The following is a 281,185-nucleotide window of genomic DNA, read 5'->3' as shown; positions in this document are numbered from 1 at the left end:
AACTGGCCAACACGAGCTTACACACAACAGACAGACAGACAGACGGGCGGACAGACAATTCTCAAATGAGTCAACAGCAATAAAATTGTTTATTTTATTATCCAAGTAATACTTTGAACGCAGCAAGTGGTTCGCTTACATTTCTAGCCATCAATGGCTACAACACAACGTTAACTGCGGACAGGCTTTAAATGTTTCTAAATAAATTCATTTTACACATTCGATTTAGACACATGTTTTATTTATTAGTTATTGGGCAATTGAATATTCTTCACTTGTAATTATCTAATTTAAAGCCTAATTAAATACATAAGTTTAATTGATTTGATTCTTACACCTAATTTGATGTTAATTTTGTTGTATTACATAATCGTAATCTTTTTAATTTCAACAAAGGATTGTTGCAAATGTTGCAACGTCTTATTCTTTCCTTTATTGTATTACATTGGACCACAAGTCAAATTTAAGCCAATTTATATTTTAAGTTTTATTTGATTAAACTTAGTGAGGTTAAGGATTAATTGATGTGAATGCTAGTTTTAAGGGACATTTAGTAAATCATTCATCTAATTTGATATTAATATTTTTTTTACATCATTTTAATTATTCAGCTTTTTTAAAGATTGCTGGATTCGTATGTTAAATAAGTATCACAAAAACTCATAATTTTAAAGAATTTCATATTTTAGGGTTTAATGTGAGTGTTGATTTAGTTGTTAAAGTTAAATTGATTTTTATTGGTTTTTATGACTTACTATATTCATACATCTAAATTTATATATATCTATATACATTTTTACATTTTTTTCAAGCATATTCTTGCAATACATTTGATTTACAGAAACTAAATTATTATTTTTTTTTTGTATTTCAATATAATAACATACAACATAAAAAGACTTTTTATAAGGTTTCCTAAATTTATGCATTTCATTTTATATATAATTCCTAATTTACAATTTCTTACTTCAATCAGTTCCTACAAATGAAATACTATATAATGACTTCTTCTATTTATATTTTAGGATATAATTTGAATGTAGATTTAGTTACCAGAATCATTAAATATATGACTTTCCAATTTTATACTTTACAAAATTGAAATTGTAAAATCTTCATGTTTTTGTCGATCTGGCCACTTTATGCTCAGTGTAAAAAGAGATAAAGAGCAAAGAGCTTGTTAAGAGCCAAGAGTTAACATGAGTTATGCGAATTGTTGTGAATCGAGGGGCCGAGAGTAAAGCATTCGACCATCCGATCGAACGTTGCGACGGCGCGAGACAACAGTCACGTCACGTTCCTGGTATAAAACCAAATGCGACTCTTGTAATGCAATCAGTCAGTCGCCAGTCGTTGATGAAGAGCTCACGGTAGAGACCAAAACAAAACAAAATACAATAAAAAAACAAAGTAAACGCAGCAAAAGAAAGAAAGCCGACGCAGATCATAGATCACATAAATAAACTCAACTAAACAAATTCGCGTATTCTCGTGCCAAAAATCCGTATTTGAATCGAACCGGAATGTGTGCCCAGCTGAAAGTCTTTGGAGTCGTGGTGATGGTGTTGATGATGCTATTGGTGGCGTGTCAGGCGCGTCCCATGGATCTGTACGATGATGTCAGCGACTTCTTCGATGCCATCTCACTGGACGATGTGGCGAACACTGGACGCAACACGCATCCCGAGCAATTCTGCATGATGCCCGCTCGCAAAGGTGTTTGTCGTGCCTTGATCCCCAGATGGCGATACGATCCGGAGCAGAAAAAGTGTGTGGAATTCAAATTCGGTGGCTGCGATGGCAACGAAAACAATTTCCCCAGCTACAAGACATGCATGGCCACCTGCGAAGGCATGTAGAGGGAAATTTCGAAGGGAAATTTAAGGGGAGTTCTGCTGGTCGGTGTTTCCGTTTCCGATTAGCCGGCGTTGCCAAAGGCGCATGCTTTTCTTTCACCCGAATCGAAGGCAGCATTTACTTATAAAACACATTCACATTCACACACACACACAAACACGCACAACAACAACACACATTATTCATTAAGCAACTGTCTTTCAATATTTCTCTTAATATTTATGCAGTTTCTTATTTTGTAAGTAATTTCATGCATCATTTTCTATTGCTTTACATAAGGTGTTCAACACTTGCGTAGCTCTTAAGTTATTGTGATAATTATTCATGATGAAATAAAATACATAAAACATTTTTTATAAAACCAAAAAACCTATTTTATTATTTACTTGAAGCCGATGGAGGATAGTTGGTTTAGGTTTTTGTTGTTTTCTGCTTGACATGAATTACACTGTTAAATGTCAATTTTAACTTAATATACAATATAAAAACTGATTTCCTCTAAGCATATTTAGTATTCAAGAGATTTCAAACAAATGAATAGATATATTTTTATTTATCTATTTGGTTATGAATTGTAAGTAATTGGACAATGATTTTAAATATAAATAAATAATCAATTCTAGAAAATTCAAATTTTTTTATTTTTGTAAAGCGATCAAATTGAAAAAGAAGTTATTTAAGGAATACTTTTGTATAGAAAAAAATGTCTAGTATCTAGTATGTTAAGTATTCTAACATACTGTATATTCTAAAAGGAGTACTATATAAGTATACCAAATTTAACCTTCAATATATCTGACAATCTGGTATGTTAAGTATGGTATTTTTGGTATGAAGTACTAGATAAATAATCCAAATATAGCATTCGGTATATCTGACACTCTGGTATGTTAGGTATGGTATTTTTTTCATTGATTCGGCATATTTTAAGAATAATACCGCACTGTTTTACTCTTATTTGAAAACGATAGTAGCTTTCCTATTTATTATTCTAAACATTTGAAATCAAAATTCCTCCATGTTTCCTCAGAGAGTCTAAATCTTTTTAAATTAATTAGATTAGTTAGTTAGATTAGATTAATTAGTTTAATGATAAATTCTATTACATTTTACTACAGTTTAATATTTGAATAGTATTTTAATTTTTTCCGCCATCGCAGAGCATTTAAAAGTCGAATAGTCACTCAATGGAAACCGCTGGAATTCTCTAGTAGTTTCTTGTAGTATTTTGCAATTACTACTGCTGACTATAAACACTTAGCACAACATTTAGCTAGCGATCTAATTACTTGTGTACAGTGTAAAAGGCTCAGCAAAAAACTCGCTTGTAATTGTGTGAAGCAATTGTTATGGCTTCTCAGCTGTCTGCTGCTGTCTGAGATCATTAACAACAGCCTACTATATGTAGATTAATAAATGAAACGATTATGCAAATCGAATTGATTGATTTCCAGCTATGCTGGAGGCTAGTCACAATGGACAATGGAGGAGAGCGATCGAGTCGCAGTGCAACTTTCATAGATTTCACTTGGAAATGGCCCAAGTCGAATGGCAAAAAAAAAAACAAAAATCATTTCTTAGGGGCCAAAACAAACGGGCAAACAAACAGAAATAGAAAAAATTGTTGGCGAATAGCAAACAAAATGAGATCGGTAAGCAAACCAGATCAATAGCAACAAAGGTCACACGCCAAAGATGACTGGCTCGATGACTGGATGGATAGATTGTCAATGGATGTCTAGTTGGGTCTAGGTAAACCACTACAAGACGTCAGCGGTAAAAATACAACCAGCAACAAGACAAACAGACGGACGGACGGACGGAGATGGACGTCAAACCGGACCGTGACAAGAGTAAACATAAACAATTGAAAGGTGCGAATTTATGTTAAATCGATTGGCAATAAACATAAAACATAATTTGTCTCTCTTTCTGCGCGAATCTCGTGGTCTTTGAAGCGAAACCGAAAGCGAGGGCAAACCTCAGGGCAAATGGGCAAAACAAATGTAACTCATTCATTCACTCGACCTGAGCTAGGGCTGCGGGCCAAACACGGTTCAATTTGAACCCAATAACTAATCTGCGGGTTTGTTTTTCTTTTTTTTTTGCGAACACACATACTATATGTGTTGGATCAATGACCGTTAGATGACATGAATATATAACTATGTAACAAAGATCACGTCCAGTTGTAGGCCCATTCAAAATGCGGGCTTATGTTTGCCATTATGCTCTTATTTCGTTTTCATTTTCATTTTCTGCCATTTATTTTTTGTAGTTTTTGGTTTTTGCCAATATTTATGTCATAATATTGTTGTTGGCTTTATTAATTCACAATGAGGCGGACTTTGCACAATAATTTGTAATTTACTAGCACCAAAAGGGGGGCGCCCAGGGGCGTTGCGAGGGGCCCGCATTTATTGCACTCCACACACGCACACACACGCACACACACTCATACACCCATACATACATCAAGTATTTGGTCTGCTCACGTTTTCAGTCCAGTCGGGTCCGAAACCGAGTCCAACTCCAAATCCAATCAAGCTCAAGCTTAACTCACATTGATTTCGATCTCCACAATAATTGTTGTTATTGTTGCTTTTGTTGTTGTTGTCTCTGTTTCTCTCACGATTTTCGTTTGGCGCATGCGCAACGATTTATTTTTAACGGAGAATTTTCGCAATTGGACTTTTGGTTGCGAACTTCGCTAAGCGAATTCTTATAAATTCTGGCAAATTCTTCACGTGGAATTGGTCAAGAATTGAACACAATCGTGTCTATTTAGTTGTTAGTGGCCAATTGCCAAATTGAAATTGGCAAAAACAAATGGCTTGAACAAAATGCGGGCGAGTGAAGTCAATAAACTGTTTTAACCTGCATAGCGGCCAACAACATTAGTAGGCAACAAAAACAACAACAATTCGGGGCACGCTAGGAAATTTGAAAACATTTGTTGTGTGTAGAAAAATTAATTAAAATGCGCTAAGCGCACCATCAACAACAACAACAACTCTCAACTTGTATGAAAATGCACAATAACAAATTTTCCGCGTTGAGCAGCAGCAGCAACAAAAAACACAAACAACAAACAACTAATGAACAGCAAGTAAATTTTGTTTAATGTTTTATGATTTTTTCTTGTTTGTAATTTTTTATGTTTTTGCTTTTGCCGTTGCAATTTATTTATTGAAAGCACGTAGCGAACACAAAAACTGCACAAAAAAATGCAACAAAAATATATATAAACAACAACCATAACAACAACTAAAGTCAGCCGACCACAAAGCGCCCCGCCCCCCTGCGGGTTTGTGTCTATGTTAAAATGTGACGACGACGACGACGACATCAGCGAGAAAAGTCAACGAACTTTTTACGTTGGCAGTAAAAGTCCCTTACGATACCCTAACACACTTTTACGATAACAGGTTGCAAAGACGTAACTAACTAAAAAAAAAAGATATATTTTAAAAACAAAGATGGTCTTTTAGTTAAAAAAGAAATGGTAGTAAGAAATTTGAAAATCAAAGGATTTGGGATATTAAAAAGTATTTTGAAATAAAACATTATATATATTATATTTGTATGATTAAATACAGAAAGCTCCACAAAAATACAGCACAATATTAATATACACATTTCGAAAAACTATTCGGAAATAAATTACAATAAATTTACAACACAACAACTAAGTGCGACCCTCGAATTCGTGACAGCTTTGCTGATTTCAATTTAGATAGCAAAGAGTATATAATGTTCGGTCTACAACAAGGGTTGCCAACCAGCGTCTTCTTCTTGCTAGGTTATTTATATTGCCGTTGATATTGGGGAAAACACTTACAGACATGACGAATGCATTGTTATTGTCAATGATATTGTTGACGTTGATGTTGTTGCTGTTGTTGTTATTTTTACAGCTGATAATGTAAATATGCATAATGAGGCGTAAATAGGCATAGGCATTATTGGAGGTAATTTCCTGTCTGCTCAAGTGGCTGCCCATCAATGCATCGAAGCAGCTGTCCTCATATCTAGCTCTAGATAAAGAGAAGCAACACAAAGCCCCCCAACGCATGGGAATAACTTTTAAGTACCGTGGAGAGTAGATAAGAGGGGCTTATCTAAAGACAGATATAAAATAGAGAATGGAAACATACTGTGAAACTTCATCAACTCGTGTTAATATTTAATTTATCGATCTTTTCCAATTGCTAAATACAATAATATATAATCATTATAACTAACATACACAATGTAAATATATATGTATATATTCAATTTTTGTTTTCTCTTTAAATTTGTAATTTAATTTATCAATAATATTTATATCGTTTTGCTTTTGTCTTTATTTGATTAGTACAATCGTTATCGGAGCTTAACTTTTTTTTTCATCCTCAACTATCTGAACTGTTTTTAGCGGTAGCAAAATATGTATTTTATTATTAATTATTATTATATTTATATTTGTTGATTTCGTTTATGCTCTGCAGCCTAGTTCTATGTATTATCATTAGTTCATCGAGAGGATACTTTTAACGTCAACGTTAATTTGTTTTTCTCTATTAGGTATCGCTTATGTTTCGACCATTTGGCTTGACGGTAATCAGAGCGGAGCGAGCCAGGCTCCCTCTCGTTTTTAGCTGGGATTACACATAATTTGTTAAGACATAGACTAAAAAAGCAAATGAAAGCGGAACAGCGTATGTGGATAAGTAATTGTAGGGAAGTGGGCGAACGTAGAAGAACGTAGAGCGTGGAGTGAAGAGTGGTCTTATATTAGCAGGCAATGTCTGTGGTGACACTCTTAATGCTCTCGGAGCTGAAGTGCACGCAACCGTATTTGCAGACCAGCGTCCACACATATGGAATGAAGAACTCCTCGGGCGCATCCTCCTCGACGTACTTAAACTTCAGATCCGGAAATTTCTACGAAATAAAACCTTTTAATATAACCAATAATTCAATTTAGTTAGTTACTCACCCGCAGTCGATCGCTAGACCATTGGCTGGCGCCTTTCGATATCACCTCGAGCACCTCATTTACTCCCAATTCGCCACGTTGCTCTTGTACACGTTGCAAACGCGACGAGAAGAAGCCAACCACCTGCAGATAAAAGCAATTAATGTGTCATAAAGCAGATATCACGCTAACACTCACCATATCGATATTTTGTATAACATCTTGAAACGCATGATGGCTGCGGAAGCCTTCGAAGACGCTGCGCTTGTAGAGCAGCGTATAGACAAGATTGGGACAATAGACCAACTGATTTGTAAGGCAGGAGTTTAAGATTTCCAACACCATGCGCAGCACTTCCTCCAGCACACTCAAATCCTGCATCATGTCCTCGGGCGTTGTCGATACATTCACAAAGACGGCACTATCCGCCGGCTCCTTCAACTGGGCATCCAGTCGTGTGTGTTTACGCGCCAGCGTCTCAAACAGCGACACCAGACGCTGAGCCACATACGGATGCAATGATCGGAAGTGTCCGGACATGTTGGCCAATGCGGCCAGGCAATTGGTGTGCAAATACTTGTCCCGCATCTTTAGCATATTGTACTGAATCGTGCGTATGACAATCAGTATCAAAATGCCGCCCAGTGATATCTCCGATATGGTGCGCTCCGTGTACCAACTAATGTTCTTCAGCAGCTGCAAATGGAAGACGTTAGTAAAGGCATATTCTGGACCATATTCGAGAGCAACTTACAATCGTGTGCACGTTCTTGTTGAAGCCCTCGTCCTCGCTGAGAATGAGCAGCACAATGAGCGACATGTAAATGTGATGTGAATTGCTATCGGGTGCATTGTAGAGCGTTTGCAGTATGGGTATCACCAGCTGCTCCAGATCCGGTTGCTGCATGACAAACCGATAGAAGCGTTCGTTGCGATGCAACAGCAAGTACAGCAGCAACGTAGCCTGATCGATGGTCACAATGCGGCACAGCGTCTCATACACTGCGGAGAAGTCAATTTGAAAGGAAACAGCACCGCTGCTCTGTTTGGGCGAGTCCTTGGAGTCGGCGCAGCCAAACAAACTGTTACGATACGCATTGTCCTGGGCGGTGCAATGATTCGTCAGTACCAAGATCAACAGGAGACTCTGATTAGCCAGCGGATAGTGCGTGCGAAACTGTTGCGACAACTCGCCACCCGTGGCATTGGTCGTCTTGAGGACATCCTGTTGCTTGCGAAACGTGAAAATGGAGAGCAACGATTCGGCAATGCCAAAGACAAAGGAGCCCGCCGAACTGGAGCCGAACATAGTGTGCGGCACCTCAACCATGCGTGCCACGAAATGCAACAGCGCCGACATCAGCACATTGGCATGCTGGCACTTGTAAATGGTGCGAAAGACGATCGATTTATCCGGGCTGCTCGGCTGCTGTTGCTGGGCAAACAGATGCACGGCCAACAGCGTGATTAGCGTATTCACCGACTCCAGATGCAGATGGTAGGTGAACTCCTTGACGGGTATGACAACAATCAGATTCACGAGCGCATCAATGAATGTCTCAAACTTGGCGCCGTCCACAATGAGAGCGGCCAATGGTGGATTTTCGATAGCCTCTATGGCAATGGTTGCCGTATCCTGTTGCTGTTGTTGCTCCTCGGCGGCCTTTAGCAGCTCAGCGCTGGGCATGGCCTCAAAGTGCTGTAGCAGCTGAAACTCCGATGCCGTCTCGTTGATATATTTGATCAATGTGCGTATGATAAAGAGCGCATTGAACGTCTGCCACACATGCATGTTACTCTCCTGATCCGAAAGTGACAACAGCTCGGTGGCTTTCTCCAGAAAGACGGTGATAAGCGAGCCAAAGTTGCCTGTCTTCAGATTGTTGCCAATAAACGATTGGCATAGTGTCTCTAGCCGCGAGTCCAGACTCAGCTGATCCTGACTACAAAGATTAACACTTGAGTTGTTTTCACTGTTGTTACTGTTTGTTGATGTTACCTGTTCTCGGGCATCACAATATTGTAGTTGAGAAGACCGTTCCAGAAGGCCTCATCATCGTGGGCAATATGCTGGCGTCCCACAAACCGCAAAAGAAACTCATTTGACGCCAAGTCGGCATTTCTGCTGACGTTAATGCCCATATTTGTTTTTGTCTCCGTAAACACAATTCTCCGCTCTGTCGCTGCTGCTGCTGGTCTAGTGTCTGGCTTGGAGTTGCCTAGCGCATTTGTTGCCACTTGCCAGGGCACTCGGCCTATTTTCAATTCACAAATAATAACAATTCAACGAGTTGGCACTAGGCACGTCACCCATTTATTTGTATGTGTTTTTTTTTCTTTCTCTCATATGTTTTTTGTGTGCGTTTCACAACACTGCATATATCGCCGCAAGTGCTAACTTTGGTGCGATAGTTTAGTAGTTCATTTAACTGTAGCTGTAGTTAAAACCGTACAAACCTTTAAAAATCTTAAACAGAACAATTTACATAATTATTATAAAATTTTCATAATTAATGAGTATATAAATGATCAATTGAAATTAATCTCAAAGGCAGCTCATTACAAAATAGTTTATTTGCTAGTTCGCAGCTCAGATCTGAACTTGCGCTGTTTTAATATTGTCCAGCACTGTTAAATAAAAGTGACGTCAATTGTGCTCCCTACAAGTTTATTTCGCCTACAGAAATCCGTTTTACACATGTTTTGCGCGGTTGAAGGCTGCTCAAATCGCAAATCAAAAAGCCGTTACTTTTTGTTTCCAAAGGATGCAAAGTTGCGGCAGAGATGGGTGGAATTTTGCCGGCGAACGGATAAAATAAACACCAAACTGGAGAAAATATGTGTGCAACACTTTGTGGAAGGCGACTTTGAAAGGGATTTGCCTTATGAACTAGGAGTCTATAATAAACCCAGACCATTGAAACTGAAGCCGGAATCGGTGCCAAGTGTAAACAACAATGAAGAAGACTTTGACTTCGAATACGAAGATGAACTGGAAGGAGGGGATGATAAGCAAGCAAAATCATTGGCACACAGAAAACGAATTGTGGATGCTCTACTAACGGAATATGAGGAAAAACACACCAATGAATCTTTGGAACAGGATGAAGAAATCACGGATGACCAGCCAACTGAGGAGGTTGTCCAGGTGGTGGTCGATGCAGACGCCTATCTCACAACCTTGGAAAGGGAAAAGTTCGTAAAGCTCACTTAATACGTAATTCAAATTATAATTAAATATATTTTAGCATTTTGCTGCGCCGTGAAAACTTTAAAATGAGCTTGGCGAATAAAAAGGACGCCGCGGAGAAGGAGAAACTGAGGCAGCAATTGGAGGCGGCAAATGTTCGTTACAATAACCTATACACCCAACTGGAAAAGGTATTTTCCCGATCACAAATTCATAAATTACAAAGCGGCAAACGCATAATGTGGCCAAAGCAGGATCTGAGAGATGCATTTACTGTATATGCGGCAAGTCCAACTGTCTATAGTATGCTGCTCCAGAAGAATTATCCATTGCCATCCACGAGAGCACTGTCACAAATGAATAACAGCGAGAATATCTCCAAAGTCACACAAGATTCTTTTGAATTTGAAGAAGGTAGCGAACTAATAGAAATTATTGATATATCTCAACTAGATCACAATTATATCAATTAAAACAGTTTCAGTTTTTTTCTCATATTCTGTTTATTTAATAGAGTAATCTAGTCTATAGTCCGCTTGTGTTTCATATGATAAAAGTGATTTGTAAAAATAAAAAGAAATCAAATTTCGATAATAATGCGGTTTATTTGAATATTGAACTAAAACTAATACAAAACTTGGATACTTTCGCCCATAATTGCAGACCATTCTTAGGCAATTATTTATCCTGTTGCTATTGTTATATGTTGTATTATAATTCTTCACTTAGTCGTTTCTTTTAGGGGGTTGTTTGTTTTGTTTAAAATTTAGAATTTAACTAAAAGATCTTATATGTATATAATAGGACTTGTTGACAGAGACGTTGAAAACATACATATATAGAATATACATTGGGATTCCATAGGATGAGCTCATCAACAACAATTCATTGCAACATCATCTCCATCCTGTCGATCATCATCATCATCCTTATCATCATCATGTTCATTAGTAACTATCACAATTTTTATTCCTTTTCTGTTGGCGACGCGTTCACGTATATGTTTGTGTTTCTTGAGTATGTGTGTGTTTGTTTGTTTGTTGTATGTATGAAGAACAAGTAATTATATACACATTCAATCCCATCCGTCTCAAAATATATAATAACCATAATAATAATATGAGCTCCTCGTCATTGTTGTTGCCATGTCGCTACGCTATCGGTTTTTGGCTGATGATGACTTAAACATAAAGAAATATACACTACGATGTGAAATGAGAACTGAGAATGTATGGCGAGCGAACAGAGGACGACATGGCCAACAACAATACTATCCAACAGAAGATGAGCCTCATCTATCGACGTTTAAAGCTTGCGCAGCGCATTGTGTTTGTTGTGCTTCTTGGACAACAGCTGCTTCAGGCTGAACGAGGAGAGCGCAATCCCAAACAGGGCCAACATCGTTGCAGATCGGGTCACCACACGGTTGGGCGCCGACGAGCTGGTGGTGAACGCATGGCTGCTGTGTGTCGAGGCCTGCGCGGACAGCGGCGGTGCCTGCAATTAGAATGATAACGAGATAAGCCAATTAAAATCAGATTAAGATATCGTAAAACATAGTTAAGGCTAGATTAAATAGATTTCTAAACCAAAAGGAAACATCTTAACAATAAACTCGGAACTAAAGAGAACGAAAAGAAAGATTGTTCCAGATCATTAAACTATACTAATTAACATACTAAAAAGTAGAAAGTAATAATAATGTAATATTATTATTATATTTGTATAAATACATATTTTAAATAAATTTGATTAAGACTGTAAATAAAAAAAATTAAAAAATTTGTATCCTAAAATATAGTTAAACCTAGATTAAATAGACTTCTTAACCAAGAAAACATCTTAACAATAAGCCTAACTGATAATATCTTAAAACTAAAGAGAACAACAAGAAAACTTGTACCAGTTTTTAATATTTATAAAATTATATAATAGTATTTAATATAATAGTATTATTATGTCAAATATTACAAATATAACATTGCAAATGGTGAACTCAATACATAATTATGGAATCAAATTGATTATCGTAATACTTTGGATTAAAATTTTAAAAAAAGATTAACGCCTAGTAAAACATAATTGTAAAATTGTCCGTTAACTTTCTATTCCTATAAATTTTATTGTAAATTCACTCGCTTATCGTCTTGAGACAGATAATACTTGAAATAATATGAAAGAGATTAAGACATCAGCACCAGGTTAATGCTAACGCCTTATCACAGCGTACATTCCTATTTTTATAAATGTCAAACAAACAAGTTGGCCTATTGCCAAAAAAAAAGTCTAAAAGCCTCTTTCTACTACGCAGCAGAAGTTTGCGAATTTACCCGTTGGCAACGGCAAGTTCAAGTGCCTCCTTCAGCCCCCCCTCCTCCCAATGGGATCGAGACTGATTACCCCACCACAAACGTTCCCACGTTCATTGAACTGATAAACAAACCGAACAATTGAAATCGCTGTAAAGCGTATTCGACATGCCAGTGAACTTGTAACACCTGTTGATAATATTGATAATGCAATAATATATAATATATTCTACTACGATTCATTACTATTAATGGCAATCCCCCCAGCAACAGCAAATTTAGTGTAGGCCTCGACTGTACTTTGTTGTTGTAGTTGTAGTTGTAGTTGATTTTATTGCAATTGGAACAGCTTTTGCATTCCTCAATGAAACTAAGCAAAGACGCAATAGCTGCGAGCGCGTGGCACGTGACGTCAGCTGCGCACACTGGAAAAAGGTTATTGAAACTACGCGAAATAAATTGCAGCGTTTATGTAGAGTTCAGAAGGTGACTCGATAAAATTGAAATATTCTAATCTAACTTGAAGATACAAAATTAACTATTAGATTGAGAACGAATATTAAAAATATTTATAAAAAACAATTAAAAATAAAACATATTATAACTTCATGAAAGACACTAAGTACTTTCCAAAAATGTACTCGGCCTTGAAGATAATTAATATTACAAGCGTAACAATTAGATCTTGATAAGCTTTAAGTTAATCAAGTTCAAATTAGGTGTTTGATATTACGAATATTTGCGATAAAAACAATCTTGATAAGCACACTAACAATCAAAATAAGTATTTCCAGGAAATCAATTTAATTGCGACTCGATAATAAAAATACGTTATATAACGATGCAATGAAAACAAGCTTAGTCAAGAGATCTTAATACACAAAATGAATTGATGACTTTAACAAAAACAATCTTCATAAGCATTTTTAGGTCAAATGAAATAAAAATAATTACTAAGTCGAAATATAATAATGCGATTCAGCAGTTTTCCCATAAAATACCTGATATGAGTATAATAAATCTTATATACGTAAGTAAAATACAAATGCAAAAAATATGCGTATTTAAATTTGTGGTTTGGCAACGCTCGCCAAATAAAACGGTGAATTATTTTTAGCACCGCCGGCGCCGCGTTGCCTTGCTTCAATTATTGTGAAGGGGGGCAAACAAGTTTTGTTTGTATTTGCGCCTTTCGCTTAACTCCCGCACCACTGTGCACCGTGTGACATTGTCCGTAATTACTTTATCAGCTGTAGTAAGCAAGCGGTAGCCTCGCATTTGTAACTCTCACCGCGTTGCAACTTGAGCTGCGAGATCTTGTTCATCTTGTGACGCACTTGGCTTGACCCGCTTTCCTCATTACTTTCAGCAGATTCATCTGGGCTATCTCTCTCAGTTCGCTGGTCATTGCTCATCATGCACTGGACGCGTGGCCCGCATCAACAATTTTGTAGAATAGCGCCCGACCGTCAACAAAAAAATCCAATGTTTATAAATAAATGCGACGTGTTTGGCAATTTTCGACACTCATTTTGATACGCAAATTTATTTGGCATAACAAAACAAAAAAGATCCAAAATCGTTCATTGCGATTGCGTTTGCTTTGCTTCCGTTTCCCGTTCCTGCTTGGGTTCCGTTTTTATTTCCTTCTGTCGCTTCTGCGCTTCAATGCTTTGGAGCAACTGCATCACCTGATGCGTATTTGGCCGGCTGGCAACTGGATTATTGCCAATGTTACGTCTATTGCTACGCTGTTGCTTTTGGGGACGTATTAGGCGTGACTCCGGCTGTCGCTTCAATGCATCCAGAAAATCCGATGGACTGGGTCCTAAAGAAGACGCGGGCTCTGCTTTTGGTTGCTGTTTCTGTTGGCATAGTGTGGATGCTTTTTTGGGTGCAGCCTGGAAGACAGATGCCTTTGGAATGTCAAGAACCCGCTTCACTTTCTCGGTATTCCCAGCGAGTGCCGTGGGATCAAAGGAGATGGAGAAATCTATGGTGTTGCTTGTGGTAGTTAATATAAATGGATCAGTCTTGATTGAGAGATTCGACGTTAAATCGGGCATTGAATTGGCGGCTGTTGTTGTAGCTGATAAGGGTTTATCAGTGCTGGATACTGTAGTGATCTTTGGACTGTTGTTATCTGCGTCGATGCACATATTTTCAATCGGCGCCAGCTCAAGAATTTCATTAATCTGGATTAAGCCATCTGTTTCTGGATTCGAGTTACTGTTATCTGTTGCATGCTGGGGCTCCGGCTCCACTTCCGGTGCCAGTTGTTTGAGAAGTTCTTTAATAAAATCATCATCATCATATGGATCCAGCGAATCCGTCACATCATCAACCGATTCCGGCCGGACAACCACTTCAGCAGGTGAATCTTCCTCGTCGGAAGACACTTCATCGTTGTGCGGCCACAAACAACTGCGTGCCTCGCATTTCAGTATTTGCTCCTCGAGGTTGATGTAAAACCATTGCAATTTATGGTTTAATCCCTGACTTTGGCAATCCTCGCAAGAATCCCCTGGCTGCAGTTTGTCCATTCTATAGGTAATGTGGGCGCGAGTGTGCGTGTTGCGAGGGAATTTCTCGAAACGTGTTTGGGAAATTTACGCTACGCACAATTTCCCCTCAATTTGCATATTTTTTGCATTTGCCAATACTTAAAATCCGGTGGAGTTTTTCTTTTTGCTATTTAGCGAATGCTCACCTGACCGAAAGTTAAACGAAATGCATATAATCCGATATTAGTTGTTTTCATTGTCCGATCAATCAATTATTATCTGAAAAGCAAACAAAATTTCAGTTTTGAGCGCAGCCCAGCTTACATAAGAGGAAATTGATTTTTCCTTTTTTTTTCATTCGTTCAGAATGTCAGTGTGAAAGTCGTCAGCACCTGCTTATCAAAACTTACATAGTGTGAGTGAGTAATTCGAATGCGATGCCCTCTGCCGACGTCTATTCAATAATGCAGTTCCGAGCGTTCTGCGTTGAGATTGTTTAATGCATTAATTTAATTTGAAAAAAAAGCAAAAATTCTCTCTAGCAGCATGCCAGGGCTGACAGGGCTACAGCAGGAAAGAGCAGATGGTTGGCAGAGTGACCGTGAATTAATTTCCTAATACACGCTGATAAAATATACTATTTTTGTATTACTAGATGGTTACACTCGAAACTGAATATTATTTGAATAGTTTTTATTGCAAATTGTTCTAAAAAAATAGAGTCCAATAATAGGATATTTTCGATTTCGATTTCGAATACAGCATTCAGTCAGTTTTTTTCTTAGAACATCCATCATTTGCAAAATTTAAGAAATTTATGCTACATTTGTTTGTGAAAAACAAAAACACATGAACCCATCTCTACCACAACCTGTCACCGTTTCGTTTTGCCCAGTCCGGCACCACCATCTGTTTGTTTACATTTTATCAGAAGTAAAGGCATGACAACTGCAATACCAGTATAGACAAAACGTGCTGCTATTATTGAAGTTTGGATACAGTACACTCTGTTTTAATTATCGTACGTAAGAAATTTACTTCAAATTCGATGTTAAAACCCTTATTAATTTTTTCAAACTTCCACGCAAACGATATTAATTTCATTCGATTATCGAAAAATAACACGGTTACCAACACTGTCTTTTCTAGTCGGTGATTTGCTGCTGATACAATTTCATAATACGAGAGTGTGCATTCATTGTTCGCATTTTTTGCAATAAAAAATTAAAATGGTTCTTTCTGAGGGAGTCAAGGAACGTCTGGGAGTGGTTGTGGATATCGTGCAGACCACATTTCACTGGGGATTTGTGCCCATGGTCCTTTATTTAGGTAAGTACTTCTTGCACGTGTTGGGGATAAGCACTACAAGTGTAATCTATTGATTTTGTATTGACAATTATGTTTTTTATTTGAATAGGATTCTCCAAGGGAGCTGAGCCTGGAATGCCTCCACTATCCCTTCTGAGTCTTCTGTGGCAATAGATACACACATATTTATTTCATACCGAGTATGATTGCGAGCGGAAACAAACTCAAAATAAAATTGACAAAATGTTGTTGTTGATTGCTTGGCATTTTCAAAGCACTAGTACCTTAAGGAGAGCTAGCGGAAATAAATTTCTGTTCAAATAATATTAAAATATTTGGTGGTTCACAATACAATTGTTTTAAAACTGTCTATTTCGTAGAACTAATATAAACGGATAAATTTAGCTTCTATAAAGCTTTAGCAGCTGAGCCGGAATTTATCATAAACTAAATTAGGTTTTAACGTCGAGATAAGGAAAACCCGTTGTCCATGTCCTCTGGTTACTCTTCATTTGACTTTTGGAATATTTCCAAATGCGTGATTAAAGCCGCGTCATTTAAATAGCTTGTTATTTCCATTGCCGGTTACGACTAATCTAATTTTAATTTAAATCCCTTTCAAAGCTATAAATGTTATGAAAACATTAGAATTACATGGATATAATATATTATTGTATTTTTGCTTGTGGAAACACTGGTTGTCATTCTAATTTGGAGAGGGGGCAACGCCTTAGACGTTATCGCATTGGTATTTTGCAATAAAAATGCGTTATTGCTATGCTTGCCGAAGACGGTCACATCGTTCGCTAAACTATTCGCACGCAGACGGGTTTTCCGCTGATTTCGTTAAACAAAATTGCATATATAGCAAATAAATAATAGAAATTAACGCAAGCACAACTGTGCACAATACAATTCAAGGTGCTGGCCACAATTGTAAATAATATTTGGTGGTAAAACAAGCCAGACAAGTGCCAAACTCACGTGATGAAAATACGGCTGAAAAATTATCCGTAAAGTGGGAGGGGGATCAAGTTTTTCTAATTGGATTGCAAAAGAAGTGAAACGAATTTTTTTGTGTGCAGTTTTGTAATTGTAAAACATGCGTGCCAGGTGCACCATATAATGCCGAATGGCCAAAATAAATGAAAAAATAAAAAGTGCTGCTTATGCTAATTAAATCGCTAATCGAATGTACAAACAAAATGTAAGCTCGTTGCGGCGCAAGCAGAGCGCGAGTTTCGAGTCCTACACAACACAATAAATGCGCAATATAAAGCAAATTAGTTGCCGTCTGCAGTCGACGTCGTCGTCATCGTCGTCCTTGTCGCCGTTATCGTTGTTGTTGTCTCCTTTGCATAGTTTTGTTTGTGTCGTCAAGAACAACAACAGCCAGAAGAAGGAGCACAAATAAATTTTGCTGCCCTCACAGACTTTGAGCTTACGCGCTTGTGTGCGTGCACGTGTGCGTGTGTGTGTGTATGTGTGCGTGCGTGTGTGTACGCGGAAAACAAAAGAAAAATCACAATAACGAAAACAATAACATGGCGAACGGTCAGCGATTATCAAAAAGGAAAAGAACAATCAAAATGTGGCTGTGGCTTAAGCTGCTCTGCCTGATGGCTCTGCTCCATGTAATCGGCGGTAAGTAAACAGAGACTATCCAACGCTGATCACCGAGGATATGTGGTGACAACAAGCACACTCCTCTCGCCCTCCCCTCGTGCCCACGTCACAGTTTGAGGTGTGAAACTAACCTAAATTTGTATTTGTTTTTTTCTTCTTTCTATATTTTGTGTGCAGCCTCTCCAATTGAACTTGTCATAAATACCACAAATGAAGCAACAAAAATTGGCAACAAAGCTTTGCCCGAGGCGGCGGCGGCAACAGCGACAGCAGCTACAACAACAAGAAAAGCGACAAGAACAACAGCAACAGCAACAACAACAGCAGCAAATGAAACAGCTGGTGCTTATCTAACTAAATCGTCGCTGTCGTCCGCTGATAACAGCGGCCATGGCAACAACAACAACAACAACAGCAGCAGCAACGGCAGCGACAACAGCGCAGTGTCAATTCAAATGGCAGCCGCAAATGAAACGGCTGCTGTTGCTGCCACTTCGCTGCAACAATCATCGATGCCCACTTACGCGCCACTGCACAACAAGAAGCACGAAAGTAAGTCCAAAGTAAAAGCCGCCAAATCAGAGAGCAGACAATCCAGACCCAAGACAATCAAACAGACAGACAGACGAATAAACTGAAACGCGGCTCGCGTGACTTTAACACCTCAAAGAGCAGCTCAAGCGTTATTCATGGAGTTTAAAAAAAAACCCCAACCCAACTCAAGCTGTCTGGCTTTTACCTCAACTCCACAACTTCCCCCTCCCTTTACCCTCAAGCCATGTCTCGTGACGTCAGCTCATTGCCGATGTCAATGTGCTGCAGACTGCAGTTCTCTCTCTCCCTCTCTCTCATTCCCACGCGCTGTCTGACTGACTGACTGACTGAAACAGCAACAACAACAAGAACAACAGCAGCAGACACTCGCACTTGAGCCACCCCCGCGTTTTGCATTGCACTTGTGCCTACAGCGACAGCAACAACAACTCAACTTGACTGCAATGCAACTGCAACCAAAGACTGCAAAAACAACAAAACTGGCGCGCAAAGCCAGCGCCAACGCCAACGGCAGCAGCGACTGCGGCAGCGGCAGCGACGTCAACGGCCGCGTCAACTTCGTCTGGGTTCTTTATGCTTTCCGCTTTACACTTGTCTTCGTCTGTCTCTGTTTCGTTGTTGTTATTATTATGCTAAATGCCTTTTGTTTTTGCTTTTGCTTTTGTGCGAGCAACTTGAGACCGACCCCTTCCCCCACGCAGTTAACCCCTCCTGCTCGTACAGCGTGTCGTCGCCTCTTGGCGCTTGTCGCTTGACGTTGAATGTCAGCGATCGCTCAAGAAGCAACAAAATAATCAATAATAAAGACCGAATTATGATTAATGATAAAACTTTAAATTGGGCTGAGAAGCGACTTGCTAATTGGCCCCAAGCGACTCGTGTCAGCAGCTTTAAAGATCGCAACTGATAACCGATAACTGTCGCCACTAATTGAGATCAGTAATAGCTTATTTTGATTTCCCTTAATGGTTCAATCGACGGTTTCGTGCGAAAAACCGTTTTCGGAAAAAGTTGCCTGCATAAAACTACAATTTTGTGTAAATTTCAATATGCTGATAGAAAAGTTCAGAGGAAATTGATATAGAAAAAGATATGATAAGCTCGCTGATCGCTTTCACGGAAATAATATGTTTATACACTTGCTTGGGGTATTATAATTTTAATTAGAACTGTGTGACACATTAAAGAAGGCGTAGCAGATATAATGTGAAAACGCTTAGTGTTGATTGATCTTGGAGGAACTATTTAGTTAGTGTTAGTTAGTTAGTGAAGCATGATAAATATTCAACATTTTGTGTTATTCTTGAACAATTAAGACTCTTAACTTCATTGTGCTTAATTTTTTTATTTATTTATTTGTTTATTTTTTTCATATATATGTTTATATATGAATTTTTAATCACATAACTTTTGCTTATGAGTCTGATCTTGAAGAAACTATTTTGCAGCATTGAAACATCTACTTTCTTAAATATTCCTCATGTTCAGTGTGTTCTTTTGCTTACGGTATTTTTCTTATACCTATTGTCGAAATTTTTATGATTCCTAATCTTCAAGATGACAATGACTGAACTTCGAGATACATTAATTTAATCTATAGATTCTAAATGATTATATTTTTTAAGTAATCATATTATTATTTTGTTTAACAGAAATTATCAAATGCCATTGTGATATCTGCAAGGAAACGAACCACATATGCGAAACGGATGGTTATTGCTTCACTTCAGTGGAGAAGGATAACGACAACAAGATAATCTTCAGTTTCCGGTAAGTTTGTTGATATGGTTTATTAGGAAAAAAATACAAATACAACGACATGACAATCAATTTGCTGATCAATCTGCGTGTGTGCGAATTCGAACTCGAATTCGGATTCGAATTCATTGTCGTAGCTGCCTCAACATGTCGCAGAGCTTTCCGCCGGGCCGTTTCATCTGGTGTAACGATGGTCGCCATGGCGGACCGACAGCACGTCCGGCCGCACCTCGTGGCGGACACGGGTGTTGTAATGATCGTGACTTTTGCAATAAAGATCTGCGTCCCGTTATCAAGTACTATGCGCCGTCCATGGATAAAACCAACTCGGTTGTCTACGAAGGTGCGCTATGCTGTGCACGTCTTTTGTTCGACAAAAAAACCAAAGAAAAAACCTATCCTCTATATTCCTGAACTGCTCCTCCTAGCTAACAACCATCCATTCAAGTGAAACAAACGCACGTCGTTCAAGTTGCTTTGTTCCAGTTTGTTCGTTCTTTGAACTTGTTCTTCTACCATTTATATCTACCATGCTCGTTCGTTGAGTTCAAACTCGAAAGCTAACCTCAAAATCCAAAAAGAAAATAAATAATTTAATTAAATGCAGCGCACATTACTAAAACCCAGCAGAAGTAACAACTACAACAGCAACAACAACAACAGCAACAACTACAGTAGCGGCAGCAACTGCAGCAACAGCAACAACAACTACGTTAAGAGCGAGCAAAGCTCCTGGCAACAAATTCATTTTATTCGTTTCTGTTTTGATTGCTACTAACCAGACTGAGTTTCAATTAGCAGCTGGCCGAAAGACACTGGCCTCAGCTACAACAACAACAACAACAGTGACACTTTACTAATTTGATTTCTTTCTCTATTTATCTCTCCTCTCTCTCTGTCTTTCACCTAAAACGCTCGTGTACACCCGACAAAACGATCAATAATGAAATGCCACACGCGATCTCTTGTTCTCTGATCTGCACATTCTCTGTCACTCTCTGTGTGATCGTTCGTTTCGCTCGCTCGCTCGCTCGTCGTTGCTCTCTTTCAAATAACACACGTACACAAACATACGCACACACACACACTCAAACTTACTTGTATTGGTCTATTATGCTGTACAGTTGCCTCGAAAAGCGTTACGAACTGCATCGCGAACCTCTGGAATGCCTCTCCAGTCGCAGTAAAATCGATTCGTATAGAATTAGATGTTGTAGTAAGGATTTCTGCAATAAGGAAGAGCTTATGAAAACCATATTTGAACCAGGTACAGCAACAAACATGAATCAAACACAAATAACAAAAAAAAAAAAAAAAAACAACTAGAAAACTATAGCAAAAAAAGATAAACAAAAATAAAAACTTTTTTTCTTTCTCTGTCTCTATTAAAAAGCTTTTTGGTTTTGCACTCTTCATTTGTACTCTCAGCTAATTATGCACTACAACAACAACAAACAAACAAAAAAAAACAACAACACAATTTTATTGTATACCAACAATTTCCACACTTACCGCACAACAGTATTAATAATAATATTAATAGTAATAATAATAAATAATCATTTTAATTCGGTTTGCACAACAATTTAGTACTCGAACTATAATTGATCCTAAATGTTTCTTTATTTTGTTTTCTTCTGAAAATATATATCTTGAGTATTTCATTTATTTAGTTTTCTATTTGCACCTTAGTCGTCCTCCGATTTGTAGGTCTCTTTATTTTTGGTTTCTTTTGATCTTTCTGCACGATATCCGCCTGTTTGCCGCCTGTCTTTCTCTGCTCTTCGCTCTCTGCCTCTTGCACTATCTAAGTAACTATTTTATCTAAATGCACAACAACAACAACAGCTACAAACAACAACACCTACACATAATATATAAGTATGACGGTATCTTATTCGATACTCAATCAATTTGTTTGCATGCCAATTATTTTTCTTAAACTCTTCGCTGATCTTATTGTAGTAAGTACAGTATTATATTTTGTGGAACCTCTAGTAGGCATTTATTCATGGTATGGTTTCGTGTACTTTTTTGCATTTTTTGTACATGCCTGGAACTGCAAAACTAACGTTGGTACTATCGATACTATCGATAACAATTCATTGTGCAATTGCATTTCGCCGCTCTTGTTTATATTTTTGTATATTTCTCCGATTTTCGACTTGTGCAAATAAAGGATTTCGTTCCATTTGTAAATTCTTTTTTTGATTTCGATAGTATGAAGTATTGATAGTAATTGTGTTAATACTGAGGTTCCTTTTTATCGATCAACAATTGTATAATTGGGTAAACTATCGACTGGTGCTTTGATTCCTCTTGTATTTTTTATTGTACATAATGATTTTGGGAATATATTCTGAACTGCTTTGACTCTTGTTCTTCCAACCTTGATCCTCCATTTTGTGAGCAAACCCGCTCTTCTCCCCCTCTTAGTCCACGCCTTTGCTGCACGCCCGCAAACAATTTTACAGCTGATTTAGTTCGTAAGTCGTAGCAAAACAGCAAAAACTGCAACTTTAACAACTTTACAATAATAATAACAATAACAACAAAAACAACAACAATGACAACAGCTGCTTATCAACAATTGCACAACTACAACAACAACAGCAACAACAAATACCGCAAAACCCCAACAGCAACAACAAAAGCAACCGCCAAATTAGTATTATTTAGCCCTTGACCCTTTTATCCCGCCTAACTAAGTAGTTTGTAACTAAAATTCAAGACTATATTAAACCTTACTAGTTAAAACCAAAAACCATAAAAAAAAAGAAAGAACAACAATTGTAAATGTATGTGTGTATGTATGTAGATGCCTGCCTCTTGCAAACCACTTACCACCCGAAGATCCCGCCTGGTGTCATGACAACACACCCAGATCCTCCACAAAATGTTGTCAAGAAGATTTTTGCAATACGCGTGAAAGTTACAATGGTGCTATACCAGGTGAGAGTTGCTTAAACCCATCCAACCATCCAACCATTCAACCATTTTCTCATCTTCCCATCTTCAACCAAAACCATTCATGCAGCCATCCATTCATTCACTCATTCACGCATCCATTCATTCATCCGTCCAGCCATAGACATTCATAGACACATAGATCATCGCATCAGCGACAACAAATTTAACCACATTCACACGTCGTCACTCTTCCCCCCCGAGCCACGCCCATGTCATTGCACCGCATTATTTGCGTTTTTTTAGACCAAAATTTGTGGCACACACACACTCAGACACACACGCACACCTGTCATGCTGCACGCTGTTGTCCTGCCCCCGTCTGCCCCACCCCCCACGTTGCCCTTGGACCTGCCCCACATTCTCTCATGCGTCGTTGTGCTGTCTTCAAATAATAATAATAAAAAAACACACACACGTATTTTGTTTGTTGGGATTTCTCGTTCTCGGTTCACACACACACACACACACACACACATGCGTTGCACTCACACACTTGTTTTTGTTCGGTGTGTGCGTGTGTCTCACCTTGTCTGCGCTGTTTTTGTGGCCTCGTCGCAACACCATCAACACCCACCACTCCCCTCCCCACCCCTCACCACACTTGTCGCTTCGCCGTGTTTCGAGTTGTCTGCTGACCTTTCGCATCATTCATATTGACTTGTTAAAAAGACGACACGACGCACATAAAAGCCAAACAACTGCATAAAAAAAGGAAGTAGGCAACAGCAACCACAACAACAACAACAACAACTGTCTCAAGGGGACAACAACAACAACTGCAGCAGAAGCAGCAGCAGAAGAGGAAGAAGAAACACCAACCAGACGGCGCATTTTGTTTACCTCGTTCGCTCACTCCCTCGCTCGCTCTCTCTTTCACTCCTCTCTCACTGCGTCTGTTTATGCAAGTCGTGCATTCATATATGTATGTATGTATATTCATTCATCTGCTGCTGCGTCGCTGTCGACGTCGCAGTCGCAGCAACTGCAGGCGGCGGCTTCATTTTCCATTCATTTTTATGGCCGCATTTTTGTGTTTTTGCTGTTTGCAGCATTCTTTTTGTTATACTTATTATTTTGTACACTCATATTTATATTATTAGTAGTTCTGTTTTGCGTCCATATTGTATGAATGTGCGCGAGTGTCTGTGTGCGTGAGGGTGTGTGTGTTTATGTACATAAGTTTTGCAGTTTATTGCTCTGTAGATTTTAAGTTTGCGCCGCAAAGTATGCAAAGGTTTGTAAATAACGTTTCAAAAGTCATAAGCAGGTTAGTGAAAAATGCACCTAGTTAATTACAACTATGCACGAAATAACACTCACACACACACACACACAACACACACTCAAACACTCACAAAACAACACATGCACTCGGCACTTGGCAATTAACTGTTTCGTTGGCATGCACCCGCAGTTTATTTGGTTTTATGTTTATATGTTATTAATGATTTAAACGTTTGGCTTGCAGCATGTTGTCTTCACCTTTAATATATTTTGTGTATAATGTATGTATATGGTATTTATTCACTAACTTTCTGGCATTTAATTTTCCATTAATTCTCACGCTCAACCTTAGCTGCTTTCAATCTGTTCTCTCCACCCGCTTAACTCTCTGAACTAATCAAGCTTGTGTTTCCATCAGATTTTCTACCTAATAAGACGCTAAGCAGCTGGGAATTGGTGGCCATCATTGTGAGCGCCACGTTAATCATCTGTCTGTCTGGCACAGCGACTTGGTATTATTGCCAGCGTCGCAAGCAATTGGCCAATGGACGACCGTTTGCCAAGGAGGATTCTGTCTATGATCCCATACTGAATGGCAACACGACACTGCACGATATCATTGAGATGACCACATCCGGATCTGGTTCAGGTGAGTAATATCTTTGCATTCATAAGCATTAGTTTAACTCTCTACTCTTTGTAGCTGGTCTGCCGCTCTTGGTGCAACGTTCGATTGCACGACAAGTGCAGCTGTGTCATGTTATTGGCAAGGGACGATTCGGTGAGGTGTGGCGTGGTCGCTGGCGTGGCGAGAATGTTGCCGTCAAGATCTTTTCCAGTCGCGAAGAGTGCTCCTGGTTCCGCGAGGCAGAAATATATCAAACTGTTATGTTGCGACATGAGAATATCTTGGGTTTCATTGCAGCAGACAACAAAGGTGAGTTGTGAATTCTTTTTAATGATTTTTATAAATTCATTTTTTTTTCTTTTCTTTTAGACAACGGCACTTGGACTCAGCTCTGGTTGGTCACGGATTACCACGAGAACGGCTCACTGTTTGATTATCTGACCACACACACTGTGGACACCAACACCATGCTGAACATGGCACTGAGCATAGCCACTGGATTGGCGCATCTGCACATGGATATTGTGGGCACACGTGGAAAGCCAGCGATTGCCCATCGCGATCTAAAGTCAAAGAACATACTGGTCAAGACGAATTTGAGCTGTGCCATTGGCGATTTGGGGCTGGCCGTGCGACATGTCGAGAAAGATGATTCGGTGGACATTCCATCCACACATCGTGTGGGCACCAAGCGTTATATGGCACCTGAGGTGCTCGACGAGAGCATGAATGCCCAGCATTTTGATTCGTATAAACGGGCTGATGTCTATGCCTTTGGCTTGATACTCTGGGAGATAGCGCGTCGCTGCAACATGGGCATGATCTTTGAGGAATACCAATTGCCCTACTGGGATGCCGTGCAGCCCGATCCCAGCATTGATGAGATGAAAAAGGTGACATTGAAGCAGTTTAACGAAGAGTTTGGTTACTATAGTTTGGTTTGTGTTGCAGGTGGTATGCATTGAGAAGAGTCGGCCGAATATACCAAATCGCTGGCATGCCTCCGATGTGCTGCACAACATGGCCAAGGTCATGAAGGAGTGCTGGTATCCCAATCCCGTGGCACGTCTGACTGCGCTGCGGATCAAGAAGACGCTTGCCAGTATACGTGTGGAGGATAAGGTCAAGAACTGATTGTGGCTCTAGTGCGTAGCCGAATGGAATGCGTTTTATTTAACTCTGACTCTGTACATCGCACCTGTGTAACCTGTAACCTGGTCCCGTGTTACCTTCAAGCGACAAGCAGCAAAAACAAAAACAAAATCTAAATCTAAATACATATAACCTAAGAGAAAACGAAGCAAGCAAGCAAGAAACCCACAACTAACAAATACTTTGTACATACTTAGGTCTTAACAAATAACAATCGCCGCCTACCACCCCCCAGCCCATCCCTGAACCCATTGCCGCTTTTGGATATGACTCGTAATCGCATTTAGTTAATTTTCCTCATAGTTCTTTCTTTTGCTTTTTTACTTTTGTACATATAATTTTTTCGTTGAAATTGTTGCTGAGAATTGCTTCATTTCACGGCCAGAGACAAGAAAAAAAAACGAGGAGCAGAATGCGGCGCGCCACAAAACCGTCGCACTGCCATTAGTGCTAAATGATTAGAGCATACGCATACATACAAAACATATACATATACGTATACGTATATTTTTTATAGCCACTGTTCACAAAACTAAAACAAAATACATACAGTTAAAAGACTTTGCCAAGACTGAGCAGCAGTGAGAGAAAAGCAAAATCCAAAAAGAAAACAAAAAAAGTAAAAAAAACGAAAACAAAAACAAAACAAAAAAGAGAAATACAAATAGAAAACATATTACAAAAAAGTGGAATATAAATTACAAACTTGCAGGCAACTTTTGTGCTGCATTATATCAATATACGAGTAATATACATACATATATAGAAGTAGCGATTATACACATTTAGAGAATACATTTATATAGACAATGAGAAAAGAGGATTCAACACATTTTTAGGCGTTTATCGTTGACAAAACTCAGGAACTCACGAATTACAATAAAAACGAAATTGATAAGCGAAAATACTGAAAATGAAAATACAGTTTATGAAATACAAAATAATAATTGGCGCGCCGCCTGCTCATCACATGCTGCATGCCCCATGCCCCATTGCCCCAGCTAACCTTCCCCAAATATACATACGTCCACAGTGCTGCTCAGCGTACAATGTGTGCGACTCCCAAGCTGTTTACACAGATACACACACACACACATACAGAAAATACATATACATTACTCTAAATATAGACATTGTTTTTGCGTTTAAGTTCTTATCAGCAATTTCTGTTGTTGTTTTCATATCCTGGAACTCACTCCCTTTTTGTATAACCAAAGCTTGTTCTTCCTATTTTAACTGTAATAATAATGCAAAAAAAAAAAAAAAAACAAAACTAAATGATATAAGAAACAATGTAACAATCCATGTAAGAAACTCGGGATGTTTCATGAACAAAAATATTGAAAGAAAGTGTAATCATAAGTCATTTTACGAGAGCTGTCGTGTATGTTGATCTGTTCAAGAACTAAATGTTTTATATGTATGTCTGCACCACGCTACGACCACTCAAATCACTGACCCATTCACCACCCACTCGATCATAACATAAACCTGCAATAGTAGTTTCTATATAACATCAAATGTTTCCTTAATTCCACAAAACATCAACGCTGAGAGATTAATGTGAACTTAAATAATGAAAGAAGAAGTAAAGCCATTAATTTGACCTACATCAAAGTAAATTGTAAGAAGCATCATTAATTATAATTATAATTCTATTTGATATGCGTATAACGAGATAAACTATATATATATATACATATTAACATATATATTATCAGAACTTTAACTATATTGTTATATCTTTCGGCCTGCGAAATTTGATTTCCTATTAATTTAGGCACACCAAAACAACTAAAAAGAAAGCGAAAAACAAAAAATTATACAAACAATTGATTACGATTACGATTAAACTTTAAGTTAAACTTAATTCATTTCCTGTAACTGTAATACTACATTATTGTAATTTGCTGAATGTTCTATTCATATTCCATTTGCAAATTAACGGATCGTACATATTATATAAGTTTTTACGATGAATATTCCTGTAATTGTAAAATGTGTAAATAATAACGAAAAGAGAGAACAATTTGTAACAATGTTAAATTCGATAAATGTTTAACTAGAATCGAAAGCTCCCAAATCCTACTCTCCCCCAGTGCCCCTAAGTTGCTGTAAAGACACATCCAATTGATTGCAAACCATAATTCCCTACCAAATGTTGTCCCTATCGACAAAAAATCGGGCTGTTCGCAATTCCACATTCGCATCAATTCTCAAAAAAATATACGTAAAGCATGCATAAATGTTATCCAAGCGAATTTGGAATTGGGAACAACCTTTTGCTAAAGAGGCAACTTAACTAGTACTGAGCTGAAGAAGTTGACAGAAAAACCGAAATATCACAACCGAAGTGAAGAAAAAGAAAACTCACACATAAAAGACTTGATAAACAAATGCGCAAAAAAAAAATAATACAATTAATTTCCTATTTTGCAGCTGATTGAAAACCAAAATATATTTGGTTTGTTTTTTAACGAAAATTTGAATTGAAGCCGAGAAAAATATTCAAACTAACTATGATTTAGTTGTTAGGCTCAAGCGTGGCATGAAAGTTAAATTGAAAATGATGTAAAAGTGTTTGTAATGTGTATTAAACGTAACTTAGCTGAAGACGAAGTGACGAAGAAAGTGAAAGATTGAGAGAGAAAGAAGAATGTGAATTGGTATTTGGTATGTGTAACGTATGTGGAGCATTTACGGTGTACTGTTGAAAACAAACAAACAAAAGCGTTGAAAGTGTAAACAGAGTCTAACTTTTAGCTTTAAGCTGCGTTTTTTACTGGCACTTTAAATAAAAACAAAAACCCAAAATATTTGTAAATGAACAAACTCACCATGTCTCTCTTTTTTTCGAACAGATTTTTTTGCTTTCAGCCTACGGCGCAACATTCTTAGATTATTCATGTGGTAAAAAATTGCTTTAATTAAAATTGTAACTACATTTCACGGAACAGAAGTTGCCGCTTCTCTCCTTTGCCATTTGCAAATTTCTTTAGGGACTTTCACCTTTTACTTGGCCTCCCTTTTTACCTATTTCCAAGTCCAGCTCGAGGTCATGTACATACATAAATTTAAATTGCATAATTGAATTTCTTCTGCACATGAAGTTGCTTCTTCTAAAGACGGCGATGAACTTAATTATTACCAACGTTATGACCAATTTTCTTCTACTAATATATTTATTAGAAATGATTGAAAAACGTTGCCAGATAATTTAGTTTGTTATCAACTTAATGCATTTTATTCCAAACTGTGGTATTTTCAAATTAATTTGAATAAATTATACATTCAAAAGAAATGTCCTATTTCATTCGTGCTTGGTTTGGTTGACAATCTGGTATAGTTTGTTTGTAGTCTATATCATGTTTTGAATGTGTTAGTTATGGATATACCAATATAACCTTATAGGCGTTTTTTTTTTATATACCCGCTACCCATAAGGTAGAAGGGTATTATAACTTTGTGCCGGCAGGAAATGTATTTAACAGGTAGAAGGAGGCATCTCCGACCCTATAAAGTATACATATATATTCTTGATCAGCGTCAACAGGCGAGATGATCTAGTCATGTCCGTCTGTCTGTCTGTTCGTATGAACACCTAGATCTCAGAGACTATAAGAGATAGATTTTTTCGACAGCATTTGATATGTTTGCACGCAGACCGACTTCTTCCGACCCCTTTTTTCTTTTATTCAAAATGGGTAGCGGGTATCTCACAGTCGAGCACACTCGACTGTAGCTTTCTTACTAGTTTGCATATTAATTTAATATATTTTAAGAATAACACCGCACTTTTTTACTTTTATTAAAAATGGGTATCTCACAGTCAAATGTACTTGAAGAATTCTTACTTGTTTTTGTTTGTGCCCTAAGAATAATAATATGTAATTACCCATCCAAAAATATTCCTACTTGTATGCCTATTATTTCACCAAAAATGCAATTTAGGTATGAAAAACGAATGAAGAAAATCGTTTACAGTTCACAGCTTCTGTTATCATTGAGTTTGAAACACTACAATTACATACAAGGTGCGTTCCAAAGTAAACAGGACTTTTAACAAAAAGACAGAACAAATAGGTTTTTCGGCAAAATCAATTTATATTATTCAAAATAGTTTCCTTCTGCTTTAATACAGCTTTTTGCACGGTCCAAAAGCATGTCGAACGAGTGTTTTAGCTCGTTGCCCGGTATGGCCTCCAGTATGCCGGTGCAAGCCGTTTGAATGGCCTCGACGTCTGCATAACGCCTTCCTTTCATCGGCAAATGCATTATTCCGAAAAGGTAGAAGTCGCACGGTGCCATATCAGGCGAATACGGGGAGTGGTTGATGGTTAAAATGTGATTTTTGGTCAAATAGTCGGTCCTTCGAATGTTGAATTCAGAACAATTTTTGGACGTCAGTCAATTTGTGCGGAACAAACCGTGCACACAAATTTTGAAAGCCCAAATGTTCGGTCAAAATGCGATAAATCGATGTTTCGGAGATGTTTCCATAAATTTCAATGATGATTTCGGCTGATTTTTTATGAATTCACGCACAGTTTCGATGGAATTTTCGGTTATCGCGGATTTTGGTTGGCCCACATGTTCATCGTCATTTATGTCCTCACGATCACTTTGAAAACGTTGAAACCACTCGTCCACTCTGCTACGGGATAGGCAACCATCGCCATTAACTTGTTTCGTCAATTGAAACGTTTCGGTAAAAGTTTTAAAACAAAATTTAATGTTGGCTCTTTGTTCGAAGCTCATTTTCGCACCGATGACAAAAACATACTGACACTTAAAACGCAATAACTTCACTTCCAATAGATGAAATGTCATGAAATTTTTACTGGAAGTCGATAAAGGATAGCAGATTCTAACGCACTAGTTGATATATAGATGGTGCCACTAGATGGCGCTAGATTCAAAAAGTCCTGTTTACTTTGGAACGCACCATGTATTATGTATATTAAAAATATTGCTGCAGGCTCAGCTAACTCAATATAATATTTAATACTTGTATGTTCTCTTGGCCTCGAGTTGCGCCAACGCAATTCACATTTGCTTAATGAAGAAATGCAAAAGTACTTAATGCAATGAAAAATAATTTGATCAAAATTAAAGCAACTACAAATTGAGTTATGAAAATAGACAAAATTCAAGTTGTGTCGACTTTGGCATATGTCTTGCAAGCACTGCAGATTCATTAGCATGCTTAAGGCAACGTAGACACTCGAGTTATGCATAATGTAATCCTCCTTTTATGTATTTTCATTACATGGCGTGAGTGAAACAGCTGAAATGCTACCCAAAGGCGACCCGACGTAAATTTAAATGAATTAATAATTGTTGTTTGTGTTTTTTGTTGTTGTTTTTTTTTTGGTTTTATATAGGACGTACGCCCTTTGCACTTTACGCGTGCCTTACATTTTGTTTATTTTTTTTTTGTTTTTTTTTTTATGTTTATTTGTTTACTCGTTTGTTTACATTGTTTCTTCATTAACATGTTTTTGCTTTGGTTGTTTTTTTGTTGGTTTATTAAAACAACATATTCGCATAGGATTAAATTTTAATGTATAATTTATGTTTTCCTTTTTGCTTTTGACTTGACTTGACTTGATCCGAATGGGAATACAATGTGCTTGTAAAGGAAAAGTACAGTTCACATATTGGTTATGGTCTTTTATTATTATAATTATATTATTACGTTGTGATTGTGTTATTACATTTAGACTTGGAACGAGCTAATTTGGAATAAAAGTTAATATTGTAATACTTGCTGTAATAACATTGAATGCCTCAGTCAGTATTTTATTTTAATAATTTTTTTTCTTTGGTTGGGTAAATAATTTTATATGTCTACAGAAAACTTGTATCGATTAGTATTATTTTGTGTATATATTAAAGCACTTAAATAGTTATATAAACATCAAGAGTGATATGTGTATTTGGTTTAAACATTTGATATGTAATTGAAATATTCTCTTTGTGGGTCTCTTTATCAATCGGTGCCGTTTGCCTCTTAAGTTGTCTGCTTCAGTTGCGGCGATGCTGGAAAATGCTAGCCACATGCTGCAGTAAAAATAACAAAGTAATGAAGAGGGAGAGTGAGTGAGTGCATAAAGAGACAAGAGCTTACCTCTTGAGCCACGTTTACGCAGTCGAAGGCATCACGGAAGTAGCCACAGCTTAACTTTGTGGCAGCACGATGATGCAAACGCTGTTGCTGGCAACACATGCCGCTGATTAAAGTGAAGGAAATGAATCTGTTGTCAGAGAGAGGGACAGAGATTATGTTATGTGGCACTTACTTGATCACCTGACAGTCACTGCTGCTGGTGCATTCGCCTCCTAGTGGCTGCTTGGCCCGCATATTGAACATCTCCTGCAAGAGCGGTGCATCCGTTTCGCAGCGCCAAATTCCCTCCTGGGGGGCAAGCATGCAAGCGCTGCCTGGTGCACAGTCCGCATGACGCTGGCACAAATCCCGTTGACGCCCAAAGACATAAACACATTTGCCCTCTATCACAAAATAATGGCAGTAGTACTCTCTCAGCTGTGTGTGTGGCTGGTGCTAGGTGCAATTAGGCCAACTTACCGCCATAGGTGTTGACACAGACTCCTGTGGGGCAGCAATCATCGTTGAGAACACAGGCGCGGTTGGCGCAGGGCGTGTCCTCAATCAGTGGCTCCACAATGCCATACACTTCGGTCTGTTGCTGACGCAGTGGCGACGATAGAGGTGCCATGGCCTGTGTCAGCAATTAAAGAAATTATCTTTAGGTGGGAAGTGTGGCACACGATGCGTATGCGTGACATTTATTAAATAGTGCGTATGAGTGATATTCGACTACGTTCTCAATGGGGTGTCATTACCGATTGCTTGCCTCTCTTGTCATTAATTAAGTTCTTGACAACTTTGCGGCCTGTCAATTTCAATTTCACTTTGAACTTTGCACTTTTGAGCCTGCTCTGTCCTCTTCAACCAAAAGCAATCAACGGAAACCTGGTCGTGGGCACAATTGAAATTAATTAACAAACAACTGCGCAGAACAGCGTGTTGTTTCAATTTATGTTCACAGCCTTGCACTTTGCCACCTCGGCTGTGCACACGTTGCGTATGAGTAATAAAATTGCCTGCATATTACGCTGCAGGCTGCAGTCTCTCTTTGCACTCGTTTATAATAGAGCACAGATTGCTGTTGGTTGTGCCAACAACATGCTTAATGCTATCATCGTTATACTAGATGTGCTATAACTTTCACTTAACGCTTAGTTCGCTTTAAGCAGCGCAACTCGTTGCTCGCATCGCATAGAGTCTTCCATTTCTATTTTAATTACCTGTCTCGCTGACTCTAGAGCAGACTTTTCACTGTTCCTGGCTCTAATTGCTTTTACTTTTCGCACACTCACCTGTTGTTGATGTGGTTGCTGTTGTTGCTGTTGTTGTGGCTGCTGCTGCGACTGCGACTCGATGGCATATGGCACAAATAGCTGACCATATTCATTGTTATACGCCGCGTTGTTCAAATTGCTGGCAATCATATCGAATGTCGGCACATCGACAGCCAGATCGCCAACAGCAGCTGCCGTATTTCGATGCCGCAAATTGCGAGAATTGCGGCCAAAGAGCGACGACGACGACGACGACGACGAGTGCGATGGCCAGCCCGTGTTCGAGGCGCTGGCATCCAATTGTGTGGCCAGGCCCAGCACCAGCAGCAGCAGCAGCAGGGCCGCCACTGCAAGTCGCAATGGAATGCTTCTCATATTTGCAATGTTAGTTAAACCGCATGACCGTTGGCTGTTGACTGTTGATCTGCGAAAAATTGTGTGTGTGTGAAAACCAAAACACGACCGTTAATTAAAACGCACAGCCCACGCAACGCAATGTTTAGCCAGCTTTAATCGCCGTTTGTATTAAATGTTCATGGCATAAAAAGGCGTTTCGGTTGCTCAGGCAGGCAACGCTCTCTCTCTCTCTCTTGCCGGTCATTAAAATTATGCGAGTTGTATATGGTTTGCTTTTAGTATTATTACCGGCAGTTACTTAATTTATGTGTGCACTCTCACATTCTCAGTGTATCGCCAACATCCGGGCAGTAAGGATGTCGGTTATAAATCAACGCTTTGAAAAGAAAACGAATTCCTGATTGTTCTAGCAGCCATTTTGGTTGCTTGAAAGGTTCGAGAAAAAAGTGTTGCATACTTTAATGGGCATCGTTTGATATTGCAGGCAAACTATACTCTGCGCTTTTATACTAGTTTTTCTAATAAATAATTCAAATGCATATTTGATATTTTAGTTTGACGCACTAGTAAATTTGCTGGTTAAACTATCCGTTGCCCAGCGAGGCATTGACAGCTGCCCATGATTCAAGGTGTTTACGACCCAAGCTGCGCAAAGGCGCCGCTTTTAAAAAATAGACACAAGTTAGTAGTCGCCCACGCAAGTCAAATACACTCGCGCTGCCGTAATTGAAACATTTCATTATCTTGACATCTTGGGCTAGGCATCGTCGTATTCTTGAATCAATTTCATTAATTGCCCCCGTCTAGTTTGGCTTTAACCAAGTTTTGCAGTCTCAAACTCAAACCTTTTGTTTTTTTTTGGCATTCTACTAATTACTTTTTAACAGGTATGCATTCTACGCAACATTTTCATTACTTGTTGGTAAACTTTTTAGGGAGACAAACTTTTCGCACAAAGTTCTTCGAGTTTGGGGCCCTCAACTGAGTTTTTGGTTCGGCAAAGAAAAGGTTTACGAGAGTGAAAGCAAAGAGTATCATTCTGTTGGATTATGAAATACTAGCTAATTATATTTTAACATCAAAGACAAGCACAACGGCAACAACAACATAAATGAAAAGCACAACAACTGTTGCTGTCTGAAGCTCCTTTTTCGGGGTGATTAAACTTGGCGCTTGGCTTAGCTTTTGGGTGTGCCTGTCTTGAGTTTGGCTAAAATTGTTAATTTATTATTAGGTATGACTTATTTATAACGCTGCGATTTGATTGATTGCTGTTAAAATATATTTTTCGGGTTTTGGCATATTTGGAAAGGGGTTAAGTTAAGGTTATAAAGTTTTTTTCGATAGTTGTTGTTTGCTGAATATTTTAATATTCTGATTTTATGAAGTGCATAAAGTATTCAATAATTTATTTATTTATTTCATTTATAATTTCTTAATTTATTTTTAAAATAGCTTACATCTGTGCTTGCCTCGTTACTTAACACTGAAGGTCAAGCGAATTGCCAGCAATATTTTTAGAAAATTATCCAATCATATAATTAACTTTTCATGCTCAAAGTAAAGCCTACCTTTTTTAATCAGCTAAGGTTGTCAGCTAATACAATTTTCTTATTGCAGGCAGACCCATTTTAATGTACCGGAAATTTGATGGTTTAAAAATAGCATCTGGTTCGCTATGAAGGAAATCATTTAACTGTGACAATCATGAAGAACAACAAACTATAGATGAGCCCTTTGATTGATAGCTAAGTAAATAAAAGTAGCTTGGGGGCTACTTAATGGCTATTAAAAACATTACAGCTCAAGTTACTTATAATTTCCACTTAAATATGTAGCGTACTTTCCAGCATACGCTTATCATATTACGTTTACTGCGAGTTCTCTGACATTTCTCGCTTACGGCTCTTGGCAGCTCATAAAAGTCAACTCGAATGACAGACGCGCTGACAATTTAATGACTTGTTTAGCCCCAGGATATTGTCTAAGCTATAAATGTGGCCTGGCCAAATGTCATTAAGCGGCCTCAGTCCTTCTGTCAGTTAAGAAATTTGATAAGTTGAATAGTTGGCGTGTATTAACGTTAGTTTTCCTGTATGTTGACGATGTGTGGCGCGCCTACTCACGGAAGTGTAATTATTATTGGACACAAATGAGTTTGGACGGTTTGCAAAAGTTAATTATGACAAAACGCTTTAATTATAACACAGCTCGCAAAATTTATAGTTCTCCACTTTCCACACAGTTCGCTCTTTCTCTTTCGTCTCTCGTTGCAATTTATGCACGTAATTATGCAAACGATGCTGCAACTGATGTTGCAGACAAGTGGTAGACCTAAGTGCCTAATGCCACAAGCCACAAGCCACATTCACTAGCACTTACATGACTTTACAGAACTGAACTGGCAAATGCCTTCAAGTGCAATCACAACGCACTCGAGTCTATAGTTGTTGTTCTTGTAGCTGTGGCACAAACGCAGGTGGCAGGAGCTGGCGTGTACCTGCTGCTGGTGTGTCCTTAAAACGACTGCGGCAACACCTGTCGGCTGCCGCATGACGCTCGATGCCAACCAAAGCAAAACTCTGAAGCTTTTTCCGCAAAGCTTTTTTCGCCAGTTCTGTGCATTTTTATGAATTAAATTTCGGTGGCGCAGCAAAAAAGCTTTCTATCAGCATTCATCTCTGTGTATGTGTATTTGTAGAAACGTGAGAATGTTGGTTTGTTTCAACTTAAAGGCCTACAACGAATCAATGAAAGGCTACATTTGTGTACCTACCATTTGCTTTGGCACCCTAATGACGTCACAAGCAAAAGCAAAGCAAAGCAAGCACTGACCTCCTGACAAAATACGCCATGTTGTCCTGTTCTCTCTGTGTTATCCGCACAGAGTATCCTACGACTGCCGGCGGCAGTTCTGCAAATTTGATATGCCTGTCAATATAGTTAGCTGACAACAAATCGCTGCGGGCTGTGCGCCAATTTGAATTAAAACACGATTTTAAGTACATTTTTGGCATGAAAAACAAGCCAAAATGCCTGCAGCTTCATTGCCATTGTCTCGTTGGCCTGACTAAAATTGTAACTTGTCCTTGTCGTCGTCCTTGTCGCTGGCTAAATCTGTGATATGCAAATTAATCCATTTAGCTTGTATAAATTGTTGAAAAGCAAATCAATTAGCCTGAATAATTCAATTGCTTGAGTCTATAAATGGATTGCAATAGAGATAAATTGAAGAGTTGCCAAGAAGAAATAAATTGCAGTAAATTTGTAAATATTGTATATTTATTATAGAATTCTTGAATTTCTTTTTAGCTATTTCCAGCTCAAATTTAGCTATAAATCCTCTTTGTAAGACACCCTGTGCTGAAACGTTTATTCATGTTTTGAAAAGCACTCAACCACAGAAATGATTTTCGTTTTATTATGATTTTTTTATTTTTGGAGCTTTTAAATTCACGTTAAGAGCCAAAATTCACCTGCGTTGTTTATGCGAATATTTTCCCCCATAAGTATAAAGTCAGAGCGATTATTTTCCCGGAAATTTAACCCCAATGAAATAGCTTTAAAATCGCTTGCAATGTCTCGTACTTTTTTGCGTACAAAGTTGTTCATAACATCTTATTTAAGATGCTGTTTGAAAACTGAAAATGATGGCTTCTTTGGCTGCAATGGTATCTGGGTACCCAGGAGATTTGACGCAAATGGGTTAATGCAACAACTTTGGCAATATGAAATTCAATATGCACATGGCAACTGGGGAAAGCAAAAGTCAAAAGTTGATGCGAGTCAAGTGCAGTGCCATCAATGAGTTTGCATTGAACTGGGAGTGAAGAAAGTTCCTTTATATCCAAACTGTAAATTGCTTACCTTTCAGAATTCTCTTCGTGCATTCTTTGGTCTAGAGTTGCACAACATGAAATCAAATTAACTTTTCATGATTTTCACTCGCCCTTTTGCTTTGTGAGTAAATGGAGCAAACGGATTTGCTGATTCAAATTCATTGCAAGTACAAGGAAATACAATTCTCAATGGAGTTCAAGAATTTGTGAATGCTATTTCACTAATTTACTCTCGTTTATTTCGTCATGTTTTTTGTTTGTTCGCTTTGTTCGTTGTTTGCACTTAAGTTGCTAACAAGTTTAGATATGTATATATATTTATAGAGAAATATAAATAATTTAAATAATTAGTAAATTCAATTGAACTAAAAACATTTGCTCTCGCTCGCATTCTTTCATTTTAACATAACAACAATTTGCCTATGAAAATTAACAATTGATGATTATTATCATTATTAAAATATGAAAATCAAAACGCGTGAAGTTTTTAGTTGAATCAAATGAAATTGGCGCACACATTTAAAAAAAAACAGCAATAATCGTCAATAAATAAATATATATCAAATAATTTAAATAAATAAATAAATAGACTTAGCGTACAAATAAATATGTTATGTCTTAAGCTATTATTGCGTATTAGGCTCAATAAATTAGTTTAATTTGTAATTATTAAACACATTCAGACTACTCTGTTAGGCACGCGCAGCTAAAATGAATAAAAGTACTCGCCGCAAAGTAGGCAACACAAATTGTGCGCTTGCAGTTTGACAGTCACTTGCGTGGTATGCAAAACTGTAGATGGCACTCAATTTGTGTCCTGCTCATGTTTCACGAGTATTTTTCTTTTTTTTTTTTTTTGTTTTGCTTTTCCTACTGCTGCTACACTTTTCCAATTAAGCTAATGACAGTGTATGTGGGGGGAATTGAGGGGGTGATTGTGCATGAAGGGGTCAGAGTCGAGAATGCGACGTTCGAATTACAAAATATATGAAAGTTGTTTTAACTTTGTTTTCTGCTAGTTTCTAACTCTACTACTTCTATTTACAGTTCGCCTGTTGCGCCTTGACCAAGTGGGCGTGGCCTATTTAACGCCCGTTATGCTGCGCAGCCAAGGCTTGTAGAATGTCGTACGCATATAGACGCCCGGGAGGTATGGCGCCGCACACTTGATGCCATGGGAAACGGTGCCAGCCAACTCGTAACGACCATCAGGACGTTGCAACACCAAAGGACCACCGCTGTCGCCCTGCAAAAAAAGGGACATTGATTGATTGATTAGGTGTTTTGCATGAGTGCAACTGTTCAATAAGTGTAACTTACCTCGCAAGAGTCCTTCTGCCCATTGGCATAGCCGGCGCACAGAAAGGAGTTAAGGATCTTTTTGTTGTGCCCAGCGGTGTGGAACATCTCCTGGCAAACGCTGTTCTCGATAATTGGCACCTGTAGCGTGTGAGAAAGCAATTAAAAAGTTTTTAATCGTACAAATGACTGTAGTCAAGTTGGGAATGCGGGCAATTCCCAGTTGGCAACAAGCACCTGAACCTCCTGAAGCACCGAGGGCACACCGCCACCATACTTGAGTCGACCCCAGCCCGTGACCGTGGCCATGCGTCCAGTGAAATCAGCCAAATCGCTGGGCATGCAAATTGGCACTGCAAGTGTAGATTGAAAGAGTTAAATTAAGCGTTTTTCATGGTGATTAAGGTACTTACCTATGTGCGTATCGAATTGCACGGGGCTGTCCATTTCAAGCAGCGCCAGATCATTCTCGAACGTTGCCGGATCGTATTGGCGATGCACAATGACGCGCTTGACATTCTTTGTGACGGGACGTTTGCTCTCCAGATCGCCGGAGATGTCAAACTCACCCATGACGGCGACCAAAGAGGCCAAGAAGCTGTAGGAGGCACAAATTATTAGCAAATGATTTAACTTCGATGGTTTAAAGAACTTACCCAGGCTGACAATGAGCGGCGGTGATGACGTAGCGACTAGTAATTAAAACGCCGCCACATTTGTTCTTGGTGAAGAGTCCCAACCAGGTGGACTCACGGACGAGAACCTGCCAGGGAAAGGCGCCGAATGTGGAGCCTTTGCCGCCGACAATACGTCCGGACTTGACGTGTGGACGAACGCCGCATTCTGTTGATGGGGAGTGAAATGTGAGGTTAGGAGTAGGGAGTGTTCACAGAGCGAGAGAGTGTGAGTGAAACAGAGAGTGTGATAGAGCGTGGGAGATTGAGAGCGAGACGGGCATAGAGAAATAAAGAGAGAGCACAAAATAAGCGAGTAAGCAAGCTAGCTGCCGAAACTGACAGCTAGTGAGATACAGTTAAAGCGAGTAAGAGAGTTACAAAGAGGAAACATAGAATTGCAATATTGGGGAATGCATAATGGATCAGGCAAGGTGCTTGGACTACTAGGAACTTGGGGAGGAACTAGGAGATGTGGGGTACTACAACTAGCTGTGTGACTTGGGGCTTAGGATGGCTTTTCAATGATGACGATGCCTGTGAGCAGGCCGTTTGCGTCGACGAGCTAAATATTTTGGAATGATTTTCGGATGATTGCAGGAGTTATGGATGCGGATAAGCAAACAGTGGATCGATTGGGGTTATAATGTAAATGCGATTATTAGGAACAAGAGAGAGAAAACAAGAAAGAGAGAGAGAGTGAGATAGAGAGTGATAGAGACAGTTGGCTTGGGGTCTATGCTTCATGTCCATTTGCTTCAATCACTCAATACTTACGTATCTTGCGTCCATAGGCACCACCGTACGAGCTGAGCGTAGATCCCTGATCGATTTCATTCTCATGCGGACTTGGGTTCACATCCTCTTCATCCTCCTCGTCTACGATTTCATCATTCGCTGGACGTGCAGTGGTTTTCACAGTGCTGCCAATGCGTTTGGTGGGTTTCTTCGAGCTGGGACGACGCGTTGTAGTGCTCGGTATAGTGGTTCGACGTGTCACCGGTTTGCGTGTCGTGCTGACTGCAGAAGTCTTCTTGTTGGGCGCCTTGGTGGACACACGTGTCACGGGTTTCTTAGTTGTAGCCTTGGGCTTTGCTGTGGTTGCCACACGCACTGGCTTCCGAGTGGTCTTGCGGTTAACATTCGTTGTGGCACCGCCAACGGGGCCGGCGGCATAGGTGGTTGCGGTATTGTTGGTCTCGTCGATCATGTCAGCCAAAGCCTCAAAGTTGCCCTGCAACGAGGCAACCAATTTGTGCACGAGCGTATGCATCTTATCCTTCAGCACCACATCCTCAACAAATGCAGGCGTAGACAGCTCCAGATCGCTGGTCACAGCGCTGGAGGCGGCAGACATATTCAGATTGGGATTGCGCACCGGTGGGAAGTTAACGAAGTCATTGGGTGACGTGTAGGTCTCTTCGTTCACTTGTTGGCCCACCTTTTCGCCGGGCACCGAGAATGCCGGATATGTGGGTGTGGGACCATAGTAGCCAGGGAAAGCGGGTTTATCATCAGAGGGAAGTCCGAACAATGTTTCGGTTGTCGATTGCGTAAAGGCCACGTGAACTGGACTGCTGCCCGCGCCGGCGATTGGCATGCCAAAGTAGCCCGGATCTTCAAAGTCATTGGAGCTCACCACAGCCGGTGTGCTAACCGGACGACGGGTCACACTTGGGCCATAGATGTAAGAGTTTGTGGTGGCAGCCACCTTGTTGTTGTTGTTTTCGTTGTTATTGATCCAAGAATTGGAGCTCACCAGATTGATGGCAGTGGGTTTAGGTGTGATCTGCACGAAACCTGGCTTCTTGTGGCCACCATAATTGCTCGTGGGCTGCTGGATGTGAATTGGTGTCGAGGCTGTGGCGTACAAAGGAGGCTGATAGTTGCCTGGCGTAGAGCCTAAGATGTTCTCAGCTGTGCTCTGTATGAAGGCATCCAGCTTGTCGTCGGCCATGAATAGTGGTGGTACCTTGTCGTAGTGATAATCGACGGTAGCAGGTGGACGTGGTGTAGTTGGACCCGTGACATAGCTGGTGGAAATTGGCTTGGATGAGACTGGTTTGCGTGTTGGCGAGCTGGCCACAGGTTGCTCATTGTAGCCGAGTTTCTCTGCTGCTGGCGCTGGAGCGGGGACTGGAGCTGGCGCAGGACCTGGTTGTTCATAGCTGATAGTTGGCTGGGCGTAGTCAAGAGCTGGAGACACCGACTGATCGTAGCTGGCGGCTGGCGAAGATGACTGATCATAGCTGACAGTAGGGGCTGCCGCTGGCTGATCATAACTGGCAGCTGGTGACTGGGATTGTGGGTAACCCGTGTCCGCTGGTTGTGTCACCTGTTCCGCGTTGTAGTTGCCCGATGGTTGTTTGATCTGTATGTGTGTCACAGGAGATTCCTCTGCGTCATAGGCGGGTCTTCTAGTGTTCTGCTCGCTAAACTGTGGCTGATTGTAGTTATTGCTGGGCTGTGCCGGAGGAGTCTTCTTTGTAGGCGGACGCTTGCTGCTGGGCTTGGGACGCGGCTTGGGGCTGGCGGTGATCAGAACAGGACGTGTGGAAGAGCTATCCATAGCATCGTATTGCGGACGCTGTGCCTGCGTTGTTGTGGTGCTGGCAATATAACTGGATGTGGGTGCTGGACTGGCAATGGACAACTTCTCCGTCTGTTGATAACCATCGGAGCTGGCATCGTATTGCTCTTGCACCTTGGTGGTGTGAGACGAAACGGACACTTCGGCGGGCAGCGGATCGTTGTAGTGCTGCATTGTCACCATGCCAATGTACGAGGCAACAGGACGATTAGCTGCAGTCGAGGGTCGCACATAGGCAGGCGAGGGTTGCGGTGGCTCCGTGTAGGTGTTTGTAATCTTCTGATAGCTGACTTCAGTGTTGGCCTCCTGGGAACCGCTGCTCAGCTGACCATAGCCCGAAAGCTCAGCCTGTCCCGACTCACTTTCTAGGTACGCCATGTCCACTGGGTAAGCGATGCCCATGACGGGCATTTTGTTGAACTCCGAGGTCTGTGGGCCCGAGGGGATCGCTGCATCATTGTAGCCAGTGGCTGGCATTGTGTGCTCATCCAACACTGAGGATTGATCCTCGCTGTATGTGGGACGCGGTGTTGGTAACTCTGCGGACTGGCTGCCGGTAGCGGAAACATCCTGCTCGTCGGACACCTTGTCGTAGCTGGTCTCATAGTTAGGGCTCGTGGTGTAGGCATAATCCTGCTCTGGCGACTTGACACCTTCATCCTGACTTTGTTGATAGTAGCCATCGGGTTGTGCTGTGACTGTAGCTGTTGTCTCGCTGTGATCCGTCTGCGGTGCATACCCATAAGAAGGTGTCTGCTGGCTAACCACATTGTAGCTGGGACCATGGCTGCTGTTGCTCAGCTGCAGGATGATCGATTCAATGGAGTCCACATGCGTGGTAATCGAGGAGACTGTGGTGGGATTGCTCTGACTGGCTACTGGATTGGGACGCTTCTCATTGTTGTAGGTGGGCACCAGAATATATTTATCTTCCGTGGCAGCTGTAGGCTGAGTGCTGCTGCTGCTGCTACTGGAGGAGGAAGTGTAGCTCTGCGATGATAGTTGTTGCTGAGGTGGCTGCACATAGACTGGTTGGGGTCCGTAGCCGGTGGAGAACTGCAAGTCCTCGACAAGATCAGCATCTGCACCAGGATGTGTAATATCGCTGTGCGTGAACTCGCCGCCATCCAGTATAAGATGATTGTGATGATGCATATTCGATGGCGCGGCAGGCTTTGGCTTCGCCTTGATCTGCTGCACGGGGCGCTTCATGGTCTCGGCCAATTGTGGCATTGGCTTTGCTGGAATCGTTGGCTTGGCCTGTGGCTTCGATTGAGGCTTCTGCTGTGGCTTGGGTTGAGGTTTGGGCTGTGGCTTTGGCTGAGGTTTTGGCTTGGCTGTCGTGGGCGCAGCTGTGGTAGCAGGTGCCTTTGTGGCTGGTGTCTCCTCAAACGAGTTGGACTCTGAACTGTGATCCAAGGTGCTGTCTGAGATCTTGGTGGGCACCTCGGTGGTAAAAGTCACAATATCATCATTGTGCTCAGGTGGCAATGTAGCCAGCACTTGCATCACAAAGTCATCGTTGCCAGGCGGCGATGAGAACGTGTTGATCTTCACAGAGTGCTTGTTGACATGAATTGCTGGTGGTTGTTCCGTTACCTTAACCTCATTAAAGTTGGCCGCATCATTGTTCACTTGCAGCTCGGCATCCTGTTCGAACTCGACGCTGGCTGATTGCGAATTTGTTGCTTCGGTAGAGCCGCTAGAGAAGCTCACCTCATCCTCGACAACTGGCTGCACACTGTGCTGGCCAATGCTGGTCGTGCTGCTCAATTGCTGATAGACCTTGTCTAAGTTCTGCTGATCGTAGATGTTCTGTGCTGGCTGCTCATCGCTAACTTGCTGTGCTTCCTCCTGATGCTGATCGTATTGCTGTTGTGACGATGGTTGATCGTATTGTTGTTGTGACGTGTGTTGATCATATTGCTGCTGTGGTTGCTGTTGAGGTTTCTGTTGCTGCTGTTGCTGAACATATTGCTGAGGCTCTTCATCGTACTGCTGTTGAGGCTGTTGTTGCTCTTGCTGCTGACCATATTGCTGCTGTAGCTGCTGTTGCTCTTCCTCCTGCTGTTGACCATATTGCTGTTGCGGCTGCTGTTGTGGCTTGTGTTGCTGCTGGTCATACTGTTGCTGTTGTGGCTTCTGTTGCTGCAGCTGCTGCTGCTGCTCGCCGTAGTTCTCGTAGGAGGATTGCGCTGCCTGTTGCAGTTTCTGTTGTTGCTGCTGCTGCTGATGTTGCTGGAAGTAAGCATTCTGCGCATCATTGATCAAGGTGCTAGCCAACTCATGCGTCTGCGGAATCTGACAGCAGGCACCGAACAGAAAGCCATCCATACAGGCGCCCACCACTTCACCGCCTCGCTGTGCGCACTCATGATTGAACATGCAGATGGTGGGTCCATTTGATCGAGGATCGGAGCTGGGCAGCGTTTTGGTGGCGCGACAATGCTTCGGGGTAATGCGATAGCCACCAAACAATTTGCGTCCACCTGCAAAACGGAGAGAAAGGCAACAACATCCAGTTAGTTGTGACTTGTGAAAAGCAAAAAGATATAATTGCAATAGACATTTTATAAATATTTGAAACCCGCTTTCGACGTTTCGCAATTAAAATTCTTCTGCTAATAAGATTCGTACTTGTTAATAAAATAAAAGTATGGCAAGTGTGCAAACCAGCTTTGTAAATAAGCCTATATTACTGGTGTGATTTGTTGGTGTGACTTTTCTCTGTTAACTACAAATCTTTCGATAATAATTTAACAAGTTGAAATAATTTCAAGCTCAATTTTGTGATGTGTTGCAATCTATTCTCTAATTATTAAGATCTGTGTGCTTTCATTTGCCAAAAGATGAAAGCTTTCCATAATTAGTTTAGTACTAACTTTAAGGCTTCCGTTTAGCCAAATGGTAGAGTTCAATTAAGTATATTGTTATGCCTGAGGCTTAGTCCGATTAATTAAGTTGTCTGTCAAAATCAAAGCCAGGCAACTGTACATAATTTGGATTAGCCAGTGAAAATCTTGTTGTGTGCGTCTGAAATTCTTGAAATGAAAGTGACAATTTGTTGGTTTGTTAAATATTTGTGCTTCCTCTTTATGCACTTGACGAAAAGTATTTTAATTACATTTTGCACTGCTAATTATGAAGCAAGAAAACAACAAAAACAATAAACTCAATTAACATGAGAAACGTTTGTCGTTCTGCAAGCGACTCGTCGTCGTCATCATAGTCGGCAACTACTAAAACGTGCCACTTCGAAAGGCAGCAGAAGCAACAACAGCAACAGCAGCAGCAAGTGGCAAGTGAAAGTGCTGCCAAGTTGCTGCTGCAATGTCAAAGTTCAACGCTGCCTTTTTACCTGGTTTTTTCTCCCCCAAACTTTTTCGTTTAGGTTAAATGCAGTTTGATTGCATTTTTGGGGACTTTTTTATTTCGCCTGATTTGGCAAATGAGCTAAGAAACTTTTCTCATTACAAAAACTACAATCGCATCTCACTTGACATTTGGCTTCAAGTGACGCTCATTGATTTCGTGCTGCAATTAGACAAGCCAGCAAGGGAAGCAATTGAGACTGGCATTTGACTCGAGTTTAGGCAAACAATTAACACCTCAACTTGTGGCTGCTCCCATTCCGAATTTACCTGAAGAGTGTGTCAATGTTTACCCCAAATTGGAGCATAGCCCGAAATTCTCAACACGGAAGACGAGTGCTAGATTCTAAGACCCCATAAATAAATGAAGAGTTGTAGTCGCAATCAATTAACAATTAACTTGCTAATTAAATATAAATCAAGCGATAACGAAAATGAAATTGCAAGAAAGCCAACATTAACTTACAGTTACAGCCTGACTCATAAAAAGCCCAAAAAAAAAAAAAACTGTAAAGTAAGGCGAGAAGAAAAAACGAAAAAAAATACTTCGAAAAAAAAAACCCTGCTCCTTCATGCTGGGCACGTCTCAGAGCTGGAGTCAAGTGAAAGTAAACAGAGCGAGAAAAGTGAATAAGTTATCAACGCGCAGCGCTAAAACTCCAATTAGAATGTCCAGTACGTAGCCCCAACTTCAACTCCGACTCCAACTCGGCCGTGGACTTCAACATCTCAACACCGCAAAAAACTCACATAATTGAGAAAAGTGATAGTGTTTTGTTTGCCTTTTTATTTCATTTAATTTCATTTTTTCTGTTTCTTTTTTTTCTGTGTTATTGTTATTCGTAATTTTTCAAACGATTTCGTTTTTCTGCTCAGTGGCGCTGGTTTTACTTCTTCTTTTTTTTTTGTCTATTATTAATATTACTTTTTGTGGCTTTATTATTTGCAGACATTTCGCATTTTATGATTAGACACTCAAGTGCGTTGAAGTATTCTTCCGACAATCGTTAAAAAGATAGTAAACCCACAAAACGATGCCAAAGAGAGGAGGCATGAGAAACGGCCGCAGGCAGACGTCAGACAAGACATCAAGTTGGTTGCTTAGCAAACATTCTGTTAACTTAACATTGCCATTTAACAGCGCCTCTTTTGTTTAGCTAACATAATTATGGTGTTGGGTGTTGTGAGGCTCTGGGAACGAACGAGAGTGCGATAATTATGCTATTTAACATCATTTTGTTTGATTTGAATCCAACAAAGGGTTGTCTTTAGCTTAGTTAATGTTACTGAGAACTAAATACTATAATCAATGGTTAACTTTAATGTTGTATTTATGTTGAATTGAATTCGTTTTTAAATGTTATAATTATGATAATATAGAATTCAAACTATTAAATACATTTATTTATTAGTTATTCAGATCGAATTTCAATTCCGTTAGAATCTACAAGTTCTCAGTTCTATTCTATTACGAAATTCGAGTATGATAAAAGATATCGTGGTTATTTCACAGCTTCTTTAACAGCATAACGTCTCCCATTCTCAAAGTGTTGACCTTCACAATGCTCTTCAAAATTGAAGAGAATGCCATAAAACACCCGAGAAAATCATAAAGCAAAAACTCTAACGTCGTTTCGGTACTCTCCATTAAATATGCAAAGAATGTTTATACGCGTCGCTGCATGAGCATTAGTTATTTTTTGGGGCACACCTGCCACAACAGCAGCAGCAGCAGCGGCGGCGTGGCCAAAGTCGTAACCGAGAATGCGTGACTCTTATATCTTATATCTGATTTGTGATTTCTGATTTATTTTGTGGTTGTCGCTGCGCGCGATTGGGGCAACTTATCTCAGGGGGTTATTATGCCTCTGACCCTAATTGGTTGCAACAAGAAATTCAAGTCAATGTATCGTAATAATCACCAAGTGGCATGCAAAATAGGTTACAGCATCGCAGCAACAACAACAACAACGACAACGTCAAGAGCAACAACTGAGCGCAAGCCAAAAGCCGGCTTCCACACACACTCACACATTAGCTCTCTTGTTTATTGTGTTGTGTACGCTCTCCAAACTCTCTAGACTTGACTCAGACCCAGACTTTGGGGGGAACGAAAGTGTGTCAAACGCCTGAATAATTTTTGCGCCGCATTTCCAAAATTTTTCGGTGCTTATCGTACAGAAATGGAAGAGCAACAAATTGAAAAAAAGTGGTTATTTCGCAACCATATTTATTATTAAAATCATAACATAGGCTGACTAAGACTTTGTGAAACAATACAATTTCTATTGACTATATTAACGTGTTTTTTATAGTCATGGTCTCTACTTTTTGTAATGTATTGAACTATCAACTATTATTTAATTTGATCAAAAATTTTAAATTCGTTCTTCAATTGCTTGCAAAATTGAAATACTTTCAACAAGAGTATAAAGAATTATAAGAAAACAAAGAAGCCACTACAAAATGAGATAACAGGTTGTTCTTTTGACCACTTCTTGACCATAAACATTAATTGTTGCCAAAAAGAAAGAACCGCAACAAACAAAAACAACAACAAGAGTATGTCACTGGAGCCCTTGTTGCAGCAACAACTTCGATTGGAAGCATGTATTGGAAATTCTTTTTGGCCCCGACATGAAACAGTTATCGACTGCGTTTCATTTACATCGCATGCAGTGAAATTTACACACACACACGCACACAGATGAAAATTAATTAAATCATGAAATATGCTGCACGCTACAGAGCAGATCGGATTCGTAGAACTTGTTTTCTTGCCAAGCATCTTCTCCGAGAGGAAGACAAAGAGTGCCAGATGCCGGTTGAAATGCCGAGATCAAGACAGTGCCAGAGACGGAGACGGAGACAGAGACGCAACGTGTCGAGCTCCAAAGAATGTAAACAAACGAGGCGCTTTAACGGTAAAATGGAAAATTATTATCGATCAATTAGCTCAAAGCTGCAAAAAAAAAAAAACAAGAAAAAACTAAAGAGAATTAAAGGTGTATAAGAATAGATACTCTGGAAGTAAATGCAAACATGCTAGTTTAATAGCTTCTGAGTTGGCTAGAGATCAGTTTTAATATTACAGGCCTATAATTTATTGCTACGCTTCTGGCCAATTTGGTGTTTAACGTTTTTTGCTCTGATTGCTTTGTGAAAGTGTTTAAATGTTCTTGGACTACATTTATGGACACCATAAGTAGCTTAATTGCCCGAGAACCAATAGATATAATTAGAGTTTATCTATAATTAGAAACGAATAAATACACACAAAACTTTTCTTGCGAAATTAATTTCCCCACACATCAACAAAAAAAAAGATGTCCGCTTAGAAGAAAAGAAAGAAGAAAGGAGAAAAATGGATTTGTCACTTTTCACAAAATTAACATTAAAAAACAACTTCAACATTCATCTTAATCTTGGGTTAATTTCACTTTTCATGGACAAAAGGAAAACTGTTTACAGCTATCGCTTGATTTGGGCTACAACTAATTATGACAACAACAGCAACAACAATACAAACAACGACAACCACAATCGTTGGAGTTAGCTAAAGCGAGAGTTGTTGTTTTCGTGCTAGTTAAATTGAATTTGTTTTGTGATTTGTTGCTGTTGTTTTACGAGACTCTTTTTATGTATTTATTAATTTTAATGGGCTTTACGTGCGACTGTGCGCCATGTTTGCCATCATCTTTAATCTGCAGTCTTCAGTCTTCAATCTTCCAACTCCCATCTTAAGATTACAAGCTCGCATCTCTTTCCACACCATTCTGCGGTGTCACGCAAGAAGTTTTCCGTTTTGCGTGATGGAAAATGAAAGTTGTTTTTTCTTCTTATTAAGTATTATTTTGTTCGTCGACATTTTGTGTAATAAATCGAGTAAGCTTGACCCTTGAGACACAACTATCGCCAAACGAAAGAGAAAGATTTCGATTATATCCAGCGAGATGATTATCAATTGTCTAATAAGGCCAGGGCCAGGGTCAAATGCAGATGCAGATGCAGCAAATAGACTGCAACAATTTGTGGCAGCTGAGCCGGAACAAAACATTTCTATTAATCACAATGTATGTAATTGAATTGTTTAACAGTAAGTCGGAGCAGCAATTGCAACTGCAGTAACATTAAACATAACTCTGGCTGCCATGCACTAGTAGTCAAGCTCTGGGTGAATTGGACTGTGGCATGCACCATATAACCGATTTGCACGCAAACACATGCTACACACGGGAAGACAGCGCCTTGAATTACATAAAATTGCATTTGAAAGTCACAAAATGAGCTAGCTCTGTGTGCCACATATGCACGCACATACTCACAACACACATGTGTACTTGCAACATATTTGCAGCTGCTGCTCGCATTTCAGACCGCCCCATTTGATTTGGCACCGGGTCGGGTGTCGCTCCTCGCTCTTCGAATTGGCACAGCATCCGAATCTGAATCGAAATCGGAACACCGATCGCCAGTCAAGCAGTCGCCTCTGCAGCCGCCTCCTCTTCAACCTGGGTTGCTCTCCTCGTCAACGTCGATGGCAGTGTAAAAATTGTAACAGTGACCCAAATAAAAAATGCGGCGACCGAAAAGACCGGTAATGTAACAGTGAATGTGCAAGTGCTCCAGCCAGTGTGTACACACACATATTCATATATGTTTGTATATTTATACGATTGTATATATTATACGCGTGCAATTCTAATGGGAAACTGTCTGTTGTTATTTTTCTTTTTCGTACTGCAAACCTGAAAATAACTGGCGGACAACGGGCGTATCAGAGATGCTACAAAGGCTTATCGTGTCACGACGCTGTCATCGATATGCTTAGCACTTTCCAGTGGCAACTGGTTGCTATCGCAATGATTAACACAAATTTAAACGCAATAAAGAATGTCAACATTCCTGAGCGTACGGTATATTAAATTGCATTAATGAACATTCTTCTATTACTTATTATTATATTATTAACGAGTGTGTGCTTAATTAAATGAAGTGCAAGCAATTTAATTGACATGAACAGTTAATCGAATTGTAGTTCGCCTCGCTTATCGATATTCTTAACGTCTGTAACGCTTTTTAATCGCTTTGCCACTTAGTGTTCGCTTCGATAATCGACATTCTTTGAGTTTGATTTTGCATTTCTGATTGATGTGTGTAAATTAATAAATATTGTGTTATTATATTCACGCAGTGAACTTCTAGAGTGTTAAAAATCCTATTTGAATATTCTGGGCGACTCTCACGTGCCCATCTCCGTGTGGCTTTTCAGCGTGTGGTGCGTGTGTGTTTGCTTTCAGCTGTCCGCAATAAGAAAGGTAATCACAGTGTCAACCGCGAGTCGAGTGCGTCCAGCGTGAACAGGTTGCACAGCGACACCAAAAGAGGCCCCACACACACACACACACACACACGCAGTCACACCATGCACAGAATGGGAATGTGTGTGTGGTTCAGCTTTTAGCTTTGCGCCAGTTTCGTTTCGTGTCGTTTCTTGTCTGCTCGCTGTGCTCTTCTTCTTTATTGTTCATAAATCGTATGTAAGTACATTATTCCGTTTTGTTTTCATTGCGACTCTTACTACTACTACTACTACTTCTTTTATTATTACTGCTATTCTTATTATGATACTTCTGTGGGGTTTTATTTTTTCTCTTTTTTGCCAGGTCACTCGATTTCAGTTTGACTCGAGCATGATAAGAACTTTGCATTGTTTTGTATGTAAATGATTGTTATTATTCTATTTCGTTTGTGATATTGTTTTTCCGCACAATGAACGCGTTTCAGCTAAGTGAAAAGTTTAGCTACTCGTTTGTTTAGTGACTAAGTATTATTGATACACATTTGTGGGAACATTGGTTTAAGAAACTTTGCAGTCAATACAAAAAATTTGGCAAAACAAATAGAGAAGAAAAACAAATCGTTCAACATCAAATCAAATATGCATGATGAACAAACGCAGTCGTTAAATTGAGTGTGTGAACGGAGCAGTGAAAGTTGTCGGCCCGAAATAAATGACATCATTTTGGCAATAGTCCGATCGATAACTAAAACCACATGAACATTATGGAAAGGAAGAAGAGTGCAGAATCTCAGAGGCAACAAAAGCGACTATAATCACTGCACATGAAAGGCAAGCATTTAAATGCGTATGCAGATTTTATTGCGAAAACAAAAGGCCTTTAGAATGTGTGGAGTCATTCAACGGAAGCGGCGACAAACACAGCTCCAACACTTCCCCTCGGCAACACATATAACATTCACAAAAGACGGCAGCGGCAGCAGCAGCAGCCAATCGGCTGCTGAGAGAGAGAATTTCACTTTCACCGCCAAACATGTCAAAACAAATTTGACGTTTGCTATGTATTTCCTGTTAGACGCATCCATAACAAAGACAACTCCACGACTCGCATCTCCAACTGTGACTTTGTCTGCGTCTTGGATTGGAGTTGGTTTTGGAAGTGTTGACAAGTCGATAATTTGTAACTGCTCTGTCGATAAAAGGAAACGTTGGCCAAGACGAGCAGCACTTGAGCAATGCTGATGAGCTTAAAAGATAAACTAAATAGCAAATAACAAACGGGTATGAGTGTAAGTACATACTCACACACACTCACACTACTCACGACTCTCATTCACAAGCGTTTTGAGCTATGCACTAATAGTTCCGAGTTACTCTCTGTGGCGTAGGAAGTGCAGCTCAATTGCCGTCATCTGATATACGAGTACAAGTTTATGGCTATGATCGTGTCTGTCTTTATCTATGTGAGTGTGTGTGTGTGTGTGTGTGTGCACTGGGTGAAATGCTCTTCTCGGTGGCACTTGATGTTGATGATGTGTCACAGTTTTAATGCGATTGAGTTAAGTTTTATGATGTGGTAAACGTCTGTGGGAAAATTTGAGGCAAACCAGCAGTCCGCTTTGCCCCCTTCCCTCTCTCTCTTGCCCTTGCCCCGCCACCCAAAATAAAATTGTGGAAGAAAGTCAGAAATGTCGCTTTCACATTAATTGCATGCAGCGAAATATGAAATGAAATGAAACACCGTTGCGTATACGTAATTTGCATAAATTGAAGCAAACCGATCAAGTGTCAGGGCAACAACAGTTAAGCAATTAGCCAAAGCGCCTAAAACGCAAACAAAACTGACTTATGAATTGCTTTTTAAGCACAATAATTTGCCAAGACCGAAACCGCGACCAAAGACGCCAGAGACAGAGACAGAGGCGAAGACGCAGACGCAGACGACTCGGCTTAATGTGGAGCATTTGACCGGACAGCGGTAAAAACGTGATCTCGAAATTATATCGATGCCAAAGACACTGAAAATTGACTGACTGGACTGACTAACCGAGCAGCTGAGCAACTGAACAACTGAACAACTGACTGACTGCTGCCAGCAGCAACACAACTGCAGCAACATGGCAACAACCACAGTCGCAGTTGCAGCCACACTCAGCGGCAACATCAGCTTCCTTCCCCAAGGCGAAGTTGAGTGGAGTCGAGTCGAGTCGAATGAAGTCGACTGGAGTGAGTCGCAAATTACCGCAAACTCAACGTCAACTGCGGACCGACAAGTGCATAGACGCTAACTGGCACACGCTCTTCGATCAGAACCTGTACAACAAAAGCTGGCTATTGTTGTTGTTGTTGTGGCTACTGGCCAAGACATTTTCATTTCGCACGCGCTGGCAGCTAGGACAGTGGCCGCCGCGGGATTTTTCTTTCTTTTTTTTAGTTTGTTCGTTTCGTTTGGTGTACAAATAAAAATTGAATAGAAATTGAAAATTGTTTTTCTGCTTAGACGTCGATCACACACACACACTCACATGCAGCTAGTATTATTAATGATACATTGGGTGCATGATTGGCATTTGCTGACTCTAACTCTGCTGCTGCAACTGCCACAGCCACAGCGATTGCTGCCTCTGACGCAGCAGCGTTGTCCGCAAAACGGAAGCACTGATTTTTCTCTCTTTTTTACCTGAGCCAACCTATAAAAGTGTTTGTTCAATGATTTGATGATTTGATTGTGTGAATGTGTCTACATCTATGTGTGTGTCTGTGTGTGTTTGGCAAGAGGTTTTCACTGTGTAAGCTGCATAAATAAAGTCAAATTGCAGACCAACCGAAAGGGCCGTGAACCTTCGACTCAGCTCAACTCTTATGAAAGAGTTTAACAACCTGCATTCAATTGAACTTATACGAAATAATACCTTAGCAACTTAATTGCACTGTTGATTGGACTTTTGTTAAAAAGTATTCAAACTAAACTTATAATTACTTTTAGTATAGTTTTTATAATAGATTTAAGAAAATGTTAATATCATTTAATTTATGTAAATATGCCTACGAATATGCTTAAGATTCAGTCTGACTTTGTATTTCATAAATTTTAATTTTATTTGAGATCTGGAAATATTCTTTCTAAACAACAGTTATTCAATTTGACATTGAAAGTATTTTTATTTATATATACCAAATCTTTACAATACAATTTTATAATATTTCTCGCTCTGTTTTTCTGAATTGCATGTGACAAATATTTATTTTCTTTGCCATTATCCACTTGAGCCTTTTTTCACATTAAAGTTTGTAGCTTAAGTCTTTTGGCTTGTTGCTGAACTCGATTGAAGTATTGGGCACACAGCACAATAAGTGTGCCAGTGCCTTCGATAGCAGCTAATAACCTGACACATTAGAAATTTGTTTCACTTTTTAAATCGGCAACAATTAACACGAAAGCGACAGAGGAAGCGACAACAGCCACAGCGGCGGCGTTTGCAGAAAGCCAAATACACAAGCTAAAAAACTGTCATAAGAAAGTATATAAAACTGTGAGAGTGTGTGTGAATAGGCAGACGGACAGATGAGTCTACTCATGTGCTCATCTGTAGCTCTTACTCGACTGCTTTGTTGTGGTTGTTGTTGTTGTTGTTGTTGCAAAAAGGTAAAAATGGCAAATACAAAATGTGTGTGCTCGTAATGTGGCATAAAATGAACCAAATAATTGCCAAGTGCGTTGCGCTTCTCGTTTATCTGTCTCACTGTTTGAGTGTCTGTGTGTGTGTGTGAATGTGTGAGTGTATTTGTGTGTGGAAAGTCATTTTCTGTGCCAAAGTTTTTCATGTGGAATTGTTGGCCTCTGTTCATTTATTGACACAAAGGCACAGTTTATGTGTTTTTTTTGCTTTTGGTTTTGACTTTGGCCATTGTCAATAGCATCATCAATGTTGAGACTGCTGCTGTTGCTGCTGCTTTAATGTTGTTGGTTGGCTGCCAGAGGGGCTTTCACTCGCAGTGGCATCAAAGTGTCAAGTGACACGATTCGATTTGTCAATGAGAACGAGCCGCAACATGAGCTTGCAATTTGCCAAATTGATTTTCATTCTGTTCATAATTCTTACAGCTTCTATTATTGTTCGTTTGAGCAGTCGCGACTACTTTCTTTGCCATTCAATACGAAATTGTCTTCGACACTTACCGCCATTCGATTCAATTGATGATCTAAATCCACTTGTTGTCTGCACAAATAATGCGCCTATTATTATTAAAGTTGTTAAAGCGTTGGAAAGTAGTTGACGCTTTGTTATTGTCGTTCCTCTTGTTGTGGTTGCTGCTGCTGTTGTTCTTGTTGCTGTTGCTGTTGCAGTTGCCAGTTGTGTTGTCGTCGTTATCGTCGCGATTCTACGCGACGCCGGCATAACCCACTTAAACATGTTTGCGGTCGTGTTTGGTCTGTCGGTTGGTCAGTCTGATCGCTTGCTCGCTTGCTGGACACTGGGACACTTGGCACTCCGGCTAGACTGACGGTCGACAAGTTTCAGTTAGGGTTTGAGCGAAGCCAGTGCGAAATGAGTGTGGTGTTTGGATGTTGTAATTGTAAGAAATTGTAACTTCCGCGCCGCACGCTCGACTTCTCGACTAAATGTACCGCTAGGCAAAAAACGAAAGACTTAGGCAACGAACGCGCGTCGCATGCACGATTTGATAAAATTTGAAACGAATTGAAACAACACCGAAATAAACACCACAACACTCGAACTCGAACTTGAACACACACAATTTAAATAACTCTAACTGTTAACCGCACACACTAAATTATACATTTAGTATTGGTTTGTTATGTTTATAAACGGCGTACATCGGCGAATTTACAGTTGCACAATGCGAATGCGATGCGAAATTTGAACAAGCGCCATGCGTCCGGTCAACTGAACGCTCCGCGTGTGTCTGATTGTCAGCGTTGCCCGTTTGCCAAGCGCTGGCCAAGAAGATAACGGACCTTTGCCACTTTTGTGTGGCAAAACTTTCACTTTAGCACGAGAGAGCGAGAGAATTCCAAAGAGTTGCCAGAAGAAGAGCGAGAGAGAGAGAGCGAGAGCGTGCCGTTGCAAGAGAGCACGACGTGCGAGTATTTTTATGAGTCGCGCGCGAGACGCTTAAATGGTAAACATTTCTATTTCGGCTTCTACTTCTGCTACTGATTCGGTTTTTTTGGGAGCACCGATATTCCTGTTTCATATGCTTTCTCTGTATACGTTGTGTGTGTTTGTGTGTGTGTAAGCACTCGCAACGTCCGCACGCGTGCGCGTTTGAATCTCAACTGAAACGGTTTACAGCGACGCGTTGCGGTTAAGAGCTGCTCAGCGGTGCCAACTAGTTAACAGCGGCTTGCAAAACTGTTAAGTCACTGTTAAAGCCGAAGAAGAAGTGCGAGCGCACATACATCAATTGGAATTTTGCCATGCTGATGTCGATGTCGATGTTCATGTTGATGTCACCAGCAAGAGTAACAGTGGCGTTAGGTTTTCCTAGCTTAGCTTTCGCCTCGGTGGCACATCTCGGTGGGCAGCAGGGGCCACCATGGCGTATGCACGATTTACGTGCATAGATATCGCGTATCGGAGTCGCATATTAAGCAAGGTTATCGGCCCATGCAGATCCGTTGCAAGCAATAACAAAAGATTCAAGACACAAACTTGGCAATTAGTGCATTCCAAATTGCTAACAAGCTGACCAATAACTGTTATCTGTGTGAGTGTGTGTGTGTGTGTGTGAGTGTGCGGGGCTCTAACCTGTCGTTTGGCATTTCCTTGACCCAAATTTCACTTAGTTTAGTTTGTCAACGTCTCAGTCTAAATGTGCAGCATTGCAGTTGCCGCCACTTGCCGCTTGTTTTTGGGGCTTGGCTTGGCCAAGCAAAAACATTAGCATAGCATAGCTCAGCTTAGCCAAGTCGAGCCGAGCCGGTGCCAGAGGCATGGCACTTGGCTGGTCAAGCGTGGACACGATCTTTGTGTAGAATTTCACTTTCGTTATTGTCGTCAACGTCGTCGTGGTCGTGGTTGTTTTTGTCGTTGCCGTTTTGTGATTGTTTTCTTTTTGTGTCTTTTGCCTTTTTGGTTTGCTCTTGTGGTCGGCCGCAGAGTCATTGAAATGGAAAACATTGCGGGATAGTTTTTCCATTTGGGCATGCCGGGCACGTGGGTGGCACACAGTCGCCCAATCTTTAATCGCCAGAACCTCAAGCTGAGCACTTTCACACCTCCAATTGTACGAGTCTGCCCGAGTCCGTCACTTCCCATGAGCATTATTAGTTGGCTTCAGTATTACGACACGCGACAGTGCTACTAGACAAATGTAAATGACTAATTATAATTTAAATGATTTTAGCATAATAAGCGCACAGCTCCAGGAAAATTAAAACAAAGACTACTTCAAAGCGAAACGCTTTCACCCAGCCCGCCCAGACAACATTCAAGAAGGTGCCAAATTACAACAATGAGAAAAAAATAACAAAAGTTTAAAAATACTATAACGAATGTTCAACATTTAGTCACAAGCACAAAATGATAAAGTTCGCTATGCATCTTATCTGTATTCGATTTAACTTTGTGGACGCCGCTGGCGAGCATTATATAATCGAAAGTAAAGTTGAGATCCAAGATCAGAGAGAAAGAAATGCCATTCGAATCAATGAATGGGTTGCTCTGTTGATTTAAGGCAGTTCGAATACATAAATTCGGATATTTTCAACATTCAATTAACATAACTCCTACTTGTTAATGAATGCAGTTTGAATATTAAATAAAGAAATGGCTAAACTATCCACTAAATGTTTGTCCTAAAACTAATAAAATAGTTTGACAAAGTCTAATTCGATTTAATAATATCTCTCAAATTATTAAATTAAATATGAAAACTTTTCCATTTACAGACCTCTTATTTTTTTGTTGTTGTTTCTGATTGATTCGTTATAGCTTATATGGTTGCTAAAATGCGATTAATAATAAATAACTATGAAATGTTCAAATGCTTTCAACAACTATGCAGCAGAAGATTACGAATTCGCAAATCTTTTGAGCTCTTTGATCAACCGTGACGGAGATGAAATTTTCTATTTTTTCTGCTTTGACAAACGATTTTTGCACTTCAGCACTTCAGCACTTCGGACGCAGCAGGAGGAGCAGCTGCGGGCGAAACGATAAAAAACATCAACATAATTAGCTAGCAGACGGTGAGCGACAAGTGTGTGAAATTGAATTTCTAAGATTGTGCCAATCATCGATCGCGTTGTGCGTCGCTCTGTGTGTGAAAGGAGATACACGAAGGGGGCGTGGCCTGGCCAAGATCTTCAGTTTTGTGGGCGTTCAAACCAATCAATTTTCGTGCTGAAAGTGAAGTTTGAATTTTGTATACCATCTACTCGTGACGTAGACGGGGGATTGTAATTTATACTATATAGATAAAAGTAAACATCTCCGACCCCATAAAGTATATATAGTCTTGATCAGTGTGAATTGCCGATCCGATGTAGTCATATTTTTCACTGCATCTTTCTGTCTAATATATATGTTTTGTAATTTGGGATATTGATATGATATATTTTGAGTGAAGTACCATCGATATACCAAATATAGTATGGTATGGTATATTTTAAATGTAGTAGTATATCGATATACCAAATGTAGTTGTTTGATAAATTGTAGTATTTTATAATACAATTAGCATTTTAAAAATGAAGTATTTTGGTATATCGTATTATATTTAGTATATTTTAACGATTATATCGATTTCGAACTGTTGTGCTTTGTGCCAAAAATGAAAAAAGGGTATTTTACAGTCGAGCACACGCTGCTGTTGCTTCCTTATTTATTTTTATTCGCTTAAATGTTCGCCGCTGAAAGTTTATCGCAATTAATCAACTATTTTCGTCGATATGCAAAAAATAGTCAGGTGTATAGACAGACGAGATGTAAGTTATGCCCTTGGGGGCAAATTCACCGCCGTTGTTAACAACCACATCAACGCCTTCCGAATAGGCCTTCGCTTCGAATAGTTTGCAGTTTATTAGCCCTATTAATTCACTATTTTTGTGTTGTGGTCTCCAAACGCGTTGGTTATTGAAAACGAAAGTTAAGCAGCTTCTCTTTGCCTTCGCCGCTTGACCATTAGATGAACTTTTCAAAGCTAATTTATCAAGTTGAGTTGCCGCCGCCCTTGTGATTAATTGCCATCTAAATTGAGTAAACATATTTCGCCATCCAATTTCGTTATCTCCGACAGGCAAATAATCATCAACAGACGGTGAACTGAACTTTCCATTTCACTTGACTTTTTCGAACTTAGTTAGGTTTTATAAAGTTGCAAAATGCTAACTCGTCGACTGCTAGAAGCTAATGCTAGGCATAAAGTCCCAAGGCAATTGACAAAATGACAATGTCACAACAGTAGTCCACGGTACGTAAAACAACAATAATTTCACTTTTAGCAAGTGGCAAGCAAGTGTTAACCTATGATGGTACAACACAATGGCAACAAACAAACAAAATATTAGAAGTTAAATCAATATGCCTCAAAACGACTGTTTGAATGCCCTGCAAAGCTGAAAAGTATTTAATATGTAGGGATTCTCATAGTAGTAAAAATATTTAGATGAAAATATATTACAAAATATGCTTATATATATTCGAATTCGAAAATTCAAATTCACTCAACTTAAGTATTTTATACGTAGAAAATAAGTACTTAAAAATCAAGCCTTTTCGTGCATTGAGGATTAAAGTTTCAATTAAACCTGTTTATTGATTGAACTAACAAAATATATATAATGGAAGTAGTATCAAACATTTCGGAATTTAAAAATCAAGTATTTTTTTTTATACTGTGGTTAAGAAAATCCTTGATTATACAGATATTGATATCGATTGATTTTAATCTCGAATTTGTTGTCTGCTTATTCGTAAGTTCTTCACTTAGCTAAAACAGTTTTTGACCTGTTACATAATTTTTCTCCTTCAAAACGGTAGCTGAAATATTATATTTTTAACCTCACATACTCAAACAGCTTGTCGATGAAATTCCGGAAATATTTGCGCAGATTCTGCACACCAGTTGGTGGCAAGTGTCATGTGAAAGCTGTTATAACTCAATGGCAAGGGCATAACATTAGGAAAAGAAACTTCAGTAGCGGCGCATTAGAAATGAAAGTGAGCAGCAACAAGTACAAATACCACGCACACACTCATGTACACACACACACATATGTTGAAAATGATTGTTAACTAACTAATGTATGACACGTTAACAAAATGCAAACATAACGAGTTAGAAAAGCGCAAACAAACGAATCGCGGCTCACGATTTCGGTTAGCAGCACGTGTCAATGGCCCCGGAAAGGGTATGGCTACGGTTTTTTGGCTCCGGGTACGTCGTTTGTTATTGTTGTTGTGGTTGCTGCTGTCGTTACCGTTGCCGTTGCCGTTGACGCCTCTGACCGGCCGGGGAAGCGGTATGATTTAATTTTCGGTAACCCTCGGCACTCGAATTTAATTACGCAAATGTTATTCAATAGATCCGTTGCCAGAAGTCGAAGCACAACAAAAAAAATGGGCGAAACTTTTGCACGCCACATGCCACATACGATTGGCGGTGTTGTTGTTGCGTTTGTCGTTGGTGTTGGTGTTTTGTTAACCGCTTTGTTGGTGGTCGTGGCTTTAACTAATTGCATTATTATTTCATTTGGATGGCATTCATTTTAATTTAATTTCGTTTGCGCAACAACTTTCGTCTTCATCGCGTTTTGTTTGCACTTTTTCCCCTCAATTGCGCGCTCAAACATACTTATATTTTTGCACCTTTCACAGAGAATTTTTTGTACTTCCGTCATTTTGTTGGTTGGGCGCTTACAATGTAATCAGCTTTTTTTGTTGTCTGGCCATTTAATTGGCGAAAATTAAAAAGGGAAAATACACTTTTTACAGACTCGCCAACATACACTTTGTGTGTAGGCGTCGCAACTCTGGCAATTAATTAGAAAGCGAGACTTTATTTTCATTTAATAAAAAAAAAGCTGCAGAAATGCCGCTTAAAAGTTCAAAAGAAAATGTACGAATACTATTACTATTTTTTCATCTTCTGTGATTATTTACTTTTTCTTATATTTATTTTGAAGTGTTAAATGTTGGGCGGGAAGTCGATGAGTTGCGTTCACTTTTCATTTGCTGGGTCATTCAATTTGTTTTCTTTTCTACTTTGCAACTACTGAATTTGTCCTACTAAAGTTGCAGACAACTAAAAACTAGGAAGATATCTGTTAAAATAATAACCGAAATTTATATAAATTTTGTGCACCTTTTTTAGTTTAGATCTACAAACTTTAATGTCATCATTACGCGCTGAACACTCAATCGAGATTTACTAATTGAGTCAACCTAAGTAAAAATAAGTAGTTCATGGTAGATGAAATCTTTGAAAATACTTTGATTGACTCGAGTTAGTTGAAGTTGAAGTTATGGACTTCTTGTTGGCTTTCTAAATGAGGTCTAAGCACTTCATCATCTCAACTAAATTACAATTATGACGCCCATATTGAAGTCATATTGTAAGCATTAGAAGCATTAGATACACCTGTAGATGGACGTCGTTGTAATCGACGTCAGCGAAACGAATTCATTGGAGCTGGCGGCGCTGAGAAACCGCTGGTTGCCCCATGGGACTGTATGGTAGATATCGACTTAAGTACATCTTACATATCGTCGAATATCTATCTATCAAGATTTAAAGGGCCAGGCAAACCAATAATTACCGGATGAGGCGTAATTTCCTATGGGCTGCATTTCAAAATGATGCGATCAAATTAATGATCAGTTGCCCCGAAAGCGTTAAAGAAGCGTTTTCAAGTCTTCTGCTGCCGTTTTGTTTTCTTGGTTGCTGGGGTGCGATTGCATTTTATGATATTGACAGCAGGCATTGTATTTTTTTGGAAGATTTCCTGAGCCGCCAGAACAACAGCGGCAGCAGCAGCAATGGCAATCGAGACAGACAGTGGCATCTCAGCATGCACTGGAACTGTTTACCTTTCCAAGTACCTTTCAATTGTATACGAAAAACAATAACAAAGTACACATTTTATTAAGCTAAGAGAAAGAAAATTCAACGGGAACTTTCGTTTTTTTCGTTTTGTTTTTTTTTTTTTTTATAATCATTTGCTGCTTCTCGAGTGGCTGGAGTATTGCTTCCTATAAATCTTTGGCTAGTAATAAAAAAATTACAAGAGCCAGAGCATTTCCATTGTATCCGATGCGACGTCGAGAAGGTTGGGAAAGTTCAAAACGTCGCTTGAAGTCATTGTCCATGCGGGACACAACGAACTCCAGCAATCGGAGTCGGGAGTTCGGAGTCGCCACAAACTTGGTCATCTGCTCGAGCTCGAGCTTCAGCTTGAGCTGCTCTTTCTAAAACTGGCACTCGCGCCCACTCGCTTGAAGCGCTTGGAATTGCTTGAGACCGAGCGACCGCCTTGAAGTGGTTGAAGCGTTTAATGATTCTTTGTACTGATGCTTCAAGCTGCTTAATTGTGCAACTTTTCTATGGAAATTAAATGCAAGCAACACTAGCGGCACTCTGTCGTGTCAGTTACTTCATCGCTTTCGTTTTTCATTGTGCGCGCGTATGCAGTACAGTTTCTGTGGGAAATGCTGTGATGCTCCTCTCGTTTTCTACGCTTCAACGTAAATGATCTTACAGAATTGCAACCTCCCATGAAGATATTATGCCCTTAATGCGTGATTGATAATGACTTCATTTAGTTATTGTAGTTTAGTTGTCAGAGTTCATGGAATTATTAATATTAGTTCTTTCTGGACATCTCGGTGTTAATAAAGATATTCATTTTAAAAGAAAACAATTTGTATTAATGGCGAGATTTTAAGAATATGTTGATATAATAAATCATTGGCTTAGGTATATAAATTGTGGTAAATATAATGACCCTTTTTTACCCTAGAAGGGTATTATAACATTGTACCTCCAGGAAATTTGTGTAATAGGCTGCAGAAGGCATCTCAGACCCTATAAAGTATACATCAGCAACAGCCATATCCGTCTGTTCATTTGTCCGTATGAACACCAATGTAGATCTCAGTGACAGAATTTTTTATCGCTGATCAACTTTGTTTCAATCTTTGGCCATGCCCACTTACGCCCCCGCAAATCGATAACAATAGAAAAACAAGTGTAATTTTTGGTACTTGCAATAGTAACTAAAGTATTTATGATTCCTGAAAATTTAGTTGGTTATTCAAAATGGTTAGTGGGTGTCTTACAGTCAAGCACACTCGACTGTAGCTTTCTTACTTGTTATTAATTACAATCATAGCATCCCACATTATAATCAGCCTTTAATCTCCATCCTTTACACCATTAGTAAATTTATCTTTGCTTACGGAGAATAAGATGTGATTTTATCTTTTCACAATGGCAGTTCGTTGTATTCTTATTTGGTTTTAAATAATCAAAATTTGGGTTTGAATAGCTAATGAATTTCTCTGAATGATATAATAATAGGTGATTGAGAGCAGGGAGGGTGTTAACATCGCAGTTAATGATAAAATGTTATCGCACTGCGAAACTTATGCAAGAGACGCTCCAAAATTTCACTCAGTTATGCTTTACATAAATCGTAGCTTGATCGAATTCGATAAAAAGTGTTAACAATATCATTAATAAATTGGCGATGGGTCGATTGGTGTTTGCTATTCGCTGTTTTCGCGTTGACAAAAGTTTATAGTAAAGCAACAAACAATCCAAACATGTGGAGCAGCCCTCTAGGTTATAAAAATATTGAATAAATCAGTATAATATCTAAACAAAACATTATACTAATAATAATATATTTGTTGCTTTTTTTTGTAAAAGTGAATGCGATAGCATGGCGAATTTTCACTTTCGCCCTATCGGAGTGGCTCTAATAAATGATTATTGAGTTAACGAGTTGGCTAGTTAGTTAATCAGAGTTCAGGATCATTGTCCGTAAATATCGCGGTACGTTTCAATTTGCCAAATCGCATAATCAGCAACGCCCACAATTTACTAAACGCCGCTTATTACTAGTGGGGAATTGCATGTGAAAGTTCATCCAAAACATAGTTGCACTCACTCAATCACAGATGGTCAAGGAGTACACACACAAACACTCCTCGATGGAGTCTTGAACAGGTCGTGATTGGAGCCGTTGATAATCTCGACACATGAATGAACCCTCTCGTGAGACGTGATGTCTGTACAAATTATGATACGGTCGCAGCATAAGATCTCAAGCTGTTGTTCCATGCACTTGCCCCAAAATGTAGCTCCCACACGACATTAACAGAAAACACAGCTAGCGGCCTGTTGGGCCTTCTCTCTCTCTCTGTGTGTTTTGGCTCTCTGTCATATGCAAATGACCGACATCGTCCGAAAGCGAAAGTTCCATGACGACCTCATCGCAATGACGTCGGCAACTGTAATTGCTGGGTGTTCACCATGGCTGATCACTGACCAAATACTTGAAGAGTCACAAAATAACTTTCTTATGTGACGAATGTAGCGTACAATCTAGAAAACTCTTGAGCCTCATATTTATTTCCAAACTTTGAAGGAAGTCTCAAAATATATTTTCCCTTAGATATTGTTGTATCTTTTTCATGGAGAATTGCACGACTTTACGGTATGAAACTGTGTTTTATTTATTGTGTTTGATTTTTCGTATCGTTTGCTTGGTGCATGCTTTGCATATTTAATAATTTTTGTTTTCTCACATTTGGAAATTTGGTTGTTACTTGCCCAAACTTTTAAAGAAAGTTTTGTACTTTGAAATATTGTACAATGTTTTTCGATTGTTTTGTTTTTATTTGTATATTTTGTTGTTTCGTGCGACCTCTTGCTGCAGATCTGTGGCACCTGCCAAAAAATGCTGTATAGCTGCCAAGCAATGCGCTCGGAATGCCAAATGCTCCACTTAATGAATAATGTGTGAGGCTTTGTCAACTGCTATGAATCCGTTGACTCATATTCACAGCGTGATATTGAAACATTTTTCACCATTTCTTCTTTCCTGCTCTGACAATAAAACGGTGAAGAAGAGATTACACTTTAATCGCACGTAAATCTTTTAAGCTGCTCTTTACTACGGTCGCTAGATGGCGCTTTCAATATAGTGTGGCCTAAAAGTATGCAATGCTTTTTTTTGCTGAAAGTACAATTGTGAGAAACCATGAATGAAATAGAAAGCCGAGTTAAAGTAATGCAAATGACATTAAAACTGCTCTTTAACCATTAATAATATAATTATAGTTCATAATTAATGTATTTATTTCCCTCAACTACAAAATATTTTTTTTAGAGGCAATCTTAAAAAATTATGAAAATTATTGCTTTACTGTCTGACGTCGACAGAAATTATAATACTCTCAGTAACCAGTTCACTATTTAATCTTTTTCACCTACTCTAACTTTTTTCATCAATGCTTTAAAATATATATAAATACCAATAAAAGATGATAAGGAGTTTCGTTTTAAACATTTTAATTGAATTAATTTATGTGCGATTTTAAATAAATAATTACAATACGTTATTAAATTAAATTACAATAGCTTCTTCGTATTCGCAATAACTTCGTTGGAAAGAAGCGCCTATTCAAATGCCCCACATTGAGTTGAGCAATTGTCTATTATATAAACTTATAGCTACATAAATGTTATATGCAATAATTTAGAAAATTATATACAGAGACAAATGGGGGAAATAAGTTAAGTGTCAAACTGATTAATACGTTACACCATCATCATCATTATTACCATCTGTATAATAATGCACGATGCGATCCTCGTTTAGTGTGCTAATCACATTCACTAGTTTAGGGAATATTTTCTTTATCATTCATTCTTATTTTTTTTGTGCTTTTGTTTTTCGTGTAATTATGAGTTAAGCTAAGCATTTTAAAATTAACATTATGATAATGGAATTAGTTGTGATTGTTTTTGTTGTTGTGTTGCATTTGGGTGGAGAAAAAGTTGAAGAGGGATTTATAGGAAATTGGTAAATGGTAACTGAAATCGTTGCTTGGGTTATGCGCAGAGTCTCAATGTAAGCTAAGAGGTCATAACCGAAGCACGAGATCAAGTTTGAATTCAGTTTCGAAAACAATTTCGATGTCGATTCGTTTGCTGGGCATTCACTAAGGATGAGGCATAATACACAGGCGAAGACTACGACGACGATGCGACTAAAACTGTAAAATCTGATTGATCCAGTCTCGGAATTCGGAAATGCGAGTATAGACGCCCGGCTGATTGGCCTCCGCACAGCCAATACCCCAGGAGATGACACCGCCAAGTTGAAAGCGTTTATCCGACTCACGTTGCAGCACCATGGGGCCACCAGAATCACCTGTAAATTTTTTGTGATTTGTACAATTAGTCATGGCGATAACACGGCGAAAAAGAGTTGTGAACACACCTTCGCAGGAATCGTAGCCGCCCTTCTTCCAGCCGGCACAGATGAAAATGTGGGGTATGTGCTCAATGTAGCCCGCCGAACGGTACATGGACTCGCAGATGGTGTTGTTGATGACAGGCACAGCGACCTCCTGCAGCACACTGGGTAGCGGACCGTCTTCATACAGACGTCCCCAGCCGGTGACAAATGCGGTCTGGCCAATGAAGTTCTCATCGTTGTCGGGCACACAAACGGGTATGATATTGGGTTGGAATACCACAGGCTCATAGAATCTGCAAAGAGTATTGTTTAAGATTGAACAATCGTACATTTCTTTATTTATGGTAAATTCACCTGAGCAGCGCCAGATCGTATTCAAAGGTGCGTGGATCGAACTGGGGATGGGAAGCAACAATTTGTACACGACGTTCCTGAAAACCATAGGGTTCCTCTTCCTCGGCCAGATCGTACTCCCCGAGGCGCAACAGCAAATCGGAGGGCGGCACACTGAAAGCGCAAGTTGTCAGTTAGTTGCGTTGTGTTGATACATTGATTGAGGCTTTCTTTGGTGGCCAGGCACTTACTTGTCAACACAGTGAGCCGCTGTGATTGCCCAGTTCTCGTTGAGAAGCGCCGCGCCGCACTTGTGCAGATAGGTTGAGGTGCGCCATTGACGCAGCGATATCTGCCAGGGCCAGCGTCCAAAGGCGGCATTTGCCCCGCCAACGATGCGCGGCTCGGGGAACATGCGACGTCCACAGACTGCAGAAAGAAACGAGAAGGATGAGGAGGAGAAGGAGGCAACTTAATAGGCGAACAGTTCACAATTAAAGTAATGGCCACAAAAGCCCTTTAAACATTTTAATCACTGCAACAGGCACTCAGTCATCCCAATGGAGTCTGCATCGTTGTCGTTGCAAGAAATGTAATATGCTTTGGCCATGTCTTGGCCAGGCCTTGACTTTGGCCAGCGCTTGCCACAAGCAGTCAACGGCCTACTTTATGACGATGTTGGCTTCAAGCTAGCCTGGTGCCTGCCTGCCTTCTTGCCTGTCGACTGACTTGTTTCGTGCATCAAGATATTTGCCAGTTGCCAGCTCGCAAATCGGTCAACGGGGCTGGGCTTGGCCTGACTCATTGCAAACGGCGCGGGAAATGAGTTGATGGAGGAAGAGGAGTCAGTCCGATGGATGCTGCAAACTGCAGCAACGGACAATCGAGTAACCATGCACGATAAGCGAGCGAGCAGACAACGCGTGACCCAGGCGGCACAATGACCGACCACATCGCCGTCATTATTGTAAATTATTGCTGTAAAAATTGCTATGAACATGAAGTCCCTCTTGGGTTTACTGTAGTTGTTGTTTTTCTTTTGTTTTTGCTCTTGTGTTGTGGCAGTTGCAATCGTTGTTGTTGTGGCAGTAAAAGCCGCGCTTAGCTTTCTAGACGAAGATGCTCCTGTGCAGCATCAACAGCCTGAAGAAGGAACTGACTACTTGCCACAACTACCACACAACACACTCGATTGTAGAATCATTCTGTGCAGCAGAGTCAAGGCCAATGTTCAGCCTTCAAATTGAATTTAATGGCCACGCATCTTTGTCTTATGGCCAAAGTCTGGTGTATTAATAGATTTCTCTGCAGCAAACAAGTTTCCTCTTTCGATACCCTGTAGCCATTAAACGTGGAGAGGGGTATATTCTTTGCTGTACTGTGATACAAAAATCTATAATAGTTTTCATTCTTTGTAAGTCTTTTCGTTTTTTTCAATTTGAAATATAGGTTAATGCTTATGACATGTGTTATTTATATGCAAATTAAGTTGACTTTGAATTTTTGATAATATCATCTTCCCTTCTAAACAAGATGAATAATAGAAGAAATATCTCTAAGAATTGGAGTTGTATATTGAATTAATATTCATTCTATTCTATATTTTTATTCTTTATAGAATTTTGTTCCCAATGCTTCTAGTTCCTATTTTAATGCCTTTGCTTTTGTTAAATCTCTTTACAGAGTGAATTTTAGTCGAGCACTTTTTTTGTGTGTGCCTGAATGAAGCATCAACTCACCTTCTCTGTAATCGACGCCCTCCAAGCCACTTGCAGGCGCTACAGTTGTATTGCCAACTGCATCGATCGTGGTTGTGTTCAGCTCCTCGCCGCTGTAATCCGTTGTGCTGCTGCCGCTGCTGGCCAACTCGTTGCTGGATTCGGTTGAAGATGTTGTCGAGGATGCTAATTCAATGCTGCTGCTGCTCTCGGTTGCAGTTGCCGCTGTGGTTTTGCTTGTTACAGTTGCTGTTGTTGTTGTCGTTGTAGTTCTTGGAGTGCTTGTTGTCGTTGTTGTTGCAGCTGTTGTTGTTGTCGTCGTGGCTGTTGATGCTGGCCTGCTAGTGGTTGGTGGTGGTTTTGTGGTTCTATGCGGCTTGCTAGCGGTTGTTGCTGTCGTTGCTGGCATTGGCGTTTGACTCTGACCCGGCTTTGATTCACTGCTTGTGCTAACGCTGGTGGCCACCGAGATAACCACCTTGTCTGTGCTGCTGCTGGGCGTAACTGCAATTAGAGAGCAATTCGCGAGCAAAGGAAGGGGAGAAAACATTCGTTTATTGATGCTGAACTTGCTGCTGCTTGTGTTGAACAATAAACTTACCTGCGCCTGCAGCCGTTTTGTTGTACATCTCTGGCAACAAAGTGGGCATTGGTATCCAATCGGCGGGTTGACCCGGCTGCCAATTGCTGGCAATGGTCGCATTTGTTATGGGCTCAGCCTCCACATCGGTCCAGGTGATCAGACCGGGTTTCTTGGTCGCATGGCTGCTGCTGCCACTTGATGTTGCCGTTGCCGCTGCTTCAGTTGTTGCTGATGCGGGTGATTGCAATTTGGTTGCTTCGGTGGTTAGCGGTGTTGCAGCAGTCGTTGTTGTTGTTGTCGTCGTTCTTCTGGTTGTCGTCGTTGTTGTTGTTGGCGCAGCAGTTGTGCTGGTTGTTGTTGTCTTTGTTGTATGCCGACGCGTTGGTTTTGGCGTTGTAGACGTTGCTGCGCTGCTAATTGGTTGCTTTTTGGGCGCAGTCGTGGTTGCTGTTGGTGCAGTTATTGTTGGTCTGCGCGTGGCCTTTGTGGTAGTTGTGGTTGTTGTTGTTATTGGCACATCTGCCAGCAATGCCGGAACTTTGACAATCTCTCCCGTTGGCTGTGGCTTTGGCCTGGGCGCATGTGTTGTTCTCTCCGGCTTAGCTGTGGTTCTGCTTGCTGTCGTTGTTGCTGTTGTTGTTGGCGTAGTCTTGTGACTGCTGCTGCCCGTTGTTGTTGTTTTTGTTGGACTTTGGCTGGTGGTGGTGCTGTTGTTGTTGCCTAGTTTACTGATGCTCTCAATAGGTTTTCGTGTTGCTGTTGTCGTGCTGTTGCTGCTGCTGGTTGTTGTTGTTGTGACTGGCTTCTTGGGCGGAGCTGGGCGTCTGCTTGACTGTGGCTTGTGTGGCTTTGCCGTTGTGGTAGTGCGAAGCGGTGGTGTTGGCCGTGGTGTTGTAGTTGTTGTCGTTGTAGTGCTTGTGGTTGTCGGTGCTGCCGTTGTGGTTGTTGTTGTCCTGCTTGTGGTCTTTGACGCTGCTGCTGCGCTGCTTGCTGTGGGTCTGCTGCTGTGCCGTCTGGTGGTTGTCTCTGGCCAGCGGTTGGTGGCCTCGGTGACTGCTGGTGTTGTTGTCTCCACAATCTGGAAAGTCACAAATTTGCTGGGCACCGTTGTGGTCTCAATGCGTTGCTCAAGCGCTGGCAATGTGGTTAACACTGGTCGCTGTGTGCTGGTGGTGCGACGACGATGCGGCTTCGGCGTAGTAATCAGCGTTGGAGCTGCACTTGGCTTCAGTGTGGTGCGTATCACGAAATGCGAATTCTTGTGGGTGGTGTGTGCATTCGGAGGACGACGTGTGGTGCTGGCAGTCGTTGAAGAACTGCTGCTGCTGCTACTGCTACTGCTGCTAATCATGGTAGTGCTTGTGGAGCTGCTGCTACTACTGCTGCTGCTGGTGGTGCGCACTGGCTTGGCGCTGCTCAAGTAACTTTGCGTCACATTCTTCAGCAACTCGCTGGCCATGTGCTGCTGCTGCTGATGGTTGCTGCTGTGATTGTGGCTGCCAAAGATGCTGTCCGTCGTACGCAACGTTGTGGACTCGTGGACGAAATGAGAAATGGTATTCTGATCGATGCTATTGTCGTTGATCTCAGGTGCAAATAGCGAGGCTTCCTCCTAGAAATGCAAATGGAGAGATTCACTAAGAGCTGCCGTATGGTTGTTGTTGAAGACTCACCTTCAATGCACAGCACGAGCCAAAGTAAAAGCGATCGATGCAGGTGCCCAAGTGCGTGCCATTCTGCTTGATGCAGTCGATGGCAAACATGCAGACGCCAGAGCGTCCCGACTTGCGCACTATGCAGGGCAGATGACGTATATTGCGACCGGATTGAACTGAGAATGAAGGGAGAGCAATTAGTTTTAAATTCATTTATTCTTGTTTTATAAAATTAACTAAAGAATAAGTAAATTTATTAAATCTAATATTCTACATTAAAAAACGATCTTAATAATTTTTATTATGAATGTTCGACAACATTTTAATTATCTTAATTTAATCATTTTTCCGTGATGTTATATAAGATGATTAGTTCTTACAACGTTAACTATAAAGCTGTTTACTATTACTGAAATTAATTTTATGATTATTTTTGCTAATACATCATTTTTACTAACCCTTCAGAAACTATCTATTATAAATATAACATTAATAAAAAGGTTATGCATTGGGTATTATTTAAAATAAAAAATTCTTAAATCAATCCCGTTTAGGTCCAAAATTTGTCAAATTTTCTTACTTTCTGTTTTTAAAAGCATAAATAGTGGTTATAAATTTCAAAATGAGAACAACATTTTAATACAACAAATTATGCTCTTAAAATTCCTTGAATGTTAAAAAAAACCATTTTAAGAACAATCATAATGTAGAATTTCCTACTTGAATTATGAATTTGCAACTTAGCTGAAGTTTTGACAACACAAATTCTTTATTTCGAAACTTTTATTATTGCTGTTATTATTATTAATATTTCCTTTGCTAATTTACTAAAAAAAAGTGTTCCAACTATCACTTGAAATAATTGCTAACTTTATTACTGTGGTAAAACAAAGTTATGTCTTGCTATTACCATGTACCTTAAAGCTTTTGTGATAATTACTACAATTTATTTAACTGCTGCTTATCTCTAAACATTTTCTCACAGTGCACAACAAGTAGACGACAAAGTCGAAGAGTGCTCCGCATTCTTATTGCCATTTCGCTGATTCTTCCGTTTGCCGGCGCGATTAACGCCTTCAATTTGTACGCCAGTTTGAGGCAGACGTTTACCGTTAGGCAAACAGTTAACGCAAGTGAAAATGAAGTGGCAACAACAGTGGCCAAAGTGGCAGAACAACAGGCCATAAAAGACGCACTACAACTGTGTTGCTTTGTTGCTGAAGGGCGTCAGCTTTTGAAGACGCACAGACCGACCGCCCGATGAGGCAACACCTCAGCAATGGCAACAACAACAAGAATATTAGCAAGCATAACACTATTATTATTATTATTGTTATTAATATTCTTATTGTTATTTATTTATTTCGCGTGCCGTTGCCACTTTATGAAGAATGTACAGCGAGTTTTGTAATAGAACTTGCACAGCAGCTGCTGCTGCTCAGTGTTTGAAGTTATGTAATTGCAGACGACAGTTGAGAAAGGCATTGGGAGAAAGGAAACAAGAGAGGAAATATAAACGAAAGACTTGAGCAACAAACTTGCAGCTGAGCAATATCGTTCTTTGTGGAACCTTTTGTTTGCACTTCGTGTGGTCATAAATAAAACTGCCAGCCAACGGACTGCGTCTGAACCTGCCAACTGACAGTAGCCAGGGCACTGACTGGAGCTGAAGTTGGAGTTGAAGTCAGTGGCAGTGGCAGTGGCCAGCTTCCGCCCCAAGTTGAATGTCGCGTTAAGCGCAAGTTACTTCAGAGTATAAATTTCGTGCGATTTGCTCGTATTTCAATTTTAAATCAGATACAATTGCAGCCGCAGCAGCAACAACAACATCAGCAGTCGTTGGTGTTTTGCGTTTATTGAACTTTAACTGTAAACTTTTGCTGTGTAGTCGTATATATTGATTATGCAATTAACACGAAATGCTGAGTTATAGCAAGGGCAGCGAGCGGGCGCTGAGGCCGAGGTAAAACAAATGACTTAAGACACGAACTCGACAAAGAACCAAACAAAAAACCAGCAGCTGGAAACTGAATGCCGGCCTCACATACAATACAAGAAAAAAACGCATACACTCTTATAGACACACAAATTATACGCTGATATTTTTGAAGCCGAAAACTTTTGTCACGTTTCATAGACGACGCCAGCAGCGCAGTCAGCGTAGGCGACGTCGCAGCCGCAGCTAAAGAACCGGCAGCTTTTTCTTTAGTTCGCTTCACGGTTCTGTTGCGTTAGTATGTGTGTGTGTTTGCATTTCGTTTTGTGGCTTTTTGGGTCAACAGCTTTAGCATATGTTTCGCTAGCACACAGACAGCCTACCAAACAGGCAGTGAAGCTCACGTTAGTCAGCGACTCGGACGTGGACGCGGACTCGATGTCGGACTCGAGACCCGCATTGCAATGTAGGAAATGTTCGCTTTTGGCATGCGAATGCGATGGGAGCCCAGTTGTTTGTGGGCGACCGACGGCGGCAGCCAATCGAAATTGGGTCATTCTGTGACCTCCGGGGAAGGCGGCAAGCTGGGATTAGACTCCGGTCAGACTGACCACAGAGCGTTGTCGTGAGCTGAGAATGAGTTCATGGCTGTTGTTGGCGGCGATGTCTTATTGTTTTTTTCTTATTTTTATTTTTATTTATTTCCCTTTCACTTGGCGTCAATTTACTTTCCGCTTTCTGCGCTGAGATTATATACATTCTTGTATATTATATATATATATATTGTTTTTATTATTATTGTTGGTTTTTTGCCTTTTTTTTTGGGTAGCGTCATTGGTCCAGTCGAGTCATAAAAATGAAATGCTTGCCACCTTAACCCAGCAACGGCCACAGCCACTGCCAATGACTGTGACTGTGAATGCGACTGTTGTTATGGTTATTGTTGGTGTCTGGCACACGCTTTCTTGGCTCCAATGGTGGCTCATTTTTATGGCAACATTCTTTGATGGTTGACCTCAATTGCTTTTGCTCGCTGACGTTTTGGCCGTTTGCCGGCATTGCCGCCATCGCCGTCAGTTTGTGCTTTGCTTTTGTATGAAAGTTGTGTGTAGTTTTAGTTTTTTTTTTTCAAACTCTCCATCTCAAGCTGAAGCTGAAGTTGAAGCTGTAACAGAACTGTGTGCTTGTGCTGTGTAGACAAATTGGCAGCTTACACACACACACCGATCTCTTATGGCATCGGCCAGAAGAGGAAGTGCTAATAGCGTTCAAATTTGATACTTAATGGTTGTGACCCAATTAAAGAATGCCAGAACGCAACGCCTCTCGGCGGCGTATCATTAATTTTGATTACTTTCATTTGGAAACGCCACACGAGGCCGAGCAACTGTTGAAGATGAGATGGAAGCAGAAGCAGCTGCTCAGCTCAGCTCAACTTTGCCTGTGGCAAGTGTTCGACATTGTCCATTGGCCATTTTCCTAACTAACTAAGAAAACAAGTTTGTCGCTTCAAGCTCTTTTGTTTTTTTTTTTTATATTTTGGCAATCAAATTTAATGTCTGCAGAAATTACACGTCTCCGGCAATAAATGCTACAGCTTTAACTTGGATTCTAGTTCTGGCTGTTGAGCGATAAATTTTAATGGATTTTCCTGCTTGCTTACTGGGCATAAAACTATATGGCTTGGAAGCTGCTTTCTAAAAACGGTTTTGATCTGCTTAATTGGCCTAGTATGTAATCTGATAACTGAGAGGAAATTGTTAAATTTATAACCACAACTCTGTTGATAATTATTAATTGCAATATGAAATAAGCAGCTGCTCAATTGTGAAACTTTGAAATGAAATTTTTGTTCATATACAAATTGCGTTCCCTTTTGTTTAATTTCATTTAATTTCTTTGTTATCATTGAACGCGCCCCAAAAAAAAGCAACAGCAACAGCAACAACAAAATAAAAAGAGTCGTTAATAGCCTACGTGAGAGAAAGTGTCGGAGTTCTGAGGAAAACCCGTCAACACACGCCAAGCATCGTCAGCAGCCGTGCTCAATCTCTTCTCTGATGTCTTTATACTCATATATTTCAGAGAAAGACGCGCGCGCGTTAAGCTGTCAAGTGGCCAGCGATGTGATTCAGTACTTACATTGTGCTAAGCTGGGATTATCCACAAACACGGGACTGGCATCTGTGCAAGTGGCCAGCAACAGTAGCGTCAGCAGACTGCCCAGCGCCAGGATGAGGATGCTGCTACGCATGGGCATGCTGTTGTGGCTTCTTCTCTGCGTTATCGTTGACGATGCGGGTGCTGAGCTGTTGTCTGCTCTACTTTTATATCTGCTCTCTGTATCTGTTTCAGTGTATCTTTTTCTCTGTTGCTGCAACGCGCCCATCTGTAAATGGAAAATAAATAAATACATTTTAAATGAGTCACACGCATCAAATGTGAAACGTTTTAGGGTCTTATCCATATACATAAGCATATTCAAATTAAAACTAAACAAAACTGAATTTCTACAACAAAGTCATGGGCACGCCAAAAAATGACAACAACAACAACAACAACAATAAGACCTACAGACAGCAAGTGCGTAGAAGTCTTGGGATGACTCAAGCTCAAGTAGGTGAAAGTCGTTCAATTCGAGTGACTTGCATATGCAAAAATAATAATAAACAGACAGCGAAGCCAGCTAAGAAAGAAGTCACAAGAAAGACAACTTTTGACACACCGCACAAAAGATACTCTTCAAGCGTTATCTAACAATCGCGTGTGGTAACATTTGATTCTTATTTAATAAAAGTCCATGCGAAGGTGAACAAAGAGTGAAACTTTTTTTTTCGCTGTTGAATTTGATTATTTGAATAGACTCAAATTCAATAGAGTTCTTTGGGTTTTCTTTAAAGCTAAATAAGCTGCTAATAAATGAATTTCAGGCTAACTAATGCCATTTTAACTAAGATTGATTGGATTCTAAGGCATATATTATTAAAAGATTCTTTGTTTTAATTGAATTTCTGAATTTTTCAAATTGATTTTTTTTGGGTTTTGAGGCCTGTAATATTGAATTTGAAATATTAACAAGTTGCTTTGTGTTAATTGAATTTTTAAATGTTTGAAACTAATTTTGTAAATTTATCAATTAAATAAATATTCATTTTGAGTATAAAAAGAAAGGTTCTTGTTAGTAATTATTCCTGATTGAATTTAATGTCGATTACTAAATACCAAATATATACAAAAATATTTTAAAAACTTCTTATCAAACTGTTTTACAAATGAAGAATACTTCACAAGCAGAGTATGTAGAAATTCAACAAGAAAAGTTGCCAAGTTGCTAAGGGAACAGGGCGTATGTGTAATTTAGCCACTTTGCGGACATTATGAGTGTTGTTTTTGACACCGCTCCTCTTGCTACTTATTGAGAGGGGGAAGTGTGTGTGTTTAGTCATGCCCAAAAAGCGACCAATAGAAAGCAAAAGTGTGTGAGTGTGTGTGTGAGGTATAGAAAGCGGACAACTTTGAGCTAACAGTAGCAGCTCACACTCACATTTGCTCTATTCCCGCCCAACGATTGTTGTATAATCAGCGATGCAACGTTTATATAACTGTTCAAAGTGCAAACTAGTGGAGTGCAACGTGCAACAGGTTCTCAGGGTTCAAGAGACGCCTAATTGATGATGGCTGCGATGTGATGATGCTGTGGGATCTTTGAAGAAAGTTTCGTGGCAATGACAAATGTACAGATATGATGACATAAACTGTAACAATCAAAGAAAGCGTGCACAAAAGAAATGGGGAAATGGAAACCTAACTGGAACTGGAACTGCTAGCAAGCATCTCTCTCTCCCTCTTTCTCTGTCTGTTTGTCTCTCCTTTTTGCTTTGGCGACATTTTCATTGATCGGTGAGCATTATAGAAGAAGCTAGCTGTATTCTTCTTCTCACTTCTCACAATTCCGTGACGACGATCTGCTGCGCTGAGCAATTTACTGTCGCGTTGCGTTTGGAGAGTTGAACAACAAAAAGAAGATAAACGACAACAACACACAACACAACACAGCCGCAGCAGTTTGCTCGCGTTCTGAAGCTGCGTTGCGTAATACGGTCATTGACTTGGCCAACACCGTTGATCGTTGCTCGAGGCTTAGAGGCATTTAACAGTGTGCAAAAAAAAAAAACAAAAAAGAAAAAAAAAACCCAACTGAATAAAAGCTATGTCTAGTGACTGTCATTAAACTAAACTAAATTGAATTAAATTCAAGTGCGGCCATAAACTTCAATAGAGGTCTATTCCTCATCTCTTCTAATGGGCGTTCGTCTCTCTCTGGGCACCTGCAATTAAATGTAATTTATGCGGCCGCAGAAAAAAGAAGATGAAAAAAAAACCAGAACGGAAGCTATAAAATATTTCCGCATCAACGCAACGCTGATTACTTTTAATTAAGTGTCAGAATCGGCAACTAATTGCAGCTTCTCCGATTCTCAGCGAGTTGTCGACGCGTCGCGAGATTTAAGATTTAAAGTTTTCGATAATCACAGCTCAAATATCTCTCCCAGCTTTGTTAGCATTTCATTTTGTTGAATGCTGGCTATTTGTGTATTTAGGTCACGTTCTTGGCAGGCAAACACACACACACACTCGCACACACATAGAGAGAAGCATGTAATTATATTGGTGTTCCATTTCAAGACGCCGTTTGGCTCAAATTGTGTGCAAATTAACATGAATTTTGTGCTACTGTCGATAAGACCAAAAAACCAGTCAGTCAGCCTCACACGTGAATCGCAGAATTTCTTTGGCTACAAACTGGGTCACACACAGATGATTTGCATGATTTGATGATATGGCGAAGTGCGGAGTGCGGGGGAGGAATACTGACTGGCTGTATCATCTCGAAGCAATTAAGTAATTTCCACCGCAAAAAAAAACACACAAAATTTTTATTTTCATTTCCACTCGACGTGTTAAAAGTGAAAATTACAAGTTTTTTTTTTTTTTTTTTTTGGGGGGAACTTTTTGTGTTATTAAAGAGACATTGTGTGTGCGACCGTATGTGTGTGTGTGTATAACACTTGCCTTAAATAAAAGCGAAAGCCACACAAATTGTATTTTTATTTAGGCACAACTTGCCGTCTCTTTCTCTCTATCGCTATCGCTTGTTCTCCATCTCTGTCAGTCTTTCTATTTATTTAAAAGAAAAGTGAAATGCAGAAAGCACATAATACTGTCATTTCAAATTAGCCAAAAAAAAAATACTAAAAAGGCAGAGACGAACAAAAGAATTATGCCATTTGATGATGTTTGGAACAACATAATAATCAAAACCAGAAGAAGAAGTGCGTCCACTTTTGCTGACTGCCACCGACATGGCTTTCATTTCTGTTGCTTGATACCAAAAACGGCTTTGGAGAAATTTCAACGTGACTGAATATTAGTGTGTGTGCGAGTGTGTGTATGTGTGTGCGGTTGTCGATGCTCACTGTTTTGTCTAGCTGCGGGATGCGGGAGTTCATTAGGTTCAGGTGGCACTAGAAAGCCACACCACACTGCTCACCAGCACCGCCGCCCATATGAAATTGCAAACGCATGAACAAAAGACTTAGGGCACGAACTTGCACAGCAGAACCAACTAACTGGCAATTTCTCAATTGGCAACATGCAAATTATAATAATTATCATGAAATTAAACGGAGCAACTGGGGGGCGGCTACCACAGCAGCATCAACAGCAGCAGCAGCAACAGGAGGAGAAGATGCTGCAGCTTAAGCTCGTCGAGCTTCTCGTCAGGTTGTGGTAAACCAGAATGAGCAGAAATGCAAATAATGCTAAAGGCGCACCTTGAGCTCAACTACTACGCTGAGTGGCAAGCGCAGCATTTTAGACCAAAGTCAAAGCCAAGCGCGACAACAACAACAATAACAACCAGAACAAAAGTAACAACAACAACAACAACTACCAGACCAGTTCTCTGTGCTGTGTTCTGTTGCAGGCCGAAAAGAAGTTTTTGCTCTTGTGTCTCCTCGTTGTGGATGCTGCTGATGCTGCTGCGGCAATTGAAACACTTGTACTGAGGCTGCCTCTTGTGGCTGCTGCTGCTGCTGCTGTTGTTGCGACTGTTCTTGTTGCAGTTGTAGCTGTTGCTGTTGTTGTTGTTGTTGCTTCTTTTTACAGGAATTTCAATAAAAATTTGCAGCAGAAGGCAACTTTTGCTTTGGACTCGTTTGACTTTGGCCGTTGATCAAAATCAAGGCGCTTGAACTTGTTGCTCTTGCTCTTGTTTTGTTGCCAGTTTCTGTTGCTGCTGCTGCTGCTGCTGGTTGCTCTGGTGCAGTTAGTTGCAGTTATGTGCAACTATTGTGAGAGTATGCGAGTGTGTTTGTCTCAGTCTGTGTGCTTGTGTGTTTGTGCCTCTAATTGACTTGTACGTGGTAGAAAGTGCGGCGCAGCTACTTAAGCAACAGAGCAAGCAGCACAGCAGCGAGCGAGCGTGAGAGGGAAAGAGAGAGAGAGAGGGAGACTTCAGTGGCGCGCGTATCTTACGGATGCGTATCTTTCAGATTTTTTTTTATCTTTTGCATTTACTTGCGTGTTCTGTAGTTGAATTCAGTTTACTTGACTTTTGTCGTATTACAATCGCTTTTTGTTTGTTTGTTTGTTTTACTTTTCTCGTAGTTGTTGTTGTTTTTTTGGTTTTTCGTTTTTCGTTTGCTGTTGGGAAAACTTCACTGCCAACTTATTTTTGGGGTCATTTCTTTTAATTTGCTGCCACACTGTTATTATGATTATTGCCGTCGTTGTTGTTGTTAGAATTATGTTTCTTCTTGCGGCTTCTCTTTTTTTTGTGTATATTTCTTATTTTTTCTTTTTATGAGTTTCTTCACATTTGGCTTTTGTTTGACACACGGTTTGTATTGTGTTTATCTCTCTCACTCGTTTGGCCTTTTGTTTTTCGTTTTTTCGTTTTAGATTATATGTTTTATGTTTAATGAAAGAACCGTAGTCACAATTTGGCAGCTATTGTATTGCACTCGCTGTTAACTTATTTAACTATGCACGCATTGGCCAAGCCAATTTGAGGCCAATAACTCAAGTTCTACACACAAACACACACACACAGAGAAGCACAAAACACGCACGCACATACGCTGTTGTCGAAGTTGAAGTCGAGAGTCGAGAGTCCGAGCGACGTAACCAGGCGATCAAAAGTAAAAGAATCCGAAGAGGAGCCAAAGACCGCGTTGAGTTGCGCACGTCTGGAGAGAAGCGCGCATACAAAAGATCCACACGCCAGTTGAAGTCAGCCAAAGCCAAAGCTAAAAGGCTGAAGACGACGCTTGACGTCGACGTCGACGCTGGCAGCGACTGCGACTGTGACAGCGACTGAGAGTGTGGCTGAGATTTTGCGACTGCGACGTTGCTCTGGCAACGTTTAAAGAACGACAAAGCAAAATTGGTAGTAGCTGGAGAGTCAACACACATACACATAAATACACTGAGATATACATTAAGAAGCAGACGCACATAGAGCGCTATAACATGTGCGCATGCGTAGCCGGTCAGCAGCGCAGTCGACGCCGGCAGCGACGCGTTAGTTTGGAGCTTCGCGCATAACGGTTTCCATTAAGGCCAGTTCACAAAATGGTGAGAACAACAAATGCTAGGCAGCTGTTGCTGTTGTCGTTGCTTATTCAAATGAACAGTCACACACACACACACACACACACTCACATACAAACACGCAAACACACTCACATATGCTGGCACACTCTCTCAGCTTGTGGCTGCGACTCTCTTGTTGTCATAGCCACAGCTGATTGGCGGCATTAGTGGTGAGCATTGGAGCAGCAGCGAGCAGTCTGGTGTGCGCAGGGGGGAGGTGAGGCGACAGTTGAAGTTTGGGGTTAACAGCGCTTTCACATTAAAATAGCAAGAAGCAGCCGCAACAACAACAACACGATGTTGGGAGCTTGGGAGTCTCTTCTTCTCAGTGGCTTTTTCTTTAATATTTTGTGTGTGGTGCAAATGAGTGGCTCAGCCTGTCGCCATTCTTTGTTCATCAACGCTCTGCCCAGGTGTGTGTGATAGTGAGTGTGAATGTGTTGTTGTGTGTGTAGTTGTTGCTGTTATAATTTATGCACGTCTTCAGGTTAAGAAAGTCAAACTATATTATCGCTGCGCTTAGCGCTTTTAGTTTGTTGACTGTGTCTTGTGGGTGTCTCTCTCTCTCCCTCTCTCTCTCTTTCTCTCTCTCTGCCTTTTTCTCTTACACTCTTTCTCTCTAGTACCTGTTTATGCTTATTCGAGTGCCTGATAAGACTGCACTGTCGACTGCAATTAGCTAGTTATGCAAAGGCAGTTCAAAGTCTTTTTTCTTGGGAACGCTGTCAGACTTTTACTTTGTTGCCTGCATTTGGGGAAGAAGCTGCTTAACAATTTGTTATTCTTTAGGCTTAGCTCACTTGCAATCAATGAGCAGGCACAATACACACACACACTTTGGAGTCAATCAATCAATCAATTAATCAATTGGACTTAATGACACACACAATATTTGAAGGCACATACAGAGCTTGTTATATGAAAACGCGACGCTTTTTTGCCGAGACTCCACATATCATCTTTGATTTTTTTTGTTTTGTTTTGTGTTTCTGTTTTGTTTCACTTTAGTTAAACAATCAACGCAGAAAATACACTGAAGAGCAGAGTAAAGCAACAACAAACGCGTTGAACTTGAGAGACCTTGACACTGGCGCTGCTCCACAGCAACTGAGTCCAAACAGGCAACAAGTTGTGGCCAGTTACCCGAGTTCTTTGCCGCAGTCGCTGGCGTCGCCACAGCAGCAGCAACACCAACAGCAGCCGCAACAAAAGAAGTGGATGTCATTTCAGTGTGCTGTGTGTGGATGCCAAGAGAGCGAAAAGCGAAGAGTTAAGAATGGACAAGAGTGAGAGCCAGAATCAATGATAAGCCAAGCTGAGTCGAACGTCTAATTAGCTAATGCTCTTTTGATTATGTTATTCGATTTGATGTCCACAAACAAACACGCGCACACACACACATACACATACGGAGAAAAAGGTTAAGTTTCGGTTTTAGTTGTCTGCAACGGAAGTTGCATCATTAGAAATTCAATGCATGCATCGTGTGGCTCACCTGTTGCCTGCCACAATTCCAGCACTCAGCTGGTGTTCTTACCAAATGATGTGATGCGTACTGTGTTGTGCACATTTCTCTCGCTTTTTAATGTATTTATTTATTTTCTCTTTTCGTTTTCCCTAGCGCACGTTTTTTATCTGCTTGTTTGTTTTTTTCTTCTGTACAAATATTTAATTTGAATCTGCCGCATTTTATCATGTAAAAGGTGCTCGAGTAGTGCTGCCAACTCGCTTCGAAAACTGAAATGTCTCGGCTAGCGTGGTTTTCGTTTGCGCTTAAAAGTATGCAACAATTAGTTTTACAGGCTCTGCAGTTTGTGTCTTAAGTCATTCGTTTGTATATTTGAAATGAGCTAAGCAAAAGAAAAATTAATAATACAAAAATAAAAGAAATTAAATTAATTATTAAAACTTTGTATAATTATTTTTTAATACATTTTTATTTTTTGTTAACTATTAATTACAATTAGCAATAAAATTAGGTGTAAATTCATGAAATTTTATAATCGATTCGTTTGTAATAAATATGTTTATGATTAGTGTTAACCGTTGCATGTTTACGCACAAGTTACACAAACGTGGTGAACGAAATATAATAATATTAATAATAATAGAAATAAATAGAAGATGCGCGCAACTAAGAGAGCGCAACTTTGGGAGCTTATACTTAAACACTAGCAACCCCGAGTCGTAGAGGAATCACATGGCCAGGCAACGGTGATGCAGATGCACGTACGCACAATAACAGCGCAATTACTCGAGTGTGTGTGACTGCAGTCTTCCAATTCGATTACTTAATGACAGCCAGCCAATGAGAGACTGTTATAATCGATTCAATTCGATTCTACGCATTGTTGTCATTGGCCATAACCTTGTTGATCCACGGCACAAAGTGCTGTATATTCGTATAGACGCCCGGCAAATGCTCCCGACCACAACCAATGCCCCACGACACGAGGCCAATGAGCGTCTTGCGGCCATCCATGGTTAACGTGAGCGGTCCACCGCTATCGCCTTGACAGGAATCGCGACCGCCCTCCTTATATCCAGCGCAAAGGAACACCTGGAAGGAAGTATACATAAGTTAGCTAATAAAAGGAGTTTTAAATACTTCGACACTTACATCGTGTATGGCTTCGCGTCGGCCAGCTGCGCGGAACCAGCGCTGGCAGCGATCGTTGGAGATGACTTCCACATCGACTTCTTGCAGCACAGAGGGCACAGTGCTTTGTCCATGCCGCGTGCGTCCCCAGCCCGCCACAGTGGCCATTTTGCCCGTCAATTTTGTGGTAGGCGGTGGCAAACAGACGGGAATGATGTGCTGTTTATAGACCACATTCCGATCCAGACGTATGAGCGCCACATCGTTCTTAAAGTCGGCGGGATTGTAGTGTGGGTGTACTTCCTTGCGCTCAATGCCGTATTCCTCGTGATTGAGACGCTCCTCTTGGCCTCGCACATCCCATTCGCCCAATCGTATCTTCATATTCGAGTTGGTTGTGCTGAAGATGGAAAAACAGTTGAAGTAACTATTGATAGAGCCCCAAATAATTGTCACTTACGTGGCCACACAGTGGGCAGCTGTTACCACCCAGCGATTGGAGATCAGCGCGCCACCGCAGCTGAGTTTGCGTGTGAGAAAACCACTTTTGATAAGTGCCACCTGCCAGGGATGCGAGCCAAAGCCCGTGGAGTGACCGCCAACAATGCGATTGGAGCGTGAATAAACTTCCCCACAACCTGTGAAAAGTTAAAGTAGATAGTTAGTATTTGTACAAACTTTATACCATATGAAACTAAAGTCAAGGTGAGAGCAAGAGCGGATAGTGCAGAATACTTTATAACTAGGTGAGTGAGAGTAGTGTTCTTGTTGTTGTTGATTTTTTGTGGTGCATACAAAGGAAAACTTGCATTAGTGCCAAGAAAGAGAAAGAAGTGTAACGAGAATATTGAGCAGTTGGTTTAGTACCCGGAACAGGTCGATAACCGGCATCGTTGTAGCCACCGCCACTTTCGTACTCATCCACCGCTTCGCCGGCATTCAAATCGAGCACATTGCCCACCGCAAAGGGCTGAGCTTGTGGTTCGTGTGGCAGCGGCTTCTGCGGTTGCTGTGGACGTGTTATGTCACCGCCACCGCTGCTACTGTCGGGTGGTGCATCCACATCAAAGAAATTGTCCAGATGGTTCGTGATGCCCAAATGATTCACGTCATGCTGTTCCCAACTGTTCAGACTCGTTGAACCGGGGCGATGTGCAGATGATGATGAACCAGAGGAGGAACCGGAACTAGAGCTGGGCTTATACGGATTGCTGCTGTAATGCGACGGACGCTTTGTGCTGTAGTAGGCGTGGTTGGGATAGGCGGGACGTGTTGATGATGATGACGAGGCCGCTGACAGGCCGTTATTGTTGTGCTGCGTCTGATGGTGTTGGAGTTGATGCTGATGATGCGCTGGCTTGTTGCCCGTTGGTGACAGATCGGGATATATGTCGTGCAAATGTATTATGTCACCTGTGTGTGTAAGAATCATGATGATGTTGCAGTTTTCCTCTATGCACAACCAGGTCTTGTTTTTTTTATGGTGTTGTTGGTGAAGTGTCTCTGAGATCTTTTCATTCATTTTTAACTAGGGTCAACTTTCGCCACAAAATCCGTCAGTTGCAAGTGAAAGACATCCGAGGCAAAAGTAATCATAATAAAAAGAAATAAACTGCGCCCCGGCAATTACTCGTACTGGGGGAACCCAGCACGACTTTATTATGTCACCGCGCGGAGCCAATGAAGTCGAAATTAAAGTCGCCACTAACCAAACCAAATGACTGACCAACTGTCCATGACAGAAACAAAGACACACTCACACGCACACATCAACATAAATGCGATAACAATTCGCACGTAATTCAAAAACAACAAAAACCAAATTCACAGAACGACACAACTTGATTAACACTTTCTTGTATTAAGGAGATGGAGGAGATTTATTTGGAGCTTTTGGAATGTCGTAACTTTGGCGCTTGTGATTTTTCCCACATTTTGTATGTGTGTGTGTGTGTGACGCCCCAAAACAAATAAATGAATAAAAATAATAAAATGAAGAAGTTGAAGTAGTCGAAATAAAACTCGTTGCAGGCAAAATTCAGAAAACAAAGCCACGAAAATTTCACTTTTCAAATGCAAAAACGTTCACCTTCGTTTATTTCCGCAACCGACAATAGCAGACTTTTTGGCCTTTTCATTGTCGCGTCTCTGTCTCTCGCTCGTTTTTACTTTAAGAAAATTTTACACTCGACTGGCACGCAAACCCAAAAAATTAAAAAAACCAAAACAAACACACACACAACAAATCAGAGTTCCCAGAAAGCGGCACACACTCACAGCATTTTCCCCCTTTTGAAGAAAGTGAAGAGACAGAACGCACGCTACTTCTTCTTGCTCTTTACGAGCTTTAAGAAAATTGCTCCAAAAAATACAATGAACAAAAAAAAAAAAAAGAAACGTATAAAAATTAAACTGAATTTCGGCTCATTTTTAATGAGCATCAACAAAAATTTCCATTAAGAATTATTTATAACATGTTGTAATGCGTTTGTCTATTTTTTTTTGGTTATTTGTTCGTAGTAGTCGCTGCGGCTGTGTAACATGCACATAAAAAAAAAGAGCCAAGCACAAGCCTAGAAAATTAAACAGAGCACAACAAAATGGCAGCAAGCTGCTTAGTAACTGTATTTTTTATTTTGTTGTTTTTTTATGTGTACTAGGCTCAGTGTGTGGCATAATATCTGTTGTTATTGCTTTTTAGCTTAGTGCAGATATTACGATATAACGAATGCACTTGATGGTAAAGCGTAAACAATTCAAAATCAAATTTTGATCAAGGAATGCGAAGTGCATAATCGAAAAAAAAACTGCAGCAAACAGTAAAATATGAATGGTCGAAGCAATTAATTGCTTCTGGGCAAGGCTAAGAGAAGAAGCCACTAAATTTAAAATTTGATACACAAATATTGTATGAATTATAAAACTAACATAAAAAACTTGATAGTAATGTTGTTAATGTTTCAACAAAGTGAACAATATATTTTTTTTATTATAATTTCTACTATATACAAATTTTTGGATTTCAAATAGTTCTTCAATAAAATGTTAAATATTTCGTTTTTATAGCCGCTACCCATAGGGTAGGAGGATATTATAACTTTGTGCCTCCAGCAAATGTATGTATTAGGAGGACGGAGGCAACTTCAACGCTTACATACTACGGGTCTTAGTTGCTTTAGCTGGCAATCTGGTATATTTTGCACTCTATATTTTCATGTAGTACTATACCAAATATATTTTAAAGATTTTTGCGGTATGCTAATCTTGATATATTTTAAAATTAATGCCGCACTGTTTTGCTTTTATTCACAATGGGTAGAGAGTATCTCACAGTCGAGTACTTTTGACTAAATCTTCTGTACTTGTTTATCTCTATGATTGCCTTTACTAATAGATATATATTTGAATATTAACTTTAACTCGTTGACCGATAGTTAAGAGTTAATGGTGAGCAAAGCATTTGAGAAACGCGATCTACTTTTACGCTTGATTTAACTGTTCGAAAAGTGTTACCAATAGTTAGGAAAAACGGAACTAAATATGTCTCTCACTAATAAATTAGTTGTTTAATATGGGTTACTAACTATAGTTACTTATGTAGTAAAATATGCTATTATCATTTAATTATGGAACCAAATTCTATATCAACAATAATGCACATTTTTATAACATATAATGTCGTTACTCTTTACTTTCAAATCATTTAGCTAAGTAAACTTTCTGTTTATTTACTCAATTTGTTTGCATTAAATTAGATAAACAACTTTATTCAATTTGCAAGCTCAACAAATTGATATTGTCATCGACTTGATGACATAATGCACATAATGTCCATAGTAGTGCTAAGTCTTTTTTTTTTTGCTGTATTTTACTTTGCTTTGCTTTGCACTCGAGTGCTCCCTGATCGACACGATTGATGGTCTACCATTGACACCTTTAAAGCGAGTGTCTGCATTGAATTTGGTAATGTCAGCGCAATGCATTTTGTGTGTTGTTGTTGTGCTTCTGCCTCGGCTGCCCTGCGGCTGCCAATTGAGTGTAGATGTGTATATGTGTGTGTGTAGGCAAAGTCGAGCAATTTGTTGTCATTTTCGAAATGCGAACTAATTTATTGCGCTATTATGCGGTGAATTGCATAACTCGAAGCGCAGTAATTTGCAATTTGTTGCTCTGTAGTAAGACAAAGAGCAGCAAATGCTTTAAAACGTATTTTTTGCAACTGGAGAAGGAGCATGAATTGGATGGTCGGATGGGAAAAGCAGCTGGCGAAATGGCAAACGGCGCAGAGCAAAAAGCGGCGTTTAGAATGCGATTTTCTACTCACTTGTATTGTTGACCGGCGCTGCATGTGGACTCTCCTCGGCGTCGAGATCTTTGTCTACGCAACATGACCAGATCATGCCGCCGGAGCAGAGATCCAGCGGCTTTCCACCGCCCAAGACGCACGAGATGGACAAGCCGCACTCGAATTTGTGGCCACGGAAGCGGCACGATTGTGGTATCACTGCAAATAGGAAAATAATGGGGCATTAGTTGCACGCACATACACACAAAATAAAAAAAGAATAGAACACTGTTAGGGAAAAGGGGTGTGGTGGGGCAGTTGTACTTCGGGATAGCATCTCCATGACGCTGTTCTCGCCATAGTAGCCGGTGCCGCTGCGACGCGACAGTGCGTCCAAGATGAGCATGTCATGCTCCTGTTGTGCGCTGGGATAGCCTAAGGCAGCGACGCTGTAGCCGGAGGGAGGCGTGAGGACGAAACTTGTGGTAAGTGTGAGCCAAAGCCACAGCCAATTATCCTTTCTGTGGCACGACATGTTCAGCTCCTGAAGGAGCGCGAAGCGGCAACAACGACAATTGCGCGATGACTTTCACTTTCTTTCAACACTTGTCAATGCAGTTGCTTTTATTGCGGTTGCTGTTGCCTCTGTTGTTGTGGTCACTTTCTTTTTGCTTCACAATCCTTTTTGCAAAATTTCGTGATAAGGATTTCACTTTTATTTTCATTCAGCAGTGACTTTCTGAGTTACGCATGCGCAACGGATGGCAATTTTCACGGCACGCGGCGCACGAAAAGAAAATTAAAGTTGTAAATAACGGGGCTTTGTTTTTGTCTGTGGCTTTAGCGCATCGAGCAGCTCAAAACCAAAAAGGCAACCGCACGTCAGGAAATTCAGCTCAGAACTAAGCCAAAGTTTTGTGTTTGCGCAGCGACGAAGCTGCCGAAGAGCATTGCTCGCATTTCGCCATTTCACTTGCTCAAGCCGAAGACGCGCGCGCTCGAGAGAAGACGCTAATGAAGAGAGTAAACGAGAGATAGAGAGTGCGAGAGAGAGACAGAGAGAGAGAAGGCAACAACGAGTTTTGTTGCAAACAACAAAGCTTGGCAACATGTTGCCAAGTCTATGATTGGGATTTGCCTTTTTTGTTTTGCTTTTATTGGTCAAGGTTTCTTTTAGCTGGCCAGCGCTCTATTACGAGTACGAATGCGAGTACTCGTTCAAGTGTTTGAGTGTGAGTGAATGCTGTGTATTCGATCACAAAATAATCTATAATCTATATATAACATGGCTGTTGTTTAACACTTTCGAATGTCGCCTGCAATTGTCGTTAATTGCAGTTGATTTTCCTGCTCCCGAGTAGTTTTTAAGTGTCGCTTTGCAGAGAGACTTTTGCTTTTTGTTTTTCTATACCCTGTTTTTCTATTGCGGATTTTCTATATTACATGGCAGCGTGGCGGCAATGCATGCCATTGAACTTGTGCTGCAATTTGCACAGTCATTTTTTTTCTTCTTTCAACTTTGCTGTGTAATATGCAGCTAGATTGGTAGATGATATTTCATATCTACTTTTTATTTTGATAATTATTTTAATGGACCATTCATAATGGACCATAACATGCGCTTTCATTCAGCGTCGCGGGGCGCAGAATGGGCAAGTCATATGTTAATGTCGCCTCTCTGTCGACAAAATAATTATTCAGCTTCAGCTTCAGTTTCCAACTTTAACTTTAACTTTAAGCGTTTCGCGGGCTAATTGGTATTCGTGTTTTACTTTTTCGTGGCTCTTTTTTTTTTGGAAAGTCCCAATTAAAGCTGTACGCATTCATCAGATGTCTGCTGTCTGCTGTCTGTTGGGTGACCCAAGAACCGAACACAACTTGTATCGTTTTCACACCCAGCCAATAACTTTCGCTATTAAATATTTATTTGATGGCGTAAATTTGTTATGTGTGAATCATGTGAACTTGACATCGAATCGAATGTTGCGCTCAAGGTTAACTAATATGTAAATTATGTAATTGTCGCATGTTGTCCATGTTTGCTGAGTCACGGCAGGCAAAACAAAAGACTTAGGCAACGAACTGCGAGGAAATAAAGGTAATCGAATTGCGCACATTTCAGGATGATTCAGAATGACGAAAGGAAGTGAAGTGAAGGCACTCAATTATTCAATTACCCGTAATTCAAGTAAAAGCAGATTACACAAGAAAGTTAAACTTAAGGACAAAAGACTCAGGCAACGAAATTCTTAAGTATTCTCTCGGCTGAATCGAAAGACTTAGGCAACGAACTTTTAAGTGTGTACCTAATCGTTACGCTGTTTTTTGGTGTGTACTTACAATCGAGCTCATCAAAGAATTTTGCCTGCTTGGGCAAATCCTTGTCAATGGCCTGCTTCAGCTCTGGAGTAACCACTTCATTGTAGACAGAGTTGTAGCTGCTGTGCGCGGCATCAACGAGACAGCGAGTCAGACACACGACAAGCAGCAGTAACAACATCAGTTGTGATGTTGGCAGCGTCAGCTGCCATGCAACTGAGCGCATTTTGCAATACTTTCGTTGTAGTTGTTGTTGTTGTTGTGTTTGATATAGTCGTTGTGCTTGTTGATATCGTAGCTGTTGCCGTTATGCTCTTTGTTGTTGCTGCTGTTGTTGTTGTTGTTGCCTTGTTTGTCTGCGATTTTGTGCAATTTGTGTGTGTTTCACTTAATTCACGTAGCGGCGCGAGTTTTTGATTGAATAATCGCTCGTTTGCATAGCAGGCGGCGGTCGCGACTTAAAATTGAATTAAATAAAAATATACAAAAGCAAAACAAACAAAAGACGCAAACAATAACAATTTGCGTTAATATTTGGCAATAATTCACAGTGCATATTTCGCGGCCACTTTAATAATTTAACATTTTGCGTACTTCTTTATCGTTTCAGCCCCGTCACGCACTTTTTCTTTCACACAGCGAGCGAGTAAGTGAGTGAGTTGCAATGTTTAATATCGAATACCGAAACTGTTTTTGTTTTTTTTTTCGGGGCTCTAGATGCGCGCGCGGACTTTGCGTTCGCGAACAGTTTGCGGTAACGTCAAAACACTTAATAAACAGTTGGCTGACAAATTCAAAATCAAAAAGCCATCAACACTGCTCACCAACAGACACAGCGATACACCAACACACACGCACAGACGCCGCAGAGACGTCGCAACGTTGACTATTGAGTAATACGCAAGCGCCCAAAGAGTGTGAAACAGAGTCGCCGACTGCGGTTGCTCCAGTGTATGTGTGTGTGTGTGTCGCTGTGTTTATGTATGTGTGTGTGTGGAGAGTCACACTCGCATCGAAATCGAAAGTGAAAAGAAAAGGCAAGACGTGGCCTCAGAGCAGAGACGACGGCAACTTTTGTCGCTCACTTGGCAATTGCATATCGCATGTTGCTTAGTTGTTGCTCTGCCAGTTGCTGTTGCTGTTTGTTGTTGTTGTTGTTATTGCTGCCGCTGGCATGACTAATGTTTAATTTGGAGCTGCGCTCAGAGTCACACTTACAGCAAGTAGAAAAAAGAGGAAGTTAAGTTTTGCCACCAATTTGTGGGCTGCCAAGTAATTTTAGCCAAACAGTCACAAAAATCAACAACAATTGTACAAATTGCAACAGGAAAAACCTGCAGACATCCAGCGATAGAGTTGGAGACAGAGAGACAGAGCAGCAGCAGGGCAGCAGGCAGCGAAGCGAAAGCCAAACGCATACAACATCTTATTTCGAGTTGATCTCAAGCGTGAAAAATGAATAGCAACAATAAAGCAACGAATGCAACTGCAACATTGGCTCAATAATTGAATTGAACAAAGACCAAATAATTGATTGCTATTTTGGGGGAGGAGTTAAAGTTGAGACTCGATTGGGTTCATGGAAAACTATTAGTTTGACACACTTGACGACAAAGCAATAATCAAGCAAAAAAAAAACAAAAATAAAAACAATGCTCAAATAAAACAAAACGTAACATAATTTAAGTACATTGGGCAATTGACAGATGACATTCGACGAGTGTTTGACTTGACTCGTCTTAATGTGTTTAATGTACAAATTATTATTGTTGTTACTGTAGCCAACTGCACGGCGCTCGATGTTGGCTGAGCTGAAAGCAGTTGATTGTGGCATTTATGGCAGGCACACTAAATGGGAAATGGGCCAGCGCAGCGAATGCCAAATGACATAACACAAAGGCAAATTTGTTGTACGTGTTGCAAAGTGCGTAATTCAATTCCAAATGCAACAGTTGAACACCAACCAGCTGGCGTTCAAGGTCGGTCACTCGCTCTCAAGACACCCACGCACACACCCCGAAACAAGGGACACAGTTACATTAACTACATAATAATATTTAATAAATCTAATAAATTGTTATTGCTTGTTATTGTTTGTGATTGCACATGGCCATTGCTTAATGCTACACGGCATAAACTAATGAGATTTGCTTGCCACACCCTGCGAACTGCTTCAATTTCTGTGCTACAGCTCATTGTGTTGCACGACATCCTCCACCCAGCGCAGACTCTTCTGCAGATTGTGATAGATGCCCGGCTGATGGTCCACGCCACAGCCAAACCCGGCACTGGTGATGCCCACTAGCACGTAGCGTCCACGCTCCTTGATAATCAAAGGACCACCAGAGTCGCCTGCGAGGGAATAAAAAAAAAAGATATCAGTCGAGTGAGTTTGACTAGTGCCGTATTATTCTTAAAATACATCAAATAATATACCCCAAAAATACTAAAATATACCATAGAGATAAACATATACCACCGGCACAAAGTTATAATGCCCTTCTATCCTATGGGTAGCGGGACGAAAAATAGTTACGGATTCAATGATTATCGTGAAATTTCAATTTAATTGTAACCCTAGGTTGTATTGTATCTGTTGTATGTATTTATCTAAAATTAGTTCTAAATAATATCAACATAATTTAATGACAGCTTAGTATAACATCTATTTTAAAAGTAATACGGTTATTTATATTCAAATTGGAAGTTTTTAATTAAATTATAATTAGATAGTCTCATACACAATACAAATAATGATCAACGCCAACCTCTAATATAAACAATAAACAAAACAAAGCGCAACTTCCTTAAACACATATAATATAAATAACTACTACTAACAAGTGAATCAAGATCTCACAATAAAAGAAAAACAAATAAATCTTAGAGATTTAATTTTGGATAATGCCAATTAGTAGTGGAAATTTGAAAATTGTTGGCGTCATTGTAAAATAAATAATATATCATGTGTAAAAGTTAATAGAAGGAAATACTATAATTATAGAATAAATTGAAGCAATTAGCAAATATGTGGACTTATAGTTCAGTTTAATGAAATTATTTTTTATATTGTTGTGGTAAAGTCATTATGGAGAATGTTTAATTCATAATTAGATTAGGACATATAATACTTAACACAATAATAATTTAATGAAAAACAACGGACAAACAAAATTTGATTTTAAATTTTTAATTGAGTTAACACTCGACAAAATTTTAGTAATATAACGCTCAAGTCAGCAAACTTTTAAATAGGCAGCTAATTTTATGTTATTTCTGTCACTGTTAAAGGTTTAACAGAGCGCGGTTAATAAGCCACCTAAAAGTATGCAACACCTTTTATTCTTAACTCACCTAAGCAAGCGTCCATGTGACCATCGGAGTGACCGGCACAAAACATTTCCGACTTGATCTCCACATTGATCTGCTTGCTCTCATGCCAGCGTATGCAGTCCAAGGTGGCTAAGGAAATAATTATTTAAAATTTTAATTATTTCCATCACTTGTTACTTACATATGATGGGCACACTGGCCACCTGCAGCATATTGGTGCCGGCATGCCCCATGTGCGCCTCCGTCTTGCCCCAGCCGGCAATTAGACCCTTGCGGCCAATCAAACGAATCGGATATTGAGGCAGGCAAATGGGCAAAATGTGCTCACTAAAAGCCGTGGGACGTGCGAGCTTTAGCAGCGCCAGATCATAACGATCGGGCTGTGTGATGCGAAAGTTGAAGCGCGGATGTATGATCTTCTGGAGCACGCTGTGCTTCTCCACGGGCAGCGGTTCATGAATGTGGCCCAGATTCTGTGTGTCCAGCTCACCCAAGTACACTGTGATATCATCCAGCTGCGCCTGTTGTATACAATGCGCCGCCGTCGCCACCATATTGGCCGAGATCAATACCCCGCCGCATTGATACTCCGCGATTCGTATGTGTGCCAGCCATGGATACTCGGCGAATTGGGCCGGTCGACCGCCAATGATGCGCTTCTGCAGCGTATTCTGTGCTGTGCGTGGCATGCCGCATTCGGGCTGCAATATCATCATCAAATTAAGATTAGTTCATACCATAATTCTGCCGCATAATTAATCACAGCATTGAGAGCACTCGCACACACACACACATGCATTGAAAAAGAACTGTGGAAAACTCGTTTTTCCATTACAAATGTTTTCAATTGTCTGGTTGCCATTGTTGTCGCGGCTCACACGCTGTGCGATCGGTTAAAGCCGGCACATTTGGAACTTAATGGGTTAGCACAGTTTTTAACCAAAAGTCTTCCCAAGCACCTAGGCTCATATCTATGCAATTGGGCTTATTATTTCTTACACAATATCGGAAAGGTTTTCATGAGTTCTGTCGTTACCTTTTTAGGTAGACATATTCAGAACATAATTGTTGCCTTATTTAACATATAAAGCATATAAAAGCATAAAAAAAAATGCTAAATTCGAGAAAAATTCTTGAAAAGAAATTATGTCAAAATTGAACCCAAAAGATATATTACTAAATCAAGATTCAAATGCCAAAAGATTTCTAGATTAACCATTGCTAAGTTTCAAGTATGTAAGTACTTTTGATAATAATACAAAATTTTAAATCAAAGTAAAGTTTGAGAAAGTAAATTTTGCTCTCTCCCTTTCTAGTTTTAGCCTAAGACTTTGCAGCTGTTTTATTGATATTCCCTTTAGAATATCTTTCAATTCCCATAATAAAACTAAATCTAAGCTCTCTCCACACTCCCAACATTCCCTTTAAAACATCTTTCACTTCCCGTAAGAATACTACATCTCAGCTTTCTCGGTGATTTTCCTTTGATTTCAGCTACCTCAATACTGTTGTCTACTGTAATTACACAATCTAAAGTCCCAGCTGTCTCTTACCTTGACATTGTGCAGCTCGTTATCATCGCGTCGTCGCAGCATAATACGCTTGGGCAGACTGTTGAGGCTCATCTTGAGTTTGCTGTAGTCGACGAGATTATCGAGTGGCGATTGATGCTGATGTGGATGCTGATGCTGATGGGGTTCGTTGACGCAGCAGCTGAAGAGCAATTTGTTGCTGCCGCAGCCTTTTGCATGCTTGCCGCCTTGCAGCCAGCAGGAGAAGCTCAGCTTGCACGGCCAAACGCCACTCTGATGCACACATTCCGCCGGCACGCCCAGCAATGTGTTGAGTATGCCTAACAAGAGAGGAGGAGGAATAGGAGATGTCGCTTAGCGTAAAGGCTGGCAGGGTAATAAGGATGCACAACTGGCTGCACTTACTGGCACTCATGGGCTCTAATTGGCAGAGCAACAGGCAGAGGCTGAGTAGCAGCAAATCACAATTTAATTTCCACCACATAGTCACTGTTCACTGGACGAGTAACGAGTCACGAGTCACTGTTTTGGAGTTTGCTTTTAACACAAATTGCTGACAGTTAAATTTGAGTTTTGTTTTGCGTTTGTTGTTAATGTTGTTGTTATTGTTGTTGTCGCTGTTGTTGCTGTTAATGAAAGCATGACAATTTCTTATTCACTTTTATGTCGTCGCTTTGTTGCGTTGTTATTACAATCGTTGTTGTTATTTGGTTTTGGTGTTGGTGTCTTCTGCTTTTCCATTTCAAGTGTTGTTTCTACTTAGATTTCTTATGACTGCTGCTCCACTTTTACTGCCCGTTTTGTTATTGTTATTTTTAATGGAGTTGGATGATTCACTCAGCGGGAGACGACAAAGCTAGCAGCAGCTTAGAATCAATTGTGTCGGCGATTGTGTCCTTGATACCTGACCACGCCAGGTTACCACAAAATGGGTCAGCAGCACGATCAAAACACAGCCGAAGAGCTGTGCCAATTTAGCTGCAGTTGGCACAGTTTCGCAGCAGTTGCAATCGACGCAGCTAACTGAGTTTCACACACATTTTAAGCCGACGCAGGTGACAATTGTGGCATGTCTTTAACAACACATAAGCTTTACTATGAATTTTTTTTCTATTTGTAGCGGCAACAACAGCAGCGACAACCGCACGCGTCGCTGGCCAGAATCAAACTGGGCGCTGTGGCAAGTCTCAGTCACAGACTCAGCCGCAAGCTCAAGTCTGCAGTCTGCAGTCTACACGCTGATCTTCTTCTCGCCATTAGCGAACGCTTCGCACCAACAGGTTGAATTGTTGTCGTTGTCGATGTTGAGGTTGTTGTTTTTGTTGTTGGTATTCGCATCTTGATGTTTGGGCGCGCGCTTGTTCTTTGTTCTTCGCTCTGTGTGTGAGATTGATCTGCTGCTGCTGGCATCTCTTGGGGGCTTCTTTGGCTAATTATTACGAAACGCAGGAAATGTTTGCCAAGTCAAGTTATAATTATTTGATGCGACATAATTGCAACAACCGCTGAGAGCTGAAAGCCGAGACGAACCGAGACGAGAGTTTTGAGCTGTCAGCCCGTCATTCATATTCACATTTGCTGTCGGAAATGGGAGCAGTTCTGTTCCCTGTTCTTCTTCCATACCCTGTGCCCATAAAAAAATGGAGCAAGCAGAGCATGGTGCTAGAGCTCTATTCATTGAACGTATTCGTAGCTTATGTCGCTAGAAACTTCAAATTTGAAATGATTTTTTTAAAATGTGACAATAAATATCAAATATTTGAATGAATTTAGTTCTTTTAACATAACTTTGTTTTATTTTCGATACTCTAATATCAATCTTAGGGTATCATCTAGTCGAGCAGCACATTTTCACTCGCTTTGGCTTAAGATGGAATGCTCCATTCTTTAATATAACTTTCTAAAAGCATTTCGTTGTGGTTATTAGCATATCAAATATGCTTTTATTTTTGGGCTTATGATATATTTGATAGCAGCAGGCGATTCACTTTGTTGTCAATCGATTGTGAAATCAGGCTAGAAATCAACACAACATTGGCTATATCAACAACCAACTCAATACACTCCATCATAATTGTCAGTGAAATATACACGTAAACACAAACAATAATCGTTTTCAATAGAACTTTATCGAAATTAAATTAGTTTGAGCTCTTCGCCATGTCGGCCAAAGCGAAAGCCACAACGGAAGCAGCCGCAGCAGCAAAAGCCGCTGCGACGGCGCAAAGTGCAGCTGAGGCATGTGGCAGCAGCATTGCGTATGTGCAATGCCAGAATCTCAAGTACAATGCCATCATAATCGGTTGGCTGGGCGTTATCATAGCAAGCGTGATTGTCTTTAGCTCCATGATGATCATTAATATGCAAACAGATGTCGAACTGTTGATTAAAAACTTGCTGCTCAACCATGCCACAGACAAGGAGCAGCAGTTCCTGATGAATCGTTTGTATTCCCTCCCGAGATAAACACATTTAATATCAAGTAATTTCGATTCCTTGCAGTGTTGGCTGCATTTAGTACGGTTGCCTATGGGCTTTCATTGATTAACTTAGGCGTCAGCCTCTTGCTGCTCATTGGTGTGGCGCGGGTAAGTTTGAAAAACGATTTCTCTCGAGTTTGTTGTTACTGCATTATCGACTTGTCAGGATTCGAGCAGCTTGCTTTATCCTTGGCTAATTTACCATGGCGTTATGTTCGGGTTTGGCCTTTATTTGGGAGTGTTTTATGCCATGGCGGGTCTCTTTATCGATCTGTCTAGTTTCTTGATGTGTTTGCTCGTCTTTGCACTTATATTAGGTAAGTAGTTTTTCAACCTATTTTTATTACACTCGCTACCCATGGGGTAGAATTCGGATGCCATATATGATGCAGCAGCCAAGGGAAAAGAGCCATGGCTGCTTATCAGTCCGTCCCTATGAACAACTAGATTTCAGACAGATTAATGATATGCTGATGATGATTTGCTTGCAATTAGTTAAAAAATGTGGAAGGTATTTAAAAAGCATTTTAGACGAAAAATTGCTACTGCTGTTGGATTTTAGTTGCTTTGGTATTTTAAATGTAATAGTATATCGATATACCAAACATAGTCTTTGGTCTTATTAATTTAGTATATTTATTTTTGTTGAACATGGGTAGCGGTATCTTACTGTCGAGCACACTCGACTGTAGCTTTCCCACTTGTTATTATAGTCTCTAGCCATAGAGTAGAAGCTGCAGTCGGGTATATCTATTTTGGTATATCTAGTATATTTTGTACTCAATGGTACATTGGGAATGTAAAGACATAGTATATCTACATATACACCTATCAAAGCTTTCGGTATATTTTTGTATTTTTTTGCGAAGGCCTTACTTGCTTTTGACTTGTACTTTGTCTTCTTCCAGTGATCTATTATAAGATATATCATGAGGTGTTCACCCTATTTCGGGTCATGCAGCAGCAGCTGCATTGCAGTCCGCTTTATTCCCAGGATGCAGAACAAGCTTGGGCAGCCAGTTTACCTTATCCGCGGATCTACATGCCGCATATGCCGCTCAAGCGATAGCAACAACAGTCGTCAGATATGTGATGCATGTAACATAACAGTACGTATACGTAATAAAAAGTTGGATAGTCGTATGCCTTTGATTTCAACATTTACATAATTTATTTACACAAAATTAGTTCATAAATAGTTTAAAATTACGTAACAGCGCATATGACTAAGTAAATTAATTAATAATTAATTTCTAGTTTAGGTAAATTTTAAAATTTTTATGCAAATCGCAAAGCTCTTTCGATGTGTTTTTCCCCACACTTTAGAGGATATCTTCTTAGCTAAGTAAATTCTACCGAACGCAGCTTCCACATTTTTTTTCTTACAACTAACTTTATAATTTGTTTCATGATTTATTAAAAATATGCATAAATAATAGAGAGATTACAAGTGTATGCAAAAGAAGTGTGTACGAGTATGTCAAAGAAGCCGAAAAGTGAATTATGTACAAGACGCGCTCCGGCTGGGAGCTGAAAAAATAAATTAGACGCGAGTTGCTCTATAGCGCTTAAATGTTGGCTGTGAGACCGACGACATAGGATATCCAGTCCACGGTATACGCGAGACGATGATAGATACCCTACAATTCAAAAATAAAGCAATTAAATTAAGAATTTAGGTATTTAAATTCAGCTCTTACGGGTTGGCCACGCGAGGCACAGGAATAGCCTGCCGAGACGACGCCTATCAAGTACCAGCGTCCATTCTTCTCGTGCATCAATGGGCCACCGGAGTCACCCTGGCACGAGTCCTTGCCACCATTGCGATAGCCAGCGCAGAGCATCTCCTGGTAGATGACCACATTGATGCCATTCTGTCGATGCCAGCGCTCGCAGATGCGATTCTCAATCACGGGCACATCGACGGCTTGCAACGTTTTGGGGCGCAGACGCGAACCGGGATTCAAGGCGCCCCAGCCAGCTGCCCAGCCGTATTTGCCTAGAAAGTCTTCGTTCTTCTCCGGCAAACAAATGGGAGCTGTGAAGAAATGGGTAAATTGCAAGTTACATTTGTGTCTTCAACTGAATATACATAGACTAGAAGGCTATGCCTGGGAGGATGACGAAAAAGAGAGTGACATCAATACCTCAGTCGTCTTCGTTTGGATACACTTTTATTCTTGTTAGCTTTTTCTTCTAATTCATTTTTTTCTTGTAACGTTAATTTTGCCTAATTTTGTTTTGATATCTAGGCATTTGTGTCTTTTGCTGTGGGTTTGCATGAAGATCGTCTCAAGTTTTATTTCAGTAGATTGGACTCTATAATAAAACGCTAGCATAACCATCATCAGTGACAGCAAATATCTCGCTAGAGCTAGAAATTAATGGATCCTGCTTCGCTGCTATATAATGATCCAGACTTACAAAATATCTAGAATTTACTTAAATCGCGATATACAAAATGAAGTAAGGAGGAATCAATAATAAATCACATCTGCAATCGTACCTATGTGTGGCATAAAGTGCACGGTGCGCTCCAACGTCAACACGGACACATCAAAGCGATCCGCTTGCGGCGTGAATTTGAAATACGGATGCACATCAATGCGACGAACGCCAAAAGTATAAGCGGGCAGCGGTTCCACAGCTGAGTTGATCACATAGTCGCCCAGTGTCACATGCACCTGACGGGGCGTGGCACGTGCCACACAATGTCCGGCAGTGACCACATGACGACGTGAGATCAGTGAGCCGCCGCATCTGCAAGATTGAATTAGAAGTTGAAACGATGTTGAGAGCGAAAGGAATTCCCAAAACTTACCTGGAGGAGCCAATGCGTATGTATGCCTGCCAGGGAAAGGAGCCAAAGCCGGCATCATCGCCGCCCACAATGCGACGCTGTGCTGTCTGCTTGGCCAACGAGATGCCGCAGCCTAAAGAAGACGAGAGGGAGAGAGAGAAGAGATGGGGTTGTCTTTGGGTTAGCGAGCAGTTGGGTCAGGCTGAGATAGATTGTAGTACAAGAGTTAGTAGCAAAACATAGCAACAGAAGCGTTAGGGTGAACAGAGTTAGGCAGAGTGGAAGAAAAGGCAGGCAGAGGTGAAGTGTGTGTATGTGTGTGTAGAGAAAGAAATAAAAAGAGAGAAAAAACGTAACCAAATGAAGCCGCTTGGAAACTGCCCGCAATTTGTTTGACCTGTGATCTATGAACTCTGTGGTGGATTGACCAGGAGAAGCAACAACTTTCTAGTCTGTGATTGTTGCTTGAGTTGAGGGTGAAGTGGGTATAGAGGGATGGTGGGAGGTGGATTGTGGGGGGATTAGGGTCAGGTGGTAATCTCGTTGATCGCTTGGACATGGAGCTCTCTTATTATTGCTTTTGCATGCCGTTAAATGATGTGTAAATGTGTCTTAATTATCATCAACTCTGCTAATTAACATGCGCATGCTGCAGGGCAGTGAAGATCTTTCTTTCTTTTATTTTTTATTTTTTGTTTTTTAGTATTCATATTTCAGTTTCAATTTTCCTCGCATTTTTTCGCATTTTCCCATTGCATTTGGCGGCATTATCATTTCACTTGGCGCCTCATTTTAGAGGCGTTTCTTTTCTTCTTCTTTTTTGTTGTTGTGTTTCATTTTTTTAGTAGCGTGTCTTAAAGTTACCAACAAATTGCAGCTTAATTAAAGCAGACTACGAATTTATGGTGCAACAACAACAACAATAACAATAGTAACAACGATAACGATAACAAATAAATCATAAAGCAAAGCAAACAAAACAACGTAATGCAGTTACTAATACGAGTACAAACAAAATTATTTGTTAGGCGTATATAAAACTAAAACAAAAACAAAAATCGTAAAGAAAAATCGCATGCAGAAAATACATTTTTTGTTTTTTTTTTATCGGATCCACAAAGCGGCAAGCTGAATCCTCTTGAGAGTAGTTGAATTGGTATTTTATTTTTATTTTTAGTGTGCACGTGCTTGGGCTATATAAAGTATATTTGTTGTTGCAAGTATTTGTTGTTTGTTGGTTTTTTTTGTGGAGGAGGAGTAGACGCTGCCACACTCACTGGGTTCATTGTTGACCGGTCCAAAGTTCTTTTGTGGCAAATCGGTCAGATCAACCGTATTGCCCACATAGTCCGAGCTGCGTAAATTTGCCGATTTGGCGGTGCGATGGCAACAGCCCCGCAGCAATCCGTTGCAAGTGCCCTGTATGAGGCCACCGGATAGCCAGCAGCCTAAAAAGAACTCACAGGTACCGCCGCGATGCTGGCACTCCATGTCCGTTGTGATGTCGACTGTCGAAATGGTTGTGGGGAATGTATTTTTTTTGTTGTATTTTTGTTTTGCGATGAGAGCAACATGTACATAGGTGGTGTATATGTGTTTATGTGTTTGGGGTAGATGATAGATAGACGTAAAGATAGAGAGAGTTTTTGGGTTGGTTTTTGTGTTTAGGTTTGTTTTTGTTTTTTTGTTGGGACAATTAGGCCTAGTGCAAGCAGTTCCCAGCAGCAGCCACAGCAGCAACACACAACTGAAGCTTAACTTAGATGACAAGCCGTAGCATTTGGCCTTTTTTTGGATTTAGAGTCTGGCTCTTACCTTTCTCCTTGAATGTGCTCGCCGACTGAGGACTGCTCGTTGCCTCCGCAGCGCTGTCCAGATCCTGTAGGCTATAGTCGTTGCGTACATCTTGAACGGCAGCCAGTTCATTGATGCCAAAGTTCTGATCTCTGTAGAAAGAAACGAAATGTGAAAATGAAACTTTATAATTTAAAGTACAAATTATCTGGGATGTTCAAATTGTGGCATATGCCTAAGACAACACACTTGAATAGGTATTATTATATTAAAAATCATATTTTAAATAACACTTAATCAACTTACATTGATTTTTCTTGGCGTAAAATTATTTTTGCCAACTGCTTGTATACTTAATAATTTTTAATATCTACTGCCAATAAAAACTATTTTTGTAATTGACATTTTCATTGAATTTAATTTTATATCAAAAAAAAATTTTTTGTAACTCAAACTTTAATGAATTTGTTGTAAATCAGCATTTTAATTTATGAAGATTATCGAAAAGAAATTTTCGATTTATTGTAAGCTGATGTCCCATTTCTCAATAGTAAAGTTTTGCTATGTTATCATAAATTGCAAAAAGTATCTCGTTTTTTTTTATTAAGTTGGCCCATGGAGAAGAGACAGTTCTTTTGAATAACTTCAACCGCAACTTAAACAACTTTTTGCATTACTTTTATTTTCCATTTAAATTATATATTGAAAATGCATTTCTTTGGTGCTTTTGACCTTAACTAAATAAGTTGTCACTAAAACTAAATGAGTTGTCAATAAAAAAGCTCAATAGGAAATAAGAGAGCTCGTAATATAAATTGACCATTTCCATTTAATGTAAACTGGTTTCACTGATGCCGTTTGTAAAGTTTAACTTCAATAGCAAATTTCAAATTTCATTTTATGCCGTTGCGTCATCAATTAGTTGTAATTCATAATTTGAATTTATGAAGATTCTTAGAAAAAATAAAAAGCTCGTAATCTAAATGGAAATTTCCCGTTTAATGCAAATAAATTTCACTCATAGCAATCGTAAAGTGTTTCCATCACTAATTGCAAAAAGCCTGATGAACTACTTCAACCTAATCAACTTTTTGCATTTCCTTTGCCAAGTAATAGACAACTTTTAATTGAACTCGTGCTCACCTGAAAGCAATGTTGTCGCTAAAGTAAACTCCATTGCCGGATGGAGCGCTGCTGGGTCCGCTGGGTCCGGTGGTGCCAACATTATCGTTGCTGGGAAAGACAACGCGTGGACTGCGTGACGACTTGTAGGGAAAGTAGCGACTCTTGCGGGAGCTCTGATAATCGCCAGGTCCCACGTACTCGGTGAAGGCCTTCTGTGGACCAAACTGTCGCAGCGGGGCGGGAGGTCCGGTGCGGAATTCCGTGTCGCCAAAGTAGAGGCCGCGTTGCAGGCGCTGTGGCAAGGCGGTGATGGGGCCATTGATATCGCCAAACTTGGTGACATCATCGCGATACAGTTTCCCAGCAGCCACAGCGGCATTCAGAGTGTGTGGCTTCGAGTTGGCCACGAGACCAGGAAACTCAAAGCTGGAGGGCGAGACATCCGAGTCAAAGTACAACTGACGCGTGTGGCGTGTCTCGTGTGTCTCGTATTGTGTGGGCGTGGGAGCGGGAGCGGCATCTTCGCTGTAAGGTTGCGGCTCAAAGACGCCGCTGGCCGCGCTGGCCTCATCGAAGATGGGACTGTCCTCGCGATAGGCTTGCGGATAGAAGGGATTCGCTGGCTTCAGGCTGTAGCTGGGGAACTGAAATCCCACGCGGCGACTCGTATTCTCTGGCTCGGCATACTCCAACTTATCTGTGGAGCTGGCTGCAGCCACCAGATCGCTGCGCTCCGTGCGGTCTGATTGGGGTTGTGGCTGCGTTTCTGCCTGGGCGGCCAAAGCAGCACCGAATTCATGGGCAACGGCAGCTACACCGTCGGCTGGCGGTCCCAGCGCCGACAGCGAGGCATTGCGGCTGGGACGCAGCTGCAGCAAGGTGGCCGCGGTGCCTGATTCCGCCTCCGACTGGAGTGGAATGTACATGTAGTTGCGCTTGCGTCCCTGACGCGTCACATTCTCGGGCAGCGTGGGCACCAGCTGCTTGGGTATTGTGATCAGCTCGTTCAGCGGCAGCTCCACGGAAGGAGCTGGTATAATCTCCACATCCGAGCGACGCTGTGCGACGGATACTGGGATAGCGGCAGATTGACGTGCTGTGCGATAGGAACCAAAGGATTGCACAATGCTGCCATCGGTGCGCTGTCGCACATCCTTAAAGCTGACATCGTCCTGCCGACTAAAGCGCTGATATGGCGCATAAAGATTGCGTGCTGTTGGCGCCGCTGTGGCAGCAGCGGTGGCCACAAACGAGGCTGTTGTCTGCCACGGCGCCAGCTGTTGGCCCGTCAGCAGTGCTGTCGATACCGTGGAGGTGGGCGAGGTGGCATCCGTGGTGGCTGTTAGAAGCCAGAGGCAGCCAAGAAGCAGGCAAAAGCTGAGTTGCCAAGTATTGCAGCTGTGACATCTGTTGCTGTGGCTGTGGCGAAGCTGTTGCTGCTGCTGATTGTCGTTGTTTTGGTTGGTCACTAACATCTTACATTGAGCGGGATGAGCGTGTGTGTTGGTTGTTGTACTGGCTGCTGCTGTTGCTGTGGTGATGGTGGTGGTAATGACACTGCGCCCAATTAAGGTGCAGCTGTGCAACTTCCTGCTTGTTGCAGTTGCAATTGCAATTGTTGCTGTTGCTGTTGCTGTTGTTATGGCGATTTTGAACTTGAACGTTGCCAAGCCAAATGCTGGCCCGTTTCGTTTTATCTTATGCTCCGCTGCGCCGTTGTTGCTGGCAGCTGCGTGCCGCGTTCATTGATCCCTCGCTCCACAGGTTTTTCTATCTGCTATTTTAGTTTTGTTTTTGTTTTTTTTGGCTTTGACTTTGGGATTTTCCGGCGCCCGATGCTTTGACGCGTTGTTACAATTCAGTTTGGAGGAGCCAAACGTTGCTGGCTGCCAATTGGATTTGTGCCTGCCGCGGATATCTCGTGTGGCGAGTTTCGATGCTCAACGCTGTTGTTGTTGTTGCTATTGTTGTTGTCGGATGGGTGGTGCGGTTATTGGACTCCTTGCCTCCAGCTCTCTGGTGTGTATCCGTATGTATAAGTGATGTGTGTGTGTATGTGTGTATGTTTGCTGCTCCAATGGCAATTATGGCAATTGCTGTTGACGCTTCAACAGCCGACGTTTCATGTGGTTGCATTCATGACGATGACGATGACGCTGACGCTGAAGCTGACTCGGGACGCTGCCTGGCTGATGATCTTGCAACAACAACAACTACAACTACAGCACATCGACAGCCACAAATTACTTCCTTAATTGCCTGCAACAACAACAACAAGAAGAAAAACATGAAGTTAACGGATTGGCATTTACTTTACGTGTATGAAAAGAAAACAACATTTCGGCCATTAAATGACTGCAAGCAAGACATTAGATGTGGGTGTGTTTTTCTCCTGTGTGTGCATATTGATATTATTATTGTATGAGGTTTCAGAGGGGGAAGGGGTAAAGACTGGCGTGGCCGCCCATTAGCTGTGGCTAAATGTTCAAATGAGCTTTCATCTGGCGGTTTTAATCAACGATTTGAGCATTAAATTCACATTAAACCGACAACAAATTAATTGCAAATTACCGATTCAAGCATCAGCTTGCAACATCAACTGGTGGCATGCCGCGCCAGCTAGTTGCAACATGCGTTTCCTTGGTCAGCAGCAGCAGCAGCTGACTTTTGGCAACAGCGCCAAAAAAACCAGTTTAGAAAAATAAACACAAAAAAACTAAACTAAAATAAAAGTCACTCCAAGTGGCTGGAAAGCGGCAAATTCGCGATGCTTTTTATTTTTAGTTTATTTTCATTTTTGCATTTTACGTTTTTCATTTTTCATTTTCCTTTTGCCATTTTTTTTTTTGCTTTTCAAGTTATTTTTACGCTTAACGATAGAAGGAAATGAATGACTGCAATAAAAGCAAAGTTAACTTTTTTGCAATTGCATTTCTCAGTGTGCGCTTCAATCAAAAGCGTGGAGCATTTGGCTTCGTTTAGTACGTCAAACACTTTTGAGTTATTCGTGAATAATTGCTGCCTATTCACTTATGAATATTTATGTAATTCACAATTCAAATTATTCATTTACGTTTGTTAGGCAACACATTTTGTTTACATGTCTTGAGGCATTTTTGAAGTATTGCAATTTATTTTTCTTACTGTTTTCAGATAATAAATTGATATTGCTTCAAGTTAATGCATGTTGCTATGTAAATGAATTTACTGCAAAACAACATTTATGACTGTATTTTCAATTTAATACCGTTCAAATTGGAAATTCGTTTTGGAAAACCATTTATCAAACTATTTTTTTTTTTAACTTACGCAATTATGCACAAATGAATTATGGAATTTTGTGTAATTGAACTTGTTTCTTCGGGTATTAAATTAAATATTTTATTTATATTTTCTTGTTTAATTCAAACGTTTAAAGTTGTTTGTAGTAGCAGTTAATTATTTATGAAAATTAACTAATTTCATGCTACGATTTTTGTAATTTATTTGAAACTAAAACTGTATTTTTTGTATTAAATTTAATGAATATATCAATTAAAATTTCCTTTTTTTAATAAACATATTCCAGTTAAAGTGAATAGATTTTCAAATATCATTTAAAACGTTGTTATATTTTATTTGAAATGGTTTCTTTTATGTTTCAAAATTAAATTAAATTTTATGTTTTTTTGTTTCTATTTTAAAATGCCATTTATTAAATTTTCTAAATCATTCATTGGTTGAAATATTAAAATTGTAGCTTTTGTTAATACTTAATCTTATGCAAAAATTGTAAATATTTTATTTCTACTCATATTCCATTTAAATTGTGCAGATTTCAATAAGAATTTAATGACTTATAAACAGTTTTAGAAATGTTTTTTTTTTTTTTTAAATGTTCTTCAATTATAATAACTTATTTACAAAAATGTAAGTGAAATTTTTGATATTAAGCATAATGCAATAATAAATATGACTTTAAATTTAATAATTAATTGATAAATAAATAAATAATTTATTTTCTGATAACTTTTCACATTGAACTGATGAGATCTTTAAATAACATAGTTTTCATTTTTTTTTTAAGTTTTTTTTTTTTTATTTATAATTAAAATGCTGTTACTTATATGATTTCGTAGTTTCATAATTTTTCTCTTTAAATTAGGGTATTTGCTTGTCGACCTGTTGCAATTGCCACGTTCTTTATTGCTGCTTATTTGTGTGGTCAACGAAGCAGCAACAGCAACTAGCAACTGGCAGCTACAACCACAGCAGCAGCAGCAACGACAGCAACAGCAACAGCTTTGAAAGTAAGAGTTGGCAACTTTTTTGCGCTCAGCTGCGTTGCAGTCGACGTCGCTGTCACCGTTGACGTCGCTGCCAGCGCATTTTCACTTTCATTTCGAGTTCAAGCACCACACGGGCAGCTGGAGATGTCTAAGCTGTTATTGTTAATGCTATCGTTGTTGTTGTTGTTGTTGTTGCTGCTGCTGTTGTTAAGCTTCCTCTGTGTGGCAGGCGTTGCGGTGACCGCCTCTTGCAACCGCGCAAACTTGACATTTTGAACTTGATTCACCGGCAAAGGAGATTTTTCAATATGCGAGGAAGAGCATTATAGACAGAGTCACAGTTGAAGTTGGTATCGGGATTCGTGGGTCGTGTCACCAGGAAGCAAACTGCTTGGAACGTGACAGAGAAGCTGTTGTCGTTGCTGTTGTTTACTTCCTTCGACAGCCATGAAGATCGTTTTGCATAATGGTTAACACATTTGCTCTGGAGGCTGTGCGAGGCTGATAGATTTTTGTTTATATTTTTCATTTTTTTTTCTCTCTGTTCGATTATGAAATCTGAAAAGTGCCTCAAATGGCGTCCCACAACTGGTTTGTCAACAAATTGCGGAATTTTGTTCATATATAATACCGATACAAACAAATATATATATATATATATATATAAGTTTGTGTATAGTTAAAATGCACGATTCGTGCGAATTATGCTGTGATGCAACCAGCAAGAGTCGTAAATCGTTCAAAACGTTGTGTGCAGTGTTGGAAAAGCATATGCAAAAAGGTGAACAAAAAAGCGAGGGGGGCGCCCCAATCGAAATTGTTGTTATATAAAAATGCGTTAAAAATGCGATACAATGGGCAGCAGCAGCTGCTTGATCAACAACAACTTCAAGCACATCAGTCATCAACGTGTCGTCATTATCATCTTGATTATTATTATCATCGAGCTGGCCGCAGCTTCGACTGTGGCTTTGGCTTTAGCTGTTGACTGCGGCTACGTCTGGCATCAATTATTTCAACGGCCTTGTGAAGGACGCCGGAAACTGGCTTTACCTCTTTCTGCTTTCTGCTTACTGCTTACTCTGTGTGCCTTTCGCCTCTCTCTTTCTCTGTCTTTCTCCTTCATCTCATTTCATTCCATTCCATTTCTTTTATTTGCCTCATTTTCACACTTCTTCGTTTTTATTTCTTTTTCTGCTGTTTTTTTTTTTTGCTGCACGCATAATTCACATTCATTTTTTTTTTTTGTTTTTGGGGTCTGCGAGTTTATTTGTTTTAATTAACAATTGTTTGTGCTCCTCTTTTTTTTGTTTTTTATTGCTGCCCTTCTTTTGTGTAGCTCTTTTATCTGTATGTGCACTTTGCTTTACTTTGGCGCCTAGTGAAAGTTTTCTTGTTGCTGTTGTTGCTGCTGTTGTTGTAAACAATGCGTCGTTCAATTCGTTCGCTTCGTTTCGTTTATTCGCAGTAAACGAGCAATTTTTGCTTGTTGCTGCTTCTCTCTGTGTATTTTCCTTAAACTTTTATTCGTAATTGAGATAAATGCATTTTAAATGCGATGTTCAAGATGCGGATACAATGCAACGACATTGCGTATACGCCGCGTTGTGCGTGTGTTTGGGGCGTGCTGCGTCGGTTTGTTCAACTCAAAATGTAAATACGCATTTCAAATAAGAAAAACCGAAAACCGAAAAGAAAATGACAATGGCTAATGCACAAAATAAAACACAGAAAAAACTATTCACAAACAATGGCCAAAAACGTTGCTCGTCGTCGTTGCATTTGTCACAAGTCGTTGTTACTGATGTTTATCGCGTCGCCTGTTGCATCTCGTTTGTGCCGCTGACGAGCTCTGTGCATAAATAAATAAATGTCAGCCACTGGAAAATTGTGTGTGTGTTTTGAGAGTGTGTCTGCATCAGGCATTTCCACATTTCCACAAATTGCTTAAATTACACACGATTGCACAAATGAATTATGAAAAGCTGCACACTAAACTCGCCAGCAAATTGAAGTTTTATCTTAACTACCGATTAAACAAAAGCTAAATGCGCAATTACCCAAAACTCTTTCACTTGCTTTATACAAGATATTCAACATTAAATTGCTGTCTAAAAATAAGTCTTTTTTCCGCCGAAAACATTTTATTAAATAAAATTAATTATAAAGTAAAATTTTTATGGTAGAAAATGGAAATGAGTAAAGAATGAATTTGTAATCTTTAAGAGTTAATAGTCATTTAACTGAACACAACATGGAAATGAATTAAGAATACATTAGTGATTATAATCATCAAGAGTTTTTAATAGTTGTGTCTTAAATTGAAAATGATAATAAATAAATCTTTAACAGTTTTCGATAGTTGTGTTTTAAATTGAAAATGAGTAAAGAATGAATTTGTAATTAAAAAATTCAAACATGTTTCAAATTTAAAGTAAATAAAGAGTGAATTTTTAATTACAATTTAAAGAGCTGTTAATAGTTGTGTCGTATATTGAAAATGAATAAAAAAAAATTTGTAATTTAAATATTGAAAAGTTTTCCATAGTTGTATCATAAATTAAAAATGAATAACTAAAAGATTCAAAAGTTTTAAAAAAGTTGTGACTTAAATGGAAAATAAATCTAAAATCTTTTTTAAGAGTTGTATCTTAAATTGAAAAAAATAAAAAATGCATTTGTAATTAAAATCTTCAAGAGTTTTTAAAAACTGTGCCTTCAATTAACTTGCAATTAGTTTGTCTTGAATTGAAAATATATAATGAATGCATCTTCAAGAGACTTTTAATAGTTGTGTTGAATGAATGAATTTAGTTGAAATTAAGAATGAATTTGTAACTAAAATCTTTAAGAGTTTTTAATAGTTGTGTCTTCAATTAACTTGCAATTAGTTTGTCTGCAGACAATTCAATATGAAAATCAAGTATTTACTTGAGCTTAGCCTCCACTGCTGAAGACATTTGCAATTGTTGACGGCAATTATTTGAATTGCTACCAATTGGCCAATTGCAAATGGCCAATGCAAAAAGGTCGAATCGTTTGACTTTCCCACACGAGACTAAGCCACAGACAAAGACAGACAGACAGAGAGAGAGAGAGAGAGAGAGAGAGAGAGAGAGAGAGAGAGAGAGAGAGACGCACTCAAGTGGGTCAGCAGCTCAGCTGGGTGAACTCTAAACAAAGGCGCACATCGATGGAAAATTGGTGTCATGCCATTGGCACATTTAGCCAGGCCAAAAGCAAACACACACACACATACTCAGAGACAACGCAATGGAAAGCTATTGGGTAAGGTAAGTGCAGAGGCAGCTGCGAGCAGCAGCAGCAGAGGCAATTTGGGCCCTCGCCAAAGTGTTGTTGCCACATCGCAAGCGGCGCACGCCGTGCTACATAATCAATCGAAGTGTATTGAGAGGGGAAAGAGAAAGAAATAGAGGGACAGAGAGAGAGAGACAGGCGTTAATTAATATTCAATACACGCGCCTGCTGCGCAATTGTTACGAATGTGTGAAGTCAACACAGGCAGCAAAAAGTGTTAAGAAGCATTGGCAACAGCAGCAAAAGCAAGATACACTGCATAGAATAAGTATTGCATGCAAATCGCAGCAGCAGCAGCAGCTTTTTTTATTGATAATGCTTATGTAATTAACGTTGGCAATATATTAATAAAAATCTGTTGCACAGTTAAAGCTTTGGGTGTGTGCGCTTTATGGTTTAATGGCTTTAGTGTTTTTTGTTTTTGTATTTTTGCAACTATGCATTAGATAAGCGCCATCAAATTTTGTATAGTTGTATTATTTTTGCTATTTTTAATTTTCATTGTTTGTCTCGCCTGTGTCTTGCGCTAATGACTCGTGCAAATTGCGGCGTGGAGATAGAGCGTGAGGCGAAAGAGAAGAATCCGGTCACTAACCGCAAATAGCTGCTAAAAACTAACCAAAAAATACGCATCATCACTGAAGACGCTTCTTCTCTGCAGACGCTAATCAGTTCAGATTAATCATAAGATCTACACCGAAAAATAAATAAAGAAAACAGTAGCCATCGTCCAATTAACAGGCGAAAAAAAATGAATGCATAATCGATTGCGATTGCGAGTCGGAAAGTGGAGGCGCGCATTGAGAAATCATTTACATTTTTTTCGATTGCTTTACATAAGTCAAGCGAACGCCGCGAGGAAACGACGCGAAATGAAATGAAATGAAAGAAAACAGACACAATCAAAAATCTATTTACATAAACAATCAACAAAAGAAATGAAAGAAATACGAGCAGCTGAGCTGAACTGAACTGAACTGAGCTGAGCCAAGCACAGCAAGAAATCCATTGCCATGGTCACAATTTGGCGGAACTTGTTTCTCGTATCGTACAATGAAAAATTTGGGTTTATTGCCAGATGCTTTTCAAAAGGGTCTCGGCCTGAAAAACCCAACCGGATTTCGGTTTTATGTTTTCTCGGACACCACATAACCATAATCATAAGTGAGGTGACGATGCAGTCGATGAGCTACTTTTTATTCAAAGTCGTGTATAGAATATGTTTCAGCCGCGATGTGAATTTCATATCTTAAATTAATGTCATTTAATAGAGTTTTGGATTATGTCAAGTTTAGCAGCAAAGTGCGTCTTAAATAAATTTACGGCAGTTGAAGAAAGTTCTCAAGTTTGTGCCTTAAGTCTTTCGTAATGCAGCAACAACAAAAGCAGCAGCAACAGCAACAACGAGGCACCAATTCAATATATAACATGCTCTAAAGAGCATGCAGAGCAATACGAGTTTCTCCGCTTATGCAATAAGCAAAGCCCTAAATAAAAAAATAAAACCACTTCAGGAAAACAAAAAAAGGCGAAATGAAAAAGCAAAAGAAGAAAGAAAAGAGATGTTACCAAAAAAAAAAAAAGAAGAAAAGAAACAACCAAAAAAAGAGACTTCGACGGCGTTGGCGGCGTTGCGCTGATAATGAAGTTCATGTCATACACAAATACATACAGCCATATATTGTACGCTCACGTCCACACACACACACACATACACATAAACGCATTGTATAGTCACAAGACAAAGCGACGGCCGGGCTATAAAAACGTTGCCAAATAATTTAAGTTTTTTGGGCCGTCTTGTGGTTTAAGCAAATTTGGGTTAAGTTTTCGTCGCTCGCTTTTGTGTTGCGTCTCCATCAATCTATCTGTCTCTTTCCCACTTACTAGTTTGCCCTTTTTCAACGCACTTTTATTTATGTTTTCCTGTTTATTTTCGTTGTTGTTTTTGCATTTTCGTTGATTTTTATAAGCGACTTGACATGGTTTGTTTTTTTGTTTCTGTTCAGTTTGTTTATTTATTATTCAATGCTAGTGTTTATTGCAAATGTTTATTATATAATAATTAACAAGCTTCGAGCTGTCGAAATATAATTAATACAATCAAACATGACAAATTTGGAGCAACATGTTGCTCAGCTATAAAATGCAACTTGATATTTGATAACAAGCAACAATCGAGTGGGATTATTCAATTAGCAATGAAAATTGCAAAACACAAATTTAATTTTCAAAATATTTTCGTTGCATTCAGAATTCTTTAAGCTTCGCTAAATGCTCTCAACTTGTTTTCGATAGACCACAAGATTGTCAATCAACGAAAACTAGATTATCGTGCAAATATTTTTGTGGCAATATCCACAATTATTTTGAATTCCTCGAGTTTCTTAAGCAAATCATACCCGTAAATACTCTGTGGCAATCGCGTTGGCCATTTTCTTAGCCAGTTTATGCATTTTTCTAGCGATTAATGCGAATACTTTCAACATGTTGCAAGATCGCGCCATGTTAAGGCGTTACATGTCGTGTTATATGCAGCTATGCTTAGGCACCCATATGCCTGTATATTGCAAGATTTATTAGATAACGACGCTTTAGTTTTCATTTCATTTCATTTTATTTTTTCTTCTTGCTTTTCTTTTAGTTGGTTTCTGCTTTTGTGGTTCGTGCGCTGTTGCAATTTGAATGATTTAATCGTCGCACTGCGCGGCGATTGCTAATAAATGTTGATTGAATGTGAAATGTCTGAGCATTCGATTAGTTTCTGCTCTCATTTGTGTCACTGCTTCAATGTGTGGCAATGTTTGAAAATCAAATTATTTTCTATATTCATATGACTTACCCAATGATATTTATTTGCAGAATTAATCCAAATGCAAATTTGTGTGACTCGGAGTTGATTTTGTTGTTTCGTATTTTTTTTAGCTGCGATAAATTAAAGCACACAGTGGAAAAACACGCTTTTAGATACGAGTATAATAAAAAAACAAATGCAATAAAATTCAATTGAAAATTGCTTGCGATTTTAGCTGCTATTTTGTGTATTTTCGTTTTGGGTTTTTGCGATTCGGCTTTGGTTTGGCTTCGCTGAGCGTTGCGTTGCTTTGCGTTTTGTTATGATTTGATCTGCTGGCCATAAAGTTGTATATATAAACAGAGTGGATATAATGATACCAAGCAGATCAAATCAACCAACAGCAGCTGAGAGTTAAGATATTGTTTACAACTACAACAACGGCAGCAGCTAGAGATTGCGATTGCAGCTCAGCTCGGGCTGCAATTGCAAAATCAAATCACTTTCACTGCCAGGCGCGTTGCAGCAGCCGCAATGAAAACGAAATTGCAGCTCGCAAACAAACAGCAGCAATACATAGCACAACAGCAACAGCAAGAGCAGCAGCAGCACCAGCAGCAATTCAATCCAATCCAATGCAATCCCAATACAATCCAATGCAATCCAATTGCTAACCGTAGCACTCCACTCACTCAACGATAAACACACTCAATTTAGCAATTGTTATTCCTCAATTTTGCACAGCATCAGCTTCTGCTATCAATTTCAAATGGTTTCTTTGCTTTTCTTTTTGCTTGTGTATGGAGTCCTTTGACTTATCCCTAAACATGCACACACACACACTCACACGCTCACAAACAAACACTTACAAATTGCGCGCTCAAGAAACACGACGAAAGACGACAAACGAAAACTCAACGAAACAAATCGACACCAAAAACGAAGCGAAACGGAACGAAACGATGCAAAGCTTTGAGCTTTTTTACTGCGAGCGCACACACGACCTTCTTGAGCGAAGTCTCAAAGAAGTCTGAACGCAAGCGCAGACGCCAAAGCTGACCGTAGCTGTCTCTGCCTCTGCTGTTGCTGCTGCTGCTGCTTGGCCGCAGCTTTTGCAAGCAAACTTTTTCATGCGATGACTGCGCAGTCGCTGCTGCTGCTGCGGCTGTTGCTGTCGTCTCTTCCTACTCTTGTGTGCGCTTTTTGAACACAGTATTAAAAAGTTTTCAAAGAGGTTATGTTGAACTACTTAATGTATCCATGTATCCATATATCCACTCCATCTGTCATTCTAGCTTTATTTACCACAAGTCAATTTACCAATATTTTTCAATAAACATCATAATGTGTCTCTTTGTTTTAATAATTCATATTCGCTAAGTAATTAAAGTACCCAAAATATATACATTAAGCTGTTACAACTACATTTTGTTTAGAAGTAGTGTTTTCAATCTTTATCGTGTGGGTCGTAAGCACTGCTATTTCAATGAACACAGCTTAACTCAGCTCAGCTCATTGCAATAAGGAATTATATTCGATATTTTAATAAACTAATAATAATTATTTAAAGAAATTTTAATTTAATACTCTTTAAAAAAAACCTTAATAATTTATATTCGTGTATTAAATTTCACAAAATTTACTTATTTTCATAAGATAGATAATAAAAACATAATTTAACCATAAACTTAAATAGCTTGTCATAATATTGGCATTTAACATTAATTACTATGTATTTAATTGTATTATATTTATTTATTATTGCAGTAAACTTTGCAAATAAAAGCATACATAAAAAACATAAAATATTTTTGAAAAAACATATTTATTTAAATGTATTTATTTATACAGGGTGTCTTTAAGTCGCTCGATGCTTTCTTTGCTCGTTTTTTGGCTGTTTCTGCGCTAAACCAAAGCAAAGCAGTGTAAAACAGCTGGCGCTGTTGCTGTTGCTGTTTGCTGCTGCTGCGTTGGCGATGAGGCAACAATAAACTGCACAGACAATGTTCAATATATAAAAGGGGACTGCGACGTCAACTGCGACGACGACGACGACGACGACGCTGATGATGATGATGAGTTGGTGTACAAGCTTATACGTGTGCGTGTGTGTGGATGTGTGTATGCATTAAAAGGCAGTAACAGTCAGCGCATTGTACAAATACTTACTACAAACAATTATTGCTTAATGCCGGCCAGACAGCAGACATCAGCCGGCGCCCTTACCGTCGCCCTCGTCTCCGCATTTGCTGCCGGTTAAAGTGGAAGTGGATGTGGATGTAGATATGGGAAGTGGAAGGGTGCCAGGGGAGATGCCCCCTCCCCACCCGCACCCCCTGCAGCTAACGACAGGCGAGACATTTCGTAAGCTGTAATTATGTTATGAAGCATCGCAAGGCATCATTGACCGCCACGGTCAATAGTAAGTACAAAACTGGCCATTGCTTTATTTCATTTTCATAGTTAAACAACTGTCGGGCCGTGACAAGCGCCAATTAAACATATTTGGCACGAATGGAAAATGACACAAAAATGATGAAAAATACAAAACGAGCCGACCACAAACAGAACAACAAAAGCATCGACATGTTTAATGCCTTTTGACAGGCTGTGACATGTCTGTGACTTGACTATGACAGCTAATTGCAGTTAGGCGCGTCAAGGCGATTGAAATGTAAACGGTCTTGTCCGATGCGCATAAAAGACTCTCCATTTCCACAGCGAAACGCTGTCCATTAGCTTGGCCCAAGGTCCAAGGCCAATGTGTCTAAATGCGATATCATTTCTAGACGAGGTTAGAAACTCTTTCTGGAATCTCATTTATGTTTATGATTAATATATTAACTTCAATGCTTAAATGGGGAGAAAATATTTGTAAGATGAACAACTCTTTCTCATTCAAACTAATTCAAAGCACACTTTCATCGCTTAGCCTTAAAGAATTGTAATCAATGCAGAACAGATTAATAATTCCATACAAAGGTGGGAAAGTTGTGTCAATGTTTCATATTGTTATGAACGTGACCCTCACCTAAACATAAGAATTACAAAACAGCTGCGAAACTCTTACCAGGTTAAACACCATCGCATCGATTGGAGTGTATTCCCCACAATAGTTCATCTCAGAGCTGAACCACTTGAGCGTTCAATGTTGACCAGCAAAAAACGAAAGACTTAGGCAACGAACTTGTGCTGAATGCTCAACGATTCAACGTCAAGGCTGTGCAGCAGAGCCTTGATCTCAACAGTCAACGGGCCGAGGGAAACTCCCAAAAAGCGGTTGACAAAAAAAAGCTCACATAAGCTAACACACGCACAGTGGAACGCACGTGAAATGGCCTTTGGGAAAAACAACAAAAAAAAAATAATGTCGAAGTCGAAGACGAAGTCGAAGTCGATGCGTTGCGATGGCGACAGCATCCGCTGCCTTCAACTTTAGGTGAATCATCAGCTCTATAAGTTTGGCTTGCGATTTCTTCTATTTTGATTGTTGAAGAGTTGCTGTTGTTGTCGCTCATGTTGTTGCTGTTGTTGTTGTTATCGTAGTGTGCCCCTTGTTATTGGCGAGCTAAAGTCCGTTTTGCTCTCATTTCGCACACTGGCGAATTGAAAGTGAAAGGAGCAGCACAGCTCGTTTCTACAACTGAAGTTGTAGCTGTTGCTGTTGCTGTAACTGCTATTTCTGTTGTTGTTTTATATCTGTATCTGTATCTGTAAGTACGTGTATCTGTGTACAACTACAGCTGGCGGGCATGGGCATTGGCATTGGTGCGGGTGCTGCTGTTGTTGCCGTTGCTGAAGTTGCGGCTGCTGGCGGATGCTTGCGACAGTTGGAAAGTGTTTTTTGTGTGCTGTGACCCGGGCTTGGGCCTTCGCAAATATTTGCATACACATCACATCCAAAAAAAAAGCGCTACGATAACCGCAAACTCGAGTAGCAATTGCTCTTAATTTCGCTTTTTTGCTGGCACCATTTCATATTTTCGTTTATTTGTTTCATTTTTTTCTTTTTGCGCGGTAAAGCTCTTTAAAAGCAGCTGCCGTTTATTTGCGCATAATCTATAAATATGCATATTGTACACAAACGGACTGAGATTCACAATTTAAGGTCTACCTCGTTTTCACTGACAGCACAAAGCCTGAGCATATTTGCATCCATTAGACGCTGACGTTGTCACACTTTGTATTGACTGCATAACAGCTTAAGTCGCAGCTCCCAGCTCCAGTCACATCTCCATGTGCAATGAGGAAGTCTTTCAGAGGTTTTTTTTTCGCTTTTTGTCTTTTTGCTGCGCTTCACAGTTCGACGTCAAAGGTAAATAAAAATCGATAATTGGAAAAATGGCAACACAAATATTTGCATGCGGCACAAAAATGCAGCGAGGAAGACAGAGAGGCAGATAGATTAGCATACATTTGTTGTGAGCTATACAGGGTGCTCACAGATGACGCTGCAGCAGCGATTTTGCTGCACTCAGTTTGTCTGTCTGCCCGTCTCCCCCCGTCTTGCATCTCTGCTAAGCACCCAAAATGATGAGGCAGGAAAATGTTCGCACATGCTTCATTTACCTGTATAAGTGTGTGTGTGTGTGTGTGCGGCGCTTGTGCGGCACTGCGAATGCCATCATCACTTTCACCCAGAGGTGATATAATGAACTACCGGCCTGTAAGCTAAAACCCGAGCCGCAAAATCGCAACTGCAGGGCAACTGCAAATAAACAGCTGCCCGCAAGATGCGCTTCATTAGTGTTATTGTTGTTGTTGTTGTTGTTGTTGCAGCTGCTGCTGCTTGTGTCATAGTTGCTGTTGTTGTCACGCTGTTTACTTCGATGAGCCTAAAAACCCAACGCGTGATGCCATTTAGCGCCCTTGTTTCAACAAAATTCTTACAAAAGAATTAACATCGTTTTGTTTCAAGTTCGTGCTCTAAGTCTTTTGTTTATTTGTGTATCTCACACAAGTGTTGCCATCGACTGTCGCTCGATCAATATAGGCTCTAATTCAATTAGCAGTGCTTAACAAATTCGCCATAATTATTTAATAATTTTATAATAATGTGCAAGCAAACAATATTTGCCGGATATACAAATCGGATATTCAAACATATATATAATATTCTACAGCTATTGCATATGTTAATGTAAATATGACGAGGACATTCAAAACTTTCCACGTCTATGAATGAAACGTAAATCGTTAATCTGGTACAAATCGGATATAGTTAAACTTTTCTGCCCTTGAGAACTGGAATTCTATTTTAATCTCAAAAGCATGCCCAATGCTGCTGATGGATGCGACTGGCGAGCTGATGTGATATAACTATATTATATAGCTGCTAAAAATATCAAGCTATTGTTAAAATAGAACTACATTTGTTTAATGTTTAGGGTAAATATCAAATTGGAAGTTAAAAGCAATTTCTTTAGCGTTAAATTTACCAATTGTGTTCAACAATAACATGAACAAAATCATCTTAGCATATAGTTGCAATATATTTTAATTTAACTTTGCAATTTTTCACAGTGCACACATCGATTGTCAGTGGGCACGTGCTCCGAAGAAATTTGCCTTCTCAAGGCAATTAGTGGCACAAAAAACTGAACTATAAATGTGCTTGGTCGCAAAGTTATTGTGATATATGGAAGCGTATATGACAGCTGGCTGTGAGGCTGTCATAAATCAATTTCGGCGCCGGCAGAGGAAAAGGTGTCAACCAGTTTGCCCGTTGCGGTTGCGGCCTGAAGTTGGATAAGAAGTCGGAGAAGGCGGGTGAAGGTGGCTACTGTTGTCTTTCTCTCTGTCTCTGGATTGCCGAATGCCGAGCTGGGCTGGGAGACAATCGAACGGCTTATGGAAATGTTTGTGAGTGCCAGAAATGAATCCGTGAAAAGCTAAAAGCCGTTTAGATTTTTTAATGCCCCTGTCATATTACTCTTTTTGTTTTGTTATTATTATTTTTTTTCTTGCTGGTTAATTACACAATTGTCTGTGTAACAACAACAACACGCGACATATTTATGTGTCATGTGGGGGACTGACTGAATGTCTTGTCTCAACTGTTGCTTATACAATTTGATATTGTGTATGGAGATTCAACGGGGCATGCGTAACCGAGGGTGTTTTTTGTGTGTGCAGCCAAATGAGTTTTATGAAACGCCTTGTAAAATGCTCGTTGAAGGAGAAAACTAAGTGTGTGTGCATGTGTGTGTCTCTTTCCCACCGCACTCTATTAAAGTCTGGAGCAAAGCTTAGTGCCTGCAGTTGATTACCTTCCCCGAAGTCTTTAAGCTGCAATTTGAGAAATGAAAGATGAAGACATACGAGTGACTTTTGCACACATTAGTGTGTGCACTAGGGTACACAGTTAATTGAGCAACACCTGGAAATTAGTTTTGGCAATCAAAAAATTTGTTTAAAATTTCATTTAAGCTGACCTAGAAAAGCGAGCTTACGAAAATCTAAACAGTTGTCAGCTCTCATCGCGTTTGTTTGCGGTGTTGCATTTCATAAGTTAAATCGCTGGCAAATTGGCCCGGCTTTTCGCAATGGCAGTAACTGTTTTTATTTATCGTATTTGTGTTGCTGTCGCTGTTGCTGTTGCTGCTGCTGTTGCTGTTTATTGTGGCATCGAGCCAGGAAATTTACCTCTGGCCTATTAAAAGGCAATTTCAAGTGGCAAAATCAAACGAGACGCTTTTGCTTTTGACTTTCATTGCGTTTCTGTGCAGTAGGCGAATCAAATCAAAACAAATTGCCGTTCAAGCTTTTTATTATGATTAAATTGCAAATTATAATGAAATGATTGTTAGATTTCCTCATTGCAGCAGCACCGTTCACCTCAACAGACAGTCAAGTCAGTCAGTCATTTTGTCAGATCTCTTGAAGCCGTTACAAATAGCGAGCAGCAGCAGCAATAGTCGAAAAGCAAACTAAAAACCTATAAGATTTTATGGCACTTTAAATGCCACAAAACTTCCTGTCAAAGTGAATGCTAAAACTATTGAGATTTCCCATAAATCTAGCAGGCGATGCTCTCTGGACTTTAATGTAACTTGCTTTTGCGGAATTTGCAACATAATCAAAATGCAATCAGATTGAATAACTAACACCCAAAATGAACAGAAGACGATTTGTTTATGGTTATTTTTTTTTTGCCCAACAAAATTCATTAAACCACAACCATCTCACACACACACACACACATACAGAAAACTAAATGAAATGAGCGCTGCCGAAAATGAAAGTAAAATTAATTTTATTTTGATATTTTTTCCAACTTTTTTTCGTTGTTGTTGTGACTGCCTTCAAGTGGTCGTCTCGTCTCAGCTTTGGCTTGCCGCTTAGCTTCTTGGCAATTTTTTGGCGATGATGTCAACATAATTTCTCCACCTACACAGCAGGCCATCCGCCAAGCCAAACAGCTGCCTCATCCCCCTCATCTCTCCAGCTCTGTTGTTGTTGTTGCCACCGCCACCGCCTCCCGCACACTGATTGTAACTCTCTGACCCCTTGCGTGCTTGTTTGGAGTTTTATTTAAGACGAGCACGCGCTTATGTAACTGGCCACAAGCTGAGCTTTAAATCTTTGGGCGCGTTCGTGTCTTCAGTCTTTTGTTTCAGCCATTCGCCATGGCCAGGAAGCGGACATTGGGTGAAATAAATACTATGATTTGCATTTCCAACGCGCAACAAATTGCGTTAAACAGAATAGAAGTGTGAAAGATTTACAGCCAAAGCAAAGACTGAAAAAAAAACAGCAACTGAAACCGAAACTGAAACTGAAAATCAAAAGAAATGATTTACACACCAAATGCCATAATGCCAGAAAAGAAAAGCACAAATCAAGACAATGCGACAGCCGAAAGCCGACGCTGCCCCTTGCTCCCTGCTCCCCGAGGAAATAAAGAAATGAAATGCAACAAATGATAATTATGGGCATGCTACGACTTTATCATTGTGTGTTGCTTGTTGCGGCTGCCGCTTTGGCTGCTGCTATTGCTAATAATAATAAAGAAAGGTTAACAACAACAAGATGATGATGAAGAAAAGCGCCTGCAGATATTACTTATGTGCGTATACACACTCACACACATACATCTACACAATATTTTTTGGGGCAGCAGCTGCGCCGTCAAGCGGTGCGTATACATAATGCTCATTTCGAGTGTAGAGCGTTCGTTTCGCACCCCTCCATATGGTCAGTTATATTGTTGGTTTGTGTTATTTTGTGCTTTTTCATTTCGTTTATTGTTTTGTTGCCATCATCACAGCCCGCGTCATAATACTTATACATAATTTCTTAATTGCTTGGGGTCAGCTTGGAGTTTCTCGTTTTTACTGCCTGCTCCAGCATGTATGTAGCTGCAGTCATGCAGCCATGGGGCGCCACAACAGCTTAAGATTCCTCCATCAACAATAAAAAAAAAAACAAAAACAACAAATTATGCGTATGCGTGATATTGATGCAGATCAGCACTTGGCTTTTTCCACTATCTTTTTTTAATGTGCGGAGCTACAGTTATGAACAATAATTGTAAATTTTGCTGCTTGATTTGCTGGCAAATCAAGATTGCCAAGCAATCTGACTTGTCGGTAGATAATCTTATAAATCTTATAAATACCTTATGTGCAGTATTGACCTAAATTTTGTGGTAGTTAATAAAACAACACGAATTGTAGCTTAGCGTCCGATTTATTATGCTGCTCGATCAAGACTGACTGCGTAGCTTAATTATGTTATACATAGAACACATAGAATGTGAAATAGAATGAGAGAAAAGATAAAGAGAGCCAATATCGAGAGAGAGAGTTCGGATAGCCGAGAGAGAGCATCGAGTTAAAGTATATGTATGTATGTGTGTGTAGGCACACGTCCTACTACAACTCGGCCATCCTGCGAACCAGATCTCCTGATCTTGACTTTACAAAGAATAAAAATAAATCTTAACTAATACTTTTACTATTATTTCGTACAGTAAAATATTTTTATACATTTTTACTTATTATTTAATTCTTGCCTGATTAAATCATCGAAAAGTTTCTTCCATGTAAACATGGAAGTAGCCATTTTTTCAAATCTAATTTTGTGAATGTTGCTGCGTTTACTAATTTGATAAATCTTTGTTGTTCTTAACTATTTTCTTCTAATAATTCCATAAAAGTTTTTTTTTTTTCATTTAATCTATCGCCCTTAGTAAATTGATCCTCTAATAGTTGTGATTTAGCATAACAATCTCGTAACAGTTGTGGTTTAGCATAACAATCTCGTAACAGTTGTGTTATTTCCTAACAGTTTGTTTTCATTATTCGCTCTGTTATCGTTAACAGTCTGTGCTCCTAACAGATGTTGAATAATAATCTATGTTCCTAACAGTTGTTGCATGACAGTCTATGTTCCTAAAGTTGTTGCCTGACAGTCTGTGTTCCTAACAGATGTTGCCTAACAGTTGATGTCCCTAACAGTTGATGTCCCTAACAGTTGATGTCCCTAACAGTTGTTGCATAACAATCAGTGTTCCTAACAGATGCTGCCTAATAATCTATGTTCCTAACAGTTGTTGCCTAACAGTCTGTGTTCCTAACAGATGTTGCCTTGTGATGAAGCGATCTTCTCCCAAATGCGTGCACATGATTTTCCGTCGAACTCTAGCGTAGCTTCCTTTCCGAGTGCGAGCGAGACCGCTGATCCACATTTTACTTCGTTTAGCTCAATTCTTCTCTTCTCCAGTACTGCCCGTTACATTTCCAGTGCTGCCCATAGCTTGAAATACAGAACTGCTGATGTTGTTGTTGTCGTTGCTGTCGCCCAAATTCGCGACTTCTGGCGCCGAATGCTGTGCAGCTGCGGGCAAAAAACTGTATGGCACCGTTGTTGTTGTCTCGATCCCGTTGCTGTCGTTGTTGTTGTCGCCCAAATTCGCGACTTCTGGCGCCGAACGCTGTGCAGCTGCGTGCAAAAACTGTGTGGCGCCGTTGTTGTTGTCTATTTCTGATGTAGACATCTGATGTGCAGCTGCGTTGTTCTGCGAATTTCGCAATTCCTCTTTGCTTAAACGTAATTCTTCTTGCAGCTTTTCAATGGTGTTTAACAAATCCTGGTCAACACCCTCTCCTCTGTCAGAATTTTCGCGAACATTTTGAGTCTGATCATGACGCTCGTTGTTGTTGTGCAATTCCTTTTCTTGGCCAGACAAAATATTGGCCAAATTTAATAAATCGTTGCTTCCTGCTGGTACTTTTTTAAACATCTCTGGTGAAACATCGAACAACCGTTTTATTAATTTCGCTCTGCTGCCTGTCGTGGGCAAACATAGCTCTGTTAGCCACTTTTTTAACTGGGCCGTAGCGTATTTGTCAAATGTAGACGTGTTCATGTTTTTTTTTTTCATGGCCGATCCCACTTCTGAAATTGTGGTAGTTAATAAAACAACACGAATTGTAGCTTAGCGTCCGATTTATTATGCTGCTCGATCAAGACTGACTGCGTAGCTTAATTATGTTATACATAGAACACATAGAATGTGAAATAGAATGAGAGAAAAGATAAAGAGAGCCAATATCGAGAGAGAGAGTTCGGATAGCCGAGAGAGCATCGAGTTAAAGTATATGTATGTATGTGTGTGTAGGCACACGTCCTACTACAATTTATATTTGTGAAAAATAAAAGAGTTTTATATAAACCGCAATTTCAAACATTGGTATTGACTAATGAAATTTAAAATGCTAAAATGAAATCATTAGTAATTAAAAAAAGAAAAATTTATTTTAGATATTCAATATAGAGCAATGATAATATCACTGTAATTATTTAATAAGATTCATACATCATTGTCAAGCAATCTGACTAGACAGTAAAAACTCTAACAACGGCCTTAAAGCTTAAAGACCTCTAGACTTTTTGACCATATTTAATATTTGTGGAAAATAAGAGAGTTTCCCATAAAGTTCGTTTTAAAACATTGCTATATGCAGCCATGCTCATTAAAAAAGCAGTGCGACAGAATCCAAACTCAATAACAGTTCTTTGTATATTTATTTAAAAATGGAACATAGAGATATGAAAATGTAAAATGGAACATAGAAATATGAAATAATACATATAATATATATTTCTGTTGTTTTCATATTTTTGAGCATTTGCACAACGTTTTGCCTGTTCACTGAAATATAAATTTTTCTTTCATGAAAAGTACCGAAAATTTGTTGTAATTTTTTGAAAAGTGAGATTAATTAGGTTTATTATAGTAAGTTATACGACAATACACTACAAAATTTAATTTTAGTGGATAGAAGTCTTTACGACTTCAATGGAGAAAACGGAAAAATCCTTCTCCATAGGAGAAGGGCAAAACGTATAAAAAATGAGGTGTACATGAATAGCACGAATAGAAATTAAAGAAGAATTCATTTAAATCAATTTATATAAATATATTAAGTTACTGCACATTATTTAATATAGTATGTACAAAAATAATTGTGATTAATCCTCCCAAAAGCTAGATTTATATAATTAAGAAGAACATTCGAAAGAAAATAGAGCTTTCATCTTGTTGTTTCAGATGCTGAATAAACATGAAAAGAGCGAAATGCCGACGCCGACCTCCATCCATCCAAGCAAGCAACACGCACCTTATACATATGTTAATCCTATTCAGTTCACCTATTTGTCAAATTTGCTTATTTCATTTGTTTTTGTGCTTTTGTGCCAAGTCAATGAGAAAATATTTGCCTGAAATGCGCCTCTTGAATATGTAAACAAAAAGTTCGCAGTCATTCGCAGCAGCAAAACAGCACAAAAAAAAAGAAGAGAAAGAGACACCGAAAGAGGCATGTGAGTGAGAGAGGGAGTATGAATGTAGTTAAGACGATTTTTGGGTTAATGTTAATGCATTTGTTGATGGGCATGGGGGCAATTTAAAAAAGTTCAGCCAAATTGGCTGACAGCCGCATGTTAATTTCATTTAAAGTTGTTTTCCCTTTGCGGTCTCTTTGGGATTTTGCATAAAAAGGCATTCAGCAAAAACTGACTGACGACGATTACGACGACGACGACGACGATGGCGATGACGATAGCAGTAGCTACGTCTATGGCGTGGGTGCCTTTCACTCAACTTCAAGTTGAAGTTTGCGTCCGGCTGCGGCTGCTGCTGCTGTTGCTGTTGCCGCTGCAGGCGTGCCCCAACTTCCATCACAGCCGTGGCATGTCAAAGTTGGATTCGCAACTCGGCAGGAGCAGCTGCAGTTGAAACGATTTAATTTCATGGCCATTCATTCCAGCGAGACACTCTGACAACAATTTGGCGCAATTAGCAGCGGGCCGTCGGTACGATACGGTACGGAACCTAACGGAATGCCTAACTCGGTATTCGGAGGCACCGCTGATAGATGGCACGCAATGCATTCATTTAACCAGAAGCCGCCTCCATGAGCTTAAAACAATTGCAACTGCAAATGCAACTGCAGTTGAGTGAAAGAGCATTTGTAACGCCCGACGATTAGCGCAGTTGGACTTCCATCATCTGCACTACGAAACGAACATTTTCAGCTGCAGTGAGGCATATAAATGGACGACCTTGCGCCATGGCAGCCAATTGGCTGCTGCCACAGTTCGGCTAATGACCATCGTCATGTCCAGTTGAAGCGCTGACCTTTCGCTCTGACCAGGCGTCGTTGTGGAGCAAGTGAAGCGTCAACTCAAGTCCGGCTTTGGGGGCACAATTGGCAACGAAGTGGACAAATTCGCGTACGCCAATCGTCCAATGCCTCAATGCTGCACGCTCGGAATGTGCATTGAGAGATACAAAAATGTTGCATGTCATGTTGCTTAGCAAAAGTCGTTGGCGTCTCAGGTAGAGATGGATTTCGTTAGGCATGTGGCGATGTGGATGTGGATGTGGATGTGGCTTTTGGCTGCTTTTAGATGCAATCAAGCGACGCAATGAGCCGCGCTTCGATGAGCTTCAGCTGCGACAGCTACGACGAAACATTGCGACACTTTAGCGGACGCATGTCGAGGGCTCTTTCAACTTCGAGGTTGTCCACCGCCTCCGTTGCCCTCCCCATCCATTGTTATTCGGCCAACATCTGCAGACGATGGTCATTTGTGGTTGAGCGTCGATAGCGTCGTTGTGTTACAATGCAACGGATACAAAAGTAAAGTGCATTGAAATCTGCGCAGCTCCGCAACCGGAACAGATTACTTGCCTGACTACACTCTATTGGGAAATACATATATATTTAATCTCAGACAAGTTAACAACTATTGTTGCTGTTGCAGTGAACAAAAGCCTTGCGCTAGACAAGATTCTTAGGAAATCCCAAAAAACTGATATTTGCCAAAGTTTAAAAATGCAGTGCAAAAATATGAAATATATATATACGGATAATAAACAAATTTAAACATTGAACAAAATATGGCAATTGACAATTTGCTTACATTTATTTTTTAATAATGTTAAATCAAATCAATGCATGCGCAAATTTAAATTTCTTCACTTGCCGCCAAACTTTACTATTCACATCTTGCTGTCTCGTTCGCTTACACACGTTTGCTCGCTATTGCGCCGTTACGCACATGCGTGTGAGAGCAAACGGGATAGCTGCTGCTCACTGAGCTGGTTCATTTGCGAAGTCGTTTTGTAGTGTTGTGAAATGTAAAAGGCAAATACGTTAATATTTCAAATTTGTGGGTTGAACGGCTTTGTAGTCAAGTTTATTGATAAGCAAAGTTAAATAGATACCATTAAATGATTTCCGCGCGATTAAACAATTTCTGAAATATAAATAATAATATTACATTTAAATATTTATTTTTATTGTGGCTTATACTTACTTTTGGTTGTTGCATTCCAGCCAATCTTAACCTTGGTCTGTGCATTATGCGTTTTGAGCCAATCCACAATGGGTTGATAGTATTCCAATAAAGCCAAGCTACTGAGGCCGGAATTCTTGGGCAGAACTTTGGCAAGAACTTGTTTCCAGGGTTTAGTAGAACCCAATGACATCATTGATCTGAACATATGAAAAATTTTAGATTGTAACTTAATGATAATATTATAAATTACAATTACTTACTTTAGGCTGTTGCCCACAACGAAGTTGCCATAAAAGTCACAATTGTGGAGTTGACCGTGATGATTGCTCTTTTGGCAGAGTGCGCGATACAATTGATAGCCCAGAATTTCTGAAATGAATTTTCTGTGAAGGAATTCAAATTAGTAATGTATTTTTTAGTCTAACTACTGTCTTATTGTCTTACTTGGTTTGGAAATTCTGCTCGATATTCACATAGAATTTGTAGGGGAAATCAATGGCGCCCTCTGTGCGATCTGTGGGAGGCTCAATGCCCGCATGTTGCTCCAGCAATTTCCAGTAATGTTTGTTTACGGTATCCATGTCAACGGTGCCATTTAGCAGATCGTGCATTACTTTAGTGTGCACATAGTAAAGTGGAATATTGAGCACATTGTGAATGGCCTACGTAAATAGAAAAGGATTAGTTAAGCCAATATACAATATTCGACAATCTTCACTCACCATGCGGAAGAGTCGATTCTGCAGAGAATTCTCCGTGAATTGCACTCCTTTGGCCAATCCTCGGTTAGTCAAGTGTGTAGGCGAGGAGGCTGAGAGAACAACAGCTTCGCCTACAGGATACTCCAGATTGTATGCCTTGAAAAAGTACGAGGGCAGACGCTTCTTCTGTTCGGCATAATAGACGCGAGCCATGTGGGCGTGGTACTGCATCAGTTTTCTGAAGCTGACCTTCTCACAGTACATCATGTAAACATGAGGCGTCAGATCGAAAAGAGCAGGGCGGCAGTCATCATCTGGTCTCTCCTCATTGGGGTCCTTTAGTTGATTCTTATGGAAGTCAGCGCTAAGCGCATCAAATCCCAACGAAGTGTAGAAGCTCTCGGACTCATTGATCAACGCCTTAGCGCTGAGCTGTTTTACAAAGTCATCGTACTGAGGCAGATCCTTGCGTGGAAAGTAAGATTCAATGATGCTGCCTGCCTCCCAGGCCTGCTCCACAACCTGCTGGAACAGATGATCGGGTATAGGGCCATTTGGATTGACCACATCGCCGCCATACTTCTTGTGCAGCTCGTCACGCACAAAGGCATGCAGTTGCTTATAGGCGGGCTTCAGCTCGACCATTGCGTGCTCCATTTGCTGGAGCATCTCCTGGCTGTCATAGCGATACCACAACTGATGCACCGGTATCTCGAGAATCTGTGCGGCCTTCTGATACGATTGCACAATCGTATAGAAGTTGACCGAGGCCCAGATTTGATTCTTATCGCGCCACGTTTCCCAGTAGTACTTGAGCTCATCGACATCATTGCTGCGCTGCACAATCTTCTGTATGTCCGGGTAATAGGCCAGTGGACTGTCATCCTCGTTGGGCATCTTAGCACCATTCAGATACGGATCAATGTCCTTGTCAGTGGACATCTTCTGCAGCGAGGCCAGATTCATTTGCACCGACGAGAAGTATTCCTCGCCGAGCACAAACAAATCACCCACAGTGCGTAGCTCCTGCAGTGCAGCCCTAAGCTCTGCGCTTCGTACTCGGGTTAAATTGAAACCACTTGCCTCACGGGAGATGCCGACGAGCTCTTCGGCAATGCGTTTTACATTTGTGAGCTTGGAGAAGAGCGCCTCAAAGTCCTCCTCATTGTTGGCCGAATACGTTTCGTTGGCAATCTGATCGTAGAGCTTGAAATAGCGTTCGCTGGACAAATCAATAAATGCCTTGGCCTGACGATCATAGCTGGAGACGGCAGCCGACGCACACTAAGGGTCAGAGTTCGCAAAGATCAAAACAGTTGACTATACATTTTTTGTGGTTTTTGCTTACGCCAATTGCTGCTATCAGCAGCAGAGTTTTGCACAAAGTGTGCATCATTCAGCAGTTTAAAAATACAAATTATTTTCCAAAAATATATTACACTACACGACACGACGTTTCACTTTAGACTGAGCAGCTTCAGCGGCTTCGGTTAGAATATAAACACTAGAGAGTACTATATAGCTTACGAGGAGAATATAGAATAGAGAGATGAGAGACATTGAGGAGGCTATCAATAGCACACGCCGCGCTGATAAGCGCAATCAATGATCAAGTGAAACTCGTCTAAGGCCACGACTCGCCTTCGCTCAAAATTTGTGCTATTTTACGCTTTTACGATTTACGAACAATATTGTTATTATTATTTTTTAAATGCCATGATGCGTTTATTATAAGCTTCAATAAAGATGCAATAATTCTGCTTGTAAAATGTATCTAAGTCTAGCGTATACATGTGTAAATGGTAAATTGTTTGTGCGGTGTCATCAACTCGGGGTCATCTCGAAAACTGTGTCTAGGCCTGGCGCGTGGTAGTTGTATTGTCGTGGCGAATGCTCACATCCACAATGCTCATGTTGGGGGTCAGGAAGTTGACCAGACGATCGGCACCAGTGCGTGGCAGACGATCGAATGGATAACCCATCGACTGGCGATCAGGATAACGACGATCGCGCACACCGCAATAGCTGGCAGCATCGCTGCAGCGTCCCACAAGCTCCTGATCGATCTATAAATAAACAACTGTTGAGTAAAAGAATTCTTAGTGTTTGTTGTGGCACTTACTCTATCGTTTTCGTAGTTGGAGACCATGACGAAGAGATCGCAGCGCAGACCCTCGGGCAGACCCTTGGGAATGAGCATGTGATTTGGCCAGCCGCAGCCGCAGAAGTTGAACTCGAGCTCCTCAGCAGTGCCGGCAGCTGGACGATTGGCATCCAGATTGCGGAAGGTTCTCTCGAATGGAATGGTCACACTGGACTCCGTGGAGCGACGGCGAATGGTGTTGGGTCCTGGGTTGAGCGCAACGACAAACTTGTCCAGCTCCACCATCATCAGGCGTTGCTCACGCATCAGCATCGGCTGACCACGCTCATCGTTCTTGGGCGCAATAAAGATGCGCATGTAGCCAAAGCGTTGGGCGCCTCCATCGTTGTTCACATTGATGGTGTAGGTGAAGGGTGTATGGGTCAGATGGGTGAAGCGGGCAAACACGTTGCCGCGTGGCGTAAAGTCGAAGCCGCGTGACAAATCCATATCGGATTGCTGCCAGAAAGTGTTCAGCACATTTGGCTGACCGCCATTGGTGGCCACCTGGAGACCAGTGATCGAGATGCCCGCATAGTTGAGCTGGGTGTCCGTGTAGGCGGGCAGACGTGACTTGTGCTCCTGGAAGATGCGGTCGATGTAGGCGTGCCATTTGTAGAAGGCCGGATCACGCATGGCTGTCGAGGAGTCGCCCATGACGCCAAACGATTCCAAGTGCTTGTTGTTTGTGTCGTGGGCATATGAGATGAACACATGGCCAAAGTTGTGCAGATCACCATACTAAAGGAAGGAATTTTGTTATATGCAGTTATGGAACTAAACTTTCGATGCTTACCAGCGTGCGATTGGGAGAGAGAATGGAGGATTCCAGTAGGTTGCCCAGTGTATCAATGCCTGTGGCTTCATCCAAAACCACTTGTTGACCGCGCTCCTACAAAGCCACAAACAGAAATTATTAACTGAAGATAAAAGTTACGGAATTCTTTTACTCACATCCATGACAAAACCCTGATGTATGGCCTCATAGATGCGATCCCGCCAGCGCTCCAGATCGCCGACTTCCACATTGATTTGATCCTGCTCGCGATTCAAATCGTTAATGCGTGTGTTGTCGAAACGTGGCGGCCAAGCGCGACTGGCGACCAGCGAGTCCATCTTGGGGAAATATCCCTCGGCAATGGGATCACGCAGATTGTTGAAGGGCAGCACACGAGCCAGATTGTTGCTGAAGCGTTCCATGTTGTAGCGAGCGATGATCTGTTCGTGCATGTAGTAGAAGAGTTCGCCACGACGATCCTTGTTCACAATTGAGCGATCGGCCGCCTCGAAGGGGTAAACCAAATGCCAATGCCAATGATGCAGATTGATGCCCAAGTCCTCACGGAAATACCACAAACGATGCTCTGGCTCCAAGTCCGAAGCCGTATAGTCACGGGGTATAACAATGGGCATGCGAGAGCCGGGCTGCACCACAAAAGCCTCTTCGCGAAGCTCGCGGAACACCTGCGAGTCGACAAAACGATCGGGGAAGGTCTGTGCAAACGAGGGCAGATCCAGGCCCTGGGTATCGGGACGATGCAATAGTGCCACGGACAACGCATAGTTGAACAAAACGGGATTGAGACGATCGCGAGCATAGACAGCCACACTCTGAAGATCATCCACCGAGCGCAAGTTCATGAAAATGTCGATGAGACGGGCTGCGATCCTGCGGTGCTTCGGAACGAACAGCGAGAACTGCTCGTCACGGCCCAAGGACATGGGAATGCGCAGATCGGGAATAGAGATCTCACGCACTGGGACACGCTGCTCGACCTTTTCGGCAATACGGCTCTGAACCTCAGAGCTGATGGGACGATAGCGATCGGTCAGATAATTGTCGGGCAAATCGAAGACGGTCACCTTCTTGCCCTTGTCCATGAAGATGGGCTCCGTGGGGTGCTCGAACAGCAGCAGGAGATTCTTAGGATCGGCCATCTTGAGAAGGAAGTTGCGAGTTGAGTTGCGAGTTGAGCGAAAGAACTTGACACTTGACACTGAGCACTTGTCACTTGTGTTGTGGCAGTCGCTGGAGAACTGTGTCCATACTCGGCACCAACACTGCTTTTATAGCTATTAGAGTACAGAATATTCACGCTATCACAAACCGCAAACCGAGTCCAAGAATGCGCTGGGAACTAAGCAGAAAAACTATGCGAGTGATAAGCTGATGATAAGCGAAAAACCACAGTTGTTATTTTTTTTTGGTTGTTTGTTGTTTTTTTGGTTTATTGCATTTTTCTAAAATACATTCTTTAGTTTGTTTATTAGAATTATGCTTACACATATGCTAATTCGAATGAAATTTGATTAATCTTTTATGCATATAACCTATATACTCTTTATATGTAAATATATGCAACAAATTCTACGCTCAGAGCATCGAGATTCTCTACAATAATTTCTCTGTGATAAATATGTCAATATTTCAATATCGTAGAACTGATCTGCATCTCGTAGCTCTCTGCACACTAAGACATTCAGATAGATGAAAATATCATTATACATACGAGTATATAGTATATATGTAAGTATGTGGTTTATATATTGGGGGATAGTTCCGCAGACCAGCTCTATAAAGTGTATGTACAATTTTCTCTTGTTGTGTGTTTCTTCTGTTTGTTCTTGTTTCTGTTCAAGTGTAAAAGCATTGATCGAGTTTTGTTGTTGTAAAAAGTATCATAGAAAAGCCCTTGGTTATGTCCAGTGTTCCATTTTCATATTTGGCATGATATGTTTTTGTGTTTTGTTGTTGCTGTTGTTGTCGTTAAGCTCTTAGGATAGAGTTATAGTTTTCAATAATTTCAAATAATAGAAAATCCGAATTAACTTTTGGTTCCCAGTAACCAGTAAGAAGAAGAGTGAGCATTGTTGTGTTCTTTTAGTATAGAAGTACGAGTATGTTCAATATTATGTGGTATAATCTCTTTAATCATATCAAAAATTACATAGAAATACAAATACAAATATGTATTTACATAATCGTCGTGCATTATATCGAAAACATAACACAAAATATACATACAAAAAATATACGTACATAACACGAAAGTATAGCTAGATTCGGTATACCGAATTTCAAATACCCTCGCAGATAGAACACTTTTCTCTTTAACAACTATTAATTATGTATTTTAAAGCTTTTTCATTTGAGTTGTTGAGTTTAAGTTAAACTAATAGATTCAATTATTTTAACTTTTTGATTATTGATTTCTGCTCAGAACATTTAAGAGAAAAAAATGTATTATAATCTGAATTAAAATATGAATAATCTGATATGATATTATGACAGATTTCTAATAAGAATGGTTTTAAATTAGTATTAAATTAAATTAATTACTTGATCAGATGCCTTCGATTTAAATTAACTCAAATATATAATTTTATTTCATACGTGCATTGGATTATTTTACCAAATTTTCTTAATACTTTAACTTTCTCAATCTGCGAGGATACATATCAATATAAATATAAATATAAATATATATTTTAAGTATGCAAAATATAATCAGTGCCATTTGTTAAACAACTTAAAACTGTTGTTGTTCCCTAAAATAAGTTTTAAGTATATAATATATATATTGTATATATATATATATGTAGTATAATATGTATAATTCGATGAAAGTGGAATCTAGTTTTGTATGTCTTTATGTTTCATGTACCTCTGGTTTCGTGTGTGTTTTGTTTTTTAAAGCTTAGTCACATTTTGGAGCTGAAGCAATTTCTCTACAGTTTGTATACATATATATAAAACGTTTAAATATGATTTGATTCGATACGATAACTGTACTTTATGCCACATATACTTCTTTTTCTTTATATCGTATATATATAATTCGTATATAGATAGTTACAAATTATTTTCTTTTGGTATAATACTTTTGATTATTTTTCATTCAATTTCAAATACTAGTACACATCTCTCGCTCATCTTGAAATTTCTGTTTTTTGTTTGTCTGTATTGTGTGTATATTGGTGCCCAAATATATTTTCAAACTACACTAATGCCTACATTTGTTTATTTGGTTTTGGTTTCTCGTTTTGGTAATTACAATAACAACTATTCGAAAATTTGCATGCATTAGAGACCGACTTTGCTAAAGATCAAGGAACTTGCACTACAATTCAATTCACTTTACTTCACATTAACAATCCCTTGTTGGAGGAATTCTCTTAAAATGATACAGAAATAGTTCGATTTGATTTGTGGTGCATATAAGTACATATGATATAACAATTTGCTGTTTTCTTTCGTTTCATTACGTTTCGCTTTGTACTGAGATTCAGGTTTCAAATAGCTCGCATTACATCTACTAAACACTTTTCAGATACATTTTCTAGCTAGCAGATACGTTGCACATTAAGAGACTCAGGTACAGATATTCATTCGTCGTGTTTCGCCCTCTATTTCCCAAAATCTAACATATTGCTACGATACGGTGCATTAACCCAAAATCCAAAAACCAAAAACAAAGATTAAGCAAACCCAATGAAAAAGATTCCCACAATTTGCCATCCTTAATGCAAATGTATTGCCAATGCTTATGACTAAACTAATGACTTTTGGCTTCTCCAATTCTCCTGCTCCACTCCTCTTTCTCCTCCGTTTGCTTACACGTGCATTGCTCAATTCCTCATGGTGGCATTCTGAAACTCCTGCCGGCAATATCCCATCACAATATCCGAACGGCAATCGCCGCCCATTAGTCCGGGCAACAGCACAGCAGCTCCCAGTATGGTGACCAGTGCTCCGAAAACAACCAGACCCAAGGCGGGAAGCTTCTCCCGGCTGAATAGCGCATGCGGTTCCATTTGTATGTAGGCGAGGCCGGGCAGTATATATGCCAAAGGTATGGCTGCCAGTAGACCCTAAAAGTTGTTTTTGAAATTTGCATGAAATTACTCACACTTCCCTCCTTTTTAGCTTAGTGTATGAAAAGTATATATGTATACGTATATATGTGTAAATAGCAATCGAAAATAAACCCACATTCAATTCCAGCACAGAACCGAGGCAGTCGGTCATGGGCGATATAATGAAGGCGCTGAACACAATTGCCAAGGTAATGGCTTTCGAATACTCATCGATTTCAGCGCCCTTCTCCAAGTTGGGATCCTTGTCCGCGGTGAACTCACTGATGGGCTCCTTCAGCACAAAACGATGCACCAAAGCGCGCACAATCTGTGAACGAAGGAAAACGAATAGAAAATCTATCAAGCTGTGGCCACACAAAGTTTTGGACAAAACAAACAGCTGGCCAAAAATAAAGTGGCAACCATTACCGAAAGTATCTCAAGGATGCATTCGCTGCATGCACTCGCAGATACTTTATCAAAAAAAGTACGAAATTCATTTCGCAAATGTTTCGTTTCTTTTTTTATGATAGCGTAAGTATCTTTATATACCTCACGTGAAACGAAACATTCGATGGGGAAGGTCAGCAATATGGATACAGAGAAGAGCACACGCGAGAAGTTCATCAAGTCGTCATCCCAGCAATAGTTCTCCAGCAAATCGCCTGCACAGAAAAGACAATAAAAGTGAAAAGTAAAAGGGAATTATGGTATTCAAAACTTGTCAATTACCTTGAGACAGTGCTCGAAACGTGGAATAGCCCGCAATGCCAAAGAGCGCGGCCACAGTCCAGGCAAAGCCAATTGAGATGTGGGTGACCTTCTCCCAGCGTTCCATGGTCGCCTCGCGCATCGATTGGTAAACGAGAAAAGTATTGTGATGACACATGAAAGCTGTTCGAGTTGCGAAGAGAGAAAGAGTGATGGAGAGTTGAGAATGCAATTTAATAGCTTGTGGCATAATCCCGAGCTTAGCCTCAATCATGTTGTGGTTTATCCCTTCAGTTACATAAGCAAATCGACTTACTTACGCTGCGGCATTTTCCCTTTTCTGTATTACTACTACTTAGCTACTCACCAAACACCATGATGCCTGTGGCGGGTATTAGATCTGTGTTCGCAAAGCGCCAAGACTCGGCAGTATCCGTACTAAAAGCAGGCAGGCAGGCAGCAGCAACAGGCAAGAGAGAGCAAAAATTACACAAAGTTAACACCAAATTAACATTTCGTTGGCTTGAGCAATGTACGGAAAATACAAAGAGAAACCAAAGCTGAGGTGTTGCCGCTTACAACAGAATAATGTGCAGCAGATAAAGCGGACCCCGGCAGCGTAAATTGGAAATTTATTTAAATTTTATGCCCAACAACAGCAACAGGGGCTGCTACAGAAACATTGCCACAGCTGGAGGAGAGAGCTTCGCAGCTTAAGCTCGAGTACCCGTTGACCATGAAATACGCAATGCGAGGAGAATGGGGATGAGGATGAAGAGCCTGGGCTTGGGCTTGGGTTTGGGCTTGAGTTTCTGAGTCTGTTCCCCCAGTCAAGTGGGCGAATGGCAAGTGGCAACTGGCAACTGCAGTTGCCCAGCTTTCGGTTGTCGTCGCCAGTCAGGCAACTGTAGCCAACAACTCACCCTTGCTTGCAGCGTATTCAAAGTTGCAAGTCTCTTGCCAGCGCACACAAAAAAAGTAAAAAAAACTAATGAAAAGCTATAAAAGCCAAACAAGTGGCACACTAGTACATTTTATGAGCTGCGCTTCGTTCAATGCCGCCGGCGGGTCATCGGGGCAAAGGCGAGCGCGTTGTGCCACAGATTTGAAGGCACTAAAGCGCCACTTAGCACTAAAGCGACCAGAATTCCACCTCAACTGCAGCATACACAAAAAACAAACACAAGGTGTGTGTATGTGTGTTTATGTGTGTGTGTCGGTGTGCAAGGATGTGGCAAGGGACTGCACATAAATTAGCCCGCCCCACCATCGCACACAATTTGTAATTAAAATGCAAATAAATCTGTCCGCCTTATTAGACCGCGTCGCCACTTAACAAAAATTATAATATTTTTTCGGTCGTTTTTATAAATTAGCAAACGCTGTCGCTGTTATGACAACAACGAAGGTTCGAGGGAGCTGGTTGCTAGCTTCAGCACTTCAGAAATCATTTACATTATTTTAATTCATTTTCCATAGCATACTCTTGGGCGCACAGCAAAAAAGGCAAACGTGCGAATGCGTAATCTGTTGATTGAGCATTGAGCAAAGTGCTTAAAGCTTTGACTTTACTTGGCTTTAATTAAACTTGAACCATTTTAAGTGCATACTTGATGTACGTTTCAAAAACTAATTTAATATGCTATAAATTAGATATGACATTTAATTTAAAATGTATACGAGAAGTAGTTTAACAATTCCTTGACGCTTATTGTGGACACCTGACATCTAAAGCCTTATAAAACATATTTTATTGATAGCCAAAAGCATTGCTCGCCTACAACTTAACATTGATTAAGTGTCGTCTGTCGCCATAATTCACGTTTATATTCACAAATAGAACGCAAATAACTTACATCATTGTGTATCTCGAAATGAATCTTAAAGTCACGTTTGCCTTCAACTTAAACACCTACGGAAAATTCATTCCGCTGGCATTTATAACGCCATAAATTAAAATTTGTGCCTTGCTGTATCAGATTAGCAGTTGGGGGATTATGACTTGGAAAAGCCGTCAAAAGTTGTTGCTTAAAACTAAAAGCGTAGAACGTAAAATACAGGCTAAGGCTAAGGCAGCACAGCTAAAGATAAAACTTATACGGGATACTCACACTTTATAATCGCCCGACATGAGTTTCAGGATGACGGCAAACAATATGAAGACCACGCACGCCAGACTCACGAAACTGGCGCGAGCCAAACGTGAGACGTTCTTATAGAGGCATAAGGGCACCACCACGCCCACCGTCACAAAAAAGACAACGCCCAGCCGCACAGCGCCCATGGAATCGCCCCACGAGGGAAAGAAGCGAACCAAAACTTTCGATAGAGTATCGCCCACGACAACATTGTACGATATCATGGCTGTAAAAGAAGAAGAGGGGGATAAAGTGTCAGAGAATTGGTCACTGTGATGGGATTTCGACGATTAACTTTTCGGTTTTGGGTTTAAAGTTGTGCACTTACCCAAAAAGGGATACATGAACTGCAGCAGCGAGAGCAAATAGTAACCGTATTTGCCGTAGGCGGCCTCCATGATGCCTGGATAGCTAAATCTGCCGCAGATGTGACCGCATCTGACCTGAAAATGAAATGAGCTACATCGAGTGCGTTTATCCCCCTTCAATGTGTGCGTGTGTGTGCGAACGGACCACACATTAATTATGCTAATGCATTAATTTTTCTGCTGCTGCAGATAAATTCAGCACTTTAAAGCATTCAATTTCCGTCAGCATTTTCAATTTCTCGCCAGCTTTAGCTGACCAGGCGAGCGACCTTTGACATCCGTGTGCGTGAGTGTGTGTGTGTGCCATGATTTGAGCGCAGGACATTCGTTTACTTACCATTAGAATGAGAGAGTAGTCGGTGATGTAGGCGACCAGGATGAGCAAAGCGAGGCCAAGACCGAAGCCAGCGCGGTGCAGAGCGTAGGGTATGCCAATGACGCCGCTGCCAACGATGGAGTTGATATAGTTGAACGATGCTTGTGGTAATGAGGACAACGTGTCGCCGGACATGACATCGCCCCCTCGTTGCTGCTGCTGTTGTTGCTGCTGCGATGATTGCTGCTGGTGATGTTGTTGTGGCTGCTGCTGCTGCTGTAGTTGTTGTTGGCCCTGTTGCTGATGTGTCTGATGGTCGTTCTAAAGGCAGAGTTAAGCAAAAACAAAAGACTACAGTAAATGTTGTGTGCGAGTGTGTGTGTGTGTGTTTGTGTGTGAGCAGCAAGTGTGCGAGAGTGTGTGCGTCCGGTTCAGTTAAGTCTATTATTGCACGTTGATTGGGATAAGAGCGCAAAATTGCCTCGAGTGCCTCTTTACATCAAAAGCAAACTGTCCTCCTGACACACGCACACAGAGACACACCGAGACACACACCTAGATAGCTAGAGAACGTTGCGTATACGCAATGTGCAGGTAGTTGACGCAACCTTATCGTAAATTGCCCGCTGCCAGAACCAGTTACACAGCGTTGGCAAGTGTTTGTCTGCGTTCCATTTTGCCATTTTTATGACGAACGCGAAAGCAAGCCCCCGCTCCCCGCTCCCCGCTCTCTCTCTCTCTCTCTCTCTATCTCGCTTCTCTCGGCATGAGACAGGGCTATAAAAGACAAGTTTATATGAAGGGCTTACACATAAAACCCCCCGAAATAAAATGCCACATCACGGAACAAGGCCAATGTTGTGACAGCCCTCAAAACATGTGAGAGTGTTTGTGCAGTAAGCCAAGTTAGCAGCTGGTTGTTGGTTGCTGGTTGCTGGTGTCTGTTAGATGTTGAAGCATTTACTGCATTGCGAGTGAAAAGTTTTTAGCAGCTGTTTGCAATTAAACAAGTTTTTCCCTTTTTTTAGTCGGCAAAAACAAACGACGAGCAACTTGGGCACAGTCGACAAAACTGTGGAAACGGCTAACAGCAAACAGCAAACAGTCAACACCGAACACCGAACAGCGCACCGAGCACTAACTGGATAAGGCAGGCACAACAACAAAGTTGTGCGTAGTGTTCTCGCTAGTTGACTGTTTCCGCAACTCACTCAAGTTGCCGGGGTAAACCCAAAAAAGCAAATGTTTACCCAGCGCGAGATGCTTTAAAAGCCTTCCATCCTCACATCCCAATACTCTGTGTGTGTGTGTGTGCAGGTGTTGGTGTAAGCTTGAGAGTGTGTCGGTGTTGCTGTTGCCGCTCTTTCGCCTCTGCTACGGTCTAGGTTGAGTAATGAAAATTTCCAAAAGCAAATTACGTGCGAGTTGTGAGTTTTTCAATTCAATTAAGTGGCGTACAGCAACAGACCTGTGCAACCTGCGATCTGCGACTTGCGACCTCCTGCGCCAGGTGGAAAAGTTTGTTGCATACTTTCAGGCGGCTCACGCGGCACGTGGCAAAGTACCATTAAAAATGGCATTTGGTATCAAAGCAAATGGCTAATTATGGGCAAGCCAGAGGAGAAGGAAGGGCGGGGGTGAAAACTATTAAGTGTGTTTTGCCCGGCACTCAATAATGAAACAATGACAGCATCAGTAGCAGGCATATCTCGGCAATGTCAAGGATGCGACCGACCATCAAGGCTACACAACACAGCCAGACAAATGAAATTACCAAGTGTCCTTCCTTCCTACCAGCCAGCAGAGCTACACGGCAAAATAAATTGCGGCATCAGATGAACGACAAGCCAGACGACACGGTGGACAGAGCAAAACCAAAACCAAAAGCGAAAGTGAAACTTAAGGCTCAAGCGAAACAGAGAGAGAAAGCTAGAGAAAGTTGTTGGTCGTTAATCTGTCAGAGCAAGATTCGAAGGCTGCTGCGGCTTGTCGGTGTAGCTCTTATATATCTTCTATCTGTCAAATCTAAAAGACAGCCTTGTACCTTTTTTTGTGCTTTCGCTCTCTCTTTCTCTGGGTTTTTCGTTTTGAGTTACGTGCCACATACGTGCGCACAGTTTGAATGTCACATTTAACTGCCTAATTTATAAGTACGAGCAGCAGCAGCAGCAGCACGTTGTTGCCTCCTTTGGGCCTGGCAATTAGCTTTGACTTAAACCAACAACAACGAGAACGACAGCAACTTGGCCATTAAATGGCAGTTTTAAAGCGTTTTCACTTATCGCTGCAATTGTGCAAAAAGGTATACGAGCATGTTTTACTCGTACACTTTTCCCATTCCTTCGGAAATAATATTTATTCAGCATAATATTTTTGTTATAGCTGCTTGAACTCTGTTAACTGGTCCCGGGATGCCTTAAATTTTGTCGGGCGTATCAAACAGGGGAAAAAAAGGGACAAAAAGGGTCTTGATAAGGCGATGACAACGGCAACAATAAATTCCACATAATTATTATGCCCGCCTGGCTGACTGCCTCAATTCATATTTAACATTCAACTCCCACCAGACCGAGCCGCAAGACTTTTCACATGGCCATAGATAGATGTTAGGATTTTTTGACATATGTTAAGCACAATGAAGACATTGTGTGCGATGGCAACAAAAAGAAGTTAAAGCTTTAAGTTAAGCCCATAAATATTGTCATGGAAAATGCCATAAATAATTTGGCAGCCAAATTCCCTGCCAGGCAATTAAAGCGCGCAATCCAATTAATTTGCCAAAAAGAGAGAAACTGAGAAAAAGGCAACATGCAAAAATAAAGGCCGTGAGAGAGAGCGTGAGGTGGGCAGTTAAGCAAAGAGAGCAAAAGACTGCGGGGGGTGGGGGCCACAGGTCGAAACTCAATTGAGCCAAAGCGTGTGAGGCGCAAAAAGTGGCAAAAAGCAACAAACAAGAGTCATGCTGACATGCCAAGGAATAGACGACAGCCAGATGTCCTGCACCACGCAATCCAACGAAATTACAATATAAATCCAATTAGCGCCTGATGCAATTAACCAAATATTATTTCAAATGATATAAGCAAATAATTTCAATCAATGCGCAAAATATTTTTATACACAATGAATTTAGGTTTTTTTCCCCGAATTTTTTCTTTGTGAACTCAGTCAATTGTGTGGCAACCTTTTTATGAGTAAACAGCAGTGATTTTTTTCTGTGTTCTGCTTTTTTTAGCACTGAACATTCGCACCCCCACACACAAAAATATATTTGCACAAATCGTAGGATATTAAAATGCGAGAAAAAATGGCTCAGGCAATGCACAGTCCAGAGCCTTTGTGGGCTAGGTACACGTTTCTAATAAAAGGCAAACATTGTCCAGAGGCAAACACAAATACAAATAGAAAAATACTCTCACACACACACACACAGGTAGGCAATCTGAGGAAATCCAATTCTGAGATAGGCAGCAAACAAACCTTTTCATGCATTGCACGATTTTAATTAATAATATTCATGTTCACAATCTGACAGCGAGAGAAAAAGTCTGCTCCTACTTTTCTATAGTCAACACTCGACTTTGCACATACGCGTGCTCACACACACGTACAGTAAACATACCCCCAGAGCAACGGTTGCAAAAAGTTTTGTTTGCCTAATGAAATTAGGCGCCACGAGTAAAAACAACAAAACACACACAGAGAAAATAAAAACAACAAGAACCGAACATTTTAATTTGTTGAAAACGTTTAGGCACAAAATGTCAACACTACGCCAAGAGATGGGTCCAAGGGTCAGTCGAAGGGGGCTGTGGTTGGGGGTGTGGGCACTGGAGTGGAGACAGCAACAGCGACAGAGAGAAAAGGTACAGAGACAGGTGCAGGGCCTGCAATTAACATGCGCTAACCGAAATGTCAGACCGTAATTATGCGCATGGCAAATGTCAACCGCAAAAACTGCGCTTTTCGGAACGTTATTGACACAAGCGTGTCGACCTGTTGTTCTTTTTATCGTTGTTGTTGTTACTGTTGCTGTTGTTGGTGCACATGCAGATAAACAAACAAATAAAAGCAACCCTCAGACAACGACCAACGAACAACGACAACACAAACATCAACAAGGCAAGTGAAAACTTTTTCTGGCCTTATTTCCTTTTCGCTACTTTGATGTCTTTTGTCTTGCTGCCCAAAAAAAAAATGTAGAATATAATTAGATTTCGTCGGCTTCTACTTCTGTTTTCTGTTCTTGCAATTAATAAGTTATTTTTGTCCTTCGACATTTTTATTCTTGGCCTGCGAATAAAGTGCATAAATTACTGAAACAAACTACAAAGACGAGTTGAGATTTTTTGGACAATATATATATATATGTATTTCGTATTCTTAACAAAGCATTTGGAGCATTGGCAATTTGCGTTCACGCTGGCCTTATTTTCTTTGCTCTGCTTTTGCCATTAGTTGGGCAAACAATCAGCTACTTGGGCACAAGTCATAGCTGACAAATGGATGCCATTCTTTTCACTACCCTAGAAGAACTTTAAATAGTTTTTGCATAGATGACAAGAAGCCAGCCAATTCGAGGGTATTTGTAAGTCGAGTGAACTTTTTAAACTGTCGACAAAAGGCATTTTGTTTCTTTTGGAGCTGCTCGGCTCTGAGTCCTTATTACAAGCTTTGTTTTGTTCGGGATTTCGGACAGCCTTGTTGGCCCTAATGGAAGTGCCAACACTTTCAGCGTTAGCCTAAAAAAAACAAAGCCTACACACACACACACACACACAGAGTAGATTTTGTATCCTTACATGGTCATGCATCAACATATCAAATTACACAAGTTTCTGCCATTGTCCTCAGCCCTGAGTGTAGAATCAAATTGCTGCTAACTTTTGCTCAATTTTTGCCCAAGTGCTACACACAAAATGTGCAACTTTTCCTATAAATGCTTTTTAAACATTTTCAATTTAATTATCGCAAAGACACAAACTGACTTGCATACAAATTTATCGACAAGTGAAACAATTTTACTTAAATTGAGAAAGTTCCACAAAACAAGGGAATGAAAATTGCCTTAACTTTAACATTGTCTGCTACTCACTTTGATAAAGCGCAGATAATTCAATTTATTTCAGCTATTTTTAATCTGTAATTCTCAAAGGGATTGCCAAATAATTTCTGCAGAACTTCACAACTTGCAACTTGCATTTGCAAATCAAATCAAATTTTGCGCTTTAATCAACTTGATGGTCACTGCTGACGGCTTTTTCGTGTGTGTGAGGTTGAAACATTTTTGGCGCATTTGTTTATAGTAAAAGAGCAGAGAAGAGAAATGTTTGAACCCACTACATTTCAGTTCATTTTTCATTTGGTTTTAATAAACTCAAATTGAAATGAAATTTAATAATAAAAAGCCAAAAAAAAAAGGAAAAGATGGCTGCCCAGAAGGCGTCAAGCTGAAAATATTTCGAAATAAGGAAATTCTTTGATGCCGGAGAAAAGCGAAAGCAATTTTCACCCAGCTAGAAAATGTACAATCTCCTCTCCTCCCTCTTTGTGTCTGTGTGTATGTGTGTGGGTTATATCAGCACTTGGAATTTAATGAATGTGAATGTGAATGAAAGAACGTGAATGTGTGAAGGCAGCAGACATGCCGATTTGCATGTTGATGGGGCACAAGTCCCATCCAGCTTTGCCCCAAAATGTGGGTCAAACATATTACCTTCATTAAATTGTTGAAGTCGTCGAATGCATAAGCCTCAGCAGCGGACACATCGCTTCCCTGTATAGCAACATCGATAACCCAAAATAAAAAAAGAGAAATTAAAATGGAGGCATCGAAAATCCAAATCAAAATTGTAGCAATTATTAATTGGTTTTACAGCACGGGAGTAGCTTAATTGATCTTTTGGACTCACGTTTTATTTGTAGGGTTATAAAATAACGTGCTCTATAGAAATATGCACTGCATACCAAGTAACAGCTATTGAAGGAAACAAAACCAGAACAGTAAAAAAACAAACACAAGCGGAAATGGAAATGGAAACAGAGAAACAGTAACGAAAAACAAAAGCAACAAAAACGAAACCAATTTATTTCGCATGCCAAATACACATATATATATTTATACTTATATATAAGTACACATTGAACACGTGTTTTTTTTAATACCCTGTACTCATCAAAATGCAAAAAAGAGTTTTCAATACAAAGCTGTCAATTGTAAGAGAAAGGTTGCTATGCATTTGATTTTTGCACTTAAAAAAAAATTAATTGCTATTAAGAGGAGAAAGTAAAAAAATAGAGCAACGAAATTTATAATTTTGTATTAAGACTGAAGGAAATAAAATATTTGCCTTAAAAAAAAAATTAGAAAAAATAATAATTCCATAAATAAATTTTATAAAATTGTATGCTGCTGAATCTGATGTTGATATTTTATGCATTTATTTAAATAGGTTAGATATAATTAAAACTAACACTAACGTACTTCTAATGCACTAGCTGAAAAGGACTTCGCCTAATATTGTATTTGAAATAAATTATCAATTGGGTTTAAAAGTATTTTTTTAAGAGAATTCCTACTATGTAATACTCTTACAATGTTTTCACCTTCTTCTATATAAGAAAACAACCACAACTTCTGGGGGTCTTATTAAAAAAAACAGTGTTAACAAGCTCTTATCGCATTTTAATTTTATAACAACTTGACAAACCCCCGCAACAGTTACAACATTTAAAATTCTATTTCTATTTAAAGGGTATACCAAGCGTCGCTTAGTAGTCACAATATGCATAAGTCAAGCCAAGTCAAGAGGAACAACAGGAAGCTGGCAAACAAATGTTGCCAGGATATCCTCATTACTCACACGCTATCAATAGGCTTATCACTTTTTGCTGAGAACAAAAATGCCTTTTGCAGCTTCGCTTCACAGAGTAATTTAAGAGCTTATCACGACGATGTGAAGCCCTTGTCATTTAAAGGATAACTGCATAGTCTAGCACAGTCTGCACTCGGGATTCGCACTTATTTTTATGTGAAAGCGAGACTCGGCCCAATGGACTTACTGCCACTGTGTGGTCCCCGCTCTGTTTTGGATTTTGGATTGGATTGTGGGTTGGGTTACTTTCAAAGCTGTTGTTTTTGTTGTTGGCTGTTGTTTCGCGTCGCCGTCAGTTACCGAGATATACACAAATACGGCACAGTTGAACGCAAAACACAGAGAGAATGGTGTAACAGACAGACAGATAGACTGACATGCAGGCAGGCAGGCAGGCAGAAAAGACTGAGGCGCCACAGAGAGCGCGTTGTTGCCCCAGAGCGCGTTTGTTTTTATTGTTTTGCAACACACACAGAAGCGACGCACACAATCGCAAACACACGTTGAATCCATCACAGAGGCATAAAATCGGCATGGACGTGAAATCGAAACCATTTAAAGCAACAGAAGCCATTCCTCCCACCCCCGGGGGTTGGAGGGGGAAGAGAGCCAGAGGATTGCCACACCTTTGTGCCATTTTTTTTATGTGCGGCTTCAGATTTTTATGTTGCTTCCCTTCATCCAGATAATGGACACAATCTTTGGCAGCAGCTGTTGCGCCATCAACATGTATAAATATGCATAACTGTAAGTTGTGTATACTATATAGCTACATTTATTTATGGTGTTCGTTTTCTATGTGTGTGTGTGCGCAACAGTTATGCACTTATTGCATAACTTGAACTTGGACTCGAACATTGCGAGCGAGAGTTTGCAATTTGATTTCACTCAGCACTCGACAGACCCTTGACACACATACACTTCAGTCATTGTCAGTGACAGGACGATGATGATGACGACGATGACTATGACGATGGCGACGATGACGAGGACAACAGCGTGAACCAACAGTTAGAGGCAGAAAGTAGAGCGATGATGTCGACGCTGGCGCCGCGTTGGCCTTCAACAATGTTTAAATAGTTTTCTAGCCAGGATTTGATTATAAAACAATTACGTGGTGGCATGCTTCAAAGACCATTGGTGGCAATTGAGTTAAGTCGAGTTTTTAGCACAGCGTCACTTGAATTACGCATACCACATGATGCACAACATGGCGTATACTTCACAACTTTGCTGACTCTGTCTGCTGTCTGTGCAGTCTGTAGTGAATTGTATGCAAAGCAGGTTTGTCAATATTTGCACCTGACTCTGTGTGTGGCACGTGTTGCCACAACCGTTGCACTTGCAGACGAACATTGATTTCTGTTATCGCAACGCGTTGCGAGAGTTGCAACGAGAGAACTTGAGCTCTCCCACAAAGCGCTGCAAGTGGCGCTGACATTTTTTTTATTTGATATTCAAACAAAGGGCTGAGATGACGGCAGGAGGGCAAAAAAAAAAACGTCTGAGAAGTCGCAGAGCGTAAGAAGTAAGACGCAAGGCCTGTCTTAAGGTCACACCCTAAGCCACATGCCATGCATATTAAGCGGCGATTAAGCAGGACGCAGACGACCAACCGAGCAATGCCAAGCCACATGCTGCCTCTGTCGCTGCCTCTGCCGCTGCATAGTCATCATAACAATGCTGCAAAACTCATCAGTATGTTCAGCAGGCGTCATAAATCCTTAAAATATGTGTGTATGAGTGTGTGTGTGTGTGCGTCGCTAGAAAGGATGTGTGTATGTGTATGATAAATGTGCCAGAGAGCATCGCAGAGATATGCGCGACGGCAACGTTGTGTAATTAAAGGTTAAGACGCGCGGCTTATCGATTTTATTATCATGTTGCAGCCACAACGAGCAGTGGCAGCAGCAGCAGCATCCTGAGATTCCCAAGGGCGCTGAGAAAGATTTGCCACGCCTAATTAAATTTGTAGGACATGCTGAGGCATATGCAATGTCTTTTCTTTTTCTTTGCTTTCGCTTTTTTTTTGTGGTCCCCTGACAAACAGAGGCGCAGAGAGATGACAAAGCAGACAAATTGCCAGAGTTGGGCAAAGGTCAGAGTACACACGATAAATAACTCAAATTTCATGTGGCAAAGTTTTGCGGTTGCCACAAAACAGCAAATACACAAAGAGAAAGAGAGAGAGAGACAAACAAACACCTCGCATTCATTAATCATAACAAATTCAACAATCCCAAATGGGTGAGTATTTGTGTTTGTGTGATTCTTGCATGTGATTTATTAATTTGCCTTTGGCAGCATTCTCTTCGTTCAGTTTGTGGCAACGTATTGAGTTATCACTCAATCAAAATAATATTAGCCTTGCTTGTTGCTGTTGCTGTGGTTGCTGTTGTTGCATCGTCGAATGTGTCATTGTCTTAATGCCCAAAGCGTGTGTAATTTGGCAATGGTGTTGCTTGCCGTTGCCGTTGCTGCTGCTGCTCCGTCATCGCCATTAGAGCACGAAACAAATTGATTTCATTCATGATTTAACCGTCTGCTCGATTGAGCCCACACGCAAGCCAATTTCGTGGCAGATTGTTTATTTGCCAGTTTATGTGCAACACAAAAATCTAATGAATTTCTGTCAGCTAACCGCAAAGCTAACCATTACAACACGGGTTTCCCATGGCACCCCCAACCCCAAATCCAAATCCCTCAACTGGTCTTTTCTGCCTTCAATGCCGTCAGTGGAGACCCTGCTCAGTTACGTATTTATCGTAGCAAGCTTAAGGGATTATCGGCACGTCAATAGCTTTTGCACACACCGTCGCACATTTATGCATATCCCATAAACATACACACACACACACATACACACACATACTTATACATATATTATAGATGTATGAATAAACCGAACGGCTTTCATCGGAATTTGTTTTCACAGCAATTCATATGCAAATTTCGAGATGTCCGCGTGACGCATCTCATCAAGTTGAGCAACTAAACCTGACAAAGGATTACGCAGAACGAAATGCAAATGACTTAAATACCTATTGCTGCAAACTTCTCACGAAAACTATTCGAATACGAATAGAATGCTCAATCATCTAGAGACTGTCCTAGAATTTCGATGATGTTCAACAATAACTTGGCTTGTCAAATCATTTGAATAGAAAAAACTGAATTTTATATTCACTTGACTTATAAGTTAGCTATCTATCATTCTGCACATCTTTTGAATATATTTAAGTCTAAGAGTAGCGGCAAGAATGACATAGAATCTCTTTTGACCATATAAAGTAAATAATTTAATTTTCCATTAAACTCAAATTTAAAATCAAATAATTTATAAATAAAAATGTATACCAATTGAAAGTGCTTTAAAATCTTTAAAATAATTATATAAAATGAAACAATTTAAAGCATAACAAGATTAACTACTTGCTCAACAACAACAACAACTAATAATGTATGTACATAATAGAAAATATTATTGATTGTTTTAACAACGTGAATCTCGTGCTGAGGGAAAATGTGCAAGCAACTCCGATCAATTGGAAAATGCAATCACAGCGGACAGATTATTGATTGACAATGTGCATTTCGTTATTATTTATTGCATCTGCATTCTGTGTGCACTACATAGCAAATAATATAATATATATTTGGACATGAAGATAATGTTTACATGTAACGTGATAAATGGAGGTAAATTGTGAAAATTGTAGCATATTTTTGCTGTCATGTGCGACCCCGGGGTGACAGAATAACCAACGTTCATGCACGAAGATTGATTAAAACCATTTTGAAAGATGGGGATAATGAGTTAAATTGAAAAAGGCAATCAATTCAATGGACAAAAGTCCATTAAGCATACGCCATGTGCAACCAGAAGGAAAGGCCAATCGATGCTTGATTAAACAAGTAAAGGAGCGAGGGAGACAGCGAGAGTGAGAGCGATAGCGAGAGGGGAAAAATCAGCGACAGTAAAAGTGGGTGGGTGGGGTGTAGGTGTGTGTGTGTGTGTGTGTGAATTGAGTTGGATTTGATTTTCAAGTCAAGTTAACAAAGACGTAGTTCTTGTCGAGCAGAAATTATGCACTCGGTTACGTGCGGAGGAGGAAGTGTGACAAGGCAAACGGGTAACGACAAATGGCGAGCGAGAGAAGGAGGGAAAAGGTGCAGGGAATGGATTGCTAGCTTTGTGTTTTGGGTTTGCAATTAGTTGCTCTACCTGTTGGGGCAAGTTAATGAGCGCAAATGCTTTGCAATTAAACTGAAACAATGGCAAGAGCACGCTGCCCAAGCTAAACCTAATAAAGGGCCAAAAAAAAAGAACAGCCCTAAAATGCATGCAATTAGTTATGTGGGTAGTTGGCAGGAATGTGTTTGAGTGGCTAAGTCGTTGAGTGGGTGGATGGCTGAACAAGAAAGTAATAAGTTTTTTCTTTTCATGTTTTCACTGGGTAACAAACTCACCTGCCGTTGCAGTATGTAACTGAATTCCGTTGCCGTGTTGCGTCGACTATCGTTCATTTTTGCTTAGGTATTTGACAACGTCTTTTGCTAGTTATAGTTAAAGTTTTAACGGCTTCTGTTTAAAGTTGAGTTTCAGTTTCAGATTGAGCTGCAGCTCCTACGACTACCTCAACTTTAGCTACAGCTACGGCTACAGCACAGCTTCAACTACAGCTTTGCTTTATTTTAGTTTTCAGATAAGTTTTAGTTTCAGTTGAGGTGAGCTGAGTTTTTAGGTGGGTGGTCTTGGTCTTGACTTTGTGCTTTCCCGTATGCTGAAAGTCGCTTAGCGCCACTTAGCTGCACACTCAGTGACCATGTGAAAATGCTATTTTCAAACTCATTTAAAAAAACAGCAGCCGCCGCCTGGAAAAAAAGGTAATCAAAATCATAATGAAAGAACGTCTCGTATTAAACGCTTGAGCGCTTTTTAAACTCGTCTTAAGCTAAGCCTCTTTCATGTATTATAATTAGACACAGTCAAAGCAGCAGGATGCCCTCATATCCTGTGCCACATAATAAACTCTTCCTTTTTATTTTTTTTTTCGCTTTTTCCTTTTTGCCGCACAGTTCAAAGCATTTCGCTTGCACAACAACAACGAGAAGAATAATAACATCGAGACAACAGCGTTTAACACAAATCAAATCACAGTGAAATGTTTTTCATTTATGCATTTCCCTTTACATCATATATTCAAAATTTATAAAACGAGTTTTATTAAACATTTGTAGCTTGTTGTTTGATTTGATATTTTTATGCATTTCTATTACTTTCGGTTTCTTTTTGGGCCCGATTCTGTTTGTTGGTTCTCGATGCGATTTAGTTGCTTCGACGCTTTCGATGAGACTGCTGCAATAAAAATATATTGCGAAACTCTCAACAAGGATAACGTTGCCGTTGCCGTCGTCGTCGCCGTCGCTGTCGTCGTTGTCCTGTCGACTGCCGATGTTGTCCTCGTCGTGTTCTGTTTGCTGTTGAAGTTTTTGTGCTCAATGCTTTCGCAGCTGTTTGCTGCGCATTATGTTGTTGTTGTTGCCGTTTGACTTTGAAATCGCCAACAATAATGCACACACACTCTAACACACACACACACGCACACAAACAAGCCGGAAACGAGAGCGAAAGTTGCCAGACTGTCAGATCAGCTGTTTACCGTTACAAGCTTAGCCAAAGGCAACTCATAAGCTTTAGTCTGGCGGCTTCAAAAGTTCTTGGACTTGCCCCAAGGCAAATGGCGCCTAGTTTGGGTTTAAGCACCAATGTTATTCCATGGATTGCATAACAAAACTATCTGGCAACCCTTAGCTTTCGCATTTCATTCATAGTTGCAAAACAACCGACACGAAGAAAGAGAGAGAGCGAGAGCGCGAGAATTCGCTGAGAGCTCGCTGAAAGCTTTGTGCACGTGCACAAGATTGAACTGCCAGAAAGCACTCAATAGATGGCGCTACCATGCAGGATAACAATTCAAATAGAATTAAAATATATTTAAACTAATTCACACGACAGATTTCTGTTAGAAATGAACACATTAAATGTCAGAATAATTTTCAACGCCATGGCACAATTCGATAATCCTCTAGGGCCTCATCGTAGGTATAGCTAATGTCGATTTCCTCCTGCATTATGACCTGGGCATCCAGCAAACGACGCAGAATCATTGCAGATCGAGAATTGAACTGATTGCCATATATTTGCAGTCGTCTGATGCGACAAGGCTTCTTGATGGTTAACAGGAGCAGATTAATGGCCTCAGCGCCGATTCGATTGTCGTTCAAATACAAATGCTGCAACATGTTGCATGAACTAAAGTACTGCGCAACCCATTCCCCGCCATGCGAGCCAATCGAATTAGTGCTAATATCCAGCAGCTCCAATGTCCCACCCTTGGCTATGGCACGCATAAGGAACAGGGCGCCATCGGCCGAGATTAAATTGTAGGCCAGTTTGAGTTTCCTCAACGAACAGTGCTTATTCTCAAGATACTCGGCAAAGATTTCCATGTCAAGGGCAAGAAACTCACACTGTTCCATGGTGAGTTCCACCAGTTTGTTCTGCATCAGCAATGATCCCACCGTCGAGGCAATCTTCTCTGAATCCAACGATAAATTAAGGGCCAACAAGCGACTCACATAAAAGTTACGCATTTTGCTGGATTTATGCACACCATCGGCCACAGTGGCAAAGTTATATAGGCTCAGGCTGCAGCTGCAAACGTTGAGCGTGTGCAACGTTTTACTGGCTAGCAAAAACTCTCTCAGTTGCTTTGCTTTCTCATCGGTCAAGGGAGTACCTGCAATAAATTTAGAAATTATCAGAAATAATAGCAATTACATTGCTCACTTACCCTCCAAGCTAAGCGTGCCAACTTTCATCTTGTTTGCATTTAAGCGCAGCATGACAAAAAACTCTTCAGGCAAGTGCATGAGCTTCAACTCAATCCTTGGTACGTGTAGCAGCGTGTGAACAAAGTCCCGCAGCAAATGTGGATCCGCTTTGCTTATGAAAATACTCCATATCGAAACGGAGGACAATTCGTACTTGAACAAAAACTTAACAATAACGCGAAAGTCGCCTAAGCAGTGATATCTGCGTTTCAAGCGCTCCTCGAAGTCTAGTCGACGAAACCGAAAGTTGGTATAGGGCCGTTTGTCGTATTCCCGCTGCCAACATTCGAGCAATAGTGTGGATAGCAAGCGTCCCTTAATAATAGATTCTTCAACATTGGAATTCGGAGCGTATTTGCAAGGCAGCATGCTTACGATTGTGACAAATAAAAACTGAACAAGTTGAGCATTTCGATGCTCAACTGAACTATAAATAAAAGCCAACTGCCGCAAAGTATGCAACAAAAATTGGCAAATGAATGACAGACAGCACGAAACACCCTGTGACATAGCTGAGCAGACACTTTGCGCTGGGCTGCCGCATTAGCATAGTTAGCAGAACTTTAAGGGCAAATTACCATTAACGATATTTCATTCATTTACCAGTTAAACGCGACTGCAGCACAATGAATTAATTCAATGCCACGTGCTTGGACACAGTGCCCTACGTATGCGGCTAAATGCGTGCCGGCATGCGCCGACTGCCCTATAAATAAGCATTCAGACCTATAGACGTACATATTTATTTATAACACTCAAGCATAACTAAAAAAAAAGAAGACGAGTTAAAAGGAAGAGAAAAGTGACTGCATCGTTATGCACGTAGCGAGTGGAGAATGTCTTGAGATATTTGAACCATTTATGGACTGGTTGCATCTTCATTTATTTGATTGCCTTTTACGCGACGACAAATGCTTAAAAATAACGTGCTTCGATTTCTCTCTCATTGCAACGCAAGAGAACGTGGCGAACAGCGGGAGTGGACGGGTGTCTAGTATAACAGGTGCCCATTCAATAGACAAACTGGACAATACTTTAGCCATTTGCCACATGCTGATGGTTCGTCAGAAATAAGAATTGTTTTTCACTTTTACTACCATGAGGTGCTGTAATTATGCATTAATTTATGGTCAAGACCAACGACGACAACAGACAGGAAGGAGCCGTACGTCACTGGCTTCATGAGGCTGTCCGCTGGCCGTTTGGTTAGTCACCAAACCAAACAAAATGGCTGGCAAGCAAACAGCAGCAGCAGCAACAGCAACAGCAACGGAAGGCAATTAACAGCGGCGACAATTTGGTGGTACGTTGCCTGTTGCCCGTTTGCCTGTCAACCAAATTGAAATTTTAAACTCTACACATGGCGATGTTTATCTGCATCCCATTCTCTTGAGCTCGCGCTATCTCACTCTGTCGCTTAGAAATCAGATAATTAAAAACCAAAACAATTTTAATAAAAAATATTGTAAAAGGCAGACAACCAGACGCTCATAATTGCAGACAGTCTCAGTTTACAGCTAGAGGAGCGCAGACAACGACAGCGACGACAGCGACAAGCAGCCAAAGAAGAAGAAGAGCGAATCGCATGTGCATATCATTTAAATAAATTTTTTTTACGAAATGCAAAGTGTGAAACTGCAGGCAGAGACAGCAGGCAGGCAGGCAGTCAGGCAGTCAGAAAGGCAGCCAAACTATGCCCATGTCCGGACAGTCAGCCAGCAGCCAAGGCGTCTGGGCCTTGCCTTATTCACCTGCCACCAGCCAGAGGCAGCAATGGTCCATATTTGGATGCATCACTTAAGGACAACAGCAGCAGCAGCAGTAGCAGCAGAAGCAGCAGTAGCATTGGCATCGACATGCACATCAACATCAGCATCAGCGAATGTCTGCGACGGCCTCCAGACAAACGCCAGACATCTGAGATATATGTATGCACTTGTCTCAACTATGTGTCTGCCATGTGACAGTATAAGTATGTGTGTATGTGTGTGTGTGTGTGAGTCTGTGTCGAGCGCATTCATTGTCAATTTTGACAATCAACAAGATGCGACTACACGCCTGCTTAAATGCCAACATCAACATTACTTTGCCTCTTCTGCATCGTCTGCGACGGTCTGTCTGGCTCACGGGGTCTGGTTATCAGACTCTCGGTCTCTCCTTCTCTGGTCTCGCTTGTCTCTGTTCTCTGGTTACTACTTACTGCTTACTGCTGACTGACTGCTTACTGGCCTCTCGGCACAAGTGCTACTCCGGCTGACTCTGGTTGCGGCTGATTGGTGCTGGTCAGAAGCCAAACGACGACGGCACACGAAACGCCTAAAAACCGAGAACCAAAATGCACGAAAATTAATAACAATCAGAAAAGACAAGTAAGTCATCACAATGGCAGCTTCAATACACTATTTAGAATTGAATACAAATACGGAAATAATAGTAATCCATCGTGCATCTTATCTTTGACTAATAAGTGAAAAACTCTCAAAGTAAACTCGAGAAGATGTCATAAATTATGAATTATTAATATTAATATTATTAATTATTAAACTAATAATATATTAAATTACATAATCCCAAAGAGCATTCCACTTATCTTGTCTAACTAAGGTCAATGAATTATGAATTACAAAATAAAATAAATTACTTTACATCACAAATAACATTTCAAAATCTGTTACTACTGATTTTATAATTCTTTCTAAAGTCGCAACTGCATTACAGAAAAAAAGGAAAATGTTTCATATTTCGAAGACCAAAATAAGAAAGAAATCAAATGCAAAACAATATAAACTATCTTATTACAAACCACTTTTTAAAACGATTTCTAATACTTAATTATTTTCTTTATTTATCATTCTAAAGACTAAAACCATATTTAAATACCCATGACCAAGGTGATGTGGGAAATCGTTATGCTCGAAGCAAGAGTATCGTGCAACGGCTGCAGCAGCTGAACGACAGCAGCACGCAGAGGCAACTGCAACGGTAGCAGCCAGCGGGCAATGGACAACAACAATAACAAATTGGCTCCTGGTCTTTGCATTCCACATGCAATCTGAGACAACAATCACGACAACTGCATTCGGCGACTGCAACCAGCAACCGACAACCGGCAACAACAGCAGCAACATCAGCTCCGACACCGGCAACAACACCATCAACACAGAGCAGAGACAGCATCGGCCCAAACAACGTTGCAGGCAACACCCAAGTGCTGGGCGCTGTTCGCTCGACCAGCAACAACAACCACACAACAACAACATCAAGTTAGCAACTTATTGACTTGGTCTGTGTCTGCCTCTGCTTTGGCTTCTGATTCAGGCCCAGGTCTGGTCTGGACTTGTGCTGTCTGCTTTATGTATGTATTTTTAATAGACCTCTGGCGTGCTGCTGCCGCTGATTCGGCTTCTGCTTCTGCCTCTGCTGCTGCTGCTGCTGATGATGATGCCTAAAGTGCTTCCTTGCGATTGCGCTGGCTTGTTATTTTGTGATCTCATGCAACGCGTCTCGACATAGTCACAATTATATTAATTATGTGTTTTATTGATGCTCAAATACATTGCTTCAGTACACTTGCACTTCGCTCAAGTGCGCTCACTTCACCTAAAATGCTCCATAACCGTTGGACAATTTAATTAGCACACAGCCTAAGAGAGGCCAAAATTAGGCATGACGATACTGATGCTATTGCGTAATTAATATATTGTACTATGCATACTATATAAATGGTTGAATCGATTATCAAAGCTGCTATTTTACGGTTCAATCACCCGCACACATAATCCTGATAACGTATGAAAAGTGCGTGCTAAAGATACGAACGATTATTTGATATTTTGATATTTATAGAAAAATTCACTCAACTTGTGATCTGGTTGTTGTTGTTGTTGTTGCTTCTGTTGTTGCTGTTCTCGTTGAGAATAGTCGACAGAGACCACTTGACAAAAAAGTGCCACAGATGTTTATTCCACACTTACTTACAACAAGTATAATCTGTCAGCCAAGTGGTTTATTGACCAAATGGTTTTTGCGGCTCCAGCTACTGGTTTTTATCAGTCACTCGGCGGCAGGTAACATTAATTGGTTGAAGAAATGCTACCGTAATTCACAGAAACAATTTAAGGCAATCGGGTGATCGGCCCCTCGTATTCCCCCTAAGTAAAACCACAAATTATAGAGAGAGAGAGAGAAAAAGGTGGAACTACGCACCTGGTCGTACACAGCTGAAAATTGTTGCGGCAACAGCGACAGCGCCATTTAAAATTAACACTCCAACTCACTCTGCGTGTGTGGCAGAGGCAAGCTCTCACTTAAAAATAGATGATTTAAATATACATTCAGTTAGTCAACTATTCAGGCACTCGTGTGTCTGCAGTCTGGCAGGCCTTTAAGATCAAAGGGATCTTCAATTACCACAACACTAGGCTAACTTACTGTTACGTATACTCCTCCCCAGCCTTGGAAAGATAATGAAATATCGAAAAGATTCGTCCACTCGTGTTTTGACTCATTTCACATTCCAATTGTCGTCGTCGTCGTCTCCCTGATTGACTGTTTATTTGTGTTTTCGTTTTCATTTTCATTTTCGTTTATTGTCCACGAAGTGGGACAAATTCTATGCAAATGTGTGAATAAGTCAAATAAATAAACATTATTATATAAACGTCTCGCACGCTTTTTTTGCCTCCTGTTTTTTTTTCTGTTTTTTTTTGTTGCAGATTGAAAGAACTCGTTCCACATTTTTTGTTGCTGTCCCCTTTTTTTTTTTGTTGGTTTTGTTTGCCATATTATTTGCATTATTTCTGTTCTGCTGCGATTATGATCTGTGTCTCCGAGCATTTGATGCGATTGCAACTTTGCATAACAGACGATGTCTGGCTGCCCCGCCACGCCCCCGAGTTGTCTCATATACAAATATAGTATGTAGGTGGATCATTTGAAGCCTCAACAATGTGTCGACTGACTGAGTCCGCAGTCAGAGTGTCAGACAGACAGACAGACAGACAGATAGGCAGACAGACAGTCGGTGAGAAATCCAGACTTTATAAAGTGCTCCAAATTATACAATCATTTAGAAATTCAATTTGTTCCAGACAGCCAGCCAGCCAGCCAAAAAAATAAAATAAAAAAACGAAAGGAACCAAAAAAGAACAATAACAAAACAGAAAATAAGAGTTTTAGAAAAACGAAAACGATGATAATCGTGGTTTCTTTTGGATTCTCGGATATAGCAACAACAGCAAAGTAAATAAATAAATAAATCAAGAACGTCCTTGAAGTCTCGCTTGTGATTTCCGTATGCAAATTGAAAAAAATAACTTATTATTGAATGAGTTTGTTTCATCCTCATTCTCTTTCCCTTTCCGCGCTCACACTCTCGCTCTTGAATGAAGCTGACGAAATTGGAACGTATGCAGATAAAGCTGAAACTGAAAACTGCTGAATGATTTGATCCATATGGGAAACTCATTTCAATAATTGACTCACGAGTAGTTCAAATTATTCGTCTAGCCGAAACTATTGTATGTATGTTGGCAATGGGTTTCCGTCAGCTCTATCTTAAAATAGACTGAATCTATTATTGCAACTAAAGGAAATTTATGCGAATTTACTTTATTTTGTCCAGGAATAGATAATAAAAGACGCAATTGTTGCTCAAGCGTTGAAAAAATAGACTATATTGAAGAAATATCAGGTATTTCAAATGTATTCTGAAAACTTTTGACTTAACCATGCTCGATAGTTTAAAGTTGCGTAGTTTGGGTTTTCTTTGGGTTAAGATCGTGCCAGGCACCGGCTTTTTAAATCGCACGCACAATAAATTGTTTCCGCCGAGTTGCTTAGATGCATACATACGACGGGTATATCACAGAATGTACTTGCAAAAGTACGCCTTCTCACGCACTTTTTGATTTGAATTAATCAGCACGCACATTCTAAAGCTTCCCAATTCTCGAGGTAGATCCTAACAATACAATGTACTTAAGATTAGATAAACAAACTTTAATATGAAGACGCCAGAGTCTCAAAGTCAAAGACGAACAAATAATAATAAAGAGAGACTACGACAAATATTATAGATTGCACTAAGAAAAGAAAATCGTCAAATGAATAGATTTTGATAACAACAATACTACTAAACGTCGTACTACTTGAGTATCAAAACAATTTGATTTAACACAAAAACACACGTGTTAAATAAGTTTATTACTTATATAATCAGCTGCGATCCAAACTCCTTATGTAATCAGCTACGTTCGAAAATCAAATATCAAACAAACTACGACCGCAAATTATCAAAACTACCAAGTCACTATCCAAAGGTCGTCCATAAATTTCCCAAAAATCAATTTAACGCATTCAACACCTATTTTCATTTACTAATCGATTGATGACAATACAAACTACTAAAATTTACGGTGTCTATAGTGCTGGGCTTTATCAATTAGCAGCGCACTATCGACCACTTAGCTGGGTACATTCGCCAATCCCGCCAATATTTTACAATCGTATTAAAAGTAAAAGCATCTCATCGATTACCATACAACATTCAACACCCCCCATCAAGCCGGCTACTTCGATGAATATTCGTTCCAATGCGAATATCACTTTCTTTGGCAGGCGATAAGAAACGAGCTTACACACACACACACACACACACGCGTATGCATAGGTGCGCACTCGCACACCTTCAGACAAATTCAATAAACAGACGCAAACACACACTCACACACACACACACAAAGCTAAATAAACGCAGTAGCTGCGCTGGCGGTGACAGCGACGGCGACGCGACGGCACCAGATCCTCTCAGCAGCAACAACAACAACGATGACGACGACTACTGCGGACGGTTTTGATTGGTCGACGACGTCGGCTACACAAAAACCGAACTATCAGCACGAAGCGCAGCAGCGCGTACACAGCAAAAAAAACAAATGCGAACATGCGTACATTGAATTTTAAATTGATATAAATTATTTTGATTGGGTAGAAAATTATGTAATATGAAATGATAACAGCAATTAAATAAAAAAAACAACTAATGTAATTACGAAAAGAAAAAAACAATAAAAATATAACTTGTTTGTTGGTTAATTACATACCAAAAAAGGTTTTTTTTTTGTAAAAAAAAAATTATTAGTCAAAGCATTTCGAAAATATATGAAATAAGCTGCATACAATACTGTCATGTAAAAAATATATAAAATATGAAAATTTGAAAATATTTTTAATGACAGCTAATAACGAACACCTCGTAATATTAAAAGACAATACAAATAAATACTTCAAAAAAATGTTAAATTATGAAACATTAAAAATCATTCAAAAATTGCAATTAAAAATTGAAAAATGTATATGTATATACATATATTTACGAAAATGAATTTATGTAACGAGAAAGTCAATGAAAATGTAACATATTGGTTGGTATACTAATAATAAAGAATTTCGTTTTAAATAAATAATTGCAAAAACATTTTTAAAAACTAAATTCGTATAGTGTATTTTAAAATATTTTACTATTATTTTACTATTTACTATTTTACTATTTATTTACTATAAAACTCCTAATTATTTTTAAAATAAATAATGTGTATTTATTGGTTTACCAAATAATAAATCATTTTGTTTATGTGAAATATAAATAAATTAACTCCATACAATATTTTCATAACATTTTAAAGTAAAGAAAAACTTGTATACAATTTTGTTTTTCAATAAGTATAAAACAATTTCACAAATTATTTATGAGTAATCACTACAAGCCTCCATACCTATGAGAAGAAACTACATAATTTCTTGCGGTGCATCGCGCAGCCCGTTTACGACCATAACAAAGTAGATATGCCCGGCACCAAATATTTTCTTATTTAAGACTAAAAAAATGAGTGGAGCAAATCACTTCATACTTGGTTCTTAGAGCGAACACATCGAGAAGCTAAACAAACAAATCCAACATTGCCAAAAAGCAAAATAAATCTAAAGCAAAGGAAAGACCATAAGGAAATCAAGTTCGCAAGTGAATTCAATTTCAAAGACAACTACAAGCAAAGAAGTGTTAAGGACTACATACACAAGTAGTATCGGCAAACAATTTCAAGAGCTATAACATAAAAGCAAAAAAATGCCAGAGATTCGCATTTAAGTTTGAAAGTGTGAAATTTGTGTGATAAACTTAAAGATTAGGCGCAGTGCCAAGTGCACGTAGTGGAAGTACCCATTCATATAAATAGTTTTTGATTGAAGTCCAAAACAATGTCAAGTGTTGTGTGCTGTGAGGGCAGCGGCCGGCGAGTGAGCGTTTTGTTATTGATGTTGCTGCTGGGGCTGCAGCTAATGTTGTCCTGCAACGCGGGTCGCATCCATCGCTCGGCCTTCATGGACGGCGATGTGCGGTCCGAGGTGGTCGATCCCAATAATCGCACCATCTGGGGCATGTTCAATCTGACCGAAGAGCAGGTCAATCGTATACGCAATGGCACCAATCCCAGTGGCAAAGACGAGACAACTCAAGCGACCAGAAATCGATTACTGGATCACATAGCTCTGCAGCGGTAAGTACCAGATCTCACTTAAATCAATGTCAAAGCGATAGAAACAAGTTGATTGTCGAAAACAAACAACAGAACAGCTGTCAATCAATCAATAGTTTTTGACATTCATCAACTATTTTTGTCGCCTCAACTCATATCTAGATGTGGCTAAAAATAAACTTCTATATAAAAGAAACCCAGCCCAAAACAAAATGATTTTGAGCAGTGACCTAGCACTTTTGTGGCTTAACATAGCAACACAATAGAAAAAAAGAAATAATTAAAAACGAATGAAGAAAGATATGCAAATTGGCACATTATAAAAATAAACAAAACTTTTTGAAAATTTCAAGTTGAAAATCTGAGCGAGTGCACGATGCAAATGAAAATACTTAGAAAAATCAATTCGAAAATGAAGTATAAACAATAACTAGCTAAATGAGAAATTGCCTTGTGTCCAAAAAGAATTCAAGGCTAAATCCATGTGCATTTCTTAAATGTGGCCAACACCCCCAGAGAGACCCACATACTCGTATAAGTAGTAAATAAATACGTACGTATATATATTTATTATATTTCACTAGCTGATCGCTTGCGCTTCGATTCGTAAATCATTTAACACGATTCGCCAACAAATATGCCAAATGGGCCATACAAAGCAATAAAAACCATAAACAAAACAACATGTGGTAATTGAGCAACCAGAAACAATAAAGATATCCACGTGTCGACCGTATATCGTACAATCGCCCCATCCCCCGCGCATTATCTGCTAATCTGAACTGATCAGATCAGAGCACGTGTATGGTGACGACAAAGACGCTGCCACAATGCTGCTGAGGGCGCTGTCGAGGAGTCGAGTATCTGCAACTGCAGCTCTATCTGTACATAGTACCTATCAGATACTACTTCCAACTGGCGAACACTGCTGCACAAAAGCAAACACACACACACATGCAGACACAAACTGACAGACAAACACTGCGAGACAGTGAGACTGACTGGCTGCAATTGCTGCAACGAATTCCGTCGCCGGCCTCTGCGTATTTGTGTACGTCGACGTCGTCCAATGTGGCCGCCAGTCTGGCAAATGTCTGGGAACAGTCTGGGCCATGTCTAGCTGGCTCCGTTAATGAACTTTTTGTAGGTCGTTGCTATGCGAGACATGCATATATGTAGTATGTATATACCATGCCTAGACAACACACCAACCAACCAACCAACCAAGCACTTACATATACATGCATAAATAATATTATGTATGTTCTTGTTGCCTCAACAACAACAAGAACAACAAGAAGACGTAGCAAAGTAATAATCAAAGGCATTTGATTAATGCTCAGCACTCAGCTGATAGTCGGCTTTTTGATATCTAAATGGTTTCATCTTTTTTGTTTGATTGCTTTCGCTGCTTTGGCTGCTTTGGCTGCGCAGAATTCATAATGATGACGTATGAGTAATATCGCGACATGGACGACACATGGTCATAAAGCGCTAAGCTCTACGCTCTGCGACTGCAAGCATGTTTGCCCAGACTCAATCTAGACTCCCCCGTCGTCGTCCCTCTTCGAGTCGAGTCGCGCCCCCTTTCGCAGCAGTCAATGCAAACAGTTGTAGGCGTATATATGCCTATGGCTGGCAGAGTTGGACTAACTGAGTGACTGACAAACTGACTGACGAAGTGGACCGGACAACTCGACTACCGACAACCGACAACCGGCTACTGTTCATCGACGCATGATAATGAAGTGCAGCCGGCGAGACACTGTCTAGCCGCGCATTGTGTATGCGCACACAGAGACAGCGACAGCCATAGGCTGTGAGCCAGACACTGGCACTGAGAGATGTTGTAGACAAGACGAGAGGCATGCTGTGGCCAAAGGCTGCAGACTGCTGTTGCACAAAACAAAACAAGAGGCAAGCAGACTGCAGACAGACAGCTTGTTGCTGGGAGGCGACATTTCGAATGAAAACAAAAAAACAAAATAGAAGAGATTCACCCGAAGGTGGCATGCAACAGCTTAAGTAATAGTTAAGTGGCAAGATTGCAACGTCTGCCAAATGGAGGCCAGAGATTCACCTGCTCAACTGCTGGCCAACTGGCCCAAGCACACTGCGCATGCTCAGCACTGTTCATTGTCGCAGTGGTTGCAATCGCAGTTGCAGTTGTAGTTGCAGTTGCAATTGCATTTGCGGGCTGCGTGAGTCACGCCATGCCTCAGCAGCAGTAGCAGTAGCAGAAGCAGTTCCTGGCCAGCGGCTGCTGCTCTTGCTCTTGCTGCTTGCTGCATGTTAGCCTAGCCAATAAAAAGCCACAACCTCGTACAGCAGGCGTCTAGACAGGCCCCAGACAGACAGCAACAGCTATAGCAGCCGCAAGTTAACAATAACAACCACAACAACAGCCACAACAACAACAACGAGTTTTCAAGTTCATGCCACAGCAGTTGGCAGACAGTCAACGAAACTCCTCAACGGGCCATTTTGTCTGGCTATTTGCACAAGAGGGGAACGATTGAGCGGCAAGAGAAAGAGAAGAGAGTGCAGGCATTCCTTGGTCGGTCGATCGTTCGTTGAATATAAACATAAATACATAACTAACTATTCATATAATAAGCCAAAGGCATTTCTCTCGTCTCTCATCTCATCTCCGTCTCCCATCGAATTGACTTGTCTTGGCCTAAGCCAACTTGACGCGACTCAACTCGATGCGACTTGGCTTGACTTCGACTGTGGCTAGGCTTTGGCCTGGCTTGGTTCACTTTCAGCGCTTGTGCCAATAATTATTTTTTTGGCTAGACAAACTGCGCCGCAGGTCAAATCGCAATCGATTCAGACAGCTCAGCAATAATGAACATTAAGCCAGGCTTAAATATTTTGTTGGCTAACAATTAATCAGCATTTTATTTTTACTCCAGTCTCCTTCATATTATTATTTATTATGATCAAGAGTAGTTGTTGTCTTTCTGCTGCTGTTGCTGCTGCTGCTTTTGCTGCTTGGCATTCGCAACATTTTATGAGCAACTTTTGCAAAAAAAAAGCGCGTCTCAATTACCGATCCAGACATCAGACTTCACACACCAGCACATACAATTGTCCAATTGTGCATATGTGTGCGTGTGCGTGTGTGTGTGCCAGATTAGATCATAGCTACGTAAGTAAGTAGAATATACATATGATATGTTGTATATCTGTCTACATACAACTATCACATTGTTGTCGTTCGCTCAGACGAAATATTTCTCTACCGTCTCGATGGCTTTTTAAGTGACACGGGACTGTGATCTTCTTATCCGCCTCTGTCACTTATTAGATGCGTCGTATCTCTATCTAAGCACACTCTACGACGACAGACTACGCACAACAAATGACATTTTCAGCAAGTCATAGTTGCCAGTTAATTGAATCTATATTTCTAGTTTGGGCAATGAGGCAATGAACTATATCTATCAAAACAAACTTTTTCTATTGCAGTATTTACTCTACCATAAATGAAAATGTCAATTTCATTTCAATTAAACTGAGTTTGGTTTGTTGCAAATTTACATAAAATATGGAAAATTGAATTAAAATTTTCTGGTAGGCTTTTGACATTGTGCGGAAGCACTAAACAGCCGCTCATCAGTTTCTATTGCCTGAGAGATGTCAGAACCCAATTTCCACACAAAAATAAACGAAAAACTAAGAATTAGCTTATAAAGAACTAGACATTTGTCTGTCTGTCCGTCTCGTAGTCTGCTTGTCTACTTGTCTTGTTGTCTGCCTGTCAGTTTGCCAGCTTGTCAGTTTAGTCTGTCTAAATTGAATCAATGCGCTATAAAGCCCAGCTAAATGGCACGTTATCATTTGTGGTCAGCTCTTGTTGGTGTTGTTATTGTTGTTGTGCACCAGTTACGACAAACGCTTAAATGTCAATTAAGTGAGGCTTTACATAAACACTTGAACCAAATTAGACAAACTAACTAGTCATAGATGCGAGCACTTTAACTAAACTAGATTCCTGTGCTCTTCTCTTCTATTCAATTGCAGGATGAATGAGATACGCTCACGCATACGCATTGCTGTGTCCAATGATAATCAGAATACCCAGCATGAACAGGACAAGCCACTGCACGAAATGGCCGGCTATCCCATTTGCAATGGGGAAACAACTACATCCGAGCAATGGAATCAAACAAACAATTTGTCGCTGGAGTTTGCCAGCAGTGTGTTCCAGCAGAATCGTGGTTCTCAAATGACTGTGGACAGTGCCATCTTGAGGCTGTACAAAACGAATCCCAAAGCCCAATCCGCGACACCAGCACATGAGGCAACCTCAACATCGACGTCAGCAACAGAGCCACTGTGTCCAGAGCCCATGCTTGAATCGCAGATACGTGTCACCGTCTCCATTGTGCATCAGCAGAAGAAGAAACGCAAGACAGGTGCGTACTTAGGACATAGTAATTTGTTATGCAATAACCAAAAACAATATCAACAACTCTTTCTCGTACAAAAACAGAACGCAAGAAGCGCACTTGCAACACCATGATGCTGAGCACCACCAAAACTGGCTGGGTGGACATCGATGTGAAGTGTGCCCTCAATTATTGGGCCCAACAGCAGCAGACACAATCGCCAATTGTTGTCGGAGTGCTGCTGATCGAAGTGCACGACGATGAGGAGAATCAATTGATGCCGGGGCTTTACTTTCAGCCACCGTCCTGCGAGAAGGCAGGTAAGCGTGTTGTTTGCCAAACTTAACTAACTGCCAGACATGAGTGAGAAAAAGAGTTCAAAGTGTTAAGGTTAAGCAAAATATTGAGGGCTGCACTTTCTATTCAAAATGAATTTGATTTCTATCCTTAGGCCAGGCCCCCGTCATATTGCACACAATCGTATTTATTTACATTCCCATAAAAGGTCAATAATTTGCCAGAGTTTGCCATATTTTTTTCTTTTGGGGGCCGGACACTTGCCAGACAACGCCATAACAATGTGTTATGGCTCACAGAATACTCACAAATATGTACGTGTGCATATTTGTATTTAAGTTTGTAAAATCGAAAGCGAAAACCCGTCTGAAAGTTCGTCGTACATTTTTTCGACGAGCTCAGCAAATGTTTGGCGCGTCTGGCGTGACTCCAAGTAAAAGAAAGAAAAAAAAATTGCGACTGCATAAAATCCTACTCGTAAAATGCTAAGTGAAGCATTGAATTCAATTAAAATGCAAGCACGTTTTCAAAAATTTGCTGGCGTCTGCTATTCAAGAATTTCGGTGTCGATTGGCACTTACGAAATGCGAACATTTCTTCCGTTCGATATTTACACAATGATTTACAAATTTCGCAAAGCGATCCCCAAATCCGCTTAGCGGAAGTAACAAATTCGACAATTAATTCAATAGTATTCAATAGTATTCATGTCACAACAGAATTGTTGGTAAGATATACATCACTCCACTCTAGCTAACGCCTTGTTTGCTACTAATAATGCTAATTGCTCATACGCACTGTTGTGCGTAAATTGTTTTTGTTGCTGCTATTGTTGTTGTTGCTGCTGCTGCTGACGATGCTATTCGCAGCATCCGCTTGAATGATTATTCCTGTTGTTATTTCCATTTTGTTGTTTTTGTTGAGCATACGCGAAATCCTCCTTTATTTTGCATGTTGTCACCTGACGGCTTTTGATATGTTTCGTTGTTCTGTTCGATATTGCATGCAACTTTTATTTAAACACAATTGTTTTAATGTACTCTGTTCAATATGCATTACAGATATTGCAGTCCCATGGCCCGTCTACAGATCAGCGTCGACTTTGCGTAGTGTGGAAAATAGCCCGGTGCCCAAGTAAGTTTCACTCAAATAAATATTGTGTGGCTATAACAAATTCCTGCTATTTAAATTAATTAAAATCAAAAACCATATCATTTATGCATTTCATTGACTTAAAAGAAAAGTTCTTATTTAGTACTTATTTAGTTAAAATATTTTTAACTGAATTAATAAAATGTAATGAACAATACGCATTTTACTCCAGCCACTCGAAAGTATGCAACACTTTTTTACAAAAGAAATTTCAATTACACAAAATGTGTTGCATAATTTTGTGCGCTCGTATTAATGGTTTGTGTCTCGCTAAGCAATGAAATTAAATACTGCACGTTCTCAATTTGGTTAATAACTGAATTGTAATTTAACAAATTTTTTTTAAATTTATTTACAGATTCCCAAGGCTAGACGTGATCTACATTGGCAACGGTGCGCTGTCGCCCAAGAACTTCGACAGTACCAACGACGTTGAAAACTTCAATCTCCAAAAGTATATTTATGGCCCGAACCGAAGCAGGGAGTCCTTGAATACCGAACCAACCACTTTAAATTCACCCACAATCGACAACATGCTTGAGAACAGCGAAAGTACCAGTCAAGCCAAGGAGCATATTCATCAGCATCGCCGTCGTCATCAGCACAGCCAACAGCAGCAGCCGCATCAAATGACCGACTGTTTTGACTCCTCCGATTCGAAGGACTCGTCGCAGCAATCGGAGACACAACACCAGCTGCGAACGCACCATAACCAATATCATCATAATCATCACCACCATCAGCACCACAATCATCACAAACATCGTCATAGCGCACAGAGCGAGGAGTAAAACACACACACACATACGAGCACACACACACAATCTTCCCATTTGCATTGCACATGTAATTCAGCGATTCATGTCCTAAACACAAAACACACAAATGCTGGTCTTAGTTTATTGTTTTTGTATCATTAGGGCCAGTTGACTTAAATAGCTTTTAGTTCATGTCATTCATTTTTTTTTTTAATTTTTGTAATAACCTAATCGTAATTTATAATTTTAGATTTTTGATTTCTAAGTTGAGCATTTTTGACAAATTACTCGAAATTTGTATTTTATTTGAGAGTATGTATTTTGTAAACATACATATGTATTACATATACATGTACACATATATTATTATTTTTAAATCTCTCTTATATTAGGAGTCTGTGATTTAGATGTGGTTGAATTTGCGAATTTTTTTGCTTAAATTATGATAGAATTGTTGGAACCTCAAAACTAATTTCAATACGAATATATATAACTACTTGCGAGTATATATTAAAATATAAATAAAAATAAATAATAATTTTAACAATATGTAATACTATACTATAAACATTAATCTAATTATGTATAACATTATTGAAAAGCAAATTGTCTTTGCTTGCAAATCAAAATAAAAACAAAAAGTATCTACCGCACAAATCCAGAATACATATGTATTTGGGGCAAGGCAAGGGCATATTTGCATATTGTGTAGTCTATAAACCCCACACACACACACACTTGCATGCACACTGAATTTATACACACTTGTATAGTTTTGTTATTAAGTCAATAGGCTAAAAAGTGCCTTCCTTTTATAAAACAGCAAAATCGACACAAGCCGATAATTATATGTTGTTATTACAAGCCGTTTTTCAATCTCATGCTACTCGGTTAATGAACTGAGTGAGAAATTTGTGTGCATACCTTTTTTGTAGTACATAAAACCTGCTAAAAACAAAACAACAAGAAAAACAAAAACTCATGTTCATTTTTTACTTAATTAAATTTAACTTCATTTGTAATCTAACTGTCTGTAAGCGAAAATGAGTATGCATTAGTTTTAAAAATGTCAATAACGATAACGATTACAAATATATATATTACCTGCCTGCAATAAAATCATCAAGTGACAAGAGCCAATATCAAGTATACGTCAAGTGGTTCTTATTCTAAAACACTATACACATACTGTTCTATCATTTTCCAATATTTATACAAGCAAATAATTGTCTTGGCAACACTTTAGTTAAGTGCTTTGATAAGAAGCTATGAAATCAAATCATTGCGATAATCTCTACTCTTCACAGGAAAGCAAGCGAGGCGCACGGGCCAATTGATAAAATAAAAATGTATATAAATATGTACGTAAATAAATTATCAAGCCGGTTATCAAACTGTCACCAGATTAGCACATTCAATCACTTACTCATATGACGCTTAATCGCTCGCTCCCTTCGTTATTCAACCTTGTACGAAGCTGCTCTAATTTACATTTCTCAAGAGAATTCATTCTGCTGTGGCGCAGAACTCGAGAGGTAGCATTATCATGCAATTTCGGTGGGTAATACAACTCGTTGGTGAAGTTATCTTTAGTAAATATCGACACAACACATTCTGAAGCTGATAAAACTGAAAAATTGTCAACATAATATACAAACGCTTCGGCAGAAGTAAGTAAACAACTAGTACATAAACGGGATTCTGCTATCAACCATTTCTATTACCAATCGCCAGTTCTATTCTGTTTTGTACTGTGTGTAGCGTTTTTATTACCAATAATGAAGTAAGCAATGCGTTCGACTTGCTGATACCCATTACAGTTTGTGTCCCTTGTGGAACAAATAATAAATAAATAAATATGCCTTACGATTATTATTATCTTGAGTATTTATAATAAAATTTAAAAACGAGTAAAATCGTCAAAGTTATCAACTTTTCGCCTTCGCAACAATGTAATCTCTCATTTCCTCTGCCAATAGCGTTCATAATTTCAAGTGCTGAGTGGTTATACCCACCTTTGAGCCTTCGCAGGGTATGTTGAATAACAAACAATAAACGAGGTATATTAAACGGCTTTACGCAGCGTTCGGCTTAGTCTTGCCGTGACTTTCAATCAGTTATAATGGCAACGGAGCCGCGCAGCTAGCAGAGTCAATGTTCCACTGACTGACTTAAAAACCTTAAACTCATTTGTACAACTTTTATGTATAATATATACAAATCATACTCACGCACACACATTTGAAGGTTTCAAGTTTGAAAACGTGTTTGTTTCGACTAAAATATCAGCTGAAGCGAGTGAAAATAAAAATAAATAAAAACAATACAAAAGGTGAATTAACTGTAATTTATTTACAGGCGTGAAACAACGCCAGTTAAACAAATAAAATACGTTACGTTATTTGCTAGCTACTGTTTTTTAAAGTAGAGTGTAATTGAATGAGTGAAATATTATTTACAAATAGTCATGTCAATTACAAAGTGTATATTGAATGAGTGAAATAATATTCAAAAAAGTCCCATAAAATTAATAATTTGTTATGCAAAGTTTATGAATGACTTAATACTTATAAATTTGCACATACATTTGTAATTTTTCAAGCGGAGTGTGTGAGTGATTTAATACTGATAAATATGCATTTCAATTACAACAGGAATGTACATAAGCAATTACGGTAATAGCTTTGAAATCCGCTTGCTAAGATGATTCATCGCGTAGCTTAAGTCGACATTCTAACGCGTTTGATAAGAGCTCTGATATTAGCTTATATTATCTGATTATATACAACTGGCCTAATCAAATCAATGGAATACACCGATGAATTATGTTACTTACGTCAGTATTCGGTCAATTTACGATGCTCGCAGTGGGTTTCCATTCTGATTTACGATAAGGGAAATATGTGCTCGCTTTTATGGGGGCCTTCACCTTGCTTTTATGATCAAAACACCTAACCTAAGTAGTCAATGTAACTGATGGCGTTATCTTGCCTGGGAATCGACGATTATTCCCAGAAGTGTGCACTTGACCAATCTCTCTGACTGTAGAATCCACGTGCTGTGGCCACAGCTTATCTGGGAACCAAAACCGCAAACTTATCTATAATAATGGGTGGGAAATTTCATTCCTCACGCTCGAAGAGCAAATGGCAATAGCAGTTAAAGCCTAGTTAAGATTAGAGAACTATTATATTCGCATGTTATCAATAGTAAACCAGAAAGTTTATATAATTTTAGATGGCCAATAAAACTGCACCGGGTACCATTAACAATTCCTATGAATTGGATCATGTATGTATTATCCCTGCAATTGTTTAGACGTTAAAACGTGACGCAAATTAACTTGCATTATTTATATTTACCTTTTTTTATAGTCGGATCCAGAGACTGCCAAAGAATATAATAAGGTAAGGCCACAATAAAGATGTCTTGCCACCGTATTTGTGCTTAACATTGAGTTCTCCTTCAGACTGACTTTCAACTTGAAACCCTGCATGAGCATGATCCTTTAGAAAATGGAGAGATTATTGCAAAGAAATCGAAGGAGCCGCTTCCCAAATGGATTAAAATTTGCATCCATTTGGTAACACAAGGCCTGATTATTGCTTACTTTGTTTATGCAACCTATCACTATCACGATTTGAGTACGTATCTGAGACAGTTGCTACCAAAGATTATTGCATATTAAAGCACCAATTTACATTCTTTAATAGACACATATGATTGCACATGGGATGGCACATTGCCGCTATGTGGCATACGTTTCTGCACCGGCTACGGCATGCTTCTATTGCTGCTAGGATTCATCTACTTCGGCCTGTTCTACTATCAGATATTCAAGCCAAAACTTGGACGTATGCTGCACAGAAACTATCTGCATCCGGCGTCAATTAAATGGCACAAATTCAGCAGAACGCGGTATGTTGAACATAAGTAACTAAGAGTTTTAAGAGTTTTTCATTGCTTGTTTTTCGCTTTTTACACAGCGTGGTGTCTGCGGTAATGATAGTCATACTGTTCGTCCTGCTGGCCATCTATCTGTACTTCGAGACCAGGAATGAGCCAAGGAAACTGGTGTCCTTGGTGGCGCCTTGCTTCTTCATACTCTGCGGCTGGATCTTCTCCACGAAACGCAGCGAAATCAAATGGCGCATTGTGATCACTGGCATCACGTGCCAATTTCTGCTCGGCGTCTTTTGCATACGCTGGGATGTGGGTCGAAGTATCTTCGAGTGTCTGGGCAACAAGGTGGCCACATTTTTGGATTATGGCGTCGACGGTGCACGCTTTGTGTTTGGCGATCTCCTGATCGATAACAATGTCTTTGCCTTTGCCATATTGCCGGTGATATTCTTCTTCAGCTTCTTCATCAATGTGCTCTACTATCTGGGCACCATGCAATGGGTGGTCATCAAGCTGGGCTGGATCCTGCAGGCGATACTGGGCACAACCGTCTGTGAAAGCGTCACGGCTGCGGCCAACATCTTTCTCGGCATGTCCGAGAGTCCAATGCTCATTCGGCCCTACATCAATAAGCTAACCAAGAGTGAAATACACAGCATCATGGTGTCGGGCTTTGCCACCGTATCTGGCACAGTGTTGGCTGCGTATTTGTCCTTTGGCGCATCGCCTGCGCATTTGATTACATCCTCTGTGATGGCGGCACCTGCCACACTGGCCATCTCCAAGTTGTACATGCCCGAGACGGAAGTGAGTCAGACCTCAAGTGATACGATACAGCTGGAAAAATCGTAAGTTAGATGAGCAATTCGATTTGTGATTTATACTTAGGTGATTGATTATATTTCATATTGTTCGCAGTGAGGATTCGTCGCTGCTGGATGCCGCTTCGAGTGGCGCCTCCAATGCTGTGCCCATTGTGCTGGGCATTATTGCCAACATTGTGGCATTTGTGGCATTCATTGCATTCCTCAATGGCGTTGTCAGCTGGTTTGGCTTCCTCGTCGGCCATGAGGAGATCGACTTTGAGTGGATATTCTCCAAGATCTTTATACCGCTTGCCTGGTCCATGGGTGTGCCATGGGAGGACTGCGATATCATAGCTAAAGTGATTGCCACCAAGACGATCATCAATGAGTTTGTGGCCTACGAACGTCTGGGCCAGTACATTGAAAACGGTGATATTACCGTAAGTATTTTTATAGTGCCTTCAAATCATCTGAATCTTTAAAAAACACAAATAATTTGATTTACAGGCTCGCAGTGCTGGCATTGCCACATTCGCCATCTGTGGCTTCGCCAATCCCAGTTCCCTGGGCATTCTCATCGGATCGCTAAGTGCCATGGCCCCAAAACGTCGGAGCACAATCACCTCGGTGGCAGTCAGAGCCTTCGTTGTGGGCAGTATCGTTTGCTTCATCTCGGCTAGTTTTGCAGGTGTGTACGATCAATTTGTAATATTTCCCTTTATTGGTTACTAATTCACTTCTTCCTTGTTTCAGGCATTTTGATACAGGAGGAGGAAGAAAGTTATAATTATAGGCAAATATTTGAGAAATTGGGGCGCAGAAATCAAACCATTTAAAGGGGCACAATGTTACAAAATATATATTTATTTCACCAGAATGAAAACCCACTTGCAGTTTTTTTTTCCCAAGTCTAGTAGTCATTCGAAATAAATTTCATGAATTTCATTGACTTTTCTGACAACATTCCATTTGGATTTTACACACCATAGTATACTAACATACAATACACAATACACATAAATATTCCATTTAGTTTTAACTATGGCTGAGTCTCCGAACCCAGAGGAAGAAGATCCCAAAGCCGCAAAAAGGAAGAAAATCATTAAACTCGTGCTGCATGTTCTTTTCCACATCTTTTTTCTTGCCTTCTTTATATGGGCAACAGTTATATACGTTCTCCATGGTAAGCTTCCTTAACTTTTCGAAAGCATCCAATTGCTAAAATCATTCCGTAGATCCAAACGCAAAAAAGTGCATTAGACCTGAGCCAGAGGAAGTAGAGAATACAACAACTCAAGTCGCAATCACTGAAGGGGAAGAGGGAGTCCCAGCAACTACTCTTCCAGCCGCTGAAGAAACTACAACAGAAGCGCCGAAACAAGACGATTGGCAGGCACACATTCTGTGCGAGTTTAATTGGTGCACTGGCTACGGGTTCCTTCTCCTCATGCTACTTGTGTTTTATGCCTTTTGGATATATTATTGGGTTTTCAAGCCGTACATTGGACAGAAGCTGTACGACGATAAAATTGAGCCCGGCATTGACAAATGGATTGAGTTCAGTCGGAAACGGTGAGTAAAGATTAGAAGCGCATCATCTATATCTATATCGGAAATATCCGCAGCCTTGTCTCAATCGTAATGCTCATAGTACTCCTTGCTCTTGTTGGCATATATCTGGGATTTGAGTGTCGAGACGATGGAAGGAAGGCTATCGGCTTACTTGGCCCAGTTGTCTTCATATTATTGGGCGTTTTAGTTTCGAAGAGTCGTCGCGACATTCCCTGGCGTGTTGTTGTCCATGGCATACTTGGACAATTAATTCTGGGCATCCTGTGCATCCGTCTCCAAGTGGGTCGCGACATCTTCATTTGTGCCGGGAAAAAGGTCACACGATTTCTGTCATTCACCGAACATGGCTCACGATTCGTTTACGGTGACCGCATCTGTGATGAATTTGTCTTCGCCTTTGCCATTCTGGCGGTCATATTCTTCTTCAGCGTAGTCACATCAGTTCTGTACTATCTCGGCGCTATGCAGTTTATACTGGGTGCGTTTGGGTTTTTCCTGCAAGCCACGGTTGGAACTACAGTCTGTGAGAGTGTCAATGCCGTGGGCAATGTGTTTCTTGGCATGTCGGAGAGTCCATTGATGATCCGGCCTTATATCAAGAAGTTGACAAAAAGCGAATTGCACTGCATTTGCACATCGGGATATGCTACGGTTGCTGGAACTGTCCTGGGTGCTTATATATCATTTGGCGCCTCGGCTGCGTTTCTAATCACAGCCAGTGTTATGGCTGCACCTGGTGCCTTGGCATTCGCCAAACTTTTCTATCCCGAAACCGAAGAGTCGCAGACAAAGTCCGACAATATAGAGCTGGAAAAATCGTAAGATTAACCCTTCTATTCGTGTGCATTCAATTTCATTCAGTATCATGCTATCCCACAGAGAAGATAGGTCGATTTTGGATGCAGCCGCCAGTGGGGCCGCAAATGGTGTCATAATTGTATTGGGTATTGTATCCAATATAATTGCTTTTCTGGCCATTGTGTACTTTTTCAATGCTGTCACCGAATGGATGTTTGAATTGGTTGGCCACGATGACATCACATTCTTATATCTGCTCACCAAATTATTCATACCACTTGTATTCATAATGGGTGTCCCGACGCATGATTGCGAGAATGTTGCCTTGGTGGTCGCTGAGAAAACCATAATCAATGAGTTTGTGGGTTACAAAACTCTAGGCGAAATGATCAGAGAGGAGAAAATTGATGTAAGTAACAATATATGGAATAAATTGTGACGACTTGGGCTAAAATTAAATCCTTTTGTAGCAACGCAGCGCAGGCATTGCTACCTTTGCCCTATGCGGTTTTGCCAATCCTGGATCTCTGGGCATTTTGATAGCTGCCTTGAGCGCTATGGCTCCAGATCGTCGCCACGACATCACAATGGTTGCTCTTCGTGCATTTTTAACTGGCAGCATTGTCAGCTTCACCTCTGCCTCTATTGCTGGTAATACAAAATATATATATACAAAACAATCTGACTATTTATTATTGTTAACAACCTTTTACAACCTTGCAGGTATCTTAATTCAAGATCACGAATTGGACAAATTGAGTAAATCGTTATTGGATTACATCGACGACGGGGATGGCAGTGTACGCACATATAATTTGTTCAATATTTAAAAAGAAATAAAATATATCTTAAACTATGTCAGCGAAAATTGGTTCATATTCTTAATAATTTGTCCCAGCTGCTGCAAATCTGATGCATCGAATTCATTTGCATAGTCTAACAATTCATTTGTATTTCGCTCAATTTGACGTATTAAGTCCTTACGCTGGTTTGAACGTTTGCGCTTTTGGCCTCCAAAGTTGCAACGATGTTTTTCAGTGCGCTTATAATCCCATTCGTAAAGATTGTTTTCGGGTACTGACGCGACCTGATCACTAAACTGGGCTAACTGCAATGCACTCAATATGGGCAACAGATCTGCGGAAATTGTACGCATGCTAGCCAAAGACTTGAACTCTTTGTCATCACTACACTGACCGGCGTAAAGCAATTTCTGCAAATGCCAGCTATTGTTGGCATTATCCTGCGAAGGCATTGCATCCTGCAGTAAACGTTTCCGAGTAAGTTGGTTGGATTGGAAGGCCAGCTTGAAGTAGACTTTACGAAGCAATTGACACTTGCCCCTATTGATTATATTCTTTACGCTGTCCGGTAGTAGGTGCAACCAGTTATTCGAATCTGTCGCCAATAGTTCCATAAGGGCCAACTGTCAGCGTAGAAGGTTAATGGAGATGTTTTGTTGACAATGCAAAATTTGTGGCCTACCATTTCATAATATTGTTCAATGTCGCTAAACGGCAACATCAGTAAACGCTGCAGACGCATCATCCACATGCGCTGATCCGGTTCAGCTCTTGGCGACACACAATGTAGATAATTATAGTTTCTCAGATTAAACAGTGGCGCTTCCTTCCGTTCTAGCATATGAAAATATTTGAGCATGCGTTGCACATGCCATTGGCTTGTATTCTGAGAGAACATGGCATATGAATTATTACATTCCCTGTAATATTCTGCAGCCTGAGCAATATCAGCAGATTTCCAATTTTTACTCGTCTCTTCCAGGCTGTAAAACAGAACTTTGGTTTATAACACTCTTATCTATAAGTATAAAACTTACTGAAAGAATAGCATGAGCACATCGGCACAAACTTGTTGCTTCATCAGATCCTCTTGAAAAATTCCAGCCGAGAAGAATTTAAATAGCGCCACAGAGTGCGAGATATGCAACAAACTACCAAATGTTTGCAACATTCGATCGTAATGTGCAGCATTCACAAAATTCCGCGAATCTATGCAAGAAGAAAAGCATTTATTAATATGAGCAGGGATCATTTTAGCTTTAACTTTACCTTTCAGCAAATACTCGAATAGGTTCTGCACTACTTTAATTGTAAGTGGCGTAATTTCCGCATCATCAAGGACGACCGTTGTTGTATAATTCAAGCACAACTTAGTGTAATTATTAGTCTTGTTTTCCTGATCTGCCAGGCATTGCAAAAGATACTACAATGTTAAAATATTAGTTATAGAATGAATTTCCGCTTCATACTATGTAAGAACTGACATTCTGAAAGTCCTCAAGCTTATATATTAGCCCATAAACTGTCATTATATATGGCAACAATAGTAATTGTTTTGGCATTTCCTTATGTAGATCACAAGATGATAGACTAAACGAATTAAAGGCTTTTAACAAGTGTACAACTTTGGATAACTATTATAGCTTACAATTCTCCTCCAATCAACAACAGAGTTATAGAATCCAAGACGGTCTTATCCAGATGCTTAACACCACAATCCAATAGGTTGTGCAGCATTATCATATAAACCTGTATAACTTTGAGATACTCTACCGATCCATCCTACGAATATAAAAGAATAAAGCAATAAAAATCTAATATTAAATTACTATAACATGTTAGAAACCTCTTTCGCCAATTCCTGAATATTCAAAGCTGTGTCACAAATATGCAAAAGTGTTTCCCGCAACCATTCCGGCGTCGATTGGCTGAAGTCAGCATAATTGGAATAGTGTTTGCAAATGTTTATCATTGTTTTGCTCGTATTAACAAATGCGTTCCAATGTGACATGTTAGCGTAAAGAAAGTCCGTGATCGCGATCAATTGTTGCAGCACTGCTCAAGCGGAAAAGTTTAAAGAGTTTATTAGCTAATCTATGATTCTGATCTAATAACTTACTCGGTGTAATGCGAGCATGTATTGTGTTTGCATTTTTGGTGATTTCTTTAAGTAGAGCTAAAACCGTCACATGCAGTTTGATCGCTAGTGTCTCATGCTCCTTTAGCGCCTGCATATCCTTTTCAATACTGTAAGTACAACCAAATAAATACAGAAATCCTCACCAGCTCACTATCGTTCTTCCTCACCTTTGTTGCAAGCAAGTGTTGACAATAGAAAGCAGAAAATAGGCTGTTGCATGTCCTAAACGCTCGCTAATCTTTGCCAGCTTGCCTTTGGCCCACCCAGCAAAGTCCAGTGCATCAGTCAGAAGTTTGTAAAAATTGTCACATCCTGTTTTATTCTCAGAAGTCACTTCATCTTTCTGTAAAATTATTGCGAGCATTTAAACTGCGTTGCGCATTTTACTATTCTTGTTACTTACCAACTTTGTGAACCATACATACAAGCATTTAAAAGCTGCAATGCAGCAAACTTTTTTACGAAAATAGGCTTTCAGTAGTTTAGTTAGCCAAAGACTTAATAGTTCAACATGCTTGGCGCTTAAATTATCCAAGCTGCGTTTGCAAATTTCTAACGCAGTTTGTTGTGAAACACGATCGACCACATCTTCGCAGGGTAAAGATTGTAGTTCGCTTAACGTTGTGATGGCTTGCATTTCTTTTGGAACGCATTCCATGCTAAATATATCTTCCATATTGTTAAATTTGCGCCTTGATGGTTTAATAATAATAATTAAAGCAATTCTAATTTTGTTTACAATACCGCGCCACTTTAATCACAACTAACGAATCGATTATAAATCGAAAACTTATCATTCACAAAACACGTAGTCACACAGTTACCACCTTACCGCCACTGTATTTACAATTTAGTGAGACCAAAATGTTTCGAAGAACATTTGAAAGAGAAGTTGTTGCGGATGGCCTTTCATTCACTACAAGAATTAACAAAATTTTTCATTTTTCACGTATATTTGATACAAAAAAAAGCCATTGCCATAAACAATTTAAAAAGCTAATAATTAGTATATTTCGGTTGGCGTAAATTAGTATATTTTGAAATTCAACATGCAGTCACTTTGTGCACTGCTTTAATCTCTTTTTCAACGCAAAGCCGCAGCGAGAGGTTGTCTTTGTGTTTGCGATGGATATACTTAATTATATTTCTAAAATGGTAAGTAAATTAATTAACTTCTATTACAAATATACAAGTGCAATGTGTCGTTTTTTCTATGATGTTCAATTATTACCGCCCCAGTCTGAAAAGACGTGTTGATTGGTTTTCTATTCTGATTTAGTAATTCAAAAAGAACCCACATACACGCTTTACATATTCAGTTAAGATACATATTTAGATTAATTATTTGGCTTTAATTACAGATTCTAATGGCTTGGAATAGTTAACAGATGCCTCATTAATCTCTGTCGGATTCAGTTAAACATAAATATGAAATGAATGAATAAGATATTCTACTGCCGGTTCTTTCATAAACCACGTGCACGTGTTGTCAGAATGTTAAGGTTAGTTCCGATACAACTCGAACAAGTTTGACGGCGATTATGTTCGATAGTGATGCTTTAACATACCGCCCCAGTCGGAAATGATAATGTCGATTGGTTATTATTACTGAATCTAAACTGAATATCAATTTATTCTTTTTTTCAATTTGACGACGTTATCTAAAATATACATTTTTATTTTCAGCTAGCTCCACGTGTTCAGAATATCTGTTTAAAATTAGGCACTTGGCTTTTTTCTAAGGTGAGTTGAAATAGAATGTTAATTTCCGGAGTTTTGTAACTAGAAAATTTTTGTGATGAACACCTTATTTAAGCCAATACAGTTATCCCTGTCATAAGAATAATTGATGATGCAAATATCTGAGAATTTAAATAAAGAATAACTTATCCATTATTCATTTAATACATAAAACTAATGAAGATTATTTAACATTTCAGTTGGCAGCTGTGGACTAGGAAAGTACTTCGAAGAGAATTCCACCTTGCTATGAATAAAGGTAAGGATACTCCCAACAATATACCTTTAAATTATCAATATGATGTTTTTACATACCGCCCCAGTCGGAAATACTTTGTCGATTGGTTTTTTATAAGCTGATATATCTTAACTCATCGTAATTTGATGAATTCGTTATGATTATTATTAATCAAATATATTTTCCCTTTCAGCATAACAGTATTCTATTACTAAATGGATTGCTCATTAATAGGCACTATAGGTAAGCTTAGTAATTTAACTTGAAAATCGTATACAATCTTATCTGATGATAAAAAACCGTAGACAAGCATATAACTGAATTTATGTGTGTTGATACTTTTATGTCTGACTTAAGAAAAGATATATAAATTCTTATCTATTTAAAATATGATTCTAATGAAAACTAATTTTTCTTGTTTACAGATGATTCCACATCGTCTTAACAACTTAATAAATAAATAAAATAATAATTGGACGTCAAAAGGTGAGTTGTCTACAACATTTTATTTGTTTTTTAAATTGACAATGATGAACACCTTATTTAAGCCATATACAGTTATCCCTGTCATAAGAATAATTGATGATAAAATAAGCTGACGTAAAATGTTCATTATTATGATTAATTGTTTAAATATATAAAAACTAATGATTAGTTTTTATTTCAGATAGTTTTCACATTCACAATAGTATCTGGTAGAGTCAACTTCGAATCTTCAAAGAAAAAAAGGTAATTGTCATAGAAAATTAGTGTATTGAAACAATCTGTTAATGATGTTTTCTAATACCGCCCCAGTCGGAGTTAATAATGTCGATTGGTTTTCATTTGCTGATAACAAACTTGTACTAAATTTATGTAAAATAATACACACATGGTACTAATTTGTTCTATATATGTCTTTCACTTGCAGATAAAACATTCAAATGGAAATTTATTGAATTGAGCTTAAAAATACATGAATACTCCAAAATAGGTAAGCCGTCAAATTCAAATTTAGTAGAAACCTTGCAAATTGATGACATAACCCTGACAAGCATATACCTGAATGTTTTTTTTGTTGATTATACACACGACTGATTACAAATAAATCTACAATTACTGATTAAGCCTGATGTAACATCACATTATTAACGCATATCAATGTCTATTTTCATTTCAGCTCCTCACAATTTACACTGAGATTATAAAAAAACATGGGACCCCGTCACTTTTATGACTGTTTGGGAAAAAAATGACCCCACTCACCCTGAAGATTTTTCTTGATCCCTGTAATCAATGTTAAAAGTACAATCTGATTTGAATAAAAATGCTATTTTGTTGTATTATAACGTGATATATTTTATTTGCTCTTCATATTATAGACATTCACTTTTTTTTTGGATATTATTTTTGTCGCTTTGGCGCCATGCATAATATATAAGAATATTTTGTTCTGGTTGTTTTGTAAACGTTGCAATAATTAGTCAACATTTTCATTACAATACTCAATATGTTTGTATACTCGTATGTTTTGGTTTGGTATTTGTAAATTTATACTCATATTCATATATATATTTATCTATATGTATATGTTAAATATACTTTGTTAATAAATAGCATGCATACTACCCTCAAAAGATCCAATTGCTTTATTTGCTTTGCTCAACAACCGAAAACGAATTCAAAACCGGTTAGCACTAATCGATATCGAGGCAATCGGCCTCGATCAACGAATTCATGCGAATATATCGATATCGACTGGGGTTGCCATCGTGCTCTGATAATAGAAGCTGCTTCCGTTTCCACTCGACACACACAAATATCAAATTGCCGGTAAAAAGTGAAACATTTGATTGAAAGCACGACGATAAATGTTAGCTCTTCAATTTCTATACAAATATACAGATAATCTATTTTATTCATACCATATATGATGGATGTATGGAGAGAGATAGATAGTCTATATTCAGATAGCATTAGAAAATTTGCGACTACTAATAATGGATAGACAACATTTATAAAGTTTTCTTTGAAATATTCGTATTTGATTTATGCTTTAACAAACATAGAGCTCTATAACTAATCAATAAGTGCAAAAATATGTGGAAATCATGAATCTTTTGTATTACTCGTTTATTTTTTTGTTTTTTTACGTAATGTCTGACAGCGGTTCAGTCATATAGAGCTTTCCATTCTCTGCTCAATGGGACATCATCAAGCGTTCTATAATAATATGTGTATAAATCAAAATCGAACTGTTCATTTTTTAACATCAATGACGATAGACAGATAGCGATTTGTTTTTACACCAATACAATATATATATGTCTGCTTGTATAGATATCAATTCCATGCTGGAAGTCTGCTTGATATATGTGTATATGCATTTGTGTGATTGTGTCCATGTGTGTGTGTGTGTATGTGGCGTGTGATCCAAGATTAAGTTATGTAAATCTGACGTTCAGAACCAAATTGCTTGCAGCTTCTTCAATATCATATCATAATTTCATTTCTTTTGTTTGTTTTTATTATGTATTTTTTTTTTAGTTTTTTGCTTTGTTTTATATTATCGTATAGACGTTTTCAAAAAACAATAAGGAATCAACAATATTCATAAAATGTATCATTATAGAATATATGATAAATGTAAATCTAAAACTACATATATGTATGTTCTTTTTTTGTGTATGTGTATTATATATTAATGTATGTATATATTTTTTGTGTATTTCGTTTCGTTTGTAGGTAATCAAAACGGATTTGTTTGGTTTCTATGATGAAATAAATAAGTTTAGAATGAATAATGAATAATAATTTGTGTATGGGAGGGGGAAGGGAATTCCGATGTATGGGCGCAATATCTAGTGTCCAATGTGCTTCTTGATTAGCGCCTGCAGCAGACGCACCTTGGCCTTCTTCTCCTTGTACTGCGCATAGGTTTCAGTTTCGAGGGATTTGCGATCGGGTTTTAGCATTTTGCGACCATTCTGCTCTTCGAATATGGACTCATACTCGCGTATGGTTGCCTTGAGCAACGTCTTCTCATCTCGGACACGCTCCAGCTGTTCCCACAGCTGATCCAGACTGAGCGCTGCAATGTTCTCCGCCTGAGTGTGCTCGGTGGCGGTGGTTGTGGTCGTTGTTGTGGTGGTCGACTCATCGGAGGAAGCATTCTGGGTGTTTAATGTACTATTTGGCGCCATTGAGTCGCTGGGTGAATTTGTTGTCTCAGTGCTGTTGTTCGATGAATACTGCAGCGGTGTTGATGTTGCCTCAAAGACCATAGCCTCGTGCTCCAATATGGTGGGCAGCTCCGGCACTCCGCTGCCGCCACCAAACATGATGCTGCGCGACACCAAACGCTTCAGCTGTCGATAGCGATCATACAGCGATCTCGCTGCATCGCGTTCCTCCTTGGTAATGGGATGGCCATAGAGACTCTCGAAATAGAGCAGTCCATGCTGTACGGCTGTCTTCTCCTGCACCAGTTGATCGGATGTCAGCTCCTCCAGCTGCTGTGGCCGACGACACTGCGTTCGCTTCTCGCTGAGATTCTGCAAATCAAAACGAAAGAAAAGAAAATCGAAAATTAATAATGAAACGATCTCAAGGTTAACGGGCGCAGTTGGCCATCAATCAATCAACTTTAAGTCCAAAGAGACACCACAGACAAATGGAAATTGTAATTAACGAAATGTCATTTGTGCCATCCCGCCAAATGAAAGCCCAAATAATGCCCAAAAACTGATAAAAACAATAATAATGATGTGCAAACAAAGTACCCGAATGGCAGGCATATTGGTAAACAAGACAATTAATCAGCGACATGCATTAGGCATTATTCGATTTGCTCGACTTAACGCTCGACAAAGTGCTCCGACAACAACAACAAATGAAAACACACTCGCAAGTATGACAATGAAAATCTTCATATTTCTTTTTTGGCATTCTTTCAACGTGCATTTGTTTTCGCATCTGCTTTGCCAGACAACTCACAGAGAGAGAGCGGGAGGCTTGTCCACACATAAAAACAAAAAAACCAAAAACAAGAAAACTTATATAAACACATGTTCTCCCGCCATTGGTCCCGAGTCAAAACAAGTTGTTAAAAATAACTGAATATCTTATATAAACTATATTATAATGAGCAGACGTGCGAATACATAAATAAAAAGTATTTGCGACGCCAAATGTCGCGAGAAAATTGAATTTCCGCATTATTTGGCAAGTTAACTCTAGAATTGAATATTTTAATGAAATTGCCTAATCTATAATGTCTAGAAATTATGCTTTATCATGGAATGTGTAATAAATTTTCCACATTTTGGTTATGACTACATTACAAGGTAATTAAGCAGTAATTAGCTCTCCTACACTCATCTTACACTATTAATTATAGCTTGCGATTTCGATTTGAGTTTGAGGTTTAGTACTAAGAAGTTATTAAAAAACAAGAAAGAAAGCTACGGTCAAGTGTGCTCGACTAAAGTATACGTAAAGGTATATTTGGTATATCGATATACTATTACATATTTACAAGGTAGTAATTAGTTCTATTACTAATTATAGCGTATGCTATCGATTTGAGTTTGAGGTTTAGTATTAAGAAGTTACTAAGAAACAAGTAAGCATGATATACCAAAGGTATACCAAAATACTTTTAAAGTAAAGTAGTAATTATTTCTCATACTCTCATTCTACTCTACTAATTATAGCATGTGTCTTATAAATAAAAAGGTCATCTCCCATTTCAATTGCTAATTTTGGCTTATGCAGCATGTGTTTTTTTTTTGCAGCTTGTTAAATATTTTTGTTTAGCAAACTAACAAAGATCTATACTAACTTTAGTGCAAGTATTTGCTTAATTCGTCAAAAAGACAACAACTTGTATCTATTATATAAGTAAGTGAATTCATTTTTGGCACACAATAACATTTTGCTGTCATGCCATAAATTCAAATGGCATTTCGCTTTCATCGAAAGAAAGAAAAGAAGATTTCTAAAGCCTGCCCGCTGACGTCATTTGGGATCATGTTAATTTCTGGCCATAAAAGTAGGCCACATTTTGCGTATTAACTCATCTTACCTGTTCGATTTCGCAAAGTGTGTTCTTCATGCGCTCCAACTTCTTGGCCGCATCCTGATGGGAGGCAGCAATCCCGCTGCCCTGGCCACCAACATTGGCGCCCACTTTGAGCCCGAGCGCAGCAATGGGATCAGTCTTAAGCTCGTGTCGCTCCTTGCGCAACTTGCTCAGCTCGGCGAGCGCGTTCTTCATGTACTTGTCATTGAGACGCTCCGCCTGCGATGGCCGATAGCCCAAACGTTGCTCCAGCGAATCCTCCAGCTGCACCAGCTTCTTTTTTCAACGCCGTCACGCGACGATTGATGGCCTTGACTCGCTCCTCGGGCGTCTGGAATGCCATCATAGCGGGCACCACCTGCTGCATCACATCGCGTGTGCGCATATTCTCCAACGAGCTGAACGCACGCACCGCATCCATGGGCTCCAAGCAATCCATGTCCTCGCTGAGCAGCTGCACGCTTGCCGCCTGCTTCGGCTGTTGTTGTGGATATGGCATGACTTTGGCCAACTTGGCAGCCGCATCGATGTTGCCGCCGGCATGATGACGCGAGTGCGCATAGCGACGACTCAACATCGGCGCTGGCTCATCGCCACGCACCCAAGGCAACGACTCCTGCGCAGAGGTCAAGTTCAATGTCTGCTGCTGGCGTTGCGGCGGCTTGGCTTTGATGGGGGGCCGAGGTGGCATTCGGAGTGCTGTCATCGCTGCCCGCTGAGCTGCACGAGCTGCTGGTGGTCGGAGTGGGCGAGATGCTGGCGCTGCGCTTTGTCTGTTGCTGCTGCTGTTGAAGCTGCTGCTGTTGCTGCTGCTGATGGAAGTCAATCAGATTGTTGTCGTTGTGATCGGCAAGAGTTGCTGCTGTCGTCTGTTGTTGCTGCTGTTGTTGCTGCTGCTGTTGTTGCTTCTTGCTGCTTATGAAGCCACGTCGCTCGTACTTAAGCGCTGACAAATCATATTTATAAGCGCTCTGCTCGTCACGCCGCGATGGCAAATACTTGCCACCTGTGCTGGGCTTCTTGCTCACACCAGATTTGCGCACCGGCGGCTGGCGGGATTTGCAGAAGCGTTCGCTGCTCCGACGACGCTCATGCTCACACTCGCTGTCATCGCTCGCCTCACGCTGCAGCTGCTGCTGGCGTCCATTGCGCACCGGCGAATGTTGCTGTGATCGGGCTGGACTTGTGTCGAGACGCGCACGATCTTTGGTGGCCTCGATATTGACACTTTGCGGCAGATTGGCGAGTGCAGCATTATTCTCCTGCTGCTCGCTGCTGTCGGGTGGCAAATCGACGCCAGAATCACGCTCAATCTCCTGACAGTAGCTGGCATAGCTCGCTGTGCGTTTAAAATCCTCGGAGGAGACGCGACGAATGACTTCGCAGTGGGTTTGACGGCAATGCGTCTGTGTGGGATTTGCCGGATTGAGGGGTGCTTCCGGTTCGGTGAGCAGCTCCTCGCTGTTGCTGCGCTGTAGCTTGCGATCCTGACTGGTGGCCGAGCAGCTGTCGAGTCGCTCTTTGCGCTTGCGCGACTTTTGCCATTCCAAGGGGTTTATGATTTCGGGTAGATATGTGGAATTGAAGCGGGGCGATGTCTGCTGATCCGTTTGATGCGACGACAGCTGGACGACATCACACGGGTCCTGCTGTTGTCGTTGCGTTGCCGCTGCCGTGGATGATGACGATGATGAGGCAGCGCTGCCGCAAGACGCGGTCGATGAGGAGGATGAACCTGTGAGACGACTTAGGTCGTCTTCGTTAAGGCCAGTTGTGGGATGGCGCATGCCGCACTGCACAGAGAGAGAGAGAGAGAGACACACACAATCAGATTGAGACGCAACTTTAATTTAAATAAATTGAACTGACGCATGATCAGCCACAAAGTCTCGAGACTGTTGCATCACGCGGGCAGCATTTGCCGGCGATTTAATTAAACAACTTTTGCCACCACATGACGCGACAAATGAATGAGTAAATAAATATATGTGTTAGCTAAGCACTAAAAGATGAATAATTAACCAGCAATAATTTAAGCGACAGAGCTGCATTCGCACGAGCCAAGCCATTAAGTAGGCTAATACACTTAGGTCTAAGCAACTTATATGACTAATATACCATTACAGCAAGTCATTAGCAAGAACAGACTTTTAAACAGCGTTACAAGTATTCACAATTGTTGCAAACTCATTGATATTTTCCTAGCAGTTATCGCTGCAGATGAACTTTAATCCATGCTGTCACATATGACTAAGAGCATAATTGCTGCAGTGTTTTAATGTAACTGAGTCAAAGCAATCAACAAAGAATTGGTCACAAACTATTTGCGATCATCCATATGTATGAAGCACGTGATAAATGTCAGTCTGTGAAGCTCGTTTCTATGGTTTGAAGAGATAATGAAATCATTGCTGTTATTAAAAATCGACTAAGTAATACCCTGTATTAAAAATCTTGAAAAATTCTTTTTAAAGAAATATTAAAACAAACGTAATCTCAATAAAGTAAGTTATAAACTGCCGAACAACTCTTAAAAGCTTTTGGGAATGTTTGTTCCATTTTACAAAAATAAAATTGATTTTTTTTCTTGACAAAAAATTTCTATTAAAAATTCTTTATGAAAAAATTCTGAAGTAATAAGAAAGATTTTAAGATACTAAACAACTCTTCGACCAACTTTTAGAATGTGTTACAAAAAAAAGTATTAATTTTTTATCACAAAAATGTATTCAAAATTCTTTAAGAAAAATTCTTGTAAAATTTAATGAAATTAAAATACATTTTAATCTTTATTTTAAGTTAAACAATTATTTTAAAATAATTATGTAATATAATTTAAAAAATGTATAAAATTTGGAAAATTTCTTCTGAAGAATTTCGCTAAAGGAAAAATCCATATAATTTATAAACACCCCGTCGAAAACGCTGCATTACATGACTTGCATTTAATTGATTTTTTGCACGCTCGCAAAAATATGTCAAAAGTGCTTTTATCCCACCCAAAAAAAAATCTTAAATCGATTCGAAAATGTAAAATGGAAAATTTACCAGAAAATATGTAATAATCTTGGGCGTCATTTCAATCAGCGAATACGCTAATTTGATCAGTCTATTTGGATTTAATATCACAATTGAATCTACGAATTTATCACAAAGTTTTTTCTTTTTTTGGCAAATCACTTTTCAAAGTCAGTTAAATGAGACACATAAATCTGACGTAATTAATTTCAATCGAAATCAATTGAAATTGTTTCACTTTTAGTCAATTTAGCAAATTTGAAGTTGAAGGCTACGATTTCCTTCAGTCAATTTATTATTTTTAACTTCTTTTTCACTTTGGTTTTGCTTTTGTAAAGAGTTTTCTGCAAATTAAATTTGTGTCTTAATCACAATTTAATTGCATTGCAAAAGTTTCACATTGTATGTTGGAAAAGTTTATATTGTTTTTTTTCAGCTATTTGTCGCTTTAGTTTTTTTTTATGATTATAGAACGAGGAGAATCTTGAAACGTTGCTTTCTCTTTGCGCGCCGAATTACTATTAAACTCATTTCAGCGCCGACCTCGCGAATTATATGCGAAAATCTTGGGAGACTCCCCGTCAACGAAAACACACACAGAGAGAGCGAAAGAGAGCGCGAGCTGTGTGAAGAAGTGAGAGCGAGAGAGAACGCGCATGCGCATTGATAATTGCTAAACCAATCGATCATGAACTGAGCGTTTAAGGCACCGAGAAAGAGAGACAGAGAGTGAGAAAGAGCGAGCGAGCGAGCGAGAGAGAGAGTGAGACAGAGAGTGAGTGCGAGCAAAGGTGTGAAATTTATTATGGCCACAAAACTTATGCAAAGACTTGCAAAGACTTCCACACACAGTGCAGACAAGAGATTTGCGCGCTTATCGGCAGACACACGAGGCGTATGATTGATATTTCGTTTCGTTTCGATTTTGGGACTTTACGAAAATAAATCGCGCTAATTGTGCGCTCTGTTTATGGCTACCTTAATTGAAGCTTATGAATTTATGCAGTTGTTTATGCCCAAATAGCGCAAACAAAATTTGAAATGCCAGCCAAAAAACAAAAGTATTGATATGCAAACGGCAACAGACAACAAATTGACAGCAGCGACACTTCCTCAACACACAAATATTTCAAGTGCAATGTCACAGTTAGAGGCCAACAATAATACGTATACGCAATGTCTAACCAATGCCTGAGTCAACAAGTTGTGTCTGGTGACGCTCACAACAAAACAAAATATGCCGATGTTAACTAATTAAGTAGAGCGCTCATCACGCGCTTCAAGATGAGGCGAAGGCGAACGCGATGCAGAACTGTGTCAGTCACCCTGCTTATGCTTTGTACTTTCAGTCATCGAGTGAGTGAGTACACATACACACATTCAATTACTTGAGACAAGAAGCAACAAGCGGCAGCCACGAAAAATCTCAACGAATCTCAATTAAAGCCCACGCGACGCTGACGTCAATCGGCATGGGAATAAATGGATATCCAATTGGCCAATGGACGACGTGATCGTTGACAGCTGAGACGCGCCTTGCCCTAAAGGATATCCAAAGACTAAAGTATCAAATGCGGCGCGTGCAAAGCATGCGAAATACTTTCGAAGCCTTTGCTATGTGCTCGGCATTAATGCTTATCAAATTAATTGAACTAACTTGCAGACGGAAAGTGGGATTTGCTTTGTGTGTGTGTGTGTGTGTTGACAGCAGAAAATGAACGATGACAGCAATTAAAATAATAATACAAATACAAACAATCGATTGTCTTGCAGTCAAAGAAAGTGCGATAAGTATTAAATATAAAATCATGAGTTTATGCCATGAAAATAGTTGCCTCAATCAATTATGTTATTATAAAAAGTATTTTTATGGATTTATTAATAATTGCATTAAAATAATAATATAAAAACAAACAATCGATTGTCTTGCAGTCAAAGAAAGTGTGATGGATATTAAATATAAAAATCGTCAGTTTATGCCATTATTAAAAGTATTTATCTGCATTTATTAATAGTCGCATTACGCGCCGTTTTGTGAGATAAACAATTGCTTATCCGTCTAGTATGACGCAATTGTTTAAGCGAAAAATCAAGTAATCTCCTATCAATTGCAGTGTCAACAACTGCATTTGACCCATTAGCTAATTAAGTGTCGATAGTCCGATCAAATGTTGCAAGTTCAGTAAACGTGGGCGTTCCAATTACCACGCAAAAAAAAACCCCTGAATCATGTTTGATGCTTTTGGGCGTGATAAATGAAATTCAGTTTCAGTTTTTCAACTGATAAGAACCCAGAAAAAAAGAAATAATAACAGATAAATAGGTAGCCAGCAAAACCCAATCGATATGCGAGAGACACACAGAGTTGAAAAAGCCATAGAAAACAATAACAACAAATATTGTTAAGCAGTCAAAACATAAGATAAGAAATGCGTCATGACCTATTCATAGAATCGTTCATATGGTGAAAAGGAGGCATATTCATTGTTTATACAGTGTAATACGAGTATTAGAAACGTTTTTCTACGTAAGAAAAGTGTATGTGTATATAACACATTTGGTAAAAGCAACAAAATAAGAGCACGAAGTGCATGTGTATTAAATAACAAACAATTAGGCAACAAACACAGAAAAAAAGTTCTTCAGAAAATCAACTATTTTCGGATTCGGTAATGCTGTTTTAGTATTAAAATGACGAAATATACATAAAATACTAGATTTAGGCTAAAACATTCTGTACTCAATCAAACAATTTTTGAATTTATTTTTAAAAATAAACACAGATAACATAAAAGTTATTGAAAAAACAAGCTTTTTCAGTTTGATTTAAACTCGGACAATTAATGTATATGTATAAAATTAATGTGTTTTCTGTACTAAATTGTTAAATTAATACCAATTCAGTATTAAAATAACGGAACATACGAAAATACTATATTTAAATCAGTATTTTTAGTTATGCTTTCAGTTTTAAATTGTTAAATTAATCCCAATTGAGTTTTAAAATGACGTATTATACCAAAATACTATATTAAAATCGGTATTTTAGGTATATTTTCAGTATTAAACTCTAAAACTAATACTAATTTAGTAATATAATGGCGAAATATATCAAAACACTAAGTTAAAACCCGTATTTTTATGTATGCTTTAAGTATTATATTTTAGTTGACTATTAAAATTACAGAATATACAAAAATACTAGCCTTAGGCTAAAAATTCTGTACAGAATCAAATATTTCTAAAAATAAACTCCGATATAACATTTTAATCCCGAATTTAAGCATTTCAGACTTCAAAATATCAAGCTATCAAGTGTTTTCACTTCCAGTTATTGACACTACTTCGACCTAAATTAGGTGCCATATTTTTTTTTTTTTGTGCCATATTTTTTCTGTGTAACAATTGTTGTAATGTGCGCTAAAGTGTTGTTGAACTTTGGCTATTGAATTTCGCATTTCGTAAGTTTGACGCCCACGAGTGCGTCAGAAATCTAGAGTAGAGAACAACAAGTTTTTTACACAATTTGATTACTCGACACGCGCCATAATCAAATTGTTTACCCCGTTGTTGCTGTTGCTGCGGGCACGAAAACAAAGTCATGAGCACACAAAGCAGCCAAAACGGCATCTCACCCTCAACACAAACAGAGCGCAGCGCAGAGAGCGCGACGTTTACTCGCACGATGCTGCTAAAAGTGTAACATGCGGCGTATGAGCGATTTTAACAAATCCGTGTAAATTCCGCTTCACAATCGCTTCACAGTGCAAATATTGAAAAGTAATTTTCCCATTAGCCGTAGCCGTTGTTGATAAGATTCCGCGATTCAGCCATAGGTTGGGCTAAACCGGCAACAGACTGGCCAACGCCAGCGTAGACTGGCTCAAACCGGTGACAGGTGGGTGGCAAAAGAGATAGAAGCATCATTTAGTGTTAACGACTCGACGATTAAGAGCATGAGACTGCGACTAAAGCTGCTGCCTGACTCTTTCTCTGTCTCTTGTTATGCGCACCTCACAAAGTAGACTAAAGTCATCCATTGTGCATAGTATCTTTTGTTAGCGTTGCTGTCAGTTGTTTAAGGAATGCGTGGAGGAGCAGTCTATAAAAATAGTTAATTGTTTGTGAATTTATCAAAGTGGATTAGATAAGATAGCAGAAATATTATTAGGGGCTTTCTTTCGTTTTGATTTGATTGAGCAGGATCACTGACAACTTTGAAGTGCTCTGAACTGAGATGGCAGAGAAAGATACAGAATCAGTTTAAGAATAGTCACTGACAGTTCGTCAACGTGCCGCAATCGTGCGATTAGAACGCGGTAGTACCTCATATGTCTATATTTATTATGCTTATTTATAGACCGTTTCCACTTGCTGTGCTTTAGCAAATTGAGCAATCAATCAATTTATATTTCGGTTGCTATCGACTAAACAAAGAAAGGCACGGCAATCTTACCCAATTCCAATTCCAATTCCCATCCTCAAACATATTCATATTTTCGGTTGTTTGCCATTGCGGTTAATGTCAGTCACGTGCGAGCGTTTGTCATCTAGTTTTTTTTTCTTTCTTGTCTGCAAGGCAAGGATTATACAATCCCCAAAAGCTACGCAGTCTAATGAGACGACGAGGGTCGGCAGACCAAACAACAACAACAGAAAAATCATTGCTGACGTCATTGTTGCCGTGAGTTTTGTCTGCAAATGTCAGCGGAATTTAACCGAGAAACATAAAATGCAAATGTGAAATAAATAAAGTTTTAATGGACGGTGTAGCTTGACTACAAAAGCATACGAAAAGGGAACGAACAGGTGAACACAACGATGTTTGGATACCCTAATAAAATAGAAGAATAATTAAACAGATTTATGTATAAAAAATCAGAATCACTGCCCAGAGTTATACATAAGAAATTCTATAGCACACATTGTGGGAAAACAATGCAAATATATAAATTCTGTATAAAAAGATTTACAATAAAATAAATTTAGACGTTTTAATGATTAATGGCAGCTAAAATTGACAAAACCACAAAGTTTTCTGTTCCCGATATAGGAAAAAACTAAAATAAATAAAATAAATGCCATCGCTTATCGCTTTGTTAGGACTCGAATACAAAGGGTTGTGGAGAAGTCGACTGACTGGCAAATAAATCACAGAGAGAAATGATAAATGGCAAACAAAAGGAAAGTGTCAGGGAAAAAACTGGGCAAATTGTTTATTTTCCTATGCCGCAAGTAAATGGCAAAAGTTCGCATATAGAATGGGATAGGTAATGGAATCAAATTGAAAGCGGCCAAAGTACGATTACACCTACTCGGGCAGAATCGATTCTCTTCTCTGATTGATTGTATCGTAGCACGTGACGCAATTAGCGGTTGCATTTCATTGATGATTTGTGCTTTCGTCTGTCGTTGTTGTTGTTATGCTCGACATATCGCTCAATTAATTTACAAATTCCGCTTTGACAATATGTATTTTTTACTCAGCGTTTCGTTAAAATCAATCAAGTTCAATTGAATGCGGCACGCAGTTGTATAAGGGACACAACAACACAACACAGCATCCCGCAAATTTCATTTGTTTTCCAGTTTCGTGAACTTTGCCAAGCCATTGAAAGCGAATGATAAAACAGAGCAAACCACATCACAACACAGCACACAACACGATACAAGTGAACAGAAAGAACGTCACACGCTCGTACTTAAGTATTGACTTGATTTATGGGCCACAGTTGACTTTGCCAACAGGTTTTTAATTTAAAAACATTTAAGAATTCTTTTTTGCTTTTTTTGCATTTTTCTTTTTGTCATTCATATATGATTAAAGTGCATAAATTGTTGATTCTTTCGAACCGCATCGCCGCCTGTTACCACGTGCCAATGGAAGACTGGTACTAGCTTTGAATCATGACTATAAGTTTGAATCTTGTGACTCTGTTACCGCCACAAAGTCTGAGAGTATGTCTACTATATATAGTATATAGTACAACTTTTGTGAATGGTTGCCGGTTTTAGTTGTTTCTTTTTTTTGTCGTTTGCTCACTTGAGGGGCAATCACATGACTGCAAGATGTTTGGCCTCGTGACCAACTCTACTATTGCAAATCGCAAATAAAAATCTTTAATTATTATGATGCTCAAAACTTTTGCATAATCATCAATCGAACAACTGAGGTCGCAGACTGACACTATTATAGTAGAGATCTTCAACTTGAATGACTCGAGACAATTAATGCTAATCAAAACAAATACATGCTATTGCAGATAGCAACCAGACAGACTTTGCTATGCTCTCGATCTGCTTAAGGATTGTTGGAGCGTAACAATCTATAATGTCATTAATGCAGAACTTAATTGCGCACTTTTCTTCTGGTTCTACTAAATTAGAGCATTTCATCATTAAAATTGTTGCTTACTTTTCTAATTTCTAATCGTGTTGTGTCTTTATTCAGATTCTCTGCTGGCTTTTTAGTTTATTAGCAATCTAAACAGTTTCTGCGGTTTCTACACATAAATCAAACACATCTAAAAATAAATCACATATAGAAAGCACAATCTGTTAATTGTTATGATTTAATTTTCATCACAAACACTGAAGCAAACTCTAATCTGTAATACCCTAAAATATATTGCACACTCAGCACTGTCTATTGATCGCCGACCTTACTCAACAGCAATCAGAACGATGATCATAATGATCATATAGGGTATTGTGTATTCCGTATCCAGCAGCTTTGCACATTTGCTGTTCTTTTTATAAATTTCTCGTGAACCGAAATAAACTACGTAAATTATTTTTACAACTCTTTGCGTTATATCTAAATATAGGAATTTCACGCATTAGCGAATTTTCACGCACACAAATTCGTGTTGTTGATCAATTTCATTTCTTTTTTTTTTCCTTTTTGGTGTCTTATTTATTTGCTTGATTTGCTAATTGAATTCAACAGCCGTGTGAATGAGAACAGTGCTGGCCAACAAGAAAGAACCCTGCACACGCACACATGCAAGATTTGCCAGACAACTGTGTTTGATATGCATATTATGATTATATGGCAAACAGTTTATTGACTTGTCTAATAAGCTCCCAAGTGAACAAAGGGCTCGAGTATTGGGTCAACAGCCATGTGAGCGATGCGCGACATGACAGTTGCAATTGGGTTTGAGGCGATGGCGTGCCTAAAAGCACGCAACAGTTTAATTTACTTTGCAACAAGAATAATAACAATAAATAAGTAAATGTAGTAGATACACTCATACATACATATGTTTGTATGCCAAACAAACACATAAGAACGCCTGTCGTTAGGGAAAATTGATGTTCAAATAAAATGTGATCGATAATTTCCGAAAATTTTCCACTGCTACAGAATAGAGAAGTAAGAAAACGAGTAAGCTCAACTGTGAGATACCCGCTTCCAATAAAAGAAACACACAAAATTATTATACCGAAAGAATACTAAAATATACCAAAGTATATATTTGTTATTGAGGGAGTGACCTTAATTGTGAAATATACGTTTTCAATAATAGAAATATACAAAATTAATATACCGAAAGAATACTAAAATATATCGGAATATACATTTGGTATATTGATATACTACTAAGGGAGTGAGCTCAATTGTGAAATATACGCTTTCAATAAAAGAAATATACAAAATTAATATACCGAAAGAATACTATAATATACCAAAAATGTATATTTGGTATATTGATATACTACTAAGGAAGTGAGCTCAATTGTGAGATATACGCTTTTAATAAATAAAATAACAGATAAAAATACAAAAATAAAAATAAAATATACCGAAATATATATTTGGTAGATAGTTATACTACTAAGTGAGTGAGCTCAACTGTGAGATATAAGCTTTCAATAAAAGAAACCAAGAAATACTTAAATGTATATTTGGTATATTGATTTGTAATATATCAATATAACAAATATACATTTAAGTATTCAAAATATTTTCTTAATAATTACGCTTTGCTATTCGATGAGGTCAAAGATGCCTCTTTCAGTCTGTGATATACATTTCCAGCCAGCACAAAGTTATAACACCCCTCTACCCTATGGGTAACGGGTATAAAAAGAGACAGCGCCATAGTCGAGCAAAGAGACTTCACTGCATGAGTCAAAGGCAAACAAAGCGAAAACATCGAACAGAAATTAATTGTGAAATGGAAATTTAATGGAAAAATCAGTCAGTGAATGTGGTTCGATATGAAAAGATACGAGTATGAATTCTTGCTTGTCATAAACAAACAAGAATCTAGTACCAAGTAGTACTTCATCATTGGGCTTTCGCTGCAGATTGATTGCAAATTGGATACCTAACCGGGTACCGTTATAACTTGCCAGCAAAGTCCAACTTTTGTTTATCAACAACTGCCAGGGGATTAATTCTTTCTTTCGAAATGATGTATAACGCACATGAAGTTCTTTCTACTGATTTTGAGCCTGGCAACGCTCAACTTGCAATAGCAAAAAATAGGTGTGAATTTCTTTATAACAATATCAATATGAAATCCAATTCGATTAGCAACAATCCGGGCAAAGGTGCGAACTGGATTAACGATAATTGAGACAGACATACGTCAAGTCCAATAAATTAAGTTAGCTAAGGCCGAGATAGAGATTGAGAGAGAAACGAAACGGAACGAAACGAAACGAGGGAGAGCAAATGAGTGTCGAAAGTTGATAAGTTAATAAATTGATAAATTGGCGACATAAACAGAAAGTATTTATAAGCCAAATAAATAATCAAATTAAAATGATATGCGCCTTATCTTTTCAGTTACTTTGCATAATTTTGTGAGGTACTTGAACAGCTGTTCACTTAAAATATGTTATTTAATGAATATTAAACCAGAGCTGACAGTGTTCATCATATAAATCTTAGCGCGTGATTAAATTTATCGTGAACCCCGCGAACTTTAATAATACAACAACTTTGGGTATAAGAAGTATAACAATGAAAATAATAGAAATAAATTGATAATAAAAAGTTCCAAGAATACTTAAAATGTATTTTTATATGTTAGAAGTCTTTATGTTTAAAAGATATAATATGTAGACTATAACTTTATACCTATATAATAAATTACTTTAGTTCTCAACGTTTTCTAGTATTTTGCAAATGTGTTTTTAAGTAAGAGAATAGATTGGGATTTCCAATTAGCACAGCTAATGCTGGATTAGATTAATGTTGTTTAAATATTTTCCACAATTTATAACTTATAAATTGCAATTTACAGTCTTTAATTTATAATTTATAGCCTGAACGTTTTTATTACTTTAATATCAATATAACTAAAGTACTTTTTTATAATCAACTTCCACTTATAAGTACGTACTTAAGTACAACCCCATTTTATATAGTGTTTAACAATATTATAATATATAAAAATGATATATAACGTAATAATATACTTACAATGCAAGCCTTAACGGACTTCCAAAGATTTCTCGCAAAGTCTTCAATTTTGCTGATTTTTCCACGTACGTTCGCCAGCTGCACGACGTTCTTGGTTAACACAAAGCACAAATGATAAAGATATTCGACGCCTCAACGTTTTGAACTTGTCAGCGTTGGTCGTAGACCCGAAAATCGAAACCGCTTGGTGACCCCCTCGATATACGTATTTATTCTTTGATGAGGGGGACAAATGACGCGAGTATTTTGTGTGTTGGTCTTGCTAACGAGTTATTGGAAATAGTCACATTTCACGCTTCTACACATGAACGGATATTCGGGAATCCTGGATCCTTGATGTTGTTGTTTATTTGTTGCTATATTTTGTTTGCTGTTTAATTAAAATTGGCTAAGTGATGGCTGATGGAGGCTTAATTTGTTAACTTTGGTATATTAGCTTGGATCGTAAGTAGACGTCCTATTTGTTGTTATTGTTGTGGCTGTTGTTGCTAATGTCGTTGTTGCAATTGCAGTTGTTGCTGTTGTTGCTTGGTCCAAGGCTCTGTCAATAAACGCCCACACAACGTTCCCTTGTGACTGGTGACGACTGTTGACGGTTGTTCGACATTCAGTACAGCATCAGTTTGATTTTTTTCTTAACCTTATACTGTCGATTGCGCTGATCTATGACAAACTCATATCGCGATCTCTGCACATTTTCGCTATTTAATTGAAAACAGCTCAAACCGAGTAGGCGTAGAACTCCTAGCGAATACGTTGTGACTGAATTATATTGCCCTTTTGATGTGAATTGTATGCCGCTCTGCTGCAAACTGATGCAACTGCTGCGGTTCAAGCGATCTGTGATCTCGATCTGCACTCTCTTACAATTATTTCACCTCCTTAACTGACCCACACAATGATGTTGTGCCAACGGTCGTAGCTCAGCGACTTTGTTGCAGCTCCACGCGCTGCAACGTTCGTTACGTTAATGAGCCGAGTCGACACACCTGACGCACTACTTATTGTTGTTGATGCTTTGATTCGTGAATTCGTGAATTTGTTGTGTATTCGTGTCTTCGTATATCCTGCGATCGGTGTTCGTTCGGTCTTCGTCGTTGACGTTACACGTCGCAGTCAATTTCTCTCTTGCTCACGCGCTGTCCCTTTCGCTCACACACGTACCGTCGTACTGCACTTGCTGCAATTGCGTTCGCTCTAACTTTTGTAGTAAATGGTGCGCTCTCGTTCGCTAGCTCACTCTCTCTCGGTCTCTCCTTGACGTTCTCCCACTGTAGCGCCCCAGTTGCGTTTTTGGCTGGCGTGGGCTGACTACGGTTGCTTTAGGAAGTGTGTGGATACGAGCCGATATCTAAGCATGTGTCTCTGTGATTTTCGACTGCAGCTACTTCTTTGGCCGCTCTCTGGCAGCGACGTGCTACTTATGTGCCTTCTTCTGCCTGCGGCGGCAGCAGCAGCAAAACCAACAAAAAGGTTTTCCACTTGCCCTCGGTTGACGGACGCCGTTATAATTTCTGTTTTTACTTCTTTTGACTTTGCTTTTGCGTTTGTCTTTGCTTCTGCGTTTGCTTTTGCTCTTACGTTTGCGTTTGTTGTTTCGGCGTTTGTGTTTGTTTTATGCGCTTGAGCAATTATGTAAAACGTGGCTCAATTCGATTTGGGCAAAAGCGTTTCTTAGCCTCTCCCTGTTGCTAGCTCAGCTTTTGCTTTTATACAGTTATACCGCTCTTGTTATAGTTGTAGTTGTAGTTGTCGTCGAGGTCATCGACGTGCGCTGCTACTGCTAACAAAAAATCGATATTTTGCACTCGCTTAAGTCGTTAGTATTTTTTTTTTTTTGCTATGCACGCACGTTGCGATTTCAACACATTTACTTGTTATACTTTATGTATGTTTATTTGCCTTGGCTACGCTTAGACGATTATTTGAAACACATTTGCATTGCAAATTTTTCGCTATATTTATTTGAACTTCTATTTTTATTCCTGCGTTGCCGTTATGGTGGCACTTCAATGACCGACTGCCGCTTTGATGGGGTCGATGTCGATAGTGGGGGCGGCACAAGAGCAGCTGCTACTCAAACGAATGAGTAACAAAAAGCAAAGAAAGAAAAACAGAGCCAACTTCTTCACACACATATACAACGCACACAGTCACACTGGACAAACAAAACTTTCCGCTCGTTTGGACGCACGTTGTGTCACGCGAGAGACTCAATTTCTATCTGGGAGGCAAACGCAACATCAACGCCAGCACGAGACTTTGGAGCACTCAACGAAATTTGCTGAGTTCGCTTGTGTGTTTGTTTCTTTTGTACTCGCACTCGTACTCGTACTTTCGAGTAGTGAGCGAGTTCGTCTTCTTTATGTGTATTTACTCTCTGATTCTCTCTCTCTCACTCAATGCATTCGCTCTCTTTGCTTTTGCGCAAAAACTCTTTGCTTTTGCGTGATTTGTTGTTTGCCTGACGTTGCAATGCCGCTACAATAATTATCAGTTTGTGCGGTTCTTCAAATTTGTTTAGTTAATTGCCAAATTGATTTACTGTTCAATGAATATAAACATTGATTCATTTGCTTGGCGTTCGTTGCAATCGTTGCCTTAGTTTTACACAAATGGGCGTGTAAACAAAAAGCAATGTGCGCTCGCGCGCTCTCTTCCACCACTCTCTTCTGTTCGATTTAGAGCAAAACGAAGAGTTATCGCGTTGCCAAAGAGTTAACTGTGCTTTTACTTTTTCTTTTCGGCTTTTTCGGATTTTGCTTAAAAAAAAAGCTGTGCGCGTAATTCTTATTTATTAATGCAATCCTAATTACGCTGCTAATGATTGTGCATTTTCATGCGTCGTTCATTTTTGTTGATATAATCCATTTTGATAATTCGCTTTTCCATTTCCATCACTGCAAAATAGTCAGAAGGGGTAAGACAAAGATAGCAATAGTAACGGTGAGTAAGCAAATAAGAGAGCGCTTTTTAATAATGAATAAGGCATTTTAAAATTTATGCTACTCAATACACCACAAACTCATGCGATTTTATAAATATAGTCTAAGCAATCTTATCGTCCGCACTTTGCCCCCATTTTGGTTGCGGATAAATTGCACAATAAAATTCAATGCAATTCAATGCTGGCGCAATTTCCGCGCCCTCATGCAATTAAATCGAATCGCATGCAATTTACAGCTAGCCAGGACAGCAGCCAAAGAAGAGGGCGCACTAAAGAGCACAATCAATTACGTCGTGTGTGTCAAGTTCCTATGCCATCCGTGATGAACCCACAACCAGAGTGTTCTAGAAATTTCTAGCATCCGTATAAGCAGACTACATAACGTAGGTATATAAATAGATAATTGGAAATGGGATTGGAAAACGCAAAAGGCAAATTGACCAAATGACGCCCTCTACCGACAACAAAAATCAAATAGAACAACTGTGATTGAAACAGACACACACACACACACACACTAATATTGTACGTGTCCACTTTCACATCGCAATACAGATTTCAATTATTGCAGCAAATTGAGTAAGCAGTTGTTTCCAGAATAAATACACGGCACATATGTATGTATGTATGTATGTATATACGTGTATAGTTCATTTGGTTAATAGATAAACAAGATTACATCATGCAAAACATTGAAAATATGTAAACAAACCATAAGTGTATTTTAAAGACTTGCCATTCCCACTAAATAATATATCATTTATCACGTGAATGATCTCATTTGGTTTTAACCTTGACAAAAAAATGCCAATTGGCGACATTTTGGCAACAAATATAGATAAAAAATAAACTACTATTAAACACCCTAGAGGAATTTCAAAATAAAAGAGATATGGACAAGGAAATATTTTTATAAGATAATAAAAAAGAATAATAAATCATTTTTATCAGAATACGTATTTAAACAGATTAAATTTTTATTGCGATCGTTTTACAACATTTTTATATATGTAACTTTAGGCTGAAATTTCATAAAAAATTGAAAAATTGCTTCCTTTTATAAGTAAAATAAAGAAAAAATGCGGAAATATATTTTTTTTTGGGTTATCTTGGAAACTTTTTAAATAATAGTTGAACAATTTGATATGTTATAAAAAAAGAATTCAATTAAGCTTATTTGGAACCACCTGAAATTAAAAATAAATTTCATTTCGTATTTTAAGGATTTTAGGGAATTCAGTGTACCAATAAATTGTGCGTTAAAACTTAAAATACAGGGTATTGTATACAGAAACTGATGTCTCAACACAAGATGTTCCACAATATTTGGCGAATGAATATTTCGCGTGTCAACAATGCGCCACTTTTATAATTATTTATTACCAAAACATCATACATATACATATATAACTGAACGTATTTATATATGCATTTATATATACATACATCTAGAAGATATACACACACACATAAAAGTGTCTTTGACTTTGACGTCGCAGACAGACCGAAAATATTTTGTTTGGGGGCACAATTTAATGGTCGTCTGTAAAGTTCCAAGTGAAAACAAAAGCGAAACAACAAAAAAACGCATGCAAAAAAATATGATGAAAAATATTCGTGAATACCATATAGAGATAAATATATATATATTAAGCGAATGTACGTGCAAGTGTGTGTGTGTGTGTGTGGCTGTAATTATGCGTAGAGAGCATGGGCCGGAAGTGGCGCCAAGAGAAGCCACACTTGAATAATGCACAGGCATTTCACACTGTGTCACCTGAGCGGAAAACTGACAAACTGAGCCCACCTCGAAAAAAGAAATGAAAAAACTAACTGAGCAACTACAACTATGCACTTTATGTAAGCAGCAATTGGATTTTTAATCTCCAGCCTAGACTGTTGTTTTTGTTGTTTTTGGAGGAGGCACTTTAGGGGCTGCTGGGTGGGAAAGGAAAGGTGGAGGGAGGCTTTAATGTCATTTAGTTGTCGATACATGGTCTTGAAGTCTCACGCATGACTTTACCTAAATTGAAAATTTGTTGTTGCTGTCGCTCTGTTGTCGTTGTTGTGAAGCGCGAAACCCGCGAACTTTACCAATAGAAAATGCGAACCACGCCGTACGAGAAACCAACATCAACTGAGCGTCGACTGATGAATCGAGAGCACGGCAACCGACAGCGACACCGACACCGACACCGAGCTCCACGTTGGCGCACGTGCCCCAAGTGGCGTCCGACAAGACACGATGGCAGACAGAGAAAGAGAGAGAGAGAGGGAATAGTGTGAGAGAGCGAGAGCGAATGGAGCGTACTCGAGCGTAGGCGAAGGCTCAATGAATGCACGCTGCAGGAACCGCAAACAAAAGCGGGAACAGACACGTTTACAAAATCCTAGAACCCAGAGCAGCAGCAGCCAGCAGCCAGCTTAACACTCTGTGCTGTGAGTGGGCTTAACTCTGACACTCGACTAAAATGCTGGCAAGGACGTGGCTGCATTTTAAAACGAGAAGGAAGAAATCTACTCATAACTTTGCCACTGACATTGACCAGCAGCAGGCAGGCAGTGTTTAGTGGCAATTAAATATAACACATACGCAGCGTTTGACGAGCAAATGCGCAGCCGACGCCCAACAGTCAAGTGACTATGATGGATGGGGGGGAGAGGGAAAGAGGGGGAGCATTTGATCTGCGTGCCACATTTAACGGCTTAATGCCTCGCAATTGCTTGTACATGTCCTTGAACACTTTGTTTTGCCGCCAGTCCCCAATCCTCACTCTCCTCTCTCTCTCATTCAATGTGCGTGGGCTGAGCTGTGAATCAACAGCCTTTGGGCATACATCTTGACAAATCCACTTAGAAGTCTTTCTTTTCTCTTGTGCGCTTTACTTTTGCTGTAATTTTTGTTTATTTATTTCTAATTTATTCTTCTATTCTTTTTTGGTTTGCACTTGACGCTGTTTTCTAGTTTTTCGCAATTTTCTCCTTATTTACGACGCTACTCGAAGAAATTCACATCTGGCCCGTGCATTTTGGAAGCTTTCCAATTTTTCCTCAACGAAAATAATTAATTTTTTTTTTGCATTTTTCAAGCTGCATTTTCGCTCGTATTTATTTTGATTTTGTTTACGGCTCGAAGCAATCGTTAAATTTGCCGTTGCACAAATGTAAACGCAAACCAAAATTGATTGCAATTGGAAAACACATCATGCATGAATACAAAATGGGGAAAATGTTTCAAATAAATGCAGCTAATAATGATTAATCATGATGACTTAATATCACGCTGATTTTAAGTGTATCTTTATTTAACTTTTTCAAAATTGTCGCATGTGCATTTTGTATACTGTATTCAGCTAATAATAGCACAATTTTTATGGATTTTAAAATTTTCTTGGCATCATATCAAGAGAAAGTTACGGTTACAAATCCATGTGTGCCTCGCTCAATGAATAGCTTTTTGAATAAATTCTGAATTTATACAAAATAGTACATTTTTGATTATTTATAAAATGACCGTAAAATGAGCTTTTGTTAATGTTTTGATTTGCAAATATTTCCCTTTATACTATAAAGTTTATAGAGAGAATCTTTATTAGCATTACCTTTTAAAATAAATTTCGAATTTATACAAAATAGAACATTTTTGATTATTTATAAAATTACCATAAAATGAGCTTTCATTTTGTTAATGTTTTCATTTGCAAATATTTCCCTTTATACTATAAAGTTTATAGAGAGAATCTTTATTAGCATTGCTGAAAATATTTAGCATCATAAAATACATTTTTAGAAAACATTCATCAATTTGAAATTCCAAATAGGTTTAAAATCTAATTTATATTTTAGGTAATATTTAAAACTTTTTCGTTTTTATATAAATTTGTATTATGCAAATACTATAAAAATGTTTATTGATAATACAATGAGCTATCATGCTGGCAATGTTTAGATATTCATATATTTTATAGCACTGACTATTGTTTAGTATACCGAGTCTTTATTGAAAATCTATAGAACCTAAATACTAAATTTTAAACGTTCATTAAAATTGTACTAAAAATAATTTGAGGTTAGGAAAAATTGATAAATTGGAATTGTTTACTGAATTATTGTTTATTAAATAAAATGTGTGGCAATTCTTTATACTATTACTCAATAGAGAGAGAGTTTTTATAAGTCATTATTAAAAATCTTTATGATTTACACACTTTTTAAAACATTGAAAACGTTCGTCAAATTTAAACTGACAAAGTTAGTATAAATAAATTGGGATTATTTACAAAATTTGTATGCAAATCTTTTAAATAAAATGTGTAGCAATTCTATATTGATAATTTTCAGATATTTTTAAATATTATAAATTATTATTGGAAAATCTATATCATCTAATAAGAATATTTAAAATTGAAATTAAAATTCACAAATAATTCAAATTTATAAAAAATTTATAAATTGTGTGTTACTTAAAAAATCTATTATTATACAAATCTTAAAAATAAAATGTGTAGCAATTCTATATTAATTATTTTCAGATATTTTGAAATATTAACTCTTGTCTTATATAACATTATTGGAAAATCTATATCATCTAAAATAAAAATTTTAAATTTCAATTAAAATTTAGCAAAAAGTTCAAAGTTGGAAAAAATTGATAAATTATGTTTACTTAAGAAATCGATTATTATTATGCATATCTCATAAAAAAATATGTTGGAATTCTTTATTGATCAAATATATGAAGAACCAGAATATTTTAAATATTAATTCTTGCTTAATAGAGAGAGTCTTTATGAATCATTACTGAAAATGTAGAGCACCTAAAAGTTAATTTATAGAGGTTACTCATTTTGAGAATGTTCGTCAAAATTGAGCTGTCAAATAGTTTTTTTTTTTCTTTGTCGGCCGTTGCATCGGGAAATTGAAATGCCATTCATGAAAATTGAAAGCACCGCAAATCGATTTACGACTATTGCTCACACTATATACTATACACAGTATGTAGATATGAGGTGAATTTCCGATGAAATGGATGTGAATGACGTGAATGTTCACGTCGTGTAGATGTTGTAACTTTAGAATTCATGGGAAACGGCAATGCCGCTGACAGTTTTATTACAGCACCTTGAGTGAAACCCAATCCCAGGATGACACGAGTCCATTATGAGTTATGCAAGAGACAACCAAACCAAACCAAACAACTGCAAGGGCTCGACTCTAGCTAAGAGCCATAAATAAATATGCGTGACTCCAAAAATAACTGACCCACTTAAGCAGTCGCGTTCTAGCTTGATGTTTCCCTGTCTCAAAATGGTTCAACTGTGTCTGCTCCTTGCTTGAATTGAGGCAGTGGCAGTGGCAACATCAGCAGCAGGAGCAACAGCAACAGCATCTGTGTGGTCCAACATCAACCCCATCTTCATTGTGTGATTTTTAGTGAATGGTTTCCACGTGTGAAGCAAGAGCGCAGACGCCTTTCTATCGATTCTCCTCTCGTCGCTTGGGGAAGAGAAGCGCTCTCAGTTTTTATGCTTGGGATAGGGCATGGGAATAAATGGTGGCTACTTTTATTTTGGGGTGGCGATGGGCTGATGAGCTGGAACAGCGGGATGTAAAATCAACTGCGTAGTAAGCAAAAGTCAACAGCGAGACGAGTGCGAGACAAAGTGCTCATTTAGGGGGTGGCATGAACATGGCGTGCCCAATACATATATACATATATATTATATATAATCGCCAGCTGCAACACTCAAATGGTAATGCGCAGTTTCTTTTTGGCAATGAAAACGAACTCGTTTAGAGGACTTTTGGGGAGGACTGGGATAAGGAATGGGCTGCTGTGTAGGTCAGTTTGTTAGTTGTGTGTACTTTATACTTTCGCTTTGTTTGCCCATCCCTTTGACATTCCTGGGAAGTGCAACAATAATCGAAAATGGCATGCAAACAGTATTATCCTTGGCACCAAAATAGTACATTGCCCGTTTTAAATGGGATGCTGTTGCAAGTACAAGTACAAATACAAATACAAGTAAGAGATGACGTGCTGCCTTTGCATACAAATGAACAACCTTGAAACTCTCTTTTGTCCTGCACAAGAGTCAACGAAGCGTCGGCTAATTTCCTGAAACTTCCTGACTTTCTTTGCTTGTTTTGTTTGTTGGCAATTTCTCGACGGAAGGTGTGCCTAAGTTATTCTGGATCCATATCAAGATTATTATTACAGTAGTTTAGTAATTACTTAAACTGTTGACTAACGGGCAATTGCAATGAACCTGCCTCAAGGTTGTGCGCTCTTGGAAGGTCTCTAATTACTATTTAATATGTACCTCTAATTATTATTAATATTAACATAAATATGATGCGCAATTCAAATAATACTTTCCAATACTTACACGCTTGATGGCACAGCGATACGTAGCAATAAATTAACAAACAAGCAGCAATGACAAAATACCGACAAATCAAAACACAGCGAATATCTGTTTTCAAGCGCTCTCGATAAACTGTGGCGGCCGGTCAATAACGATTACAGCTCGATAGTTGCGCAGTTAATCGAACTCACCTGCAAATGCATTTTCCAATGAGAATATAAACATAACGAAAAAAACTACAAATTGTTTATTAAAAAGTGCATTAAATTGTTAATTGTAAATAAGAGTTATTAAAAGTTACTAAAATGGCCTTTTTGTGTCCAGTGCGCATGCGTCGCGATAAAAAGAAAGGTGCGCATGTGCAACAACAAGTGTACAGAGAACAAAAGAGTTGAACAGCGAACTTGTTTTTTTTTCTTCCCCTCCTCAGCCACAAATGCCAACATCGAGAGAGATCTGGCGCCTGTGGGCATGGGACGCATTACAGGCTCCTCCAGCATAGAAACACTGGTGCGTGTGGGCATTGAGAAGGAGCATGGATTGAGGCAAGTAAAATAATGTTTTATAATTATTACAGTAATAATTATAATAACAAATTGTAAACAGCCCCGATTCCAAAATGGTTGTGCTGCATGATTTTACTCCCTGTGTGGATGACGAACTGGAAGTGAAGCGTGGCCAACTGGTTAACATATTATATCGCGAAAACGATTGGGTTTATGTCATTGGGCAGGATTCACGCCAAGAGGGTTTCATACCCTTCTCCTACTGTGCTCCGTACAACACACAGCTGGCGGAGTTGGCCATCAAAAAGAAACTGCCACGCGAACAGTGTCCCGAGCAGCCACACGATGAGAATCAACCATTGTTGGCTGGTGGTGTTGGTGTGGACAATAAACTGGATGTGCTCTGCGATGAACCCATCACAGTGGTTGCCACTGCACCAGGCACAAATCTAGAGAACAATCTGCTGGTGGCCGAGTGCACGGCATTTATTAAGGAGCCATCGGGTCGTTGCATTGTGCTCTACACGTTTATTGCACGCGACGAGAACGATTTGTCGGTGGAACGTGGCGAATTTGTCACTGTGTTGAATCGCGAGGATCCCGATTGGTTTTGGATCATGCGCAGCGATGGTCAGGAAGGGTTCGTGCCAGCCAATTTCATCTATCCCGCCGACAGTGTGCGTGTGCTGCAGCAGCAGAAGGCAACGCCCGCAGCGGCGCCTTTAAACGAAAGCAACATGCAACATCATGCCACACTAACAGGTGGCGGCCTCAATGCCATGGAGAGCATACTGCAGCAACAGGCTGGACAACAGGCACAGCAACAACAGCAGCAACAACAACAGCAGCAACAACAACAGCAGCAACAACTTGGCATTGGCACCGATGATTTGCGTTATCATGGCACAGAGTTGGTGATGCTCTATGATTACAAGGCGCAGGCTCCCGATGATCTTTCCGTTCGTCGTGGCGATTGGATCTATGCGGATCTGAACAATCAGACGGTTGATGGTTGGTTGTGGGCATATGCACCTAAGACCCGCAAATATGGTTTCATACCCAAGGCTTATGCACGTCCGCCAGCGATGACGAGTCTTTGAACGTGATTCATTTGCTTGCGATAAGATTTTTAGTGCGTAATCCTATTATTAATTGTAGACTTTATTATTTTGTAAATTGTATTGTGCTAATTGCTAAATATCTGACGAGTAAAATCTCGCTTTCATATATGTATATATAAAAAAATATTTGTATCTCTTTTGGGCTTATTATCGACTGAATACTAAAGCACTGTTGTAAATGAGCCTTTTTGCTAGCGCCTGATATGTTGTTGTTTGTTTGTTGTTAGTTCCATCTTTCATTGTTGGAGATATATGTATGTGATATGCGCTTTGTGTGCGAGTGCGTAGAGTTATGCTCAGCATAATATTGTACACACACGCACTTTTGTATAATTCTTGTGGTTTGTAGCTCCGTCCTGCTGTCAACTATTTTAGCGAAGTGCTGTCATTTGCCGAGGAGCAGTGTGAGCAATTCAGGTTGATATTTCTGCAAAACCACAGAGAAAAAACAAATATGTAATGAGATATCGTAAGTTTAGTACTATCGATGGTACTATCGGTAATAAACTATTGTGTGTAAACGACAGTAAAGAAGTAATCTATGGGAATTTAAAATGGTTGAGAAGAGTTTTAATTGATTATTGAACAAAATTTACAATTAATTGCGAACTCAGGAAACTTTCAAAGAAACGTTCGTTTACTATCGATAGTAACAATCACCTAAACTGCTTATACTCACTTCAAGTCCTCACGCAGTTGCTCCTTCTCGATCATTTCCTCGCGCAGCTTCTGCTGCAAACCAAGTATGAGATCGTTCTTGCTCTGTATCTGCAGCTTCAAATGGGCTATAGTCTCCTCCTGAGCCTCAAATATTGCCTGGGAAAAGATGACAACTATATAGAAAACCATTCTAACTTTCAATTACTTTGCAACTTACACGACACTCCTCCATAGATTCGGAGTACGATGGCGGCTCGTCGAGGCAAAAGAACTCGCGCACCAATTTCGATTTACGCAACTGCTCCTTCATCATGATGGAATTGACAAACATCTGCAGTCCCTGCACACGATTGTCCAGGAATACAGCATTGAAATTGTCACCAAAGAGTTTCTTGCGTGGCAGCATTAAGTTGAGATGGGGAAACGCCTGCTTCAGCTTGCCATTGAGACGTACAAAATCCGTGTAGCGTCTCATCACCAGCCAACAGTCATTGGTATCGGGATTCTCAACGCGCAACTTATACACGGTGAAGCGAGCACGCTCCTCCATCACCTCATAGCCAATGATGGGCACTCGCAGCGGCGCATTGGGATCAACAGGTGCTGCGCCGCCACCCAGCGACATCTGGCTAGCGAACATGGAGCTAGAGCGTCGCCTGGAGTAGGCCCCCGGTCCACTTGCCTGACTGTAGCCCATGCTGCATTCGCTCATGCGACGTGGCGTGCTGCCGTCCTCCGAATCCAGATGATGATCACCAGATAAGTCGCGATGCGAACGCGCTCCGCTCAGCATTTTGATGTTATTATTCCTGATTGTTGTCGACGTTGTTGTTGGTTCGTAGCTGTGCGAGCTGATGCTCTGCAGACACACCTCGGATTTGGCGTTGGCTGCCGTAAGCGTGCGTATTGTTTTGCCAGCCAGGGCTACAGTGTTAACATCACCCTGCGACTTGCTACGCAACAGGTTGTCAGCCCTGAAGTTGCCCCGTTGGAGTTGGAATTGCGTTAAATCCGGATTGGAATGTGTGACACGACCCAGTAGTTTGCGTTGACGTATTAGCTTCTGTGTGCTGCTGGTGCTGATGGTAGACAAAGACTTTACCAATGACTGGCGGGGTGACGGTGACGGAGCTGTTAACGTTATGCTTGGCGTCGTGTTGTTGGCCTTCTTGAAGAGTGTTGTTTTCGAGCTATTGTTTGATGTTGATGGTGTGTTGTCCCGTTTGCGGAGTGCACGCAGTGACATTGCTTTAATCTGTATTCCTTCTTATTGCCACATGACTGTTTATTGTTCAGCCCGCATTCTCTATTTATATATATATATATTGCGTTTATATATATGTCGACAAATTGTTTTCTTTTTGCAAACTAGAGGTGGAGATTTATCGATTATACTAGAGAATTATCGATGCTTTTTACAATTTCTTAAAACATCGATGTTTTTACAGTTAAAAATTATATTTAAACTTATTTTAAATTGAGAATTTGTATATAAAAGAGTTATGTTAAAACACTTCAATTTAATAATTGTATCTACGTAAAATTTTGAAGCCAACAAAATGTTCTCCCGATAATTTGCAACTATCTACACTTCCCTCGAAATTTCGATAAATTTTCAGGGGGCCTATAGAGGCGCGTTGATTTAAAATCGATTTCTTTGCAGTGCTGCCCATAAACAGAAAAAACAACTGCAAATTATGGTGCGTCGTATATACGTTATTTATTCAATAAAAAATGCGTTAAATAAAAAAAAATGCTTTTCAAAATTAAAAAATTTAACAAATAAATGAGTGAGTGCGTGTTTAAGCATCTGGTGCATTAACAAAAGCACCAGCGAACAGAATGTTCTTCTTGTTCCAGATCACGTAGAGGAAGGGACGATCCGCTTGGAACTGCAGTGGGAAAGTCATCATGCGCGTCATCATGATCATGCCAGTGGCAGCCGCTGCCTCGGTGCCCTCCTCATTGACCTCAATTGTGGCTTTGTGCAGCACCTTCGAGACGAACACACCCTCGGGTGATTCCAGCAGGTTGTTGAATTCCGCGCCCTCGTCAAACATTTTTGAGATGCCGAGCTAGCAGGTAAAAGAAAATAAAATGGTTAGGTTTGCTCGACTTCGGGATACTCTAAAAAATATATTCCTAATTTATGAACAGAGCTTTATTCAATTTTAGGGCATTGTGTGCTTTATAGCTAGTTTTATGGGTGCTAAACTTCAACAGTATAATTTAAATAATAAATAGTAATAATCAAAGAAAGTAACAATCAAAGGAACATTGATAGCTTTTGTATTCTTCAACATCTAACTGTTTAATTAAACAGACAGCAATGGCTATTTAAAGAAAATAATCATTTATAGAGATTGCAGAGGTGTTTTAACTCGTTTTGCTATAAATTTCCAATTGCCACCAAGTTGAAATACACACTTCAACATTAACAATAAACAATTGTTTGCATATACATATTTTAAAAATAAACAATGATTTAACAATGTTATTGATGAGGTCACTCGACTGAAAAGCTAAAGAGGATGTACTCGATAAGATATTAGCATTGTAAGCAAAGCAGTTATGTAGATAAGTCACCACAAGTGACTTTATATTTTGTTATATAACTGCGGCTACTGATACATGATCTGAAGCACGACGCCGAAACCGCACAATGATGAACTGCATCGAATATTTACGATACTCGACGCTTTATCAAACAGAACGTCGACAGCGATAAGCCACCGAAATAGTTGCTACACTAAAATGAAAGTACTTTCGTACCCTCGCGATAACAACCTAATAAATACTTCTTTGCAACGTAGTCCAAAGATAGCGACGTGTCAATAAATGGAAATGGAACTCACCTGTTTCAGCTTATCGGCCAGTTCGATGGAGTAATCCACCTTAAATTTGGGGAACTTCACATGCACTTCCTCCACGACCAGTTTATCAGCCAAATCCACCAAATTGACGCTCTTCAGCTTCTCGGCGAGATCCTTAAGACCCTCACGCTCCTGTGGCAACAGCACAAACATCGAGAGATCCGAATCCTTGTAGGGCATGTCAATTGCAGTGCAGCCCAGATCATCGAAGAAACCATAGCCAAATTTGGCCTTCTGATTCATGTATGGCACCTTGACGGTCTCCTCGGCACCAACCCAGAAGTCATCCTCCTCGGTGCGCTCCTCGAGGAACTTGTTCGCCCAGCTGCCCTTGAAGTGCAGCGCATTCAAGAGGACCAAACGTGTGTTGTCACTGAAGGCATCGGGCGTCACCAGCTCGGTAATCTTACCCTCAGTCTTGGCGTTAACCCAAGCATTGATGGACTGAGCTGCGGCATCGCTGAGCGCAAAGTTAATGGACTCTGCCTCAGAGTTATACTGCTCCTTGATGGACTGCTCATAGTCGGCCTTCAGTTGTTTGCCCTGCTGCACGTACAGTTTGTTGGCAATCTTAAGCAGGTTACTGTTGCGGTACTTTTCCAGCACAAACTGGAAGGTTTGTGCCACCTCTGGTGGGAAATTGGAAACGAAACGCAATCCTGTGGCGATTTCATCGGCAGTCTCGCCTTGGGCACCGGCAAAGGCCAAAGCGATGCACGTCTGGATGGAGAAGGGCGAGAAGACGATGTTCTTGCTGACGCCGCCAGCTGAGAGCAGCTGGAACAGCTCGGTGGTGAAGGTGGCGCCGCCACGCGCAAATTCCAAATTGAAATCGAACATAATAATAACAATTAATTACTGGGCGTTGAGAGAGCTGGCGCGTCCAATACTTTCGGCTGCCTACACTGGAATGCCTTAAATTCCGTTTTGGGGCCACAACAAAAGCGAAAGCAGCGTAATTCCATTTTGGCGTCGCTGTCGCCGCTGCTGCTCGATATGACTCATTATCTGTTAGCCGGCAATTGAAGGTGACAGCATTGTTGAGCGGCTCTCTGCTCGATAATAATAGTTTGGCTGATACATGTTAATCTTGTAGTTGTCACAGTTACTTAATATTGTTGGGTAAATTACCCAAAGCAAGCGCTTATCTATTTGGAATTCCTTTTAATTTTATTGCAAATCGGTTTCATTTCAATTCTTGCAACGTGACCACATTCTGCAAATATTAGTATTTATTTTTAAAAATATACCAAAATATAACAGCTCTACTATAACGTATTTACACAAGGTTTTAAAGACGTTACAATTTTTATTTTAACTTTAAATCAAAAAAACGTTTACTAAGCAAAATAAAATAATTAAAATTTGTAATGAATTAATGACCTTATAATAATATAAGCAAATATATACAGACATAGTGATCCAAATATTTAATGAAATTGCGTATTTTTAAAAATATATAAATAGATTGAATAGTTGAATTTAATTATTATGAGTAATTAAGAATTACAAATTTTAATATATCTTTTGAAAATCTCTAAGTATTTTTAATATTAGAACAGTCATGTAGCTATTAAATACCCGTCAGGCGAATTTTAAATTTGAATGTGCGCAAGTATTTTTAGTATCAAAGCAGTGGCTGTCACATATAAATAAATACTAAATACCATCTGGTATTTTGAGCTACAGCCAACGGTCACATAAAACTCATTTTAAAACGCACTTGTTGTCGGCATAGATTGATTGCAACATCATTTATTTATTTCGCCGGCTCAGAGTAGTTTTTGCTGCCGCAAGCAAAAGTTGATAAAGTGCAGCAATCGCATATATTGCAAAGAAAGGGTAAGTGTGAATCATATTGCCAGATAACAGATTATCATGCAAACAAATTAAATAACAAAAACGAAACGCCTTACAGCTGCAACTGAGACAATGAAAAGCGCAAATCATTGTGCGGTTTTAATTATAGCAGCCGCTGTCTGCATAGTTAACATCGCTGACGCTGCTGATAAACCCTATAGACGGAGCTTTGTCAACCCGTATCCACGCTTCAAGTTCTACGACGATGGCGTTGATCCCGGCAAGCCGCTCTTCCTCACGCCCCTCATCGCCAACAAATCGGTGCCCATGGAGCAGGTGCAATCGTTGGCTCGTGTCACGGGTTCGCAATTCCATGGCGTTGAAAGTTATGCGGGCTATTTGACCGTTGATAAGGCCTACAACTCGAACATGTTCTTCTGGTATTTCCCCTCGGAAACCGATCCCGACTATGCACCCGTTGTCCTGTGGCTGCAAGGTGGACCAGGCGCCTCTTCGCTCTTCGGCCTGCTCACCGAGAATGGTCCACTGGAGCTAGATGGCCAGGGCAAACTGCAGAAGCGCAACTACACATGGAGCAAGACCCACAATTTGATCTACATTGATAATCCTGTGGGGACTGGCTTCAGTTTCACCGAGAATGAGAAAGGATATGCGACCAATGAACGCGATGTCGGACGCAATCTGCACGAGGCCATGATGCAGCTTTACGAGCTGTTTGGCTGGAGCAATTCCTCGGGCTTTTGGGTCACCGGTGAATCCTATGCCGGCAAATATGTGCCAGCTTTGGCTCATCACATTCACAAGGTGCAGAATGCTATAGACACTCGCGTCTATATTCCGCTTAAGGGCGTGGCCATTGGCAATGGGCTGTCGGATCCACTGCATCAGCTGAAGTATGGAGACTATTTGTATCAGCTGGGATTGATTGACGACAACGGGCTGCTGCAGTTCCATGCGGCCGAACAGAAGGGCGCTGAATGCATTGAGAAGCGGGACATGGATTGCGCTTTTGATGTCTTCGATTCGCTCATCAATGGCGACATGACCAATGGTTCCCTTTTCAGCAATTTGACTGGTTACAATTGGTACTACAATTATCTGAACACACATCCAGACCCGGGTGATGCCAAGTTGGGAGAATTCCTTCAATCGGGCGCCACACGTCGTGCCATTCATGTGGGCAAGCAGCCCTTCCATGACTTGGATAAGGAGAACAAAGTTGAGGAGCATTTGAAGAAAGATGTAATGGACACGGTTGCTCCTTGGATTGCCGAACTGCTCAATTTCTATACGGTGTGCATCTATAGCGGACAACTCGATATCATTGTCGCCTATCCATTGACTCGCAACTATCTAAAGCAATTGAAATTCCCTGGCTCCGAACAATATAAGGTGGCTCCTCGAGAAATCTGGCGTGTCGATGGTGAAGTCGCTGGTTATGTGAAGCACGCCAGGCATTTGGTGGAGATTATGGTTCGCAATGCTGGCCACATGGCGCCACATGATCAGCCCAAGTGGCTGTACAACATGATCAATCATCTGACTCATTACAAGCATTAAATGAGCATCAGCTTTTTACTATTTCAGCTCAAATAAGCTTTAAATATTAGCAAGTACTTGATTTTAAATGACATTCTCAATTTCGATTATGTACTTTAAATAAATTGGATGTTTAAAGGGTTTTTAAATTTTTATAATAGAATTTACAAAAAAATATATAAACTTTCAAATCTGGCGCGCTCGTTGTTTAAAAAAAAAGTGAATAAGGTGGCCAGATTTGCAAATAAACGCTCAGCTGGTTGTGTTGACAGAGACATGTTGCACTTAACGCGACGCTGGTCACCCTGACACTTTGTTTATATTTCATTGCAATTGGCTGCGAACTACGAACATGACAGAAGCGGTAAGAAGCGTTGATATTATATCTCAGACTGAGGAGTTGGCTGACAAGATATTGGCCAACAAACAGGAGCTGACTGTAATGGACAAGAGGCGTCAGGAGAATCGAGAAGCTTTGCGTGTAATTGAAAAGTCTGATGAGCCAAAAGTTTGGATTACCGTGGGCAGCATGCTTGTGAAGATGAAAAGGCCACAAGCTATTGAACTAATTAAAAAAGGTAAGCACAGCTCACTGTGCAGACTTCTGCTAATAAGCAACTGTATTTTACAGATCAGCAGCAAATCGAACAACAAATCAATTTGATTTATTCCGAGCAAAAGATTTTGGTTAACAAGCACCGCGACGTGGAATTCAAATCACCATTTTCTGGGACAAATTTGAAGCCTTTGGATCGTAAGGAATTTAGTGCACTAAAGGCGAATTTACCCATGCTTTAAGTAACACTCAAATCAGTTGTAATTTAGCTAACAATAAAATAATGTAATCATTTGTTTATTTGGGCGCCTATTTCAATGTTTTCCAACACCTATTATGGAAACTTACTGGCAACTCTGGTGCTCAGAGTGATATTTCCTATTGAATAAAAGAGCAATCCGTTACTTTTTATTTTTTAAGGAATTTAAGTGTTTTGACTATAAGTCTTATAAATATATTGGATAATAGGTAATTATGTTTAAATTAAAAGTTAAAAATCTAAACGATTTTCAATTCAAGAGCCTAATAAAGAGTAAAGAAGAAAACAATAATTGCTGTAGTATATTTGGTATATTGTGCAAGTTAAAAAAAGTTTATTTTGAAATGGCAGTTGCGGTCACCCTGCTTAAGCTCACCATTTGTTTGTTGTTGCGCCTCGTAATCGCGGTGTCGTCGTTTTGCGTTGTCTCTCTGGCTGTTTCTAAATTCTTTGAAATTCCATCAACTTGCTAAACAAAAATATTTAAACAAACTGATCGCAATTACGGCGCACATCGCCAATGTGTTTTCATGAAAGTGATCAAAATTTGACAAGTTTGGCCAATATTTGTAACAGAAACGTGCGCTTACGTCGGAATTGCGTGTGTTCAACGAATTCCAGTGTGATTGTGTGAGTGGTGAATTCAGCGCCTTCCGCCTCGTGCCGCCCCCCAAAACCCCCCCGCTACTCTAGCGGCGTGCAAAAAGTAAATTTTAGTGCAAATAAATTGCTTTGCTTATCTCGGAGCGCGCGCGTTCGCTTGATATGGCTACGAGTGTGTGTATGCGAGCGTGTGTGTGTGTATTGGTTTGAGTGTTGTTAATTAATTTACAAAGCTGCTCCCCCCAAACAACCCCGCACAGCTTCAGCAGGCTCTTCTTGCAAATAACATATACAAATTTGTGAATTTTTGTTGGCGCAGCGCGTGTTATAAACAAGTGCGAGTTCGTTTTTGTTCACCACGCGCGACCCACTAACAAAAAAAAAACATACAAAACAAAACAACCAATAAGAACAACAGCCACAACAAGAACAAAACTGCAAGCTTCCCCCCTCCCGGAGAAACCTAGGAAGGCAAAGGAGGCGCTGGCGCTTCATGTACTTGAAAACGAAAGTTCTTTTGCTTTTGCATGCAAACGGTTGCGCATAAAAAAGCATTCCCACACACCACAGACACACACACGCTGAAAAGAGAGTCACATACAATTACAAACATAGAGAGAGTAAACGCTGCGAGAGCGGAGAACGTTAAGAGAGGAGGCGCCGTGGCCACTTGGCCTTGAACTTGTGCGGCGCGGGAGCGCAGCGGTAAGTTGAAAACTGCCTTGAGCCTTAGTGCTTTTTTTTTTTTTACTAGTTTCTTTGGTTCTTTTTCTCTTCTGCTTTGTTGCAAGTCCAGTCTATACATAGCAAAGTTGGTTGGATTCTTGGCTATTTTAAAATTGATTGCAGGCAACGTTGAGTTATTTTTATCGACTCTTTTATGGATATTTAGGCTGAGCCAAAGTCGATGTAGATGTCGTTGTGGTGGCACGTTGCACGTTGCAAGTGGCAATTTGCTTTCTTTGTGCAACTCTCCTCATCCTCGTTTACTATTTTACACTCTTTTATTTGTGTGCTTGACCAGCGCAAACTGCTTTATCAGCACGCCTGGCGCTGGTTCAAACTTGTCTATCCACTTTAATAGTTTTGTTTTGCGTACCGTGCACACATCTCGCCCCCTTCTTTTCCCTCTAACACAACAATGCTTTTACACTCTCTTGTAGTGTGTGTGTGTGTGTATTTGTGCTTTGATTGCAGCATAACCGCAGCACACATCAAATTAAGTGACAAGCTCACCACCACCACCCCACACACACACACACGCACACACACAAGCACAGCAAGCAGCAGCCGGATAGCGGCGACTGATAGCAGACACACAACAAGCAGAGCAAAGCGAGAATCACATTGCCCAAATGGTGGATCAACGACATTTCCCCACACACTCACGCTCACACACATGCGTATGTAAGGCAGGAGTGTGTGCACAAAGAGAGCAGCAAGTGCGCTTGTATTGGTGATCTACAAGTAACTTCGTTTGCTTTCGCTAATTGTAATTTGCTCTCAGGGCCATTTGCTGTTCTTGTTGCTCCTCCTGATTTATTCTAATCACATGCAAACACACACACACACAGATAGAAATATATGTGGGTGCTCTTACGCACGATCTTTCTCTTTGTCCAGTCGAGATAGTTGAAGCAAAGCTTTTGTTTGTGCACAGCGATGTGTTAATATCGGGGAAACTTTTATCTAAACCCAAACGGCAAATATTATTTAGACTATACTTAAAATGATATAATAATAATAAGTTAGTTGGGGATTTTTCAAGCAGTACAAAACACATCCAATTACATATTGTAATTTATTCATTTGCACACAAAAGTATACAAATTTTCCATTTGATTAGCGTACACTGCACAAAACTGGAACTAATCAATCACAAAAACAAACTGTGAAATTATGGTATAATAGATTCTTTTTATGCACGGCATTTGATATCTATTTTTTATGTATTCTATTGGTTTATTAGCAAGGCATTTAACGATTGTTGAAATTATCGATGCTGATTGCGGATTATGTAAATAGCGATCGATGATGTGATAAGATGATGAGCAATGAGATAAAAGCTTCCGTTATGTATACTAAGTTTTTTACAACTACATTGTAAAATGTTGTAAACTTACAGAAATTTAGTCATGATCGAAATATGAATCATTACTCAGATTTCCTTCACGGAGTTTCCATCGAAATGATAAGGATAAATGAGGTTTTATGTTGAAACAGTTCTGAAAACTTAAGTAACTATAAATAATTTCTTTAGAATCAATGGGTTTATGAGACTAATATTATTATCGTATAGATAAGATTTCCATAAAGAAATCAAATTGGTAATCAAAGAAAAACTTTACTATTCACTATTATGGCTAGGGTATTATCTATTCTAGAGTACATTAGACTCGTTGCCTTAGATCTAAGTACATTTGTGTTTGTATTTGGAATAATAATTGTTAAATAGTTTTACAAGCAAAACGAGTTTTCACAGTACATAGACGAAAAAAAATGGTTGTTCCTATTGTTGTTGTTATTATTTGTCGTTATTTGAACCTCGTTGTTGTTGTTATTGTTCTGGCTTTATGTATGAACTTTAATATAATTTGTAAAAATATGCGAATTGATGTTTGAAAACTTGTTTTCACATATAGATTTGGACAGTTCGATCGCAGTAGATTCGCACTGCGTAAAAGTTTCGGTGTGCATTGAATTGGGGAAACGTATTATTGCTTAAAACTTAATAAGACTAATCAATCAGACGAAACTATTGACTGGAAAATACCCTGTATTTTATATTTGCTCTGTCGAAACTTTTTAATATCAATGATAACTTGTTTTACTTGCTGATATCTTTAAAATAAACGTTTTTTTTTATCACAATCTTATAATACTCTCTTATAATTTGTTGTACAGGGTATGGTATGGGATATCGAAGTGCCCAAATAACATGGGGCGACAAACAAGTTATCGATTCTTGTTGTTATTGTTGCAAAGGATCTGCACGGAATTTGCAATTTGTTGGCTGTACACGTAAATTGTAAATTGTAAAATGCTGTTGCTGTTGCTGTGTTGCCTGTAGTCTGATTAATTATGGGTTGTCTCTTGTGTTCGCCTGTCGTTCAAAACTCAAACTAGACGTTGCTCCGTCCGTCTCTCCGCCTGTCCGTCTGTCCGCTTGTTGCTTGATCTGAGCCGGTTGTGTGTGGCAGGCAGCAGTTCGACGCAAGTGCAGCGCCGGTTTCTGTATGGCGGGTTCCGCGTTGATTTGTATTTTATAATTTCAAGCACGTTGCACGATCGTTTAAAGGTTGTTTTCGTAGTTTTTTTTTAATACACACACTACAACAGTCTCTTGAAAATGTTTTCCATTTACTTGCTTTTCTATGTGGTCCCCTCTCTGTATTTGTCATGTCAATATTGAATGCGAATTTATTAAATAATATAAATTGAATTTGAATTTCAAGCTGTTTGCCAGCTGATTGCGAGAGAGATAGGAGAGAGAGAGAGAGAGAGTGAGAGCGAACTGCCCATAACAGAGGCAGACAAGCGGTCGCATTTGTTTGGCGTTCTTTTAAATGCGTCAGCAGGCAGTAGCGACTTGAGAAATTCAATAATAAAACGCAGAGCATGATAATAAGTACAATCGTGCTCACATATATACATACTTACATACTTATAGGTATGTATTAGCATGTATATTAAGTACAATTACACCCAGAACGGGGGAAAACAAGAAAAACAATAAGCTCACCACGCGCTGCTTCTGCTGCTGCGGCTGTTAAAGAGCGTCACACAGACAAACAAAATCGAATTGAGTTAGGAGCAGCCACTTGTTGATGACAGAGAGAGAGCGAGCGCGAGAACACAAAACTCACCATGCGCTCGCTCTCAGGCTCGCTCTCTGTGGGCATCGATTGTGGTGTGAAACGGCGAGCGCCTTCTCCCTCCCCCTCGTTGTGCACCCCGTTTGTTGTAAACAGAAAAATGTGTTCGGGCCCCTTCGTGCACTCCTTGGGCAGCCCCTTCCTTGCTTTCCCAATTGTGTTTCGTGTCATGCCAAGACCGAGACTGCAAGAATTTTATGCAGATCGTTAGATGAATCGTCTTGTAGAATGCTTCTTGCATTGAGTCTGGTGTACGCGCCCTCTTAGCGCAACGCGTAATTTCCCTAACGCCTACTTTTCTCGAACATGTGCAATTTTGTGTATCATTTGTCATTTGTTTTGTGAGTGCTGTACGAGAAAGTTGATTTTTTCCTACGCGTCTTTTATAAAACAATCAGAGGTAAGTTGTTAATATTATTAAACTACTATTCTAATCTGATTTAAATTAAAAAATATATTTGTATTTGTATTTATATTTACAGTTTTGAGGACCACGAAAGAGCTACGTTGGATGATAAAAATAGAAACTACAAGGCATTGTTCAGGGCGAAGAATATTGAAAACGGCGAAATAAATTAATTTTTTCTTTTAGCTATTATATTATTTAGTTATAAGTAAAACTGTTTAGATAATATTATATATAAATTTAAGTACTCATTGTATTAGTTTTAATAAATTTAATTTCAAGTATAATAAACATTTTATTTACTGCATATATTTTTGAGCGTATTTTTATTTTGCATATTCCGAACTACGCACTAGAATCTAAGCACAGATTTTCGGCAAGAGCTGCACCGCATATTTTCTACAAGAAACGTCGAGTACAAATTCCGCCAGCGCAGCCGAGGGAAATTTAAATTTCCCTTTGGCAAGAATTTATACTCGACGAGTCTTGTAGATAATCAGTTCCGCATATACGGCAAAACGAAGTGAGTAAGTCTTTTCGCATCTTGTGTCTACACATGACGGGACTGGAAGAAAACTTGTATATTGTCTACGAATAAAACACAATCGGGTTATCGTGGGCAGTTTCGTTCACTGCTTGTCCGTGTGCGTGTGCGTGTGCCTGGCTGGTGTGTGTATGTGTGTGTGTGGAACTTATCAAGGTCGTCAGTTGGTGTGTTGCTGCCGCGTTTTATTATGTTTTTTTTTTTGCTGCTGTAAGCGGGTTTTTCTACTTACACACATCGCGTACACACTCACACACACACACACTCACTAATACTGATGCATAGCCCCCTCAGTTGTTTCGAGTCGCCTTCATCCTTTTTGCGCAAAAATTCTTTAGCTTTTATGTTATTGGGTTTCTCGCCTTTTGCCTCTTTTATTTTATTTTTTTTTTATTTGTATTCTTTCATTCTTTCGCTTGTTGTTTCCTTTACTCTTTTGCTTGCTACTATGTTTGTTGTCTGTTTGAAGTGGCGTTCTACAGTTGTTGCTGTTGCTGTTGCTTGTGCCCCTCCCCCTTCCACCTGTACTATTTGATTTACTTGGTTTACCTTAGCACCCGCTGTTGTCGCCGCCTCTGCTTTGGTATTGTCTGGACTAGTCCGGTCTCGTTGCCACTCGTCACCCTCGAGGTCTTATCTCTTACGTTGTTATTTTATTTGTGATATTTTTTTTCATTTATTATTTCTTGATTTTATGTTTTGCGCCCCCGAAATGTTTGCCGTGTCAACATTGCCAAAATACCAACAGGAATTTAACTTAATTGTTTGAAATTATGTTGACGCACCCGTCCGTGGGTGGAATCTGGTTCCTTGCAGTTATGAGCCGCACATTACTTGAAGAATGAATAAATTGTTTGCACATTTTCGCTGCAATGATAACCCATGAACATTTCCTGCTTATTTTTGTGACTTTGCCATGTCCAAATGCTCTAAGAGTGGCAAGTAATCAGTGGAACAACTGTGAAGAATTTGCTCAATATTTAACCTGTTCTTTGGCACTCGAAACTAGTTCAGCAGCTGAGCCTACTTGAGTGTTACAGGCTCAACTGCAAGTTATCCTGTAGTTAAAATGGATACAAGACTTAAGAATTTAATTTTGCTAGAGTTTAAATTCAAAAATAAGATAAACTTTTCATTCATAATATAAACATTATGAAAAACTAAGTTATGAGCAAAGAATTTATTTAAAAAAGTTCTACATTATTAATTTTCGATCCTCAATAAATGTATTATAGAAGTGCGCCGTTGTTACTAAGTTAAAATTAAATAAGTGCAAGTTATCCTGAAGATAAGATGGATTAAAGACTTAAGAATTCAATTTTACTAAAGTTTAAATTCAAGAATAAGAGGAAGCGTTTTTTTTATAATTTAAACTTTATATAAAACAAATTTACGAACAAAGTATTCATTAAAAAAAGTTCTGTAATATTAATGTTTGATCGTAACTTAAAGTTAAAGAACGTCATGTTAAATGAACGTCTCTTAACTTTAAACTTAAGTTTGCTTAATTTATAGAGATATATCGGCAATCTTTAAGGTTTTGATATTATATTATACAAAGAATCTTAGCTGAAGTTCAGGAAAAGTTTTAAGAATTACAGTTACTTTTACCTTTACTATCTTCAAATTAAAGAAGTGTGAATGTTAAATGAAATTGTATTAACTTAAAAGTTAATTTCCTTTAATTTATAGAGTCATGTCAATAATCTTTAAGGCTTCAAAGTATCTTTATACTTAGTTTAATTAAATGAATTTTCACATACATATATGTATTTATTTACTTATTGAATAGAATATAATCCTTCCACTTCCTTTGGATGTTTTAATGCTTTTTACTGCCGAATTGACCTTAAATAAAACTGGCATTAAGATCAATGCCTTCACATTAAACCTGAAGATATTTAAGTCACAGACAAAGAACTCTCAGCTTTCAAACAGAAAACTTTTAACACCCACATCTCAGCAGGAATCAGTTCACTGGACCCATTTGGTTCGTGTTGCTTTACCTAAACATTAATATTTATGTGAGTGCAAGCTATCACATTATACTACGCTACTCTTTTCCACCGTTTATTGCGATTATTTTACTCTTTCATTTTGTTATTATTTTACTTGTTTTTTTTTTGTTCATTATTTGTATTGTGTTTGCTCAGAGTGAACGCAACGCAGCGGCAACGACGCGCTTCAACTTTTGCGGCTATTTTTAGCCATTTCTAATGAGTGCTAGCTATTTTTAGAGTCCCGTGCAGCAGGCCAAGCTCTTCTTACGCTCTTAGTGTGCGTTGGTATCTCACTCTGTGTGTGTGTGTGTGTGTGTGTGTGTGTGTGTGCGTAAGCTCTTGAAAAATCGCGGCAGCATTTGGCATCAGTTAGTTATCTTAAAACTTGTCCGCGTTTGCTGTTATTTGCTGTCTGTTTGTTGCTGTTGCTTTTCCATCTTTTCATCTCTGTGGTGATGTTTTTTTTTGTTTTTTTGGTTTTTGCAAGATCATTATCATTGGTGTGTGCCTCCTCAACGCTATTGCAGTTTCGTTTTGGGTCGCTTTTTGGTGTCTCAAAGGTACTCGTAATTGTGTTTTGATGGCATTGGCCAGTTGCTTGAACGTTGCAAACGGGTTTTCAAGTTTTGCGATTGTCGTTTTTATCGTAGGGTGTACAGTATGTGTGTGTGTGTGTGTGTGCGAGGCAATTTCCTAGACCGATCAAGCCAAGTGGTAAAACGGCGATCTGGAAATTGACACAAATAACTTCGCTGGCTATTTTCAGCTACAGCAGCAGCGATTAAATATCTAAGAATAGACCAAACGAATAGCATAACTTGAGGCAGTATGTATATAATTATGTGTAATCAGCATGTAGGTCATTTACATTTCTCGCTAGCCGAACTTTGGTGTTTGCAAACAACAAAACATTGGTTCCACTTGTGGCATTGAGTGCCAAATATCGCAGACATCATAATGATGGCTGTGAAAGTTTCAAATGGTTCATTAAGCTGCTTAAAAATATAATTCCCCGCACACATATACATTGCTAGATTGCTACAAACAGAGTTTTGTTATACCCCTTACGCATATCCGATTAAAGCGGGCATATTAACTGCCGTCATTTGAGATAATGGTAGTAAGAGCATTATCTCTCAATACGCCAATTTTGCAGTCCGCGTTTTACAATGTCAACATTCGTTCATTTGTTATGGAAAGTTTTTCGGGTCTAGCACACGCGTTACAGCTAAGGCAACTTTGGCTAATTGTCCGCTTTAATTAGATTAACAGCTCAGGCTTAAGCTAAATTCATTTAACATTGTTACTTGAACATTTTGTCAATTAACAGATTCTTTACATAAGTCAGTTAACTGTTGCCAAAAGATATTTTTTACCCATAGTGCAAGGATAATTTTAAAGCTAGATTTTAAAGCGTGGTTTTTAGTGCGTACAATAATATCTTCGTTATTAATGAATCCAAAATGAATATATTTTCACAATATGGTTTTATTGAAAGTGGGGAACGGGTATCTCACAGTCGAGCACTTCCTTACTTGCTTTAAAGCTTGATCCGTGATTTTTTTGTACATATAATCATAAGTACAGTATTTAGGATTCCCAAAAAACGCCTACTTTAATCGGGTCTTAGTTGCCTTGGCTGACAATCCGGTTTATTTTTAACTCTATGGTATATTTTTAATGCAGGATAATATCGATATATCAAATACAGGTATATTTTTATATGAGCACCCTAAATACCGAATATAGGCATTGATATATTTTAGTACTTTTGCGGTATATTGGTATACATATATGGTTTTATTGAAAGTCGAGCATACTCGACTGTAGCTTCCTTACTTGTTTTAAAGCTAGAACCGTGTTTTTTAGTACATATAATAGTAAGTACAATATTTAGAATTCCAAAAAAAAACGAGTACTTTAATCGGGTCTTAGATGTCTTGGTTGACAATCTGGTATATTTTTAACTCTATGGTGTATTTTGAATGCAGTATAATATCGATATACCAAATACAGACATGTTTATGATTTAGTATTTGACATTAGTAGTATATTCGGTATTTTTAGTATTTTTATGGTATATTCTTAGCATTGCAAATGAGAAGCAGGTATCTTACAGTCGAACACACTATATGCCAAATATAGGCTTTGGTATATATGTTATTAGTACTTTTGCGGTATATTTTAAGAATAAGGTTTTATTGAAAGTGGGCGAGTTCAGCTCACTCGACTGTACCATTCTTACTTATTTTAGGGCTATCTCCTAGTTTAACAGTCGAACTAAACAAATTGTAAACTGTTTGCTTGCTTCTTTAATAGCCACATTAAATAGAAGCAGGATATACTTCGAATGTGTGGTCAACACATTCGGCAACGTCATTTGGACATTGATGGAATGCCACATTGATCAACTGGCTAGCGGGGCAGGTCAAGGGATGAACTCTTGAACTGTTGGTCAACCTTCAAATGTTTTTTTTTTCTTCCTCCCACACTTGCAACATTTGGATCGCTTTCATTATAATATTGGTCGCCAGCCCTGACAAAGGCCCCTAATAAATTATGTGCCTCGGTTGGTCTCTGTGAGAGTGTGGCACCTGCGTGATTGTGGTACGCCCACATAGTGTGCCACGCCTCCCACGCCTGACGCTTCCGCAACGCATTGCTCATACGCAGCGTTGGCCTGCGCATGACTTTTAAGTGTCCCATTAATGAGGAACTTGTACACTTCTTTTTTTTGTTTTGCTTTGTATCAGTATTTTTTTGCCACAGTTTTCTTTTCGGTCTGCAGTCCTTTAGAAAATCTGCTTCGAAGTTGGCGCGACAAAAGTTTTGTGCCTTTTAGCGCTGTCAACTAATTAAATTGAGAACAAGAACTGAAAGTTTTTTATAAGCTAACCAGCAAAGAACAAAAAACTTTTAATTAGTTAAAGCTGTGTACTGCGAAATTCAGCAATTGATTTAAGTGCAGTAATTGCGATTTAATTAAAGCGCAAATAATTTCATTATTTGTTTTATTTTTGGTGGTTTTTGTTGCTGTTTTTGTTGTTTTTGCTGTTCAATTGCTGAGCCTTTTATGGCACAAACACTTGACCAAAACAGAACAATCATCTGCCAAATATATTCAGTACTTGTACTTAATAATCATTTGTGTACAACGCCACAGCAAAATATGAGATATAGTTAAGTCTTTGCGTTGGGTATGACTACCAGATACCCTGTACTGCGCATTTAATGGAAAATCAATTATAGAAATACTTATTCTTAAATACTCTTTGATCACTTGAAACATTTGCGAGGTATATTTTGTAGTTGTGGCTGGGACACGATCTTTGCAAGAGAACAAAAATAAGAAAAGAAAAAACATTTTGTTTGTATAATTCATATAAATTGAATAAATAAATATTTGCTATGCCAAATTGTATGTTAAGATTCATGATTTTTAATTATTTGTGTGTATGCATAAATTATTAATCAACAAAAGCAACACAACTACGAACAGAAGAGACTCTACTACAGTTGTCAAAAGCATGCAAACAAGCAATGCTTTAATGCTGCCTTGAGATCATTAGCCCGAGTTAAAGACCCATTCTGAAAAATCTCTGCTATACCCAAGACAATTTCCAGACGTGGCCACTTTGCAGCCCTCTTCATTTAATTGCTTTCATTGAGCAAATCAACACATTAGACACGAAAAACGAAAAACGAGCAAACGCCACTCAAATGGAGTCTACGCCAGAACTAAGCTCGCAACAGAAAAAAAGGAAAAACTCAGGAAAAAAACGACATACGTCAAGCCAAAGGCCAAAGAAATTGTCTTAGAGTGGAATCTTCCGCTGCTTATTGGCAATTGATGAAGATGAAGACGAGATGATACTATCAATGTCGATAATAAACGAGTTGCAATTATTTATTAGTTAATCGCAAGAGGAATACCATTTAGTACACATGAAGAAATATGTGAAGATATAGATATAAGAACGAAGAAAGAAGAAAATTAGACAAGGACTAATTATATTTACAAAATATTTAAACATAGTTGTGCAATTCAATATTTTGTTCAGTTCACTTGCTTTATTTGTTTCACAACCGAAATATTTTGGGCTTTGCTGTTTACCTAGTTTCTGGGGTCTTAGAAATACAGTATATTTGTCTTTATTTTATTATATTGGGAAACTTTTATTTGGTAACATTAACATTCGATTTGCAGCTGTTTCATTATGTATTTATTATAGGTAAATAATCTTTTTAAGTATTTATTATAAGCAAATACACTTTTAATTCCCGATACTCCATAGGGTTGAAGGGTATTATAATTTAATGCATTATAATATTTAGTTGTAGTGATTGGTTGGATTATAACTAGAAAGAAAGCTACAGTTGAGTATGCTCGACTGTGAGATACTTGCTAGTCATTTTGAGTAAAATCAAAACAGTGCGGTATTAAGGCTAAAATATACCAAATTAATATACCACAAAAATACTAAAATTATACCAAAGGTTATATTTGGTATGTTGATCTAGGTGTTCATACGGGCATTGCTATATCGTCACGGCTGCTTAACCTGATTAAGAATATATATACTTTATAGGGAGAGACATGCTTCTCTCGGAGATGCCTCCTTAATAATACCCTTACACCCTATGGATACCAGATATAAAATTAAGTAAAAGAATGGTATTCTACACAAATTTCTATCTAAATTATAAAAATTCGTTTCTGCGAATTAAATGCCTAAAGTTAAGCATCCTTTGCTTATAAGTAAACTAAATTGAATGACGCATCTTGAGTTGAGATGAGTTGGGGAAACGCTCGGAGGCAGCTGTTCTATGTTCATTGGCAGAGATGATCATTAAAGAGCCACTAGACAACATTATTTAAGGTGAATTCTTATGCTTTGACAGCTCGAAGACAACACAGATTGTCAGCTTTAAACGCGGCCAGGTGATTAAGGTGTCAACTCAGCTGGCCAAAAGCCAACAACCAACAACCAATAGCAAAAGCTAAAGTTAAAGCTCTAAAAGCCAAAAAACAATTGATAGCGAATGAAATGAAAAATCTGTTTTGAAATTCCTTCGAAAGTTATGTGGCACAGAAATGAATAATCATCGAATAAAATGTTACGCACTATTCAAAAGAGCGACAAAGTGTGAAAAAAAGAACAAAAAATAAATAAATAGAAAAAAAATTCAAGAAAAAAAAAAACAATAATAATACGTATGTATGTAAAATGTTGCGAGTTGATAAAGCAGCTAAAGAAATAAATCAATAACGAAAAAAGTATTAGAGTCGACAGTTAAGCAAAGCGTTTGTGTGAGCAAGTGTATGTGCTTGCATGTGTGTGTGAGTGTGCGTGTGTGTGTGTGAGGGGTATGATTTGCGGTTTGGTTTATGTTTTTTTTCCGCTTCTCTTGTTGTTGCTGCTTAAGCTGCCTTTTTTGGCAAGTCAAACATCAAGCGGTCCAGCGAACCGAACCGGTTCTCAAGAGATTTCACGCGTTTCAGCGGACCAAATGAAGCGTCAATTAATGTTTAATGAGTGTCGTTGTTGCTGTCGTTGATGTTGTTGTTGTTGGCTTTATGGTCGTTGTCATGCAGGCACTAAAGGAGTTTGGTAATAGCTCGTTCTAGACTTGGGCACGTGTTCCCAAACAATGGGGCGAATACTAAACAAATAAATAATAAGTAAATATCGCATATAAAGTTTTTTTTTTTTTTTGGGGATTTTAATGTAAACACAGAAGCAAAGCCCAAAACAAAAAGCGATAATAAAAGCACGATCAAATCAAAGAAGTGGAGAGCAGCAGCAAAGCCAGAAGCAGAGTTTCAAGTATTTCCGAATCATACAAAGACACACAACACACACAAAAAAAGCACAAGAACAACAACAGGCAAACACTAGTTCTCTTCCCCCACCCCCCCTTCCACCTAACCACAGCTAACGATCGTGCGATTAACTGTTAACAAATCGTGCACACGCTGATGTCATACATGCCTTACTTCTCGCTCTTTCTCGTTCGCTCTCATGCGCTGTTATCGCACTGCGCAGCGCGTCTGGTCTGGTGAGTTGTTGTCGCTGTTGTTGTTGTTGTTGTGATGTCATTTTATGCAGCAGCCCGCGTTTTGCTGCAGAAAGCTGCTCTCTCACTCTCTTTCGCGATGCTCTCTCTCACAACCTGTGCGCGCTGAGAGAGCTTTATTCTAATTGGATTCCGGCTCCCACATGCAAACAACAATGTGTGCATGTCTGAGTGTGAGTGTGTGTAAATATGTTTGTGTTTGTATTTTCGTTGCTTCTTTTCAGTTGAACTCGCAATTTTGTTGACTTTTCGCCGTTTTCTGTTTATCACATTTTATTCACTTTGCTCTCGCGTGCGTCTTTGTGTGAATGTTCGAATGTGTGTGTGTGTGTGTGCTCAGTTTCGTTTCGTTTCGTTGTTGCTGAGGCTGCGTTGCTGCTTCTCCACTTGCAATAAATACCAATTTACAGCATTTTCGAATGTTTACACGTGACTTTAGTTAAGTTGTTGATTCTGTGTCGAGTGTGCCACAAAAGCATGTGTCTGCGACAAAAGCAACAACAATGGTAACATTATGGGTGACATTTATCTGGGCAATATTCCTATTTGTTGAGCTGATTAAACGACTTTGCGCTTTTCGCTGTTGTCTCTGTCTCTGTCTGTTTGTGTATCGTTTATGATTGTTGCAAGTATGTAAACATGTAATTGCTGCGCTTGCCACGAGCTTCCCATGTGACGCCAATAAATTTAGCATAGCATTTCAATATCAAGTATACGACGTCATGGCAATACTACATAATAAGAAATACTATCATAGGTCAACATGTGGCATATCTCAATACAATTTCATTATCTATTGCTTCAACTTTATTTATCAGTTAAGGTCGCATGACTACACAGCAAATTCTCTTTGCTTGCAATTATTTTATGGCCATTATTCTTTTTTTGTTTCATATTTTATAATGATATGTATTAATTTAATTGCTCTACACAGAAGGTATTTAAATATTTTATTTATTCGCTCGAGTCATTAAACCTTATTTGCTGCGACGTGCCAATTGATGAAACAAAAATTCGCTCTTGCTCACGGCTTGTCAGATAAAATGCAAAAAAGTTTAAAAAAAATAAGTGCAAATATTGTGTGGGTGGTAAATTTGATAGCTTGAATTTTATTTAAATGTCAATTAATTGACATTCAATTTCCCAAATATTGTATTTAGTTGAACACTGTAATTTCCCTGTGGTATATTTTGCAGCATAACATTCGACTTGGGCATTCAAACAAAATAATCGCATTGTCTTATGCAATTTCTTTGTCGTTATGCAGTCCAATTAGGACAACAAACAAACAAGAAAAGTGCAGATAGCTCAGTTCTTTAGTTTTTGATGGCAAGGGAAAGCAGACGCTTTTAACTATAAATACCCTGTAAATAAGGCTAGAAAATAAATGCAGCATAAGTACACAAAATAAAATCTTACAGTATTGAAATTCACGCTTTTGTGTTTTGTTATTATTTTAATGTACAGTTTAATATTGTTGTCCAATTTTTGCTTTAAATAAAATAAACAAATTTTCTTTATATTTAATTAATAAAAAATATTCATATTTTTGAAAACAAAGTAATCTTCATACATGACTCACGTGAATAACCCAGAAATTTCACCATTTTCGATAAATCGATGCGACATGACATTTCGATAGGCAGCAAAAAAAGTTATCGCAATTCACAGGGCATCTATTAGTTATTCAGTTTTGCTTTAGCTGCTCTAAGAATTGCATTGTTTACCTTTGGTATTCGTTCAAGCAAAAAGCCTGCTTTACACGCTCTAATATACATATGTATGTATGTATATATTCACACACGCACACTGCGACATAGAAACACTCACCTCTAACCTCGCTCTTGGACTCTGCAAAGCGCTGACCGTTACGCCCTTTCACGCCCACGCCCACATTACGCAAAAGCGGGCGCCGCATTTTTTTTGTGTTTTGTTTTTGCATTCCTCCACTTGCCGCATTTATCGCCGCTTGGCAACTTGTCACACGATTCTCATGGGCGACGCCGCCGCCGCCGCCGTCGTCGTCAAGGCCGACGTCGCTGCCCTCTTCGCATTGCATTGAACTTGAACGGGGGTTGGCTGCGCTGCTCTGCGTTGTGTTGCTGCCTGGCTTTGGCACTGGTGAATTGCAGTTAGCTGACGCTAGGGGGCGTGTTCACTTGCAGTCCTCACTCAATGCGTGCGCTCACTCAAAGCTCTCTCTCGCTCGCTCTCTCTTCTCGCACTCAACTTCTTTGTTGCGTTCGATTCAATTTGAGTTTCACTCGCCGCTGAGTATGCAACGGAATTTTCAATTAGCTGTCACAGCATTTGGGGAATTTTACCCACTGCTGTGCGACCATTGAATGAAATGCATAATTTAAGCGAAGTCAACATTTGAATATTGCACACAATATGGCTGCCGCTGACGTCAAGTGGCGCAAAGCGCGGAAGCTCGCTTTCAACTTTCAACTTTCAACTTTGCTGCTAAAATTAGATGCCTAAAAACGGGCAGCTGGCAAACCGAGCGAGCGTACAAATATAGTTTGTAGCCACTGTTGACTTTTGGGTTTTGGAGCAGTGTAAAGAAAGTGTTGCATACTTTGTGGCGTTTTATTTCTGTGTTTGTTTTGCTGTCAAATTTTAGCGCCTGCTGCTAATCAAAATACTCGAACAAACAACCCCCAACAACTGTGTGTGTGTGTGTGTTGTGTTGTCTTGAGTGTGTGTGTGTGTGTGTTTGGCTTTATGTTTGCGGCCATTTCCGGCGACATTTGCAAGTCGATTAGAAATGCAAATCGCATTCACTTGCATTTGCTTAGACTTGACTTTTCTAAAGGGCTAAACGCGCTTCGTTGTATGTCGCGGATTAGGCCGATTGCTTGCGGGGTGGCTTAAGGTGGCATGCGGCATGTGGCATGGTTTATCAATTACAGGCACAGTGCCAAAGTCGCAGACAGTTTACAGTCAACGTCACTTGCCGCAAGTCGAAGTGGCGTTCATTTCAAGGACATGTAAATGAAAATGCATATAGACTTGGCATTTCGTATGCAAGCTGCGAGGGTGGTTCTAAAAGTTTCTAAGTACGTTATAACAACATTGAATGCAACTTTAATTAAACTTTTTGCACAAAGATATTAAATATAATAAAAGTAGTCGTACAAACAACTTAAAAATCTCAGAGACTAAACGAACTAGACATATTAAAACATTTTACCTAATTTTCTTTCTTTTTTTTGCTTAAAAATTAAGTACAGTAGTAGTATTAGTAAATTATAAAACAGTAATATGTATAAACACACTTTAATTTATACATAAAAAAACTTCGGTTTTTGTATAAACTATTTAAAACTTAAAACCAAAAACATTTTCTTGTAATTCCTTTGGTTTATTAAGAGCTTCAAGAAATTGTTTATATATTATGATGCTATTAATGAATTGTTAGTCATTATCGGTCCTTTAATATGACAAATTAAATTGTGAATGTTTTCAATTTAAATTCTGATAATAAGTTATAATCATAATGTACCATCAGAAAGATAAAGTTATAAAGTTATTCCGAAAACAATTCTATTATAAACTTCAATTAAATGTTAATACTTATTTTTCATATTAAGTTATGTTGTTGACTTATTATAAAAATGTAATTCAAATTGCTTATAATAATAGAACAACTAAATGATAGCTTATCAAAACGCACTAAATAATTTAAAAGATGTATAAAACATATTCTTGCTAGGTAAAGAATTGATTTATAAAGAAAAGTTCTACATTTTAATTTTATTGGAACTGAGTTCCTCTTTTTGGATTCCAAGTTCTTGGGCAACTCTCGCGCATTGTCCAGCTAAAAGTAGAAACAAAAGCGAAAGCGAAACTGCAACTGAAGTTTGCCATTTGATTTCGTCGCACAGCTGACCAAAGTCACGAAGTGAATGGCTTGAACTGCGCCTTGGACAAAGGTTGGGTTGGGTCTCTGTTGGTCTTGGTCTCCGATGGAACCTTGTGCGAAGCCGGCATTTGCATACCAAGTTGCTGCTGAAGTCGTTGTTGTTGCTGCTGCTGTTTGGTTTGTTGTTATCTGCCGCAGCGGAAATGCAATGCGGCTGTGTTTGTTGACTATGTGGCAACGTGTGTTAACTTGCCACTTGCTACAAGCTACGAAGCAAGCACTCACTCTCGTATGATTGACACCGCATTGCACGCAGGTTGCATTCTGATGCCCCACTCTTCTTCTCCCTCTCCCCTTCTTTATTCCCCTTCTATTCCATTCGCGCATAGCAAATGGCAAACAAATTGGTATCTATCATAACATTTATTTGGCTTTATTTTAGTTGCGATTCGAACTCATAAAACTAAATTGCATTTTCTTTGATTTTCGCCTATTTTTCAGCATTTTTGCATAAATGTGCAGACGAATATGTGTGCGTGTGTATGTGTGTGTGTGTGTGTGTGTGTTGAGGGAAATCCTTTTGCGTGCCTGGCACCTGATGGTGCGACTTTAGGATTTAGTTTTGGTTTTCCCTCTTGGCGCTAATGGCTTGTTATAGCATAAAATCGTGTTATCCTCTATAACTTGGCTATCAAAGTGGATGCAAGTGTGTGTGTGTGTGTGTGTGTGTGTGTGTGTTTGTATGTGTGAGTATGTGTGTGTTCATTTGACAGGCTGTGTGAGCAGCTATTGGTTTTTAATAGCGCGTTTCGTGCGCATGAAAATGGATTTGATGGCATATCATCAATAACTGAAAAACGAACCAACAAACAAACAACGAGCCATCAAAAAGTGTTTGTTAAAATACGTATGCAAATGTGTGTGTAGGCTGATTTCATTTTTTCTATTTATTTAAAGTCTACATAGAAATAAATTACCTATATCATCTAAATGTAGAACAATAACAACTTTAAACTTCCAGCTAAAAACATTAAATTAAGAACAGTAAATTTTGAAAGAACTATAGGCAATTATGAAAGTTGCAGAAATAAAAGCAAACAGTACGGTATTATTCTTAAAATATACCTAATTTGTGTTTCGAATAAGTACAAAAATTAACCAAATGCCGTATTTGTATACTACATTCAAAATATACCACTTAGTATAATAAATACCAGATTGTGAATCAAAACAACTAAGAACCGACTACAGAATCCGTTTTTTTTTTGTCAAATCAAATGAATTATTAATTAAATTTGAAAATTTTTATCTGATTAAAATCATGGTTAGCAAAAATAACAAATAAGTTTTCAAAAAAATACTAAAATATACTAGTGACTGTATTTGGTACATTGATATATATCTACATTCCAAATGCACCGTGGAGTAGAAAATATACCAGATTGTTAACCAAAGCATCTAAGAACTGGCAAAGCATCTAAGAATGGTTTTTGTCATATAAAATTAGTTCTCCAATTACTTATACAATCATAAAGACTGTAGTTAGTACTTCGATATATTATTTAAAATATATCATGGAGTTCAAGATACTAAGAAGCATAATGAGGAATCTTAAATACTGTAGTTATTACTATAGTTACCAAAAATTGGTATTTTAGGTTGTAATGAATGCTATTCCAATTCTAGTATAATTTGCTGGGAAGGAAGTAGGCGTGGCAAGTATTTAAAACAGACCTGATCTACGGACCACCATAATAAGTGCTGTCAATAAAATTTAGAGCTCTTTCTCTTAAAGTCTCTAAGATCTAGGACATATTGTGTCGCTTCGGCTGTTGAGGATGATTAAGAACTTACTTATATACTTATATACTTTATTTGGTCGAAGTTGGCTCCTTCAGTCTGTTATAATACCCTTCTAGTTTATATATAACATTTAATTAAAATTGAAGAATTTTTCCTGTCATATTTAATAATCATAAATGTAACATCTGACTCTTAACTGCTTGTTAAAACTTTTCCACTAACTAACTATTTTATTATATTGTTGCAAAAACTTTCTTTTAGCCAATTAAAATATAATTTTGTTGTGTTCATCTCGTCTGTCAAGTTCTGTGATGAAATTCATTAGAGCGCATCATTCATTATTTGGGACAGTTAGAAAGCTGTGCAGAAAGTAAATAAAATTTGCATAGATCTTGCATTAATATTGAATAACAACTACAGCATTCAATGAGCTGATAAATGTATTTGGCCATGTTATATAATACTGAAAACAAGTTCTAAAATCTTTCTTTTTATTCACATTTGCAGATTGACAACTTTCTGTGGAGACGCAACCCATTGACGGCGGCGACTTGAAACCCGAAAGGTAACGAAACAAAAAAAATAAATGTTATGCAAATAATATTGAAACTTAATTGTATTTGCTTGAAATTAATTGCGGTAGATGCTGCTGTAAGTAATGCAGGAAACAACAAGCAAACAAATAGCGGGCAACATGATAAAATTACTGTTCCGGAAATGCGGCACGTGACGAAGATTGAAATGCTACGCAATTAATATTGTTGTTGGTTGAATTAAACTCGTTTAATGCTCAATTTTAATAATTATGTTAGTTCTCACACAGCGCAAGAAAAGGGAATGAAGGGAGAAAGAGGGAGAGGGGTGGAGGGGGGATGCTGCTTAGGGTTACTGAGTGTTTGGTGCGCGCGCCATTTTGTTGTGGCAACTTCCGGTTCAATAGGGCGGCAAGAGAATACACATTTATTCATTTAACGCCTCATTAATTCATCACTTTCAATAAAATTTTACGCTTACATACATTTTGAGCACACACCTGCTAAGCGAATGTGTGTGTGAAAGTGTGTGTGTATGTGTGTGTGTGCGTGTTAGATATTAACCGCAAGTAGTAACAGAGTAAACGTATCCATTGGAAGAGGGACAATAATGCCGCAAAAAGCTGCACAGAATCCTGCCTTCGCTTTAATTAAGCGTACAGGCTCAGTCTGTGTATGTGTGTGTGTGTGAAACTCATTGAATTTCGCATTAATGTATTAACTTTTATGCTGCGCAAAATGTGTAGCATACTTTGAGGCGCAAAAGTTGCACTGACTTTAAAATTCAAACAAAACTCATGCTGCCAGCACACGTGACCAATGGCTTACATAAGTGGGTAGTGAAAGGAAGGGAGAATGCGAAAGAGGAAGACAGAGAGAGCAGAAGAGGGAGACAGCCTGAGAGAAAGAGAAAGAGAGAGGAAAACAGACTGCATTCAGACGTCACATATTTGCCAATTACTTGAAGAAGGATTTTGACAATAAACAGACGCATTTTTTTGGCCCCCTCTCTTTCCCTCTCTGGACAGCAACAACAGCAATAATAAGAAGAATAAGAAGAAGAACAGCAAGAGCAACAACAACAGCAGAAGCAGCAGCAGCGGGCGGGCGTCGTTTTAAAAATAACTCCTTGTTGGAATTTCCATAGAAAAAATCGTGCATATTGAAAAATGTAAAAATATTGATGTTTTCACTTTTGTGTGCTAATTTTAAATACAGAAATTGGCAGCAGCAGAAAGAAAGTTCATAAACATTGAGAGGCAGACGTCGGACACAACAAACGAGAGCGGAGGCAGGGGGCAAGAGATAGAAGGGCACAAGTTGCAAGTGCACTCGGGCTGAAAAGAGATTGTTATACTTATTTGCATATTTTGCGGTGCGTCGGCGGCGTCTCTGATTATAAAAATAAGTGATATATTTATTTACAAAAACGAAACTCGCGCACACTCGCCACACACACACACACACACACACACAGACACATACGCTTTCCAATTCCAAATGCAACACTAGAAAAATTATTGAAACCACAGCGCAGAAAAAAAAGAAACCGAGAAATAAGAAGCGGAAAACAGAAAACAGAAACAGATGCTCAGGCACAACAAGCAGCAGATTTCCTTTCTTTAATTTAGTCGAAGGAGATCGGTAGTCAAAGCAACAGCAAGCAAACCACAGCACACAACACAGCACAGCAGACAACACAGCGTCGACACAACCGAAATACTTATACAATAACAAAAACAAAGAAAACCAAAAATAATACGAAAAATTGCTTTAATTTTAAAATATTTCACTGTAGTATGTTTATCTCTCTGCCTCTGTGTGTGTGTGTATTTGTGTGTGTGTGTGTGTGCCTCGGCCTTTCGATTTATTTCGAGCGATCGGCCAGAATTAAGAGCTTTATTAGCGCATCGGCCGAGCAATCAAACGCGTCGCAACGCGTTCGACAAAACGCAAACAAAAAAGGAATCGATTCCCGCTTTACGGTTTCCTTTTTGTGCCGGTAACGATAAACGATTAATTCACTATCGAACTGTGATTGTGATGTGCTATCGATAATCTAGTATATTTTATTCAGTATTCTTATATCGGGATTTGCCTAAAAATATACTTTGCTTGTCTTAGTTGAAACTCGTGATTCTATTAAAAGATAAACCTCTTTGGGTCTTCACTTTATGCCGGCAGCGATAAACAATATACAACCTATGCATTTACTATCGAATTGTAATTTAATGTGCTATCGACAATCTAGTATTTTTTACTCAGTATCAATATGTGATATATTCCCAAAATTCTTGTACTCTTGATTCCATTAAAAGATAAATCTTTTTTTGAAGTGTTGTCAACTTAGCAAGCCTTTGGGTTTCCTGTAACGATAATCGATAGTTAGCGGTTCCATTTACTATCGTATTGTAATTAAATGTGCTATCGATAATCTAGTATTTTTACTCAGTATCAATATGCGGTATATTCCTAAGAATACCCTTAGCTTTCGTTAGTTTAAACTCTTCAGAAAACCAATTATAAAACAATAAATTGATATACTATCGATAATTTATCTTACGTACTATCGAACTCTTAAAAATATACTTATCTTGGCTCAGCTTAAACTCTTAGAGAAAACCAATTAAAAGATAACAATCTTTATGCACTTTTGGCAGCTTAGCAAACCATTAAATTACCATCTTACTTTATTGTAATCCTCAAGAAAGTCCAAACTTATAAAAAGCGACAAGTTCGCAGCGTAATTGATTATTAAATGGCATTGATAATGTGCCGTCCGTTATAATCTCATTAGGTTTCTTTTGCCATATTTTATGCAGCTAATATTTTCTTACCTTTTTTTTTTGATTCTGCTTTGTTGGTGTGTTCTCAATTCATTGGCCGACGTCATTTGTGGCTTTAGGCCGAGCTCAGTGAAAGTGAAAGTGAAAGTGAAAGCCAAGCCGCAAATCCTTTGAGCAAACACTTGAAATAAGAAAAACGAGCAGCAATTCGCATGAAAACCCCATTAAAACGCTTTCGAAACGCTTAACTCGAGAAGCTTATCAAACACGCGGTGAAAGTAAGAGAAAGCCAACAAGGAACACAGAGAGAGAGAGAGAGAGCAAGAGAGTGTGAGAGAGAGAGAAGCTCAGCTGGCTTGTACAATTTTTGTTGTTTCAAGCATTTAACTCAATTGTTCAAGTAGGATTTTATTTTTATGTCAGTTGTTGTTGCTTTTGTATTTGTTGTTGCTGGTGTTGTTGTTGTTGTTGTTGAAAGGTGCTTCTTTCTGGCCGCGTTCTGCCTGCGGAATGGTTGGTTATTTATTTTGGGTTACCTCTAAAATTAAAATGGCTCAAAAACACACAAGACCAACACAAACTCACACACAACAGAAGCAGCAACAACTACAACAACAACAACAACAAACAAGAGCGAACAAAAAAGCGTTTTTTATAGAACATTTATTTATAATTATACATTCTCGTTGTATATGCGATTTTCTGCGCCAGTAAAGTGAAGTGTAGGAAATATCGTGCACAGACATATTTTCATTTCGATCCGATCCGATCCAATCCGTTCCGATACGATCGCATCCGATCCTCATTGCGTGCGTGAATCAAGTGAATAAATAAATTGTGCATAATTGCTTAAAATATGTGTTATAATAAGCAACAACATCCAAAAAAAAAAATAAAAATTCAATTCAAATTGCATTCTTTTCGTTATCGAAGGACGCGCCTCTTTGTCTCCGTCCGTCTCTTTCTCGCCCTCTCTCGCAGTTGCCGCGCGGTTCAATTAACTGTGCAATAATAGACAGTGTAAATTAACAACAATGTGCTAAATAATTCATCAACAACTAAAGTGATTCAGTTGCTGTGTGGGGTCAGCAAAAAATACAAAAAAAAGCGAAAAAAAAAATTGATCGATCTTTCGTTTTTGCTGTGTGTTGAAAAGTGAAAATCTGTCAAAGCAATAAAATTTCCCAAAATAAAGTCGAAAAGAAAACATCTGTTCTTTGTTGTTTTCCTACGAAAAATCGCGCAAAGTGAATTACAACAACAACAATAACGGCAGCGATAACAGCGACTACAACAACAATGTTATTTAACATAATGTTGCCAAGCAATTGGCAAATGTTGCCAGAAGCTCAAGTGTTGCCAACGCATGTGGCTGAACGCCAGATGGCGCTAGCTATTATCACCGCACACAGATGGCGGCATCAGCAACACGATCAGCTGCGCAAACATCTTGATAGATGGCGCCACGCACCAAATCAAAAGCAATTGTAAGCAAGCTAGCAAAACAATTATTAAATTAACATTAGAACTTTTTTGTTTTTCAACTTTAATGTTAATATTTGTGACTCTCTCTACTTGACTGCTGGCAATAAGAAGAGCTGTAAAGCTTCTTAGTTTCCAACTAATCCCTCAATCCACCTGCCGAGTGTTTCTATTGTATTTTATAAGTTGCTTTTTGTAGCTGCAGGCTTTAACTAAGCGGTTTTACACAGAGTGTGAATGACTGAGCATACGTCAACAATAACAACAAATAACTTTTGAGGGATTTTTCATTGGCATGAGACGAGACACAATGTGATAAGCTCTTTGAGGATTTTACATCTTAAAAACATTTTGCTAGCTTCTTGTATGCACTTTAACGGGTAGAGGGCAAGTTTGTGAGGCTTAAAAATAAGCTGGCTGATTAATTTAATGTTTAAATTAACTAGAACCCTCAAACAATAAAACCAACAGTTGAAGTTAAGTTTGTTTCTGATCTCCGAGCAATTGATAATCATTATATTTAGTGTTTTAAAAAGTTCTAGAACTAGTTTTCTGTAAATCCTCTAACTAACTAACATACTTAACTAATAAATTAAATACATATTGTCAAAATATCATTGAATAAAGATTTAAGCTTTTAACTGAGCCATATCATTAAAAAAAACCTTAAAAAGAAAATCAATACTTAACTAAATGATTTACAGATATTCCAAGTAAATAGTTAACTCATTGATATTCTATATCAGTTATTTTCAATAGCTAACACTGGTTAGAAAAATAATCGAATAACAAGCTAGAGTCACGATACATTAAAAACTACAGTATTTATGATTTCTGAAAATTTCGATGCGATCAGATGAAAGTTGTAAAAGTTGCTTAAGAAATACTTTTGTATTACAAAAACGCTTATTTCAATAGGATCTTAACTGCTTTAACTGACAATCTGGTATGTTAAGTACTCTATTGTGCAATTTTTTAATGTAGGACAATATACCAAATATAGCGTACGGTATATTTTTGTATTTTTACGGTATTAATGAATACCGAACTGTTATGCTCTTATTTAAAATAGGTACCGAGTATGTTTCTTATGTGTTTCAATTTCTCTTACATACTTTATTACAAATTATTACAAAGTAAGCTCAACATTTATTTCATATTTGGTTCTTCTATTCTATTAATAAATCTATGAATTCTTTATCTATAATATATCTGCTTTATTTTGTACCTCTACACACTCAATTATGCGCAAGGTGTTAAAAGTGCTTCTCTCGCCTCTCTGCGCTCTATAATTTAATAGCTTAGTCAAGGATTAGACACATCTAGAGGGCATCCTCGAACAGTTGTTTTTTGGGGTTAGAAGGCGACATGTCTGCCATGCCAATCACAAGCGTTAAGCGCTTCCGTTTCCGCTGTAATCCAATACGCACACACACACACACATACATCGAGACTCCACTTTGGAGCTGTGAGATGATGTTCCTCTCTATGTATGGGGAGACGACGTTGCAAACTTGTGTCGTATGTTGAGTATTATGTACTATTTCGAGTCGGTTGTGTGTCCCCTTTTTTTGCGTTGTTAGTTTTTTTTTTTTGTTTTTGGCACTCGCCTCGCCAAAAAAATGTGTTGTGCAAAAACTTCGTGCAATTCTTTGCGACCGAAAGAAACAACTAGAAGCATTAACGACTCTTTCTAAATTGCAACAAAATGTTGTTGTTTATTTACGCAAATTTGTGTAGACTTTGGCCGAATGCCAGAAATTACAAAAGCGCCTCACTGAGGCTGCTTACACTGCCTCTGCTCTGCTTCCCCCCTCTCTCTTCCTCTCTTGGCCGCTGCCCGCCAAAATGCGACGCCATTTTGCTCAAGCATTTCAAATGCCAGCCAAAAAAAAAGAAGAAAAGAAAAGAAAAAGAAAAGCCCAACAACAACAGTCGAAAGATTATAGTATGAGTATATTATGGAAATATTTACAAGAATATTTGGTAACTTATTCATTAATTGTTGTGTCTCGGCCTCACATGATTTACACAATGAAGGGTAGCTGAAAAGTAGGCGAGAGGGACAAAGAGAGAGAGAGAGAGAGAGAGGGGAAATGTGCCATAGGTGTGGGCGTGTGTGTGTGTTCTTTGTCCGTGTGTTTGTGGAGGGAATGTCATAAAAATCAAGTAGTGTGAACGAAGAGGAGGAAGAAGAGGAAAAAAGCGCCACGAGAAAGAAGAAAACATTGACAAAAATGTCGAAAATCATGACAAAGAGCCGAAAAGTCGGGAGCCCAACAATTTATTATAGACAACTGTGTTCAGTCTGCATTCCATTTTGCCATCTCTCACTCACACCACTTTCTGCTCTGTTATTGCCATCTCGCTCTTTATCGCACTGGGCAAAAAGGAAAAACTGTAGACAATTTGGACCCGCTGGAAAAGCTCTGTTTGTGTCTGCTGTTGTTGTGCTGTTGTTGTTGTTGCCTCCGCTTGCCATGACAACACACAACACACACATACTAACACATACGCTTGAGCAGATACAGATACAGATACATCGATGCGAAAGATACAAAGATACAAATGCGGCACGGGGCCAGAACTGATCAACGTAGGTGGATGTGTATGTGAATGCGTGTGTGTGTGTGTGTAGATGGATGCGGTTGATGTCGCTGCTGCTGTTGAAGCATTTCATTAGCCACCCACACGCTCGACTATGCGCACACTCACACACACACACATGCACACACACGCACACATACAGAAAGACACTACAGGAGAGCCGAGCGCCTGGCATGTGGGCGTTGAGAACAGCACGCGCATTTGCCTCTTGTCTATACCCTGTAAAACAAGCGCCCTAAAAAAAGGGTATATATGCTACTGATATTGAGGGAAATTAGCTGGCAAAAACTGCTGAAATTAAGCAATTATAAAACACAACAATTATAAAACACAACAGATTTTAGATTCATCTTAATAATTGTATTTAAATAATGAGATACTATTTTTATTATAAATGATGAAGTAATTTAAAAACACAAAAGATAAAGATCCAAGTGAACGTTTTGTATATTATAAAAGACAGTTAGGATAGGAAAAGAAAGGATAGAAAAGGTTAAAAAGATAAATTTAAATAGACAAAGAAAGATTGATTTGTAATCTATATTAAATAAAAAGATCATTTGGATTTAGTTTCATCTCAATATTTGGTAAATTTACTTACATTCTATTGAATACCATAAACACATATGATTTTGGGCAATTAAATGTTACTCGTTATTGTTGATTATGTCTACTTAAAGAAACAAATTTAAAGACTTGTTTCTTACTTTTCTATTTAGCACATCAAAATATGAAATTTATTCCTAGATTATTTACCTCAATGACTTTTCACAGCATTTGCTTGTTATTGTTAATTAAGTCATATATATTTAAAAAAAAATCAAACGTTTATTTATAATTATAAGTCATTTTGGTTCAGTAATATTTACTTTTATCTTAGACTTATTCATTATATTAAATAGTGAACTACTTTCGTCACTTTCGCCCGCATTTGCATTTAGAAAATTTTCTGCTCAGCATTTTACCAATATTTATTTAATTTCTAGACTTTTTCCACAAATAAACTGAGCAGTACATTCTTTACTTGTAAAAGTATTTGATATCATTGTTAATTATTATTCTTATAATTTAAATCAAAAGTCTATTTAATGACTAAGTAATTACCAGTTACCAACAAGATTTATTTGCTCAGTAATTTTCACTTTATTGTTTATACAAACTTTCACTCTAAACGTCACTTGCAAGGATATTCTTACAGTCGTTTAAGTCTAAACTTTTGCACCTTTTGCCATCTGCCGCAAATACCGCAACCTCAAAAAACCCTTAACTGTTTCACAATCAGACTTGTTGCATATGCAACCGGCAACAGATACGTGTAAGCTTAAGACCCACAGGAAGCTGTCTCTTGACTCTCGTGTCGCAAACTCCATTTCAACCTTAGCCACATGACGTAAATAAGAATTGGTTTACTCCCTCTCAATATTGATTAATATTCTCACTCATTGTTGGGTTCTTTTCCCATCTCTTTGCAGTTGCACAATTCGACTGCAGCGTAGGAGGAAAATCAGATGGAAATCGCAACAACAGCAACAAAGTCAGAGTCAATTGAAAGACGCCACAATAACAATAATTAAGTAAACTCTATTCAGGAATCAGGAAATAATACACCTAAAAAAAAGTACACACAGTTCAAAGTGGCTTTGAAATTTTGCCATATTTACACAACAGACAAATAAATATATATACGTAGATATATTTATTACAATTATAATATGATGTTAACTAGTTGTCACTAGAAACACGTTGGACTTTTTCATGTTGCTCAACAGCGGCATTTGGCAGGTAAGCAAAAAGTTATGAAAATTAACTGAAATAGAATTAATAATTCATTGAAATAAAAAAAGAAGATATTAAAATTATAGAAAATGATTTTAAATTACAATGAAATTTAAAATCGTCAACAGTTTTATAAAAATAAATAAAATAAAAAGGTAATAAAATTATAGAGGTTGATTTTAAACCACAATACAACTTAAAATCAACAAAAGTGTTTGAAAAATAAATTGAAATAATTTTAAAATTCATTGAAAAATATAAAAATGTATTCTAGTTATAGAAGCGGATTTTCAATCACAATAAAATTTAAAGTCGTCGAAAGTATTTAATGAATACATATTTTTGACAAAGTTAGTTGAACACAAAAGGGAAGAATTTTCTAAAACTTCAAATAAAAATCTTAAGCTTGAAAACGTTTTTATCTTTAGACAAACTTCTTGAATTCAGAAATTGCAGATTGAAAAATTTGTTGAATACAGATTTGATCTTGAACTTCAAGATTGAAATGGAAATTTAAGATGCAATTAGATAGATGAAAGATATTAGAATGAGCACATTACGTTCTAACAGTAAGAATTATATTAAAATATAATACAACTTTAAATAAAATTCTTCAAACAAGAATTTTTAAATTGTTGAATTTTCGATGTTAAATTTTTATTTTAAGATTGAAAAGAAAGTTTAGTAAAATTTACACAAAATTCTTGACATTAGAATTCCAGATTTCAGATTTGAAGAAAAAAATAAGATTGAAATAAGATTTCGATCTTTAATTTAAGGATTGAAAAAAGAGTGTTTTAAGTTTAACGATAAGAAGAAAGTTTTGCAGAGATTACACAAAACTCTTGAGACAATAATTCAAAATTTAGAAATTTTTGAAATAAGATTTCGATCAAAGAGTTTAGTTTTAGGATTAAAAAAAGTATTTTTAATTTAATGATAGGAATAAAGTTTTGCTAAGCTAATTTTTGCGAATTAATTATGGTGAGCATTAAATTTAGATCGCATTGCAAAATTATTCTAAAAGCGTTGCAAGTAGAGCACCAAATGTATTTTATACGCTTTTCTGTAGTTTTGTCAATTTGGGACAGTTTCCTAGGATATTTCAAAAGTCGTGCATTCATTTTGTTGCTTGTAGATCTCGTGATCTCTCTAGCTAAAATCAGTTTTAACGAGCAATCACTGTACAGGCGAGTCGACACATTCTCGCATCGTGCGTATATACTGTATATAAGTTTTGGTATTACCGGGGCGAGACCTACAACAACAGCTGAGCATGTATTTTGTGTGCACAATGGACGGACGGACGGAAGGACAGACAGATGAACGGATGGACGGACAGACAGGCGGACGGACAGCACACGCACAGCATTGATGTGGGGCGATGGTATTTCTTGGCGTTCAATTAACGTAAAACATTTGCCAAGAAATTTCTTGCGTCTTTTTGGCTCGTTGGCCCGTTTCATTGGGTGGCTTTAATGCCATGGCAACAGCAGCAGCAGGCAAAAAGGCAAATGCGAAAAAATTAAGCGTTAGATTACGGCTTTAATGAGAGCAGAGCATCGATGTGGATAGATAAAGAACCAATTCAATGCTGCACAAAAATAAAAGTAAAAATCTGACAACTTTTACTTTTCACATTGCGCATTTCCAGTTGATATTATTTATAAGGCGGATATTATTCCTTTCGCTTTTTTCCCCCAAATAAAATGATGAACAGACTCATGAAAAAAGGAGGCAAATGAAAGTGCGTCATACAAACATTTGAAAATACAAAAAAAAAAAGAAAAGAAAAGCAAAATATTGAACGTCATTGCAGGCAATTTGGTTGAAATGTTTCCGTCTCCCTTCCACTTCCACTCCCACACGCACACACACACACACACACACGCTTTCTTTTGCTCGCATGGAAATTATAAAATATTCATGCATGTGTGTGTGTGATGTCAGTACACTTTTTGGGGGGGAGGAGGGTGGCAAATGATGCGGGGCAACATCAAGAATTCAAGCACGCGTCTTGTGTAATACTCAAAACACACACACAATCACACATATGAATGCCATGTATGTGTGTGTGTGTGTGTACCTGAAGCAAAATCTCATAAAAATCTGGCCGAATCGCAAAGCAAATGAGCAGTCGAAATTTTCAGCTTGCTGTTGTTGTTTACGTGCAATTATTGCGCGCGACGACCGCAATAAAAGAAAATTAAAGTTTTTCCCCCCATTTCTCGAATGTTGTTGCTGTTGTTGTTGTTGTTGTTGTTGTTGCTGTTGCGTATCGTTCGTTCTTTCAATTTTCTTGCTGTCAGTCCGTGTCGCATCTTTTGGCTCGAGTTTTGATGCTGCTCCTTCCCTGCTTGCACTTTTCCTTTTTCCGCTTCCCTCCCCCCCCGTCCCTCAGACGTTTTTCATGCCTGACATTTTGTGTGTGCATTTTGCATTTTGCATTTTGTGCTCGACGTTCTGCCATTTCATTTGCAGCATCAAGTATTTTGGCCCTGTTCCAAAATGTTTGTGTCTTGTTGTCTTCTGTGTCGCCGCAGACAACGATGCCGACATCCAATGGGTCCTCTGCTCATGGGGACAGTTAGTGATTAAGCGTGAAAATATCAGACTCATCACAGAGTGCAACTCACAACAACACAACTCAGCCAAAGAGCTAAAGAACCAAAAGAATAACATGCAAAAAAAAAAAGAGGAACCAAAACGAAAAAAAGAAATCGCAGCGCCAAAAGACTTTGCAAAATGGCGACACTTTCATCTTGTTGTTTTTCTTTCTAGATTCATTTGTTTATTTGTTCTTGTCCGCTTTTCTCTCTACTACTTGCGAATTAAGAATTGTTTTTCTTCTGCCTCTGCCAGATTTCGCTTGCATATTCGAATAGTTGTTTCATGTCTTGCCTACTGTACCCAACAACGATCTCACAATTGACAACTTTGCGCCTCGGATTGACAACTCATAATTGGTTTTACTTGGCCCAACAGCTGTGGCCAGCTTTCTTTATGGTCAACAGGCAGAATTTACAGCTTTTGATTTTTGTATTTTCGCAAATTCTTAAAAACTGTTAGTTAATTATAAGTTGGACTGTTAAAAATAGTAAGAAGAAAGCTTGCTCTTGTATCTCTTGAATTAGCTAATTAATTTGATTATGAACTGTCTGAAGTCGTTTAACATTCGCCAAAAGGTCACTAGGAATAAACCTGACAATATAAGCACTTATCTCAGAGCTTAGCAGTTGTTACCAATGGCTTCCCTAAATTAATTGACAGGCGAGTAATTATACCTGCTACATATTGTGTCAAAGGAAATGTATATAACAGACTGAAGGAGCCATCTCCGACCCCATAAGGGTAAACATCTGGTATATTTGGTGCTCTGTGGTATATTTTTATTATAGTATGTTGTTATATTCTGGTACATATTGATATTTTTAAGTGCTAGTTATTTTGCTATATTTTAAAGAGAACACTGGCATATATTTGGTACATTTTAGTATTTTTAGTTATACTAATGTGGTATATTTTAAAAAATGTTGACTTTCAGTATTTTACTTTACCTAAAATGGGTAGCTAGAATCTCAGAACAGAGCAAACTCAACTGTAACTTTCTTTCTTGTTGAGAAATTCGATTTTTCTATGACAAACTTGTTATTATCAAAATACCATTTTAATTTAAATGAATTTCATTTTACGATAATAACTTAACAAAACTAATCAGCCCAGTGTAATATAAGAATCATTTATTTTCAACTGAATATGAAGCTTTACTCCAATTACTTCCGAAATTTCAATTCTAAAAGCTGAGAATTCCATTTTAAAGTTTCCAATGTAAAAGCAACATCGCTACAGAAATTTTCTGCGTTTCTTTACCTGAGCTGATGAACTAATTGAGAATTTGTACAAATTCGAAATCCCTTCGAGTTGCTCACAATCTTGCAAAGATCATGTATCATTGCTCTACGATGTTGCTGCTGTATATTTACTGTATTATTTTCCATGTGTTTTCAGCACAAACACACACACATAGGGAGAAACAAATTGTTGAATTTACTGTATACAGAAATGTTTATATGAAACGTCAGTAACAAGAGCAAAAACAAAATCTCTCTACTGTATATAGTAAGGCTCATAGGTATGTGTGTGCATGTGTGTGTGTGAGTGAGAGTGTGTGTGTGCCTGCAGCTGCGCAAATGGCGACGACTTACAGCAGATGCAGCCGATCCAAAAGGTTGTAAAGGGGGCACAATTGATGATTTTGCAACTGTACTCGGACTCTTGGCAGTGTTTTCGTAACGCCTTGCGGCACGGCAGCACCTGTCTTAGAGGCCAACAGGGGCAACATTTAGTGTGGGGCATTTGGAAAAATTTCGAAACGAAAGCAACAACAATAACAACAACAACGATAGGAGAAGCAGCATCATCAACAGCAAGAAGAACAAGCCGAAAAAATGTTGTTTTTCAAGCAAAAGCACTGTAATTTAATCAGCAAGCAGCGCGGTGAGTGCACAGAGGGAGGAGAAAAGAAAACAGCGCAGCCAGCAGCCACACACACACACACATACAAATGAGTGACGTACATGGATGGGGGACCAAAGCAGCGCCACGTAATGTGACTCACATACACTCACACACACACAGAGAGAGATGTGCGCTCTCTCTCACCTATGCGATGATCAGCCGCAGCAGCAGCCGCAGCCAAAGCGTTGTCTATATTTAGACAGCAAATGCAAATGGCGGCCAGCAAAGAGAGCGCGACAGAGCGAGAACAATAGCGAGAGCGTGAGCAGGATGGCCAGAGCGAAAATGAGAGAGCGCTAGTCGTCACATGCACATGCACACACACGCGCATACATTGACAGTGGCTGGCAACTTTTTGCGCATGCGCTTTGCATCGTGGAGGGGGGTAAGGTGTGTGCGAGGAAGGGCAGAGAATGTGAGCTGATCGCGTCCGCCATTTTGAATAGTCGCAGTCGACGCAATGCGCGTTAACTAACGCTTAAGACTTTTTCTTCTGCTTCTGGTTCTGTTTCTGCTGTTTCGTTTTCGATCAATTAGCACTGTGCTTTATAAATAAAAATCAACAGAAAAAGGATAATTTTTATAGATTTCCCCCCTTCTGGCCCGCTCTGTTGTCTGCTCTTGCTTCTTCGGCTGCTACGGTGGGTTGTGTGTATTTCTGAAAATATCCATAACTAAATTTAACATTTGTTTTTGTTTTATATTTAACTTGGCCCGTCTTATTTTGGCCAACTTGTTGTTGCTGCTGTTGTTGTTGTTATTCTGTTCTGTTTGCTGAATGAATGGCAGACAACAGGTCGCAGCTTATAAATACTTACAGCCCCACACACCACATACACATACACACTCGGACTCCCTCCCCGTTCATCTACTCGTTTACTCCCCTTTCGCAAAGTATAGTAAAAAAAAAAAGAAATAAAATTATCAATTGTGTTTGAATTGGTTTTTGGCTCTTGCACTTTTCACTCGCCTATTCTATTGAAATAAACAAATTGATTGCTAATTGTGTTTCCATTTTATTTTTACACAATTGTATTTAGCATTTTTTCCTTTTTTTTTGCTGGCAGTTATTTTTATTTTGCTTTTATAGATATGTGCGATACATATTTTTAACAAGTTGGCACGTGCCACAGCTAAATCGGAACTTTTATTTATGCAGCGCCACAGCCACAGGCTACAGATACAGATACACATCGAAAGATACATAAACAGACAGTTAGACATTCTTCTATATACACATACTCGTTGTCTGCATCATCGTTCAATGTTGTTTTCCTTTTTTTTTTCTCAATTTTATTGTTTGTTTTTATTGTCTTGTATTATCCATGTTGTCTTCCCATTTTTTTCTTCTTTTTTTTTTGCATTTTTGTTATTGCAACAGCTGCTGGCTGGGTGGTCCAACGATTTCCAGTCGAATGTTGTTGTGTGGATGGTGGGAGGTGGCGAAGAAAAGCGAAAGACTGAGCCAAAAAGGAGGCCTGTCGTTGCTTGTGTGCGCATTGAGTGCAAAATTATTGAGGACTGTTTGTGCTGCTTCCTAATCCGCTGCGCCAATCTGTCTACAGTTAATGTGCGGGGCATCAACTGCAGAGGAAATTCTTATTAGTAAAATAATATTCCGAAATTTCGATGACTTCGTGGAGATTTATTTTTGTAGTGATTAAGCTTTTAAAGTTCTGGATATGTCATGAGTATCGTTTAGTAGTCAAGGAAATTTGGCGTATTTCAAAATGGCAAAGCAATGATTTTTGTACCCGCTTCCCAAAGGGTAGAAGAAAAATATAACAGGTAGAAGGAGGCATCTCTGACCCTATAAAGTATATACATATATTCTTGATCAGCATCAACAGCCGAGACGATCTAGGCATGTCTGTCCGTCCGTCTGTCTGTCTGTCCGACTATCCATCTGTGTGTCTGTTCGTCTGTCCGTATGAACACCTAGATTTCAGAGACCATAAGAGATAGAGCTATAATTTTTTTTTCGACAGCATTTGTTATGTTTGCACGCAGATCAAGTTTGTTTCAAATTTTTGCCACGCCCACTTCCGCCCCCGCAAATCAATAAAATCGAATAACAATCTGGTATATTGTGCCGTCTATGGTATATTTTGAATGTGGTACTATATATATTTTTAGTATATTTGTATTTTTGGTATATTTAAAAAAAAAAAATACAGCAATATTTTGCTTTAATTCAAAATGGGTAGCGGGTATCTCACAGTCGAGCAAACTCGACTGTAACTTTCTTAATTGTTTAACTATAGAATAAGCAGAGTACTAAGCTGTAGACATTTTACTATATTTTATTCCAATAAAGTTTCAATAAAGTAAAGAAATCTAAAGAAATTCTATATTAAATACGTATAGTTTGTTAAATTCATGTTTAATGGAACAAAGACCTTAACTATAATAGAAAAATAGCATAGGAATGTATAAGAAACCTTTTAAAGCTTTTATTGTAATTACTCATTACTTTGAAAAGCTTTCATTGTAATTACTCATATCCATCTTGTATTGTAGAGAGCACGAATAATATTCATTAGCTTGCTGTTATCAACTCAAAAAGAGAGAGATTTGACTATGACTTCTAATTGTATGATTTTTCTAAATTGACTCACGGGATGTACATAGTACATATATAGAATAAATTCACTTCGCCTACATGTAATATTGAGTTCTATTTTGAGGAGTTCCGCCCCGAAGTCGTCATAAGCGTAGAAATCAAATTAGGAAACACAATATGACACATCAACAAATTATAAAAATTATAAATGTCTCAGCGAAGGGGAAGAAGGTGCTAGGGTTGGAATGAGAAAGACAGCGAGAGAAGGAGGATATGGAGAAGGGGAGCAGGGAGGAGGTGGAGAAAGGGGAGTAGGAAGAGACTGTCGAAAGGATTGCACACAAAATTAAACGTGTTCCGTTTTTCCTACGTTTGCGGGTGCAACTCAAAAGTTGGGGTGGGCAAGCAACAGCAAAGCAGATCCGACAGCCTCCTCCAAACACACATACAACATATACATATATACTATATAATGCACTTCCTTAAGTGCGTTTCCCCAAGGCAGAGGCATATGTAGTCTTACCTCACAGCAACAGCAGCAGAAGCAGAAGAAAAAGAAAAAGTGCAGCCATCACTGAAAATGCCACGTAGAGCACGCGTGAGGCGGACAGAGATTTGCTATGGGGATTACGATGCGTCTCTATATGTTATATGGGAAGACTGCTCAGTTTACTAATTGCTTCCGCTACTGCAACTGCAGCGGGCAACGCTTTGCGGCGGCTGCTGCTGCTTCTGTTGCTGTTGCTGCTTGAAGTTTTTAGGGGTCTAGAGATTCATTTTAATTGCATTTCTTTTAACGGTAACATCAGCCAGAGTCCCAACAACAAAACGAGAACTGAGCATCGAGCACCGAGCATCGAGAGCAGTCCCAGGCGAAGTCAACGTATGGCTGTTGCCAACGTGTGTGTATGTGTGTGTGTGTGTGTATGTGTCTCTTACCCCGCCCTGTGTCTGGGCAATGCGCTATCGACGGTGCCCGGACGGCGACGTCAATAACATTTGTATATACATATATATTGTATGCTTATGTATGTACATATGTGGCTGAGAAATCAAAGGAAATGTACATACATAGAGTAGCTTATATGTACATATATATTTTCCTGCCACAGCAGATCTCTGTCGAAATCTACGCTCGCCATGTTAGGTGAGAAAACTACACACACACAGATACAGATATAGAGACAGAGACAGAGAAATGCGTCCCAGGTCATAAAATGAATTGAACGTAGCACAGCACTTGAGTATTTAGTTGGCAATGCATTTGCGATCAAGAAAGGAAGCCAAAGGATGTGCACACTTGAGATGGAGACGGGAGTCGAGAGTCGGGAGCCGGGAAATGCGCTTGCTTGAAAACCAAATATTTGTATCAGCTAACCGATACGCCATCCTTCTCTCCTCTTCCCTCCCGTCTCTCTGTCTGTTTGTGTTTTGTCTATCATTGACTTTTTGGCACATATACGGTTCATTTCATGAGCCGAATCTTGCGCCATGTGCTGTGTGCCAACAACAACAACAACAACATGAGCAACAACAACTACAAATTGTGCACACATGTTGCGTATGTTTTTTGGTGTTTGGTTCGCTTTTACAGCCTCTGACGAGACAACAACACTCTCGGTAGTTCCTTCTGTTTCCCCTGTATATACATATATCTTTTTTTGTTTTTGGGGTCGACATGAGACCAACAGCTGATTGAGCATACGCACTTTAGTTATAAATATAGTAAATCGCGTGCAGGATTTCCGATTTGTTGCTCAGCTCTGTCCGCCTGTATAAAATTATCCATCAACAGCTGAGCAACTGACGTCACAACATTGCTCTCAGCTGGCCATTGATTTTATTTGATATTGTGTTCGTCGTTTTTTTTTTTAACAAGTAATAGTGGACTGAAAAGGGAAAGTGACGAATGATGTGCATTTTGATTTGACTGAGTGGCAGATGTGTCTATTGATTCGTTATATACTCTGCCTTAAAACTATGAGATACTTAAGGATTTGAACTCAAATGCTTTGCAGCCGGTGATTAAAGCTTGCCTAAAGTCATGAATGTTTCAACAATAACTTCTTTTTACATAAAACTGAACTGAGCAGCTTTCAAAATTCCAGCCTTAGCTTTGTTCATTTCTCTCGAGTATACAAACTTTATGAGATAAATAAATTTGCTTGAAGAAAGAAAGCTAAGACTTAAATAATTATTTTTGAATTGTGTCATTCGTATTTATTTGCAAAACTTGTTCAAAACTGTGTTTGATTGCTGGGCAAAGTTTTGGCTATTAGCCTTGATTTGAAGACTGCACAAGTCACTCATATTTCTATGCGTAATACTTATGAAAAGTTCATCCAGTAACTCCCTAATGCCACATCAGTCTTCATTCGCATTGGTTCTGATGTTATGCAGAACAGAGAACACAGAGTCGAGCAGATTTATGCATGTCTGGTGCGGTTTGATTCGGCTTTAGCCATGTGAGACACGCTAAACCCCGAGCTGTCAATGTTCTGCTGCCAAGCCGGAATCATCATGACAATCGCATATTCACAAAAAGAGAGCAAACGAGTAAGAGCGAGCAAGAGAAGAGAGTGCAAGTGTTGTGTGTGGAGGCTGTTGTGGCTGTCGCTTTGCATCAGGCTGCAAAGATTTATGGTATCCTTTCAACTTTAAACTCGCTTTTGCGCTGCACAAAGAGACAATGCCCCTCACTAAGTTGGACTCATGCAAAGTGCGAGAGTGTAGCTTGTGTGTGTGTGTGTGTGGCACATGGCGTATTTTAATACCCTGGAAGGGTGAACAAGGGGTATACCTGATATGTAAAAGGATTGAAGTAGAAGTTAAGTGAAAAATTAATTTTTTGAGGCAACTTTATGTTTTTGCATACTATTTTTGTTCCCAAACTTTCCTCTAGGGTTTGCCAACCAGACTGTTTAAAACAAACATACTGTACTTTCTCTAGATTATACTTATTCTGTTTTCACCATAAAACTTCCTTTGTTTCACGTCAAGTTGCATATGTATATGTATTACTCCAATAAAAATTATGAAGCTTATTTATTTTCATTTTAATATGGAGTTTCTAAAAACATCCGTAATTCTTAGATTTGTGCGAAAAGATATTAACATGTATTGAACACACATCCGTATAAAATAAAATATAGATTTATTTTAAAAGTTGTTATATTGAATTTTTCCAATTTATTGGAAAATAGAGCAAGAAATCTTCAGTCGAATGTGCTCAAATAAACATGCCCATTTTCAAAGCGGTATTGTCGTTAAAATATACCAACTTGATATACCGAAACACATTAATATATATATATATATATATATATATATATATATATATATATATATATATATATATATATATGTTATAATAACATACTACTGTATTGAAAATATACCTTTAAATGCAAAAAATACTAGATTGTCAACCAAAGCAATTAGGTTCGTTGTTGCTTCTTAAAATTAAGTTAAATTTTAAAGTGAATAATTATGTATCTCAACTATTGTAACTACATATATCTAAAGTATATGCTTACTACCATATTTAACAATGGGTAGCTAATTAAACCTTAAATTCATATCCATACCAAACAGTAGCTAGTTAAATGCCATCTGAGTGCAGGGTATTTCAGAGTAGAGCAACTCAAGACAGTTTCAATTGCTGCAGCGTGGTTAAGCCAGCTCAGGGGGGCCAACTCTTTGGCCCGTTTTTCGGCTCATCTGGCTGCTTGGCTGCCTGGCTTGGGTCCCCTTTGCAGGAGGTTATGGGAGACACGCGTGTGCATTGAACTGATCGTCATAAATTGCGTGTTTTGCTGGAAAGTCGAGCACGCCTTCGTCTTCGACTTTGCCTTCGACAGGCAAGATTAATTGGCTGGCAGTGTTGTCGTCATGCCAATAGAAAATTGAGTACTTTGAGCACTCATTGTATTCATTTGATTCACTTTTGAAACAAATTCTCTTTATATTGTTGTTGCTGTTGTTGTTGCTCATACTTTTTTCTCTCCCATTCTTTCTTTCTTTGCAGTGGAACTTTTTGTACCTGTTGTTTGCGCACGCAAAAGGAAACTTTAACAAGGTGAGTGTGAAAGGCACCCCCCAGGCTTTGAGTCTTTACCTCCCCCGCGGATACTGTCTCTCTCTCTCTCTCTCTCTCTCTCTCTCTCTCTCTCTCTCTCTCTCTGATGCTACTTGTGCTTGCTTCTTTATAAGTGAAGAGAAATGAAAAGTTTTGTATCTGCTTCATGGCTTAACTTGAAACGCACAGCACGTGCCGCGTATTATGGAGCATCTTCTGCTACTTCAGCTGCTATGAGCTGACAGTGTGTGTGTGAGTGAGAGAGTGTGCATGTGTGTGTGTTTGTGCACAAGGCAAATATTTACACTCAATGGAACATAATAAAGACATTAAAAATATATCATATTATGTGAGGCGTCGCTTCAGGATGCGTTTGCAAGTATGCCATTGTGTTTGTGTGTGCGTGGGACACTTTTCTTTATCGCCCACCCACTAAGCTGTCAATTTCCAATGGTCTCTTCACCACACCCCCAACTTGTCTATCTGTCTGCTGTTGTCCTACACCTGCCCAGCGAACCGTAGCATCCATCTACGACTCCAAACAGTTAAAGTTTCCCTGGGCCTTACTTACCGCAATATACTATGTGAATGTATGTGTGTCAGTGTGTGTGTGTGTGTGTCCCTGCACGCTTATGACAGACAGTCAAGCAAAATAGCATAGTCATAATGATTGATATGCCTGCTATAGAAATGTGATGCTGATTTCAAAATGATTACCTGATGTCTGCTCTCTGCGCTGTGACAGCACGCGTAGCTTCCAACGTAAATGTACAAAAATATTCAATATATTCAATTGTCTGAGTGCTGAATGTTTGTTTGAAATATGGCACACAGACACTGAATGCTCTACCAAGTGAATATTCTATTATTCTATATTTTTCATATTAGGATTTTTAGATCTTTCACTTTCGAACCGAGTAAGAAAGCTGCAATAGAGTGGGTGATAGCTATTTAGAATGTACCAATTTATTATAGACTCATAGACACTGAATGCTCTTTTTAGGTTTTTTTCAACATACAACTTTGAGGGTAAACATTCTTTAGGATATTTGATGGTTTGAAAGCCTTAACACTAAAAACAAGAAAGAAAGCTTTAGTCGAGGATGCAACAAACGCTAACCACTTAAAATATGCCTATTTAAAATATTTATTTGGTATATCAATATACTACTACATTTAAAATATATCCCAAACTTCAAAATATACCATATTGTCAACCAAATCAATAAGACTTGATTGATTCCGCTATAAGCAAATTAAACGTTTTGTCTTCATAAACAATAAAATTAAAAAAAATCACCATCGTAGCAGTATTTCAAACATAATTAAAATAATATAAAATTTTTGAAAGTTATTGAAGAAACTATTGCTTAAAAATATAAAACATATTTGACAACAGACAAAAATTGATTATTTAAATTTAGATCAAGAATTAGTTCGTGTTCCTTGGCGAGTTGCTCTTTCGAACCATATTATTATAATAGTTTAATCGTGTGAATTGTCTATCAGAGCAGACAGCAATTATTTGTGCCAGCTGACGTTGAATATAGTATAAATTGTTGTCCTAGTCGTCCTTGAAGTGGCCAATAAACATGAAAATACTTTTATTTACTTTCTCAGATTTGATTAGTTATGTTTGCATATTAACTTAGTTTTTGCCTCTAAGCAACATTTTGCGCTTGTTTTTGCTCTTGCTCTCGCTTTCATCAATGAATTTTGCATGAATGAAATTCGGCAGGAAAACCGTAAAGGAAATCACTTATCCGCTTGTCCACATCAATTAATGCCATGCTCTATTCCTCGTTTTTTTTTTGCCACCTGGCTCTTACCTTGAAGTAGATACAGGAATATACGTAGATAGATAGATAGAGAAGCGAGGCGGATGTAGTACTTTGAAAGCATCCATTTCAATTATAATTTTGTGTGGCATTGTGTGGGCAGCATGAAAACCTTTTACTGCACGTGTCCTTGCCAAGGCATTTGCATGAAATATTTGTCCTGGCAGGTTCGTACAACTTTTATTTGCCATTTGTGTGCGCTGTCACACTGTCGAATTGGGGCCACTCAGCCACTCAGTTGGGGTAGTTTTTTGTAGGGGGGTAGCCCAGGATCAACCTGGGAAACATGTGAAACGAAAGTGAAAATGTGTCAGTTTGTCACAAGTTTTCAAATGGTTAACGCGAGGTAAACGAGAAAGAGGAAAAAGGCTTACTTAAAGCCGAAATAAATGCGAAAATGTTTTAAAGTTTTTGTTGTTGTTTGTTGTTGTTTTTTTAATAAACAGTTAACAGTTGCAAGCCAATGCAACTGACAACCCGTTCACTGAATAATGGAGGAAGCAAGGGATGGAAAGGGGGGATGGTTGCCTGTCATGGCCACGTTTTGCAGCCACTTTAACAGGCCGCCGCCACACGCCGTGTGGCAGGAACAACCGTGTGCCGTGTGTCGTGCTCTTCTTCTCAACTGCTGCTCATCATTGATGCAAACAGTGAAATGCTTTCACTGCTGCCGCTCAGCTGCCCCAAAAAAGCTGCTTCTTTCCCTCTCCCTCACTCTCACGTACACACACACACATGTTAAAGGTAGCCTTATTGGAGCTGACAGGCGGCTGCCTCTTGTTGCTTCTGAAGCGTTGTGTGTCTGTGTGTGGGCGGGCAACAACAAAATTGATTAGATTAGGCAACTCGAAACGAGACAAACCATGGAGTATTTATGCGCCAGGGGGAGGAGGGGAAGGACCTTCCCTTATTGCCCGTTTAGGCATGCTTCAGTTGACAACGTCTGGGAAAAAAAAGGAAACACTTTTTTGCTATTCTTTTTTGTTTCGTTCACTTCGTTTTTGGTTTTTTTTGTTTTTGATGTTCCTACAGGCGTTGTCCTTAAGCCAATATCTAATCACATTTAAATTGTACTCAAAGCACACTCACACACACACACACTCGTCCATATTTTGATGAACGATTGAGAGTTTAAGCGCCTTTTAAGACATGCGATTGAAATGTAATTAGGCAATGCTAATGCTCCGATCCTTTGGGGCACAACTCTCTGTCTCTGTGTCTGTTCTCTGAGATCTGGCCATAGCTTTTTTATTCAATTTGATGCCACACCCCGCAAGTAATTACTGGCCTAATTGCTTCTGGCATTGCTTCTTTATTTGCTTTTGCCTACCGCTTGCATTTAAATTAGTCACAAAGTTGGTCAATTGGAATTGTGCTTGTGCTAGGTGCTGTGCACAATTGGGAGATTCGCATTTAAGCTCGGTTCTTATTATGCTATTATGGAAATATTTTGCTACCAATTGATGAGCAAAATATTGGGCCAAGAACAAACCCGCAAACCCCATCTCTATCAAGATTTAAAAAAGATTTCTTCGGGAGTGTGATTTAAGTGTTATAAGCCTTAATTGAAATAAGGTGGGACGGATTGAAAAAGTGACATAATGAGAGTTCTCAATGTGTTGTGTGGCCAAATTCTTAATTAATTTAATGCACTCATTTGTGTAATCTCATCATTAGTCTGAGCTGCAGCTCTCAGTCTTCAAACTGTATTGATTGAACATTAAAAAGGAATAACATTTCAAAGTAAGTTAAGAAAGAAATTTTTGCATTTAATAGTACAAATAAATTATTGGCGGATAACAAAGAAATAAAAAGGATTTAATTTAAATGATGTAAGATTTAATAAAAATAAAGTTAAGCGGCCGGATTTTAATTGAAGGTATTTTAACTTGAAGAAGAGTGAAATTGACAAGAATTTTGAATGTTTTTTGTTAATTTTAAACTACATTAATTGATTTTTGGCAATTTATAGTGAATAGCATTGGTTGAATAGGAAATATAATTTAAAATATTATTTAAAAGGAACTATTAACAAGATTCAGAAAACTCAGAAAACCCCACACAATCCGTTTTCCAATTTAGAATTCCTAAATCAATCCTGTTTGGGTCTAGAATTTTTGTAAAAAGATTCTTTTTTAATATCTTAGCTTTAGGACAAATTGTTATTAAAACTTTGTCAAAATAAGAACAAATTTAAATCAGCAATTCTGTTTTTGAAATGAAGACTAATTCATTTTTAAATGCAGCTTCACTATGTATGATCAGAATGAGTACGATAGATTCTTAGATTAAGATTACATTAGGATTCGTAAATTTAAATAATATCTTTATAAAACCCAATATTTATTTTAATAGCTATGACATATAATATAATTGAAATATCGTTCTCAGTACTCAGTTAAGTTTATGATTATTAAAGAAATATATATAAAAGCTAAGGAGTCATAAAAGTGATCGATACTCTATTCTATATAATCTTAGTATTTGGGTAGGTAACAATTGGAAGCAGCTGAACTCTAAAGGCTTGCTTTGGCTTGCCACTTCAACTCGCAACTGCGTTCAAAGCGAGACGATTTGAATGAATTATATGAAGGAAAAAAAACTACCTACGCAGAGTTACAAAAACAACACGTGGCTTGTACTTATTCTTATTGCTGTTGCTGTTGTTGGTCTTCGACTTGATCTTGGTTGGGGTGCGACGTTGTAGAAACCCCTGCGTGGTGCCAAAGACAACACACACACAGACACAACAAATGCAAAGCAGCCGCGCTTAGTGAGAGTGAGAGAGAGAGGCAGAGCGAGAATACAGAGGAAAAGCGGTTAAGTGCCAGGGCAAATGCATTCAAAAGTCGGACTCAACACATTGCCAGGCACAAAAGTGCGCATGTGTCGTCGCCTGCCGCATGTTGCACATGTGTGGCTATGTTGCACGGCTACGCTGAACTGACTCTGGACATGAACATGCGCGAAATGCGACCGGCGTTTCATTTTATTGAATTAACTGCAGAAGGCGACAACAACGACAACGAAGACGACTTCGACTGGCAGTTGTCGCCATCAGCATCTGAGCATCGAAGTCTGAGGCTGAGCATTAACATTAACATTACCATCAGCATCAACATCAACATCAGGGGTGTTAAAAGTCACAAGGACACACGCACGTTGCAGTTGCAGATGCCGCTTCGAGGTCAAACGCAACATTTGCATTCCCATGTTGCAATTACAACTGCTGCTGCCACACTCCCCCGCCTTTGCACATTCGTTGGCTGCAACAATGTGTGGCGCCCCTTCGCAAGTCGTAAATGTAAACTTTCTTGTGACGATGCGTGATTTTTTGCAGAATTTCGTAAAGTAAACTGCCGCTGAAATATCACCAACAGCAGGTATACCCTTGGATCTATATAGAACAGAAAAAAATCGGTATATTAAAATACCAACTTTCTGAAGAAACCCTTTGTGAGAGAAAGTGAGTGAAAGAGAGAAGTGGGCATAGGTCAATTTGATGAGTTATTGTGATTTATATTTAACCAGCAATCAATATATCCACATACCCATTAGCTGGTAACTTGAGCAAGTTCTCCTCAATTTTAAATTATATGGTTGTTGCACCTTGAACCCACGTCGGACTATTTGTACCCTAAATGTGTTGCATGCTAACTAATGGTTGTCACCAAACACGAGCCCGTTTCACATTTATATGATTCTATTGAAGGTTAATTGAGTTCTATGTGTTTTCCATTTGTCAATACCTTGACATAATGGTTTGTAAAAAAAAATTACTTAGCTTTACTTAAGGTAATATAGAAATTGGGATGAAGGCAATTGGAATTTATTATTTGATTTCCTTTCAACAATAGTTTAGGGCTGCCTAGATTAATCATCAACAATTAATCGTATAAGAAATTCCACTTTAAAATCAACTTAATCGTAACAAAATGTTTTAATTTTCTTTGGAACACAAAGAAGTTAACATTTTAGTTTATTCTTTGTATTTTGATGTATTTCAATTGATGGTAACGTATTTAAAAAACGTTTATAGGGTAAATTGAATTTATGAATTCGTGAATGAACCTGAAGCACTCTTAGTGCTTGTGGGTCACATTGTAATGCCAGTGTTTTTTATGCTGCCACACGCAGGTTAACAAAGTTTTTCTGAAGCAACGTCAGGAAGCATGCCTAAAGCACTCTAGAGTGGGCCCAAAAAACAAGGACAATGCGTTCGGTGACATGACAGAAGCGCAAAAAAACAGAAAAAAAGAAAATACTGAAAGAATGAAAGGAAAACTGAATGAAACGAGAGTCGAATAAATAAACAGACAGACAGATAGACGGACAAACAGACGGACAGACAGACAGACAGACGCACACATACTTGCACTCACACTCACACTCGCATTCGAATTTGATAGAGGGCCAGAAGGGGGAGGGTCGCCAAGGGGCGAAGCTACTACCAAGTAGCACTACGAATACGGATACAGAGAGAAAACCAAGGCAACGAGCAACGAGCGGGGGGAGGAGATAAGTGGGGTGGCCCCTTTGGGAGGCAGCTGTACATCAAAATGGATAATTAACATTTATGAGCAGGCAATAGAGCGAGAGCGAAAGCGAAAGAGAGAGCTTCAACGCGAAGGGGGGGTGGTGAGAGGCAGGTGCGTGGCAATCGAAGTGAGCCGCAAAAGGAATTTCAGAAAAATAACTGTTGCTGCTGGAGATGAACAGCAACAGCAACAACAACAACGCAGCACAGCGAACGGCTGTTCTGTATGTGTATGTGTGTGTGTGTGTGTCAGTGTGGTTGAGTGAGCGCAAACAAAAACCATATGTTTCTTGTTTGCCTCTACTCCTCGCTCGAACGACGGTCGATTTGTGAGGCTTTTGCTTTCGTTTCGAGTGGAAAAGTTAATCGTGACAAATGCACTCAAATGCAAAGCGCCTGCGCGCTCCTGAGTGCAAACAGTGCTGGCCAGCAAATGCGGGCGAGCAAGCGAGTCAGAGCGATAAGAGAGCGAAACGTGCGAACGGGACAAGCACACAAAGAACGCAAGCAAGTGAGAGAGAGATTGAGCGAACGTATGGAGCGTGAGTGTGAGAGTGTATGCGTGATATTTTGTTACACAAAACAGAAATCTGTTGCACCAATACACAGGCACAGGCACCGTTAGAATGCCCGTGTAGCTTTTGCCCACTCATTCTGAGTGAGTGTGTATGTGTGAGTGAGTGTGTGTGTGTGCGAGTGAGTGTGTGTACGTTCGTTCGCTACAAAACGAATATTACGAGATTCATTCGACATCCTCACTGCATTCGCGAGGCTACACAGACACAGCGACGCACACATACACGCGCACTCGTGAAGCGATACCGATACCGATAGATACCATTGCCGTATCCGTGTGTCTCTGGTGGGCCGTGCGACTACGTCAACGGCTCGGCGTATCCGTCAGTACGTTCGTACGCGTTCGCAACGCCGCTTCTTTAGTTCTCAGATCTCCGCGTTTCGTTCGCGTTTGTGCCGCGTTTTCTTGCGCGATTGTTTCAAATACAAAATACAACTCACACACAAAACACACAAAAAATAATATAAGCAAAGAAAACCCCAAAATAAATAAATACCAAACAACCAGAGAACAACACACATATAAATAAATAATAATAAAAACGAAGAAAAAAAATATAATAGTAAAAGAGGTGGCAAGTAAGCAAATGAGGCAAATTATGCCGCTGCGCGCAATAATTTATTTATACTCCAATCTATAAACAATTTTTGACGTCCACTATTTCCAAAAATACATTTCAAACAAACAAAAGGCACAAAATTTAAAAATAATTACAAATTAAAAATAACAGAGAAAAACAAAAATAAAAACAATGCATATGCCACTTATAACATTTTATTTTTAACTTTTATTTCGCGAGGCTTTCGCCCACCCCGACCCTCGCATCAACCCGTTGTGTTTGTTTCGCCTATCGCGACTTCTTGTTTATAAATATTTACAATTATAACATTTCGAAATCAATTTCAACAAACACACAACAAATAATTAAAACAATACTACGACAGTCGCTTGTGTGTGTCAAAAAGAAGCGTAAAATAAAATACATATTTGGAAAAATATTTTAATAAAATAAAATCGTGAAACAATAACACAAAGCTGTACGATTTATCATTATACAAAAACAATTTATTTTGTATGCACATTTTTCGAGACATTTTTAAAGAAAAAGAAGAGAAAAGAAAACCTCTTTGCTCAATTAAAGTGGAATTTCAAAGATTGTAAATCATGTAAGTGGCCTATAAGAAATACTACATTGAAATTATTGCCAACATTTTTGAAACTAAGAAGTTCGTGACGTTCTCAGCGAAACGAGTTACTTCATTTATTAGCCGCAATCTGACGTCATCGTGTCTATCAGTTAACATTGCAATCAAATTTTGTATTGATATAGAATACACACAAACGCACGCACACACACATACACAAGCTAACACACGCACAATAACGTGCCAATTTATATCGCGCCTTTTACTTTTCTTATGAATTTCTATTCTTCATATTTTTTTTGCATTTAATGCTCAAAATGTTTCAGACCACAGATACACACACACACAAACATCTGCTCAGTTCCAGCGTGTGTGTATGTGTGTGTGTGTGTAGACTTTTTGCCAAACTGATAAGCTGTCAATACACTTACAGTTACATACATAAACATATTCTTATGTGTGTATGTTTGTATGTTTTTTAACGAAGTTCAAATCCATTTCCACTGCTTCACACACGTTATCAGTTCTTGCATGTAGTTCTTGTTGCTCCTCGCAAAACTGAACGATTGGCAAACTGATTGACTTAATTATTGACTGAATGACTGAATAATTGCCCGACTGATAATTGTCCGCGCTTCTGTTTGCATTGCTTTGCTGCATTTGCAGGGCTTTTAAATGCCATGCAAAAATCTGCCACACTCACTTTGTGTTTTCTTTCCCTTATCACAAATCAACTGTCCGAGCCATGAGCCCTGATGAGGCATTGCACTTCCAAGTAGTTCTGTTTCGAATAGCTCGACACCTATTATAGGCATTTCTCTATAATTCATAGATGACCATGGCTTTATAACAATGTCAAAGAATTGAATGAATTGATGCCGTTTAAGTACTGAGAAAGTTCAGGGTTTTTGAAAATGGTTTCTTACTTTAAACTAGTCTACAAAGTATGCCAAGAAATTGACTTGATTCTGTCTAAAAATGATGAGATTAAATGCTTTAGAAACTAGTGAAAATCTATTTTAATAATGTATTTTATTCAATCTATAAATTCCATAACGAAATTACATTTATTTTGTTATTTTTCTTAACAATTGTAAACAGTAAACTATTCTGCTAACTCATCACAGCAAACAGCAGCAAGTTTGACTTCCAGAAACTTGAGCTTAACTTCTTGGAAGCTTGTCGCCTTAGTTCAAACGAACTTTACTACATTTTGCTCCTCGATGTCTCGGCATATTCGAAATGTTATTTAATCTCACACACAGATAACCAACATCTGATAGCGCACAATCGCCGTTGGTGGTGGCATTTCGGGGGGTGGGAAGGTGGCTGCTGACCAGTCAGCGGGGTTTTCGTGCAGGGCACAAAGACAAAACCTTTGCCCTAGGCCTCAAGCTGAGTGCTAATCGTATCATACACACATACACGCATGAAAAGCAAACACAGAAAAGGCAAACAGAAAAAAAAACATATAAATAAATAAATACGAAAATTAAAAACGAGCAAAACGAAGTTAATTTTATTTTTTTTTGGTATTTTTAGTTTTGTTTTTTTTTTGCGTATTTGTTATTTTTATCAATCAATAATTTGGCAAAAAGTTTGAAGTGTGTTTGCGTTTTTACTGCTTTCGCTGTTTTGTGTGATAACAGCGAAAATTTGCAATCGAATTTTTTCGCTCTACAAATTATTTAGATAAGGATTGTTATTGTTGTTGTTGTTGGTGTTGTTGTGATTGCCGCAGCACTATCTGAAACGAGAGGGAGAGTTATTCGACTGGGCCTTATCATAGCGGGCGAAAAGGTACCCGAAACAAATGGTGTTCGCATATACTATATAGAATTTATATATATTTAATGATTGTTCTTCAGTTTATGAATTTGTTATATTTGTTTTTTTTTTTTTGTTGTGGTTGCTGCGATTGTGTCACATTTTAATGATTATTATTATGATTTCGTCTTTATTGTTTTTTTTTGTCTCTTTCGATTCTTTTTTTGCACATTTGTTTATTTTGTACACTCTTCCGCCTCTCTTTTCATGCTCAGTTTCATACCTTTCGGCACAGATAAGATATGATTACATAGAGCAACAGTCCAAAGTAGTCCCCGTGTTTCTCATTTTCGAGCATAGGACGCTTCTTTTTCATGAAGCAGCAGAAACCTTGACTCTGCTTATCAATCATTGTTAATGCAATTGAAAAATGTTTGCAGTTGCAAAACATAGACACACGCATTCAATTAAATTGTGCTTACAGATAAAAAGAAATAAAAAACTATGGCGTCTTAACTTTTAGATCAGCATAAAGCTATTTTATCTATACTGAGATAGAAAAAAGAGTTTTTAATTTGGAAATTAAATAATCATAAAAAATCATAAAAGAATACTATAGTTAAGAATAAGAATAAGTCTTAATTAAAATTTAAAATTACGTATTTTGGAATTCTTAGAGTACTTCAAAAATATAATTCTAATATAATATAAAATAATTTGCATTTGTTGGTAATGTTTTCCCTTGTCAACCTTTAAGCTTAAAAAAAATATAAATTCTTTAGTAAAATATGATTCTTAATATAATATAAAAGTAATTTTATAAGTTTCAAATTTAACAATTCAATCGGTGCCTTTTTTACATATAAATTCTTTATGAGAACTGACATATAGGAATTCTTTGGATATTTAAAACATAAAAGCAATGTTAAAGGTTTTCAATTCAATTAAAGACTTCTTCCTTGTCAACTACCCTTCAAAAAAAATCCATCAGTCGAAATTGCCTTTTCATATTATCTTAAATTTCAACAACTTTGTATTTGAGGATACAATTTCAGTTGTGCAAAACTATCCCAAAAATGCCAACAAATAGCGGAACTAAAAGGAAATGTATTGCCGCCTTTGATGCGGCTCAATGGCAGCCGCAAATGAGGCGTTTCGGGTGCGTTTTAAAACGCGACGTTGCGCGTGGCGTTAATTAAGTTGGATTTACGAGTATAACAAATCGTCAGATGTGAGTGTCAAAGTGTCTCGCATTAACGCAAACGCAATCGCAAACACACAGAGCAGAGACAGACCCTAAAACCCGATCAGAGGCAGTTGATTAATCTCTTGCTGAGCGAGTTTTGTGGGCGAGAGCTTTCGAGACGAACTAAAACGGAGCGAAAGGCAAAAACTCCCAAAAAGACGACGAAACATTTACAAAATAATTGCAATATATTCAATTGCATTTTTTTGTTTGCAAACGTGTTCATAAATTCAAGTATTTAAAACGACTTTAAGAGAGGGAACAAAAATTATTTATTTAATTTTGTTGCTGCAATAAAAATGAAATTTATGAAAGGTCTCTCCAATTGCGAGTGTGTGTGTGAGTGTGTGTGTTTGTGTCTGTCTCATGTCAAATGCTGCCCTGAGAGTGAGAAGCCGAAGCAGAAGCAGCTTCAAGTGTCGAACTGGTTTCCCAACAACTCAGCTAAAGTTCATTCATCCAAATAATACGGAAAAGTTTAAAATTTGCATAAATTACTTACAGTAAATCGTAACAAAAGCAAACGCAACAGCAGCAACAACAACAATAACGATAACAAACTGCTGCTAATTGCAAGCGATACATTTAATGGTATTAATTTAAGATGTTTCACCAAAAGAAAACCACGAAACCCAAACAAAATCATTTAATGAATCATCTAATGAATTTGCGTATAAACATTCATAGCACTCATATGCTTAAGCGAGGGAAGTTCTAGCAGAAAAAAAGGCTTAGGAAATGAGACTGTATTAAATTAAAAGAGAAAAGAAACGAAGATTATTTGAGTTAAACAGATGTGACAACTCTTATTTTTGTGTCTAAAGGGTTCAAAAATTAATTAAAATAGATTACGTAAATATCTTTTGTGAATTTTTAAATTTTACAAATGAATACAAAATGATTATTATTAAATACTGACAATAAAAGCAAAAAAAAAGAAATATTATTTTAAAAATATACTGAAATTGTAACGAAAAACCCTAAGTTACACCGAAAAGTATATTTAGTATATCGATATACTAGTACTATTGAAATATACTATGCAGTTTAAAATATTGTACTATTATTATATTTTCAAAATTAAAACAAAATATTTCAATTACAGTTTTTAGGTTTCAAAACGTTTCAATTATAAAATTTCTTGAATCTGTTGAGAAATGCAGTATTTAAATTATATTTTTTTACCAATTGTTGATTATATGCACATTAGAGATTAATTAGCACATGAAATTCCTTATAGAAAATATCACAACGACACGTGAAATTCCTTTAATTGTCTTGCATACAAAATATTAAGGATTAATTATCAAACTCAAGTTTTGTTTATATCACTTTTATTCGCACCCTCGTTTACTTACAACAAATTTTTGCGGTAATTCGTAGAATAAGAATTACATGCTAATCAAATGCGCTGGGAGTGCGTAATTAATTCCGCAACGCTGCTAATAAAACTCAACTCAATTCAACTCATCTTGATGACAAACTTCCTCAATTTAATTCAATGCAAATTAATTACATACACTCATACACACATCATTTTTTTCATTTTTTGGCCAATTGCCTAATGATCTGTGCATACATCTTTTGTAAGGTGACTGCGACTTAGTTGCACTTTGTGGCCCGCGTCTTTTGGGCCAATTAAAATGGCGCAAAATGTTGCTGCAGTCGTCGGCAAGCTTCTAATTGCCAACGAAAACTACTGTGATAACAAGTCGTCTTGACACACATGCCTACAACCTACGACAAACATCTAAGGCGCGCATCCTTTTTGCTCTCAGACGCTAATTTCCTTCCTTCCTGCCAGCCTTCCTTCGTGCTTTGTTTTGTGGCTTGTTTCTTTTGGTTGTGCTCAAGTGCCATACGCCAACACGTTGCTGACCCAGTCAACTTGCAACTGCAACCGCAAATGGTTAATTGTCGCGCTGTCTATGCAAAACAAACTGTGTTAAGTTATGACCCCAGGCGAGACACTTTCCTTCACACGTTTACAAGTACAGCAGCAGCAGAAGCAGCAGCATTGCCATTCTATCCATGTCCGGGTTGATTAGCTGATGGTTGCCAACACACCAACGACGTCACTTTGCTTTGCAATTAGCAAACAACGCTTTTTTTTCGGGGCCTTCTTTGTGCTTAGCACTCACTTGTGCACCTGCCCAGCACATTTTTTTTTAATTTTTGGTACTCACACACTTGTACAAGGCTGTGACGTGTCGTTTTGATTTATAGCTTTTGCTATCCCACTTTTTTTTTGACTGTTCAAGCACTTGAAGCGTGTGAATGACTATCTAATCGGCTTGGCCAGTCAAATGGCCGCTAAGTGGCAAGTGGCAGTCGCAGCAGCAGCAGCAGTAGCAATCGCAGCATTTGCGGCTGGGGCAGCGGCAAATGCAGATTTCGATAAGAGCCTCGCATCGATAAGTGGCCAAAAACAATGAACAACAACAGCAAATTGAACAAAACAAAAGTGGAAATCTTAAAAGTCATTGGCTGTAGTTTATGGAATTCATTGCATCATAAATTTCGCTTTCCAGCCAAAACTAAACTAATGCAAACTGCAATAAAGCGCACTTCACTTTGTGAACATGACTGTTAGAACGGATATAAAAACAGAAAACTGTAATAAATACCAAAAAATAATATTGTAGTTATTCGAGAACTATTTTATATGAATATTGAGCATACGTAGATAAAGTATAAGCTTATGTTGTACTATCATTTTTGTTTAACAACAAACTTTGACATTTTATGTTTTTTTTTTAATATGTAATAGAAAATACTCTTTAACATGAATATTGCGTATACGCAAATAAAGCATATATGTATTTAACTATCATTTTTTTTCAACAACAAACTTATGACTTTTATGTTCATTTAAACATGTAATAAAGCTAATAAATATATATAAATATTGCGTATACGTATAGTTAGTATACGCACATATCTTCGACTAGAAATTAAACAAGTGTTTTGTGGCAACAAACTTATGCAAATTTTTAACATATAAATCAAATTACTCTTTAACTAAAATATTGCGTATACGTAGATAAAGTATTGCGAAACATGTGTATTCACTATAAATTTAGTATTTTTTAAAACAGTTTAATAAAGTAAAACAGTATGCAGTATTTTGTTAAAACAATTGTTTGACTTGTACGCAACTTTATGCATATAATGTACATTTAATATTAGAAAATACTCTTTAAATTCCTTGGCATTTGCTTTGCCATTAAGCAAACGCCCATAAGTATGCTATTCAAAGCCTGCAGAGCTTATAGAGCTCTCAGTGTGTGGGGGAAATGCGAGTCTATTTTGAAATGTATTCGAATATCTCTTGCTTTACCTGTCGAGCAACGCATCAAATTGCATTTGCGTTGCTCGGTTGAGTTCGAGTCTTTAGCACATTTTAATTAACGTCTTTTAGCGTATCAAATGAGTTATTGTGCGTCCGTATATGTGTGTGTGTGTGTGTGTGTGTGTGTGTTGTGCATTACGCATGCCAAATTGTATAATACACAAAAAGCTTTAATTGCTAGCTGCTAAGCGACGCCTCAAGACCCACCTCATCGCCCCTCCCCAACAAGTGCTAACCGCTAAGCAGCTTCAATTATTCATGTTTCGTGCTGTTCAATGACGCATTTCTCTTTGTTTCCGTTGTCGTCGTTTGCTTCGATACTTCGACTGAGACTTCGACTTCAATGCGGGTCCTTATCATGATTATAGGTTGAGCTTCCATTTGTTATGCGTATGCATGTGTGTATGTGTGTGTGTGCATCTGGTTACACTTAAGTGTGTGTGTAAGTAACTTGAGGTCAACATTTATCGGCGTCTTTACACTAAAAATATGAGTTGCCTCAGTTCTTACTCAGCGATGGCGAAAGTGCAGCCCGTGGTTAAATGCTGCGGTATCAAGGTACCCATATCAATACTTCCTTTGTGTTCGGTCAGAAGATGTCAGCATGATGATGATGATGATGTTGATGACGATGACGATGTTGAGGCGGCGGCGTCACAGCAAACAAATCAAATCGAATCAAATCTGTCGATTAGTGTCAATATTTGCCCGGATTTAATGTCCCATGATTGTTGGCCATTAATTAGTAGCAACTTTTTTTGGGATGTTTTAATTAACTATGGACGCTAAACTGTTTGCTCAACTATTTAAACCAAATATGACAGCAACGTGTGAGTGAGAGCTTATATCACATTACGTATACGTTATGTGTAATGTGTCCTTTCGATTTGTCACTTGGAGTTTTAATTGCTTTCGCCTTTGTCAACGCTGCGTATGTGTAATATGCACATATGACGAATTCCATACACAGAACTTTGCAAGCCAAGTAAACTACTTAAGCAATGACTAACCGAAACTGTGTGTGTGTGAGCAACTATTTGCCATTCGTTTTGGTTTTTATACTTTATCTGGGATCGCAGCGTCATCTGTGCATTATCGATACACGATATCGATTCAAAGTTCGTCTTCCGCCTAACTCCTCCACACATATATCTTTTATTTCAATAATGACATATACAAAACGCACGCACGCTCCAGATAATCATTTTTCGTATCGAATTTTTTTTTCCGGCCATGCAATGCCTTTGTTGTTGTTGTTTGTTCCTATTCGCTTTTCCTTTTTGAAATCGAGGGCTGTACGTCAAGGTTGCCGCACGTGGAGTTTACTCCCAACCCCAATTTCCTAAACCCCCCAATAAAGCAGGCTGTAAGGCAGTCCAGGGTTGAAAGCTGAAACATATTGCGTAGGACGTCGTTGATATCCGTATTGTTGTTGCTGTTGTTGCTGTTGCTGTTGCTGCGTGAGGCGAACTCATTTCTAAGCAAACGTTGCCAAGGCAGCAAAGTTGTCCTGGCCGGAGGACAAACAAGCCAGGCTAGCGCTCACAGCTCTCAGTTCACACACAGGCGACAAAAAGGACAATAACGACTAAGGACAGGCGAGCAAGCGAGCGAGCGAGCGGGAGAAGCAATTGAAATTCATCTGCCTCGATTTCCGGCACTCGCACTCGGAAATTTGCGCTTTCCCGCCGTGCCTGGACCTGCGTGGCGTAGCGTAGCGTGGCGAGCAACAAGAATTGCCATGTTTACACAGCCAGACACACTCACACACACACAGAGCACACATACACATTTACAAAGAGACACACACACACACACATACGGAAGACACTGAGAAGTAGCTCGCGTTTTGCAGCCACGTGCCTTGACAGACGCCTGTGGCGTCTTTTATACTTTTATATCCTGTAATGGAGCGCTTGCACAGTGGGTATATTAGCTTGTTGTGCAAATAAATAAATAAAGTATTTCGTATAAATATTTATAACAGCGTATAATTTGAATATGATTTTTACAAGTAGTGAATAACCGAATTTTATTTATATTTTTCACTTTCTAAATTCATTTTATTTATTTTAATTTTAATTGCATTTTAAGCATAACTTGTCAGCACATCATTGCCCACGCATTTTGGGCATCATTTTTGACAATTAGTTGGCAAATAGTTGCCATTAATATGCAGTTCATCAGAATTTATTTCTGGAATTTATTCGCTTTATAAAATTGCCTGCACTCATACTTTCCGGTTTGTTATTGTTTTTCTTTTTAAAGCAAACAAACAAGTTTTTGTTATTTTGAAAAGTTTGATGTACACATTTTTGTTTTGTTGTTGTATTTTTTTTTTTTTTTGTGTTGTAATTTGTTTCTGCTTTGATGAATAAATAATGTACTAAACGTGGCCAGCTATCCACTGAGTTTGAAGTGCTCTTTGGAGCCTACTGATTTCAGTTGTGTGTATATGTGTGTGTGTGGTTACAGTGTGTGTGTGTGTGTGCTGCGTGGGCACCTGAAGGACATCAAAGCGTGCGCAGGAAATGGCGCTAATCACGCGTGAGAGCGTGTCCAGCGAACTGCGTTCAATGAAGGGCGAATAGCCAAGGTAAAAAGTAGCCTACAAAAGGATTTCTAATGGTCACTCTCTGCATCAGCAGCAGCAGCACATAAATTAACCCAAGTAATGTCCTTAATAGGCCACACACACATAGTATAAAGCACACACAAGAGACAACAACATAAATGGGTCACCATTGGACTGGACCACATTGTGTTGTGTTGTGTACAGTGACTGACTGGGAGGTGCATTGAACTTTCGGCACGTGGCCAATGAAGCGTCAACAAGTTGCTCGCTCAATGGCTGCCACTGACTCGGGGCATCCTCTTTGAAGTCAGCCACTAAGTGGGTTAACCCTTAGCTTCGTTCGGTTACTCTCGCTCTTTCTCTTCTCTAATATGATATGATTGCTCATCGCTAGGATGCGCTTTGTTTAAGTTGTCCACATGGTTACTCAACATCCAATTTCAATTTCTTTCATTCTTTGCAGATACCTGAGAACACTTTATACAGCAACATATTTATTTAACATAAAGGAACAACAACAATCACTAACTGCAAACAACAATAATAATAATTCAAACAAAAACAAAAACAAACAAACATTTGCCGTTTTCGAGAAGCCGTCCAGCAGATTTATATATATACAGAGCCATTATATACAAAGATAGAAAGAGAGAAGGTACATTATATGTGTATTAAATATGCCCAACATCTGCCACAACAACAACAACAACACCTGAAATAAGCAGGACTAAGGCATCTTCCTACCAACAACAACAGCAACAACAACGGTTGCAGCAGCAACAGCCTGAATAACAACAACAAGAAGAAGAAGAACAGCAACTACACCCCGAAGACGTGCTAAGGGGAATAGCTATCATCATTATTATTATATTCGAGCATCAAATCTGATTCGGAATCTGTTGCCATGGGTCGCAAAAAAATTCAAATTTCACGCATCACCGACGAGCGCAATCGACAGGTGAGTTAAACGCTGCGTATACTTAATTTAATCAGAGCTTGCATGCCTTTGAGTGTGTTGTCGCTTCCATAGAAATGCTTCTTCAACTTTATTAATTAAAAAGCCAACGTACTTCGACTTCGAGCTACAAAAGAAGCCCATAAAATGTGCGTTAAAGGCATTCACACACCCAGCTGGGCATTGGCTAGCTGAGACTCAGTTCATTTACATTTGATTAGTTTATTTCAAGCACAAATCGAGTGCTAGATTCATAATCTGCCAATTGCATTTATTTTTAGCTTATAAACAAAAATAGAATACTATAAATAAACCGCCTTAAGTATCCTGGCTCATTAATTTCGATTTGAGTTACTTTAATTTCCATTAATTATATACTCAAAGACAACTACTTCCGATATACTATATACTCGTATGATACTCTCAACTTTGTGCTACAAATTTGCAACTGTTGCTTTTGATTCGATTCGAAGCACTCGATGCCAATGTGCGTGACCAGGCAAAGGACATTTGTGGCATCGTAAAGGTTAATGCCTAACCAAGTCGTAAACGCGTCATAACTGACAACAAAATGAACAGCGTCAAGAACACACGCTTACACACACCTTAACACACTCGCACACGACAATAACTTTTGTCTTTTGGCCTTGACTTGGCCGTAATCGATTCATTACCAATCGCTGTTAGTAGTGTACCAAGAGGCTAGCCTCTAATTACATAAATATTTGAGCAGGCAATTCGAAAACAGTTTTGTAAACTTTCCTTTCTTTACCCCCCAACTCCCATTTATTTCTCAGGTGACCTTCAACAAACGCAAGTTCGGCGTTATGAAAAAAGCCTACGAGCTGTCAGTGCTCTGTGACTGCGAGATCGCGTTGATCATCTTCTCGTCGAGCAACAAGCTGTATCAGTATGCCAGCACCGATATGGATCGGGTGCTGCTCAAGTACACCGAATACAATGAGCCACACGAATCGCTCACCAACAAGAACATAATTGAGGTAAGTGAACTCGCTACTCGTTGAACATATTAATTACTTTTGGCATTTGTAACGTTAGTCTGCTTTCTAATAGAAGAGACTCGTTAAAAGTTAAAAGTTTATCTTTTGACTACACTCGTTATTTTTTATACTTTTTTAACTTTCAATTTAAAAATTGGTAAAAGAAATATTTAAAAGAATTGATAGTTAGTTAGTTTTCACTCTCTAATGATCAAGTATCTTCCAACTTTTGCATATTAAAAGCTTATGTAAAAATATTTTAAGATTCATTCGTTACAGTTTATAAATTTCTTGATTTAAAATTCAGCACAAAAATAAAATTTAAAGAAATTTGAAGTTTACACTCGCTTTTACACATAAGAAGTTAATGTAATAATATTTTAAAAATCATTCGTGCAGCTTATAAATTTCTCAATTTAAAATTCGGCACAAAAATATTTATAGGAATTGATAATTACTCGATTGTTTACACTCGCTGGTGATTAACTTCTTAAATCTGTTACATATTAAAAGTTAATGTAAACATATTTTAACAATCGTTGCCGTGCTTTAATTCTTCGAGATTTTTTTTAATTTAAAATTTTGAAAAAAAGTATATTTTTAAAATATTAATAGTTACTCGTTAGGTTGCACTCGCTAATAATCAACTATCTCCCAACTTTGACACACGTTAATGTACAGATATTTCGTAAATCATTCGTTGCAATTGATAAATTTCTTTAAAGGTTTTATTTAAATATTAGCAGAAATTAATTTATAAATTAAAATAATTGGTTAAATGGCCTGCTTTAGCGTGTGGTTATTAACCAACCGTTATATATAACTTTCTACACATTAATCTACAAATATTTAAATTTGTTGGCGTGACTTTTATTTAAAATTTGTCACGCTAATCTGACGTCAATCAACTAGCAATTACTCGTCGCTTTAAACTCGTTGTAATATGCATATTGATAAATAAATTCCCAACACTCGTTACTTGTTCGAGCGAGTTATCGGGATTTATCTTGCGTCTGACAGTTGCATGAAATTATGAGTGCTCAAGTGAGCTGTAAAGAAAAGCGCAGCAGCCACGCGGAAAACAAACAAAGCAACAAACACAGATAACAAAAACAACAACAGCAACAGCAAGAAGAACACTTAGTTTTGGGCTTCTAGCAACAATGGGAAAGGACGCGGGAAGAGTGAGATGAAGTAGAACCCATAGACGCCAATGTATTTTGCATTTCTAATGCGACATTGTCGCCGTTGTCGTTGTTGTTGCTGTTGCCGTTGCTGTTGTCTTTTGTTTGCTGCCTTTTAAATTGTTTTGTAATGTTAATGCCGTGCAGAGCGTAGACAAGATTTACATAATTTAGCACATCAACAGAGCGGCGACGTGTCAAGTGCCAAAGCAAGCTTCCCCTCTCGCTCTCTCTCTCTCTCTCTTTCTCTCGGCCAATTACGAGTACTTGCCCCCGTCTCATTTTAACCCAACAATTTAACAATCTCTTATTTTGTTCTCACTCTCTCTTTCTCTCTCTGTCGCTCTCGTATTCACAGAAGGAGAACAAAAACGGCGTCATGTCACCGGATTCACCCGAAGCGGAGGCCGATTACACGCTCACCCCGCGCACCGAAGCCAAATACAATAAGATCGACGAGGAATTTCAAAATATGATGCAGCGCAACCAAATCGCCATTGGCGGTGTTACGGGCGGTGGGGGCGGCGGTGGCGGTGGCGGAGGTGCACCGAATAGACCAATGCCCAACACGAGTTACACGCTGCCGGTTTCGGTGCCAGTGCCCGGCTCCTACGGTGAGAATCTGCTGCAGGCCAGCCCACAAATGTCCCACACAAACATCAGCCCACGTCCATCGAGTTCGGAGACGGATTCAGGTGGGATGTCCTTAATAAGTTAGTACAGTGTCGCGGGTGCACAATTTTCATTTACTTCTGTTGCTGTTTCTGTTTCTCTTACTGTTTCTGTTACTGTTTTGGTTTCCCATTCTTTTAATTAGATTTCTTGTCTTGTGTTTTTTCCCCCTACCTTATTTTGATTTATTGCATGCACAATTCGTTTAGACATTTAACCGCGATTCTAACAATATATATTTAAGTACTATTTTTGGAAACTACATTCTCAAGTTTTCATTTTTTCGTTTCGTTTTGGTTAATCTAATCGCTAACCATTTTTGCCTGCCATTCGTTTGTTGTGTATTTCGTGTACTTGCCAATCGCGCGTATGGTGATAAAGTTATTTAACTGTTGCATATCTATATATTCTTTATATATTTCATTCATCAGTCTATCCATCGGGTACCATGTTGGAGATGTCAAACGGTTATCCACATTCACATTCGCCGCTTGTGGGATCACCCAGTCCAGGTCCCAGTCCTGGCATAGGTGGGCATAATGACTATATTCATAATAGACTCTTACTCCCCCCTTCCCCAATTCACACACACACACACACACACTCATAATCACACACATACATTCAATACGTACAATTAGTTTAGTTAGCAAAATTATTTAATGGACAACACGCCCCTGACTGCCTCTCCCCCACACATCCATCCAATTGATAGCCTACAATTTTCGGAGCAATCTATTAAACAATTAAACCTCGTTTTTGCAGCACATCATTTGCCCATTAAACAGCAATCGCCGGGCAGCCAGAATGGACGAGCTTCCAATTTGCGTGTCGTTATACCGCCCACCATAGCGCCAAACATGTCGGCGACAGCGGAGGATGTTGCCTATGCAGATGTAAGTTCAACACAATACCAAAGCATTACTTCTTCACTTGCAGTAACAGCTTAAAGATTATGCAAAGAAAAAGGTTACAACTGCTGCTACCTTAACTCAAATGCAGTCAGTCAGTTGAGTTTACAAAGTCAGCAGTAGAAAAACTTGATCTAATAGCGATATATTAATATCAAAATAAGTAAACGAATCAAATTCATTAGCAAGAAAAACTTTATTATAAAAAGTCATAAGATAAAATATATATCAACATAAATTCTGCAATTTATAAGATACTTTAGGAATTTTTAATGTATTTTGCATATTTAATTTAATTTTGTCTATTGCTTTTAAACTGTCATTTTCAATTTCGATTCAAATATTATATTCAGTTTACATAAGTATACATTTTTGACTTCTTTAAATAGTAACTCTAAATTTATTATTAATTCTCTGCAATCAACTGAACAAAAACTTAATTTTAACAAGTTTTAAAGAAGAAATTATACTCGTATATCAACATAAATTCAGCAGCTTATAGGATAAGTTTATAAGTTTTAAATCTTGCCAAACATCTTAGAAAAAATACAAAATTTATTGTTGATCAATATATTATTATTATAGCTTTTTCTTCAGTATTTAAATATGGGCCTCGTTACAGTACAAACTATTGTTATTATTACAGTTTTTTAAATGCTTAAGTATGGTAATAATTTCAGTTGAAGATGTCGTTCAAAGTTATTGATTTATTGGCTTATGAGACTTAGAATTTAAAGGGTCACTTTCACATTTTATGCATAAATTATTTTCTAAGCACGTCATAGAAAAATACAGTTGTCATAAAAATTCAAATAATGGATTTAATTTATGCATGAATTATTGAACATAAGTTGAAGCACATTTTAAGGAAATACAACTTATTAGTAGTACATAAATTATGGTTATAGATTAAGTTGGACTATATTATATTTTAAATTAGATTTGGTGACTAAGTCTAACTTTTATCCTCTCCATCAATTTAACTCCCTCATCTCTGTGCTTCGCATTGCAGCAGCGTCAGAGCCAGACGTCGCTGAACACGCCAGTGGTGACGCTGCAGACACCGATGCCCGCGCTGACCAGCTACTCGTTTGGGGCGCAGGACTTCTCGTCGTCGGGGGCGATGAGCGCGGACATTATGAGCCTGCCGCAGTGGCATCAGGGTCTCGTCCAGCAGCACACTAGGTGGGTAGTCCAGGCCCCGAGCCCGGCGAATAGCAGCAGCAGCAGTCCCAGCAGGCAAACACTTAACGGCGACCAACATCATAATCTGCCTTGCAGTCTATCGCACTTGGCTGTCTCGAATAGCACACCGCCGCCCGCCAGCTCACCCGTCTCCATCAAGGTCAAGGCGGAGCCACAGTCGCCGCCACGCGATCTCTCCGCCAGCGGCGGACACAATCAGCATAACAGCAACGGCTCAACGGGCAGCGGTTCCAGCAGCAGCAGCACCAGCAGCAATGCCTCAGCCAACGGCGGTGGTGGTGCAGGTGGCGCAGCTGGCTCACTTAGTGCAGCGAATGTCATCACACACTTGAACAACGCCAGCATATTAACTGGAGCGCCTGGCGGCGGTGGCGGAGGCGGAGGTGGAACGAATGGCAGCGCAGAGCAGGCCACCAATTTGAGCGTCCTAAGTCATTCGCAACAGCATCTGGTCATGCCGAATTCGCGGCCCTCTTCAACCGGCCACATAACACCGACTCCAGGTACGTTCCAACTCTTTTGGTTTCTGAATTTTCCTTTTTTTCCTTGTGATATTTTCGCTTGCAAAATTGAAAATTTTTGAATATCTACTAATTTTGTTCAATGTTGTTCTTTTTGCGGCATGTCATTTAATGCTACCTAAAAAAAAAGAAACGAAACTCGTCTTAAGCGGCGTATACTTAATATGTCATATTACGTATACGCCGAGTGTGATTTAATTACGTATATTTCTCTTTTCGCGTTGTTTGTTCTATTAACAAATTAAAAACCCAAAAAATCGAAATAAAAATTAGTAATTAAAAGTAAATATAATAATAACCAAAACAACAACAAATATATATGACAATTTTTAGGGCATGATAAGTATGATGGATATCCGTACCGCGCGCTTATGGGACATAATGCTAGATGGAATTTTGCCGGTAAATTGGCCAAAACAAACAAACAAACCAACAAACAAAACATACATTTTCACACATACAAAATGAAACACAGCGCACTCGATACACAAAATTCGACAGCTGATAAACTAGCGACAAACATTTTTAGCATCGATTCTCGAACATTGTTTATCAGCTTGTCTTTTGCCATACACACATGATTCGTCTTCAAAATTCGTCCAATTCTTTTCTGTTTCAAAAAACCAACCAGCTATCAATCATTTTGTCATGTCTCTCATACTTTCTTTTTCCAAAAAAATTGTGTTTTTTTTTTTTGTATCCAAATTTCGATTTAAGCTAAAACAAAATTGACAACTAATTAATTGCCTGAATTTATTAATTGATTAATTTCTTGACTAACTCAACTGAGTGTAACACACACACACACACATGAACACTCATATGCATACACATTCAAAACACACACACACACACACATTGTTAATCCGTTGCCAGGCGTTGAATGCCGATGCGTCTGGCCCCTAAAAAAAAAGCCTCCGCCTGCTGCCCGTGTCACACACACATGCAAACAGTACAGCTCAAACTAATAGTTTAACAGACTTTATTATCTTAAACGCAGGTGCGCCCAGCAGCGAACAGGACGTGCGTCTCGCTGCCGTTGCAGTGCAGCAGCAGCAACAGCAGCAACAACAACAACAGCAGCAGCAGCAACAACAACAGCAGCAGCAGCAACAACATCAGCAACAGCAACAGTTGAGCGATTATGATGCGCCCAATCACAAAAGGCCAAGAATATCTGGTGGCTGGGGCACATAGCCGGCACGTGGAGTCGCCTTAAGCGATTATAAGCTACTACAACAACAGCAGCAGCAGCAACAACAACCACAACCACAACAGCAACATCACAACAGCAACAAGAAGCCAGTCAACAACAGCAGTAGCAACAACAACAGCAGTGACAACGATCTGGTGATGATGCCACCGCCACCGCGTAAAGAGACTCGAACGTTTCTGAGTGCGGCTGGCTATGGGCGTGGCGGCTACGATTGCTATGGCCAACACTTGGCTGTTGGCTATGCACCCGAGCAGCAGTAGCAACAACAACTACATCAACAACAGCAAGATCGAGTTGAACAACAACAAAAACAGTTTCCAGACCAGTGCAATAGTTATGGGGAAGTCGAGCTGGAAGCGAAAGGTTTTGTTATTGATTTAAGTTTAAGCAACAACAAGTGACAGTGTCATATCTACAATTATTGTCTAATGTGTAACTTATGCTTATAAGTATATCTAATATATTAATGTATATCTACATTGTATGGTTAATAGTTATAATTTTAAATTATACAAACAAACAAACACACACACACACGAACAGATCACACACACATAAGTCTATAAGTGTGTCATATTTGTCCCCTGTCACTACCCCCAAAACACCCCCCTAAACAAAAAAAGAGCCGTTGAAAGCCGTAGCTAGTTAATTACATATGATACTATGATAAATTGAAATTAATATTTAAGCGCAAGCGCAAGAGAGTTGTTAATGCGACTCTACTCGATGCGACTCGAAAGGAGCATTATAGCTAGTTGTTAGTGTGTTGAGCTGATTTAGTTTAATTCAATTTAATGTTAACTTTAAGTCAACAAAACACACACCCCCGAAACACACACACATACAAGTATGATGTACATATTTTATTTGGTTTTTAGGCTAAATTGATCACTGCAAAAAAGTAAAGAAAGAAATACAATTACAACATACGTAAAGCATGCAAGTCAGACTATATGGTATGATAAATATATGTTATTGTGAGCACACACACACTTACACACATGGGCAGACACACCCCCTTACGAAAATGTACTCAGAAACATTTCTCGCAATGTTTTAATTTTTATCTTATTTTTTTGTTTCTTTCATTATTCAATTATTGTGCAATTTATCAATACGGTTTATCAGCTTGAAAAATACAAATTATTAATTATATATAAATATCTTATTCAACGACTCAGTTTATTTTAATTTGTAATCTTAATTTAATGCCTTAAGTTGTAAGTTTCAGTTTCGAGTTTGAAGAAAAACAAAATCAACAAAAAAAACCAAAAAATACAAGAAAATAAATGAAATGATGATTTAATTATAATTGTAATTTGTAACTTGTAACTTGTAACTTGTGTTTAAGTCCTTATTTGATAGACTTTATTCTCTTCTTCTCTAAGCAAAACGAAGTCATAATTTGTAATTAAACTTAAAGTGAATTTCTGAGTTCTGATTTGAAGCGTTTCTAATAATTGCGCCTTAAGTTTTTGTATTTTTACATTTTACCATTTACAATTTACAATTTATTGAAATGCAGTTTGTAAAACAAAAACAAAACTCAAACACAAAATATAATTTAAATAAAATTATTAAAAACAATTACATTATTAGTTTATTTTACTTTTTTTGATTTACACTCTACACACACACACACACATACATGGAAGTGGGCGTGGCTGTCTACTTGTCAATTTGCCCAATTTATTTAAGTATTTCGCACTTAAGAGGTAAACGCGCTCTGTAAATATTTGCGCTACCAAAACATGACCTGTTGCACTTTCTACAGCAAATTGTAAAAGTAAAAAAAAGAAGATACTGCAAAAAAAAAGAAACAAACAAAATTGAAGAACATATGCAAAGAATTTAACAGTATTTACATATGTACATTTCGCATTGTACCTAACAGCTGTGCATATATATATATAGCACCGAATTGTACGATCCGAAATGCATAACAAATGAACACAAACAATAAACATTTACACTTTACAGGTTTCCCAAAAGA

At 39.0% G+C, this 281,185-nt stretch overlaps 28 protein-coding genes, 1 long non-coding RNA gene and 2 other non-coding genes across 66 annotated transcripts; 15 read left to right on the top strand and 16 right to left on the bottom strand.

Annotated features, from left to right (window-relative positions):
- Window positions 1-1,388: 1,388 nt before the first annotated feature.
- LOC132790920 (PI-stichotoxin-Hcr2e) lies at window positions 1,389-2,217 on the top strand. The gene has a single exon (XM_060799679.1). The coding sequence runs from the start codon at window positions 1,524-1,526 to the stop codon at window positions 1,857-1,859; it is 336 nt and encodes a 111-aa protein (XP_060655662.1). The 5' UTR covers window positions 1,389-1,523; the 3' UTR covers window positions 1,860-2,217.
- Window positions 2,218-6,011: 3,794 nt separating this feature from the next.
- LOC132788609 (dymeclin) lies at window positions 6,012-9,198 on the bottom strand. The gene is made up of 5 exons (XM_060796101.1): window positions 8,817-9,198; window positions 7,572-8,760; window positions 7,016-7,513; window positions 6,839-6,961; window positions 6,012-6,783 (listed from the first exon to the last, which is right to left on the bottom strand). The coding sequence occupies exons 1-5, from the start codon at window positions 8,957-8,959 to the stop codon at window positions 6,634-6,636; spliced, it is 2,103 nt and encodes a 700-aa protein (XP_060652084.1). The 5' UTR covers window positions 8,960-9,198; the 3' UTR covers window positions 6,012-6,633.
- Window positions 9,199-9,365: 167 nt separating this feature from the next.
- Window positions 9,366-10,502, top strand: LOC132788611 (52 kDa repressor of the inhibitor of the protein kinase-like). The gene is made up of 2 exons (XM_060796103.1): window positions 9,366-10,012; window positions 10,066-10,502. Exons 1-2 carry the CDS (start codon window positions 9,516-9,518, stop codon window positions 10,478-10,480), a joined length of 912 nt encoding a protein of 303 aa, XP_060652086.1. The 5' UTR covers window positions 9,366-9,515; the 3' UTR covers window positions 10,481-10,502.
- A 90-nt stretch (window positions 10,503-10,592) lies between these two features.
- On the bottom strand, window positions 10,593-15,390 carry LOC132788612 (uncharacterized). The gene is made up of 3 exons (XM_060796104.1): window positions 15,231-15,390; window positions 15,027-15,099; window positions 10,593-11,504 (listed from the first exon to the last, which is right to left on the bottom strand). The coding sequence occupies exons 2-3, from the start codon at window positions 15,075-15,077 to the stop codon at window positions 11,313-11,315; spliced, it is 243 nt and encodes an 80-aa protein (XP_060652087.1). The 5' UTR covers window positions 15,078-15,099; window positions 15,231-15,390; the 3' UTR covers window positions 10,593-11,312.
- LOC132788610 (uncharacterized) lies at window positions 13,826-15,020 on the bottom strand. Its single transcript, XM_060796102.1, has one exon. The coding sequence runs from the start codon at window positions 14,857-14,859 to the stop codon at window positions 13,900-13,902; it is 960 nt and encodes a 319-aa protein (XP_060652085.1). The 5' UTR covers window positions 14,860-15,020; the 3' UTR covers window positions 13,826-13,899.
- Window positions 15,391-15,873: 483 nt separating the features above from the next.
- Window positions 15,874-16,482, top strand: LOC132788613 (mitochondrial import receptor subunit TOM7 homolog). The gene is made up of 2 exons (XM_060796105.1): window positions 15,874-16,149; window positions 16,238-16,482. Exons 1-2 carry the CDS (start codon window positions 16,050-16,052, stop codon window positions 16,300-16,302), a joined length of 165 nt encoding a protein of 54 aa, XP_060652088.1. The 5' UTR covers window positions 15,874-16,049; the 3' UTR covers window positions 16,303-16,482.
- Window positions 16,483-16,913: 431 nt separating this feature from the next.
- Window positions 16,914-27,319, top strand: LOC132788864 (TGF-beta receptor type-1). 3 transcript variants are annotated; one of them, XM_060796516.1, is made up of 8 exons: window positions 16,914-17,772; window positions 17,932-18,306; window positions 19,962-20,079; window positions 20,205-20,410; window positions 24,680-24,910; window positions 24,965-25,198; window positions 25,259-25,782; window positions 25,841-27,319. In XM_060796516.1, exons 1-8 carry the CDS (start codon window positions 17,610-17,612, stop codon window positions 26,021-26,023), a joined length of 2,034 nt encoding a protein of 677 aa, XP_060652499.1. In that variant the 5' UTR covers window positions 16,914-17,609; the 3' UTR covers window positions 26,024-27,319. The 3 variants fall into 3 exon arrangements, with proteins under 3 accessions (XP_060652499.1, XP_060652501.1, XP_060652500.1); XM_060796518.1 differs by lacking the exon at window positions 20,205-20,410 and adding an exon at window positions 22,886-23,019 and having other exon boundaries at window positions 16,916-17,772; XM_060796517.1 differs by lacking the exon at window positions 20,205-20,410 and adding an exon at window positions 21,192-21,334 and having other exon boundaries at window positions 16,916-17,772.
- A 4,152-nt stretch (window positions 27,320-31,471) lies between these two features.
- Window positions 31,472-36,328, bottom strand: LOC132792918 (uncharacterized). The gene is made up of 6 exons (XM_060802455.1): window positions 36,167-36,328; window positions 33,446-33,851; window positions 32,631-32,784; window positions 32,344-32,554; window positions 32,172-32,274; window positions 31,472-32,104 (listed from the first exon to the last, which is right to left on the bottom strand). The coding sequence occupies exons 2-6, from the start codon at window positions 33,800-33,802 to the stop codon at window positions 32,069-32,071; spliced, it is 861 nt and encodes a 286-aa protein (XP_060658438.1). The 5' UTR covers window positions 33,803-33,851; window positions 36,167-36,328; the 3' UTR covers window positions 31,472-32,068.
- Window positions 36,329-38,460: 2,132 nt separating this feature from the next.
- LOC132792371 (serine protease filzig) lies at window positions 38,461-56,110 on the bottom strand. Of its 2 annotated transcripts, XM_060801713.1 has the most exons (7): window positions 55,040-56,103; window positions 40,374-44,675; window positions 39,579-39,765; window positions 39,336-39,520; window positions 39,160-39,275; window positions 38,944-39,063; window positions 38,461-38,869 (listed from the first exon to the last, which is right to left on the bottom strand). In XM_060801713.1, the coding sequence occupies exons 1-7, from the start codon at window positions 55,272-55,274 to the stop codon at window positions 38,705-38,707; spliced, it is 5,310 nt and encodes a 1,769-aa protein (XP_060657696.1). In that variant the 5' UTR covers window positions 55,275-56,103; the 3' UTR covers window positions 38,461-38,704. The 2 variants fall into 2 exon arrangements, with proteins under 2 accessions (XP_060657696.1, XP_060657697.1); XM_060801714.1 differs by lacking the exons at window positions 38,461-38,869; window positions 38,944-39,063; window positions 39,160-39,275; window positions 39,336-39,520 and having other exon boundaries at window positions 39,716-40,161; window positions 55,040-56,110.
- Window positions 56,111-65,381: 9,271 nt separating this feature from the next.
- On the bottom strand, window positions 65,382-81,289 carry LOC132791970 (mucin-5AC). 6 transcript variants are annotated; one of them, XM_060801142.1, is made up of 9 exons: window positions 81,278-81,289; window positions 74,684-74,930; window positions 70,624-70,781; window positions 68,969-70,562; window positions 68,389-68,871; window positions 66,901-67,078; window positions 66,671-66,823; window positions 66,338-66,609; window positions 65,382-66,268 (listed from the first exon to the last, which is right to left on the bottom strand). In XM_060801142.1, exons 2-9 carry the CDS (start codon window positions 74,928-74,930, stop codon window positions 66,105-66,107), a joined length of 3,249 nt encoding a protein of 1,082 aa, XP_060657125.1. In that variant the 5' UTR covers window positions 81,278-81,289; the 3' UTR covers window positions 65,382-66,104. The 6 variants fall into 6 exon arrangements, with proteins under 6 accessions (XP_060657125.1, XP_060657123.1, XP_060657126.1 ...); XM_060801140.1 differs by lacking the exon at window positions 81,278-81,289 and adding an exon at window positions 81,104-81,200; XM_060801143.1 differs by lacking the exon at window positions 81,278-81,289 and adding an exon at window positions 79,683-79,831.
- An 868-nt stretch (window positions 81,290-82,157) lies between these two features.
- Window positions 82,158-96,001, bottom strand: LOC132788145 (uncharacterized). The gene is made up of 13 exons (XM_060795475.1): window positions 94,671-96,001; window positions 94,287-94,585; window positions 92,915-93,434; window positions 92,755-92,862; window positions 91,589-91,752; window positions 90,486-90,613; window positions 89,399-89,522; window positions 87,406-87,667; window positions 87,121-87,300; window positions 83,664-84,209; window positions 83,257-83,434; window positions 82,818-83,196; window positions 82,158-82,757 (listed from the first exon to the last, which is right to left on the bottom strand). The coding sequence occupies exons 1-13, from the start codon at window positions 94,747-94,749 to the stop codon at window positions 82,539-82,541; spliced, it is 3,186 nt and encodes a 1,061-aa protein (XP_060651458.1). The 5' UTR covers window positions 94,750-96,001; the 3' UTR covers window positions 82,158-82,538.
- A 282-nt stretch (window positions 96,002-96,283) lies between these two features.
- LOC132789720 (uncharacterized) lies at window positions 96,284-97,897 on the top strand. Its single transcript, XM_060797936.1, has 4 exons — window positions 96,284-96,708; window positions 96,768-96,853; window positions 96,912-97,062; window positions 97,654-97,897. The coding sequence occupies exons 1-4, from the start codon at window positions 96,426-96,428 to the stop codon at window positions 97,812-97,814; spliced, it is 681 nt and encodes a 226-aa protein (XP_060653919.1). The 5' UTR covers window positions 96,284-96,425; the 3' UTR covers window positions 97,815-97,897.
- On the bottom strand, window positions 97,895-113,858 carry LOC132789719 (uncharacterized). Of its 2 annotated transcripts, XM_060797934.1 has the most exons (9): window positions 113,714-113,858; window positions 112,893-112,975; window positions 102,483-104,723; window positions 101,361-101,491; window positions 100,823-101,053; window positions 99,567-99,678; window positions 99,252-99,505; window positions 98,446-98,783; window positions 97,895-98,385 (listed from the first exon to the last, which is right to left on the bottom strand). In XM_060797934.1, the coding sequence occupies exons 3-9, from the start codon at window positions 103,937-103,939 to the stop codon at window positions 98,314-98,316; spliced, it is 2,595 nt and encodes an 864-aa protein (XP_060653917.1). In that variant the 5' UTR covers window positions 103,940-104,723; window positions 112,893-112,975; window positions 113,714-113,858; the 3' UTR covers window positions 97,895-98,313. The 2 variants fall into 2 exon arrangements, with proteins under 2 accessions (XP_060653917.1, XP_060653918.1); XM_060797935.1 differs by lacking the exon at window positions 100,823-101,053.
- Window positions 113,859-126,191: 12,333 nt separating this feature from the next.
- LOC132792425 (angiotensin-converting enzyme) lies at window positions 126,192-128,812 on the bottom strand. Its single transcript, XM_060801803.1, has 6 exons — window positions 128,706-128,812; window positions 127,379-128,641; window positions 127,101-127,318; window positions 126,917-127,039; window positions 126,675-126,853; window positions 126,192-126,614 (listed from the first exon to the last, which is right to left on the bottom strand). The coding sequence occupies exons 1-6, from the start codon at window positions 128,751-128,753 to the stop codon at window positions 126,604-126,606; spliced, it is 1,842 nt and encodes a 613-aa protein (XP_060657786.1). The 5' UTR covers window positions 128,754-128,812; the 3' UTR covers window positions 126,192-126,603.
- A 245-nt stretch (window positions 128,813-129,057) lies between these two features.
- LOC132789534 (phenoloxidase 2) lies at window positions 129,058-131,548 on the bottom strand. Its single transcript, XM_060797603.1, has 4 exons — window positions 130,455-131,548; window positions 130,297-130,392; window positions 129,480-130,241; window positions 129,058-129,423 (listed from the first exon to the last, which is right to left on the bottom strand). The coding sequence occupies exons 1-4, from the start codon at window positions 131,436-131,438 to the stop codon at window positions 129,211-129,213; spliced, it is 2,055 nt and encodes a 684-aa protein (XP_060653586.1). The 5' UTR covers window positions 131,439-131,548; the 3' UTR covers window positions 129,058-129,210.
- Window positions 131,549-131,689: 141 nt separating this feature from the next.
- LOC132789533 (putative sodium-coupled neutral amino acid transporter 11) lies at window positions 131,690-150,346 on the bottom strand. Of its 2 annotated transcripts, XM_060797601.1 has the most exons (11): window positions 150,046-150,346; window positions 149,236-149,640; window positions 143,607-143,666; window positions 137,912-138,211; window positions 137,535-137,649; window positions 137,180-137,432; window positions 135,436-135,506; window positions 135,090-135,251; window positions 134,910-135,022; window positions 134,494-134,685; window positions 131,690-134,372 (listed from the first exon to the last, which is right to left on the bottom strand). In XM_060797601.1, exons 2-11 carry the CDS (start codon window positions 149,290-149,292, stop codon window positions 134,130-134,132), a joined length of 1,566 nt encoding a protein of 521 aa, XP_060653584.1. In that variant the 5' UTR covers window positions 149,293-149,640; window positions 150,046-150,346; the 3' UTR covers window positions 131,690-134,129. The 2 variants fall into 2 exon arrangements, with proteins under 2 accessions (XP_060653584.1, XP_060653585.1); XM_060797602.1 differs by lacking the exon at window positions 143,607-143,666.
- A 389-nt stretch (window positions 150,347-150,735) lies between these two features.
- On the bottom strand, window positions 150,736-152,086 carry LOC132789535 (leucine-rich repeat-containing protein 34). Its single transcript, XM_060797604.1, has 2 exons — window positions 151,623-152,086; window positions 150,736-151,568 (listed from the first exon to the last, which is right to left on the bottom strand). The coding sequence occupies exons 1-2, from the start codon at window positions 152,029-152,031 to the stop codon at window positions 150,826-150,828; spliced, it is 1,152 nt and encodes a 383-aa protein (XP_060653587.1). The 5' UTR covers window positions 152,032-152,086; the 3' UTR covers window positions 150,736-150,825.
- Window positions 152,087-159,573: 7,487 nt separating this feature from the next.
- Window positions 159,574-167,953, top strand: LOC132791334 (protein anachronism). 3 transcript variants are annotated; one of them, XM_060800202.1, is made up of 5 exons: window positions 159,574-160,217; window positions 164,226-164,620; window positions 164,698-164,913; window positions 165,952-166,024; window positions 166,401-167,952. In XM_060800202.1, exons 1-5 carry the CDS (start codon window positions 159,919-159,921, stop codon window positions 166,831-166,833), a joined length of 1,416 nt encoding a protein of 471 aa, XP_060656185.1. In that variant the 5' UTR covers window positions 159,574-159,918; the 3' UTR covers window positions 166,834-167,952. The 3 variants fall into 3 exon arrangements, with proteins under 3 accessions (XP_060656185.1, XP_060656187.1, XP_060656186.1); XM_060800204.1 differs by having other exon boundaries at window positions 164,698-164,909; window positions 166,401-166,554; XM_060800203.1 differs by lacking the exon at window positions 159,574-160,217 and adding an exon at window positions 160,400-160,749 and having other exon boundaries at window positions 166,401-167,953.
- Window positions 167,954-168,896: 943 nt separating this feature from the next.
- Window positions 168,897-172,408, top strand: LOC132793591 (solute carrier family 28 member 3). The gene is made up of 9 exons (XM_060803590.1): window positions 168,897-169,132; window positions 170,038-170,091; window positions 170,175-170,207; window positions 170,270-170,444; window positions 170,514-170,718; window positions 170,787-171,551; window positions 171,622-171,949; window positions 172,017-172,197; window positions 172,263-172,408. Exons 2-9 carry the CDS (start codon window positions 170,038-170,040, stop codon window positions 172,343-172,345), a joined length of 1,824 nt encoding a protein of 607 aa, XP_060659573.1. The 5' UTR covers window positions 168,897-169,132; the 3' UTR covers window positions 172,346-172,408.
- Window positions 172,409-172,469: 61 nt separating this feature from the next.
- On the top strand, window positions 172,470-174,747 carry LOC132793590 (solute carrier family 28 member 3). The gene is made up of 6 exons (XM_060803588.1): window positions 172,470-172,692; window positions 172,745-173,081; window positions 173,135-173,899; window positions 173,961-174,288; window positions 174,350-174,530; window positions 174,603-174,747. Exons 1-6 carry the CDS (start codon window positions 172,551-172,553, stop codon window positions 174,707-174,709), a joined length of 1,860 nt encoding a protein of 619 aa, XP_060659571.1. The 5' UTR covers window positions 172,470-172,550; the 3' UTR covers window positions 174,710-174,747.
- On the bottom strand, window positions 174,548-177,595 carry LOC132793589 (uncharacterized). Its single transcript, XM_060803587.1, has 10 exons — window positions 177,226-177,595; window positions 176,990-177,165; window positions 176,802-176,929; window positions 176,529-176,737; window positions 176,331-176,464; window positions 176,167-176,272; window positions 175,952-176,105; window positions 175,720-175,891; window positions 175,365-175,665; window positions 174,548-175,305 (listed from the first exon to the last, which is right to left on the bottom strand). The coding sequence occupies exons 1-10, from the start codon at window positions 177,496-177,498 to the stop codon at window positions 174,733-174,735; spliced, it is 2,226 nt and encodes a 741-aa protein (XP_060659570.1). The 5' UTR covers window positions 177,499-177,595; the 3' UTR covers window positions 174,548-174,732.
- Window positions 177,596-177,888: 293 nt separating this feature from the next.
- Window positions 177,889-180,133, top strand: LOC132793592 (uncharacterized). The gene is made up of 9 exons (XR_009633131.1): window positions 177,889-177,977; window positions 178,184-178,324; window positions 178,509-178,565; window positions 178,763-178,821; window positions 178,994-179,043; window positions 179,226-179,286; window positions 179,468-179,529; window positions 179,711-179,773; window positions 179,960-180,133. It is a non-coding gene; the product is annotated as an uncharacterized LOC132793592 (long non-coding RNA).
- On the top strand, window positions 178,610-178,695 carry LOC132794572 (small nucleolar RNA R38). Its single transcript, XR_009633245.1, has one exon. It is a non-coding gene; the product is annotated as a small nucleolar RNA R38 (small nucleolar RNA).
- Window positions 179,321-179,406, top strand: LOC132794573 (small nucleolar RNA R38). Its single transcript, XR_009633246.1, has one exon. It is a non-coding gene; the product is annotated as a small nucleolar RNA R38 (small nucleolar RNA).
- On the bottom strand, window positions 180,113-187,393 carry LOC132793588 (protein FAM13A). Its single transcript, XM_060803586.1, is given in 5 exon segments — window positions 180,113-182,333; window positions 183,866-184,144; window positions 184,146-184,542; window positions 184,544-185,655; window positions 186,911-187,393. Coding segments are annotated over 5 exon segments (2,511 nt in total). The 5' UTR covers window positions 186,941-187,393; the 3' UTR covers window positions 180,113-181,640.
- An 18,397-nt stretch (window positions 187,394-205,790) lies between these two features.
- On the top strand, window positions 205,791-207,244 carry LOC132788725 (SH3 domain-containing protein Dlish). Its single transcript, XM_060796277.1, has 3 exons — window positions 205,791-205,985; window positions 206,065-206,179; window positions 206,241-207,244. The coding sequence occupies exons 1-3, from the start codon at window positions 205,940-205,942 to the stop codon at window positions 207,238-207,240; spliced, it is 1,161 nt and encodes a 386-aa protein (XP_060652260.1). The 5' UTR covers window positions 205,791-205,939; the 3' UTR covers window positions 207,241-207,244.
- A 164-nt stretch (window positions 207,245-207,408) lies between these two features.
- On the bottom strand, window positions 207,409-209,351 carry LOC132788724 (uncharacterized). The gene is made up of 3 exons (XM_060796276.1): window positions 208,139-209,351; window positions 207,941-208,077; window positions 207,409-207,688 (listed from the first exon to the last, which is right to left on the bottom strand). Exons 1-3 carry the CDS (start codon window positions 209,165-209,167, stop codon window positions 207,628-207,630), a joined length of 1,227 nt encoding a protein of 408 aa, XP_060652259.1. The 5' UTR covers window positions 209,168-209,351; the 3' UTR covers window positions 207,409-207,627.
- A 265-nt stretch (window positions 209,352-209,616) lies between these two features.
- LOC132788726 (serine protease inhibitor 42Dd) lies at window positions 209,617-211,739 on the bottom strand. Its single transcript, XM_060796278.1, has 2 exons — window positions 210,777-211,739; window positions 209,617-209,996 (listed from the first exon to the last, which is right to left on the bottom strand). Exons 1-2 carry the CDS (start codon window positions 211,632-211,634, stop codon window positions 209,724-209,726), a joined length of 1,131 nt encoding a protein of 376 aa, XP_060652261.1. The 5' UTR covers window positions 211,635-211,739; the 3' UTR covers window positions 209,617-209,723.
- Window positions 211,740-212,486: 747 nt separating this feature from the next.
- LOC132788723 (venom serine carboxypeptidase-like) lies at window positions 212,487-214,295 on the top strand. Its single transcript, XM_060796275.1, has 2 exons — window positions 212,487-212,636; window positions 212,713-214,295. Exon 2 carries the CDS (start codon window positions 212,727-212,729, stop codon window positions 214,173-214,175), a length of 1,449 nt encoding a protein of 482 aa, XP_060652258.1. The 5' UTR covers window positions 212,487-212,636; window positions 212,713-212,726; the 3' UTR covers window positions 214,176-214,295.
- Window positions 214,296-214,432: 137 nt separating this feature from the next.
- On the top strand, window positions 214,433-215,010 carry LOC132788727 (p53 and DNA damage-regulated protein 1). Of its 2 annotated transcripts, XM_060796280.1 has the most exons (3): window positions 214,433-214,518; window positions 214,585-214,732; window positions 214,786-215,010. In XM_060796280.1, exons 1-3 carry the CDS (start codon window positions 214,507-214,509, stop codon window positions 214,950-214,952), a joined length of 327 nt encoding a protein of 108 aa, XP_060652263.1. In that variant the 5' UTR covers window positions 214,433-214,506; the 3' UTR covers window positions 214,953-215,010. The 2 variants fall into 2 exon arrangements, with proteins under 2 accessions (XP_060652263.1, XP_060652262.1); XM_060796279.1 differs by having other exon boundaries at window positions 214,455-214,732.
- A 351-nt stretch (window positions 215,011-215,361) lies between these two features.
- Window positions 215,362-279,676, top strand: LOC132788719 (myocyte-specific enhancer factor 2). 23 transcript variants are annotated; one of them, XM_060796262.1, is made up of 13 exons: window positions 215,365-216,277; window positions 234,654-234,711; window positions 243,027-243,336; window positions 254,439-254,489; window positions 271,990-272,484; window positions 273,279-273,482; window positions 275,025-275,361; window positions 275,770-275,868; window positions 276,104-276,234; window positions 277,262-277,434; window positions 277,531-277,958; window positions 278,310-278,378; window positions 278,977-279,676. In XM_060796262.1, the coding sequence occupies exons 5-13, from the start codon at window positions 272,431-272,433 to the stop codon at window positions 279,171-279,173; spliced, it is 1,692 nt and encodes a 563-aa protein (XP_060652245.1). In that variant the 5' UTR covers window positions 215,365-216,277; window positions 234,654-234,711; window positions 243,027-243,336; window positions 254,439-254,489; window positions 271,990-272,430; the 3' UTR covers window positions 279,174-279,676. The 23 variants fall into 23 exon arrangements, with proteins under 23 accessions (XP_060652234.1, XP_060652249.1, XP_060652244.1 ...); XM_060796256.1 differs by having other exon boundaries at window positions 275,025-275,379; window positions 278,956-279,676; XM_060796260.1 differs by having other exon boundaries at window positions 215,366-216,277; window positions 275,025-275,379.
- Window positions 279,677-281,185: the final 1,509 nt, after the last annotated feature.

The sequence above is a fragment of the Drosophila nasuta genome, chromosome 3 (assembly GCF_023558535.2).
Source record: "Drosophila nasuta strain 15112-1781.00 chromosome 3, ASM2355853v1, whole genome shotgun sequence".
Lineage (NCBI taxonomy): Eukaryota > Metazoa > Arthropoda > Insecta > Diptera > Drosophilidae > Drosophila > Drosophila nasuta.
The sequence above is the reverse complement of the archived record's forward strand: the minus strand, read 5'-3'. Positions and strand labels throughout refer to the sequence as shown.

Excerpts from the sequence above, each read along its gene's own strand:
- LOC132788613 (XM_060796105.1), top strand. The coding sequence starts at position 16,050 with ATGGTTCTTTCTGAGGGAGTCAAGGAACGTCTGGGAGTGGTTGTGGAT. Across the intron at positions 16,150-16,237 it reads GCCCATGGTCCTTTATTTAG|GATTCTCCAAGGGAGCTGAG; the intron begins GTAAGTACTTCT and ends TTATTTGAATAG.
- LOC132790920 (XM_060799679.1), top strand. The coding sequence starts at position 1,524 with ATGTGTGCCCAGCTGAAAGTCTTTGGAGTCGTGGTGATGGTGTTGATG.
- LOC132788612 (XM_060796104.1), bottom strand. The coding sequence starts at position 15,077 with ATGAAAACAACTAATATCGGATTATATGCATTTCGTTTAACTTTCGGT. Across the intron at positions 11,505-15,026 it reads TTCGTTTAACTTTCGGTCAG|GCACCGCCGCTGTCCGCGCA; the intron begins GTGAGCATTCGC and ends TTCTAATTGCAG.
- LOC132793591 (XM_060803590.1), top strand. The coding sequence starts at position 170,038 with ATGGCCAATAAAACTGCACCGGGTACCATTAACAATTCCTATGAATTG. Across the intron at positions 170,208-170,269 it reads CTGCCAAAGAATATAATAAG|ACTGACTTTCAACTTGAAAC; the intron begins GTAAGGCCACAA and ends GTTCTCCTTCAG. Across the intron at positions 170,445-170,513 it reads CTATCACTATCACGATTTGA|ACACATATGATTGCACATGG; the intron begins GTACGTATCTGA and ends ATTCTTTAATAG.
- LOC132788609 (XM_060796101.1), bottom strand. The coding sequence starts at position 8,959 with ATGGGCATTAACGTCAGCAGAAATGCCGACTTGGCGTCAAATGAGTTT. Across the intron at positions 7,514-7,571 it reads ACAAGAACGTGCACACGATT|CTGCTGAAGAACATTAGTTG; the intron begins GTAAGTTGCTCT and ends TTCCATTTGCAG. Across the intron at positions 6,784-6,838 it reads GGTCTAGCGATCGACTGCGG|AAATTTCCGGATCTGAAGTT; the intron begins GTGAGTAACTAA and ends TTTATTTCGTAG.
- LOC132788719 (XM_060796248.1), top strand. The coding sequence starts at position 272,431 with ATGGGTCGCAAAAAAATTCAAATTTCACGCATCACCGACGAGCGCAAT. Across the intron at positions 275,380-275,769 it reads AGGTGGGATGTCCTTAATAA|TCTATCCATCGGGTACCATG; the intron begins GTTAGTACAGTG and ends TTCATTCATCAG. Across the intron at positions 275,869-276,103 it reads AGGTCCCAGTCCTGGCATAG|CACATCATTTGCCCATTAAA; the intron begins GTGGGCATAATG and ends TCGTTTTTGCAG.
- LOC132788611 (XM_060796103.1), top strand. The coding sequence starts at position 9,516 with ATGTTTTGCGCGGTTGAAGGCTGCTCAAATCGCAAATCAAAAAGCCGT. Across the intron at positions 10,013-10,065 it reads ACAACCTTGGAAAGGGAAAA|CATTTTGCTGCGCCGTGAAA; the intron begins GTTCGTAAAGCT and ends AATATATTTTAG.
- LOC132788726 (XM_060796278.1), bottom strand. The coding sequence starts at position 211,634 with ATGTTCGATTTCAATTTGGAATTTGCGCGTGGCGGCGCCACCTTCACC. Across the intron at positions 209,997-210,776 it reads TGGCCGATAAGCTGAAACAG|CTCGGCATCTCAAAAATGTT; the intron begins GTGAGTTCCATT and ends TTTACCTGCTAG.
- LOC132792425 (XM_060801803.1), bottom strand. The coding sequence starts at position 128,753 with ATGATGCACACTTTGTGCAAAACTCTGCTGCTGATAGCAGCAATTGGC. Across the intron at positions 127,040-127,100 it reads GAGCAGAATTTCCAAACCAA|AAAATTCATTTCAGAAATTC; the intron begins GTAAGACAATAA and ends ATTCCTTCACAG. Across the intron at positions 126,854-126,916 it reads GTTGTGGGCAACAGCCTAAA|ATCAATGATGTCATTGGGTT; the intron begins GTAAGTAATTGT and ends TCATATGTTCAG.
- LOC132788610 (XM_060796102.1), bottom strand. The coding sequence starts at position 14,859 with ATGGACAAACTGCAGCCAGGGGATTCTTGCGAGGATTGCCAAAGTCAG.
- LOC132788864 (XM_060796516.1), top strand. The coding sequence starts at position 17,610 with ATGTGTGCGTGCGTGTGTGTACGCGGAAAACAAAAGAAAAATCACAAT. Across the intron at positions 18,307-19,961 it reads GCACAACAAGAAGCACGAAA|AAATTATCAAATGCCATTGT; the intron begins GTAAGTCCAAAG and ends TTTGTTTAACAG. Across the intron at positions 24,911-24,964 it reads CACATCCGGATCTGGTTCAG|CTGGTCTGCCGCTCTTGGTG; the intron begins GTGAGTAATATC and ends TACTCTTTGTAG.
- LOC132788725 (XM_060796277.1), top strand. The coding sequence starts at position 205,940 with ATGGCCTTTTTGTGTCCAGTGCGCATGCGTCGCGATAAAAAGAAAG. Across the intron at positions 205,986-206,064 it reads GCGTCGCGATAAAAAGAAAG|CCACAAATGCCAACATCGAG; the intron begins GTGCGCATGTGC and ends TCCCCTCCTCAG. Across the intron at positions 206,180-206,240 it reads GAGAAGGAGCATGGATTGAG|CCCCGATTCCAAAATGGTTG; the intron begins GCAAGTAAAATA and ends AATTGTAAACAG.
- LOC132793590 (XM_060803588.1), top strand. The coding sequence starts at position 172,551 with ATGGCTGAGTCTCCGAACCCAGAGGAAGAAGATCCCAAAGCCGCAAAA. Across the intron at positions 172,693-172,744 it reads AGTTATATACGTTCTCCATG|ATCCAAACGCAAAAAAGTGC; the intron begins GTAAGCTTCCTT and ends ATCATTCCGTAG. Across the intron at positions 174,531-174,602 it reads CACCTCTGCCTCTATTGCTG|GTATCTTAATTCAAGATCAC; the intron begins GTAATACAAAAT and ends ACAACCTTGCAG.
- LOC132789720 (XM_060797936.1), top strand. The coding sequence starts at position 96,426 with ATGTCGGCCAAAGCGAAAGCCACAACGGAAGCAGCCGCAGCAGCAAAA. Across the intron at positions 96,709-96,767 it reads GCAGCAGTTCCTGATGAATC|TGTTGGCTGCATTTAGTACG; the intron begins GTTTGTATTCCC and ends GATTCCTTGCAG. Across the intron at positions 97,063-97,653 it reads CGTCTTTGCACTTATATTAG|TGATCTATTATAAGATATAT; the intron begins GTAAGTAGTTTT and ends GTCTTCTTCCAG.
- LOC132788145 (XM_060795475.1), bottom strand. The coding sequence starts at position 94,749 with ATGTGGTGGAAATTAAATTGTGATTTGCTGCTACTCAGCCTCTGCCTG. Across the intron at positions 84,210-87,120 it reads AGCGCCGGTCAACAATACAA|GTGACATAATACATTTGCAC; the intron begins GTGAGTAGAAAA and ends TTACACACACAG. Across the intron at positions 82,758-82,817 it reads GACGCGAAGCCATACACGAT|GTGTTCCTTTGCGCTGGATA; the intron begins GTAAGTGTCGAA and ends ACTTCCTTCCAG.
- LOC132791334 (XM_060800202.1), top strand. The coding sequence starts at position 159,919 with ATGTCAAGTGTTGTGTGCTGTGAGGGCAGCGGCCGGCGAGTGAGCGTT. Across the intron at positions 160,218-164,225 it reads GATCACATAGCTCTGCAGCG|GATGAATGAGATACGCTCAC; the intron begins GTAAGTACCAGA and ends ATTCAATTGCAG. Across the intron at positions 164,621-164,697 it reads GAAGAAGAAACGCAAGACAG|AACGCAAGAAGCGCACTTGC; the intron begins GTGCGTACTTAG and ends GTACAAAAACAG.
- LOC132792918 (XM_060802455.1), bottom strand. The coding sequence starts at position 33,802 with ATGAGAAGCATTCCATTGCGACTTGCAGTGGCGGCCCTGCTGCTGCTG. Across the intron at positions 32,785-33,445 it reads AGCAACCACATCAACAACAG|GCCATGGCACCTCTATCGTC; the intron begins GTGAGTGTGCGA and ends TTGCTGACACAG. Across the intron at positions 32,105-32,171 it reads GCGTAAACGTGGCTCAAGAG|CATGTGGCTAGCATTTTCCA; the intron begins GTAAGCTCTTGT and ends TTTTTACTGCAG.
- LOC132788727 (XM_060796279.1), top strand. The coding sequence starts at position 214,507 with ATGACAGAAGCGGTAAGAAGCGTTGATATTATATCTCAGACTGAGGAG. Across the intron at positions 214,733-214,785 it reads TATTGAACTAATTAAAAAAG|ATCAGCAGCAAATCGAACAA; the intron begins GTAAGCACAGCT and ends TGTATTTTACAG.
- LOC132789719 (XM_060797934.1), bottom strand. The coding sequence starts at position 103,939 with ATGTTAGTGACCAACCAAAACAACGACAATCAGCAGCAGCAACAGCTT. Across the intron at positions 99,506-99,566 it reads ATACGCATTGGCTCCTCCAG|ATGCGGCGGCTCACTGATCT; the intron begins GTAAGTTTTGGG and ends TCAATCTTGCAG. Across the intron at positions 98,784-99,251 it reads GCACTTTATGCCACACATAG|CTCCCATTTGTTTGCCGGAG; the intron begins GTACGATTGCAG and ends ATTTCTTCACAG.
- LOC132788723 (XM_060796275.1), top strand. The coding sequence starts at position 212,727 with ATGAAAAGCGCAAATCATTGTGCGGTTTTAATTATAGCAGCCGCTGTC.
- LOC132792371 (XM_060801713.1), bottom strand. The coding sequence starts at position 55,274 with ATGTTTAAGTGGGTTATGCCGGCGTCGCGTAGAATCGCGACGATAACG. Across the intron at positions 44,676-55,039 it reads ATCAATTGAATCGAATGGCG|GTGGACGCAAATTGTTTGGT; the intron begins GTAAGTGTCGAA and ends TCCGTTTTGCAG. Across the intron at positions 39,276-39,335 it reads GCAATTCGATACGCACATAG|TGCCAATTTGCATGCCCAGC; the intron begins GTAAGTACCTTA and ends CTACACTTGCAG.
- LOC132789535 (XM_060797604.1), bottom strand. The coding sequence starts at position 152,031 with ATGCTGCCTTGCAAATACGCTCCGAATTCCAATGTTGAAGAATCTATT. Across the intron at positions 151,569-151,622 it reads TGGCACGCTTAGCTTGGAGG|GTACTCCCTTGACCGATGAG; the intron begins GTAAGTGAGCAA and ends AATTTATTGCAG.
- LOC132789533 (XM_060797601.1), bottom strand. The coding sequence starts at position 149,292 with ATGAACGATAGTCGACGCAACACGGCAACGGAATTCAGTTACATACTG. Across the intron at positions 143,667-149,235 it reads GTTACATACTGCAACGGCAG|GGAAGCGATGTGTCCGCTGC; the intron begins GTGAGTTTGTTA and ends GTTGCTATACAG. Across the intron at positions 135,507-137,179 it reads ATGTCGGGCGATTATAAAGT|TACGGATACTGCCGAGTCTT; the intron begins GTGAGTATCCCG and ends GCCTGCTTTTAG.
- LOC132788724 (XM_060796276.1), bottom strand. The coding sequence starts at position 209,167 with ATGTCACTGCGTGCACTCCGCAAACGGGACAACACACCATCAACATCA. Across the intron at positions 208,078-208,138 it reads AATCTATGGAGGAGTGTCGT|GCAATATTTGAGGCTCAGGA; the intron begins GTAAGTTGCAAA and ends ATCTTTTCCCAG. Across the intron at positions 207,689-207,940 it reads CAACTGCGTGAGGACTTGAA|AAATATCAACCTGAATTGCT; the intron begins GTGAGTATAAGC and ends GTGGTTTTGCAG.
- LOC132789534 (XM_060797603.1), bottom strand. The coding sequence starts at position 131,438 with ATGGCCGATCCTAAGAATCTCCTGCTGCTGTTCGAGCACCCCACGGAG. Across the intron at positions 130,393-130,454 it reads ATCAGGGTTTTGTCATGGAT|GAGCGCGGTCAACAAGTGGT; the intron begins GTGAGTAAAAGA and ends GTGGCTTTGTAG. Across the intron at positions 130,242-130,296 it reads TCTCTCCCAATCGCACGCTG|TATGGTGATCTGCACAACTT; the intron begins GTAAGCATCGAA and ends TCCTTCCTTTAG.
- LOC132791970 (XM_060801140.1), bottom strand. The coding sequence starts at position 81,151 with ATGTGGAGTCTCGGCAAAAAAGCGTCGCGTTTTCATATAACAAGCTCT. Across the intron at positions 70,782-74,683 it reads TAATCCCAGCTTAGCACAAT|TTCAATCCGGTCGCAATATA; the intron begins GTAAGTACTGAA and ends CTTCATTCTCAG. Across the intron at positions 66,269-66,337 it reads CGGCTACGATTCCTGCGAAG|GTGATTCTGGTGGCCCCATG; the intron begins GTGTGTTCACAA and ends AAAAATTTACAG.
- LOC132793589 (XM_060803587.1), bottom strand. The coding sequence starts at position 177,498 with ATGGAAGATATATTTAGCATGGAATGCGTTCCAAAAGAAATGCAAGCC. Across the intron at positions 176,465-176,528 it reads TTCAGGAATTGGCGAAAGAG|GATGGATCGGTAGAGTATCT; the intron begins GTTTCTAACATG and ends TTATATTCGTAG. Across the intron at positions 175,306-175,364 it reads TTGAACAATATTATGAAATG|TTGGCCCTTATGGAACTATT; the intron begins GTAGGCCACAAA and ends CTACGCTGACAG.